The sequence below is a fragment of the Oreochromis niloticus genome, linkage group LG9 (genome assembly GCF_001858045.2).
Source record: "Oreochromis niloticus isolate F11D_XX linkage group LG9, O_niloticus_UMD_NMBU, whole genome shotgun sequence".
Taxonomy (NCBI): domain Eukaryota; kingdom Metazoa; phylum Chordata; class Actinopteri; order Cichliformes; family Cichlidae; genus Oreochromis; species Oreochromis niloticus.
In genome coordinates this window covers 30695918-30984275 of record NC_031974.2, presented here as the reverse complement: position 1 = coordinate 30984275, position 288358 = coordinate 30695918, and the positions used below count along the sequence as shown (strand labels likewise).

Here is a 288358-nt window from a genome sequence, read left to right as displayed (position 1 = left end):
CTACAAGTCTTGCTGCTGATTTGTTGACCCTTCTGTTTAAAATCGGCTGTTCTTTTCTCCTCCCAGCATGCTCCTGTGATCACACTGGTGGGAACTGTAACCCTGAGAATGGAGAGTGCATCTGCCCCGCCCACACAGAGGGAGAGACCTGCAATAAGTGTGTAAAAAATTACTGGGGCCATAACCCCACCACAGGCTGCAAGGTAACACACACACACGCATACTAACACACACACACACACACACACACACATCAGAAAACAACTTACACTTGTGAGATTAACTCTGTAGTGTCTGTTTAGCCTTGCAGCTGCAGTGAAGCAGGAAGCTCCTCCCCTCTGTGTGACCTGACCAATGGACAATGTCTGTGCAAAGAGGGGTTCTTTGGCAGGTCATGTGACCAGTGTGCACCTGGTTACTATGGGTACCCAGCATGCTCAGCCTGTGGTTGTGACATGGCCGGCACAGAGGAGACCTTTTGCAATGCTACCTTGGGGGTGTGTTCCTGCCAAAACACTGGAAATTGTGTGTGCAAGGTAATGTGTAAGTTGTTTTTGTTATATAGAAGTTCTGGTTTGGCGAACTCATCATATCAGTGATGGTCCTGTTTAAGATAATAAAAAGAACTTCATGAAGTTCCATATTCCAAAATCATATACATGCAAAACAGTCTCAAAAACTGAACATCTAGACACGTTTTCCTTCATCAGTAGCATCAAGGTGGGCAGTGCTGCACTGCTTCCCGCACAGCTTGAACTGTTTGATTGCTCTGGGAAAGTTAATAAACTTTGCTATTCATCTCAAATTCTTTTTATGTTGCTCACATGTTTCTGTATGGTGAAATATGACTTTGTCCTCTATGTGTGTGTCTATTTTCTCAGCCTGGGGTCTCAGGCCGGCGTTGTGAAGAGTGTGTTTCTGGTTGGTTCGGTCTGTCAGCTGAAAATCTAGACGGTTGTTTGCAGTGTTTCTGTTCAGGACTGAGCCGAGACTGCGAGGAACAGGGAGGACTGACCAGAGTACCAGTGAGTACATATTTAGCATAATTAATGATGGTTTATGCATCACGACATACACAGTGAAGGATCCAAAGAGTTCTCGCTCATGCTGCCCCCTTCTCACAGGTGTACCTGGCTTACTCCGCCACTCTCCCATTCCTGTCATTGGTCAGTCAGTCAAACCTGCAGGGTACTGTATCTGGAGTGTACCGTCAGGGCAGTGAAATGCTGCTCGACACCCGTCAGCTCAACACCAGCGGGCTGACAGGCCCGCTCTACTGGAGGCTCCCCAATCAGTTTGAAGGAAACCAGGTCCTATTTTCCAAATTGATGTCTTGTTGCTTCCGCTGTACCTTCAGCCCAATCTGCTAACTGACAGTCGCTGTAGCCCACACTGTTTAAATATGTGATTTGGTTGTTTAAATCCTCATTTAAATATTCACAGAATGATTTAGTCTTGCAACATTTAAATGTGTTGGTTTAGGCTGTACAATTTTCACTTCATTAAGTAGTAGCGTAAACTGCTGTATGTGCTTAATGGTGTATTTGCGTTGTTTGCACTTTCCAGCTACTGTCATATGGCGGACTGCTTTCTTACACTGTCACCTTTTACGCTGAGGATGGTGCAGGACTGTCTAATCAGGAGCCTCAGGTGCTAATGAGGGGTGGGACTCTGAGGAAGCTTGCCATATACACTGACATCATTGCCCCAGGCAATGGTGTCACGACTCAGCATGACATCAGGCTGACAGAGGTACAGCTGTATACCATCATGCTAAAATAAAGACAGAGATGTTTAGAAAGAAAACCTGCTCACTTTGCGTGTGTATGTGTGGTCTGTGTGTGTTACAGCACAAGTGGAAGTATTTTAACTCGGTATCACAGAGGGTGGTGAGTCACGCTGACTTCATGTCCGTCCTCAGTAATATTGAGTACATCATCATTAAAGCGTCTTATGGTACCAGACTGCAGCAGAGCAGGTACTAGTAAACACTGTACTACACATTGTATTACACTAACAACTGATTATGCTTAAAAATAAACTGTGGGCGAAATAAAATGCAGTATTCATGTATAAGCACATGATGAGTAAAAAGGTGGGAATGGAGAAGAAGTGCTCATCCAATTTATAATTCGGGCTGATCCAGCCCCAAGTTTTAAGCCTAACCTTAAAAAGTAGACACTGTGTCTTTCCCAGTGGTGGGATAACATTTTGATCTGTAGCTAAATCAAGGAGCAGGTGGAGGTATGCGCTGGAGAGAAAAGGAATTAAAGTCAGTAGAAGCGACACAGAATACTTACATGTGAATGATAGGGATGCAGAGGTAAAGGTGACGATGCAAGAATTAGAGATAGTGAAGGTGGTTATGTTTAAATACCTGGAGTCACCCACCCAAAGCAACAGACAAAGAGGAGCTGAATAGGTGAAGAAAAAAGTGCAAGTGTCAATGGTGATCTGTGACAGAAGGACAGCAGGAAGCGTGAAAGGGTTTCACAACATGGTAGTGAGACCTGCTATGATGTATGATTTGGAGACGGTGGTGCTGACAAAATGACAGCCAAAGCTGGAGGTGGCAGAGTTAAAGATTTTCATTAGAGGTGGCCAGACAGGACAGGACTATATTTGACAGACAGCTCAGGATGAGAGACAAAGTAAGAAAGGCAAGGCTGAGATGGCTTGGACATATGACATATTCATCAAAGGATGTTAAAGACGGAGCTGCCAGGCAGAAGAAAAAGAGGAAGAGCTCAGAGGATGGATGTGGAGAGGGAGACCAAGAATAGGGTGGTGTGACAGAGGACGATGCAGGGATAGTGTGAGATGGAGGCAGATGATCTGCTGTAGTGACTTCTAAAAGAAGCAGCAGAAAGAAGACCAAGAAGAATCTAAACCGGGGGCCACTTCCAAGGAATTCTTTTTTTACATGTCTGTGACCACAAGTCATGGTAGCTGTGACATCACCAACATTGCTGATGTAATTTCTTGTGCTGTTTTTTTAAGGATTTCCAACATTACCATGGAAATGGCAGTGGAGGTGGAGGAGTCAGAAGTCAGAGAAAATGTAGCCAGATTGATTGAGTCATGTATCTGCCCACCTGGGTACACTGGACTCTCATGTCAGGTAATCACCATGTGCTGGTACAACTGTATACCTGGTGGGGCACTATGTAAAGCATCCTTTCTTCCTTTCTGTGGTTGTGGCTACCGAGGCTAACTAGGTCTGCACCTGGACCTACTCAGTGAATTAAGCTAGCTAGCCAAGTTTAACTAAAAGTTGAAATCCTTTTCTATTCAGTTTGTGTAAATAGTAACTTACCCCCAGTTTCAAAAAATGTCAAAAGACATTTTATTAACAGTAGAAACATATCTAATGAGAGAGTGATATTATACCCCTTATGTCAAAAATATTCATGAGCTTTTTGAGTGTTAGTTTCTATGAATTATTCATGAGCTCAGTAAGTAATTAAATTATGATAATTAAATTATGATAATTAAATTATGATATTAATAAAAATATGATATTCATAAAAATTATGATTTTCATAAAATATGCTAGTTCATTGCTTTTCTTCCCCCAAAAAATAAGAACTAATTGCTTATTTTAGAAAAGTTTTTATATCAAATAGCATTCTTTTATTTTTTTAATCCATTAAAAACTTTTTCCTTTTTCCCCTAAAGAAACGCCATCTGGTGGTGGGTCAGCGCATGACAGCGCATGAGTGCACAGGGCGCGCACGAGCGCGCCTGTGTGTCTAGGCGCGCTCGTGCGCGCGCCTGACTCGGGACCGTGCTTCTGTGGGGGGCTCCGTGTTTATGGGTGAAAATGTGTTAAACCAGTATAAATGTGCTTAGTTAAACTTGTGCTTTTGTAACGTTCAGAATGGCCAGACATACAGGGTGCATGCCTTGTGGGAAAAGTTTATTTCAATTTATATGCATTTGTTTAATCCGAACAAAGAAATTTAAAATCAAAGTCCGAGTCGCAAAAAACTCTCGCGACCATAAACGCCCCGCGGCTCCCAGCGGCTTACAGCAAAAAACAAAAAAACCTCTGCGGTTTCTCTCCAAAATACGCAAAACAAAAAACCCCTAGAAATAACCTGTAGGGAACCCCCGTATACCCAAAACCTTATACTCGATAACAGGGGCAAATCCTGAAACCAAATCCTTAGTCTTTTATTCTCAAACCCCGCTCCGTGTCTAAGTTCTTACTCGCGATCCTTAGGCACATAACCGGCAAATCCTCCTGAAAAACAAAACAAAACAAAAAAAAACCTCCGCGGTTTCTCTCCAAAAATACGCAAAACAAAAAACCTCCTATCCCCAAGCCTTATATTCGATAACAGGGCAAAATCCTGAAACCAAATCCTTAGTCTTTTATTCTCAAATCCCGCTCAGAGTCTAAGTTCTCCCTTCGCTCCGAGCCGCACCGGCCCGCAACCAGAGCATTCTCTTTTTCCTTCTTGTTCGTTCCCCTGCTCACCCTCGAATGCTGCCTACCTCGTTTGAAATTTGCGCCGGAGATCCACTCCGCCTCCCAGGTGCCGCCACTCAGACCGAATACCCATTAATACCCCCTTCGCCAGACCGCTTAAAACAATTAGCGGTACTCAGACCGAATACCCATTAATACCCCCTTCGCCAGACCGCTTAAAACAATTAGCGGTACTCAGACCGAATACCCATTAATACCCCCTTCGCCAGACCGCTTAAAACAATTAGCGGTACTCAGACCGAATACCCATTAATACCCCCTTCGCCAGACCGCTTAAAACAATTAGCGGTACTCAGACCGAATACCCATTAATACCCCCTTCGCCAGACCGTTTAAACAATTAGCGGTACTTTTACCTGTGTGCATATCAATCATACCTGGTAAACCTTACTGCCCCGCTGACAATTACATAACAAACGGGTGGATCCGTTCACACCCCGCTCACCCAATCGGATACAGGGCCGATTTATCTTCTCAGCGATAGGTCTATTCTCTCACCTGCATCAGGATAAATAATCTCACATTTCAAGTTGAATTTAACAGTTTTTCCCTCTCAGAAAAACAAGTTTTCTCCTTTTTTCACAAAACAACATGGCCACCAGACCTACCAACCTCACTGTGGTCTCTCAGACCCCCGTAACCAGCTACAGAGCCTCTGCCAAGCCAGTGCAGCTCAAACGGCTGCATCTCTGTAGGGTCCAGCCTGCATCTGCTATCCCTTTGGAGGAGAGATTCCCTCTCAACACCGGGGGATTTTGGAGCAAAATCTTTTTCTACCAGCTAAAAGGAGGTGAAAGTTTTGGTCCCCTCACACCGCGGATCGCCTTTACTTTGTCTAATTGGGGTGTTTTGAGCCTCATCGCTACACCCGAAGTGCAGAAGAGCCTGCGGGAAACGAGCTCGCAACAACCGAGAACCAGGGATCAACAACAACTCGCGTCGCTTTCCCTATGTGCATATCACTCGGTAAGTGTTCATCTTCCTCTCTAACTACATTTTTGCATTTTCCTTTTTACCATTCTGTCAATCCTTTCATTTAAAAAATATCACATTGGTTTGTAACACGTACAATACACCATCCGTCCATCCATTCGCTTCCGCTTATCCTTTTTTCAGGCTCGCGCGGTGCGCTGGAGCCTATCCCACGTACAATACACTTTAAAAATATATATAAGATCCAGTTTAACTCCCGTCAAAGCTTATACATTACATCTCTACATCACCTATCATTTTCTCATCAGGTATCTCATATCCTCTTGTTATTGTTATGTTATGCTCCTTTGATATTTTGCTAGTTTGCGTGTTTTAAAATTCTTTTTGTTTTTCTTTATATTTTTTAGACTCTCATTTAAGCCAGATGTGTTAACCTGATCCCTATGGTAGCGAAACACCAGCTCTCCGTGGATTTTGACCGCGAGTGACCGGATGTTGTTTCCGGCCTGAGGTTGCCTGAAATGCCGTGAGGCTCGTTTGAAAGATTGCGCCCGAGACCAACTCCGCCTCCAAGGCGTGCCTACCTTTAGCTGCCACCAGTGAGATATCAGAGCCGGGCTCCACATATCCAATCAGGAGCACGAGCAAGACAGCTTTTGCAGACTCTCCAGAAATATACAAGTCCTTACCAACTGCTCTGCAACCCAGTGTTTCTGGTCCCCTCACCAACATCGCTTTTTGAGATATTTTTTTTACGAACCACCAAAAAAGCAATTTTACCCCCCAGTACAGAAGACTGGATCTGAGGGCAGCAGCGGGGACAAATGATTGTAATGAAGCGACAGACATTTCATGGCTGGTCTTAGATAATTGTGAGTCATTGTGTCTTATGGTGAAAAGTACATAGTTTTGCAAGAGGCATACAAGCACTGTGGAAAAAGTAATCATAAAACTGTTTTTGTGAACACTTTGCTCCCTACGTTATGCTTTTAAAATTTGATACATGTAATGTGATCATCAAAGAACATGTTCTTTTTAAAAACACTCATTCTTATGCTTTTAAACTATGTCAGATTATCATAAAACACTTATTTGTATGTTATAATGTTTTTCTTACACCATGTGTAATTTTCATTCACACCTTGTTCATTGTATCAATGTGTAATTATGTATCTTTGATAAATAAATAAAATATTTAATCCTGTATTTGTGTACTTTCTGGTGATTCAATAAAAAATTAGTCACATATCGCTCTGATAAACACAGATGGCTGAAAGAAATGTTTGATGGAGCAAAGGAAACAAGTGTCTTGCTGCTAAACTTTTAAGTCACCATGGTTTAAATGAGAAAATGCCACTAGGAAACTAGCAGCCCTAAGTCTTTATGTAAAACATGAAAAACTCCATATCAGTGATATCTACAAAGGTGTACTCATTTCTTTGTTATGGTACTTTACTGTTCCAATGAAACAAAAAGAAAATCTCATTTTAAAGTACATTTTTCAGCCATCCTGGCCTATTTTCAGGGGCAAGAATGTTGATGTTAGACTGTGTTTTAAATCAGGTTGTGATCTTAAACTATCACAGCACTGATTTTACAGTAATGTGCAACAGTTGTAATGTCAATTAGAATTCCAAACTGGCTTTTCTCCAGTCAGTGTTATTGTGAAATTTAACTTGTTCTTTGTGTAATTGCACATGGCCCATCAAAGGACCCCTTAGTAAGCTGTACAGCATAAGTTTTCAATTCACTTTTGTCAGAAAACTTCACAGTATGAGAAGTTACAGCACAGTTTCTCCAAATGTGTGCTTCTTTTTCAGTCAGCGTGCTTTTAGAGCATCTACATTAGCTCATGTAGTAAAAGTACAATCAGTAAGTGTACTTTAACATTTGAGATTCCGAGTGACTCTTGCTTAGATCATGTGAACAATTTCATCAACCTTTTTTTTTGTATAATGCATCAAACCTGTTCAAATCAGTTTATTTTCAATTCATATTAACTAATCTAGAGACAAGGAACTCCTTTTTAGCTTCTGTGATGCATTTACCTCTCGCACGTTAAACTAAATGTTAGTGTTCTCAGAGTTAACATGTCTTATGTTACCATCATGTATTTCTAAAACCCAGCCTCAGTCTATGCCCTATAGACTCTCACATGGAAACACCATTGATCTAGATATTCACAAATTTCATCAGGAGATTCTTAAGGTATTAAGTTTTTTGTTTGTTTTAATGTTTTACACAAAAAACTTCACATTTTTATATTTTTAAATGAAAGTGTCATGGAAAGACATTTTTTCTTTAATGATGTTGCTGCCACATTCTCAAATACTAATTATTCTGGGATTTTATGGTCAAACTATGTGATTTTCCAAGTGTGTGTGTGTGTGTGTGTGTGTGTGTAGTAAAATGACCTTATGATGCTGTCACCGTGAATCATTCAGGATTAACAACGCAAATTGTATCGATAGCAGAAACAGTCTTAAAACTTAATTAGTCTTATAATTCTCACACGTTACCACTAGTTTTACAAGCACAGTCTTCTTCAGTTCTGTTTATGTAGCTTTTATGAAACTGATTTTCCATAGTACAAGTAGCATTTAATCTTTCTTTGCTCTCCAGTATAAATGCAAGAATTTTCAGGCTTTTATTGAAACTGTCACAAATGTAACACTCAATGCCAAAAACAGGGTTGATCAATGTTTCTATGAACACTGCTTCGTATATAAACAGCTCTGAAACCCCCTTTATTTTTCTAAAGTAATGCAGAACAGGATCTCTGTGACTCTCTGTGTCTCTAAAAATCCCAACAAAACTGGCAATCACCTTGTAGAGGAATTTCTTTCATTTATGTATTGATCACTTTGTTTATTGGTAATGCTTTTAGGTCACTGTTTTAGCATGTCTGCCTCATACTCCATTCAAACAGTTAGACACACGGTGGGGGTCTGGTAAGGAAGTTGTGGGGAAAGCAGACAACTCCACAGGAAGAGTCTTTTTGTCTTTTCTCCACTGTAAGAGATAGCAAGGGAGTGTGAAACTTTCTTTGGGGGAAAGACCAAAGGTGTGAAAACAGCTGTGTACTGCCTTTTGTTCCTGTAGGAGGTATTTAACTGAGAGCCATGCTCACCGTCTGCCCCAGCTATGGCAGTCCCTCACCAAGCTTGATTTCTGTTCTTTGTCTTGATTAAAGAATGTTAGCTACCGCTCTTCGCTTGTCTGCAGGCTCTATTAAATGGAAAACTTCCACAACAACCTCTAAACAATGGTTTATGGCTTTTTGTCACCTGCAACACCATGTAACACTTGGATGTTAGATTCTTTTACCAGTCAGTGTTGTTAGCCCCAACCCCCCAGGCTCCACGTTTCTGAGCTCTAACCCTGGCTGCCAAATGTGCCTCTGAGCCCTTTGTGCCTCAGGGGTACATTTGCTCCATACATTTGCTCCATACATTATGATGGAGCAGTCACAATACACGCCAATACACACTCACGAGACATAGTTTGATTTTTTAACACAAAGTTTGTATGAAGTTCACCTTATCAGCTGAAAATATTAAAGCCAGAACTTACAACATCAAAAACCTTCTACTTCATGTACAGGGTTTCCAAGAAAGTTTTATTTGATGTAATGAGTTTCCAAAATTATTTTATTCGATGTAATGAAACCAATACATTTGTTTGTAAAACAAATAATTACATGGATTCTTGTAAAGTTTTTCCAAGAAAGTTTTATTTGATGCAATGAGTTTCCAAAAATATTTTATTTGATGTATTGAAAAACATTACACTTTGATTTTAGTGAAAACAAAATTAATGAGTTTGATTCTTGCAATGCTTTTCTAAGAAAGTTTTAGTTGATGTAACGGTTTTCCAAAAAAAGTTTTATTTCAGGTATATAAACCAATAGATTTGAACGGGGTAAAACAAATAACGAGATTGATTCTTGCAATCCTTTTCCAAGAAAGTTTTATTTGATGTAACGGGTTTCCAAAAATATTTTATTTGATGTAATGAAAAACATTACACTTTGATTCTAGTGAAAACAAAAATTAATGAGTTTGATTCTTGCAATGCTTTTCCAAGAAAGTTTTATTGGATGCAACGGTTTTCCACAAACAATTTATTTGATGTAATGAAACCAATAGATTTGAACGGGGTAAAACAATTAATGAGTTTGATTCTTGCAATGCTTTTCCAAGAAAGTTTTGTTTGATGTAACGGGTTTCCAAAAATATTTTATTTGATGTAATGAAAAACATTACACTTTGATTCTAGTGAAAACAAAATTAATGAGTTTGATTCTTGCAATGCTTTTCCAAGAAAGTTTTATTTGATGTAACGGTTTTCCAAAAAAGTTTTATTTCAGGTATATAAACCAATAGATTTGAACGGGGTAAAACAAATAACGAGATTGATTCTTGCAATCCTTTTCCAAGAAAGTTTTATTTGATGTAACGGGTTTCCAAAAAAGTTTTATTTCAAGTAAACAAACCAATACATTTGGTTGTAAAACCAATAATGCGATTGATTCTTGCAATGCTTTTCCAAGAAAGTTTTATTGGATGCAACGGTTTTCCATAAACAATTTATTTGATGTCATGAAACCAATACATTTGATTCAAGTAAAACAAATAATTACATGGATTCTTGCAATGCTTTTCCAAGAAAGTTTTATTTGATGCAACGGTTTTCCACAAACAATTTATTTGATGTAATGAAACCAATAGATTTGAACGGGGTAAAACAATTAATGAGTTTGATTCTTGCAATGCTTTTCCAAGAAAGTTTTGTTTGATGTAACGGGTTTCCAAAATATTTTATTTGATGTAATGAAAAACATTACACTTTGATTCTAGTGAAAACAAAAATTAATGAGTTTGATTCTTGCAATGCTTTCCAAGAAAGTTTTATTGGATGCAACGGTTTTCCACAAACAATTTATTTGATGTAATGAAACCAATAGATTTGAACGGGGTAAAACAATGAATGAGTTTGATTCTTGCAATGCTTTTCCAAGAAAGTTTTATTTGATGCAATGAGTTTCCAAAAATATTTTATTTGATGTAATGAAAAACATTACACTTTGATTCTAGTGAAAACAAAAATTAATGAGTTTGATTCTTGCAATGCTTTTCCAAGAAAGTTTTATTGGATGCAACGGTTTTCCATAAACAATTTATTTGATGTCATGAAACCAATAGATTTGAATGGGGTAAAACAAATAACGAGATTGATTCTTGCAATGCTTTTCCAAGAAAGTTTTGTTTGATGTAACGGGTTTCCAAAATTATTTTATTTGATGTAATGAAACCAATACATTTGATTCAAGTAAAACAAATAATTACATGGATTCTTGCAATCCTTTTCCAAGAAAGTTTTGACTGGCAACAATGCTCACCTGCTAAATCCAACAGAACACCACTGGGACCTTATGTTTCACTCCATCTGACTGTGCAGGAGCTCAGTGTTGGGTACACTGAAAAAAGGGATTGGCCAACTCTTTGATTTACGTAAGCATCTTGCGTGTATTTAACATAAGTGCATCATGCTTTAAAGTTAAGTGTAACTATATAGTGTAGAAACTACATGATATGCAGAGAGGCTAGATTAAATTGTTCATTTCATGTTCGAGTGAAGTAAGTCAATAACTTTCAGTCTCGTGCGCTTTGGATCGTGGTTTCAGGAAGGCATCCATCTCAGTCAAATCGAGCAGCCGCTTCTACTTTTTTTTTTGGTATACCGAAAAAAGTAAATTGGGTGGTTGTTACATTAAAAAAGTCTAACTTGTAATTTAAACACAATAATTTCATGTTTCTATGAACATAATTAAATCATGAAGGATCTGTACGAAATTCAACAACTTAATTTGTCCTTGATGAGATGACATGATACATTCTAGTAAGAGTGGTTAGTTGCTGAACTCATGAAATTCACAAGATGTCAAACTGCAGGAAAACACTGGAGTTATAAGAGGCAGACAACTACACACACACACCACGTGTATGCTATTGCTATTTATTGTGGTTTAACCTGTCAAGGACAAAAACGTACAAAAACTTCTGCATCAAGCCTTGAAATCATAGCTTTCCTACTTCTGTTAAGTCTGGATTGTTGGCATGGTGGTTAGTGTTGTTGCTTCACAGTAAGAAGGTCCTGGGTTCAAATCCACAGTTTGGCTAGTTTCCACTGGTTTCTCTCTGGGTATTCTGGTTTCTTCCCACAGTTAAAAGCCATGCAGTTGTTGGAGTTAGGTTAATTGGTGATTCTAAATTACCTGTCAATGTAAGTGCAAATGGTTGTTTGTGATTGACTGGTGGGCTGTCCAGGGTGTACCCTGCCTTGAAACCTATCACTTCAGTGTTATTTCCCAGCCCCCCTGCAACCAGGATAAAGATAGGAGGATGGTATCCATTGAATTCTTATGGTAACCAGGATCTAGACTTTGTTGAATATTATGTAATATGAAGACAACATGTAGTATTTAAGTGACCAAGTAGTATTGGGGTAAAAGTTATTGAATAGTGTTGAAATAAAATGACAAAATTGTGAAGGATTAAAATATTCCAAGAGCTCAACTTACTTCATCTAAACATGTTTCAATCGCGTTTTATGAACACAAAATGCACAGGTTTACTGAATATGAACAAGTTGTGTTGATTGAACTCAATTGTTTAAGTTTCTGCCAAAGCAAAACATTTGTGTGCAACCAATGTCCACTACTGAATCAAGTAAATCCAACATGGCCTTTTTTCAGTGTATGGTAAATGGTCTGTTTCATTTTCAGTGCTTTTAGACTCTTCCTGGTTGTTGATGTTTGTTTCTAAAGATGTTGTTGATGAGACTTTGAAGAAAGCAGCTTCACCTCTGATCACACACACACTCAACTCCACTCACTCACCTGGAGGATCAACACTCAGGCTAAGGATGCTGATGGGGTTATTGCTCTGGGGATTTAGCAGGTGAGCTAAATCATGTGTAACATGTGAATTTCCTGAGTGTGGCATTAAGAAAGTCTGTGTCTATGCCAAACCTGAAGTTTAAACTCCTTTTTTAAATTTACCAACATTTCTGATTTGCAGCTAAGACTGTGACATGTTTTCACCATTTGCAAGCCAGAATAGTGATCACTCTTAAAGCCTGGTTGCTGCACAATACTAGGACTACTAGTACTAGTTCTAGTACTACTGCTACTGCACAAAGCATATTGTTCAGGAATTTCACAAATTTGCTTGAGTTTAATGTGTTGGCTTACAGGTAAACTTGTTTTGGAGGTGGATAGGATGAAAACTTCCAGCATCACATAATGTTTTCCGATCAGTAGGCTTGGAGTAAGAAAAGAACTGGACGTATATTTGTCTTTTTGGGCTACTTTATGTTAAGAAAGTTAACTTGTTTAGAACTGTGATCAAGGATAACACATAAACCCTTGAAAATGTGATAACATCCAAGTGTTACATGGTGTTGCAGGTGACAAAAAGCCATAAACCATTGTTTAGAGGTTGTTGTGGAAGTTTTCCATTTAATAGAGCCTGCAGACAAGCGAAGAGCGGTAGCTAACATTCTTTAATCAAGACAAAGAACAGAAATCAAGCTTGGTGAGGGACTGCCATAGCTGGGGCAGACGGTGAGCATGGCTCTCAGTTAAATACCTCCTACAGGAACAAAAGGCAGTACACAGCTGTTTTCACACCTTTGGTCTTTCCCCAAAGAAAGTTTCACACTCCCTTGCTATCTCTTACAGTGGAGAAAAGACAAAAGACTCTTCCTGTGGAGTTGTCTGCTTTCCCCACAACTTCCTTACCAGACCCCCACCGTGTGTCTAACTGTTTGAATGGAGTATGAGGCAGACATGCTAAAACAGTGACCTAAAAGCATTACCAATAAACAAAGTGATCAATACATAAATGAAAGAAATTCCTCTACAAGGTGATTGCCAGTTTTGTTGGGATTTTTAGAGACACAGAGAGTCACAGAGATCCTGTTCTGCATTACTTTAGAAAAATAAAGGGGGTTTCAGAGCTGTTTATATACGAAGCAGTGTTCATAGAAACATTGATCAACCCTGTTTTTGGCATTGAGTGTTACATTTGTGACAGTTTCAATAAAAGCCTGAAAATTCTTGCATTTATACTGGAGAGCAAAGAAAGATTAAATGCTACTTGTACTATGGAAAATCAGTTTCATAAAAGCTACATAAACAGAACTGAAGAAGACTGTGCTTGTAAAACTAGTGGTAACGTGTGAGAATTATAAGACTAATTAAGTTTTAAGACTGTTTCTGCTATCGATACAATTTGCGTTGTTAATCCTGAATGATTCACGGTGACAGCATCATAAGGTCATTTTACTACACACACACACACACACACACACACACTTGGAAAATCACATAGTTTGACCATAAAATCCCAGAATAATTAGTATTTGAGAATGTGGCAGCAACATCATTAAAGAAAAAATGTCTTTCCATGACACTTTCATTTAAAAATATAAAAATGTGAAGTTTTTTGTGTAAAACATTAAAACAAACAAAAAACTTAATACCTTAAGAATCTCCTGATGAAATTTGTGAATATCTAGATCAATGGTGTTTCCATGTGAGAGTCTATAGGGCATAGACTGAGGCTGGGTTTTAGAAATACATGATGGTAACATAAGACATGTTAACTCTGAGAACACTAACATTTAGTTTAACGTGCGAGAGGTAAATGCATCACAGAAGCTAAAAAGGAGTTCCTTGTCTCTAGATTAGTTAATATGAATTGAAAATAAACTGATTTGAACAGGTTTGATGCATTATACAAAAAAAAAAGGTTGATGAAATTGTTCACATGATCTAAGCAAGAGTCACTCGGAATCTCAAATGTTAAAGTACACTTACTGATTGTACTTTTACTACATGAGCTAATGTAGATGCTCTAAAAGCACGCTGACTGAAAAAGAAGCACACATTTGGAGAAACTGTGCTGTAACTTCTCATACTGTGAAGTTTTCTGACAAAAGTGAATTGAAAACTTATGCTGTACAGCTTACTAAGGGGTCCTTTGATGGGCCATGTGCAATTACACAAAAGAACAAGTTAAATTTCACAATAACACTGACTGGAGAAAAGCCAGTTTGGAATTCTAATTGACATTACAACTGTTGCACATTACTGTAAAATCAGTGCTGTGATAGTTTAAGATCACAACCTGATTTAAACACAGTCTAACATCAACATTCTTGCCCCTGAAAATAGGCCAGGATGGCTGAAAAATGTACTTTAAAATGAGATTTTCTTTTTGTTTCATTGGAACAGTAAAGTACCATAACAAAGAAATGAGTACACCTTTGTAGATATCACTGATATGGAGTTTTTCATGTTTTACATAAAGACTTAGGGCTGCTAGTTTCCTAGTGGCATTTTCTCATTTAAACCATGGTGACTTAAAAGTTTAGCAGCAAGACACTTGTTTCCTTTGCTCCATCAAACATTTCTTTCAGCCATCTGTGTTTATCAGAGCGATATGTGACTAATTTTTTATTGAATCACCAGAAAGTACACAAATACAGGATTAAATATTTTATTTATTTATCAAAGATACATAATTACACATTGATACAATGAACAAGGTGTGAATGAAAATTACACATGGTGTAAGAAAAACATTATAACATACAAATAAGTGTTTTATGATAATCTGACATAGTTTAAAAGCATAAGAATGAGTGTTTTTAAAAAGAACATGTTCTTTGATGATCACATTACATGTATCAAATTTTAAAAGCATAACGTAGGGAGCAAAGTGTTCACAAAAACAGTTTTATGATTACTTTTTCCACAGTGCTTGTATGCCTCTTGCAAAACTATGTACTTTTCACCATAAGACACAATGACTCACAATTATCTAAGACCAGCCATGAAATGTCTGTCGCTTCATTACAATCATTTGTCCCCGCTGCTGCCCTCAGATCCAGTCTTCTGTACTGGGGGGTAAAATTGCTTTTTTGGTGGTTCGTAAAAAAAATATCTCAAAAAGCGATGTTGGTGAGGGGACCAGAAACACTGGGTTGCAGAGCAGTTGGTAAGGACTTGTATATTTCTGGAGAGTCTGCAAAAGCTGTCTTGCTCGTGCTCCTGATTGGATATGTGGAGCCCGGCTCTGATATCTCACTGGTGGCAGCTAAAGGTAGGCACGCCTTGGAGGCGGAGTTGGTCTCGGGCGCAATCTTTCAAACGAGCCTCACGGCATTTCAGGCAACCTCAGGCCGGAAACAACATCCGGTCACTCGCGGTCAAAATCCACGGAGAGCTGGTGTTTCGCAGGGATCAGGTTAACACATCTGGCTTAAATGAGAGTCTAAAAAATATAAAGAAAACAAAAGAATTTTAAAACACGCAAACTAGCAAAATATCAAAGGAGCATAACATAACAATAACAAGAGGATATGAGATACCTGATGAGAAAATGATAGGTGATGTAGAGATGTAATGTATAAGCTTTGACGGGAGTTAAACTGGATCTTATATATATTTTTAAAGTGTATTGTACGTGGGATAGGCTCCAGCGCACCGCGCGAGCCTGAAAAAAGGATAAGCGGAAGCGAATGGATGGACGGATGGTGTATTGTACGTGTTACAAACCAATGTGATATTTTTTAAATGAAAGGATTGACAGAATGGTAAAAAGGAAAATGCAAAAATGTAGTTAGAGAGGAAGATGAACACTTACCGAGTGATATGCACATAGGGAAAGCGACGCGAGTTGTTGTTGATCCCTGGTTCTCGGTTGTTGCGAGCTCGTTTCCCGCAGGCTCTTCTGCACTTCGGGTGTAGCGATGAGGCTCAAAACACCCCAATTAGACAAAGTAAAGGCGATCCGCGGTGTGAGGGGACCAAAACTTTCACCTCCTTTTAGCTGGTAGAAAAAGATTTTGCTCCAAAATCCCCCGGTGTTGAGAGGGAATCTCTCCTCCAAAGGGATAGCAGATGCAGGCTGGACCCTACAGAGATGCAGCCGTTTGAGCTGCACTGGCTTGGCAGAGGCTCTGTAGCTGGTTACGGGGGTCTGAGAGACCACAGTGAGGTTGGTAGGTCTGGTGGCCATGTTGTTTTGTGAAAAAAGGAGAAAACTTGTTTTTCTGAGAGGGAAAAACTGTTAAATTCAACTTGAAATGTGAGATTATTTATCCTGATGCAGGTGAGAGAATAGACCTATCGCTGAGAAGATAAATCGGCCCTGTATCCGATTGGGTGAGCGGGGTGTGAACGGATCCACCCGTTTGTTATGTAATTGTCAGCGGGGCAGTAAGGTTTACCAGGTATGATTGATATGCACACAGGTAAAAGTACCGCTAATTGTTTAAACGGTCTGGCGAAGGGGGTATTAATGGGTATTCGGTCTGAGTACCGCTAATTGTTTAAGCGGTCTGGCGAAGGGGGTATTAATGGGTATTCGGTCTGAGTACCGCTAATTGTTTTAAGCGGTCTGGCGAAGGGGGTATTAATGGGTATTCGGTCTGAGTACCGCTAATTGTTTTAAGCGGTCTGGCGAAGGGGTATTAATGGTATTCGGTCTGAGTACCGCTAATTGTTTTAAGCGGTCTGGCGAAGGGGGTATTAATGGGTATTCGGTCTGAGTGGCGGCACCTGGGAGGCGGAGTGGATCTCCGGCGCAAATTTCAAACGAGGTAGGCAGCATTCGAGGGTGAGCAGGGGAACGAACAAGAAGGAAAAAGAGAATGCTCTGGTTGCGGGCCGGTGCGGCTCGGAGCGAAGGGAGAACTTAGACTCTGAGCGGGATTTGAGAATAAAAGACTAAGGATTTGGTTTCAGGATTTTGCCCTGTTATCGAATATAAGGCTTGGGGATAGGAGGTTTTTTGTTTTGCGTATTTTTGGAGAGAAACCGCGGAGGTTTTTTTTGTTTTGTTTTGTTTTTCAGGAGGATTTGCCGGTTATGTGCCTAAGGATCGCGAGTAAGAACTTAGACACGGAGCGGGGTTTGAGAATAAAAGACTAAGGATTTGGTTTCAGGATTTGCCCCTGTTATCGAGTATAAGGTTTTGGGTATACGGGGGTTCCCTACAGGTTATTTCTAGGGGTTTTTTGTTTTGCGTATTTTGGAGAGAAACCGCAGAGGTTTTTTTGTTTTTTGCTGTAAGCCGCTGGGAGCCGCGGGGCGTTTATGGTCGCGAGAGTTTTTTGCGACTCGGACTTTGATTTTAAATTTCTTTGTTCGGATTAAACAAATGCATATAAATTGAAATAAACTTTTCCCACAAGGCATGCACCCTGTATGTCTGGCCATTCTGAACGTTACAAAAGCACAAGTTTAACTAAGCACATTTATACTGGTTTAACACATTTTCACCCATAAACACGGAGCCCCCCACAGAAGCACGGTCCCGAGTCAGGCGCGCGCACGAGCGCGCCTAGACACACAGGCGCGCTCGTGCGCGCCCTGTGCACTCATGCGCTGTCATGCGCTGACCCACCACCAGATGGCGTTTCTTTAGGGGAAAAAGGAAAAAGTTTTTAATGGATTAAAAAAATAAAAGAATGCTATTTGATATAAAAACTTTTCTAAAATAAGCAATTAGTTCTTATTTTTTGGGGGAAGAAAAGCAATGAACTAGCATATTTTATGAAAATCATAATTTTTATGAATATCATATTTTTATTAATATCATAATTTAATTATCATAATTTAATTATCATAATTTAATTACTTACTGAGCTCATGAATAATTCATAGAAACTAACACTCAAAAAGCTCATGAATATTTTTGACATAAGGGGTATAATATCACTCTCTCTCTCTAATGTTTAAAACAAAACACTTTATTTCATGAAAAATATTAGCTTAGTTTGAACTTGATGGCAGCAATATGCCTCAAAAACGTTTGGTTAGAGGCAAAATGAGGTCGGAAAAGTAAATAACGCTGAAATGAAACAGCTGGAGGAACATTTTGCAACTATTAGGTTTAGTGGCAGCAACTCAGCATCATGACTGGGAATAAAGTGTCTTAGAGAGGCATTTTCCGACAAGTTCAAATGGGCAGAGGTTGAGCAAAAAATTTGCATTTACTAATTGTAGAGTAATTTCAGAATAATGATCGTCAACCTCGTCAAATACCTCGTCATTTACAGTATATAATATCATCAAAGGATCACGCGTGTGCAAGGATAAGACCGAAAATTCATTGGACCCTCAGGTGCCACTGCATTGCAAATAAGCATGTCATAGAAATCGCTGTATATGCTCGCTCTGCAATCCTGAAATTCATGTTTGAGTTGTGTCATACAAAGAAGAAGCCATACATACTCATTATATTGAAAAGCTGCCATCATCTCTGGGGCAAATTCAAAATGGAATGAGACAAAGTAGAAACTAATATTTTTCTTGAAGTGGTACATTTTCTCAGTTTAATCATTTGATATGCTTTCAATGTTCTGTGTTTGGGTGTATGAAATTTGCAAATCATTGCACATTTAAAAAAATGTTTTTACACAGCATACCTGCTTTTGTAGAACTGTGTTTGTATTTTTATATTTTTATTTGTATTTGTATTGTTAGTGCTTTGCACTGTTGTAATACAGCAGGAAAGTTCTGGGGTCAAACCTATTTGGGAGCTTCCTGTGTGGATTTCTGCTGGTCCAGGTTTCTCCAGAAGTTCCAGTGGCCTTGCATAGGCTGTAGACATTTCTGTTAATTAAAATTAGATAATGTCATAAGTATGGATGTGAGGTAGATAAAGAAGTTAAACATAAAACAGATATAAAATAAAGAATGTTTGCACTGTAAAGATTTTTCCAGTCCAAGGAAGGACTAACATAGAATGGGACGGGCAGTGAGTAGAAGCAGAAGAGGATGGAAATAGACATGAACAGACAGAATGTGCTAAAGGCAGAGAGAAATCCCTGCATGCACTTCTGTCTTTGCAGTAAGAATGGTGAGAAAATGCCCACAGCTGAATTTGGCTGGCAGGAAATATTCACCTCTCTCCTACACTAAGCAGAGTGAGGACCACCTCACTTAACTACAGCTACCATCACCAAAGCCATTTCCTGACACTGCCTCTCTCATGTATCCTTCTACAGGATTGTGATGTGGGACACTTCCATCAACCTCAGTCTGAGTTGTCACCGCAGAGCAAGAAGTCGATGTTTGTTCGCCCCTGTGTTCCGTGTCGCTGCAACAACCACAGCCAAAGTTGCTACACTGAGACGGGAGAGTGTCAGGTAACGCGCTAACACTGATTCATACATGCATTTTAGAGCAGATTGCAAACTACAGACAGAACTACAGTCAGTGCAGAACATCAAGAGACTGCAGAATTTAGTAGAGTCCGTATTTTTTCCACACAGGACTGTAAGCATCACACCAGTGGACAGAGCTGTGAGAAATGTGCATCAGGTTATTATGGAAGTGTCAAAGGATTCATTGACGACTGCTCACCATGTGCATGCCCCCTGCTGAACAACAGGTGCACACCTTCAACGAGCATCTTGCGCCTCATTTCTTAATGATTCTTAAAATGTGTAAAATTATTATTATTATTATTATTGTTATTATTATCATTATTATTATTATCATTATTGTTATTATTATTATTATTATTATTATTATTTTAAAATGTCACAGTTTTAAGATAAATGCTGGAGGAATTAAATATGTTGGTATGGCTATTATATAAAATAAACCTAATTAGGTCTATGATGCTTATTATATAACAGGCTATTAAGATACATGAGCTAAGTTGAGCATGTGTCTTTTAAGCCCAGCTCATAAACAGCAAGTAGTGGAAACCTTATATCAAAGTTACTTTAAAAAACTTGTTTCAACTAACAAACAGTCCAAAATACAAACATACTTGCTATATTTAAATGTTTATTCATGCCTGGATATTATACAGAATTTTGGTATTGATCAAATGTTAATACACATTTGTTATTGAGCACTAGTTGTAAACCTGAAGAAGTTCATCTGGGTTGATTTAACTTCTTACATGTTTCTGTATGCGTGCAGCTTTAGTCCCACCTGCATTTTGGAAGGAGCAGCAGGTGATTTCCGCTGCACCGCCTGTCAGCCTGGCTATGAAGGGAGATACTGTGAGAGGTGAGATTATTACATCATATCTGTCTTTAGACCCTTTGTTATAGACTGAAGTCGCCATCTAATTAATGCGACTTTTATTGTGAAAATTTGCTTGCTCTGATTTCATACTCCCATCCTCCAGGTGTTCTGTTGGTTACTATGGTAACCCATCAGTACCAGGCGGTGTGTGTTCACAGTGTAGCTGCACTGCATGGGGCTCCCTCCACTTGCTGTGTGACGTGCTGACTGGAGAGTGTGAATGTAAGGATGGGGTCAAAGGTCAGTCATGTAATGAGTGTGAAGAGAGGAACATCTTCCAGGAAGGCGAGTGCGTGTGTGAGTAAATACATTAGACACATACACACACATACACCACACACACACACACACACACACACACACACACACTAACGTGAGACATGCGACTAACATGTTCTTTTTTATTTCCAGCATGTGATGACAAATGTACTGGCATCTTGTTGGATGAGCTGGATGAGTTGCACAATCACTTCCTGTTTTTCAACCTGAGTACCATTGCCATGTCATCATACCGGCAGTTGTGGCTGCTGGAGAATCAGACCAGAGAAATGCAGGTACAAAAATGTGATTAAGTTGTTGCTCATGTTGAGATGTACGACAAACTGAAATAATGATGACATGTCTCTCCAGGTGGTATCTTCACAGAACAACTCTGTTATGGTGTCTCTGTCCAGAGTGGAAGAAGGTCTAAATTATTTGACCTCTGAGCTCGACTCTCTACTGCAGCAGGTAGGCACACCCACCTGTGTGCTAAAGGTTCATTACACAACTTTCTGTGTGTCACTCAAAGTGTTTTCATGGCTTTAGTTTTCACTATAATACATTGCACGTTGCAAACAATGTGAGAATGTTCAGTCTGATTTTTGGTCAAATGTGTCTGAGGCAAGTGCAACAAAAGTAAAATACAAGATGAAGGTACTGGGTCCTGGAACACACTGAATAACTTGGTGAATTTGCAGTAATTCTAGCGTTAGCTGCTAGCTAGCTCTGAACACTTTTGTACTCTCCACACTTTTGTACACTCCACATCTGATAACTGACTAGTCCTTTAAAACTTCTTCCCGATCCCATCCCAAAATTTTTCTCAACTTGTGATTGGCTAGGTCAACAGTCTGTCTAATGATGTCCAGATTGTGGACGTGTCCACAAACAACAGCTTTTCCCGAGGCGCGCTCCTGTTGGAGGGCATCAGCAGACTTCAAAACAACATTCAACGTAAATAACAACAGAATATCAGAATGATGAACAATGAATGATTAATGATACATTAATTAATAAAACAACAAAGACACCATTACCAACAGCAAACTAGTTGTTTTTAATCAAATGTGAAAACTGTAATTGATGTAGTGCTTCAGAGAGAAGCAGCACACCTGAATCAGACTGCAGAGGAAGAACTGGGTTCAGCCAATCAGACGCATCTGCTGGAGGACGTAGAGTCCATATTAAACAGCATCAAAGATGTAAACCTAACAGCTGCAGAGGTTGTAGCCAATCAGGAGCTCAGGTCTGTTTGATCAACACAGCAATTTAGTTGATAAACAAACACACAAGGACAGCGGTAACATGCTCTCTTTTTCTCCAGTCGTTCGGAGTCTCTCTTTCAATCGGTGCAGATCAACTTCCTGTCCAGCAGGGTGGCCACTGGCGACAAGCTTGGCCCTCTCTCTACTTCACTTACTGCTGACATTAAAACACTGCAACATGCAAACACAACGCTGAGTGACACAGTGCAGCAAACCATAGAAACGAACTTTCTGCTGGACACTGCACACACATTGCTGCAGCGATATCAGGTAAGTCTACATACACAGACCACAGGCTGAAGTGAAATTACTGGATTGCTCTTAAAAAATGCTCCTGATTCCTAAAGTCAAACTGGAAGTGCAGAGGAGAGGATCCACATTGTTGAGGATCATAATCTAGTCCCTGTAGTCTCTCCTCGGTGCAGTTTGGATCACCAAAAGTAAATGCATGAACTTGTTTTTGTGCATCACTAATCTCCTGTTGGCTAGGGCCAATCTGCGTGGAGTTTGTTGTGTTCAAAATAGCCATCCATCCATCTTCATCCGCTTTATCCGAGGCCGGGTCGCGGGGGCAGCAGCCTAAGCAGAGAAGCCCAGACCTCCCTCTCCCCAGCCACCTCCTCCAGCTTATCCGGGGGAACACCAAGGCGTTCCCAGGCCAGCCGAGAGATATAATCTCTCCAGCGTGTCCTGGGTCTGCCCCGGGGCCTCCTCCCGGTGGGACATGCCCGGAACACCTCACCCAGGAGGCGCCCAGGAGGCATCTTTGTTAGATGCCCGAACCACCTCAACTGGCTCCTTTCGATGTGGAGGAGCAGCGGCTCTACTCTGAGCCCCTCCCGGATGGCCGAACTTCTCACCCTATCTCTAAGGGAGAGGCCAGCCACCCTTCGGAGGAAGCTCATTTCTGCCACTTGTATCCGCGATCTCGTTCTTTCGGTCACTACCCACAGCTCGTGGCCATAGGTGAGGGTAGGGACGTAGATCGACCGGTAAATTGAGAGCTTCGCTTTTACACTCAGCTCCCTCTTCACCACGACAGACCGGTGCAGCGTCCGCATCACTGCAGCCGCAGCACCAATCCGTCTGTCGATCTCCGGCTCCCTTCTCCCATCACTCGCGAACAAGACCCCGAGATACTTGAACTCCTCCACTTGGGGCAGGAACTCATCCCCCACCCGGAGTGGGCACTCCACCCTTTTCCGGCTGAGAACCATGGCCTCAGATTTGGAGGTGCTGATCCTCATTCCCGCTGCTTCACACTCGGCTGCGAACCGCTCCAGTGCGAGCTGGAGGCCTTCACCTGATGAAGCCAACAGAACCACATCATCTGCAAAAAGCAGAGATGAGATTCTGAGGCCACCGAAGTGAAAGCCCTCCGCCACTTGGCTGCGCCTAGAAATCCTGTCCATAAAAATTATGAACAGAACCGGTGACAAAGGGCAGCCCTGGCAGAGCCCATCACCCACCGGGAACGAGTCCGACTTATTGCCGGCAATGCGAACCAAACTCTTGCAACGGTTGTATAGGGATCGAATGGCCCGTAGCAATGGGCCAGACACCCCATACTCCCGCAACACCTCCCACAGGACACCCCGAGGGACACGGTCGAATGCCTTCTCCAAGTCCACAAAACACATGTAGACTGGTTGGGCAAACTCCCATGCACCCTCAAGTATCCTTGAGAGGATAAAGAGCTGGTCCAGTGTTCCGCGACCAGGACGAAAACCGCATTGTTCCTCCTGTATCCAAGGTTCGACTAACGGACGAACTCTCCTTTCCAGCACCCTGGCATAGACTTTCCCAGGGAGGCTGAGGAGTGTGATCCCCCTGTAGTTGGAACACACCCTCCGGTCTCCCTTCTTAAAGATGGGGACCACCACCCCGGTCTGCCAGTCCAGGGGTACTGCCCCTGATCTCCACGCAACATTGTAGAGGCGTGTCAACCAGGATAGCCCTACAACATCCAGAGCCTTCAGGAACTCGGGGCGGACTTCATCAACACCAGGGGCTCTGCCACCAAGGAGTTGTTTAACTGCCTCAGTGACCTCGCCCCCGGAAATTGGCGGGTCATTCCCCTCATCCCCAGACTCTGCTTCCTCCTCGGAAGACATGTTAGTGGGATTAAGGAGGTCCTCGAAGTATTCCTTCCACCGCCTGACAATTTTCTCAGTCGACGTCAGCAGCGCTCCGCCAGCACTATACACAGTGCAGGTAGAGCACCGCTTTCCCCTCCTGAGACGCCTGACGGTTTGCCAGAATCTCTTCGAGGCAGTCCGAAAGTCTTTTTCCATGGCCTCTCCGAACTCCTCCCACACCCGAGTTTTTGCTTCAGCCACTGCCCGAGCCGCATTCCGCTTGGCCTGTCGATACCTGTCGGCTGCCTCCGGAGTCCCACAGGCTAACCAAGCCCGATAGGACTCCTTCTTCAGCTTGGTGGCTCCCTTCACCTCTGGTGTCCACCATTTGGTTCGGGGATTACCGCCACGGCAGGCACCAACCACCTTGCGGCCGCAGCTCAATGCAGCAGCTTCGGCGATGGAGACGCTGAACATGGTCCATTCGGACTCAATGTCCCCAGTCTCCCTCGGAATGCTGTTGAAGCTCTGCCGGAGGTGTGCGTTGAAGATCTCGCGGACTGGGGCCTCTGCTAGACGTTCCCAGCACACCCTCACTATGCGTTTAGGTGCACTGGGTCTGTCCAGCGTCCTCCCCCGCCACCTGATCCAACTCACCACCAGGTGGTGATCAGTTGACAGCTCAGCCCCTCTCTTTACCCGAGTGTCCAGAACATATGGTCGCAGGTCTGGTGATACGATTATAAAATCGATCATCGACCTGCGGCCTAGAGCGTCCTGGTGCCACGTGCACTTATGGACACTCTTATGTTCGAACAAGGTGTTCGTTATGGCCAAACTGTGATTTGCACAGAAGTCCAATAACAAAACACCGCTCGGATTCAGATCAGGGAGGCCGTTCCTCCCAATCATGCCCCTCCAGGTCTCGCTGTTGTTACCCACGTGAGCATTGAAGTCTCCCAGAGGGACAACAGAGTCTCCCGGTGGGGCACCTTCCAGCACCCCCCCCCAGGGACTCTAAGAAGGCTGGGTACTCTGAACTGCCACTCGGCGCATAAGCGCAGATGACAGTCAGGACCCTTTCCCTGACCCTAAGGCGCAGGGAACAAACCCTCTCATCCACCGGGAAAAACCCCAACGTACCGGCAGCAAGCCGAGGGGATATTAGAATACCCACCCCAGCCCGCCGCCTCTCACCAGGGGCAACTCCAGACTGAGACAGAGTCCAGCCCCTCTCTAGGAGACTGGTTCCAGAGCCCAAGCCATGCGTAGAGGTGAGCCCGACTATATCTAGCCGGTACCTCTCAACCTCACGCACTAACTCAGGCTCCTTCCCCACCAGAGAGGTGACATTCCATGTCCCTATTGCCAGTCTTGGCAGCTGGGGATCAGTCCGCCAGGGCCTCCGCTCCTGGCCGCCGCCCAGCACACAATGCACCCGACCCCTATGGCGCCTCCTGCGGGTGGTGGGCCTGCGGGAGGATGGGCCCATGTCTCCTCTTCGGGCTGTGCCCGGCCGGGCCCCATGGACTAAGGCCCGGCCACCAGACGCTCGCCCTCGGGCACCCTCCCCGGGCCTGGCTCCAGGGCGGGGCCCCGGTAATCCTATCCCGGGCAGGGTAAACTGTTCCCTCGATGTTTTCTTCATAAGGGTCTTCTGAATCGCTCTTTGTCTGGTCCCTCACCCAGGACCAATTTGCCATGGGAGACCCTACCAGGGGGCAAAAACCCCCAGACAACATAGCCCCTGGGATCCCTGGGACACACAAACCCCTCCACCACGATAAGGTAGCGATTCACAGAGAGGTTCAAAATAGCCTTGTAGTCAAAAGCACTGAGAGGTCAGTAAGACTAGAGCAGGAAAAAAAAAAAACTCGAACTCTGCTCTGGTCAGTAAGACTAGAGCAGAGTTCGAGTTTTTTTTTTCTCTTTCTCTGCTTTATAAGATCTATCTCTGGGGGCGATCGTGGCTTAAGAGTTGGCAGTTCGTCTTGTAATCGGAAGGTTGCCAGTTCGAGCCCCGGCTCCGTCAGTCTCGGTCGTTGTGTCCTTGGGCAAGACACTTCACCCGCTGCCTACTGGTGGTGGTCAGAGGGCCCGGTGGCAGCAGTGTCCGGCAGCCTCGCCTCTGTCAGTGCGCCCCAGGGTAGCTGTGGCTACAATGTAGCTCACCAGTGTGTGTGAATGGGTGGATGACTGAATGTAGTGTAAAGCTCTTTGGGGTCCTTAGGGACTAAGTGAAGCGCTATACAAATACAGGCCATTTACCATTTTATAAAACAAGCATGACATTGTCTTAGCATTCTTCTGAAATTCAAAGGTGTCTCTTTTTTACTCTTTCTCTCTCTTTCTGTCAGTCTGGCCATCAGAACCTAAGTGTGGTGTGTCTGTCTTTGGACTCTCAAATGGAGGACAGCCAGCTGCTGCTTGAAGATGCTGTCAGTTTGACAGAGGAGTTAACAAACCACACCAGAGTAAGAGAAACTATAGTAGTTAATAACAAAGCTTTCCAGCAGACGCTTTCCATAATAATTATGTCACACTGATCAGCAGGTTGAAGTGTTGGCTGCTGAGCTGGATCAGTGGCGCCCCCTTCTGAGGAAACAGGTGAATGGTTTGGTAATGGGGCTGAAGAAAAACGATGCTCTGGAGAATGTTTACCGTGCAGAGAAACATGCCCACCTGCTGCAGAGCTATGCTCACTCCTTGCACAGGTATTTTGTGTTCCTCTTCCTCTGTGTGCTCCTGCTATTTTTTTCCACTGAAATAAAAACTCTTCTCTCTCAGTCCTCTGTCATCAGTGTGTAACATGTCTCAGAATGGCAGTCAGCTGGCTCAGTTTGACAGTGACATCACAGAACGAGTTGACTCTGCCCATCAGATGGCTTCAGTTGCCCTAGTGTCTGCCTCCTTAGCTCTAAACATGGTAAGTCTGTATTTAGCCTGAGACAGCAGTGCAATAAGGTAAATGAGAGGCTGTTGGTAAACAAATGTATAACACCTACATGTATTTGTATTTTAGAGTGTCCAATCGGAGCAGCCACTGTCAGAAGAAGGCCGAGCAAAGCTGGAAGTTTCCTCTGCTATTTTGGAAGAAAGCCGAAGAATCGGCAGTGCGGCTGAAGGTATGATAATGTTTCTGTTTCTGAAACAATGACATGCACTATCATTGCACATCAGCCATGTGTGCACTGAATTACAGCTACTTTTAGATGAAACTTTTTCCTCTTTGTTTCATTTAGACCTGCAGCTGAATGTTTCCATGGTAACTATCAGACTCAGACTTGTCAGAGACAGTGTTCATAACTCCAGCTTCCTTCTACGTAAGCCCGTCAAAGTGCTACAGAGCCTTTCAAATGGTAAGAGAATTGATATGCATGATGTATGAACTGACGTATTGAAACAGTAATACTAATACAATACTAATACACTTGTCCATCAGGTTCCTCTGAGGCATTGCAACAGACCCAAATTCAGGCTGCAGCAGCGCACTCCAAGTTGCAGGAGGCGATGCAGCGGCTGCAGAGACTCAGAGCACAGCTGAAGGATTCTTCGTCTTTGGTGGAAAACGCTAACAATACATTGAGGGAGACCAGTCAGCTGGTGACTCTTACACACATTGCAGGTTTGTCATTGAGATTTTACAAATTGGTTTCATAAAGATCCAAATCTTTAGCCTAACTCTTCCTGTTTCCTGTTCGCTCAGCCAATGAGATGCAGCATAAGATGGAGGAGGCGGAATATCGTACACAGCATCTGATGGACAGAATAAAACCAATGAGAATGTTAGGAGAAACGTTGAGCAGAAACTTATCTGACATCCGGGAGCTGATCTATCAGGCTCGGAGACAGGCAGCATCGGTAAATAAACACTCACACAATGGCTTCTATCACTGTCCCAAAATGAGCATAGATACCTACAAAACTTGTTAAACAGGAAAAAAATGAACAGCAAACAGTGTAGATAAGCCAGCCTAAACCAGAGAATTCTATATTAGGACATCTGTGACCATGATTATCCACAACAACAGTTATTTCAAGGCACTTTACATTGTAAGGTAAAGACCTCACAATTTCTCTTGATATCGATGGTGTTGTGGCGCACCATCATCAGATTAAGGTGGCACTGCAAGCGGACAGAGGCTGTGTTCGTTCCTACAGACCATCGGTTCAGTCCAGTAACTTCAACACTCTGAATCTGATCGTAAAGACGACCACTCCAGATAACCTGCTCTTTTACCTGGGCAGCAACACTACGGTAAAGACAATAACTTGCTGTTAATGAGTAATAACAGAAATGGCTTCGTTCTGCATTCTAACTGAAGCTGTTGTTTCAGATGGACTTCTTGGCTGCTGAGATGCATAATGGACAGGTTTCTCTACTGTGGGATGTGGGCTCGGGCAGCACCCGGCTTGAGTTTCCTGGACTGGATATCACCAACAATAGATGGACAAAGATCAATGCTACACGGTAAAAAACCCCCTAAACGATCGCAACTAATCACACGATTCAAGATGCAGGTGAATATCAGTTTACAGCTGTGTTTGTGTATGTCACAATGTGATGATCCCGGCAGATTTGGACCACATGTTGCACTTTCAGTCCATCAGCTGGATTCTAAGTCAGCTCTGTTGCCAGCAGTAACAGCAACATCACCAGGAACCTTCCAAGTTTTAGACATCGATGAAAACAGCTTTGTTCACATCGGAGGGCTGGGAGCTCATACACAGGTAATATTGGGACACATCAGGTATGCAAGTGTGTGTGCAGGTGAAGAAGAGCTAACTCAGTGTGTTTGATTTCAGCGGCCTGCGGCACTGCGATCGACCACCTTCCAGGGCTGCCTGGGTGAAGCTTCACTGAATGAGCAGAACATCGGACTCTGGAACTATGACCATAGAGAGGGAGAGTGTGGCGGTTGCTTCAGCAGGTACTCACACAAGTTTTAACATTTTTATGTGTACACTGCACTTACATGGACACAACACAAACACGTGTTACACACACAGTTTGCTAAATCTGTACATTCCCTATGCAAATTCTGACTTCTATTTTGTGTCACTCACAGTCCCCAAGCAGAGGAAACTTCCTTTCACTTCGATGGATCTGGCTATTCAGTGGTCCAGAAGTCTCTGCGGTCTACTTCCACGTTAATCGTTTTGCAGTTTAAAACTCTGTCTCCAGTCGGATTGTTGCTGTACCTGGCCTCCAACAACACTGTACGACACACACATTTACAGTGCTGGGCTTCTTATTTTTAAGGAGACTTACACACACCTCACTTTCTCTCACTGACAGAGAGACTTCCTGTCCATGGAGTTGGTGGAGGGGCGCGTTCGTTTGACCTTTGACCTCGGCTCTGGTGCTCTGATGCTGACCTCCAACAGGAAGTACAACACTGGAGTGTGGTACAAAATCACACTGCAGAGGAACAAACGCAAAGGTACTAATATTACTCCTAGTAATATTCCTGCTGCTACTTCTGTGTCCACACTGCTAAATGTTATTTCACATTTTTCTGTGTGGCCAGGTTACTTGTCCATTATGGCAGCTGACCAGTCATCAGAGAAGGAAGTGTTGGAAGCGGACTCTCCTGGAAAGGCCTCTGACCTGAACCGCTCTGATCTCGACCCTATCTTCATTGGTGGATTTCCTGCTTCCAGACCAATCAGGTGAGCTTTTGAAGACACAGGTGATTATAATATAGCCAGACAGGATTGTGTTAACTGTGTTATCACCTGTGAATGCCATCTCTCTGGTTGCTAGGAGACAAGTAGCATCCCGGTCTTACGTGGGGTGTATAAAAAATGTGGAGATTGCTCGGTCCAACTTTGACCTGCTAAGGGATGCACATGGTGTCAGGAAAGGCTGCATACTCAAGGTAAGCTCAGACTATACAAGCCCCAGTTAGCCCAGTTCTACCTGTTGAAAGAGTTTTTCTTCAAATGCTCGCTAACGGCATCATCTGATTGTTGGGGTTTTCTCAGGATTATTGTGGGGTTTTTAGATTAGAATATAAAGCACATCAATGCAGCTGTTGTGATTTCTGCACTACATAATTAAAACTGAATTAAAAATTTGGACAGACAAGACCAAAGTGGAGATGTCTGCCTATAATTCACAGTACGATGTTTGGTAAAAACCAACACAGAAAATCAGGACACACAACTCATAGCAATTGTGAAGCATGATAACATGGGAGTGATTTCTGGGGCTTGTTTTGCGGTAACAAGACCTGGGCACCTTCCAGTCATCAAGTCTACCATGAACTCCTCTGTATTCTAGAGTCAAATATGAGGCCATTTCCACAACAGTTAATTTTGGTCCAAACTGGGTCATACAACAGGACAATGATTCCCAAGCATGCCAGGAAATCTATTCAGTTGAATTGATTTAGATTCAGTCTTCTGTATATAGCACCAGTTCACAACAACAGTGGCCTCAAAGTGCTATTGCAGGGACTTTATCTCAAAATATTAGAAAGAATCAGAGAAGCCCCTTTATAGTCAGAAAAGATATAGTCATCCGCTGCATACAGCAGCATAACTAAGTGACCAGTGAAACTCCAGAACCTGATTGAAACACTATGACAGAACCTTAAACAAACAAATACACTAACCTCCATAAACTGAAGGAATAATGGGCCAAAATTAATCCACAATCATGCAAGAGACTGAAAAAGAAAAGGATTATTTTTTATTTATTAGTTATTGCTGCTAAAATTGTTTCTACATCCTATTGAATCACAGGGTTTAATTAATTTTCCTCAAGGCTGCACATAATACTCCATGTGATGGCAATCTTGGGCAGTCAACGTAGGGGTTGACGTAGAACATGACCTCCAAAGCGCACACGCCGCTCAGTCACAATGTCTCACAAGCGTAGATTGCGGTAGGCATAATGATGGAGTTGAGCAGGCGAATCTTCGTTGCCAGATCGATCTTTGGGGTCGACCAGATCGGCCGGAGCCACTGAAAGACCGCACCTGCTTTTACAGTTCGACACACAACGTCATGCTCAGCATCTCCATCACTTGCCAGGATGCTACCCAGGTAGTTGAATTGATTCACCTCCTCCAGTGGTTGCAGTCCTACCATAATGGGGTCCTGTGTCATCACATAACCTATCCTCATGACCTTGGTCTTGTTTCCACTGATCTGTAAGCCCACTTTGGCTGCCTCTTGCTCCAAGCATGATGTCATAGTACAGGGAGTGGAGAATTATTAGGCAAATGAGTATTTTGTCCACATCATCCTCTTCATGCATGTTGTCTTACTCCAAGCTGTATAGGCTCGAAAGCCTACTACCAATTAAGCATATTAGGTGATGTGCATCTCTGTAATGAGAAGGGGTGTGGTCTAATGACATCAACACCTTATATCAGGTGTGCATAATTATTAGGCAACTTCCTTTCCTTTGGCAAAATGGGTCAAAAGAAGGACTTGACAGGCTCAGAAAAGTCAAAAATAGTGAGATATCTTGCAGAGGGATGCAGCAGTCTTAAAATTGCAAAGCTTCTGAAGCGTGATCATCGAACAATCAAGCGTTTCATTCAAAATAGTCAACAGGGTCGCAAGAAGCGTGTGGAAAAACCAAGGCGCAAAATAACTGCCCATGAACTGAGAAAAGTCAAGCGTGCAGCTGCCAAGATGCCACTTGCCACCAGTTTGGCCATATTTCAGAGCTGCAACATCACTGGAGTGCCCAAAAGCACAAGGTGTGCAATACTCAGAGACATGGCCAAGGTAAGAAAGGCTGAAAGACGACCACCACTGAACAAGACACACAAGCTGAAACGTCAAGACTGGGCCAAGAAATATCTCAAGACTGATTTTTCTAAGGTTTTATGGACTGATGAAATGAGAGTGAGTCTTGATAGGCCAGATAGATGGGCCCGTGGCTGGATTGGTAAAGGGCAGAGAGCTCCAGTCCGACTTTCTGGAAGACACCTTCTTCAAGCAGTGGTACAGGAAGAAGTCTGCATCCTTCAAGAAAAACATGATTTTCATGCAGGACAATGCTCCATCACACGCGTCCAAGCACTCCACAGCGTGGCTGGCAAGAAAGGGTATAAAAGAAGAAAAACTAATGACATGGCCTCCTTGTTCACCTGATCTGAACCCCATTGAGAACCTGTGGTCCATCATCAAATGTGAGATTTACAAGGAGGGAAAACAGTACACCTCTCTGAACAGTGTCTGGGAGGCTGTGGTTGCTGCTGCACGCAATGTTGATGGTGAACAGATCAAAACACTGACAGAATCCATGGATGGCAGGCTTTTGAGTGTCCTTGCAAAGAAAGGTGGCTATATTGGTCGCTGATTTGTTTTTGTTTTGTTTTTGAATGTCAGAAATGTATATTTGTGAATGTGGAGATGTTATATTGGTTTCACTGGTAAAAATAAATAATTGAAATGGGTATATATTTGTTTTTTGTTAAGTTGCCTAATAATTATGCACAGTAATAGTCACCTGCACACACAGATATCCCCATAAAATAGCTAAAACTAAAAACAAACTAAAAACTACTTCCAAAAACATTCAGCTTTGATATTAATGTGTCTTTTGGGTTCATTGAGAACATGGTTGTTGTTCAATAATAAAATTATTCCTCAAAAATACAACTTGCCTAATAAATCTGCACTCCCTGTAGTCATATTTTTCCAGACGTCAGCCAACAAAGCGATGTTGTCTGCGAAGTCAAGGTCCTTCAGGCGTGTTGGTGGATGCCAAGGTATCCCAAAGCCATCTTGGTCCATGGCACTCCGCATAACAAAGTCGATGACAAGAAGGAAGAGGAAGAGAGAGAGGATACGCCCTTGCCTACACCGGTCTCAATGGTGAAGAAATCCGTGTAGCCATCCTCTGTGCGGACGCAGCAACTGGATTGAAGGTAGAGAGTTTGGAATATTTTGACAAACTGTTCAGGGATGCCATATGACCGGGCAATGTTCCAGAGGGAATCTCGATGGACGCTATCAAATGCCTTTGTGAAATCAACGAAAGTAATTGAGAGGTGCTGTTGGTATTCCAAACTCTGTTCGATGATGGTGCACAAGATGAAGATCTGTTCTATGCATGACCGGCCACTGCAAAATCCAGCTTGTTCTTCCCGGAGTTTCTGGTCCACCACCTTATGGATTCTTCGGAGGAGGACAATGCTAAACACTAAACGCTAAACCCAGAACAGAAAGGAGTGTGAAACCTCGCCAGTTGTTGCAGTCTGCCACGTTGCCTTTTTTTGGGAGCTTTATAATGACTCCTTTTCGCCACTCTTCTGGCACTCGCATCAATGGCCAGGATGAATTGAAAAGGTCCATTATTTCATTGACGAGGCACACATGGAACCCACCCCATGGAAGACACAAACCAGGCCGCCCCCGTACAACATGGGAGAGGACCTTCATCAATGATTTACGTGCCATAGACATTGCATGGGATGAGGCCGAAGCAGCCACAGCCGATCGAGTATGTTGGCGGACAGTTGCCGCCCAATGCGCCGAACGGCGCAGGAGGACCTAAGTCTAAGTAAAACCACATGATCTCTGTGCATTTGCCTTTCGCTCCGCCTGACTCCATCTCTATTCATCTCAAGTCTCTTTTGAGATCCAAGCTAATAATATACTAATATACACATGTTCTAATAAATGCATGTACTGATACATATAATAATGCACATTAATCCACTGACTTAAAGTCCTTGGATGACAAGTAGTTTTCAGCTTGTAAATTTAAACAAAACTGATGTTAAGTTTCTGAACTCTGAACTAAAATAACTGTCCAACAGTTATTTCACTGGCTTCCAGTACTACTGTGAAGAACCTTGGGGTTGTTTTCGTCCTTCAATACACATATAAAACAAATATGTAGAACTTTTTATCACCCCAAGAAGGTCACGGCAGATGGCTGCCCCTCCTCGAGCCTGGTTCTGTAGGAGGTTTCTTCCTGAGTGTTTCCTTCCCAGTATCCTGAAGTGTTTGCTCAAAGCCACTGCCTTTATTACTTTAAGGCTGGACAAAGCAGTGAGAGAAAGCTCATATTTATTTAAGCTTCTCTTCATTGGCTCCCTGTAATTGAATTTAAAATCTTTCTTCTCACATATGAAGTCTTGATCAGACCTCATCATATCTTAAAGACCTTTTTAGTATCATATTATCCAGATAGAGTACTTTAGTACTTGGTTCTCAGTATGCAGGGATGCAGAGCCTTCAGCTGTCAGGGCCCTCTCCTGTAGAACAACTACTGCGACATTAAATTCATATTCAAGGTTCAAGGTTCAAGGTTCTTTATTTGTCACATGCATAGTTATACAAGTATAACACACAGTGAAATGTATCCTGACACGATCCTCGACATGTGCAAAAACATGGGGGGGGGGGTAGAGGAATAACATTATAAATATATATATATAGTATATACATTGGGTGAATGTGCAGTAGAAGCAGCAGCAGGTGAATTCTGTACATTAATATGAATAGACATCTGACTATTTTACAGAATGGACACTATAAACATATTTAAAGTTAAAGGAAGTTAAAGGAATTGAGTGTCTGGAGGAGAGTCTCAGTCAATTATAGATGATGTGAGATGGCGGGTGTGTGTGTGTGTGTGGGGGGGGGGGGGGGGGGGGGGGGGTTGGTTTAGGGTCCGGATGGCTTGAGGATAGAAGCTCTTCTTGAGTCTCTCTGTCCTTGCCCGGATGATGCGGAACCTTCTACCAGATTGTAGAAGTTGGAACAGTTTGTTGCCAGGATGGGACGGGTCCTTCAGTATCTGCGTTGCTCTAGTCCGGCATCTCCTGGTGTAGGTGTCCTGAAGCGGGGGGAGAGCAATCCTGCAGCAGCGTTCTGCTGTACGGATCACTCTCTGGAGAGCCTTTTGGTCCTTCACACAGCTGTTCCCGAACCACGCTGTCATGTTCTGTGTGAGGATGCTCTCCACAGCGCCTGTATAGAAGATCCTGAGGATCTTTGGAGAGACCCTGAACTTCCTTAGTTGTCGGAGGTGATACAGGCGCTGCCTAGCCTTCTTGGTCTGGACCTGAATGTGGGCAGCCCATGTCAGGTCTGAGGAGATGTGGACACCAAGATATTTGAAGGACTGCACCCTCTCCACTGGAGCTCCATTGATGAAAATGGGCTTGTAGTCTCTGTGCTGACTCCTTCTGAAGTCCACCACCAGCTCCTTGGTCTTGCTGACGTTCAGCTGGAGGTGGTTGTCCTGGCACCATGATGCCAAATTCTTCACTTCGTCCATGTAGGCCGCCTCATCGCTGTTGGAGATGACACCCAACACCACTGTGTCGTCAGCAAACTTCACAATGGTGTTGGAGCCGTGGGTGGCCACACAGTCCGAAGTGTAGAGGGAGTAGAGCAGTGGCGAGAGGACACACCCCTGTGGTGCTCCTGTGTTGATGGTGATGCTGTCGGAGACACACCCACCCACCCTCACCACCTGAGTTCTGCCGGTGAGGAAGTCCAACACCCATGCACACAGACGGCTGTTGAGTCCCAGGTCCCTCAGCTTTGTGAACAGTCTACTGGGCACTATTGTGTTAAACGCTGAACTGTAATCAACAAACAGCATTCTCACATAGTTACCCTGTTTCTTGTCCACGTGGCTGAGGGTGGTGTGCAGAACATGGGCGATGGCGTCTTCAGTGGATCTGTTGGGTCGGTAGGCGAACTGGAGCGGATCTGTGGAGTCTGGGATGGAGGAGGAGATGATGTTCTTCAGCAGCCTCTCAAACACCTTCATGACTACCGAGGTCAGCGCAACTGGCTGGTAATCGTTCAGGGATGAGGGTTTGCTGTTCTTGGGCACCGGGATGATGGTGGATCTTTTGAAGCATGTGGGGACCACAGACTTCGCCAGGGACTCGTTGAAGATGTAAGTGAACACACCTGCTAGCTGGTCAGCACAGCAGCGCAGCAGACGGCCGGTGATGCCGTCTGGCCCCGCCGCTTTCCTTGTGTTCACTCTCCTCAATGCCGCTCGGACGTCATGCTCCGCGAAGCTGGTCACCGGTCTCTCGTTGATGACGTCATTGTCCTCGGTAGTCCAGCGGTAGATGGCATTAGCCGCCTGGCTAACCTCGAAACGGCCGTAGAACTGGTTCAGCTCATTGGTGAATGTAGAGTCGGCGTTGATCGGCGCAGTGTCCCTGGGTTTGTGGTCCGTAATGGTGCGTAGTCCGTGCCACATACTCTGTGTGTCGCCCTGGTGGAAGCGGGACTCCACACGCTCCCGGTACCGGCGTTTGGCATCTCTCACCGCGCGCCGCACGCCGTATGATGCCGCTTTGTAGGCGCTCATATCGCCAGTGGCGAGACCCGCGTTGTAGGTGGCGGTCCTGGCGTTTACTGCAGTGCGGATCGATCTGTCCATCCACGGTTTCTGGTTAGGGAATGTGGTGACTCTCGCAGTGGGGATAATCTCCTCCGCTAGCATGTTGACGAAGCTTACTGCTACTTCCGTAAACTCGTTGATGTCGACTGCGCATGCTCTGAACATGTCCCAGTCGACGTCGTCGAGTGCGTCCTGTAGCGTAGCTTCTGATTGGGCAGACCACCGTTTCACCTCCCTTGTGGTTACTTCTTCTCTCCGTATGTTTTGTTTATACTGGGGGATGAGGAAGATGGCGTTGTGGTCAGACTTCCCAAAAGCCGGGTGTGAGACGGCTTTGTAGCCCTGCTTGTATGGTGTGTAGCAGTGATCCAAAATTCGGTCCCCCCTCGTTGGACACGAGACATGCTGGTAAAAGTTTGGCATGACTTGTCTGAGGTTCGCTTTATTAAAGTCTCCTGCTACAATGAGGGCTGCGCCCGGATCTTTGTTTTGAAGCGAACTCAGCACATCATGTAGTTCGGACAAAGCCATACCTGTGTCCGCTTGGGGTGGGATGTAGACTGCCGTGGCGATGACTGAGTTGAACTCACGGGGCAGATAGAAAGGGCGGCACTTAATGCTCAGGAATTCCAGATGTGGCGAGCAGCTGCTGGAAAGAGCAGAAATGCTCCTGGCATCACACCACTTTCTGTTTACCATGAAACACACTCCTCCACCTTTGGTTTAGTTCGACACTGCCGTTCTGTCGGCGCGGAGCACAAAGAATGAATCCGACGGAGTTACGGCCTGGTCCGGCACGGTGGGGGTCAGCCATGTCTCCATGAAGCACAGAATGTTGCAGTCCCTCATGTCACGTTGGAAGGTGACTCTTGCTCTTAGGTCATCGAGTTTGTTCTCCATGGATTGTACGTTGGCCAGTAGGATACTGGGCAGTGGTGCGCGATGCGCTTGCTGTCTCAGTCTGTTCCTAATGCCAGCGCGTTTCCCCCGGTGCTTCTTTGTTCTACGCCTCGGATGAGCGGCCCGTCCTTTGTTGTTCTCCGCGCCGCGTAGAATCTCTGGCGGCCAGGATGGGTCAGGTTTAAAAGTGTCCAAGATAAGATGTGCAACCTTGTCACCGATGTTTACAAGTGATCTGCCGTCGTATACTATAAGACTAGAGGATTTTGGAATGTAAACCAGTGCAAAAAATAAATAAAAAACAAGAAAAGTGGATAGTCGGAGCGGAGCGGTCAGGAAGGCGTCTGGACGTGGCCGCGCCATCTTGTAAAGAATATTTCTCCCCTCCATGGTTTGTTTTTTGCCCTTGTGTCTCTGTGCTCTTTTTTCTCTTCGTTCTTCTCTTCTCTTTCCCGTAAATCCCTCAAACCAGTTGTTATAGAATGCTCCCCCTACCCTGAGCCTGGTCCTCTCAGAGGTCCCTCCCTGTTAAAAGCGAGTTCTTGCTGACCTGTAACTGTTGCCAAGTACTGCTCGTAGGGTATTGTCTGATTTTTGGAGTTTTCTCTCTAATATTGTACTATCAATAGATTAGATCGTTAGATTTTAAAGTGCTTTGAGGTCACTTTTGTTAATTTTTAATGAACACTGATCACACTCGTAGGATAACAGCTTGATTGATTTACGGGTTAGTTGTTTAATTGATTAATGTATTGACCAGGCGGTGCGAAGTGTGTCCCTATTGGCCGGAGGCTATGTTCAGATCACTCCACCATCGTTTGGTCAAGAAGCAGAGTTGCTTTTCTCCTTCTCCTCCAACAACCAATCAGGGGTCCTGCTGGCTGCTTTCAGTAGTGACCGCTCACACAAACAGGTAAGACTGATTTAGGTCACATGTATACCAAGTCTATTTGAACTAACAAAACTATGTGAGTGACAATGTAACCTGAATTTTTCTATGTGTCTGTATGTGCAGCACTTCCTATCTGTTCACCTAGTCTCAGGAGCATTGGAGGTGGAGCTTGGAGAGGTGGGCGGAGCCACACGTAAGGTAACTGTGATAAAGCCTGATGGAAGATCCTTCAGTGACAGAATGAAACATTCTGCGATCATTACCATTAACAAAAAGTAAGTATCAGCATAACATGCTCACTTTTCTACTTTTTCTTACATCTCACCTGTCTGGCCTTTCTTAACTGTCTTTCAGGTCGCTCTCAATACAGATTGATGAGGAACATAAGAAGCTTGTGTCCCTGTTGCCAGGTGTATTTTCTCAGCTGTCTCCAGCCTCTCTATTTATTGGTGGGCTGCCTTCAGGCAATGAGGCCCGTCTACCAATCAGATTGCAGAAATTATCTAGGTTGTTCAAAGGCTGCATCCAACACCTGGCAGTTGGCAGAGTGTAAGTGCTTTACACATCCAAGTTGTGTCCCAGTTCAATGACTGCATATTTCCAAGACTGCCTGCCAAAAGCTTCTTTGAATGCACCCATCTGAAGGCTCCTGGAAATGTAGTTTACAGATGTGTCCCTACTTTCTGACACCACTTGTTTTTGAATCAAAGAAATCAAAGCGTTCATTTCCAAACTTAGGATATTCAAAGGCTGATTTAGATCTGTTCCCAAACCTTTTAAAGCCAGTTGGGTAGTTGAAATATCAGGCAGTTTCCCCTGACTATCAGATCTACAATTTGCGACCTTCAGAAGAGGTTGTTTTGCCAAGAATGTCCTTCAAAAAGCCTGGAGAGCTTTTCTTGAAGGCTACTTAAAGAACTTACAGGAAATCATGCCAAAGAGAGTTTAGGATGTGCTAAAGAATAAAGCTGGTCATACTAAATACTGACTTTAAAACTTTTGACCTTTTATGACCCTTTATACTGTATTTCCATGATTGTTTGCAAGTTTCAGTAATTTTTCATACCAAATATAAAGAAATGGGGATTGGCTCAAGACTTTTGCATAGTATTGTGCATCAGACACCAGCAGTAGCACCACTTTCCTTAAGTCAAAAAAGAATAAATGGGATTTATGGATCTTGGCCAAAAAAATGTAAAATTATTTTAGGGCGGTTCCTGATTGTTATCTGCTGCTGTCAGTGTTACCTAGGAGTCAGGTGTGGTACTAAGGTCTCCTTGTACTAGACCATCTCATGTAAGAGCCTTCATAGGCTGTGTTCTCCAAAGGAGTTCGGACAACAACAGTTTTGATTTTGTGGCTCTATGCAGGCTTGTTGACCTTTCAGGAGCTCTGAGATATGAGGGGGTGAAGTTTGACAAATGCGTCTTGGAGGAGAAGGCTGGGGATGTGCTCCTTCCTGATGACCAGGATGTAAACGTAACTCCTGACCCTACTCATTTACCTCTACCTCAGCCCACACAATTGGGTGCCCTGTCACCTGAAGGTCTAATGGTAATTACTATATTCATTATTACTTATTCTCAGTGCATTCATTTTAATTGATGAATTTAATCAATATGTCTGTTTTTATTGATTCTTGGTTTTTGATTTGTGTGTGATGCAGTGTGCATCAGATGGGGAGTTAACCTTTGTGCCATCAGCAGTTCAGTTTGGCTTGTCCAGACACAGTCACATGACCTTCATCATCAACCCCAGCACAGTCAGAAAGAGGTGAGTTTCCATAGCAATGGAGGCAACTCTCAGATCACAAAGGGGACAGGTTTCTTCTTCTTTGTGTAACACTACATCTCTCACACTGCTGTGTTGTTTTCTGTCTCACTTTTGTCTCTGCTACTGTGTCTGTTCCCTTCCTCAGTGTGTCGGTGAGGTTGTTATTTCGAAGCTGGGCCCTGGATGGGTTGATCCTCCTTCTCTCCGACTCCAAGCAGATGGACTTTGTTGTCCTCAGCCTAAAGGGGGGGAGGCTGATGATGTCAGCTGATCTGGGGAAAGGCCTGGCCTCCATCACCTCATCTGTAGCTGTTAACAATGGAGAGTGGCACACTGTGAGTTAACTGGACATGAGGCACTGTAGACACATTGATGTCAAACTCAGTAAATTTCAAGCTAAGTATGTTTGAGGTTTTGCTGTTAAGACAAAAATAGCTTGGTTTGAATGCTGTGGTGTTTACTGTGTCTCAGGTGGTTGCAGAGGTGGGCCGGCGGTTGATGTCAGTGTCTGTCAACAGTTTGAAAACCGACTCCATCTCAGTCAAAGGAAATCAGCTGGATGTGGACAACAAAGTTTTCCTAGGAGGAACACCTCACACTATGACCAGCAGGAGAATCAGAGTATGATTGTTTTTCATTTTTTCACTGTTAAACACAAAAGGCACAAACATTATTACCACAAATACATCAAATAATTTTATCTGGTGTTTTAAAAAAGCATTTTATGTACCTAGAAAAGAAACTCTTGAGGTTTTGAACATCTTATGCACGAGTGTCCTGATTTCACAGGAAGAAATTTTTGCGTAAAGAATTAATATGTAGATAGATTTTCTTTACGCACATTTTTGAAACTCACAGGTAGCTGTAACATTCTCATAACTAAGTTATCATAGCTGTGTTAGTCAGAGGAAATACAGGCGAGCCATGTAATTCTGACTCTATCGGAAATCTCTCCTTTCTGCTCACATGTGTCTCCCCCTGTCTTTCTTCCTGTTTGGTTCTCAGGATAGCAGCAGTTTTTCAGGCTGTGTTGGGTCCATCAGTCTGAATGGTGTCATGTTGGATAAGCCGGCGTCACAACATGGTGTCACATCCTGTTTCACCAGAGACCAGATTGGAAGTTACTTTAACGGAAGCGGATACGCTGAAATGAGTAAGTCAAACTTAAAGACAAAATCATCTGCGCGGAAGCTGAGATGCAGACTGATCTCTCTGATTAGTATAGAAGGACTTCTGACAGCCTACAGTCTGTACAGCTTTTGCCTATAGTTCATATCAGAAGCTCCTTTTGGCTGCTTCCTTATTGGGCCACAATTTTGAAAGCCTGTTTTTTAGGTAGTTGGAGCAAGAGTTATAATGTTTGGATGATGGGTGTACCGAGACATGAACAAATGGAAGCACATTTTCATTAACAAACTGCATTCATAAACTGTATAGGTGGGATGCACAGACCGTTGCTAATTGTTGTTAAGTTGCAGCAATTAAAAACATGTTCTAAAAACCACCAAGTGCAAAAACACAGAGGTCCACTTGAGAGCTAGCATTCATTTTTGTTGACTTCTGTCTATGGATGGGAATTGATAAGATTTTAGCGATTCCGATTCCACTGTAAATATCATTTATCGATTCGATTTCTTATGAGTTTTAATTGGGTTGTCATTAGCTTCATCATCACTAAGCATTTTTACGGGTTACATTACTTTCGTGTTTTTCCGTAAAATGACCTGAAACACATTGTTTATATTGGTAAATAACCAACATAAACCTGAGGCCAACACAAATCTCTATTCTAATGAGGACACACATGACTTATTTTTTGGGTATGGACTCAAAGCTGACAGTAGAAAGTAAAGATAAAAACCAGAAAAAAGAGACTTTAAAGCAGTCACCACAATGATTCTACTTCAGAAACCTGAAAAGGTAGAAACAGGCTGCCGCCTGACTGCTCATCACAGTGTGATGAGCTGTCAGGCGGCAGTCATCACACACACATTCCCAGTGTGTGAATGTGTGTGTGAATGGGTGGATGACTGAATGTAGTGTAAAGCACTTTGGGGTCCTTAGGGACTAAGTAAAGCGCTATACAAATACAGGCCATTTACCATTTACCATCACTGTGTTTTTGTTACCTGTTGAAGTTCAGGGTCTGGCTGCTGGGGTGGGGGCAGCATTCATTAACTTCACTCTTGGGTTTTGCACAGATGACATGCTAGCACTGAGGTTGTGTTACCAGCATAATGCAGTTTGCACTTTACCGTCATGCTCTCATTCTTTTGTGCAATAAAAATAAAAGTAATGTCAATGTCCATGCTGTAGATTTCGCCACTATTCTCTTCCTCTGGCAATGAACTGAAATAAGCCGTTTATAGTGCAAGTGGCTGTAATTACTTAAGAGTTTGTGCAATGCTTTTGTCAAAAACATTAAATTGAAAGTCTGTATTTTAGTTACTTCTTGTTTGATTAATTTAAAATCCACTATTTTTGTGTACAAAACTAAAAAAAAGTGGCATTGTCCAAAAACATTTGTATCTAGCTGCACGTAACATACTAGACAGGCAGTAGCGGGTTTTGATAGGCCGACAAGGGCGGTTGCCTGGGGCGGCATCGTGGTGGGGGGCGGCATCACCGGCATCGGCAAAAAAAAAAGTTGCTTGTATTCATGCTGCCCCGACATCATGCCAGTGCATGCACCGATCGGTTTTCTATCGCCCATTTGCTGGGAGTAAGGGCGCCCTCCGTTTGCGAGGTGCGCCTGCTGCTTGCGGCACAGGGAGGAGAAAAAGGAGGGCGGGGGATTCTCTGGCTGGCTGGAGCAGCATCTAATAACCAACTCGCAAAATAAAAGAAAATAAAAACAAACCAACAAACACGAAAACACCAGACATTATGATACAGACTTATAATTTGCACCGATGTTTTTTTGAAATTCTATATGCGAAAAGTGAGCGCGAGAGCCCTCGGTGCGCCTGCTGCTGAAGTCAAAGTAAACTTTATTGTCATCTCCGCTACATACAGTCCAGTATATAGAGAGACGAGACGACGAGGCTCCAGTTACAGCAGTGCAAGTAAACAAACAATAAATATAAGAAGAGTAAGAAAATAAATCTACACTTTAGGACTAGTAAAGGGATCAATAACAATTTAAAATTTATAATTTACAGTTTGATGACTTAAAGTCTCACACACAACCCGTCGAAAGGGGAGGGGGCCGGCTGCTTCCAAATAGAGCACATTTCATTCATAATGTTGTAAATCCAAGCCCATTATGTATTCATGATTTGAATCCTGGGTTGTGCGAAATCCCAGAAATAAACCCTAGACAAAGTGAATCTGTGAACTAAGCTGTAGGTCTATTAGGTTATGTTGTATTGATCCTCGAGTTGGGGGATGGGTGTTCTGGAGTGCAAAATTAAAACCAATGGAAGATGGACAAGAAAAGTTCAAAGCCATCAGGTGCTCGGTTTAGAAAAAAGAGAAAAGAAGAGGAGGAGAAACGCGCAAAAGATAGGCTACAGGTAAGCAGATGTGTCTTGTAGGTCATGGTCATGTATCCTGAAACAAACAGAACCAGAATACTTTATTAATCCCTAAGGAAATTATGTGGGTTACAGTTGCTCCAAGAAGAAATGGTAAAAATAGTAACAGTAACAGACTAAACTCCAAACAATACATTATGTTACCGATTTTAATATTAATTAGTCATTGTCAATTATTGATTTATCCTGTTCTCATTGTATTGTGGTTCATTGAATTATGATGGCTGTTTCGTAGCCGTTTGCATATTATCATATTATGCATACTCTCTCTCCCTTCATATGTGTGTGTGTGTCTCTCTCTGGTGAAATTCAGTATGGTTCCGACAACAGTTCTATGTTAATGTACAATCCTTAATATGTTTTGTGTGTGGGGGGGGGGCAGAGGGAGTGCTCGCCCAGGGCTCCAAACAGGCTAGGACCGCCACTGTAGACAGGTGTTGGATCGCTGTCTCTAACTGTGATTAAGCTATGATCTGATTACATGCTATTTGCATCTGCAGTGCATGATGGGTATAAGGTTGGCTCTGACATGACAGTCTCTCTGGAGTTTCAAACAAGCCAATCAGAAGGAGTGCTTCTGGGAATCAGCAGTGCGAAAGTGGATGCTGTGGGACTGGAGATAATCAACGGACAGGTGAGCAGAGACATTCCATTCTATGCATTATGTAAACAGTTATAGGCCTAAACCCTAGGGATTTAATGATCTTAACTCAGCGAGTTGCCACATGTTTTCCAGGTAACTTTCTATTAGCTGCAGTAACATCAGAGCTTCTGTTATTTTTGGTTTTTGATTAAAGTAATAGATGTATAGAAAAGGATTGTACAAATTAAGTTTCAAATATGCAAATGAAGTTTTATTTGTGTAAATAAAGGTGTATCTGTTTTTTTCCTCAGGTGGTTTTCAATGTGAATAATGGGGCAGGTCGAGTGTCAGTGCGTTCTGTTGGCCAGATGCTATGTGATGGACAGTGGCACCGCCTGGTGGCCCAAAAAACCAAACACGCCTTTAGCTTAACTGTAGATGAGCGAACTTACACCACTGCAAACCCTTACCCACAATCCACCTCTGCTGAAACTAATAACCCCGTCTTCCTTGGAGGATATCCAGGTAAGACCCTCTGAACATAAACAGAATTTAAAAAAAGATGAACACACGTAATAATAATTCTAACCTGTCCATCTCTCTGCTGCAGCTGGTGTCAAACAGAACTGCTTGTCAATCAGCTCCAGCTTCAGAGGTTGTCTAAGGAACCTGCAGCTCTTGAAGTCTCACCTTACCAAGTCCCTTGATCTGAGTTCTGCTCACTTTCTGTTGGGAATAACCCCTAACTCATGCCCCGCTTCCTAGCAGTGGCCAGAAAACATGCTGGATTATGTCACAAAGCAATATCATTGATTGATAAGCTGTGTAGTATGAATGCCTCTGCTGATAATTACTGTGAATTTTGAGTCTCTGTAGTCCAAACTTAAATGATTAAAATCATCTTAAAAATAACATATTCATACTTTTTATTTTCTGAGCAGAGAAACTTCAGTAACTTCTGTCTTTAAACATGAACGGTCAAACCACAGAAGAAACACATTCCTGGTGATCAGTTTGAGTTTTTGAGTAAAGGCACATTTTATATTAAGCTTATCATTAAAAAGGAGGAGTCATCTGTCTGCAACCTAAGGGAGCATTTTATGTTTAGACATCTGCTGAGGCCATCCTTTTCCATCTACCCATTTTTGTAAATACTTATCTAATTCACTTAGGTGGAGGGTCCAGTCTATCCCAGAGGTAACAGAGCTATCAGTGGGGGTACGACCCGCGGCAGGTTAATGGGAGAGTAATTTGAGAGTAATTCTAGTTTATTCTATTAAAGGGGTGTCAAACAAATTTCATATCTCAGCTATTAATGTCCCATCGGTATGTTGGAGTTGATTCTTCAGCCCTGCTGAGAATCCAGGTGGCGGGACATTACTTTGATGGGCACACCATCCGGTCAATCGCATGCAAAGACAGACTGGGATGGGATCGTCTGAAGAAGGAAGGAAGGAAGAAGGAAGGGCGGCAGATGTTTCAAAATAGCAAGTTTAGTGGTACAGGCCAGGTACACAGACAGACGGGGGAGCCTGTCGGAAAAAGTGAAGAAGCGAACGAAAACGTAAAATTAGCAGCATCTGACTGCATTTCAGTGATATGGGAGAGTGCAAAGTGGAGTGCAGAATTGATAAAACTAGGAGCGGGCTAAAGTGATGCCTGTTTTTATTTTCAGCCATTACCCATTGTAGAGGACAACACGTTTCAAGACTTATGACGACTTTTTTGACGTGAAAGCACGTACTCTCAACAAGCAGCGGGTGCTGCCGTGGGCACCTCGCCCGTGCCAAAGCACTCACAGGCGGCAGATAGTCCTCACACAGCAGTCGCCCCCAGCTGCTGTCAGAGCAGGAGATGTTCACACCTACACGTCCAAACTGCAAATGAATTGTGCATGAGAGAAGCCGCTGCTGTTTAAAACTACTTAAAACACACACACACACAAGTCACTCCGCCAGAGTAATTATTTTGGGTCACTTTTGCCGGAGTTCCCCTGTTCCTAAGCCCGGACAAAGGAAGAAGGTTGGAATTGTGACATTAAAAAGACAATAATTGCTAAAATAAATTTAATTTGTAGTTCTAAATATATTCTAAATGCATTTAGAGTGTTTTTTTTACTCACTTTATGTATCTTCCACGATGTTATTTCTGTATCCTACAGTAGGTTACAATTACGTAAGCATGACAAATTAGGCAACTTAGGGATGACGTCATTTAGCGATTTCTAGCAACTTTTAGGACAGCCAATTGGGATTTTTCTTACTGAGGAGTTGGCAATACTGCAGTTGTTTGTGACACAGCCCCCCTGCTGACAGCAAACAGCTACAACATGTAAACAATGATCTGCAAAGTGTAGGCTCTGCACAGGACTAATGCAAAAATACAAAACAGGGGGAGTGATCTGTATATAACACGAAACAAAGAGAGTAATGACCCAGAAGGAATGATCAGTGAGGATTTCTCAGTATGGTATTCCTGTAATGTCAGATTCACATGGGTGAATCTCACATGTCCTGGTTCTGCCCTGACCCGGTTAGCAATGAATTTGTAAAACTTCTCCACTGCTGCCAATGCTGCACCAATCACTCTACTAGTCTTCCTCCATTCTCTCCTTACTCATGAACGGGACCCAAAGATACTTTAATTCCTCCATCTGGGGCAACAACTCATCCCTGACCTGTTGTGGGTACTCCAATCGTCTGTGGGTCAACTTTGGAGATGTTAATGCTGCGTTCCATTTACCTCGGAAGTTGGATGTTGGAGCCAAGAGTGACACCACTCCCGAGTCGACAGCGTTTGGAAGCTGCTCCAAATTGGAAAAGCGAGGAAAGATAGAATTCGTTTTGCTCTTGGTGAGCAATGTTGCATAACACCTGTTGTTGGTTTATTTTTATTTGTAGAGTCAGTTCTCTGTGCAAGACAACAGTGGTAGTACAGATTAAAAGTTTTACAGTTTTACTCCTGTTTATGTGCACTGCCACCATCCTGAAGCAAGATTCCAGTTGGAAAATCTGACTAAGAAAATGAAAAATACTGCAGGTTTTTTTTCATCACTGCAGCCAGGCAGACAAAGTTAGAATTCTGTTGAGCCAAGCATTCCTTTAACATTAAATCATGAATTTCTTCATAAATAAAAGTTTACCCATTAGAGAAAACTGTATAATATCACAAAGACATGTCATTATGTACAGCTACTTTAAATCCTATTGATATTTATTTAGACTGTTCTCTCCAGTTGATCTTTCTGAGTAATTTCAGTTAATGCTTCGTTCAAGCCATTCTAACTGTTCAAGTTCTATTAGACCCCATTCCTACAAAAAGTCCTACAATAAATTAATGCTTTAATATTAAATATGATCAAAAACCTATGTATCACAGGCCTTTAGGGTGGCTTTAATTAAAAACATTCCTGAAAAAGCCATCAGCTGTCTTAGGCCAATCTCCAACCTTCCTTTTATCTCAGACATTCTTGACAGAGTAGTGGTAAAACACTGATCACCTGGAAAGGAACGTTTTTTTGAAGAGTTTCAGGCTGAATTCCAAATTCATCAAAGTACAAAAACAGCATTTGTGAAGATTACAAAAGATGTTCTCTTAGCCTCTGTTTCTTCTTCACTTCTGTACCTTTCTCACTTACTATGTCATCCTTATACTCCTCTCTGCATTTAATCAATAGTTATTTGTAATCTCTGGCTCTCTTCCACAGCGTGTCTTTGGCCCGTGTTCCTCCCCTCATCCCCAACCAGCCGCAGCAGATGGCCACCCCTCCTTGACCCTGGTTCTGCCAGATGTTTCATGTTGTTAAATAGGGGTTTTTCCTTCCCACTGTTGCCAATGCAGTTGCTCATAGGGGGTCAGCTGGTTGTTAGGATTTTCTCTGTTTTCTATTATTTTACGGTCTTTACCTACCTGTGGAAGATAAGGTCATTGAGGCAACTGTTGTTGGGATTTAGTGCTATATAAAAAAAAGAAAAAAAGTGAATGGCTTGTTTTGGCAACATAGTGTATGTCAAAGAGACACTTGTGTCTCCATTGTTACCCCTCATTTGAGGTGGAGAATTTCACATACCTTGGCAGCATCATCTCAAATGACGGGATCTCTGACCGAGATGTTGACGTCAGAGTAAGGAAGGCGGTCAGTGTCCTGCGACGTCTCCAACCTATTTGATCTTGACCCTAACATTCAGGGAGGTCGAGTTCCAGACTACTGAACTCTATCGTCATTCTGACTGCACTATACACTAGTGAAACCTGGTGCTCAACAAATGCACTCGACGCCTGAACGTGCTTCAACAGCGCAGCCTGCGGCAAATCCTGAGAATTTCCTACCGGGACCGAATAACAAATGAAGAGGTCTTATGAAGAGCATGCCCCTGCCTTTTAGCCCATGTTGTTGCAGAAAGGCACTTCCGCTTTGCGGGCCATATTTTATGTCTACTCCCTTATCGCCCGGCCTAGATCGCCATTACATGGCTCCCACGCACTGGCAAGCGAAAGCAAGGCCGACCAAAGATCACATGGCGTCGAACATTTATGGACGATCTGAGAACCGTCGACATTGCCTGGGACGAAGCCGAAGCAGTCGCTGCTGACTGAAATCGATGGAGATCATTAGCTGCCCGATGCACTGCTTGGCGTAGGAGGAACTAAGTGCTAAGTAAGTGATGATCAGTGTGATACCAGGGAAGCAGAAGTCTCTAATATAACAGAGAAAGTAGTTGGTAATCAGGGGCTGTGATCAGTTTGTAATTTAATAAATAAATGGATACAGAAATCAAAAACACACACAGATGAATCATTCATCATCATTTTCATGGAAGGTTAACGAATGGCACATTACTATTGCATTATGGGTAAATTCAAAGCAGAGTTTTAGCTGTTTTTTCTTGTTAGACAGGAAACTGTTTTGATCAGCTGGTGATAGTACACATCAAGTTTCTCACCAGGTAAAGCTAGAAGCACTATCTTTCAGATGTGAGGCTAAATGTTTTGAAAAGCTGCTGTCTCCCAACAACGGAGGAGCAAGCACACCTGAGTCAGCTAGTCAATCAGATGCCCACCTTAGAGTGTTGGGGAATGAGGTATGGGGGAAGGCTTATATAAGTAAATGCATCAGAAGGCTGATTCATAGTGAAGGTCCAGTGAAGGTTGTCTGTTGCTATGGAAACACATCTTTCTCTCCCATCTCTGCGTTGTATGTGGAACTTTCAGTTAAATCTACTCATCTAGTCACACTATCAAACTAATGCTAACTCAGCCACTGGCCCCACTCCCTGTGAGATAGGCAGGCGATGCTGTATATGTGTGTGAGTGTCCATGCATGAATGTGTGTCCAAATCCTCAGTTCGTCCATGCTCGGTGGATGTTGCAGCGAACAGTTTCTGGCTCTGCACTCTACACTAAAAACCCTTGGGCGTCCAGATTCAGTCCTGAAAATGAGACAGAAGCAGCAGTGAGACACACTGTAGTTCAGAGATTCCATGGCATCATTCTCAGACCAGACCCTGAGACAAATATTTACAGTGCGGAGAAATTTTTGTTTTTAGCTTATCACTCTGATAATGTCTATGCTAAGCTAGTTAGGAAAAGAGCAGACTGATGTTAAGTGCATGTTAGCATAGCTTAGTATGTTAGGAAAGTGTAGCTTGCTAATGTGACCACTGCGCTGTCAACAGTGGAGTGGTCATAAAGGTGAAGACCACCTAGAGCAGGGGTCGGCAACCTGCGGCTCCGGAGCCACATGCGGCTCTTTATTCCTTATAGTGCGGCTCCGCGTGGTTTGGGAAAATAAATTACAAGTATTTAGCTGAAGTGTATTTTATTTATGTTAGTTCTTTTTTAACTTGTAGTTCTAAATTGGAAGATTACTGTGATATTGAAATATAAAAATAAAATTATATTCTATTATTTTTTCATCGCTCAAAACAAGAGTCACACTTGCGGAAGCCGGTATACCCGCCGAAACGCCATGCATTTATTGAGACTTTCAACGCCAGGTAGGCCAATTATGGATCTTCGGATCCACTTTATGTCAGCAGCTGTTCTCCACCGTGAACTATGTTAAAAACAAACACCGCTCACGCCTCACAGATGACAGCTTACAGTCCTGCGTAAAGATGAAAGTGACTTCGTACAGCCCCGGTCTGCAGATGCTGTGCGCAGAGGTTCAGGAGCAGAAGTCCCATTGTAAACACATCATGGCAGATCCAAGGATATTTACATGAACACGCTTTTCAGCATCTCTTTATTGACCACTTTTCACACACGGTTGCTATACGCATACAGCCGGCTGTAGCTTTTCAGCTCACAGCCCGACACATACCAACACAACAGCATAGATAGCACAGACGTTAAGGCGGCGAGGCGTGATTGCGGGTACCGCTCAGGTGCGTCCGCCTCCCCTGCAGCGGTGCAGCAGATCACGCCCCGCCAAACACATTAACCAGGTAAAAGACATGTTTAGGCAGAATTTTGCAAATATCTATTTTTCATTTTTCAGCAGCATAGAGCTTTTTTTCCAATTATTTTTTAAAAGTCAGGTCAAGGCTCCAAAAGCCCAAAGGCGATATAAGGGTGGCGGCTCACAACAGTTTTTGTTTGCTACATGGATCATTTTAGTTCAGCTGGGTGTCTTTCCTTTTGTTATATTTCTTTAAGAGTTCAAGGTTAATTACATAAATAAAATGTAATTTGCTCTGTAGCACTTCATGGATTTCATAAGCAACACACCTTAGTTGTTCACACAAAGCACAAAGGTAAAAAACAATATATACAGTGTTATCTTCATTTTAGATGTCAAAAAGTATTTGTGGCTCCCAGTGTTTTCTTTTGCGTGGAAACCGGGTCCAAATGGCTCTTTGGGTCTTAAAGGTTGCTGACCCCTGACCTAGAGCCAGTCTAACGAGCTTGGAAAGAAAAGTGTCTGGACTTCTTTAAGTTTCCTTGAAGACGATTCATCCAAGAAGCTTCTTCAGTTCTAAGAGCAATTAGCGGAAATTCCCAGATTTTAAGCCCTATGTCATCCAGGGAAGGACAGATTTTGTTTTGAAGTTGTTTTGCTTTGCATGTTTGCTGTGTTTTGCTGTGTTTCAATGTGGAGTGTTTTTATTTATTTTTTGTATTGCATGTTTTGGTTATATCTGTTAATTTGTCCCGGAGATACTCCACCCTTCCCTGTTTACTAATTTGATACACCTGAGAGGTGACAGCAGGTGGTGATTTGAAGAGAGTGCTCGGAGACGCAGGAGCGCGGCGTTGGTGTGGGTTGGTCTACCAGTACGTGGCGAAGACATACAACGGCCAGTGCGTGGAGAGGCAGTGAGAGCTGTGCTGCTGCTGGAATAGCTTGAGGTCAGAGGACACTGCAGTGGGGGATTAGTTGGCAGCGGGACAGCGCCCTACCTCCTACAGCGAGACCATAGTGCTGGTGTGCCACAGAAAAGCGGCGGGCAGAGTTAGGAGCTCTGCCCATCTGGGGTAAGTCTCGCGACTTATCGTGCTGCAATAAACCGAACCACTGGAAAGAACAGTGACCGTCGCTGCCCCTCTCTTTCCAGCACCTCGGAGCGGAGAGACTGACAGGATGGCCGGGGACGGCGCCGGGTTTTCCTTGTCCCGCTCCGATTGACTGGATTTTAATTCTGTGGTTGACACCACCGGACTTTTAATGTTTATGTTTTATTGGTTTCTATTGTGTGTTCTCCCTGGTCAGGGTTGTTTTAATTGCTTTTAAATTATTAACTGTTTTTGTATAATAAATTATATTTTAGTGATACAGTTTTTATATCGTTCTATTCCCTTGGCTGCTCCACTGCTCCGTCCGTTTTCTGGAGGGTTTACCTCCTTAGAATAACACCTGTTAATCCACTATTACACCTATGGGAGTGTCCCCAAGAGGATCTTGGACCCCATGGACCCCTCTACCTAATCACATGAGTCAAGGTGTGAAAACAGGTGTGGGTCACAATCAGCCAAGGTTTCTGGTGAGCTCATTGTGAAACCTAGCCCCACCCTATCGCGTGATTTACTGAGGTTAAAAGGCCCAGGATGTGAGTGGGCAAAAGAGCCAAACGGGACAGGCAAAAAAAAAAAAAAAAAAAAAAGGGACTAAGTAAAGCGCTATACAAATACAGGCCATTTACCATATATGGCAAAACTCCAGTTGGCTCTAGGTGTCTGTGAAGGTTCTCAGTCATCCAGATTATCGTAGTCTGAGGAGCTTGGAAAGAAAAGCGTCTGTCACTGACCATCTTTGAACAGAGGCGGTGGCTTATGACACCAACTGTCTGCCATCTATAATCCAGTTTTGAGATCCTTCACAGACACCTAGAGCCAACTGGAGTTTTGCCATATATGGTAAATGGCCTGTATTTGTATAGCGCTTTACTTAGTCCCTTTTTTTTTTTTTTTTTTTTTGCCTGTCCCGTTTGGCTCTTTTGCCATCAGAATTATTGTCTAAAGGCGAAGAAAGATGCCCAATGGATTTACTTTACCAAATGGACCATCCCAGCCTTGCCGTAATGGTCTATTTGATTCACCTTTTATTGTTTATTTTATTTTATTTTCACTTGCTAAATACGGGACAGACTTGACTGGGGAAAAGAAAGGGGAGAAAGAAAGAGGGAAAGAAAAACAGTGGGGAAGAGGAACGGTGATAAAGGGCAAAAAACAAAAACCAACAAAATAAGCAGACAAAAAATACATATATCAATCACCTGGATCACCTGTTGAGAAAGAAAAAACAAGCAGAAAAAAAAGAGCAATATAATAAACAACATCATCACCATGATGATCTATGGGAATATAACAGTAAATACTAAATATTAAACATTATTGTGCAGCACGTAAGATCGACAGTGCACAGTGTGCTTTGAGGTAGGAGCCAAAGAGGGTGTAGTTTGTGTGTGTGAGCACCCGTGTGTACACCTGTGAGCATGAACGCACTTGTATTTAAAAGGTTCCTTCATGTCATGATCTGCTAGAGGGTGTGGGGGGGCCACAGCCCCGTCCTCCAGGGCATGAAGCAGGTATGGAGGAGATCAAGACTCCAGACATCCAGGGGCCCTCAGAACACAAGAGACCAAGGAAGACCAACAGAGGGGCAGCCGCGCCACTATCCCAGAAAGAGCTGAGGAGAGCCCCAGATGAGGGGTCACTTAGTAGCCACGGAGCAGAAGCCAGGGGGGTTGCAGTGACGTGCCTGTGAGCTCCGCTGGCAGCCAGCTGTGCCAGAGTGACCGAGCCCCAGGCCGAGAGGCCGAGGGCACCCCATCCCAATGTGGCCCGAGCGAGCCCCAGGCTCCAGGCCCGACAAGCAGCCACCAGGAATGAGCCGGTGTGTACACAAAGAACCACCAATGCACCGATGTCTGAGGGTGTCTGCCACTGGCAGGGGAAGTGGTGGGGGGAGATAGGCCTCCATACCTTGGAGGGCCTAAGATGTCCCTAGAGAGGTGGCGTCTGATACCCAACCGGACATATAGACACAGACAAACAGGCACACACAGATACAAACATCCATTCCCACCCTCATGCTCTCATATGGCTAACCAACCGGACATAGTGGTGGTAGACAAACAGAAGAAGACAGCCGTAGTGATCGATGTAGCGGTTCCGAATGACAGCAACATCAGAAAGAAGGAACACGAGAAGCTGGAGAAATACCAAGGGCTCAGAGAAGAGCTCGAGAGGAGGTGGAGGGTGAAGGTAACGGTGGTCCCCGTGGTAATCGGAGCACTAGGTGCGGTGAGTCCCAAGCTAGGCGAGTGGCCCCAGCAGATCCCGGGAACAACATCGGAGATCTCTGTCCAGAAGAGCGCAGTCCTGGGAACAGCTAAGATAATGTGCAGGACCCTCAAGCTCCCAGGCCTCTGGTAGAGGACCCGAGCTTGAAGGATAAACGGCGTGCTGGGTGTTTTTTTGGGGTTTTTTTTTATACACACACACATATATATATATATATATATATATATATATATATATATATATATGCATGCATGTGATTCCACTGTCCATTGTACATTTCATAGATTATAATTATATCACAGATAAAAGAACAATAAATAACATTAGTATTCACGTTAGTACTGTTGGTCAATTATTTCATTTTAGAGGATGGTGCGTCCTGACAACAACACGATCACCTGAGTGATCAGCTGAGTATATTCCTTTCTGTTTTCTCGCTTTTCAGTACAGTAAGTTCATCAAGGTTTTCATCATCAGGAGAGACCTTGGTCTCTTTACGGACAATGAACCAGGTGATGAAGGGCTCGGGATGCTGCTGCCACACCTCAATGAGCGCAATCTCAAGGGCCTTCAAGAGATACACAAAGGTCAGAGCCTGGGATGGCTCTAAGAACTAGTTCTAGAACAAGGTCTGGCTATATGCACAGGTCTGCCCAGGATTTATCTGGCATTTTTTAACAACCCTTCTGTCCCCTTGCTTTGAACACACCATTACAGAAACAACAACATTCAAGTTACCTGGTTGTGATCAACTTCTGGGTCTCCCGAAATCACAATCCTCTTCTCTATTCTGGTTTCTGAAATCCCCCCTTTTGCCATCTGAAGTAAAAACAGAGAGAAACATCCGAATTCAGTCAAGCGTCTTTATCTTTCAATTCTACTATATGTCTTCCATGTCCTACCTTTTCTCTGGTTTGTAATGCTGTTTGTAAATCCCTTAATTGTCTGTAGTTTCAACAAACCTTTTCAGCAGTGACAATATTACCATGGTCTGCAGTGGTATTTCTTAGGCTATGGTGACACGTGTGGCGCTCATGTAGTAGCAGTAGTGCTCCCATAGTTATCATGTCATTTTGTTGATGGGTGTGTGGTGGTATTGCCATGGCAGTAGTGTAAATCTTGCCGTATTATGGTGGTACCTTGAACCAGGGCCTCTCAGAACACAAGGTGCTGTGGTTACCTTGGTGATGTGAGTGGTGGTAGTGGTGTTGGAGGTCTCGGTAATGAAAGTCTGTGAGCTCAGCAAGAGACCAGCAGGAGTATCAGATTCTACTTGGCTCTGAAACAAATATGAACATCAGTCCATGAGGAAGAGTAATAACCAAAAACCAGGACATTTTTGTACTGATGAAACAAAAGATGTTGAGGATAAAACACAAGATGTCAGTCTGGGGGAAAATATTTATGTATTTATCTATATTTGGTACTACTACTATTTACTGCAAATCTTTTGATTGATCAAACTACGCAGTAAACTTTTACATCATTTCAGAGTAATTCTCTGAATTCTTTTCACCTAATTAAATAGTAAAAACTGTCCTCTTAAACTAGAAAGAGGCAAAATTGAACCCTTTACAGCCAGCAGCAGCACTGGTTAATGAAGATACATTCTGAGGCCTAAAACTGAGTGTTCTTGCCTCTATCATCTTAATATTCTGAAACAGGAAATGCTGAGCTAAAAGGGTGTCTAACTGTGAAATATGTGAATTCTTAGCCAACGATCATGCTCTACTTTATAAATGAATGAATTTTGTCTTCACAAACTAGCCACTGAGCCCATAAAGTCGCCAGGAAAATTATTACTAAGATTATAAAGCAAGAGAGTCAGGAGTTTTCCCACAAACCATTAAAACCACTGGTAAACCTTTTTGCAGCCAAATGAGATGTTGCTTTGGTCTCCAAATTGACTTCACTTTCAAGACTCAGAAGCGATGCCCATCTTTGATATACAGTCTATGTTTTAAACAAGCAAAATTAGGAAAAACAGGAAAGCCGGAGTAGAGTTTGAAAATATATCAAACTCTCGTCTGACTGACATAATATTTCGATGTATTCATGTGAACAGAGGGTAGATTAGATTTAAAGGAACAAATAGGCCAAAAGTCACTGGGTCAGGTGGGGTAGGTGCAGTTTTGGGTGTTGAAATGGGGTAAGGGTATCTAGTATGGGAGTCGCAGATGCCATTTAGGCAAGTGTCTCAGGTGTTACCTCCTGTAGTGGTTTGAACTCATCGTCATCCCTGTGGGCAGATGGTTGCATCTGATGGGCCAAGTGCCTGGATGTAGGATGGAGTAAAGAGGGTGGAGGGGAGTTTTCTTCAAACTGCCACCCTCCTTCATCTTCCTGTGAGTCATCTGAGTCTTCGTTGTCAGTGTAATGCAGAGTCCCAGGTGTTTGAGAGTCCAGGACAGAGCTAGCTTGCTCCTGTTCACAAAAGCTAACTGCTATCTTGTTGTTAATGTTATCCTGATTAGTGTCATTAGCGTTGGGGGTCTGAGTCTCTCTGACTGCAGCTTCGATGGCCTCCTCCACTGCTGCCTGTACCAGCACACTGACGGCATCCTCACTAATCTCACTAGCATTGTCATCGCTAGCCTGGCTGCTGGGCTCGTAGCTAATATCATCATCATCATCATCATCATCATCATCATCACCTACATTATGTTTACTTGTTGGACTATTAGCCCGACCATCATTAAAACTGTCACAGGCCCATTGCTGTGTGCTATCATCAACACTTGTTACACCAACACCTGCTGGAGGGGCTGGTAGGTTCCTAAAGGGCATGCCCACATGACTTTCTTTTGCTACCTTTTGCTGGTCCACCATTGCCTCGTCCTGGTCATGTGGCTCTGTCACCAGCATTATTGTCTCCACCTTCTCTGAAGTCTGAAAAATGAAGTGAAATCACAGAACATTAGGTGATTATTTTAACAAGTGATGTCTCCTTGATGATAGTGCTGCACATGTGTGTCATTCTGCTGCAAACCAATTTGAAGGACTGATGTAAATGGCAGTTTTTTGTGAACTGAACTGAACTTCTCGAAATACAGACGTTAAGCAATATTTGGTGATTATTCATAGAGTAGGAAATGAAAATGGCCCCACCAGAGTCCAAATGCTGGTGGTGCTGGAGATGGCATGACATGGACATAACAGGTTAGCTATGGCATAATATATGAAAAGAGTATTGACATAACTAACTGAAAGGAGTATGGTGTAGAAAGGGTGGAAAGCTGTTGAAGGCCAGGAAATAGAACAGAAAGCCTACGATGAATGTTTGGTGACCAACTACCTGCCAGTTACCCCAGTACCCCTCAAAACTTGTTCATAGCACTATATGTGGGTAGAATTTCACCAGTTATAGAACAGCAAGGACCAGAACTTTAGATCTGTGCATAAACCTTTTTCTAATGGACCTCTCTGCATCGAATCATATCTGTTATTAATCTCTGTCTCTCTTCCACAGCATGTCTTTCATCCTGTTTTCCTTCTTTCACCCCAACCGGTCGCAGCAGATGGCCGCCCCTCCCTGAGCCTGGTTCTGCCGGAGGTTTCTTCCTGTTAAAAGGGAGTTTTTCCTTCCCACTGTCGCCAAAGTGCTTGCTCATAGGGGGTCATATGATTGTTGGGTTTTTCTCTGTATTTATTATTGTGCTATCTACTGTACAATATAAAGCGCCTTGAGGCGACTTTTGTTGTGATTTGGCGCTATATAAATAAAATTGAATTGAATTGAATTGAATTAATGAAACTGTGACCAGCAGATTGTGTACTGAGGAGCCTCGACTGAGTAAGTGACACACATGACTTTACTTGCTTACATTTAAATTATGTGCCTCTGATATTAGTTTTGAACAACCACGCGCCACTGCCAGCTAATTTTTTGAGGACTGTACACTAAAGTGTGATGCAGTAAAAATCTAAATACGGGCAAGCTGGAAAAGATGACCTAGTAAACAAGGTTGTTGTTTGCAGTGTGGAAACCCAAGTTTGTGAAAGTGAGATTAGAGAATGAGGCGATGTAGGATTTTGAAATTTACAACATGGGTGCATCTTCTAAAAATCTCAGATGAATTCGAATTTTAGTGACTTCGACCTCATGGTGAAGGTCAGAGGTCACATTCATTCAGGTACATGCACTAGAAATCTTAGACCAGTTCAAATCCTGGTGACCTTGACCTCAAGGTAAAGTTCAGGGGTCAAGTTTTCTAAAAATCTTGTGACTGGAATAACGGAGGAGGCTGAGGGGTAACACTGGCAGTCGCCGTTATTTTTTAAAATGAAATTAAATTCAGTTTTATTTACATAGCCCCAAATCACAAAAATGGTCACCTCAATTTACCTACTTCTTTTCCAGAGCTGTGAGACCAGTTTATGCTCTTTAACAGCACAATTAAAATTCTTACATAAAAATAAGTCATGCAGTGGTCTAATAACAACAAACTTTTGTCATAGTCCACATATCAAAAGAGCTACAAACAGAGGTGATCTTTCAATTCATTTGCTGGAATGTGAACACTGAGAGGAAGGATTTATTCTTGAATTCTTTATAATTAGACTCTTAATCAGTGCTAGTTATGTGTTAAGCTTATTCTAGTTAAACTGTGCACTTCAGGATCTGAGGATTTTAAATTAATTTATTTTACTTATATTTTACAAGGCTACATATTCACATATTTTTGTGAATATGTAGCCTTGAAAATGAAAAGACAGCTTAGAATAACCAGAAACCACTGAGGTGAGTATGAGGAGGGTGAAGCAGCTGCTACAGGGTCATGGAGCAGATCGGTATCAGGGTTGTTCTTTATGATCTTGCTAGAGGATGCAGGGGAGTGTGGATGTCTTGCAGGGATGTCATAACAGCCTGGAGGACATGAATCAGATCAGTATTGTTGGTGAAGGGGCAAGGAGAACCCATGCTCTGCTTATGTTCTTAGTGTTAGAACTCGGACCAATAATTGTGGCAATGGAGGGTTCTTGAGAAGCTGAGATGATTTGCTGCTCAGAATGCACAGCCTTGGAGACTGAGACTAGCTTTTGAAACTGTAAAGCATTGAGATGGGATGCTGGATTTCTTTTACTGGCTGCAAGAAGCTGCAGTGAGGAGAACTGATTGTAGGTTTGACAAGATGCAGTGCTGGTTCTCATACATAAGAACACTGAGATTAAAACCACAGAGAAAAGAGAATTTTTAGCTTACAGAAGGCAGGCAAGAAAATACCTGAAAGAGGAGTTAAAGAGAGACAGACAAAAATACAAAAATAAAACTGGACAAAAAGGAAGACAGCTAGTGAAAAGGGCACCTTCAGCAGGTCATGTTCTCTGAAGGTTTGTTGCTCTCTGGCTGATTTCAGCAGAGCCGTCAGCTCAGGAGACATATCATCAAATGTAGGTTTAGGCTGCACATATCAAACACACAAAAAACAACAGTTACAGTGAAAATAGGCAAACAAAGAAGAAACTTGTAATTAAAAGTCTCAAAATAAAAGGTCACTTGAAACTCCAGCCATGCAGGGGACACTGTGGAGCCATGGTGGGCTTGTTTAAAACAGCCTTGAATTATGGTGATATTTTCCTATCTAAAGCCTTCTTGTCTTCCTGCCTGTGTCTCAACCTGCCTCGGTCTCCAAAATGCATCTGGATGAGAGGACCTTGATGGAGGAGCTATGGGTAAGAATGTACAAGTATGTCTTTGTTAGTTATAATGCCACTGTTAGTGGTATTACACTGAAAAAAGGGACTGACCATCTCTTGGATTTATGTAAGCATCTTCTGTGTATTTAACACAATTGCCTCATGCTTTAAAGTTAAGTGTAACTATATAGTGTAGAAACTACATGATATGGAGAGAGAGTATATTAAATTGTTCATAACATGTTCGAGTGAAGTACGTCAATAATATAGCAATGTTAAATCTCGCGACACTGCACGTGATTTTGTCTCGCACGCTTTGGATCGTGGTTTGAGGAAGGCGTCCATCTCAGTCAAGTCGAGCAGCCGACTTGACTTCGGTATACCGAAAAAAGTAAATTGGGTGGTTGTTTCATTTACAAAAGTCTAACTTGTAATTTGAACAAAACAATTTCATGTTTCTATGGTGAACGCAATTAAATCATGTAGGATCTGTAAGAAATTCAACAACTTAATTTGTTCCTGTTGTGATGACATGATACAATCTAGTAAGAATGGTTAGTTGCTGGACTCATGAAATTCACAAGATCACATAAGATTTCAAACTGCAGGAAAATCACTGGAGTTATAAGAGGCAGACAACTACACACATGTGTGTCTGCTATCTGCATCAAGCGTTGTAATCACAGCTTTTTTACTGTTGTTCAGCCTAGATTGGTGGCGTGGTGGTTAATGCGGTTGCCTTACAGCACGAAGGTCCTGGGTTCAGAATCCACAATCTAGCTCGTTTGCAGTGGGTTCTCTCTGGGTATTCTGGTTTCCTCCCACAGTTAAAAGTCATGCAGTTATTAGACTTAGGTTAATTGGTCATTCTAAACTATCAATGAGTGAGTGCAAATGGTTGTTTGTCTCTATGTCATAGACTGGTGAGCTGTCCAGGGTGTACCCTGCCTCTTAACCTATCACTTTGGGGTTATACCCCTGCAAACCAGATAAAGATAGGAGAATGTAAATCTATTCAATTTTTATGTTAACTAGACTTTGTTGAACAATATGTAATATGAAGACAACATGTAGTATTTAAGTGACCAAGTAATATTGCGGTAAAAGTTATTGAATAGCATTGGAATAAAATGACAAAATTGTGAAAGATTAATATATTCCAAGTGCTCAACTTACTTCATCTAAACATGTTTCAATCACGTTTTATCAACACAAAATGCAAAATGTTATTGAATATGAATGAGTTATGTTGATTTAACTCAGTTGTTTAAGTTTCTGCCAAAGCAAAACAATTGTGTGCAACCAATGTCCACTATTGAATTAAGTAAATCCAACATGCTCTTTTTTCAGTGTATAACAAAGTGGAAGCAACTGGCAATGACAGCAACTCTGTTTTAAAGCAAAATCAGAGATTCTCATAATGCACAGAGGTCGCCAACTTTCTGCAGAGACTAGTACAGACTTCCAAACTTTATGTGGCCTTCAGATTAGCTCAAGAACAGTGCATAGAGAGCTTAATGGAATCTATAGAGTACCAGATGGAGTGGTGTAAAGTGCATGGTCTCGGGAGTTACAAATCACACTTCTCCATGTGACAATTCCAATTGATTCGTCTGAGTTTGGCGTTTGCCAGAAGAATGCAGGTATGGTGTGGGGTTGTTTTTGAGGTGTTGGGCTCAACCCCTCTTCTTAAGTAACTCTTCAGACATTTTTGGACAATTTCATGTTCCCACCTTTGTGGGAACAGTTTTTGGATGGCTTGTTCCAACATGATTGTGTACCAGTAAACAATGCAAGGTTCACAGAGACATGGATGAGTGATTTTGGTGTGGAGGGACTTGAATGGCCTGCACAAAGTCCTGACCTCAACACGATAGAACAACATGAATTAGAGTGGAGAATGCAAGACAGTCTTTCTCATCCAGCATCAATGTCTGACCTCACAAATGCACTTTTGGAATAAACACATTCCTAAATCTTGTGGAAATCCCCTTTAGAAGCCAGGCTGACACAATGTCAGAACTCTGCTGAGCCAAGCATTCCTTTAGCCTTAACTCATGTAAAACAGCTGACTGATCATCTGCAGAGGAATGGCTTATTTGAAGCGTTTCAGTCAGGTTTCAGAGCTCATCACAGCACAGAAACAGCTTTATTGAAGGTTACAAATGATCTTCTTATGGCCTCTGACAGTGGACTTATCTCTGTGCTTGTCCTGCTAGACCTCAGTGCAGCGTTTGATACTGCTGACCATAATATATTATTATGGCGATTAGAGCACGCTGTAGGTATTAAAGGTGGTTTGTGTCATATCTATTGAAAAGACTCCAATTTGTCCTCCTCAAACACTAAGGTTAATTATGGAGTTCACAGGGTTCAGTACTAGGACCAATTCTGTTTACATTATACATGTTTACATTATACCCTTAGGCAGTATCATCAGAAGGCATAGCATACATTTTCACTGCTATGCCAACTTTATCTATCCATGATGCCAGATAACACACACCAATTAGTTAAACTGCATAACTCTTTATGTCTTAAAGACATAAAGACCTGGATGGTCTCAAATTTTCAGCTTTTAAATTCAGACTGAGGATATTGTACTCGGCCCTGAAAATCTTATAAAAATGCCATCTAACCAGATACTGATTCTGGATAGCATTACCTTGGCCTCCAGTAACACTGTGAGGAACCTTGGTGTTCTTTTGACTATGATATGTCTTTCAGTGTAAACATTAAACAACTGTATAGGACTGCTTTTTTCCATTTAGCCAATATCTCTGAAATTAGAAACATCCTGTGTCAGAGTGATGTTAGGGAGTCTTTTAGGCTAGACTACTGTAATTGATTATTAACAGGATTTCTTAAAACATCCTTAAAAAGTCTTCAGTTGATCCAAAAAACTTCAGCAAGAAAACTGACAGGGACTAGAAAACAGACTGGCTTACTTGTGGTTGCTATATTAAGGCTTATAGAAAATATTAAATTACCTTTAAAAGAACATGAAACAGAGTTTGTCCTGAGGATCTATATTTCTTAATGATCCTCATTTGGGAAAGACTAAAACTTTACATCCTCTTGAAAATTGAGGTTGACAACAATATACATGAAGTGGACTGTCTTTCAATTCACAATATAGTAAACTGTAATGTCAACTAGACACTGGGGTGGTGTAGCTCAGATGTAGAGCAAGCCATCTATTAATTGAAAGGCTGGTGGCAAATATTCTTGGGTAAGTTAATAACACTAAGTTGCTCTTATTCATCCATTAAAGTGCCAATTTGTAAATGTAAATGTAAATGTTAGAACTTATACATAGAAAACAAATGCTGTTGTTAATGGGTGAATGAGGGATGTTGTACAAAGTGCTTTGAGTGCTCAGGTAGAGTAGAAAAGAGCTGTATAACAACCAGTCCAATCATTATTTACATTAATAAAGAATGAAACAAAAACAAGACAATCCCCACCTAACTAGTTGTTTCTCTTCCAGTATTCATAATCTCCCCTCAGTTCTAAGCACTCCTCATGAGGTTTCTTAAACAACAACATCTGAGTTTAAAGTTACAGGATTAACAATTAGTTTGGAATTTTAAATAAAGGATTACCTATAACTTCAGAATCCCCAAGTTTGCTTTAAGAATAAGTCCAATTTGCTCTAAGAGAAAAGTGTCTTTGGCTCAGAGTTGGACACTTTTTCTTGTTCCAACAGAATTAATTGATCATTAGCATATTTCTCCTTTTTTGGCTTCCCTTCATTGGCTTCCTGTTAAATCCAGAATTGAATTCAAAATCCTGCTCCTCACATACAAGGGCTTAAATAATCAGGCCCCATCTTATCTTAATGACCTTGTGGTACCATATCACCCTATTAGAGCACTTCGCTCTCGCTCTGCAGGCCTACTTGCTGTTCCTAGAGTATTTAAAAGTAGAATGGGAGGCAGAGCCTTCAGTTTTCAGGCCCCTCTTCTGTGGAACCAGCTTCCAGTTTGGATTCAGGAGACAGACACTATCTCTACTTTCAAGATTAGGCTTAAAACTTTCCTTTTTGCTAAAGCATATAGTTAGGGCTGGACCAGGTGACCCTGAATCCTCCCTTAGTTATGCTGCAATAGACGTAGGCTGCCGGGGATTCCCATGATGCATTGAGTTTTTCCTTTCCAGTCACCTTTCTCACTCACTATGTGTTAATAGACCTCTCTGCATCAAATCATATCTGTTATTAATCTCTGTCTCTCTTCCACAGCATGTCTTTCATCCTGTTTTCCTTCTCTCACCCCAACCGGTCGCAGCAGATGGCCCCGCCCCTCCCTGAGCCTGGTTCTGCCGGAGGTTTCTTCCTTGCTCATAGGGGGTCATATGATTGTTGGGTTTTTCTCTGTATGTATTATTGTGTGATCTACTGCACGGTGCAGCACGGTGGCACGGTGGTTAGCACTGTTGCCGCACAGCAAGAAGGTCCTGCGTTCAATTCTACCATCAGGCCGGGTTCTTTCTGTGTGGAGTTTGCATGTTCTCCCCGTGTTTGCGTGGGTTCTCTCCGGGTACTCCGGCTTCCTCCCACCGTCCAAAGACATGCAGTTTGTGGGGATAGGTTAATTGGATAATCCAAATTGCCACTAGGTGTAAATGTGCGAGTGAATGTGAGTGCGAATGGTTGTCCGTCCCTGTGTGTTAGCCCTGCGACAGACTGGCGACCTGTCCAGGGCGTACCCCGCCTCTCGCCCTATGACAGCTGGGATAGGCTCCAGCGCCCCCCGCGACCCTGAAAAGGATAAGCGGAAGCGAATGGATGGATGTATTATTGTGCGATCTACTGTACAATATAAAGCGTCTTGAGGCGACTTCTGTTGTGATTTGGCGCTATATAAATAAAATTGAATTGAAATTGAATTAGTGGTTCTCTTATCTAAAGTGTGCCATGGCAACATCAGTGGAACTGAACCACTTTAGTGACAAGGTTAAACTTGAATTTACCTTGCTAAACTTCTAATCCTGCTTTGTGGTACAGGCCTCATGAAGTACTTGGACAACTTATTATGAAATCTCTCATTGTGGTGGATTTGTGACTCTTTGAGGCAACCTGTTGTCTCTTTGCTTACACCTTGCATGGACAGGAATGTTAATAAAAAGACAGCAGCTTCCAAAAAAGTAAAAAAGCATTACAAAGTCAAAGTAACCAACCAAAACAGAAGTTAAAAATAGCAGTAAAATGGAGTTAAGCCACACCCCGAAGCTCACTAAGCATAAATAAACAACAACAAACAGAAGAAAACAACTAGAAAGATCAGCTTCCTGTGTTCCATTTTGATCAAAGGAGAAGACACAAAATGGTTTCCAGAAGGAGGTGAAGCAAGAAGCTGGGCAGAGTTTAAACTGAACACTGCAGCTCACAGGTGCCGCTTACTAGAGAAGAAGGAAACCCAATCAAAAACGGAAAGCTAGAAGGTCCAGCACCACTAGATTGGATAAGCTCTGTTGTGATTGATTGCTACATACTCACTGACCATCTATGGCAGACAATGAAATAGGATGAAAGTACTATAAAAACATTAATGTCAACATGTCACACTTTTCCATTTAAGTCTGATAATTTAGAAGATTTGTAGATACCGTCGCACATTTCTTTTAGATGGGTGGAGGAACCTGCTGGAATCATGTAATCTTTAAATAAGAAAAATGTTTTGGTTTTTTAAAACTACCTGTCAGCAGCAAGACAGTCTCAGACACACATTACGTGGAAATTAACTAATGCCACAAAAGATGCAAAACAACCAATCACAACAGAGCAGAACATCCATTATTATCCAATCTAGCATAAATTGTGATTAAAATCCTGTAATCACTTTTTTTTGATGGAAAAATCAACTTTTCTGCAGCACCTCCTTTTCAGACCACCAGGAGGCCTAGTTGATCAGGTGGAGATCCTGGTCTCCTGATAGTCTGGTCCCTCAGATATCTACAGTCTTTTGGAGCTCAAGACATTCAGTTTGAACTAACTCAGACGAGCCAGTGTTAAGCCACGCTTCCTGTGTCAGTGCTGCAGAGGTTAACATTTTGCTGCCAGGTTGTTGTTTTCATGCTTGTTTTCATGCTGACCACCAACCAACCAATCAGTATACCACTGCTGCCATGAAAGGTGATTTCCTGCCAGAGATGGGGCTTAGCTTGTCCAGAGAGGATGTAGGGGCGGCAGGGAAGGACTTCACAGAGACTCTGGCCCCACAGAAGTCGAGACCTTCAGCCACGCTAATCATTTGTCTGTTGTCAACAGGTGGCAGATCTGAAGGTGAAGTCGGAGTCTTTACCTCAGGGATGGCGATCAGTGGTCCCTCTGTGATGTCATTGTCAGCAGTGAGCTGTGAAATGTGTTGAACCTGTTGGCAGGGTTTGACACTTGCTGTTGTCATGGTAGCATCAGAGCTGTCATCCAAGATCGTCATGGTAAAAACCCTGCCAGAGACTGTGCAGTAAGTCTGCCCCACTGTGTAGCTCTTCTTTTTGAATGGCTGAGGAGGAGTTTGGTTTGTCATGAACCCGCCCTCCTGGAGCGCACAGGTAAGCAATATTAAATAAGCACAGACTTAGCAAGAAATTACGTGACATACGAGACCAGTTTCCTGAGCATAGACGGTGTAAAAGAAAGATATAGCCATTATGACATCAATAATCCAGTCATTTTGGACTTTAAAGCATAACACATGATTTGGTTGCTGCCATATTTCTTTGTTTTCCCTTTGTTTGATTGTTGCCAGACGTTACCATATTTTTTTGAGAGGATGTAGTGGTTAAATGCTGTGTTATAAATAAATAATACAAACAATACAAGCTTCATACATACTGTAAATGGTATGAGTGCTATTGGCTAACTAGTGCTAAATTACAGACTAATAAAACAATAGAATTTCACTCTCTAAAACTATAGTAAAACTGGTTGGGCTGTAACACAATACACAAATACAGTGGGAAGGCCCAGTTTAATGACTCAAAGTAGCAGCATTGCAAGCGTTGGTGGGCAAGATACTGAAGGCCATCTTTCTCACCAAGGCTTATCCAAAGTTTATTTGATATTACATTGAGGTTTTATCCAAGTTCCATGAGTTTCAGCTTAAATTCTACTGTTGTTGAGCTGAAGATCAACTAAACTTTTAGGAAGTTTCTACTGATCACAAGCGTCATAAATCAATCAGCTTTAAGATACAGATCAATATTTTCCGTTTATAACTGGCAACAGGACGTAACAACAAGCACACAGACATGTGACCTGTCGATCTATTTTCACCTCCTGCTACTGGAGGTTGAAAGTTTCTTTGTTTTCCTCTGGGCTGGTTAACTTGAGCCCATAAAGAATTTTCAAAAATACTGAGACAGTCTAAATATCTGCAACCCGGACATCTGAAAGATAAAATTGGGATTGGTTTTCTTATTAACATGCTAACAGCAAATTGGGATAATGGCACCGGCTCCTGCAGTGCAACACTTTTATGCAAGTGAGCACAGCTTTACACACACACTACCAAAAAAAAGGTACCTGGAAAAAAAAAAACAGTTTAACTTCAAAGATATGTATTGTAAACATTCAACCCACAAACTGTGGCAAAGTACTACATCACAATTAATGGAAAAAATTCCAAGTCACAGCACTGAGACAACATTTACCAACAGCAGGTGTCTATGAACCCAATGCCACAAGAAAACCCATCCATGACTGTCTCACCTCATCAGGCTCCAGAGGTTCGATCATTGGGGAGTCATCAACCCTTCGGAGAGGTGACGAGGCTAGACGCTTCTCCCACTCTGTCATCCCTCCTCCTTCTCCTTCTCCTCCCTCTAAAAAGGAGCGTCTGAGAGCGCTGATGGTGCTCTGAGGTTTCTGCATCTCCTCAGGACTACCCAAAGTTCCCTAAAGACAGGGCAGGGAGAGAGAGGGAGACGTAAGATGAGACAGAAGACATAAGTGAGGACAGAAGAGGGATCAACACATGGTAATATGAAGAAAAAATAGTTCAGGTGTTACCTGAGTTTTCAAATCTTCATCTTGGTCAGACTGTCAGATAGATAGGTAGGCAGAGAGACAGATTACGTTAACAAGTCGTTCCACAATGGAATTATTAACCATACGATCACAGATGTGTACCTCAGTAGCTGTCAGGTCTTCGTCCACAGCAGTATCAGTTAGCTCAGTCTGAACAAGAAAAAGTAAGTAAGCAAAAAAAATGTTTAAGTTGAATTATCAGTGCAAATATAACTACCAGATCAAAACCATTTAGTTTGCCTTCTGCTGTGAAATGAAGTGTGGTAGGATCTGAAATCGTTTTAAAGAGCAACTTGCAGGTTTGGGACCTCAGAGGAAAAAATGAAGCAATAAATAGGCAAAAATGCACATATTGAAATAACCCTTTAAAAGTTGTTTTTGTAACAGAGTTTCTGTCCACCTCTAAAATCAGCTTGACTGCAACAGGAGAGCGAGCTGCTGATGAGGTCGATATCAGCAGTAATAAATGTGTTTTTGTTAAACTGTGTCTCTCACCCACCCATGACACTATTGAAAGATCTACACCAGCTATTAGTATCATACAGTCCTGGCTTTTAAATTCTAATCAAGGCTTCATACATCCAGGAACTTAAATTAACCGTGCATGTATTTCTTTACATGCACGCCTTTGACATGCATGTCAAATGCACTTTGGTTATATTCTATAATACTGGACTGATTTTTCTATGAAAGTTTGAACTTTGAGTGTTTCAGCAAGAGAGAAAAGTGTGAAAATGTTCATGCCTGTCTGAGAAAACTGTATAAAGTCTGTAGTGAGGGGTTTTACAGCCTTAAAACATCTATAATAATTGTAAAAAATAAAGTTGGCTACTTCGCAGATTTCACCTATCGTGGGTTATTTCTAGAACATAACTCCCGCGATAAACGAGGGACCACTGTATTCACTCCCGAACTGATTCCTAAGAAATATTATATGCAAATAAAGAGAATCTTTTATCTGCAAGCTGCTCTTTAACTGAGGATTCAAACTGTAAAAACATCTACTTTTGTAAAAACAAAATATGAAGTTCAGCACATAGAGAACTTCAGTAGGAATGTCAGATTATTATTATGTTTGTGTTATATGTATATGTATTTTTCTAATTTTTCTCATCTTACCAGCCGCTGGGAGTAACACAAAGTTGATTTAATGAGAAGGATGGCACCTTAATGGGGTTAACACATGATTATTATTATTATCCTATGTTTCAGTTTAATTCTGGTTAAGAGTTTAGCTCTTAGGTTTTGTTCTTGAGCCATCGTGTTTAGTTCAGTGTCTGTGCTTGTTGTGTTTCCTGTTTTACTCTGAAAGTCCGTGTCTCATGTCAGTGTCTCTAGTTTTGCTTCCCTTGTCTCGTTAAGTTTGATTTCTCCCAGCTGTGTTTCCCTCCTGTTTCCCATTCCCTGATTACTCCAGTGTGTTTTTAAGCCCTGTGTTTTCCTTGCTTTGTTTTGTGTTGTATCCCCATTATTGTCCTGTGTTTCTGTTTGTTTCCCAGTGTGAGTTTTCAAGTTCCTGTCCCCAGTTTAGTTTCTAGTTTTGTGTTTGGAGGTTTTGGTTTATTTTGTAAAATTTATTTCCCATGAAGAGTTTGTTTTCCCAGGATTAAAGCTGTTTTAAGTTTAAGGTGGATTAGCGTGTAGGTGGGTCCTATATCCTGCCTGCCACACAGCACAACATGAAACATGAGGCCCAAAATCTAGTTTTTCACACAGTAGTAGAAAACTGGTCAGATTGGGTTGACAGGTGAGACAATTACTTTGGTATCTACTTTCTGAGGAGTCAGAGTACTCTGCTGTGAAATCTCTGTTTCTTTGGTTTCCTCTTCCTCTTCCTCTTGCTCCTTTTCATTCAAATTCTCCACTTCCTGCACCTCCTCAACTAGAGTGACATAGAAAAAAAAGTGAAGGGTAGGCAAGGGCTTAAATAATTTGACAGATTAAGTACCTGGTGCAGGATCAACCACAGAAATTGTTTTTTACCCTGAACTTCACTGCTCTCTTCCATTCTCTTCTCAGGTGTTACTGTGGTGATGAGGTCACTGATGGCGATGGCTTTAGATGCTCCATACAGCCCAGAACCCATATCTATATACACACACACACACACAGAAGTGCACCAGCTGTAACGTCATAACATCAACAGGTACAACAGTAAAGACAGCAACCACTATGATGCTCATTCAAGCTGTGTTTGTTCTCATCAGCAGCAAAGCATCACGATAGCTCTTTCAGGGTAATGGCACACTCAGCCAATTAACAGCTCAGGGTGCATGCACAGCAGCCTGGCCCAATCAGCATTCAGAACCACGACCAAGCCATGACCGGATATTATTTTGAATATCATGGCTCATTGAACTCTGTTAGCTGTGTGGTTAATGGGGCTAATAAGTAGTGTCAAAATAACCGTGCACTCAGATTGATAAGTGCTGTCTGATAATTATCTGGACATCAAAATATTGGCAACAGGTTTATTTGAGTAATATGGATGTTTTAGCTTAGATGTGACAAACATGTAACACTTTTGCATTCTGCTGAAAACAGGATGCAAGTCTGACAACATGTGAACAGAAAGAGGAGCACTTTTTGAACAGAAATGTACAGCTGTTATCAGGTGTATCTGAGTGAAGCAAAGTAACCAAGTACACGGCATTCCTGAACAAGCTGAATGAAGCGATCGGAGCCCAGTCACAGAGCAGTACTACAGCAGCCAGTAGCAGTGCAACTGCAGTATTGAGCACTACCTGTGTGAGCACCACCATTGACTTTTGGGGAAGCTGTGATGGCTTGAGAGACAATTGGAGAGGAGGTAGGTCCAGTCTGTGAAGCTGAGAACCAATCACAAACTAGTCAAATATTGAGGAAGAATGAGCTAACCAGTCAGTGCTGAACCTTAACATAAGGCTAATGAGTTAGTGAGGTATGCTAAATGTAAAGTCAGAGTTTTCAGTGTCAGGATGGTTGCTTGCTTTCAACCTTTCTGGAACTCTAGAGTAACTTATGCTGAACAAGTGTATCTTTACGCAGGTTTATAATGGCTCTTTTTTTGTTTGTTTGGAGTATATAGGAAACAAAAACAGGATATAAATACAATATTATACCCCCATTGACAGTGTGAAAGATGAACTCCCTTTTAACAGGAAAAAACCTCTGTACGAACCAGGAAGGGCAGCCATTTGCCACAAACAGTTGTGAGGTAAGGGGAAAGAGAAGAGGGGGGAAAAGCATAGGTAGTAAGTATAAAACAGAGTTTATGGGAGAGAGAAGACAAACTCACATTACAATGCAACAATGAAACCCATTATTTCAAATGATTTGTGCTGGTCATGAGCAGTTTGTTACTGGATCGAGCAAAGCTGGTCTGACCAATATTCACATGGTGAAATTTGACTCTGGCTCACTGCATTTGTGCAGAAAGAAAGAATGACATGGAGCATACACACATAGTAAATATAAAGACATAAACCTTGATTCATGTCAGCACGGTGCATACTGCTTTTATGTGAGTCCACACATGACTTTGAGGACTTTCATAATACTGATTATCTCCGACTGGGGATTTTGACTTTACTGAGCTAGCTAACACAAAAAAGCCTGGCTATGTCAGCTTTGCCCTTTAAAACACTTCCCATAAGCCATATCCATATGTTTTTGTTATGTGGCTTCACAAAAATCCAGTAACCAAGATTACAGTTAGTGCTTATAAAACAGCGAGTACCATATTCACATAAATGGACAATGTGGACACAACATAAAAAAATATGGACTGACCTAGTTGGTCTCGGAAAGAAAAACAAACTCATAGCTCAAATTCCCCATTCCTCCTTTGTAGTACAGGTCTAGTACTAGGAATATTCCAGTAAATACATGGAAAAACTTGACTTCCAAACTTGGTACAGTTGGATGTGCTATTGCCACTAGTATTACTACTTGGACCAGTATGATACAACTAGAGCTATAGTGACCAGTTCTCTCATTGCAAACTGTTTACAGTGCGCGGTACTAATAACCCATGGGAACAGAACTACTACTGTTAGCACTCTGGGAACCATAACTGGTGTAGAATGCACAAGTACCTCCATCTAAACTGCGGCTCAACATGCTCCTTTTGCTGATGCATCGTGGGAAATGTGGTGCTGGTCTGGATATCTGAGCACTGGCTCTGCGACTCTGAATCTGAGTCCGACCACTGTAACGAAACTTTGAACCCAGAGTCAGGAACTTCTTAGGAGTTTCTTCTGGTGATAATAGCCTGAGAGAGGGGAGAGACGCACAGGGAAGAGAACAAGCTGGAGATCAGCAAGAGGAGACGAGATGAGGAGAATTTGAAAAACAAGCAGACAGACCTGAGAGAGGTAAGGAGACAAAAGATACCTGTCACATGACTGATCACATGATTTCTGAAACAAACCACTCGTGACATGATCTTGACTGACCTGAAAAAGGAGTGATGTTCCACACACACCTTCCAGAGTCTCTTAGCAGCTCTATGGTTGAACAGCTTAAAACCAATGGTGGACTCAAACTGCTCGAACTGAAGACAGAGACGGATTATTTATCAGCATCTTAGCTTTAAAATAAACCCATCAGGAGGTGTCACTCTCACACATCCTATACAATATCACAAAACTAAATTCAGACACATTTTGAATGTGATGTCTGAATGGGGTGGGGTATTTCTGGTCGACAAGCCTCTACAACAATCTTGCAGGTCTCGAGCAATAACTCTGGATGGGAGACTGGAGGCGGGGTTCCTCTTTTCAGGAAAGAGGCCCAGAGAATGTGTTCCAAATTTCAGGGGATCATACTTCTCAGTCTCCCTGGAATAATCTGTGCCAGAGAGGAGTGTCTGTCTATCAGTTGTAGTGATTAAGAGCAATGGGTGTGGACCAGCTCTTTACTTTACTCAAGTGTGCATGGGAGTTCAGCGGTGGCCGAAGGACTCTGCGAGAGCTGCTCTTTGTCACAGATTCTCTTTGTAATTTTTATGAAAAGAATTTTTGTGTCCAGTCAAGCAGCAGAGGATGGTCTTAATTGTGGTCTTGTCATCATATGATGAACTTCAATTAGCAGTGAAGTGGTGTGTATCTGAATATAAAGCACAGTGGTGAGAATTTGAAACCTCCAAGATTAAGGCCCTGGTCCTCAGATAGAAAAGGGTTCCACGCCCACTCTGGGTTTGGAGTGAGTGGAAGAGTTCTATCATTTTGGGCTGTTTTTCGTGAGGTGGGAAGAGTCGAGGGCGGTATTGACAGACAGATGGATCCGCAGTAATGTGGCCACTCTAGTCTGCTGTTGTGGTGATGACAACACAACAGAGTGTAAAGGCAAAGTTTTTGATTTACTGGTTGATCTACGTGTCAGTGTTCACCTATGGTGACAAGCCAATAAGACTGTGGAGAAAAGCAATGTAAACAAGCTTTCTTTGAAGTGTGTCTGTGCTAAGCGATAGGATGAGCAGCTCAGCCACACTTCTTTGTTTGTAACCAGGTTAAAAGTGACTCCGATGTCACATTGCGCACTGGGTAAACAGTTTCAGTCAGGATTTAGAGTCCACTGTAGTACAGAAACAGCACTAGAAGAGTTTACGAATGACCTAATTGTTTTTAAGCAGGAATACACAGCATGTTAATTTTGCCACTCCCGGATTTTTTTTAATCTTTGAAAATTATGTTTTCTTTTTTCTAATTATGAGATGTAACCAATTGCTATCAACTCAAGACCATTTATTTTATAAAACTGTTGTAAAATAATGAGGAAACAGTCTATACCTGGATATGAAATGGCTTATCATTCAGTTGTCAAACTATGCTTGAGCAATTTGCAGGGACTAAGTAACATCACAGAAACATTACGCTGCTTAAGTACAGCATAAGGGTCAGTGTAACATAGATATATTACCATAGATATAGTATTCTGTTTAACAGTGAGTGAAATAAAGCCACCTTGTGGCCAGTTGACAGCTGATGTGAAATAATGTGTCACATTTTACTGAAAGGTGGTGTTTTTTCCTCTGTGGTGCTAAGATGTGTGTTCTTACCTCTCCTGGTCGGATCTTGATGTAGAAGTTGTTTCTTTTGTATGAAATCTTCAGGATCTTTGGCCACGAGAACCTGTTGATCCTCAGTCTATCTCTGTAGACCAGCAGACCACTGTTGCACACACCCAGCATAATAGCCACACCCTCTGAGTCCTGCACAAATACACAAAAACACCATGGTTCCCAAACTAACACGGAACTCTTCAGTCATGTGTTAGCATTATCGAAGGATCCTGAAACCAAGAAAGCGTTTTAAAATATCTCCGGGCACTTAAATTGGGATTGAAATAAAACTTTTGGGAGAAATGAATCGTGTTTATTTGGGAAGCTATTTGAAGCAGTAGCTAAAACATCTTTATAAGTCAATTCCAGCAGTCTGTATTACACGAAGATGCAGCATTACCAGTTTAATTAAAAAAAACAAAAACAAAAAAACAAAGCTTAGAAAATTTGCTTATTTGGGTTTTTAAATGTTTTTAGAGGTTCTTATAATGCCGCTGGTATTTTCCTTTCTGGTGGAGGTCTGAATCTGAGTTGAGCTGTTGAAATCTGTGGTTCTCATAAGGTAACATTTGCAATTCAAAGGTCATGTAATCATTCAGAACAAAGCCCTGTGTTGAAACTAGCGCTCAAAACATCTTTAGACTGCAGTTCTTTTCTGGACACATGAGAGATTTAAACTGTGATCACAGCTCTGAGAGAATCAAAATATCGAGTGTTACATAGACAAGAGCCTCAGTTTTCTCAGTTGTCTTTTAATCATCACTAAACTACTTGATGCTTGAATAGAATAGAATGCCGTTATTGTCACTATACAGTTGTACAATGAGATACAGAAAATGGGTGGGAGCATGGGGGTGGATTTAAGGGCTACTGTGAAGTCAGGAGCTGTTTATGAATAACTTATGAATAACTAACTCTACAAAAAAACAGTAACATCCAGATGAAAATGTTTGGATTAACACACACACATTTAAAATACAACCACATATAAACACGCCTACATACAGGAAAGAGTCTTACCTCTGACTTAGCTGAAGACAGGCAAACAAAGCCGCTTCCTATCATCTACTCCATTCAGACAGACAGACAGATGACAAACAAATAAAAAAACAAAACAACAAAACAAACAAAACAAAAACCGAGCAACAACAGAACAGCTGGTCTAAAGTTATACCAGTTTTAGAGTGATAACACCGCTGTACATAAAAACATTAAAGGGTAATGCTACCGTCCCTGCAAGATCTAACCATCAGTGTCTAGCTTACTGTCATTCAGTGCAAGCAAGTTTGTTCATCTTCGTGGTGCTCTTTGTTTAAATGAAGCTGCTCACTGATCACATGTACATGCGCCACTTATAGCATCAAACAGGATAATGTTTGCTATCTTAGACAGGTGCACTTATCTTCTACCCAACATAATAACACTATAGCAGCAAAACTTTAAGTAATGACTTCAATGATATTTAACAACTGGAAAAATACAACAGCGCAGAAGTGACGACTTTGTCTTTTACAGCCCACAAAAGTCTGATTTTCTGAAGCAGTTCATTTCATTTTACATGTTACAAATTTACAAAAGAGAATTCACAGACGTTGCAGCCTTGCTGGAGAATAAAGCTAAGTGGTTCTCTCTGTTTGTTAAATGGTTAATAACTGAATATAAGAGCAAGGTAAAATGAATTATCAGCATGTGCATGGACTTCTGTGCAAATTCACATCCACTCTGCAACACACTTTTAATAACAACCAGTCACACATTTTCTTACTTAACTTGCCAAACAACTTACTAAGCCTTAAAGCCCTTCCACAGTAGAGTTACTGGGAGAGTTTTTTTCTTAAGTTTTTGCTAGAAATGTATAGTCTAAAGCTCTCTGAGAAGATGTATGTTGAATGTTTGTGTACACAGGTACATTTGAGCCATAGACCTTGGCCACTATTTCCAGTCATTTTGCAGTTTTTATTGGATCTGTGGTTGTGCACATTATCTCACTCATCTTCATATTTGAATCCACTAACTCTCCACCCTCAGCTTTAGAAGTGTGCTCTTGTTCAGATGCTCTGCTTTTACTTCTATGCAATATTAGGCAGAGTGTCAGTGTTTAGCAGTCATTGACTACTAAATTTTTATTTATTTTCCTATAAAAGTGTCTGCAACATATGAGATCCTTGTGATCGTTCTTCACTATATCAAAGAAACATTTAACAAAATAAATAAATAAAATAATGTAAATAAAAACCAAAGTGGTAAAGTGAATGAAAAAAAGGGCTGTTGTTCTTGCATCAAGATTGGCCGAGGCTGGACACCCATTCAGTGGAATAGGTCCCAGCCCCTCTGCAATCCTGAAATAGATAAGCAACTATGAAAATGGATTGATGTATCAATGACTCGGGAGAACTAAGTAAGTCAAGATGGATTCAATCATCCAAGATAAGTGCACATCCTCGAGTCTTATAATAAATCCTGGAAACCATGATCAACAATTCTGTGATTGCAGGATTTGAGCTTTGCCTCAGCAGAGCACAAGCTCCATGGGAAATAGGATGATTCACGCTAAAGGTGGTATAAAAAACAAAAGCAAAAACAAGAAAATTGGGGTGACAAAAAGTGACAAAATGAAAACGCAGTCATTATAACTGAAATTAATCCAATTTAATGGCATTTTCCTCTAAAGCACAACAAGTATAAACTGCTGAAAGAAAGGGAATGTCATAAGTTTTTTTCTTCAGGTACCATGGTGAGGATATTACAGCACGAGCACCTGAATTTTTTGTTTTCACATGAAGTTGGGTTGTGTTTTTCCTTTACACATACAAAGTGATGAAAAATCTGAACAGGCTGACTGTTGTTCTGCCTGGAGCAAGGCCTGTTGTCCCAAAGGAGCTATGGAGGAGACAAAAGCTGGAGCTAAATGGAGAGCTAAGCGTAGGATATACCATCATAGGGATTGTGCTAATGTACACTCACATTTCCTAGACCGTGGTGTGACCTTTTTTTTTTTTTTTTTTTCCGGATCAGAGAGTTAATCTGAATAAATGTGGAGGGATAGCACTAGCAGATAAATGTTGTTTAATTCCAGACAAGTGTGGCAAAGTGATTACTCTGTGGCCTGAATATTGAACTGCTAGCTGTAGGATGCAGCCATATTACTTGCTGTGGGAATTTTCTCCTGTCATTGCTCTGGCTGTTTGAATTCAGTTTGAATCAATATACTGGTTAGATTCCTCCATCAACTGGACATAGAGGTCATCTTCAAAATCCTCCAAAACTGTAGCTGCACTGAATGGTAACACACACACACACACACACACACACACACACACACAAAATGCAGAGAATGAAATCCATTCTTCGAAAATGTCATTCTGTGATGTTTCATGCAGAGTGAATCAGTGGAAAACAGCCTTGATGGAAAAACCATTACTGTCAACCAATATGCACAGACACATGCATACAAACACAGGGAAACACACTCACATGTAATTGACTCTTGACAGGAACTGGGCCATCCATATTGATCAGATTGTTGGGTCCAGAAACCAAAACACTCTGTGTGCTTTCACATGTTCATTCAAGGACGAACACAGTCTGACCACATTTAATTTTCGTGGGGGTCAGGATGACGAAGACGAACAGTGCCTGTCAATCTAGTCAAATCTGACAACTGACATCAGTTAAAATGAACGGTCACAGCCTCTGGAACCTAGCTTGACTACCAGTAGTTAAATCTGCATTTTCTTTCACATATACATGTTTTGTTCAGAGAAATCAATAAGTGCTTTGCACCTGACCTGGGAATCAGCTGATTCTACACTGCTCAAAACATTAAATAACCACTTTGAAAACACATCAGATCTCAATGAAAAAACAAAAGCATGATGGTTGTCTGTTACTGATAAGGACTGGGTAATGTGTTGGGAATGAAAGGATCAGCCTGCAGAGGCCTGAATTCAAAGACACCAGGAAAATCAAATTCTGTCACATAAGCTCAGGATGAACCAGCTCTCATCTGTGAAAAACTAATACCAGCGATGGCCCTGCCATTTCTGGTATTCTGGGGAAATGTCAGTCAGACTCCATGGTGCTGGGTAGTGAGTACTAGAGAACGTCGGGCCCTCAGGCCACCCTTGTGACAGCCTCACCCTTTAAGAAAATGCTTTCTAAAGACCTGAACTAATCATGAATCGCTGTATCACTGCAACATCTATTAAGAATATAATGTTGACACTTATGTATTTATGAACTGCTGGAGTCATTCCATTTCATTTGTAAATGCTTTATGATGCATAGATAGTCCTTGTCACACAAATACTAAATAACTGGTAGCTGCCTGAATTATCTATGACTTGCAATATTGCTAAGTATTTATAATGCCTGTATTGACACAGTCACAGACATGTTGTGCATTTTATCCATGTGCAGGTGGAAACATGCAGATCCAGTATAGCAATCACTATTGTACCAATACCAATCACTATTGTGATGATTTAGGGTAGAAACTAAGTTGTTGCTATTTTTAAATAATGGGGCTTACTGTCAACAGAGTGTTTTTACCTTTGCATGATGGAGGTCGACTCCATACATGGAAAGTTTCTTTACATTTTCCAGGAAATGCATCTCTGCTTCAGCTGGAGTCATTCCTCTAAAAACACAGTCATACACTTAAAAATCTTTGCTGCTCTGAATATTGACACCGTTTAGAAAAAAATATGTGTTGTGAAGAACCTGTAGGTTTTGTGCAGCTCTATGATCTTCTCTTCCATTTCTTTAGTTTGATTCGGAGCAAAGCACAATTCACTGATGTAGTCTGCACCACAGTCATCTGAAATATGTAAACAGTGGAACGAGCGGTCAGAGTAAGAGAAAAATGTGAACAGAGAGGGCACAGTATAGTATAATAGGGCAGACTGAGTACCGGGATCATAGTCTCCGAGCTCTGACTGGACTGTGTAGGAGCCGAGGATGGTGTGAGTTGCAAATGAACAAGGAAGACGACCAGAAACTATATCCTGCCTGAGCTGGAGACACAGGAAGTACCTGAAGGCAGAAAAAAATGATCAGCGTCATCATACATGGAAACAAGCAAGACATACACTATTGAGCTTTGATTGACAGGTGTGTGGCCCTACCTGGTGATGTCCTCAGACAGCTGTGCAGGATCAGGAGGGTAAAACTTTACATTAAAGGAGAAGTTCCAGGGAACACCTGTGACACAGACAGCGATGAGTTGTATAACACACAGGGTTAATCTGCTGAATTTACTGTGGGACCATACTGACCTCTGACCTGCTTCTTCATCTCCTTTGCTGGATCCAACCAGTTCTACAATAAAAAGGTCAGAGGTTAGAAAGACAGGTGGAAGACAGTAAACACACGGGTGGACAGACGGGTACCTTGTTATTGTCAGCATCTCTGAAGGATAAAGCGAAGTAGTCTCTCTCTAGCAGGTTTATGTGTTCACAAACCTTCTCAAACAGCTGCAGACCTCGAGCTCGTTTCTAAGCACAGACAGAAATGGGTTAGTGATTTTACTGTTTGTCATTTGGGGCCCTCTCCCTCCTGATTGTTATTTCTGTTGTGATTTATATATTTTATTGGTACTCCATCTGTCTTCACTTTTTTCTCATCTCCATCCTCCTTTACACACACACAGGCCATCTCACCTCCACAGTGCAGGTGAACATGGAGCCATCTAGCAGGGTCACTCTGGCCTGCATTGTTCTAAAGCTCAGTGGGTTTCTAGCAGGAGAGCGAGCAATCCAGCTGCTTGACGACAGGTTACTGGCTGAGTCCTCTGCCAAGGAGCTCTGAGCTTGGGACACCCCACCCTTCTCGCCCTAAGGAAGTAGGAAGTGATGTCACAGCAGTATTGATCTCATGATGTTTACTGATCCTTCTTTCCTTTGTGTTTTTACCTGTTTCGGTGTGGAGTGGTTGGCAGCTTCAGGGAAAGACTCCGCCTCTGTGGGCTGGGCTTCACCTAGCTCTGTCGTCATGGTGAGTCACCTGCCATACAGGGAGTGCAGAATTATTAGGCAAATGAGTATTTTGTCCACATCATCCTCTTCATGCATGTTGTCTTACTCCAAGCTGTATAGGCTCGAAAGCCTACTACCAATTAAGCATATTAGGTGATGTGCATCTCTGTAATGAGAAGGGGTGTGGTCTAATGACATCAATTATTAGGCAACTTCCTTTCCTTTGGCAAAATGGGTCAAAAGAAGGACTTGACAGGCTCAGAAAAGTCAAAAATAGTGAGATATCTTGCAGAGGGATGCAGCAGTCTTAAAATTGCAAAGCTTCTGAAGCGTGATCATCGAACAATCAAGCGTTTCATTCAAAATAGTCAACAGGGTCGCAAGAAGCGTGTGGAAAAACCAAGGCGCAAAATAACTGCCCATGAACTGAGAAAAGTCAAGCGTGCAGCTGCCAAGATGCCACTTGCCACCAGTTTGGCCATATTTCAGAGCTGCAACATCACTGGAGTGCCCAAAAGCACAAGGTGTGCAATACTCAGAGACATGGCCAAGGTAAGAAAGGCTGAAAGACGACCACCACTGAACAAGACACACAAGCTGAAACGTCAAGACTGGGCCAAGAAATATCTCAAGACTGATTTTTCTAAGGTTTTATGGACTGATGAAATGAGAGTGAGTCTTGATGGGCCAGATGGATGGGCCCGTGGCTGGATTGGTAAAGGGCAGAGAGCTCCAGTCCCACTCAGACGCCAGCAAGGTGGAGGTGGAGTACTGGTTTGGGCTGGTATCATCAAAGATGAGCTTGTGGGGCCTTTTCAGGTTGAGGATGGAGTCAAGCTCAACTCCCAGTCCTACTGCCAGTTTCTGGAAGACACCTTCTTCAAGCAGTGGTACAGGAAGAAGTCTGCATCCTTCAAGAAAAACATGATTTTCATGCAGGACAATGCTCCATCACACGCGTCCAAGTACTCCACAGCGTGGCTGGCAAGAAAGGGTATAAAAGAAGAAAAACTAATGACATGGCCTCCTTGTTCACCTGATCTGAACCCCATTGAGAACCTGTGGTCCATCATCAAATGTGAGATTTACAAGGAGGGAAAACGGTACACCTCTCTGAACAGTGTCTGGGAGGCTGTGGTTGCTGCTGCACGCAATGTTGATGGTGAACAGATCAAAACACTGACAGAATCCATGGATGGCAGGCTTTTGAGTGTCCTTGCAAAGAAAGGTGGCTATATTGGTCGCTGATTTGTTTTTGTTTTGTTTTTGAATGTCAGAAATGTATATTTGTGAATGTGGAGATGTTATATTGGTTTCACTGGTAAAAATAAATCATTGAAATGGGTATATATTTGTTTTTTGTTAAGTTGCCTAATAATTATGCACAGTAATAGTCACCTGCACACACAGATATCCCCCTAAAATAGCTAAAACTAAAAACAAACTAAAAACTACTTCCAAAAACATTCAGCTTTGATATTAATGAGTTTTTTGGGTTCATTGAGAACATGGTTGTTGTTCAATAATAAAATTATTCCTCAAAAATACAACTTGCCTAATAATTCTGCACTCCCTGTATATTAATAACATGGTTACCATAGAGTTTTGTGGCGTTAAAGCATGAGAAAACACTGTCTGAATGTCACATAAACGCTGGGTTCACATATAGTAATAATAAACATAATGTTCTATGTCTGAGAGTGGTTGAAAGGACTAGAAACGGACATTTTTTTAAAAAAAGGTCAATGATAAGCCGTGTATGCGACGCACTACATTTAGCAGTAAGTAGTATAATTTTCACACTTTAACAATAAAAACATCAGTCACTGCCGGTCAAAATGTCACAAGTTCAAATATTGGTGATGTAGGATAACCAGTCAGTGTTTTCACCAAAGATATATCATTTACAGTCACAAGAGAAACAAGTAAACCTGATTCAGACACAAAGTTTGAATTTGATCGAATAATATGCGATTATTCTGTCTCATCAAACTGAACAGCCTGACCCCCATCCAGCTGTCAGGTGATGGTTTGCCATGGCAACACGAGGGAGCGGAGAGAGGGATTAAGGCTGAAATTCAAGCTGATGTAATCTGGTTTGGATTCTGACAGACAATGGCGATAATGTTGTTTTTTTTATTCATTGCTTTTATCAAATCTATAGAGTCCAGAAAATTAGTGTTCACTGACCTGCACAGAGTGCATGAAACTGTATCCTAAATCAATATTCAAACTTAATAAAACCTTGAACCAAACTAAACCAGAATTAGTTCAGACTGGATTGAGGTTATTACTGAACTGTTTAGGGTCAAGTTGTTCTCCAATATGATAACAGAAATAACACACAGCATGTTTCCTGTTGGTACTCTGTACCAACAGGAAATTTGTATTTGTGTGCTACCCTGTTGGTAGCACACAAATACACTCCAGGCGCTGCTCAAGCTCCTGCCCTTTTGGCCTCTTATTTCATAAGCGCCTTTTTTGTGACACAGATTTTTTTTCAGTTTCTATTTCTATATTTGATATTAAATTTGGCCCATGGAATCCATTTCTAAATAAAATGTCTGTTTTTGCATCTTGTGAATCCTTGCTCTTCACTATATCACACAAATGTAGAAAATAATTTTTGAATCTAAAAACTGTAGCACCAAAGTACATGAAAAACTAACTTTGTTCCATTGTCAAAGCTTTCGGCCACGATGGTATGCAAATACTTGGACGTTAGAAATGTTGTGATCAGTGGCACAAGCAAGGTGCAAGAATACATCAAAGTACGTGCAAGTCCATGAGAAATGAGTAGCAGCATGTATTAAATGTGAGTATTAATTAAATACAATGATAAACATTTCTGAAGCTAAAAAACTATCCAAACTGGGTTCCATATTGACAGCTGTCCTTAATATTATAGACCTCTGACATTGGTAAACTAAACTTCTACAGAGGAAAAAAACAGAGACAGACAGAAATGCATCAGTTTGTGCAATGATGCACCAACTACTTTGGATCATTTGTGGACCACCTAACTGAAATATTACCACACATGCAACTGAACATTGAGTGAGTATATAAAGCCAGCTCCAAGTACCGGTCATTTAGGCCTGTATATATGTTCACATATTCATTTAAATTGACAGCCTCACTTTTGTATCTATCTCGCTTTTCACCACAAGAAACTGATACAGAGTCTGCACCACTGCTATCAGCGCATCAGTCTTTCTGTCATCTGCCGCTCAATTCTCCCCACACTCGTGGCCAAACTTCTCCACCCTTTTCCAACTGAGAAACATTGCCTAAGACTTCTCCCGAATAATCACCCAAGCCACTTCTCATTTAGATGCAAATGACCCCAGTGCAAGCTGGAGGTTATTGCTTGATGAAGCCAACAAAACCACAATATTGGCAAAAAGCAGCGACGGGATTCTGAGGCCACCAAACCAGAGACCCTCCGCCCCTTGGCTACACATAAAAATTCTGTCCAAAATAAATTATTTTAAAATGATTATAACTATAGCAGAATTGGTGACAAAGGTTTAGTCCAATACCCACTGAAAATGAGTCTGACTTATTGTCAGCAATGCAGGTCAAAGTCTCACATTGACTGTACAGGTATTGGGCAGTTTGCAACAAGAGGCCTGATATCCCATACTTCCGAAGCACACTCCCCAGGATACTCTGAGGGATGCAGTCAAACGCTTTCTCCAGGTCTACAAAAAACATATAGCATGGTTAGGCAAAGTTCATGAAGCTGGAAAGCAATCACCTGCTCCCGTTCTTGAAAATGGGGACCACCACCCCAGTCTGCCAATACGAGGCACTGCCCCCAACTTCCACGCTATGTTGCAGAGGAATGTCAGCCACAAGTGCCTAAAACCATTCAGAGCCTTGAAAAACTCAGGACGAAATCTCATCCAACCACAGGCACTGCCACTAAGGAGTTGTTTAACTACCTCAGGGATCTTTGGGAGGCTGTGGATTAGATGATAGTGGGTCATCTACCAGTTGGAAGGTCGGTAAATTGATTTCAGTCGACTCAATTCGAGTTGTGCTAAATGACAAAGACTCATTCGGTCTAATGAAAACATGTTGGAAATCTGTCTGCATTTACAAATTAGATAGCAGTTGTTTCCAAACCTTCAACAATCTCTCTGAGAGTGAGTGCAGTCTGTCAGTCAGACTGCAGCTGAGAGGTTGCCTCCTATTGCCTTACCATCAGAGGCGCTCGTTAGTTTTGCATTAGTATGCAAAACATTGCCATGGGCCCCTCGTAAGCCCAAACATGTCTGAGAGCAAGAGCAGCAGCAGTCAAGGTAAAAAGGTCAGTGTTTTTCATATAAAGCTTTTCTGCACTTTTCTCTATACTTCGTCTACATAAGAGAGCATCTTAAGGTTCAGTATCGTGCCCAAGGGTACTTTGGCATGGAGACTGAAGCAAACAGCGATCAGAGTCAGTACATGACAGCCCCCCACCAAAAAAAAGGGGTAGGTCTAAAAAAACTATGCAAGAACAAGGTTACATGGTGGGAAAGGTTTTTAAGTAACCGTTTTTTTGTTTTGTTTTGTTTTGTTTTAAAAAGAAGAAAAAAAAACTAAACCTAGATCTCAGGTAGAAAATATTTTTCAATTTCAATAAAAATATCATTACATCAAATTTACCTGAATATCATGATAAAACTTTGCAGCCATAACTAAGTACCAATAGTTAATAAATAAAATAGTTTCTGAAGCTAATGAGCAAGGCTCATTGTTTTGGTTCGTCGTGGCTGGTTACATTTTTTTCCCCGTGACACATTAGAAAAACTAAACACTCACGAGTATAATGATTTACTTTATTATGCATACCTGCACACCTTATCTAAATTGCAGAGTTGGGGGGTGTAGCAGTAGTGCTATTGTACTGCACTCTATAGTGACAACTGTCTTTAATATTGACGTTGGCCCCTGACACAAAGAGAATTTTTTTTAAAAAAGCACTTCAGTCCAACATAGCCATTAACCATGATCTCGCAAATAAAAACATCATTTATTTTACTGAGTTCATTAGAGGTCACATTTATAGCAGAGCTGTTGCACTAAAATGGAATAGTTTGCACAGACCGGTGTGCCTAATAAAGTGACAGATTTTCACAATATCAGCTGATTCATCGAATCTGCTGCCAGACCCACAGACCCACAGACACAGAGCCTAAACCGGTTTTTTTTAATATATCACATTCATTCTGAATCATTTACTGGTGTAATTTCATATAAAAGATATTTTTATATCCTACGGCGGTATTTCCGGTGGACGAGACTGTCCCAGCGTGTTTGAGTCTTTGTGGTTCTGCAGCAGGAAACAAACACACACCCTGAGCTGCAGTGTGATGAAGTACTAATGATGCTCTTTCGCGCTGTCTCTCTTATCATCGATAACAAACTGCTCATGGCTTCAATCACTGGTCACTGAACAGTAATCGCTATTCTTTCTCCCTCTCTTAAGTAAATCATCCCATCATCTTTACCTGTCCTGAGCAGGACGCTTGCCCTCTTCCTCCCGGTAGCGGACAGCTTTTTTTCTGATCACGTCATGTCTCACTACGACACACCGTGTCGCCGTGGCGAATCGCTGACGTCAGCACGCAAGGTGCTTTCAGATGTGATTTTAAAAAAAAATAAAGATAAAAACAGTGTTACGCTGAGTACGGACCCCCAAGAGTGCCAAAATGAAATGACTAAATACATCATTAGCCCTTTATTTTCCAAGATTCATACAATCCGAATATCATCCATTTTAACCATTTTAATTTTCTATATAGACCAAAATGTTAAATAAAAGGTTAAGTAATTGGTGAAACGTGTTGTTAATTAATTAAAATTGAAAATAAATAAATAATTGGTTAAATGGATCATTTTTATTTTAAAAAGATGAGATGAAAGATGAAAGAAAATTATTTCACTTTTTAATTCCTATATATGGTCCCTGTGCTGCAGTGCTTGATGACTTTATTTTTATCTGACAACCTCACCCATCGCTCTGGAGTTGCTTCTTCCTTGGGTGTTTTTCAATACCAGCTACAAAGAGTTTGTCCTCGCTACTTCCTGCGTGGAAAGTGCACTCAGGAGTGTAGACATCGGATTATAGGGCGACTGTGAGTTAGCACTATACTAGGGGATATCAGCTCAGCTTTACTGTGTGCTTTACTAGTTATTTAAAGTTTTCCAAAGCCCCACAAAGCCAAACTGGCAGCACCCACCAGCCCCCACTCATTCCCCAGTTGCATCCGCCCCACCTATCACCAAGAGACGGCACAGCAGGTGCAAATATGGAGCCCCTGCATAGCTGCCACAGCACCTGCCCAACCACAGCAAGCTAACCCTCATGGAGACACCAGGAGGCACACCAGGCCAGCCACCATAAGGACTGGGAAGCGAACAGCAAGAGTAAAAGAGTTAGAGACGCAGGGGGCCAACGGCACACCCCCCACCTGATTGTGTCGAGGGATTGGTGAGTTGCATTATCATGGCAGTTGGGGTAGAGGACAGCAGGCAGTCAATACACATTATTGCCAGACAGGCAGTCAGATGGTAGGGTCTGTGCTGCAGTGACAGTTCAAATAATTTCATGAGGCACTGAAGCACAGGAAGCATGAAACAATTAAAATATTACGCTAAGTTGATATTTTAATAAGTTAATGCTAAACTTAAAAATTATGTTTAATAAAATGTTATTTATTTATTTCTACTGTAACTGTAATTAGCACAACGACACGAGTAATTAATTATTCTTTTGTGTGTTGCATTTAGGAGTTATATAAAATTGATTAATTTATAATGAATTAACTATGTAATGAATGATTTAACTACTCCATGTGTTCTGTGCATAGACTGTAAATAAAAGACAGACTTAGCTTACAGGTCTGGAAAATTCAGTCCCTGAAATCTGCATTCTTTCTCAACTTACAAACTTTATTTATACAAAGCTTGGCTCTGCAAGATGCTTGCAAGAATTCAAATGTGCATGTACTGCTCTATAGCTGTCCAAAACCTAAATCAATAAAATCTGAATATGTAAAATAATGTATAAATGAAACCAAGCAATAGGTTAGAATAGTTTATTAAAAAATTAAAAATCCTCATCTGTGTAACGTGCAGGTCTGCCATGGGTGAAAGCTTTACTGCATCTTTATTATATCTGTGTGTGTGTGTGTATGTGTGTGTGTGTGTATTTACTTACCAATACAGTTGAAACAGAAGGTGATCCATCCAGAAAAAAAGAAAAGGAAAAAAATATATTATTGAGTATTTATCAATAAAACATCATATCATTTAAAGTAAATTCAGAAAAAAAACAAATATATGTGTCACAAAACATCCCCTCTGAAACCACACTGCTGAATTCCAAGACAGAATAAAAGGAAAGCTAGTTCCTGCAAAAACACATAAATAATACGCTGCTTCAGTTCAGCACCATCCTGAAGTGTGTTCCCATAACAATATGTAAATGAGACAATATATGGTAAACATAAAAAAAAATCACAGGTTACTCAGTTATGCATCAAAGAGGGGTGTAAAAACCTTGTCATGACACGATTTAACATAATTGTCCAAAACACAGTGAGAAAGTTATGAATATAATCAGCTACGGTAGACTAATAGTAACATTAATATATTTACATGGTCACCTACCCATTATGATGGCAATCAGTGATTCGTCCCACCAGAACCCACAAATCTCATTTCATATTATGGGTACAGCTACAAAGATGAACTATACAGATTTAACTGTGATGAACCTCTACTATGTCAGTGCACTGATTCAGCAGCAGAATTGGTCCTTATTGACCCTTGCTGTCTGTAACTGAGCTTCCCCGCCATGGGATCAATAAAGTCTTGCTTATTTTATCTTATCTTATCTTATCTTATCTTATCTTATCTTATCTTATGTTTCCTGGATGAGCTGCTGTTTGACTTTTCGGGGACAGGAGAATTGCTATCAATATGAAATTCTCCTACACATTTCTATGCAAACATTTTTCAGTCTCATTACATTTTTCATTCTTAGTACAAGAGAATGGTTGAGTAAACCATTCTCTTGTACTGGCCTATCTTACCTGTGCTTACAGTCTCTCTTCTGAATCATGTTCAACTCTGAACATTTCAATGTTTCTGCCATTCATTAGAGTCTCCTAAACGATTCTGCTTATACTAATCCAGTTTGTTTAGTTCCTTAATGCCACTGGATACTTCGATTAGCCAAACTGGATTCTGTCTTAGCGTCCTGTCCTAGATGACCATCTGCTTTTTGGCTCGATTCCTGGCTGCTCCAGTCTACATGGCAAATATCCTTGGGCAAGATAAAGAGAGCACTTAAGCATATAAAAGGTGCTGGTGTGAACGTGTGAAGCGGGCATGTTGCATAAAGCACTTTGAGTGCTCAGGAAGAGTAGAAAAGCACTACATAAGAGCCAATCCATTTACCATTTACATTTTAGACTAACCCAGCAGATGGTTTGATAGAGGAGTGAGGAGGTCAGAGGACTGTGAATGACGATCATTGAACACAAGTGGTGCCTTACAACAACCACTGTCTGCCATCTACAATGCAGTCTTGAGTTCTCTTACCCACATAGCAGACAGGTCTGGCACGAATCTGGTGTCAAGCTGGCACTGCTGACTGACTTCTGGCATGGTAAGTGGTATGTCAACCAAATGTGGGCCAGGTCTGGCAATGTTGGTATTGTTTATGTGATGGCATGCCACATCTGGTCCAATTATGGTTTGGTTTATGTGGCCCAGGCTAGTAGAAAACAGGTCTTACCTGGATCCGGCATCAAGCTGGCACTTCTGACTGACTGGTATCATGGCAGCGTGTATTTCCAGATGTGGGCCAAGTCTGGCAGTGATGGCACTATTTATGTTCCTATTTTCCTATTTTAGTTCGAAGACCCAAATGCCATGTTGCAATACTATACTGCTATGGTAGCTAACATTTCAAATGCAGGTTTGACAGGTTTGTGAGTGTACACTTTATCCAAAACCTAGTGAGGGTTTACTCATGTTAACCACTGGGTGGCTGTAGCTCAGGAGGTAGCGCAGGTCATCTACTAATTGGAAGGTTAGTGGTTTGATCCCTGGCTCCTCCCGTCTACATGTCAAGTGTATGAATGTAGTTAGGAAGCACTCAGTTTAGAGAGATTGGGTGAACATGGCATGTTGTATAGAGCACTTTGAGTAATCCAGGAGAGTAACGAAGCGCTATTTAAGAATCAGTGCATTCACTGTCTGAACAGAGTTTTGTCAGGTCACTTTTACACTATTATGTTCCAGCACATATTGTACTTACATGGGTGGTTTAAGGTACGCATTGGGCTGACATCTGGAGCCAGAGCTGAAACTGTTCTGGGCCAGCACAGGCCCAGCAGTGTGTCTGCAACTGGCCCATGGCTGCACACATGGCCCACATACCCCAAATGACGGCCCTTTGGTGGCCCAGACCAGGTTTGTCAGAGGTAATCCACACATGGGCCAGCACAGAACCACCAGTGTGTCTGCAACTAGGCCACCAAAGTGCCATCATTCTTTGCGGTATGTGGGCCATGTGTAAGCACATTGTGTGGGCCAGATCCGGGCCATACCAAATTTGCTATGTGGGTACCAGGCACCTCAACTCCCATATGGACTTTCTGTCAGGTGAAATTCAGTAGGTTAAATGGTAGAGTCAGGTAAAGTCTCATAGCAGTTTTACCCAAAACCTCAGGTTGTAATGACCCACAACCTTTTTAAATACCTGGAACTTTCTGCCTTTTGGATGAGAGAAACATGTTATAAAAAACCTTAAAGAAGTCCAGTTGTCTTCTGTCCAGCTCCAAGACTATCACCCTTAGTTATGCTGCAATAGGTGTGGGCTACTGTGGGATTCCCATGATGCATTGAGTGTTTCTTCTTCAATCACCTCACCTTTCACGAACTACATGTTAATAGACCTCTCTGCATTGAATCATACTTGTTATTAAGCTCTGTCTCTCTTCCATAGCATGTCTTTATCCTGCCTTCCTTCTCTCACCCCAACCGGTCGCAGCGGATGGCCCCGCCCCTCCCTGAGCCTGGTTCTACTGGTTCTTCCTGTTAAAAGGGAGTTTTCCTCCCCACCCATAGGGGGTCATATAATTGTTGGGTTTTTCTCTGTATGTATTATTGTACCTTGCAATATAAAGTGCCTTGAGGTGACTGTTGTTGTGATTTGGCGCTGGATAAATAAAATTGAATTGAACTGAATTGAATCAACAGAAATATGTGAATTCATAAACTGATTTGGGGATAATGTAACACAACACATCTAGCAGGCAATGCACTAAACAGAGCACTAAAAAAAGATTGGAAGTAAAGTATGTGAAAATTTCAAATAGGAGTGTCTGTAAATGACGTATTCATTTACTCCTAGCAAATTTTTGTCCCAGAAACACCAAACAGGATTTGAGTTATCAGAAGCTTTGAGGGTTCTGCTCAATGTGTTAGCTGTTCCTAGACAGAGACCATGGATGTTGTGCCTGGAATTTCCTGAAGCCACTCTCCTAGTTTTGTAGCAACAAGGAGATTTCCATGGAGTTATTAACCCAAAACCTGGCATGGGGCTGAGGGTTGCCAAATTTCACTAGAACTGGATTGAAAATCATAAATGTGCTCATTGTTGTTGCAAGAGTATGCAGCCTGTTAAAATTGTCTCTACAGCTATCTGTAACCCAAAGTTGAAGCTCTGTCATGGTTTGAAGATGTACTTAACTCTCTGAGGTCTAAGCTATCGTTGGTAGTAACCCTAACTCTACGCTAACCCTGTATCTTGGAGAAAACCTGCTCATCTGACTACCACAGGACTCAGAGCCTCTAGTTGTTCTGCCCTGAGACTTTGGAATGCACTTCCACCACATCTCCGGACTACAAACTCTCTCTACTTTAAAATAATGTCTCAAAACTCATCTATTCAGAATTGCATACCCTTCATCATGACTTGATATTGGTCTATTTTTTATCATGATTAGCTTTTATAATTGTTTTTTATTTTGTTTACCTTGTGTTTTATTTTGATGTACTAAAGTGAGGTGACCTTGAGGGTCTTTAAAAGTGCCCATAATGTATGTATTGTGCTTAAAGAAATAAATATGGCTAAAAATTATTACTAAAATGTCAGCTTAAGGCTTCTAAGGTGGTCATTCAGACATTCAGAATCAAAAGCAGCATTTAAATGCTCCTTTCCTAAAAAACTGAATAAAAACCCAAACCCACACACACACACCTTTAAAATGTCCTATTTTTGTCTTTTTTGTTACACTGCATTTAAAAAACAGGAGGCATTATAGAGCAAATTATAGAGCAAGCTGTGGAATATTTAATCATTTCAGTGAACGCATACTCTTGATATCACAGATCAGAAAGAACAACAGATCACCCATGAAACAGATGACTTCTACGCTTTTGTGGGTTGTATCATACAGTGAAAAGGAACAAATGTGTTTTACCTGTGCAGGTAAGTCCTATTAATGAAGCCGGTGTAGATAAAATTCCTTTAAATGGTTTCTGTAGATTGTTTTCTTCTTTCTCTTGCTCTTTCAAACTGTCTGTTGTTTGGATGGATTATTGGTTTTTACTCTGATACATCAGACCACGCCCACACAGATTAACCCCCCTCCCCCTCCTTACAGCTGTCAACCTCGGGAATGGGGGGAAAGGCTTACAGCTGTCTTGGATTTACCCATCCTGATGGGCTCCTGTGAGATTGGGGATTTGTTGTGTGTGGAATGCATCCTGGGAATTGTAGTTTCCCAGGATGACTGACTTTTTAAAAATCACAGAAAAGGTTATTTTCGAACACTGTCTATCAAGGGTTATGAAAAGTGTAATAGCATGTACTGTACAAGCAAACAAAAAGCAAACCAAAGCCAGCAGAAATGCCCCTCAGAATAGTTTCTTTTATTATGAAAGTGTACTGGGAAGAAAATCCCAGAGATCTTGTTCTTGATGAATCACATATTGCTATAAGAGTGTTGATAGTATAGAGCCAGGGAGAAGGAGCTGCACTGTGTCTTAGTGGTTATGATGAGACCCAAGAGAGGAACTGTAGTACTCTATGAGGAGGTGGCAGCGAAATAACTGAAGGTGGTGCAGAGGACTGTACTACAAAGCAGGATATTCAGGTAACTTCAGGTTAACTCTGGGTTTTCTGTACTACAAATGTTGATCCATTTTTTGCTTTATCACCATGGTAACTTGTATGAACCTAACCTGCTCTGGGATAGGTCAGGTAAAAGCACACTTATACAGTACTTTTAAAAGGAATTAATGCTTATCTTCAGACACACACACACGGTTCACTGTTTTTTCTGGAGGCAACTACTAATGGCTACCTAGAACTCAGTCTGTATTATATTTGTATTATCGGTCTGTACACATGGTTTAAGTTCTTCGTAGTTTTTACATAGTACACTTTTAACTTCCTTTCTAAAATAAGCCTTTATACTGGCAGTGCAGTTATCAATCAGGTGCTGCCAATACCAGCCTTTTCCTTGCCAGGCAGGAGGAAAACAGGAAGACCATGGAGAAACTTTACGGATGTAGTGAAGCAGCACATGCAGAAGGTTATTGTGATGGAAAAAGGTGCAAGAGATAAGGTGAAATAGAGGCAGTTAGATAGAGGCAACTGAAAGTGAACATTTCAAAGCTCTTTTCTGCACTTATTAACAACAGAGGGCAGAAGGGAGGTGGGAGACAGGACAAAAGACCTCAAAATTCATTCATATTCATAAATTAATCTGAAGTATATTAGTAAAGCTGCAAGCAGCAGTGACAGAGAGAGTCCTTGCTCACTCAGCACATGTTCAAGAGAGCTGTGGCATGCTGTAAGTGCTCAAGCGGATGTATTCAGCCCAGGATGCTAATTGGGTGTTCTGTAAATTAGCTACTTAACAACTCCTATCCCCAGTGGCGGTCCTAGCCTGTTTGGTGCCCTGGGCGAACACTCCCTCTGCGCCCCCCCCCCCTCCACACACACACACACACACACACATATGAAGAGAGAGAGAGAGAGAGTATGCATAGTGTGCAAACCGCTACCAAACAGCCATTGGTGGTGTGTGAGAGGCAGATGTTGTCTAAGATAAGAACAATGTTGGATAATACCTCCCACCCACTCCATGACACGCTGGCTAGTCACAGGAGCGTTCAGTGAGAAACTGAGATTACCAAAAAGCACCACTGACCGACACAGGAAATCATTCCTACCTGTGGCCATCTCCCTGTACAACTCCTCCATCTAACACAGTGTGAACACTGCAATAGTTACATCCTTTTTACACACACTCTTTTCTATTCTGTAATATACTTGTCAATATTCTTGATATTTATTTATAATCACCTCTGTTAATCCTTGATATTTAGAACTGAGTGATCTGTATATATTACTGCTATTTCTTAAATGTGAATACATGAATACATAATGGGCTTGGATTTACAACATTATGAATGAAATGTGCTCTATTTGGAAGCAGCAGCCCCCCTCCCCTTTCGACGGGTTGTGTGTGAGACTTTAAATCATCAAACTGTAAAATAGACATTTTAAATTGTTATTGATCCCTTTAGCCCTAGTCCTAAAGTGTATATTTATTTTCTTACTCTTCTTATATTTATTGTTTGTTTACTTGCACTGCTGTAACTGGAGCCTCGTCGTCTCTCTATATACTGGACTGTATATAGCAATAAAGTTTACTTTGACTTCAGCAGCAAGCAGGCGCACCGAGGGCTCTCGCGCTCACTTTTTGCGTATAGAATTTCGAAAAAACATCGGTGCAAATTATAAGTCTGTATCATAATGTCTGGTGGTTTCGTGTTTTGTTTTTATTTTATTTTATTTTGCGAGTTGGTTATTAGATGCTGCTCCAGAAAGCCAGAGAATGCCCCGCCGCCCCGCCCTCTCCTCTCTGTGCCGCAAGCAGCAGGCGCACCTCGCAAACGAGGGCGCCCTTACTCCCAGCAAATGGGCGATAGAAAACCGATTGATGCCTATGACATTCCCAATATGTGCTGCTGACGTCGGGGAAGCATGAGTACGAGCAAAAAAAATTATTATTTTTTTTTGCCAATGTCCGCGATGCCGCCCCCACCACGATGCCGCCCCGGGCAACCGCCCGTGTCGCCCGTATCAAAACCCGCTACTGCCTATCCCCACTAGGTGGCAATGAAGAATAGTGAGTACTTATCTCCAAAAGTTGAATCTGTTCATCTGGACGTAGCGTTTTGTGGGAGAAACGTTTCGTCACTCATCCAAGTGACTTCTTCAGTCTCAGCTGACTGCAGGTTTCCCCAAACCTTATAAACAGTACATTTGCATAATGACTGAAACCAGCCCACTGAGGGAACAATGGGCTGTGAGGTCAGTTCCTTAATCATAATTATGCAAATTCCCATGACCATTGATCACCATTTATCCCAGCTGGACTTTTGTCAAAGCGGGAAAGGCACCTAAAGAAAGCTCCAGCCGATCCAGGAGAGAAGGACAACCGCTGCCCAGGCGAAAACCTGTAGTGATCCCATATGTGTCAGGAGTATCGGAACAGTTGAGACGCATTTTTTCTAAACACCGTGTCTCTGTGGCTTTTAAACCCCAAAACACGCTGCGCCAAAAAACTGGTCCACCCCAAGGATCGGGTCCCCCGACACAAACAGAGTAACATAGTGTACGCTGTTAAGTGCCAGGAGGATTGCCAGGATTTATACATCGGGGAAACCAAACAACCTCTAGCGAAGCGGATGGCACAACACAGAAGAGCTACCTCATCAGGCCAGGACTCTGCAGTCTATTTACACCTACAGGCCAGTGGACACTCTTTCAATGATGAGGATGTACACATCCTGGACAGGGAAGAACGCTGGTTTGAGCGCGGAGTCAAGGAGGCCATTTACGTGAAGAGGGAAAGACCATCTCTGAATCGAGGAGGGGGCCTAAGGGTACATCTTTCGCCATCTTACAACGCTGTGATTGCAGCCATTCCCCAACTCTCTGTGAATGGTACTCATGGCCATTGATCAGTGTTCTTTGATCAGTGGGTTTTGGTCAGTGATTGTTGATCAATGGTCATGGGAATTTGCATAATTATGATTAAGGAACTGACCTCACAGCCCATTGTTCCTTCAGTGGGCTGGTTTCAGTCATTATGCAAATGTACTGTTTATAAGGTTTGGGGAAACCTGCAGTAAGCTGAGACTGAAGAAGTCACTTGGATGAGTGACGAAACGTTTCTCCCACAAAACGCTACGTCCAGATGAACAGATTCAACTTTTGGAGATTTACTTTCCTGGATGATTGAGAATGCATCAAGAAGTGAGTACTTATATGTCACGGTGTTATATATTATTAATGGGCCCACCAATGAAAATGTGATTTTGATAGAATAATAATTGTCACCTACCACAAATTTCGTGTTACCACTAGGTGGCGCCGTAACTGTGACCTAGACTCCGGTTGGGTTTATATGGCTCCAAAAGACTTGTTTGCATGTCTCATAACATTACATGACAATATGAGACACATAGATGAAGCATAATGTCAGAGCTGATTTTATAGTAAATTTATACATGGCGCCACAGAGCCCGTTTGCAACACTAATAAATAAGTCCCATAAAAATTTAAAGCCTATTCACCTTGAAGGTGTGTGCCAAGTCTCATGGTTTTTTAAAGCTTTCCAAGCCCCTGAAAAGTAAGTTCCTGATTCACAGTGTGCTGCTGGGTGAAAACTCATAATTTCCACAGCATCATCAAGGTCTGAAGTATATTCAGACTGCTTTTGAGGTGGATGCAGTTAACATGGGTGAAGAACTCTAAAACATTTTGGAATACATAATTTAATCGTACAAACTGTTTCCCAAATTGTCTTTTCCATTGCTGCTGTTCAGCAATCCAGTCTTCCAACTTCAAGGTTGAACCTGTCTGACACTTGCAATGTTAATTTGGACCCAGATTTTAAATCAGATCAACTGTGTAATCTTGGTGTTTTTTTATTTGTTTATCAGAGTCTGAGTTGTTGCTGTTGTCAACTTGAATATTGAAATCACCTGAAATACAAAAGCACACATACACTTACCTTATTAGTGTTTCTCAAACTTTTTACAGTGTGTACCACCTGAGAAAAATGAGCTCTCCCAAGTACTACTATGAAAGTATGAAACTCATGAATCTTGCAACACAAAATTAGTATTATTAAATTGATAAAATTAGTATCTGCAGTAAAGATTTTTTTAAAAAAATTGTATACATTGTACCATAGGCAAAGTTGCCTCCATTTTTATAATTTTTTTAATTAATATTTTGTACATTTCAAGGGCTCTTCTATTTTTGGAGTGTATTTTTATGTATCTGTATTATATTATACATACACATTAAAAGTGAATCTCTCTCCAAAAAACGCACTCAGTTTACTTTTTACTCACTATCAGCATCATTCATTATTCTCCTCCAGTAATTAAGGTTAGGATATGTAATTTTTTATTCCAATCCATTCTTCTTTTGCAGCATTTAAATAACCTTTATCAGATTTGATGGTTTTGTTACAGACTTTTCAAAAAAGTGTTTTGCTTTTCTTTCACAAATGTGGGGATTAAATTGTGTTAAAATGTACAAAACAGTGATGCCATGTTTTGTGATGAGGACCCAGGCACATAGGGACTTGATGAATTTAGGAATCTTATGATTTAATAAAGAAATTTGCAGACTTGTACAGAGATGGTAAAATTATGATGACTGATAACGGAGACGAAGACAACACACGATGAGGACAGGGAGGAACAGGGGTTTAAATGCACCAAGGAGACAGTCAGAGAGAAATCGGGACAACTGGAGACATTTAAGGATGCAGGGACTGACAGAGCCAGGGAAGAAATTCTCATCGTGATGAGTAAAGTTTATCTTGTCTGGCTGGGCAGCTCTCTGGGTGCTCAGCACCCCCAAAGCTCTGGTCCTAGAATCGCCCCTGCATTGAGCTATACATGTTAGCTCAATGTTAGCCTTAAGCATTAAGGCTTATCTTCTGCCAGATAAATGTTTATCTATTGCTCACCATTAGCCGTCTATTCCACTTCACATTGTGGAGAAATTGGCTGCAGTTGAGGTGGATGTGCAGAAGGGAGACCTTGCATCTAGTCCTCTGTAAATAGAAATGAACTATACTAGAGCTAAATGGCTAGAAAATATGCATCATATCCAGAAAAATATCTTAGTTTTTACAGTTATTTGTCCTTAACAAAAAAAAAAATCCAAACAGAGAAATGAAACAACTTTAGTTGTTTTATTTTGAAGTGGCAAACACCAACATGTTGACAGACCAGAGCTGGAAATTTGGGGCTCATTGTCTTTGGTTCTACCTTCTGAACAACACACGTGACTGGTAATCCCAACTTTAAAAAATAGCAATAAATACATTCAGAATAAGACAAATATGAAAAAGGTTTAACCATAATGTGCTTTATTTTCAGTGATATTGTGCTTAGATTAAACTTAGGTTAAGTAGGTTAGATTTTCAGTGGAAGACTCCATGAAGCTACAACTTTGTAGTTTAGAATCAGTCAAAACTGAGAAGTCATGCTTCGTCTCTGCAAGTCAACAACAACTGGAAAAAGTGAGTACATTTCTTTTTAGGTTAACATGTACACTTGATAGAAAGTAATGTGACCCAGCTTACACGTATTCCAGGGTACAAATGATAAACTCACAGAAATAACTAAAGACATTGGGCATCCTCCCAGCAATTTAAATTAAGGTTTTGTAGTGAGATTGCTTAATGCTGACTTATCCTGATTCATTTTGATATGAAGTCAAAACTAACTCACAGCAAAGGTCATAGAAACAAAATGTGAAATCCTAATTACAGAGAGTAACTTATATGAACAACAGGTATGTGTGCACCTGTACATTTTATTTTTTACTTCAAACAATTTTCCATAATACTGACAAAAACTGAAGCTATTTTACAGAAGTGCACTGCATTCACAAAAATAAAAATAATACAGGTCTTCTGGAAATAACATCCAACTTCATACACAAAACACTTACATTCAGCTTGACTTCGAATTCCTCAGGATATCATTACCTGTGACATCCATAATAATAACCAGCATGAAAAGGCTGAGGCACAAAACACTTTGGTGGATACAGTGCTCTTCTGTAGTTATTTGGTCATGTACTAATGCAGAAGACTAAAGTGATGGATGAGTCTGCACTTTTTCATTTGGAACCCAGAATACCATACATTGAAAGTCATTCCACTCATTTTCCAGATGATGGCTAATATCCCCTTATTTGAGAGCTACCACATTAACACAGAAACATTTTGTTGCACATACTCTGCCGGCAAAAGATTCCAAACAAAACTTTTCCAGTAAGAGTTTACAGAGCTGATCAACAAAGCTAAACAGCAGATTCTTGAATATTGTGCTGTTGCTTCTCTGGAAGACTCCTTATTGCTAATTCAGAAACCAGCAGATCCACATTCACACACCATTTCGACATCTTCGCACAATCAGCGTTTACACAGTCCTTGAATGTGACCCTAATGTTTCTCGGTCAAATACTGAGTTGTGCTGTCAATCTCTGAGTCAAGTCCTGATTGGTCTTTCTTCTGCGTCAGACCAGAATACTTCTGTGAGATCATCCTCAACTTCTCCTTGTTAGAGTACTTTCTTTGTGATGTCACTTCTTCTGACATTTGATGCCTACCCTGTGATATCACTTTGTGTGATGATGGGGAACATGAATCGTTGTCTCTGTGTTTTAATTTGCTATAACCTGTGATGATGCTGCTGGTCGACAGGCTGTGCCTCCTGCAAGGCGGCAGTGGTGTGGACGAAAATGAGGAGAGAGACAAGTGGGAGGGGGTGAGAGAGGAAGAGGAGAGGAGGAGCAGGGCCTGGGAGCCTCCTGGTGCTTCCTTGTAGAGCCCGGAGGAGCTGCAAGAAGTTTTTAATGAATCCTGGAGGGGTCTGTTTGGGGGGGGACTAGAGTAGCGCTGAGGAGGTGGTGGGCATACATAACCCTCCTCCCCTGGTTTGTCATCTCCTCTGTCCCTCCTCTGTTGTTCCTCTTCTCCTTTGTCCCCTCTCCAGCCCTGGTTGGTCCTGGCTCGTGCGGAGTGCCTTCTCTGCGGGGCAGGGGGTTTTGGGCGGCGCAGTGGTAAGGTGAAAGAGCTTAGCATATTCTTTGTGGTCCAGCAGGTGGAGAGGTGGATGGGGCTGAAACTTTGGGGGAGGGAAAATCTCTGTGAGGAGGAGGGAGGAGGAGCATCTTTTTGTTCCTGGTATATACTGAAGACTGTGTGTCCTCCTCCATCATTGCCCCAACCTTCCCCTGCTCCTTTACTGCTGCCAGGTTGCATGGTTAACAGCCCACCTCCCACTCCACTGTCTCCCACACCTTCTCCTCCCCCCTTTCTGTTTTTTAGGGAGTCAGGGTATGCCCTGGGTTTGGCCTCCAGGCTCTTTGATTGGATATAGTTAACGATGCTGTTGGGGGGATTGGCTGAGCAGCAGGAGGAAGTGTTGGGTTTCCGGAGGCTGTGGAGGTCGATAACAGTGGAATAAATGTCCCTCAGGTTTATAACTTTTGTCTTCTTGTCACGGTTTTCATGCAGAACAGCATTAGCACAGATGAAGAGGAAAATGCCAATCCCCATGATGAGTGGGCCAAAAACCTTCAGTCTATCAGAGTACAAATACCTGAAGAGACAATCAGAAAACAGACCAATCCTTAGGAGAGCTACTTAAACATCCTGAAGTACTTTTAGGACCATGCTGAGTTTTAGAAATTCCAAATAGACTGCTGGAGCTCACTAGTATCAGCTTTAATCTCCTACAGCAGCTTTACCCAACCATTCATGGACCGCCCTTTAATGTGTCGTGGATAAATACAACAAAATAAATCCAGTATCGGTACCAAAAGAAGAATTAAAGAAGAATTATTCATAACACATGGGAAAAGAGACAGGGAAGCCGAGTTAACGATAAAAACTATAAAAAATAATGATAATAACCCTGAAAACCATATATTTCACACCTGAGCCCCAACTCGCAGCCCAGTACCAAACGACTCATGTACCGGTACCGGTCCATGGCCCGGTGATTGGGGCACCGCTGTCCTACAGCACAGTCAAGAAGCATGCAAACAAGAAGATATTAGTAATTGATCCGAGACAATAAAATGTTTATGATGAATGAAATAAATGAATTAGCCATTGGTGGCATGTGGACAGTACTGATTACAGTTTTGAGAGGGGATGAAAAATCTATCGAGGATGTTAAAGAAATGTATGAACATAACAGCAGACTATACACTATATGGACAATCTGGGCCATCTACAGAAAACCCATTCCTTGAAGCTCCTAGCACAGTTTTTGTGCTGAGGAAGTTTGGAATTTTGCAGTTATTTGAGTCAACAGTATATTGGCAACTTTTATGAACTATGCACCACAGCACTTGGCACTTGCATTACGTAACTTTATGTGGACTGCCACTCGGTGGCTGGGTGCTTGTGGTTCCTGAGCACTTTCACTTTGCAATAATGCCACTGATTGTGGAATATCTAGGAGGGAAGGAATTTCCCCAACTAACCTGTTGCAAATGTTTCATCTTCTTACAATACCATGCTTGAATCCAGTGAATTTCGGAAAGAATGTCCCCTTTTTGGCTGGGTGTTTGATTTTCAGTACCTGTGGCATTGGGACAACACCTGGATTTAAAGGTGTGGCCTGCAAAGCAGTCGTGAGGCAGTGAATTGTTCCATATTTGCAGAGGGCTTTGAAATTGCTTTGAAAGAAGTCTTGTTCCTACACAATTTCCTACTGAGACTCTGACGAGATTATTACGGGCATCTCTATGTCACCTCCTCAAAGATGTGTAGAACCACGTAAAGTCCTGTTAAAACCCTTAGTTACTTTTAGAATCACCCAAGAACTTTTAGAGGCAAAAAAGCCTTCAAAAAAGAATCTCTCTGTTAACCACTAATAATAATAAGAATAATAATTTTTTTGTTGTTTTCTTTTAAAACATTTATGGTCACCTTACAGCAGAAAATTAACAACAAGATTAATTAAAGCCACTGTAGGATTTAAAAACCATAATATGAACAAGAGCGTTTTGAGCTGTGACTTGAACTGTGTAATAGAGTCTAACTAATGGCAGTGACATGGTATGAATTTTGCCCTACTATCTTATCCACGATATGAAGAGATATTTCACCTGGAAGTCAAGAACTTCCCAAACGGCCTTTACAGCTGTCCTGGAAGCCTTGGCTAAAACAGACAGGCTAGTTTGTTTACCTGTCCAGAAAGTCCTGTAGAAAACCTTGTGGAAGATGTCTGGTTGTCCCATTTATGGTTTCTGTCTGGTTAAAACCATCATCGCTTCCTCCATTAGTCCCCACGTCATCTGATTTCAGTACACCTTCTCTCACTTCTCCCTGGAAGCAGTCAGACAGATGTTCAACAACACATGACAAAATGTGAAAAATGACTGCATTACAACAGCTAAATATGAAAACCAACTTTGCTCAATAAAAAACACACAGTGTCAGTGGTGTAGTGTCTCACTTGGGCATCAGCAGGTGCAATTGTTGGGGTGTCTGAGGAGACAGAAGCCATGGCGGTGCCCTCCTGTGGCTGAGAGCTGAAGAATAATCCATCACGAGGCCAATAGCCCAGAGCCGCCATGACCACACCCACAACCAGAACCAGAATGCCAAGTGCAGCCACGAGACCCGAGACTGAACACAACTTCAGCTTCCCCTTTACCACCACTACCTCGCTCCTCCTAGGGTTTGGGAGGTGGGGACATTGGTTAATTGTGTCATCGTATCACTAACCCTCAGGTGTGTTGAAAAACACACGCAGCCAGGTTACATCACCTCTGACTGCGTGTCCGTTTGTGAGTGTGCGTTACCTCTTCTTCTTCTTCTTCTTCTGTGTGTGTGGTTTATGTGGTCTGGATAGCGAGTCCTGTCGGCGTGCGTTGATTCTCAGCAATCCACCTGTTGCGATCATCACCACCCACCAATCAGATGGTGGCCCAGCAGGTTAAGCCCCGCTGACCTCTATCTCAGCTGGACTCTGTCACACCAAGTTCTTGTCAGAGAGACACAGAGTGTCAGATAAAGAGATGTGTTGTAATATCACACGCTGCCTGTGTTGTTTGGAGGGACAGACATTTAGAAAATTAAACTAGTTTAATATCACTTCTGCTAATTGATTCATCTGTGCACAACTGATACTGAAACTCAGCAAACAGTACAAAGTTTGGTATTCTTAAGTGAGTTTTCAGCACTAATATTCTCATAGTGACAGACACGTGATGGATATTAAACCCATTTGCCCGTTCAAGTTTTTGTCTAAGAGTGCAGGAACTACACCTCCCAGCATGCACTACTGCTCCATAGCAGAACCTTTACACCGTGTGATTGACTCTCCTAATTCTGACTCCTACACCCAGCCATACCAATGCTGAAGGCAAATACTGGCTGGTACATGTTACTGTCTAATAATGACTGATACAGATCAATATGAATGATTCCTACTGAACAGATGAGTGCTATCAAATCAGTACTGTTCAACACCAATCAGTAACAAATCAAAACAATTTGTTCTTAATAAATGAATCTATTGTTAAAGGTAAAAATCATGAACACTGTTCTTTGTGACATACTACTACTGTGACATAAGATCACTACTGCAGCAAATCAGTCACCACTTCAAAAATACAAATCAGTAATCAATCAGTAAATACAATGCTGATACATATTATTTAATATTCTGACCGATCTGATCACACTGCTCAAGGCTTAATGAATCACTGCTAGTTGTTACTAATCAATAACCAAACACACATATACACAAACTCGCACACAGCATAGCCCTACAGTATTGATCACTGGTGTTGAATATCAATTGAGCACTACCTGTCAGTACTGATCAGGGTTGGTTAGTTCACATAAATCAATCATCAGAGCAAAATATAAACCAACACAGATAAGTACTGATGAGAAACACGTGTTCAAGCATTTAGATGCACATGAAATAAAGCGTAAGGTGTGTTTGTTCTCACAGACACCGCTGCTGTCGGTTCTGTTCTCCTGCGCTTCGTGCTGCTGCAGTCTCTAAATCTCTCCTTGTCTCATCGCCTCCTGCTATCATCTCTCCAGCTCTTTTCTCTCTCTCCCTCTGCTCCGCCCTCTCTCTGTTTCTGCAGTGATGCTAAGAGTCGTTGAATCTCCTCCCCCAAAGAATGAAAGGCACCGGGTAAGACAGGCACAGTGAGAGTGAGCAAGAGAGCACCAGAGAAACGAGTTCCAGTCTGTCACTGGGAGGAAGCTCTCCCATCGTCTCTTACTCACTCTCTCTCCTGCTGCTGTAATTCAGTCCATAAGTCTTTAATGGCATGGAACTTAATTAAAGACCATTACAGACAATTATAATTGTATAATTTTATACAGTAATTATAATAACAACATATGTTGCTGTGTCTGGATGAATGCATGTCCTGCGTATGTTTATGTACTTTAAACAAGGATTTTAGCAAATTCTATCAAATCAGTACTTAAGTTATTTGTTACAATAAATGATCCTTTTGTGCTGATAATATTGCACTATTAGAATCTCATTGCTTCAGCACAAACCATGGTTTGTTTTCTGTTGGGTGTTTTTTCAGTTTATGGTCACTGCTTAGGATCTGTCTCTGCTTCAGATGTTCTCTGTCAAGAGGAAATGGCATTCTTAAATTATACCACTTTAGAAAAAGAAAAAGAAAAGAACACTTTTTGCATCAGTTTTAGCACCTTTAGTGTTTGGCATCAACAGGTGCACTAGAGGGGCAACAAGTTTTCACTAGTTTTGCGTTTGGCTAAGGCCAGTTGTCACTACTGGTAGCATGAGGCGATATGTTGACCCTACAAAGAACAACAAGCTGGAAGTTCATGTAACTCATGCAGGGTGGCACATCAATACGTGCCATTGCCAGAAGACTTGTTGTGTCTCGTAGCACGCTCTCAAGAGGTTTCAGGAGACGGGCAGTTCTGGACTGGACCTTACCTTAACCCATCAGCTAAACTAGTATCTGCTCTTTGTGCAAAGAGGAACAGGATAAGCATTGCCAGAGCTACAAAATGACCTCTGAACAGAAATCAGAAACAGATTCATGAGGTTATTGTGGAGGCTGATGGGCAGAATTCACAGGCCCACACCTAGCACCCTGTGCTTTTCACACACAAGGGCAAGTTCGCCTAGAGCACATGTTGCACACTTGTAAGAGTCTGGAGAAGCCATGGAGCCACCCACAGGCTAGGTATTGGCACGCTGAGTCCCACTGTGTATCAAGATGGAATACTTGGACCTACTGTGAGACCCTACGCTGGCCAAGTGGGTCTAGGTTCCTCCTGGTGTACAACAATGCCTGGCCTTGTGGGGTGAGAGTATGGAGGCAGCTAGGAGGATGAAGAAATTGATAGTGCTGACTGGCCCCCATGCTCTCCTGACCTCTGGGACATTATGTTTCAGTTCGGCTGACGCTGTCAGGTTGTACCTCAGACTGTCCAGGAGCGCAGTGATGCTCTGTTCCAGATCTGAGAGGAGATTGCACAGGGCACCATCTGCCGTCTCAGTAGGAGCACACCCAAACGCTGCTAGGCGTTTTTTACATTTGGGGGTGTCAGCCCTCTATCGGCTAATTATTTTTAATTTACTTAAAACAATGTGGCACCCGAACACATTAATGGTTTTAAAGAATTAAAAATGACCACAACAAAGAGTGGGAACCCAGGAAGCAAAGTCTTAACATTTGATTTGTTTTTATCATGATCAAATCATGATAAAAACAGATCAGATCTATACATACAGCTCAAATATATCCATATATCTGAACCTACAGCTACATAACATCAGCCCACTGTTGGAAACATGAAGATACCCACCTGGACCTGTTATAGTGGGGTAAATCTGAGGAAAGCTGTCAAGTAAACTAGAATATGCAAACTCAAAGTGGGAAATGGACCACTGCAGGCCAAGAATACAATGGTCTGAGTTCACAGCTCAGTTCTTGCTCCTGATGCGCCTTCACAGAGGAGAAGAGGTCAGAGAGGTTATGGCACAGACTTTCAGAGCGGTGTTTGGTTAGAAAATACCTACAACTTTTAGAGCGAGGGGTGGTTACTCTCTTCTTCATAATGACAAGCCCTTTTTAGTTTGGATAGATGGGATAGAGGTTTTGGGGGCTGGATTTATGATTCTCTATTTTGAATGCTGGTTATTATTAATCTGGCACATCCTGCTCGACATTTGGTATTTTCCTGTCTCTTTGTCTTGCTCTACCTTCCTCTATGCCTCTATGTTTGTAGCACATAAACCATGTAAATATGGCTACACCCATATTTACTGTATATATAACCAATTGCCTATGAAGTCTGTGGTTACTGCTGCAGTAACCACAGACTTCATGGACCCCCATCTATGTCCACTGTGAACAACCATCTTTGAACAGAGGCAGTGGCTTACGACACCAACTGTCGGCCATCTATAATCCAGTTTTGAGATCCCAGTCCCAGACGCCCACTCACATTCTGGGCCATTTGACCTCAGTAAATCACATGATAGGGTGGGGCTAGGTTTCACCCAAAACTTTGGCTGATTGTGACCTACACCCATTTTCACACCTTGGCTCGTGTGATTAGGCAGAGGATCACTAAGGGGTCCATGAGGGACTCCCATAGGGATTAAAATCTGGGACTCCACCTATTGCTCTTAGAACTGAAGAAGCTTCTCGGATGAGAAGTGAAACATCTTCAAGGAAACTTAAAGAAGTCCAGACGCTTTTCTTTCCCAGCTCCTTAGACCAGGGGTCCCCAATCCCAGTCCACGAGGGCCGGTGTCCCTGCAGGTTTTAGATGTGTCCTTGATCCATCACAGCTGATTTAAATGGATAAATTACCTTCTCAACATGTCTTGAAGTTCTCCAGAGGCCTGGTAATGAGCTAATCATGTGATTCAGGTGTGTTGACCCAGGGTGAGATCTAAAACCTGCAGGGACACCGGCCCTCGTGGACTGGGATTGGGGACCCCTGCCTTAGACTATGATGACCTGGATGACTGAGAACCTTCACAGAAGCTTGTATGAGTATTTAGGAAGATGCCAATCTACTGAGAGTTTCCTAAACAACCATCTACAAGGTTGGCAGAGAATGGTCCAAAAACCTGAAGATTTCGATGTAACATACTTTGATGGGACTGTTGATGTGATTTGGCACTATGTAAATAAAATGGGTTAAAATGCCCATGGGATTTGCCACACTGTTTTCCCAACTTTTGATGAAAAGGTCAGAAATTGGTTAAAAGTAAATCAGAGCTGCAGTCATATAATTAATGATACAATAAACCCACAGTTATTCATATTTTATAATTTTTTTGATGAATCTTGATCTTGTTAATCTCTTCTTTCTTACAATATATATTGTATTTTTCTTTAGTTATGCGTATTTATGATAGTGTGTGCAGAGAGGCATCTCTGAAAACACAACACATCACACACGCTGTCTATAATACACGAAAACATTGGCTGAAGAGTCTTGATTTCTGCTGCGATATTAGAATGGTAAGGTCAGAATTTGGCATAAATATGAAAGCATGAACCACACACTTTGGGCACACTGGGCATTGTTTAAACGCCACAGCCTACTTGGGTACCATTGCTGACCAGGTCCATCCCTCCATCTGTCAGTAAATAATGCACCATGTCACAAAGCTCAAATCAATCTATCCAGTAAAGCACCTTTGATATTTAGTATAATGGGAAAATTGTATCACACATGATCCTGAAGAAAAATGTCTTTTGGAAGCCAAGTGTTTTCCTGTTCTTGCAGGATATAGGATTTGAAGAGCTCTACTCCTACAAAATCAATCAGTGAAAGATGATGATGACGAAAACGCAACTTGGCATTGTATTGCTGAAATATATACTTCATGGATTCTTCCTTGTGCAAATGAGAGATCAGCACACAGACCAGATCAGAAGCTTTATTGGTCTCAACAAATACTGACAAACAGCAAGGAGAAGTTAGACAAAGGCCCTAATATCAGCCCACTGTTGGAAACATGAAGATACCCGCCTGGACCTGTTACAGTGAAAACCTGAGGAAAGCTGTTGTGTAAACTAGAATTTGCAAACTCAAAGTGTGCAATAGACCACTGCAGGCCAGGATATGCTGATCCGAGTTAAGGTCTACAGCTCAGCTCCTGCCCCTGCTGCGCCATCACAGAGGAGAAGAGGTCAGAGAGAAGCAAGATGAACTGAAGTACAAATCTATAGATCTATGGTTACTCTAAAATAAAACTCTATACAAACACAGTAGATAACAAAACAGACTGTAACACGAGAGAATAAAATTATAAATATAGACTTTGCAATTATTCCAAAGTTAAAAAATTTCTTCTGAAAATTCAGAGTTATTGAACAGTTATTTTATTGATTGTTTAAGAGACGCAGCCAATTACACATTTCCACAACCTGACAGATCCCAGCAGAGGTGGCAGGATGATGTTAAAAGTTAACAAGATTAGTAATGTAATGAGGAGAGAGCACATTGTACTGTGATCATGGTAGAAATCTGGTGATTGATGAGGCCTGAATGAAAAACGTAAACACTGACATGACAGAAGACAATGGTTTTGTTCATCTCAGCATGGCCTTGCATCTCATCAAGACACTGCTAAGTCAAGATGAAGTCTCTGATGAAGTTCATCCCAAAATCAAATGGACATGGACCTTTGGTCTGTAAGGCTGTTTGTGCACGCAGATGCAACTTACCCAGTTTTGGAGATCTACACAAACATCTCCATGTTTTATAAGTTTATGAAATTTTGGGATTTTAAGCTGTAATGATGTATTTTGTGCAGTACTATTTTAGAATGTTCATTTTTCTTTTTTTTGAAATTCTAATGCCATTCCATAATTAGGAGAGTTTTCTCATAAAACTGTAATGATTTTTGAGATTTTCAAGGAATTACAGTTTTTGATTTATACACATTCAACACAATGATGAGACTCATGTAAAACATTCTTAATTATGGAAACCTTTTCAGTAAACTTGACTTTTGTCACTGTGAGACCGAAATGCAGTTGTGAATATTTTCAAATAAATGTCTGAATTTTTCTTTTCTTCATGCGAGGAATCATTTCTGTCATGTTTTTAACTCTCTCTTTCGTGGAACCACTGATTTTCTAAAATCAATGCAACATCTTTTGTTCACAGACAATAAAAATCTGTTGATAATTTAAGTTTACATTAGAGGACAAATAAAAGGACTTGACTCTGGGTAGTGCAGTCTGTTTTAATGTTCTGAAGGGGCCTTTTTAATTTGACATTTGTGTTTTGATTTTTTTTCCCTGATATCTTAACATTACAAGTAAATATGATCAAATAAAGAAACTTGGATCAGATAACAGAGAATCTACTTCCCAGGACTGATTTACAGATAAAATAACAAACCGATAAATCTATCTCAAGATGTTTTGATGCAGATTTTTTTTTGAACATCTCAGACAATCAACTGAGCATAGCCATGTTTCCTGGCAGAACTGCCACTGCTGATCATACAAGTTGTAAGTCCCATTTAAAGCTTTGCCTCCAGTTTTTAGTTCACCTGAATAAAGCTGTGCCCCATCCAAAGGGCAGGTTCCCTAAATGACGCTTAGTTGTTTTCACATAAAGTGATAATGATGACAGATGAATGTCGAAATGACGTCACACGACCTGCCAACAGAAAGGTCACTGTAACGTCAGAACCTCATGCAAATTCAGGTGACAACAGGATGGAAAACATGGCTCGTCCGGATCAGAGAATAAGGGGTAGATGCCATGGTAATGGGGTCTATCAGGTTTGGATTTGGTCAGTTACGAGCTGCAAATGTCAAGTATTGGTATGCTCAACATGTGATTGGCTCCTATCCTTAGCATGTGATCGGCTTCTGTCCTCAGCGTGTTTGAACATCAGGATGGAATTGTAGATCTTGAGGGCAGGACCGAGTTTGATTGACATAATCCGGATGATGTCCCGCTGGGTGAGCAGGAGGAAGGCCCGTCCATCAATTTGCTAGAACAGAAGCAGGAACAGATGAGATCATTGCCACTGTCACGTCATCAACTCTACACCACCAGATCATCTCGTCTGGTCATCTTACCTCGTCTCTGAACTGTTTTGCTTGTTCCTCACAGCCGGGGAGAGACTCTATGAAATCTGACACCTTAGAGGGAAAGAGAAAAAAAAATCAATTTGTCATACAGACAATCAGTAAAATGTGCTCAACGCAATGTACGTTAATACAAATAAATTGAATGAGAACTCTTATTTACTATCACCACATCAATTACTGAACTGCATAGCTGCAGCATCTCTCCATGTCTTTTGCTCTCTGACCTGTTGGACGCTCCAGTGTTGGACAGTCTCAGCGTGGACTCCTGCAACACCTGGCAACAATTTGCGGTGTTGCTCCCAGCATAGTGACAGGTCGCGGCTGGGCTGTGCTGACATGGCTGAGAGGAAGACAGACTGGTGGAGGGCGGCCTGCAGACTGGATTCTAGAGGTCAGAAACATCAGTCAATGACAACCACATGGCAAAACCTCAACAACAAAAATGACAACACCTTAGTACCAAACAGCAGTGGCTTCATAAACAAACACAACTGATAACAATGAGAACAATTTTAAACTCCCCAAATATAGACATTTCTATTCAGTGGTGAATGCAACCAACAGGGTAGTGAACAGCAACATTGATTTACAATATGAAATGTTAATGTGGTGTGACGTCATGCAAAAACCCTGTTTTTCACAGTAAGACATTGAGAGACCAGCAGAAACCCTGCAGAGACCTACCACATACTAAATATGAACTTATTTAATATGTGGAGAGTCAGCAGGTCTCACCACGAAACACTAAGATGGGCATCACGTGATCCTGATCAATCAGCCGATTGGTAATTGGAAAAACTTGGATGTCCTTTACAGGGTTAAGCACACAGAGAACAACTAAAACTGCACCTACCATGGTGAAATGTTTCCATAGAAACAGCCACCTTATCTGCCTGCTGTTTCCATGGAAACAGTGAAGAGAGCAATGTTTTTTCCAGAGTGTGGATGAGTTTATATGTCAGTGACCGTTTCAACCATCACAAAAAGTCGAAAGCAGTGTTGTAGTTTCACCTTTTTTATGTCACAAAAATAGCTGGGACACATCCTGTGATGCTGCAGCTGCAGAAATGTCACACCTCACTTTTATTTCTGAAACATATGTATGTGCTTTCTGTCTTATATGTAAACTCCCATTCAAAAAGAGGTGCAGATGCATCGGAAGCTGTGTGCTAACTGCCCATGACCTGAAGAAGCTCAACACATAAAAATCACGTATTATCAATGACAGATTACATTTTATACAGGCTTAGGCTGATTTTAATTTCAAACTAGTTTCAGGCTCATTTTATTGATAACAATAATGATAATAATAATAATAATAATAATAATAATAACATGAGGCTAATTTTAGGGGTAGACCAACTGTGGGTGTAGGGAGAAATGGACAGGTTGCACTGCAGAACATGTTAGAGTACTGCTACACTTTAAACTGCTTATGTCTGTAGTATGTTTCTGCATACAGCATTTCAAACATGAATATCTGTGTTTGTATTCAGTAGTATCGCTGCTGTTGTCTCTCTGAAACCTGACGTCAGCGGTTTGGGGAATTCTGCAGTATAATGCAGAACAGTAAACAGTGAAGGAGCAGCTCTCCACTTTAAACAACCCACCACCACCCTCCCCTCTCTCCCAACTTAGTACCTGGGCTGAGGGCTCTGAGATGAGGCTCCTCCTCTTCCTGTTTCACACGAAGGAACGTGGTTGGCTGGGGCATTCGGGTAGTTCTAGCCATAAAGTAGAATAAAAGACAACTGTTATGGGTGGAAAAAAACAAAGAAAATAAAACAGCATTCTACTGTGAGTCCACTGTATTTTCACTCTACTGTGAGTCTATATTGAACTTCAACATTCAGAATCACTTGTGCATTTGAACAGGGTTTACTCATTGTGGGACCTCACCCTGTTCTCAAGACAGAACTCATTAAGTCAATCATTTAGTATCACGGTATGAATGTCCCCTAAAGTGATGGAAACCTTCAATTCAAGTCCATCTTATTTATACAGCGCCAAATCACAACAAGAGTCACCTCAAGGCGTTTTATATTCTAAGATAGACCCTACAGTAATACATACAGAGAAAACCCCAACAATCATATGACCCTCTATGGGCAAGCACTTTGGCGACAGCGGGAAGGAAAAACTCCCTTTTAACAGGAAGAAACCTCCAGCAGAACCAGGCTCAGGGAGGGGGGGCCGCCATCTGCTGCGACCGGTTGGGGTGAGGGGAGGATGGCAGGACAAAAGACATGCTGTGGAAGCTTGAAACTTGAAGAAGAACAAGTATGATTCAATGCAGAGAGGTCTATTAACACATAGTAAGTGAGAAAGGTGACTGAAGAAGAAACACTCAATGGATCATGGGAATCCACCAGCACCCTACACCTACTGCAACATAACTAAGGGAGGATTCAGGGTCACCTGATCCAGCCCTAACTATATGCTTTAGCAAAAAGGAAAGTTTTAAGCCTAATCTTAAAAGTAGAGATAGTGTCTGTCTCTTGAATCCAAACTGGAAGCTGGTTCCATAGAAGAGGGGGCTGAAAACTGAAGGCTCTCCCTTTCCCTACTATATGGAAAAGACCACAGCAAGTAACCCTGCCGTCCAAAGCTAAGCGCTCTAATGGGGTGATATGGTACTATAAGGCAGTGGTTCCCAAATTTTTTTTGCTGGGCCCCCCTTGTTTTACAAGAAAAATGTTCGCGCCCCCCCTCGCGCGCGCGCACGCACGAACACATCCTCCAACCACACACACCCATATTTTGCTCCATTGCGGTTTATTTCACACCTCAAACATTTAGTAAACAATTAAGCAAATACAAGTTATCTGCAATAAATTACAGGTAGTAAGAAAATAAACTACTAACTCTTTTACGCTACGTCCACACCTACACGGGTATTTTTGAAAACGGAGATTTTTTAAAACTCCTTTTTTGCGTTTATGTGTGGACGAGGAATACAGAGTTGGTCACGCAACGTCAAAAGTATGTGCCTTTTTTCACGTCACGCTGTGCACCACGTTATTGTTTACATGAGATGAATTGCAGAATAGCAGATAGAGACGAAATACTGTTAATCTGACTGTCTGCAGGTTTTACATGCTTACATATACACACGCGGTTACTGTCCCTCCATTTAGAAAGGCAGAGGTGTCACGGTGTAATTATTTTACATGTAGTTGTTTTTTTCCCTGTGTAATAATGTTCAACATTGCTATCAATACATTTTTCAATCCCTCTGCAAAATGGGTTCAAAAACATAAATAGCTGTGGGATACTGTTTGTCCGTGATTTGAACTGGGGGAACAAATTGTGGCAGGATCAGCCTGATATTATTGGTATCCCACTGTAACTTTACTGTATAAAGAGCTAACATCTCCAAAATGTCAGTAGTTAGTCATTACAACAAGTGTTTGTGAACTAAAAATCAAGAATGTGGGATACTGTTTGTCCGTGATTTGAACAGCCCAGCGCTGCTCCCGACACAGGGAAAACCAATTCTGCAGGGAGACCTACCTCGGCACTTGTGCAGGTGAAACCAAAGGGAGGATATGCTTCACCATATTTTCTAGTCTTTGGCTTAGAATCAAGTTGGTTTGGAAACATATTCAGCGATGCTTCATCTGCTGCTTTGCGTTTGTGTGGGCACCCTGTGCTAGCAGTGTCCAAGCGTTGTTTTTTTTTTCCCCTTTTCATGCCGCGCCCCCCCTGCAATGGCTCTGCGCCCCCCTAGGGGCGGGCCCCACACTTTGGGAACCACTGCTATAAGGTAATTATGATAAGATGGGGCCTGATTATTTAAGACTTTGTATGTGAGGAGCAGGATTTTGAAGTCAGTTCTGAATTTAACAGGGAACAAATGAAGGGAAGCCAATATAAGAGAAATATGCTCTCTCTTTCTAGTCCCTGGCAGTACTCTTGCTGCAGCATTTTGGATTAACTGAAGGCTTTTCAGGGAGTTTTAAGGACATCCTGATAATAACGAATAACAGTAGTCCAGCCTTACTGTTTGAATGTGGTCAAGTGTGTTTTTAGGTTATATAATCTATCTTATATAACATCTACTTAACTATCACCCACACACATTGCAAAATATGAACTTTATTCTGAAAAGGAGAAAGTTCCTGAAGAAATTTTATTATGCCAGTGTATCATCAGTAGCCAACAGGAGCTAAGGATTCCTTTCTGTAGGTTGGAAGAAGTATTGGCAGCATAATGTGGGTACAACCTAAATAAAGCCAGCTAAAAAGAGGTGACTCAGGCTTGAAATCTCAAAATTATTTTAAAAGGCCAAAGTATTTACAGCCATCCTGTTTACACAGCAATAACCATATATCCAGTCAATGAGGCAGCCATAGGGCAATAATTTGTAGAGAAAAAATATCATGAACTTTCATGAACCCTGATTATTAACTGTAATATTTCTGAGCTTTTATTTTGAAGGTCAAGTATTACTTGCTGAAATAATTATATGTATGCTGTAATTATATGTATGCTAAAATAATTTGAAAGCTGATTTTGTGTTTCAGTGTTAAAGAGGCAACTATAAAAGTGTTAGATGTTATTTTATTATATACTGACTTTTATTTTGAAAGGTCAAGACATTTAAACACTTCCTGTTTGTAAAGTAGTACTCACAAAAGAAGCAGTATGGCATCTTTAGAATGGTGGCAGTTATTGATGTGCAGAGGTAGCACCGCAGAGAAAACACCATGTGACAATTTATTTGCAATACCAGATGTAGATGTGATAAAAACACACAGCTTACGAAGCCACCTAATCCTAAATTTGCTGAGTGAATTCAGAGATGACCTGGAATTTCCAGGTAAAAGGAGTCATGGAATTCCAGCATAAACAAAGCTTCTTCAAACGTTTCCATTTTTGGTGTTTTTTACTGTAGCCTTTGTGGCCAAAATGTTACTGTTAAAGGGGTTGATGTGAAATACTTAAAGAAGGGACAAACCAGGGGGAAGAAAAGGTGGACAGGACCCTATCCTGAAAATAATCAGGTCTTGGTGGACATCAGGCATGGGATGTGTGAACAGCAGCACATTTTTCCTTTTGATGTTTGGAATTGATTTGACAGTTTGAAGGTGCCGTTTGGTTTCTGTTAATAAATTTTATAACGTTATGGCAAAAATTGTCATAATTTCAGGACCATGGACAGTGCACACCATTTTCAAAGTCAAAGTCAAAGTCAATTTTATTTATATAGCACATTTAAAATAACTGTTGACCAAAGTGCTGTATATTTCAAATTATCAAAAGAAATAAAAGCATAGGAAGACATGACAAAATTTAAAAAAGCATAAAATAGGAAGATTTGAGTAAGAAATAAGACAAATAAAAGCAGTAAAAACTCATTCTGATTTAAACGCAAAGGAATTAAAGTGGGTTTTCAGACGGGATTTAAAAGTGTCTAATGTTGGGGAGGTCCTGATGTGAAGGGGCAGTAGCAAAGGCTCGATCTCCGCTGTGCTTTAATCTGGAGCATTTGATCTGCAAACCTCATTGATCTTACAGGAGTGTACCAGTTCAAAAGATCAGAAAGGTATGAGGGTTATAACCTGTGCAATAACTTAAAAACAAATAATAAATCTTGAAATCAATTTGAAAACTAACTGGCAGCCAGTGTAAGGATCCTAGTACGGGGGATGTGTGGTCTCACTTGCGTGTGCCAGTTAGTAACCCTACTGCAGCCTTTTGGACCAGCTTTACCTGAGTAAAGACTATTACAAAAGTCGAATAGCTCTCTCAGAGTCTCTGGACCAGAGGAATGGCTTCATTTTGTAAGTAGCTGGAGATGAAAGAAACTGGTTTTGATTACAGAATTGATCTGTTAATCAACCGTTGAATTCACTCCTAGTTTCTTCACAAAAGGTTTTCTTTTTTTTTATAAATTTCTGAAGGGCCAAAGTCGTAGTGGTCACAGGGACCAAATGCAATGCAAAACCTCTGTTTTTTGTTCATTTAAATTAAGATAGTTTAAAGCCATCCATGCCTTATCATCTTCCAAACAATCTAATAAAACCTTCAGAGGACACAGATTTAGGTTTCAGTGACAGGTAAATCTGTGAGTCGTCTGCATAACAATGACATGAGATGCCTTTTTTTTTTTTTTTTAATTGAGCCCATAGGGAGCATATAAATCAAAAAAAGGACTGGGCCAAGAATGGACCCCTGGGGAACCCCACAAGAAAGTGAGGGGTGATGTATCCCCCAATTCACCATAAACTCATGAGCTGCACTACATTTTTTATTTGCGGCGCTACACAAATTCAGCTGCATGCATTATGACAAATAATAATATATAGATCACAAATATACACACACACACAACTCCCTCATGAAATCTCTCAAATTCACTTTTTTCACTAAACAAATCCAACAAACCTGTCACCGTAGGCCTACATTAATGTCCACATGTATAACCTTTATACATTTATATGCTCTTCTGATTACAATGTAACAAGCTGCACCTGTCCTTTTAGTAAATTACCTGCAATTAAACAGCATCTATTGGTTTGTGAAATAGCACTAGATTACATGGTTCTTGTGAGATTGGGCATGTCCAACTCAAATGAACTTTTGTAAATCACCCATAAAACTACTCACACCACAGCGCTATTTGGGGAATGTACTCGCATGCTATTTTGCCCCATTTAGGTAATCTGGCTCTTTGCGTCAATCATAAGACTGGGATTATACTTTCTATGTCTGCAACTCTGCTAGGGTCCACTCAAGTTAGAGTGACATAAATTTCATTATCACATAGTGAGCATCAGAGTCCGTGCAGATGTCTGTGTGCCTCCCTGACTTTGTTAGCGCACAGACTCATCTGCGGAAAATTTTAAAAGCCAGATAAAGAGACAGCTCGAAATAGGGGTTGAATAGTCTATTGCTATTCCATTAGCACAGTTAATGATGAGAATAAGAAATCTGACAAATAATATATACTGTGTCTCAGTGCTATTCATAGTTTTCAGTCACTTGACCAACTTGCTACCCTGGTGGGCAAAACATTATTCCATCATGATAGCCAATCGTGGACCATACTGCAGCACAGATGTGCGAGGAAAAACAAAGATGTGAAGAGAAACTGTGTCAAAACTATAATAACTATAATAAATCTGCTGAATAATAAACAGTGTGCCTCAATGCCATTGCACTGGCAAATTCAATAATTATAAACCTGACAAATAGTTGTGTGCATCAGTTATATTACACACACAATTATTGGCACACTCAGTAATAATAATAATATTAAATCTGACGAGCCTGGCCACACTCAGTTAGGTGACAGAGTACGACAGGCAGTAGGAGATATGTCTGAGTAATGTCCCTGATTATGGGCTAATTTTAGGGCCACTTCTCTTACAGACACTTAACAGGCAAACAGAATCTTGCCTCATCTTCTCACTCTCACCTGTCTGTCAGCCTTCTTCTCTTGCCAAGAGGAACCAGCAGCTCCTCGTCTCTGGGTTCTGCCTTCTGAAAGCTTGTGCTGTTTAACACACAGAGAAAAACAGATACCATGTAAACACCATTTGTTTTTCAGACTTATTTGCAGGAAAAAATAATGACCAGCTGTTATTCTGGAATAATAGAAATAACAGAGATCCTCTTACTGTAGACGTCATTTACCATTCTATTTTTATTTACATGCTTGGAGAAGCTCTGCTCTCAGATTTAACAGTGCAAGATCCACAATAAAAGCATTTTCTCCACCGGTCTACAGTTACCTGTCTGACTGGTTGCCATGCTGGCGCACGGTGACAGGTATGAGGGTAATGACTCGTTCTCCTCCCAGCCTATCAGGAAGCACCATCTCCTTACGCATGTTAATGTCAGAATATGGACAGCCGAAGGCACTAGGAGATAGAGTTAGACAAACATTTAACAAAAGAGAAACACAAACACCGGGAAATTACAACCAAGCAAACACGAATCACCAACAACAGAAACAACTCAGCAAATCAAGTCAGCAAACAGAAGCATTACAGAAATATGACTCCTATGTATTTAGTCATAGGCAGGTATGCAGCATTTTGAACAAGCTGGAGGCGTGACAGAACTGGCCAAGTCCAACACAAAAGTGTGTTACAGTAATCCAACTGAGAGGTGTATTACTGTCACAGTAGCTGCTGGGTCTAAAACCCAACATTTCAGTCTTCTTTTCATTCAAATGTAAAAAGTTCAAGGCTATCCGAGCTTTAATTTCCAGCAAGACATTCAGTAAGTGGTTTAATTGAGATCCTTCTCCTTAAAGGTATGCTTTCTAAAAATGGATCCCAAAGGAAGGAAATAAAGTGAGAAAGGGGTCTAAAATTGGCAAAATTTATCAATGAAAAAAGTACAGAAATGTATTGCACATATCTGTCGAGGCTTCCAAAGAGAAACACTGTGAGGCATCAGGAACAGAGTCAATGGTCTTATGTGGGTTATGACAGTCGGATGAAATAATTCTCGATAAAGTCTTTTAGCAGTGTTAAAGATGGCCATGGTCTTTTAACATTTGAAATGACACCTGGAACTTGTCCTTCTTTGACCTGTGTTCAGCTCTGCGACACTCCCGTCTGATTGCACGAGTTCTATCATTATCTATCAAATTTTGGGTCAGGGATCTGTGGGGTGGGTGAGAAAGGTACTTGTGATTTCTTTGTGTAACAGGTATCTGTGGTTTGTGAGACCGGTTTCTGTTAAAAGGGTAAATGTTCCTGTGATGGTGAGGTAGGTACCTGTAAGGGAAGTAACTGTAGTGTTTTCTATGAGACAGGTACCTGTGGTGTCCAGTGTATTTGGCTCCTTTGATGTGTCCGATTCCTCTACAGCCTGCAGTAGGACATACTCCCTGAGAGGGGGAGGGCAGGTGGGACAAACCTGTCTCACACACATGATAACAATGAGTGAATCTGTCCTGCTATAAATGTCCTTCTGAAATGTAACACTCTCTGACCTGTCTGTCTGACTAGTCTGTCTCTCTCTGACCTGTATGTCTGACCTGGGGGGGGTTCCAGTGGATGTCCAGTGCGCTGACACCAGCCAACAGGATGCAGGTCGCAGAGGTCGCTGTCACACCACAGATCGAACTGTGTCGACCACCCATCGTAATGAATCTGCAGACACACACCTCGTTAAATACTTCCTAGCATCACACGTGCACACTTGACTATTGAGGTATCTTATGTGATGTCATGCGCGTGAGAGTTGCTTGCTGTATTGGATGTGTGCTAGGGAAAAATGTGTACTCCCTGACTGGTTGCCAGTGGTTCTGGGAGCTTGCTGGCTACTTCTGGGTGAAATTGGGTACAAAGAAAGTGCTGCAGCAAAAACCTAATAGCGAAGTGTGGTAGCAAATTGCCAGTTTGCCTGCATCTTGATGCATAAACTTTTCTGGAAGGTTATCTGTAGTTTTTCATGCAAATACTAACTACTAGCCAAGCAATAGTAAAACTTGAAAAAATGCAATGCAAACTGGAAATAGAGAAGATAAAATCTGTGTTTTAACAGGGGGTTATATGACTGGTTTATAGGCCTGATTCACTTGAATTTACCAAGTGTTTTCACAGTGATTCAACCTCCAGCAACCACTCACAACAAGTCAAGAAATACTTATTTTTCTCCTCACTAACTCATGACTGGTTGTCAGACATTCATAGACTGGTCTCTGTGACTGGAGCCTTATTCACTAGGTCCTATATTCTGACCATGATTGTCACATGTCCAAAAAGGTAGATGAGTTAACAATTATCATTACATTACACACACAGATACACATTACCTTCACCCTGTAGTCCTCTGTGTCTGTTACTGTGGCAACGCGTATCAGCATAGGGTTTCTCCTGTCAACTGCCTCAAGCTTATGGTTCACCTGGAAACCATGTGGCGCTCTCTGTTGGACAAAAGTACAGGGAAAGCTCTAAGTTACCAGAAACAGCTTTCTGATTGGCTTCCTGATTGGCTTCATGTTTGCATGAGCCTCCCCAATCCTCACCAGAGTAAAGGCTGAAATAGGAGCAGCAGTAGAACTGGTCTCCTGAAGGTATTCCTCCCACACAAAGTTTTCAGGGTTGGGGTGACCTGAAAAATAAAGTACTACAGAGTTTTACAGAGGAATACTATATGGAAAATTATTCTGTGCTTAAATTACTGTAAAAGGTGTTTCGTCAATTAGCAGCTAGTTCATTTGTGCTGCCAGACTCTCGTGGAGTGCAGTCAGCTTCTTCGGACAGTAGGCATGAACCATGTCAGGGCCTGGTCATCTCCAACTCTTCATACTTTCTTTGGATGTCTGCCACTGTGATGGTTACTGAACCCTGCTGCTGTGGTCTGCTCTTAAATCCACTCGCCACTGAGCATTGGCCATTATGGGTTGTGTCCTTCTCCCATATGCTCATCCAGTATTGCTCAGTCTCCAACCTTGGTGATGCTGTTCTCCTATTGTTCCCCTGCCACTAAAAGTACACCTTGGATGGTTCTGCCTCCAATACTTGGCCAACCTCACTCCATGCTACCTTGATCTTGGCCTCTAGTCTCCTTCTCCACCCAGGGTACAGCTTCCTTGTGGCTGTTCAACTTGTAACCAAGCATCTCACTGATCACTGCTACCAGAGTGTAGATCAGCTGGTTGGTCTCAGTAATGGTCGTGATAGGTATTGTCCGTAGTGCTGCATTCACATCACCTAGTAGATCTTCAGAGGCTTCAGAGGGTACTTCACGTAATCTTGGTAACAAGAGGAGTAACGGAGTGTCCAGGTTTCAAGCTTCACCGTGATCCCATCTTTCAGATCAGTTCCTCCTGAACTCACCGCTTCCTTCCTCCATTACACTTGGGGCTTAGGGTACCGGAGATTAGTACCCAATCTTGGCTCCCCCTTCCCATAGCATTTGTGTTGTACCTCGTCAATCTCTAGCCGTGAGAGCTGTTCCTTCTTCCGAATTTTGGAACACTGAGCTACTAGTTCTTTCCCTGTCAGTCTGGATGCTGGGTATCAATGTGTGAGTGTGCGTGTGTTTGTTATTTGCCTGTCATTCTATGGTAATGTATGTATGTAAGCACAGAGTTTAGAAGGACTGCATACCCTGTGGCGCAGTAAGAGGTCGTCCCTGTTCTTCACACCAGCCCACTGGATGGATGTATGGACTGCTACTGTCACACCTGGTGGATCAGTACAACCATCAATCCATATACCCGGTTTAAAACACGTTAAATAATAAATATCAGGTGACATGAAACAGCTCCAACACTACAACCTAAAAATACTGAAAACAGAAAAAGTCTGTCGTCCTTCTGTCTCACCAGTAATCGTATGTGTCATCCCAGTTGTCAAAGTGAACAAGGAAGCGGTCATCGATGACATCAGCAACAGAGGCGACACAGACAAGTCCAGGATTCTTTCTGTCGACTGCCTCCAATTTCATCCCCACCCTGAACCCACATCCCTAAAAGACAGGCAGGGGATAGACAGATACGTGGTCAGACAGACAATAGTATCTTGACTGCAGTGCAACAGGCGAACAGAAAGGTTGGACAGACAGACTGTATACTGACTCCAGTGCAACAGGTGAACAGGGCTGGTGGTGCAGACTGAGAGTCTGTGGACTGAAGGTACTGCTGCCAGTCAAACTCTGTCTCATTGTGACCTGCAGACAAACAGACAGGTGTGGTAACCAATGACATGTAGTTACCTCTGAAGGGACTGGTCCACTTGTTTTTTACCTTTAGGTGGATGAAGCTTGTGGTTGTGCTCTTTACACCAGCCTGCCGGTCTAATATTGGGTGAATCTGCATTTACCCAGAAGTCATAACACTCTGAGTACCCATCAATATGAAGGCGTAGCCGACAGCCAATTACCTGATAGAGACAGGAGGGCAATGAAACTAGATCCAAACAGGAATGTGTATGTGAATGTGAGTGACAATTTTACCTCTGCAACGGTCACCACACAAAACATGGAGGGGTGCATTGGGTCAATGCCTTCCAACTTCATCCCAACTTTAAAACCAGTTTTTCTACTAGGAAAGGTCTGGGACTGAGAGTCAGGTAAAAGAGACAGAGACAGGTCAGAGAGAATCAGGCAGACATCAGACAGATGTTTTCTTTTTTTTACTTTTAAATATTTTAAAGATATTTATTAAAAACTAGACAATTTGCACAACAATTCAGACAGCATAAAAAACTTGCTAACCATTATTTAAACATAACAATTGTTGTTTAACATTTTGTTTTTGAGTTCCAGCAGTTACAGTAATGCAGATTGCAGTGCAAAATCACACTGTTTTCAGCAGGAAATGCATTTTCTAGTTATTATTTTTCCTACTTTTGGAACCTTAGCTATACCTGAAAGACTAATACCCAAATACTATTATTTATAATTTTCCCTTTTAGATTTGTGTGTTAAAGGGAAAAATGTTTATGTGAGTGCAGTGAGACTGTGGACCTTGGAACTGTTAAGTCTATAAAAAAGGCTAAAAGGGTGAGTGTGTTTTTGTAGCTAGAGGGTGGTGGGGCATTCGGTGGATCTTTGAGCCAAAAAGAAAAAAGGTTGTCACTTAAAGTATTGCCTGGGGATTGGCAACAAAGTGGTGCAGTGGTTAACAGTGTTGCCTCACAGCAAGAAGGTCTTGAGTTCACCTCCATCACCTGGGCTTTTCTATGTGGAATTTGCATGTTCTCCCCTATGTTTGCATCTGTTCCAGGGCTCTAGAGTGCGAACAATTTGGTCACACATACGACCTAATTTCTCAATGGTGCGACTAAAAAAAACATCAGTGTGACCAGAGGTTCGAGTAAAAAAAAATATGTGTGTCTCCGTGTGGTCAACAACAGACATACATTATGCCCATATTGTGGTCTAAGCCAATCAGAGATAGTCAAGGGCAGGACTTCTCTGATTGGCCGTGGTCCAGATATTCCTGTAGGCCTACGTATGTGCGTTTGTAAGTGCAGGCAGATAGAGAGAGGTGAGCAACCTAGGCCCAATAGAAGTGGATGTAGCTGTGGGTAATGAGAAAAGATGAAAAGAACAATTGATAACATTTTCGTTAAGTTAAAGCCTGATTCGTTCGAAATTCATAGCCAGTGCTCTGACACGGAGCCATCAACCTCTCAGGTTATGTCTAGCACTGGTCCGGAGACCGCATCAGATAACGAGCCACATACGATCAACTCCGAAGAGAGCCAGTTTCCCTGGCTGAGATACAGTAAAGCTGACAACATGATGCACTTCATTTACTGTGGTGAGTGTGGAAAGACCATGGCCGGCAATACTGCATTTGTGACTGGAGCTTATACGTTTCGAATTGAAATGCTGAAAAAGCACAGTGTATCCAGACAACACATTATACGCCGCAATAAATGCACTGCTCAAGTGTCTCCTCTCCCCACTGCTTTTCAGCGGCAGGCAGCAGCAAACAGGTCGTCAGAGGAGACCAAGATAATGATTAAGTTTAACATTGCCTACGATATTCCGTTCCGTTCACTAAGTTCAAGTCTGAAATAATTCTTCACAAGAAAAATGGCTTGAAAATAAACCCCACGTACAGAAATGATGTGGTGTACGCCCAGTTTATAGATAAGATAAATATCAAGCTGTTCAGATGTTCAGATATTCGGAGGTTAGGTTTGAAGATTTTGAGACACTTTGAGGTACTTTTAATTTAGATTTTTGTTTTATTTAATATATTTTGAGATGTTTTAAGTTTAAATTTCAGCTCAGTGAAGCACTTTAAGTACAAGCACTTTTTCAGTAACTTATCTCTGTTGTAGAACTGTGCTCCAAATAAAGAACTTTGTGTTGACAAGATTGTTAGTAAATCATTTACAAATCAATATCGTCTGTATGGACAGCAATGTTCCAAAAAAAAGTGAACATGTAAAACCACGGTGTTAAGTAATGCAGTTGAAAAATTTGGGAGCAACTAAAAAAAAAAAGTTAGGCGCACCAGTGCAACCGTGGCAAAAAGTTAGTCTAGAGCCCTTTGTTCTCCCCAGCTTCCTCCCACAGCCTCTCTCTCTGTGTTAGCCCTGCGACAGACCTGCGATCCGTCCAGGGTGTACCCTGCCTCTTGCCCTATGTTAGCTGGGATAGGTTCCAGCCCCTCTCTGATGAGAATAAGAAGAAGAAAAAGGATGGATGGATTTTCTGGTGATTGTTTTTTATTTTGAATTTTCAGTTGCGTTCAGGTATTCTAGCAATTATCAGATGGTCTCTCATGCTGTGTAATAGGAATTACAACACTGTTTATTTAATTAGCAAGTTTTTTTATTGACAGTTTCAGTTTGTTCAGTTAAAGGTTCAACAGTTGACTAGTTATACTTGGATTTTCTACGATTTGAATTTGAATCTGTGGAAATTCGAGATTATTGCAGAATTCTTTGCATTTTTCATGTATTAGTATTAATAAATCCAGTTTTCTGTCGATGCTTGTTGAGAGACTGACTTCTATTTCAGCATTCTGTAGGTTCTTGGTGTAAGTTTACAGATCCAGCTTCAATTGTTTTAGTTGTTTTGGCTCTGTAATGTTATTTTATTTGTTTTAGTAGTGGCCAATAAAATCCTCTCGGTCTGTTAAATTCACCACTGTGCTATTTAATTCGTCAGTGTTCTCTAATTGTTTTTACATGTAATATTGCCTGAGTTAATGGAATGAAGTTCAGTTCATTCAAAAGTGACAAGCTAACTGACGCTGTTGTTGCTACTGTCCCAAAAACAGCACATTCTCCCTCTTTCTCCCTCCTCTTTTCTCTGGCTTCCTCTCACAGTCTAAAGACATGTACATTAGCTTTATTAGTCATTCTAAATTGGCAACGGACAGGAGGCAGAGAGTGAGGTAGATAGTTACCTGGGTAAAGACTGTGAGCGGAGCAGCTTCAGCCTTCTGCTCAGTTAGGTACTGCTGCCAGGACCAGGACCGCCTCTTCACATTCACTGAGGATCACAGATAAACACATCACTGCTCCAATTACTCTGTTTCATTTCTGCTTCAGTGACAACTGTGACATTCCTGCTGAAGTTGTTCAAGGCCAAAAGCAGGCAACCTCTCCTAGTTTCTGAAATTTAAATATTTCATGGCACTATGTGGACTTTATTCATATTTTGATTGAGTGACTGAGCTGTGTATTGTACTACTACTTCTACATTGTACAATTTTTTCTTTTTGCAACAGCTGTATTTTTACATATTTGGCTCATTTATTTATTTGTAATTTTCTTTCTTATGTATCAAACTCCCTCTTTCATTCACAGACCTCATTCACGTATCTATTCATTATTTTTATTATTATTATCATTATTATTGTTCTATTCTGTGCATTTTGATTGGTCTTTTTTTTTGCAAAGATGAGTATGAATCACAAAAATAAATGTAGCTATAAATATATATATATGTAGCTACATATAAACAGTGGTGTGAAAAAGTGATTGCCACCTAAACCTAATAACTGGTTGGGCGACCCTTAGCAGCAACAGCTGCAATCTAGCATTTGCGATAACTGGCAATGAGTCTTTTACAGCACTGTGGAGGAATTTCATCTTTTCAGCCCCACTGGAGGGTTTTCAAGTATAAACCACCTTTTTAAGGTCCTGCCACAGCATCTCAATCGGATTCGGGTCAGGGCCTGACTTTGGGTCAGGATAGGCCACTCGTTTTGTTTTTCTTAAGCTACTCAGAGGTGGACTTGCTGGTATGTTTTGGTTAACTTGTGCTGCAGTACACAAGTGCATCTAACCTGCAGGTCATGAACAGATGTCCCAACATTCTCCTTTATGTTGTTTTGATAGACAGCCGAAATCACTGTTTCATCTACCACAGCAAGTCTTTCAGGTCCTGAGGCCGCAATCACTTTTTCACACAGGGCCCTGTAAGTTTGGAATTTTTTCCCCTTGAAAATGAACACTTTCATTAAAGAAATTGCATTTTGTGTTTACTTGTGTTATTTTTGTCTAAAAGTAAATCTGTTTGATGATCTGAAACATTTAAGTGTGACAAACATACAAAAAATAGGAAATCCGGAAGGAGGCAAACACTTTTTCATATCACCATGTATATTTATATATATGTATATAGAGATATAACACCTACATTTAGAAACTGCATTTTATGTTTCCTTGTGTTATTTTTGTCTAATATTTAAATCTATTTGATGAGCATTTAAGTGTGACAAACACTTTTTCACACCACTGCGTACGCGTGTCTGTATGTGTATAGATATATATATATATATACACACACACACAGACACACACACAACCAATACAAGGTTGTGTGGCTCTGTAAACATGACAATGTTCAACATCCTATATATGGCAATGAGGTATTTTCTTTAAGGGCAACACACACTGACAGTGACTGTTTTAATGTTTAATGTTAAGTTGAATGCTTTCTCAATAGCTCAATAACATATTAATGAAAATGCCAAGATTTTCATTAATATGTTAATTAGTGCAAAAGTCAAACGTTATGATAAAGATAAACTGTAATCCATTTTTATAAGAACTGTTAATTACTTATTAATTAAAAGCTAAACTTTTAACAGTGTAGGAAGCTATGGCACCCTGCATATGCTCATCAATATAGTTTTTGTTTACTACTAGCAAAACGCCACCGTTTGAGCAGTTTTTGTCAGGCCTACATCTATACAAATACATGGATACAAATACTAGTGAATATTAATTTAAATATAAGCGACATACATTAAATGTACATATAGACATATATAAATACATAAGCTACAGGTATTTTAGTAAGATGATGAATATATGATATACCACAATCGTATACCAAGCTGTTATATATCACAAATGCCTACACAAATCTAAATATGCAAAACAGTTTACAGACATTCACAAATTGTTACACCTTGCAGACCGAAAGGGATCAGGGTCCTAGCAGGTGAACTGTCAGTTGAAACAGTAGGAAAAGATTATGCACAACAAAACAAATAAAAAAGAAGTGAACAGAAACAACAGCCAATGTCTGGGACAGAATTGTAAAAAACCCTGAAAGAAATGTTCTCATCTGGTTGGGAGAAAGTAGGTCTGATGATGATTAAGTTTCAGGATAAGAAGTGATCTTGCTACACAGCAAAGAGAGTGAAAGCTTTTCTTTAGATAAGACATACATCAGTGACATCAACTGGAAAGTGGAAAAAAGATCCATGAAAAGGCTCCAAAGCTGATCTGCTAACAACTAGTTAATAAAGTTGGAACCATCTTGATGAACAATATTAATAATAATATTCTACACGATCTGAAAATGTGACATTCAAGAAAGTAATCTAACTTGTTTGCGTTATGTTTCATGAACCCAGAATGTTCAACTATTAACATCTGTGCTTTGTTTATCTACTGTACAGTAAAAAAAAGTTGAATTGGGATCCTTAAAGTGTTGTGAGTCCACAGGTTTTGCAGGAGTTGTAAAATAAACCTTTTTCTCTTTAGCATCTGAGTAAAATGCAGTCCTAACTCTAACAACGGTGGATTTTACAGAAAGAGTTTACCCAGGTGAATCAGGAGCTGAGTGTGTTACCTTGAGCGCTGCTGATTTTGCTCTTCATCTCTTGTCTTCTTCTTTGGTTCCTTTCTGCTCAAACAGAAAACAAACACAGAAGTAAAGTTCAAACTGATGTTGTTTCTCTTAAGTTCTAGCAGTTTATTATCTGAACCAGTCAGGTAATCAACGAAAAACTCATTCAGTACATACTTAATAATCCAAGTGGGTGCAGCAAAAATCACACCAAGAACACAACACATAATCCTCAATGAGATGAAAAGGAGTGACAGCAACACATCTGCAAAAATTACTATTAGTTAATGAACTATTAAGGTAAGGACACCATGAAGGATACAACTGCTCTCCAAAATAAACAATAAAATATGATGTCTCCAGTTTGTGAAGACCACCTAAATGTTCCACAGTACCACTTTACTCTGTTACCCAGGGTTTTCTGCTTCAGGCTCTGTGCACAGTCACATAAAAAGGGGCATGTCATAAGTCATAAATCACTTCTATTCTAATCAGAGACGTTATCAGACGATGATAAAATTGTTATTAAAAATCTTTAAAGAATATAAAAATCTCACTGAAAAATGTGATGCAAGTGCAAAAAGGACGAGATTAAAGCTGCAGAAAACATTATTGAAACAGTGTGAGTAGGGAGAAAACAGCAGTCAAAATCTGAAGAACAACTTTTGAATGTTGCCTAAAATACTATTCCTGAAGACTTACTAAAGAAATCTGCCTAACAGAGTTCAAGCTGTGTTGAAGAATAAAGGTGAAAAGCTCATAGAAAAGTACAAACTCTGTGTTTGCCTTATATACTGTATTTCCATTTATGTTTTCACATTTAAATAAATTGCTGCACCTTTTTCCCCATTTTCCCAGCAAACTATAAAGTAAATAGGTGTGGTTCATGACTTTTGCACAGTACTGTATGAAGTAAAACAAAAGAAACCTTACATCCAAAAAACTAAAATCATTAATATTTATAAACTTTAATCCACTTGCATTGTCAAGTGGATTAACTTTTTCATAGTCACGTTAGACTTTCAGTTTCAGGAAATAAAAAGTGAAAGATTTAAGATTAGAATAGTCTTTTAAAAGAGCACAGAGACAAACATATGATCTAAACTCCAAACTCTAGTCACAACAGCTATAACATCAACTACAAAAACCTCAACATCAACACCAGCATTTTGACTCTGAATCAATTAGATCACCAATGAGCAAACTGTTAATGATTTTTGACAAAAACATTGTGACTACACTTGTCATCATTTTCATCATGGCAGGAAGCAACGCCATTAAAACACACAGGAAGTCAACACACATTCACCTTCAGAATAAAATCCTACATGTATTTGGGGGCAACTGCATCACCTCTGAGAAAATGAAACCCATCAGATTCTCAAAAACATTTGTGGCTGTCAGAAATATAAATGTAACAGATAAGATATTGAAGATATTAATTATCTTATATAATAATTATAAGATATTAATTATTTTTCATCTCAGGGGGTATTTTCATGTATAAATCAGTTTGCAATGGTTAAAGTATTGAAACACTGAGTGAGTAAATATAACTGAGTGAGCATACTCAGTTATATTTATTCTGATTATACAGAGTAAAACAATCTCTCTGTAGCTGCTGTACTTATTAATAATACACGATTACATGATTAAATTGTTATATGTGACTCAATCACCTTAAAATACATTCTGTTTAAAATATACAAAGTAAAGTTAAAGTTTTGAAAGCACTTCAGTTGTACTTGTCCTGTTCTATAAATCTACACAGATCTCGTTAGGTTTACTGATAATTATTGTTTGGATCTCAAAATGTAGCTCAAAAACCATCAGGAGTTTATTTTGATAGAATATTTTTGTTTTAAATTCTGCTTTTTTTTTCTTTTCTTTTTTTTAGAAAAGCATAATTTATAAATAGAGTCTAATTACGTCCCCCTGTCGGGTTTTTCAAACTCTCTATTGCGGTTTCTGGACTTTTATTGCAAAAAAAAACGTCTGGAAAGAATTAGTTCTGCAGCAGGAGCTCTTATTGTGAAGGCGCGAGCGGAAGCGCGCCAAATGAGTGTGTCCCGACAGCTTCTTTCAGGAAACAAACAGCGGAATGAGGCGGCGGTCCGCGTCTCTCCCCGTCGCCCTGAGCGCCCCTGTGAACGGCAGCAACAGCGACAAATAGGCAGCTAAAGTAGCTACAGGGCCAGACAGAGAGGGACGAGGCGAACCGACCCAAGTACCGGAGCGCAGTATGAGACTTACCAACCGCGATGAGCCGTCTCAATCTGCTGACACACGAAACAACACGGAAACGCCGAGAAACGGAGTCTCTGCGCATGCTCGTGTAGGAGTGAGAGAGCGAGCGAAAGAGAGAAAGGTCAATATTCAGTAACTGATCCCGATTGTGGCAAAAACACTCCCACCCATTGTACTGCTCAGTAGTCAGAGGACCTATTACATATATTTAAAGAAATAAAAAACTTTGATGTAATTTGCAGCGCTTTATTATTTGGAGTCCTTACTTTCCTTTCCTTACTTAGTTCTTTACTTTTAGTAAAAATAATAAATACATTGTTAAAAAGCCTACTAATTCCCCAGTGGGAAAATACTCCAGTACAGGCAAAAGCCCTGCATTCAGCAAATGTACATTGCATTCAAAACTGTTTTGTTTTTTTTTTCAAAAGATGATCCAGATTATCCTAAAGGAAAGGCCCTACACACCTAATAGTGTTCAAATGAACCAAGCAGATTTTTTTTTTTAATTTATGTCGCAATGGAGTTCTGAAAAGGGTTGAGTAAAAGATTATTTATTAGACGCAAACTAACAAAACACAAACAGTGAAAGAGCTTGGTGCTAGGTAGAATGGAACAGAGCTGAGCAAGTCACATGGGTCAGCTTTTTATATCTTGAAAGGCCAGGTGAACTAGGTGAGCTGATGACCAACCTTTATCAGCCAGTGGTCAGAACAAGTAGGCCAGGAACATAACTAAGAGGATGGAAGGAATTTTGGCTTTGTTTTTTCTCACTATAGCATTATTAAGAGAATAAAGACTGGAAGTTAAGTAGTGAAGTCAAACTGATTAGCAAGCAGCAGTATAATTTCATGTACGTAAGAGGTGTAGTGCTATTAATTTATGCTTAAACACTGGAACACACTGATCACACAAGTGATGCAATGTATCCACAGTGACAGTTTGAGTACATTAGGATTACATGGGAGTCCAAGCCCATTACTGTGGTTACTGTGCCCCATCAGCTGAATTCTACTGATACACTTCTACAGCTTAAATTAAGTCCAGACTTATAGTTTAAAGTTCCAAACCTCCTCTGACATTAACATCAGCACTGGTTTAGTTTTCCATGGCTGACAAACTGGCCCAATACTTTTGTCTGCTTAGAGAACTACCAAGGGGTCTTTTTAACCCCTGTGGCATTTTAACCACTTGTATTGTCTGGGCTGGCATCACTGGAACAACTCTTAAATGGTTTTCATCATACTTATCTGATGGATATTTCACAATTCATATTAACTACTGTATCTTCTTATGTGTGCCACAAGTACATGGAGTCCTCCAGGTCTCAATCCTTGGACTAATTCTGTTTTAATTTTACATGTTACCACTGGGTCATCTACTTCACAGCTTCAAAGTTATCTCCTTCTATTGCTATGCTGATGATACACAGCTGTAACTTGTCTTTCTATTACAGCCTGTCTTACCACTGTGGTTGCTTCACTGCCGTTACGAATTGGATGTCTTCAAATTTCCTCCATCTCAATCCTTGTGTTCAGCCCTGACAGCTTCTCTAAAGAGGTCAGTCATTACATCAGCTGGCAATATCATATACTCTGCTAAGAACTGTGGTATTATTAGCACTTGAAATTTGAATCTCAAAACTCAACCCAAATCTAAGAAACGTTGCAAAAAGTCAAACCTTTATTATCTTCCAATAATTTGGAAGTTTACGTATGCACTTAAATTTTCTCCTACCTTGATTATTGTAAATCACTTCTCATGTGCATGTCTCTGTCCTTTTCAGCCCATATTCAGGTGGTCCAGAATGCAACAGCTAAGCTGTTTATAAAACCTAGCTGACTTTCACACATCAATCCTATTCTTGGTTCCCTATGTTGGCTTCCAGTGAATATCAGAATCCATTTTAAAAGTTTATTAATAGCAGATAAAGCTCAACCTGGCCTGGCTCCTGTGCAGCCTGTAGAACAGAGCTATTGAAACCTTTAACCAACTGTTGGCCTTTCTGATTATTTGATCAGGGTCTCTTAACTGTTCCAAGCTTTTATTTTAGATACAGAGGCAACCTGGCTTTTTGAGATTAAAGTGCTAAATTTTGGAACAGCCTTCCTCCGTCTATTAGGTCGTCTGAACCAGTTTATTTTAAACCACAGCTGAAAATTAAATTATAGGTTAATTTTCCTTAATCTTTTTCCCACATGTCTCTGAATGCTAAAATACAGTAAATTTATCTTTAATATGCAGTTTTATTCAAAATGTGAAACATTTTGTACTTTCTGTTTTAAAAGAGGTCAGTACACACATTTTGGTATTGAGGCTGCTATAACACAAGCCAAAGCAAGCTAGATTGATAAGTGATTGATAGATATATCGTTAGATAAAAGATGAATAGTTTTTGCAGGGCTGAATGGGTCACGGGTGGATCGTTGAGCCGGGGTAGAACGTGGGAGTGTGTGACCAAATGGATGGAGAACCAGCTGGGTTGCTGACGTTGTAGAGCAGTGTGGGAATTGTAGCTGAACTGAGCAGAGAGCTCAATCTGTGGAGTACTAATAGACAGAAAACCCCCAACACTCAGATGATCACTCCCAAGAGCGAGTGCTTGGTGGTGGTGAAAAAAAAGTACGCTTTGTTTGGTTCTTATTTGTAATTAGAAAACACACTTGGGGCCTCCCTCCCTGTTCTGCTGGGGTGGGCACACAGTTGTCATCGAGATGTGTAGCCTCGGGTTGTCAGTACTTTTGGGGGCTGCAGATGACGGGGATCTCCTTGATTCTCTGTCTGCCTCTGGCTCTTGGGGGGCTGCTTTGTGACCAAGACACATACAAGGCACTCACACACACACACACACACAGAGAGAGAGAGAGAGAATTAGCTTAGTGCTTAGATTTTACATTCCTTACCTATACATTTGTTGTGCCTGTCTGGTTCATATGTTCTGGTGCCAACCACAGATCAGAACATCTTCATTAGACCCTTCGTTAAACTCCTCATATTTTTTTACTTTGCTCCTTTGATGTGTCATCTCACTCTCTTTCCTGTTCTCTCCCTGTGGGGGTGCCCTCTCTCTCTCCCACCTAGAATAATGTGTGAATTAATAAACGGTTGTGAATGCCAGAGCCACATGTGTTGTTTTGTGTTTTTTGAGTTTGTGTTCTCCACAACAAGTTCCTACAAGGTACTTTTAGCTCCTTCTTTATTTCCCCAAGGGCTGCCACAGTGGATAGTTCTACACATTTGATTTGGCCAAGACCACCACTAAAAATACACAAGCTTTTGACCCTCTGAGGTTGGGTTTGTGTCTTCTCCCGGTCTTAAACCAGGGACATTTTGCATATAAGGTGAATGTGTTAACCTCTACACCACAGAGGAAAAAATGTTTCAGTATAAGCACATGATTAAGAAACAAAGGGTTTTGTCCATGAAATTGGTTGAGAGCTTTTAATTTGAAATAAACACATGAAACATTGAGTTTGTGTAACCAGGCACACTTTGTATAAATACCCCCCCCCCTTTAAAGTCAACGATGTAATTCAATAACAACAACAACAGTTCAACAGAGGTCCAGATAGCTGATTCTTGCAGCGTCATATTAGTGAATTATAGATCACCTGAGTGCAGTTGATGTTTGTCAATGATTTTAGTATGAAAACGTATGTGTGAGGTCCAGTCTCTGGTTCATCAGTATTCCTGCCACAATTGCAACATGGCGACAAAAGAACATGCCAAGCAACACAGAGAATGGCTCACTGAAAAATATAAGTCAACAGATGGCTACAAAAGATTTCCAACTCACTGGACATCCCACAGAGTTCAGGTAAATCCATCATTAAAAAATGGAAGCAATCTACCTAGAGCTGGCCATCCTCATAAACTGAGTGAGAAGAGTAAGAAAAAGATTGGTGAGGTAGGGCCACCAACACACCTATGACCACTCTGAAGGAGTTAAAAGCTTCAGGGGTTCCAGGGGGACTGGCTATACATATATCAGTATTAGTTATTTCATGTTTATTGTATTATGGTATCATTGTTATAAGGAGAAATTTTTGTTATTTTAAGAAATTACCTCTGTTTCAGTATTGTTTACAGCTCAGACCTTAACTCATCAGATTCCTTGTTGCCTCAGTGTAAAGGCCTCAAACCCAATAACATTTAAATGTGGACTCTGGTCAAGTTCTTCGCAAAAATCCCATGGAAGTGAGTTTTATATTTGCTGCACACAACTGCAGTGGCTCACTTCTCTTGTACTGGCAACAGCAATAAACACAGGGTAACAGCTTAATGATGGAGTTTAAAAGCCTCGGCAAGGTGCAGCTTCTGAGGATCTTCTCTAACAGACTGATTCAGCCCCACTGTCACAAGGACAGACACAGAAAATCTCTCATATCTCATCCACTGACTCTCTACAATACAGTACATCTGTCTAGCAGAATATAATGTTCTTTTACTTTGCACCCGTGGAAAAATGGATATGTCATATGATATTTCTTACTACATTTAGTAAGCTATTACCTCTTGTTTACCAAATAAGATGTCTCTTTTTATATATGTAAGAATTGCTGCAATAACAGGAATGACTGAAAACCAGTTTCAACCAGTCATAAGAAAGTAATCAATTATAATGGTAATTCTAGTAACCCTGTAGGCACAGATGGCTTGTTATTCTTATTTAGCTGGCATTAGAAAACCATGTAGACCCTCTGGTGAAAGGTTATAGCATAAAATTACCCTTCAGGTCGCCCTGTACTAATTCACTAGCTAACCGTGTTTTCTTTTAATAAAGACTATTCTATTCTGTGATAAGTTAGTCAGCCCAGGACAGCTGACTGTGTCTCTTATAACAAAGAAAAATCAACATATTTACTCTGATACCGGTACTAGTTGATAAAGTTGTGATAGCATCATAATAGTCCGAGTTGGCATCCAGCAGCTGGTCTAAACTGGGAAGCTCCAGCCCGCCCATATTCCCATGCTCTTACCAAGCACACGTACAGCGTGGTCGCTCCTATTGCCTCTTCTCATGTCTCCACACAGAGAGGATCGGCAAGCATACTGATCCGAGGTGAGTCTCTTTTTTCCTGTTTTTGCTCTCGTTGCCTGACAGTGATAGAGAATGGTGTGATTATTGATAGAAAATGTACTGGTTATTAAAGATAGTCGGCCTGATATAAAACAGATCCAGTCTGAGGAACAGTTCCACTTCAGGTCTAGAGCCACTTGAAATTTAGAAATATTGAAATAGATAGAAAGTAGAACTCTGGTGAGTGTTTTGGACTCTGGGCCTATTTACATTATTATTATCATCAAAGCTATAACAGAAGTCATAATCGAAACTGAGAACAAATGACAGCAAACTGCACTAGCTTGTACTCAACCCACTGAAGTCCATATTTTTCATCACTCTGCACGGGGAGTAATCAGGTCAAATTGTCTTATGACCTGAGTGAAAACACTTAGTTCTTGATGCTGTGATTGGCCGGCAGCATCCATTTCCTCTGTCCTAATGGACACACAACAGTTTTAGCTTTAGCACCCCACCCTGTTGTCCCTCGAGAACCAAAACCATTAGCCCAAGGTTCCCCTGACACACAATGAAGGCCCCCCCACCCCCATCATACACACACACAAAGATCAATATATGGAAAGAGGCTGACTTCCTTCTTCCTTTCTTCACTTCATAAATATATAATGTGAGCTCGGCTTCGGTCCACCAGCAGCCACAAACTCTGACATCATATAAATAGAGATAAAAAACTATCTTATGTTATATATGTCTTATAATTAACTAAAATAAACTTAAACTATAAAATGTGTGTTGTTACAAATTCTGTTACATAGAGAGAAAATACACTCACAGGTCTTTTTGTCAAGTATACTTGTTCAGCTGTTCTTCAGTGCAAATAACTAAACAATCAATCACGTGGCAGTAGCTCCATGCATTTAGTCACAAAGTCGTGAAAAACCTGCAGAAATTAAAAACTAAGGATCAAAATGAGGAAGAAAGGGGATTTAAGTGGCTTTCATTGTCACTTAATGGTTGTCGGTGCCAGATATACTGGTTTGAGAATTTCAGATACATTTGATCTGCTATAGGATTTTTTTCACACAACCATCTCTAGGGTTAATGGATACAACATGCCAAATCTTAAAGCAGACTGGTTACAGCAGTAGAAGGCCACATCATCTGATGTCTGTCAGCCATAACACGGGCTCACCAAAATCAAATACCAAAAGATTGGAGAAACGTTGCCTGGATGAGTCTTGATTTCCGCTGGGACATTCAGATGATATGATCAGAATCTGGTGAAAACACATGAAAGCACTGATCCGTCCTGCCTTGTATCAACAGTTAAGGCTGGTGATTGTGGCGTAATGTTGTGGGCGATATTTTCTGAGCACACTTGATGTCGAACCGAATATGATTTAAATGTCACAGCCAGAGATGTGATTACTTTTTTCAAGTAAGGGATTACTATTGCAAAAAAGTCATTTGATTACTGTTACTTTCCCGTAGGCACGCTGCATTATTGCGTTACTAAACCGTGATTTTGTTTGTGAGAGTGTCTCATGACAATGACTTACGAGCGTGCAATGTCCGTGGCAGCAACAGACGTGTGCAGACCAACAACAGATAATATGGAGTGCGTGAGAGAGTACGACCATGCAGCATTTAAAGCTTGGAAGTATTGACATTACTTTGAGTTTGATTCTGTAAAAAATGACAAAAACATTAGTGTCCACTTGGGGAGAAAACTTCTTTTTATAGCATAAAAATAAAACTTCAAATCTGAGCAAGCACCTAGCACGTCGGTCATCTGCCAAAAACTGATTTCCACTATTTCCATGTGTTTTTTATGTGTAATGTCTTTACTCATATTGGTAAATAGACTTTACAAAGGATTTACAAAGGGTTATATATAAAATTACCAAGTATCTTTATAACGCTGTGTTATTGTACATTATAACCAGTCAGGTCCTTTTTGACCACTTAAAATATGTTAACAAAACTATTGTTATATTTGTTGCATTTTTTCTGCTGCCCTCATGGCCAGATTACTCTAGAATCTGGCCAAGATGTTTTGGTTGATGTCTTGATTGCGGTTTCTACCTTGTGACAGGAATGTTGTTTGCAGCTCAATATGACTTAATATCACTCATGAGGGATGCATTTGACATATGTTTCGCATATTATAGACCAACAACTTATTTATTGTAGCTTAAATACAAGCAATCAGTTTTTGGCAGACGATCACTTTTTGGCACAACACCAGCATGGGAATGTGAAATTCACAGAGAAACCCCTGGATCCCCCCACTGACATGACCGCCACAGCACCGGGCAAAACTCCGACAGCCCCACTTCTGCTAAACAGGTGAAAATAGACTAAGAGCGACAGGACTTAGTGCTGCTTAATGTTTGATTTTATTTATTTTTTGTGTTTTACTTGCATCTATTTGAAAGAGTGAGTGTAAACACAAAAAAATATTTTATTGTATTTGCTGGATTATACAGAAAATTCAGTGTTAAATGTTAAACAAATTTCTTCAAGTCAGAGACTGCTGCATATAATCTAATTTTTGCTTGATGCAATGTGCATAAAGTTGAAAGATTAAAACTAATAAAACAATTTTTAAGAAGAGACTTTTTCATTTGATTCAATCTTATATGATGGATTATGCAGAAAAAATAGAATTGGGCTGAAAGGTCTATTGCTTTATTACGTTGTAATGTTTTTATAAAGTAACTAAGTAATAAAGCAACTAATTACTTTTGAAAATAAGTACTCCGTAAAGTAACAAGATTACTTTTTTAGAGAAGTAATCAGTAATTAGTAACTAATTACTATTTTCAAGTAACTTGACCAACAATGGTCACAGCCTATCTGAGTATTGTTTCCATCCCTTTATGTGGCATTCTTCTGATCACTGGTTTTCAGCAGGACAACATAACGTAATCACAAAGCTTAAAATATCTCAAACTGGGTTTTGGAACATGTCAATAAATTCTCTGTTGACAGCGTGAGAAAGTCAGAGTGATAAAGCTTTGATAAGCTTTTAATAAGATAATACTTTATTTATGTCATATTTTGAAATTCTAATTGTAGTAAAATAAAAAATTATCTCTGTCTGGCTGGCTCTTTTTTTTTACAAGATGCTGTCTTCATCTACCACCTCTAACTCCACCACCTCTGACCCCAAACATGTTGCCATGGAGACCTACTGGAGGGAAGTACACAGCATCGAGGAGGAGAAGGATGGGGAAGAAGAAGAGGAGGAAGATGAGAGAAAGAGTATGGATGGTATGTCAAACTGACAGCAGAGTCAGATGTCATCTTACTGTTTGGATCCTACCTGATTTGTTCCTTTTAGAGGTGGAGCTTGAGGAGGCGTGGCTGACAGATGCGGGGTTGGCTTCCCTGGTGACGGGCTTGCCATTGGCAGATGAGGTGCCACCGCCTGCTGAGGTGCTGCTGTCCACGTTGACACATCAACAAGCAACCACTGTGAGGAAGAGGCTGGATAACTATAACGAGACACTGAAGAAGAGAAACAGACAGCCAATCAGAGATGTCCGGGATATCTTCACTGAGGTGGGACACAAATGTACAAATGCATTTTGCATTGTATACATTGTATATTGTAAATGCAAAACAAATGTACAACACAGATGTAGAAATATTTTATGAAATTGTATATTCAGCCATACAATAAATTATATTTTAGAATATCACAGCAATTTAGATTATAGTCATTGTAAGAGGCTGTGTGTCTTAAAATAGTTCCTGGGAAATGCAGGGGCAATAGACAAAGGCTGTGATCTGCATTTTTTCCCCAACTTTTTGTTTCAGCCTGACGACCCAGCAGACAGATCTGTGTACCCCCACTCCCATCATGCTGAACCATCACCAAGTCGATACCACACCACCACCAAGACCATTCGCCGAAATACTTCCAGAGGTGCGTATTTGCTCACCTACAAGTGATTCCTGTGGTCCTTTGCAGGGGTGGTTCTTTATATATCCTTATGTATACTAGATGCCACCCAGGTTAAAGGCTAAGGGTCCTTTAGGCATAGTCTCCAAAAGTTGAATCTGTTCATCTGGACGTAGCGTTTGGTGGGAGAAACGTTTCGTCACTCATCCAAGTGACTTCTTCAGTCTCAGCTGACTGCAGGTTTCCCCAAACCTTATAAACAGTACATTTGCATAATGACTGAAACCAGCCCACTGAAGGAACAATGGGCTGTGAGGTCAGTTCCTTAATCATAATTATGCAAATTCCCATGACCATTGATCAACAATCACTGACCAAAACCCACTGATCAAAGAACACTGATCAATGGCCATGAGTACCATTCACAGAGTGTTGGGGAATGGCTGCAATCACAGGATTGTAAGATGGCGAAAGATGTACCCTTAGGCCCCCTCCTCGATTCAGAGATGGTCTTTCCCTTTTCACGTAAATGGCCTCCTTGACTCCGCGCTCAAACCAGCGTTCCTCCAGGGAGGATCGAGGAGGGGGCCTAAGGGTACATCTTTCGCCATCTTACAATGCTGTGATTGCAGCCATTCCCCAACACTCTGTGAATGGTACTCATGGCCATTGAAACCTGCAGTCAGCTGAGACTGAAGAAGTCACTTGGATGAGTGACGAAACGTTTCTCCCACCAAACGCTACGTCCAGATGAACAGATTCAACTTTTGGAGATTTACTTTCCTGGATGATTGAGAATGCATCAAGACCTTTAGGCATAGTCTTTGATGCAGATAGACAGATAGACACCTGATTGCAGCAAGAGACTCCTTGAAGCAGCAATCTTAGAGGCTGAGTGGCAGCAATACTTCACTCTAGCTTATTAATGAGCCAACGACCTAGCCTTTCATACTGTAATTGAAAACTGCAATAAATAAATAAATAAATAAATTATTATTATTTATTGTCCACCTGCCTCTTTCTCAGAGTTTTTATTTGGACTCTCAGACCTTAATGCACAGTTCAGATGAAATAATTATTTACATTCATGTAAATAGATGTCAGAAACAAATGGACTCCTCTTCTTATCCTGACATATAAGATTTCGTGAAAAACATTTTGTCTTACAGTTTCTTAATTACATGCAAATTTACAATAATGGATGACATTGCATCAGAGTAGGAGTGTATGTGAAAAATGCGGTAACTAAATATAATTCCACTACTATTTCATTCAGTGCCTAGTCCCAACATGCAGAGTAGCTACGTACACTTACTCCCTCAAAGGTCACTTATATTAATAGTGCTGCGAAACAAATCAGAGACATTTGACTCCCTGGTATAATTCACACATGAATTATAGCATGTAGGCTGGACAGAAAGAGTCATTCTATATATTGTATGATTTTGTCTAGCATGGGAACATGTCTGTTACTCTATAAAAAGCTCTAAGTGAAATAGGACTACTCATTATTTTTCACTGATAGAGGAAAACAGAAACAGGTCCAATTTTCTTTTCAGCACAGTAGCAAAGGTGACAAAGAGTCAAAGCTCTATTGGCCCATGTATTCCCTCAGTGCACAGTAGTAAAGATTTCATCAACTTCTTCACAAAAAACAAAACTAACAATTAGTACCATTGATTAATGCAGAAGAAGAATTATTTGGAAAATTTTATACATATATCTATAAAATTTATAATTAATTTTATATTATATATATATATGTGTGTGTGCTTGTGTGTGTGTACATGTATGTATATAGTAAACTGTAACACTGAAAGCAAAAAAAAAGTGCACAGGTACTAAATTCTCTGTTTTCCTCCACAAATTTTATATTATTTATAAAAGAAGTTCCATAGTAAGTGGGACTCTACATCCATGCTTGCCAGCAGGCAATTGAAACTTTCATTCAACTTTCACTGGATCAGGTGACTAAAGCATCCCTTAGTTATTCTGCTATTGCCACAGGCTTCTGGGGGAGCTTCTCTGATGCAGTGAGCATTTTGTTTTTGTGTTCTGTTGTGTTTACATTTCACTGTTACATGTCGTTAACTTTTGTGTTCTCTCCCATAGCATGTGTTTTGCCCTCGTCATTCAGTGCTCTCCTCTTCCTCACACGCCCCCAGTCGGTTGGTCACAGCAGATGGCTGTCTGTCACTAAGCCTGGTTGTTCTTGTTAAAAAGGAATCTTCCTCCTCACCATCTCTTCATCATCCTTGGGATGGCTGTTGTGTCAACGGACTATATAAAGAACTCTAGCTGTGTGAATTGAACAGATCTGAAAAAAGGCTTTAAATGATTTGCAATTTGCTATTTTTATTTGCTTTTGACATCTGAGCATCCCAGTGTTTTCGGAAACAGGATTCTATTTCTGCAAGAGATTTTGTTTGTTTGTTTTTTTTCTGTACCTGCTGACAGCTGTATGCTTTGTGTTTTTTACAGTACGACCAACTCTACCCTTGTTGGCTGTTGAAGATCGACTACCGGAGCACCCTTCACCCCCCTCAAACACAGACTCTCTGCATCACGCAAACTCTCCAGGAAACAAATGCTCTCCGACACATGTCATCGACACAAATGTTCTGACACATGCACATTCTCCAACACACACCGACTCTCACAAATATACCTCTTCCCCTCCTCACACACGCACGCCCCCCGTCAGTCAATTGATGCAACCTGACTGGGTGCTGCGGGACTCTCCATACTCAGAGGCTGTGGCTGAGCACAAAATGGGCAAGGCTTGTTGGGACTGTTTACGTTTCCATAGAGACAACAACAGTGAGCTGCAGGTGAGTTTGACCTGCTGCATGCTGAGAGAGGTCTTCCAGTCAAATCTGATTGCTTCGAACACAGGAGGCTGCTAGCTGGATTCAAAAAAGTGTGTGTGTGTGTGTGTGTGTGTGTGTGTGTGTGTGTGTGTGTGTGTCTGCAGTTTGCATCTATCTCTCCCTCTCAGGGTCTTAGCTGTGCAGGCGACCTGTCGTCACGTGACCTCACACAGCTGAGTTTCATTTCACACATTGAGATCACAACCTTCCTGATGACTCTGGGCATACACAACAAACGCACACGTCCTCCACGCTGCAGGAACCGGGGTGCGTTTCTTTTTTACATAATGATTTGCATTCAGCTTCACAGCAAAGACTTTATAGCATTAGGATATTAGAAAGCTATAGCGAGTGATGTTAACACTCTTACTGATTAACTTTAGTTTCGCCAATGTAATTATGCATTTTTAACATAAACACAAAAAGTAATGGGGAACTAACAAAGGTATATAACCCCCCCCCCCCCCCCCCCCCAAAAAAAATGCACAGATCCAGATCCACATAACAAAGAACATCTCTCCAAACCATTTTTCCTGGATTTCAAAATAGTTGTTATTTTTATAGTAGATGGTGTGTCATCATTTGTCTTACACCATGGCTCCTTATTGTTTGCAGACAATTTTCAGAGTGGAATCAGCAACATTACATTTCCAGTGTAATCAGTGAGAGAGGCTACATCAGACATGAAATCAATGTGTAAGTGGTGGTCTACTCCACAAGCATAAAAATAAATAAGTTTACTATTTTTATTTTTTTTATGTAAGCTGTATGTATTTATTTTGCACATAAGTCCCCTTACCCCCAACCAGTCGCAGCAGTTGACTGCCCTCCTTGAGCCTGGTTCTGCTGGAGGGGTTTTTCCTTCCCACTGTCACCAAAGTAGTTGCTCATAGGGGGTCATGTGACTGGGTTTTCAGTGTTTTCTCTGTATTATTGTAGGATCTTTATCTAACAATATAAAGTTCCTTGAGGCAAAAGATGTTGTTATTTGGCCCTATACAAATAAAATTGAATTGAATTTAAATATTTGTGTTTTTTTATTTTATTTCAAATGACAGCATACAAAAAACATTCATCATTCTTTTTGATGTATTTTAATATACACTATCAGTCAAAAGTTTGGACAGACTTTCTCATTTAATGGTTTTTCTTTAGTTTCATGACTATTTACATTTTAAATTCTCACTGAAGGCATCAAAACTATGAATGAACACATACGGAATTATGTAGTAAACAAAAAAGTGTAAAATGACTCAAAACGTGTTTTATATTTTCGATTCTTCAAAATAGCCACCGTTTGCTTTGATTCCTGCTTTGCACACTCTTGGAATTCTCTCGATGAGCTTCATGAGGTCGTCACCTGAAATGGTTTTCCAACAGTCTTGAAGGAGTTCCCAGAGATGCTGACTGTGGAGGCCCAGCCATCTGGCACAGCACTCTGTTACTCTCTGTCTTGGTCAAATAGCCCTTACACAGCCTGGAGTTGTGTTTGGGGTCATTGTCCTGTTAAAAAATAAATGATGGTCCAAATAACTGGATGGGATTGCCCAAACAAATCTCTTCTGCTTGTTGCTTTTCCTTAGTAGTGGTTTCTTCTACTTTGAGGAATCTAAAATATAAGATATATTTAGAGTTTTTCATCAATTTATTCTTCGCCCATATATCTTTCTTCATATATATCTACAATGTAGAAAGTAGTAAAAATAGATAACACATTGAATGAGAAGACGTGTCTAAACTTTTGACTGGTAGTGTATTGTCATAGGTTTTTCTTGAAGAAGTGAATTTACCAAACTTAAATTTAAATTTTTCTCTCCCTTTTTTTAAGATTTAGAGCTTACATCTTAATGCTTGCTGCTTGAAGCAGTATTGCTGTTCCTGTAGTATAAATGTAAAAGAAATGACGTGTTAATTTTCTCATGTAATCTATAAATTACTGATCATCCAACTTTATGTGCTGAAATTGCCATCTGGGAGTTTCTAGAACTTGCCACCCTCATAAACTAACCAATATACATCTGAAATTACACCATCATAACAACAAATACTCCAGAATTTAGAGTTAGAGAAAGTACTCTAGGTGAAAGTATCTTATGAATGTACTAGAATAACATGAATGAGTCATACCATCTTAACTTCTGTCCACATGTAAAAAACAAATCTGGGTCATCTACATTTCTCTAAATTGACTACAACAAAACAGAATCATCCATCCTCCTCCACTTATCCAAACATAATTTACAGTTTTAAGCAACTTTTTCATATTAAATTGTGCAATAAATGTACCCTGAAATGTTTTACAACAAAGCTCATCTTCCCACTTACATGAAGCAGTATAGAAATATACCACTCTGCAAGATTTAATGTAACTCCCATGCAAAGATGTGTGTAGAAAACGTGTTTTCTATATCAGGGGTTCTTGACCTTTTTTACCTCGGGGCCCTACTTTTCTACTACAAAGTGGCCCGGGACCCGACACTGTATTGAATAAATTGATGTTGCGTTTGGTTTTATATATATTTAATAACTAAATCAAATCTACATCATTTTAATGGCTAAAACCTTGTCAAATAAACATGATGATAACATGATGCAATGTAATAACCCCAAAGAACCTGTACATAAAACAAAATGCCAAACAGGTTAACAATTCATGGAACAAATCAAACTGCAAATAGAAGTTAAAAGGCTCAAGTCAGGATTAATAACACAAAAATAATTAATAATTCAATATTACTAAAAGAGACAAGAAAATAAGAAAAAATAGAATAATGTGGTCATAAAACAAATACATTCAAAATCATTTTCTAATTAAATGAATAAATAAATAAACTGTTGTAAAATTTAAATAACGTGCAAATGAAAATATAGCCCTATAATCTGTGAGTGAATCTGAAAGGTGAAAGGTTTTTTCACTGGCAGAACCAGAAGTTACTCTTCAACAAACAGTCACAACAGGCAACTCCCTTTTTATCTTCACCTGTTAATGAGACACTTGAGCCTTACTCTGAGACACGATCAGATCCAGTCTGGGTGGAATGGGGGAAAGGCTCACTCTCAGAGTAGCTTCTAGTGTTGCTCTGAGTCTGGTTCGGGCTTTGGTCTTGGTTGTGGCCACAATGGAAAATCCTGATTCACACAGATATGTATTTGTGAGTGGGACAACCTTATAAACTGTACCTTTGCACAATAAGTGAAACTAGCCGACTGAATGAAACAAATTTACAAATATACAAATTTTCATGACCGTTGATCAAGAAACACTAATCAAAAACCTTTGATCATTGATCACTGACCATGAATACCATCCAGAGAGAGTTTGGGAATGGATGCAATCACAGCCTGAAAACTGAAGCCCCTGCCTCCCATTCTTCTCATTCTCTAGGAACAACAAGTAAGCCTGTAGTGTGAGAGGGAAGTGCTCTAAAGGGTGATATGGTACTACAAGGTCATTAAGATAAGACGGGGCCTGATTATTTAAGACTTTGTATGTGAGGAGCAGGATTTTGAATTCAGTTCTGGATTTAACAGGGAGCCAATGAAGGGAAGCCAATATTTGTTTCAGATCATCAAACAGTTTTCAATAGAAATATGCTCTCTCTTTCTAGTCCCTGTCAGTACTAATAAATGCATGAACTAGTTTTTCAGCATCTCTCTGAGACAGGATATTGTGCAATTGGAAGAAAGCAGTCCTACATATTTGTTTAATTGAAATACATCAAAAATAATTATTGAAGGACATGTCCTGGTCAAAAATGACTCCAAGGTTCCTCACAGTGTTACTGGAGGCCAAGGTGATGCCATCCAGAGTAAGAATCTAGTTAGATACCATATTTTTAAGATTTTCAGGGCCGATTACAATAACCCAAGTTATTCATCCTAATTTGGAGGCCTGTGGAACTCCATAATTAACCTTAGTGTGTGAAAAGGACTCTCCATTTACATGAACTAGATTAGATAGATATGATACAAACCACTGCAGCGCAGTACCTGCAATACCTACAGCGTGCTCTAATCACTCTAATAGAATATTATCTATCGAACAACAGTATCGAACACTGCACTGAGGTCTAGCAGGACAAGCACAGAGATGAGTCCACTGTCAGAGGCCATAAGAAGATCATTTGTAACCTTCACTAAAGCTGTTTCTGTGCTGTGATGAGCTCTGAAACCTGACTGAAACTCTTCAAATAAGCCATAAGTTCTGTCTCTCTTTTTTGCACAGTCAAAGAGCGTATCAGGTCACTGACTGCGTGTTATATCTGTATAACCATGCACGTGACAAATAAAGGATCTTGAATCTTGAATCTTGAATCATTCCTCTGCAGATGATCAGTTAGCTGTTTGACAACTACTCTTTCAAGAATTTTTGAGACAAAAGGAATGTTGGAGATTGGCCTATAATTAGCTGGGTCAAGGGATGGCACACAGCCAATTATTAGAGATAGCTTGATCATATTTAAGATTGAAGCATTAATTAATGGCAGGACTTCTTTGAGTAGTCTTGTAGTAATGGGGTTGAAAATGTTTAAAGTGGGTGAATTATATTCTTAAACCTAGTTACAGCACTTTCAAAAAGACATCTACGTTGATGAAATCTACTTCCCACTAAACAAGAGAGGGTTTTCAGGAAACACTGTTTCAGTTTCAATTCAATTCAGTTCAATTTTATTTATACAGTGCCAAATTTCAAGAACAGTTGCATCAAGGTGCTTTATATTGTAATAGACCCTACAATAACACATACAGAGAAAAACCCAACAATCACATGACCCGGTATGAGCAAGCACTTTGGTGACAGTGGGAAGGAAAAACTCCCTTTTAACAGGAAGAAACCTCCAGCAGAACGGTTTAATGGAGAACGATTAAAAACACTGTCCTCACTGCTGGATCATAAAAAATATTTATAACAATGTTATCTAATTATTAAGTGTATTTAAACATTAATTAACACTTGGAACACAAAACATTAAAAACTGCTTATTCCAGTATTGAATCAGGTTGGATGGAGACATCTGGAAAACAAGAAACAGCTGAAATGAATAAAATGCACTGATACAAAGGGAGGTAAATCTAAACAGAAGACATGAGATTAATGACTTTCAAAATAAAACAGGAGGCAAGGCAGCAGGAAATGACTAAAGACAAACAAACAAGCAGACATTACAGAGATTAAAATAACGTCTACTATAGTAATTAAAACACAAAATTAACAAGGAAGAGAATTAAAAAAAAAATCTCAAAAACAGGAAAACTCAGAATAAACCAACAAAACCCACAGACCAATTTCTCATAAACACAAAGACTTCTTAATGCAAGATGTCCTTAATACCTTTATAAAGATCAGTACTTTGCCTTCCACCCTAGGCAAAACACTAAACCAATAAGGTATGCATTTTAATACCCCAGAGCGCCACAAGATGGGAGATTATGTCGTACCTCAACATTAGGAAGTAAATTCAAGATTGGTGAACCTCTGTGCATGTCAGAAACTCTGCTTCTGTAAGATGCTTGTTTGTATGCCCAATCATATTACTGACCTGTTAACCTAATTAGTTGCAAAATGTTTGTCCAGCTATATCTTTTTAGTTCAACCACTGCCTCGTTTCAACTGTTAGTATTCACCTCCTTCCTAATTTTGTATTTTTTTTCCCGTTTGTCACACATTTGTTTCAGATCATCAAACAGTTTTCAATATTAGACAAAGATAACTCAAGTATATATAACATTGACTGGTTGTGCAATTCTTGGCAGCAAGAACTGCAATCAAAACTTAGCTAGATAGATAGATAGATAGATAATGGTTTAACTGTGTATGCTTAATAATTTTGATAATCATACAGAACCCAGAACAGTTTTGCCCTTTGGGGCTACCTTATGAGTAAGTTTTCACAGTAAACCCATGTTGGGCTAGCCCATAGCAGTTTAGCCTTTTTGGGCCCCAAAAAACGTGGGCAGCCCATAGTGGGTTTGCTGTAGGAAAACCCTTACTGGCCCCCTGTTGGGTTAGCCCATTAAGGCCCCGCAGTAGTTTGATCCCAAGAGGTCCCCTGATTGTCATGGTTTTCAATGGGCAACCCACAGTGGGAATGCTCACTATGGGTGTGGTTTGCCCACCATGGGACCCAAAGAGCAAAACTGCCGTCAGCTCTGTGTAGGCACGATTAACTGGGGACTGAGTAGGATAAGTGTGGCCCACAGATGTGCCCTACACTTCACGCCAATACTAGGGCTCACATTGGGTTGCCTACTGTGGGTCATATGCGTCTGCGACCTACGTTAGCGTGTTTGCTGGGCAGACCTGAAACTATTTTGCTGCTGAAAAAGCCCCTTTAGTAAAACCCTGTACTAAAGGATGTATAAATTGTCTCTCAGAACACTCACTGTATGATTGTTTGTGTCTTCCTACCCATTAGACAGTGGTGTGTTTGGCGTTCCTCTGAACACGCTGTTGGAGAAAGACAGGAAGAAGTTTCCCGGGGTCAAAGTTCCTGTCGTGTTCCAGAAGGTGAAGAACCTGTCCTTCTCTCTGTCAGTCAAATGACGTTTCAGACAGGGGATAGATTGCTGGCTTCATTACTCTAAAACCTATGATACTGTAGTTTAAGGCACAATCATAATCTTATGTGTGCCTTTGGCCTGTTCAGGAGCAAAAGTGGGTTATAGTTGGTCAGTAGTTTGATTCTTCAAGTGTCCTTGAGCAAAATGTTGAACCCCAAGCTGAAGCATCTATTTGCGTGCATGATGTAAAATGCTTTAATGCTTATACTAAACAGTGCTCAGAGTAGATAAGTGCTGTATGAGTCCATTAGCATATGATCTTGGTGACCTAAAGTAGTTATTTAACTAACAGCTAGCAAAGTTAGTTTACCTTTGTTTACATCTTGTTTAGAAATGTTGTGAAAATAAACAAACAACAGTAACCAGTCACACCCTCCTTTATGTGTGTATGCATGCAGTTGTTGTGTATCTTAGAGCAAACAGGCCTGTTGACTGAGGGGATTCTCAGAGTACCAGCATCAGCTGCTAAAGTCAAGGTAACACACATACAAGCATACACTGCTGTTTATGTCCATAAAGAATAGGTGTTGCCACTCAGACTATAGCGCCACATCAGCGCTGAAGTAGGAGGAGCAGTGGAAATCGGAAGTACTGTACTGTTATATTATTAAAACTGTGGTAAAAGCTGACAAGCCAGCTGTGGTGCAGCGACACAACACACCATGTAACAAAAATGGGGAGGTGCACGACCTGCAGAAACATTCAACTTTGGCACACTATGCCACTCGTGAGGCACCTCATGCACTGCACGTCTACCTGCAAAAAGCGTCTGTTGTTGCTTGAAGGGAGTGCCAAAAACATGTGGTACAACCAGTCTGTGGGTTACTCTCCACTATGGTTTGAAGAGCAAAGTTATAACATACAACAAGCTGAAGTGAAACCGAGTGTGAAAGATTACCACTGCAGCCAGTCTGTAATTTTTATCTTTGATTATCTTTCCACACCTCTTTCATTCGCAGTGAACTGGCTGTCACTCCCTTCCCTGTTCTGTCACATTTGTCAACCAATCAACATTTGAACATGCATAGGTTCTCTGCCTTCAGCGATGCATAGTTAGGATGTTGGATGACTATGTGGAAGTGCATCATCATGGGCAAAGCAAGATCAACATTCCCAGATCTTTGAACATGAACCTTAACCTAGCTTTAACATATAACCAGACAGCTGTTCTGAACCCAACACTAATGCTAGTTTTTAGGTAACAAACGACTGGTTATTTTCTACATTAAATTGTTTTCCTCTTTAGATGATGCTTTAATGCATAGTAGTAAGGTCCTAAAGGGTTTGCCAAGACAGCAGCAAAGTGGTGTTTGTTTCTAGATTTTGAGACGGTCTAAACTCAACATTGGTCCTCACAAAAGATGGACACACAGTCTGACACACTTTAAAATGACTTTTTACATTCGGGATAACTGAATGTCTCTGCCTATGTGTATCTATGTCTGTGTGTGTGTAATACCTACCTGTTTTTGTTTGATTCTCTGTCTGTGTGTCTTTCTCCCTACTGTCTCTCTGTCCACCTTTCCCTCTCTGTTTGCTTGCAGTGCCTTCGTAGAGAATTAGACAGGTGCTATGAGGGATTTGACTGGTCTGCATTAAGACAGGTGGACGCTTCCAGTCTGTTGAAGCTTTTCATCAGAGAGCTGCCAACCCCTCTGCTGACACACACACACCTGTCCACCTACCGCTCTGTACTGAGTATGTGTGCACACATACAAACACACATTTTCATCATTTAAATGTGTTTGCGTTACATGAAGTGTTTCTGTGTGTCCCTGCAGGTATCCCTTCTGAGCTCCATCAGGTTCAGGCCCTGCAGCTGCTGACATTGCTTCTTCCAGAAGCCAACAGAGAAATTCTGAGAGTAAAGCTTCACCCAGACAATGTCTACACACACAAATGAGACACACACAGGCTTCCACACAAACACAAGTGAGATAGTCTAAGGAGCTTGGAAAGAAAAGCGTCTCGACCTCTTTGAGTTGCTTGAAGACGTTTCACCTTTCATCCGAGAAGCTTCTTCAGTTTTAAGGTCAAATGGTGGAGAGTCCCAGATTTAAACCCAGTGGGAGTTTTCCCCCAAAGAGGGACAAAGGACCCACTGATGATCCTCTACCTAATCACATGAGCCAAGGTGTGAAAGTGGGTGTGGGTCCCAATCAGCCAGGGACACAAGTGAGATAGAATTGGCAAACAGTGAGAAGCACAATATTATTAAAATATACTGTTAAAAACTCATTTAAGTCTTCATGACAGACAGACAGACAGATCCCCCTAGGGTAGTCGAGAGTGACCAAGCGAAGATCCTGTGGGACTTCCAGATACAGACAGACAAAGAAGTGGTAGACAAGCAGAGGAAGACGGCCATAGCGATAGACATAGTGAAACTGAATGACAGCAACATCAGGAAGAAGGAACATGAGAAGCTGGAGAAATAACAAGGGCTCAGAAAAGACCTCGAGAAGATGTGGAGGGTGAAGGTAACAGTGCTCCCAGTGGTAATCGGAGCACTAGGTGCAGTGACCCCCAAGCTAGGTGAGTGGCTCCAGCAGATCCCAGGAACAACATCCGAGATCTCTGTCCAGAAGAGCTCATACCTAGGAAGAGCTAAGATGCTTCACAGGACCCTCAAGCTCCCAGGCCTCATGTAGAAGACCTGAGATTGAAGAGCCTAGCCTGCTCTCCCAGGCTAGGCTCCCCCATGCTACCCAAACCTACACACACAAACACAGACACACACTATATTGCCAAAAGTATTCACTCACTCATCAAATCATTGAGTTCAGGTGTTCCAACCACTTCCTTGGTCATAGGTGAATAAAGTCAAACACTGATGCATGCAGACTGCTTCTACAAACACTTGTAGAAGAAAAGAGCTCTCAAGAGGTCAGTGAATTGTCTAGCATGCTACCATAATCAGATGCCACCTGTGCCAACAAGCCCAGTCATAAAATGTGCTTACTGCTAAAGTGTTCATTTTGACAGCAAATTTAGATTTGGTTTTAACCATAGTCTTTTCACTAAAATATCATTTAGTTTTAGTCCAGATTTAGCCATCTAAAAATTTTTTGTTTTTGTCTTGTTTTAGTTGAGTATCTTTAGATTATAGTAGACTAAATCTGAAGTTGATTTAGGTCATCAAATTTTAAAGTGTCATAGTGTTGGTACAAGTGAGAGTTGCTCCACACGTCTCCATATGTCCAAAATTCTCTTCCTCCAGAGCATTGACATTTTGTCACATTTTCATGAGAAACAGGGTGCATGGGTGTTAGCTGAACCCTTGTCTCTATCCCTGTTTGTAAGTGGCAGACCAAATGTGCATGTCTAACCTTACTCCAAAAGATTATTACTTCTGGCTCACTTCCTGCCTCATCTCACAAGAAACATTTTCATCTCGTTTTTATTCGTGGATGAACGTTTCGATGCATTTCATTAGTTTTTATTCAGTTATTTTCCTGTTTTTGTTAGAAAAAAGTTTGTTGGTGAAAAATGTAATGAAATGTAGTCAACAAAATTAATACTGCTATTAAATATTCCATAATCATCTGTGTGGGGTCAGTGGATGCTGAGGGACGTTGCCAATTTTCTCTAGTCGATCACTGCAGAGCTACAGGGATTGTTATGGTTTTCTATTATGAATATATTATGGATTGATGAGATTTATAAATCATTGCATTTCTATTTTTATTTTATTTTACACAGCGCCCCATTTTTTTTAAAACTGCAGTTCTAGCTTAACTTGACATGGGTACCGGGTTTGTCATGGTGTGCCAAAGTCAGTAGGAGGACCCAAGTGCAGGACTCACAGACAGAAGGTTACCTTAAGGCGCAGCTTTATTCGCCAGGAAAAACAACTAATCAAAGAAACGAACTTCACAAAACAAAACAAAACCTCTGATGTATCGTTTGTAAACTAAACTAAACTGACACTGAAAACTAGATACTAGGAAACATGACGGGAGAAAACACAATACAACGGTTAAGTTAACGATCCAACAACAAGCAAGGGTAGACTGAGGACTAAAATACACAGGTAGGATCATGAGAGGATTAGAAAACAGAAAAAAACACAGCTGGGACAAATCAGACATAATGAGATGAGGGAAGGCAAAACTAGATACACTGGCGTAGGAGACAGACTATCAAAATAAAACAGGAAATACACCACGTATACACAGACACAGACTCAGAGACACAAGCTTAACATTATGATAACACTGAAACAGTACAGAGGGAACATAAGGACAGGGACTAGACAGGAGACATGACTGACTGGGGAACAAGAGAATAAACACAAAGAACTAGAAATCGCAAACCCAGAAGAATTATAGTTCTAGAAATACAAAACAGAAACCAAAACCCTAATAGTTATGAACCCTGATGAAATCAAAAAGAAAAGTGCAAAACCCAAAACACTGGGTCACCAACCCAGGACCATGAAAGCCTTTTTTTTTTTCTTTAGAAATCACACATGGTTGCAGGAAAACCTGTTTTTTGTGGTTCCAGGCTCTGCTGGACTTCCTCCGTAAGGTGGTCTCTCATCAGGATCAGAACCGTATGTCTCTGTGGAATGTGTCCATGGTGATGGCACCCAACCTGTTCCGTCGTCACCATGGAAACAAGCGCTCAATTGCTAAACGAGATGAGATGGAGGAGGCAGTGGGTGGAGCTCAGCTGATCCGGCTGATGATCATTCACCAGGACTTGCTTTGGACTGTAAGTTACAGGACACACCTGCACAGTCTCGGTGCCCCTAACCCCCGGTGACGTCACTTCTCCTTCTCTTTGATAGGTCCCCAAGTTTCTATTGTCTCAGGTGAGACAGATGAACCAGGTGTCCATTCAGAAACAGCTTGGCCTGAGCTGGACCAGTAGACTGTTGAGGAAGAAGAATGACAAGAATGAAAGAGATCAGGTGAGACAGAGACCAGGGCCAAGGAAGACAGAGACTAGGACCTGGAAAGGCCAAGAACTGCATGAGATTTGCACCAAAACAAGGTGAGACAGAGAACAGAAAAGAAGAGAGAGAAATCAGGTATGATACAAGTCAGGACCAAAGGAGATAGAGTCCAGAACCAACTAAGGCAAAAACAAGGTTAGTCAAAGACCACTGGCCAGTGGCGTGTCTAGAAATTTTTTGTTGGGGGGGCCAGGTAGGGGCACAGATTTGGAGAAGGGTGGCAGATGTAATTGGCAGATAATGTTAAAAAAAAAAAAAATCTACCAACCGTTAACCATAATTCAATAAACTATAAACCTAATAACCGAATGCGCTTTTAACTCTTATTAGAATGAGATTTTAACCACTACGGTGCGAAGTTTTTAGATACTGCGCTGATAATTTACAAGAGATACAATCAGTGCTTTGTCAGTGTTTATTCAGCATTCAAGGACAGCAATATTTGCATAGTATTTTTACTGACATATAGTGCACATATGTTTTGGGCAAAAACATTTTTGAATATTAAAATACGAACATTTTTAACATACAATTGGCAAATTAGCCAATGCCAATGCAAAACTTTACCTGCCTATTAAAAAAAAGAAGATAATCTTCTTACAAACTGGTGTTTGATTTTGAAACAGGAAAAAAGTGGGGAAACAAATGAAAAGACTAACTTTTGAATGAAACCTGAAAGCAAGTAAATACTTTCTATGCTGCCTTATGGTAAACTTTGGTAATACTGATGTATAAAGAACAACACTGGCTGATGATGAAATACAGTCAGCTGGCATGGTGACACTGCCAGTATTAACCTGCAGGGCTGGACTGGGACAAGAAATTGGGCATTTTGACTAGAGACCGGCCCACCAGGTATTAAAGCCATAAAGCCTTTGAATGAAGACAAACGCTGTTGTGACATTGATGTACACTGTCTTGTTGGTATATGTATGATTTCTAGACATTTTACGTCAGATAAAAACTTTGTTCGCAAGATTCAGATAATTATTTAATAAAAGCTAGATATTTTAAATGAGAATAAGAAAGAAAAGTATTTCCTTGTCCCCCCCTTTCCCTGTTAATGCCCTACCTGGCCCCCTGGCATAACTTTGCTAGACCCGCCCCTGCACAGTTACCAGCTGTCAGCTATGTAGAAAAGGATCCTGGTGTTATTTGTCTCTCAGAAACAGTTCATAACTTCCCTTCAACTCATTCATGTCACCTAAAAGGTAAACCTGTTTCTCCATCACCTGTTCAGCTCTGATGATTCAGTAAGGACATCTCCTGGTTTCATCTTCATGTTTCCTTCTCACCACATATCCAAACCATCATGACCAGCAGCTTTACAGCTGTGGCTCCAGCAAACATCAGCTGATACTAGAAATTATTATTAAATAAATTCTAACACCTGATCAAGCTTAAACGTGCTGCTGTTGTTTAGTGCGACATCCGCCGGTTTCCTCTTTCTGGCGCAAAGTGGGCGATTTAAAAAAAAAGAGAGAAAAGTCGATCAGCTGATCATTGATCAGTTTCATGATTGAAGTAGGAACAGGAGAGGGAGGGGAGAGAATGAGAGGAGAAGAGGCAGCTGTGCAGCATAAAGACAGAATAACTCCAGCTGTGTCTTTTTTTCATTATAGTTAAAGTACGGGACAAACTGCGTCTCTTCTCAGCTCAATACGAAACGTGTAATATTTTCTCTGAATGCGGGACGATTCCGTTTTTTAGGGACGGTTGGCAACTCTACTAACTAACCTTATGAATAAAATAAAGTTCACTATCAGTAACATCACAGCACCCACCCAGCTGTATAGAAACTCCGTCATGCTAGCTAGCACGCAGTACGAGTTATTTTAACTGACTGTAAAAAGTCAGCATAACGAAAATAAACTCCACCTAAACTTGGTTTATATCTGACCCAGACAGACTGCAGGTCATACCTTCTTACCTGAAGTTCAGTTCACCTGACAATCGGACTGGCGGCCGCCTCGGGTCTCTCCTCCTCCTGCCTCCCCTTCCCTCATCCACCTGCTGGCCTCTGTGGAAGCTCCGACATAGCGACCACCAAACAACTGAGTTTTTTTTACACATCAGCCAGCATCTGGACAATCCACCACCTCTCATTGTTCATGCCGTTACTAAATAAATAAATAAATAAATAAGTCATCCGCCCACCGGGCAAATGCCCAGTATGCCCGATGGCCAGTCCAGCAATGTTAACCTGTTAATGTCTTGATGCATTCTCAATCATCTCAATCAGTCTCAGCTGAGACTGAAGAAGTCACTTGGATGAGTGACGAAACGTTTCTCCCACAAAACGCTACGTCCAGATGAACAGATTCAACTTTTGGAGATTAACCTGTTAATCTGTCACCAAAAAATTGTTTTCTGCAGTGCCGTCTTTCGTGCTTGGCTCTCCTACCTTTGCTAACATGATGCTCATAGTGCAGAAGCCGATGCTGCATTCACTTACACTTGGATACCTGAGCTTCACTGTGAAAACATAATCGTATATTTCATTGAATTTTATTGTTTTAGCTTCGGGGTGGCCAGTCTGGTTGGGCCACCCCGCTGGACACGCCTCTGCCACTGGCATGCGGGACAGAGACCGGGTTCAGTGTGCTTTTTGTTTGTGTCTCTGCAGATCACAGAGCTGTGCGAAGGTGTGATCAGAGTTCATGCTCCTCTACACACCAAGATTTCCATGGTGATACAACTTGAGGAACAGACAACAGCCAAGGACATAACGTCCCGCTTCGAGTGTGAGAACAGGTGACAAACCTCTCTCTCACACATACATGCACATTTATCCGGCTTTTGTGAAGACCCATACCTGTGGTCCCCACCTGTTCCCACACTGAAGGAAAATCTGACTTTTATTTACCATCCCTGTCTTTCTCTGTCTGTCTTTGTTTTTCTCTGATCAGTCCGGTTCAACATCTGTATGAAGTTGGAGGAAACATCTGTGAGTCACATTATAAAATCATGATAAACACCTCACAGGCTGGATGTTAAATATTAAAGCTGTCTCTCTATCTGTCTCTCAGGTGAGCGTCGTCTTCATCCTGACTGTGTTTTGTTGGATGTTTACAGAGTTAATCCCCACTGTGATTGGCTAATTAAACCCTGACAACCTGTCTCAGAACCTTTTTCAAGTGTCTCACCACCTCTCTCATTAATGCCTCCCCACCGGTCGACACATGCACTACCACCTGTCTCATTGCCCTCACTCCACGTTTCAGCTCGTGTTTTTTGCTGGCACAAAAACACTGGCGCCAGCCTCACTCCATTTGTGACAATCTCTCCCACAAGTGGATCCAAACTTCCTTTTATCATGAACCACTTCCTTTGTTCATACAGCAGCTGTTGGCATGACATCACAGTAACATTGTCATCTATCGAACAATTGTTCAGTCTGTTTTTTATCTTTCTGAATTTCGTTTGTCCTGGCAGATTAGTTAAATCTTCTCCTGCTCCAGTCTTTATTTACTGCTGCTGATTCTGTACATCAGAACAAATGTGTTTATTAATAATGCTCATATTAAAACTTGAATATCTACTGATGACAAGCTGTCTCCACCTGCTGGTCAATGTGTGTAATTAAAGATGAAGTCTTCTCTGTGTTTATCTGGAAAGCAACAGAGATGAACCTATGTAGAGAACAATGTATGAAAATAGAGGATACGCCAATAACATCAAATAATTTAATGTAAATAATAAGTAGACCATACAGTATATAATGATACATAATGTATCACTGAAATCAGAGCAGACAATAGGTTCAAATTACCAACGTGGTTTGTGGGCTCAACCTAGTCATCAAGGTTACTAACCCAGTTGCCGTGAGCTTAAAGATTCTCAGAACTACATGCATTCATCTCTTTTAATTTCTTACTGCATGATTTAAACTGACTCATTTGTTTTTTATTGCTTTAGACCTCCTCTATCGCAAAATAAGTGGTGATCAGTCAACAGCTCTGTTCTTCTCTTCCCTTAAGTGTACCAGATATGTTGTAGAGCTGATCAAATGTGATTACTAAATTTAGTTACTGAACTGCAGCCTATGACATTCTGCTGCGAGATTGACTTATGGTACAAGTATGGGCCTTTTTAGGCTGGCCATAGGCCTTCTTATCATCACTGGCCGAAAATCTCAAATCAGAGAGACAGCAAAAACTGTGGAGAATCCATAATCTGGTGCCTTGAAGACCATGAAAGGAGGCTAACATGGATGACTGCAAAAATCTTTTCTTGGTTAAAATTTCCTTCACAACATCTAACCAAGTCCAGAACAATTTGAAGGTCTACAATCAAGGCACAGCTTCATGAAATGGAGATGGAGAAAACTGAGTGTTTACAACACTCACTTTCGGGCGATCGTGGCTCAAGAGTTGGGAGTTCGCCTTGTGATCAGAAGGTTGCCAGTTCGAGCCCCGGCCCCGACAGTCTCGGTCGTTGTGTCCTTGGGCAAGACACTTCACCCGTTGCCTACTGGTGGTGGTCAGAGGGCCCGGTGGCGCCAGTGTCCGGCAGCCTCGCCTCTGTCAGTGCGCCCCAGGACGGCTGTGGCTACAATGCAGCTTGCCGTCACCAGTGTGTGAATGGGTGGATGACTGGATGTGTAAAGCGCTTTGGGGTCCTTAGGACTAGTAAAGCGCTATACAAGTACAGGCCATTTACAACAAGGTGAAAACCTCAAGACCAAAGACCGCATTGGGTTTATTTTTGTTACCTGGAAGCAATGTCCGTGTTGTATACTGACTGTGAGAAAAAACAAGTAAAGACGATGATCCTGTTCAATGCAGCTCACTTCATGCGGGGTTATTTGTATAGCAACAATTCACAACAACAGTGCACTGAAGAGAGGTCCTCATAGTCCACAATGCTGTGTGAATATCAGTGTTATGAAATGTCCAAGCTGGAGCTATGATCACTAGCCAGAGGTCATTAGCTTAGAGGTCGGAGGATTTTTCTCTCTGATTAATCTCTCTCTCTCTGTGTGTGTGTGTGTGTGTGTGTGTGTGTGTGTGTGTGTGTGTGTGTGTGTGTGTGCAACAGCAGCAGGGGTAGGATATAGCTGAGTTATCTAAGCCGGGTAAGTCAGCAGCATAAAAAAAAAATCACATGCCATGTAACCATGGTGACAGAGATGTTACCATAGTGATAATCTCACACATCTCATCTGGAAGCTTTTTGTAGTATCACAGCACTTGTAGAAAATCGAGAGGCAGCATTGATCACCAAACCAGAACTAGATATAATGGGTTTGCTAAAAATCTAGTTCCTTAAAATTCTTCACCATTTCAAAACATTCGAGTGTAACAGCAACATTCATTGGGCCTTTAGTTAATATAGAAGACCTACCGTCCAAGCAAATATTAAAGTAGCTAGAGTTCAACCAGTACAAACGATACAGTATTACAGTCTTACACAGATTCACCAAAGCATCATTGTCAGTGGCCAGAGGTCTTTATTGTTCCAACATTCTCATGAGATGCATTATGCTCTGAAGGGAATTCTGCATGTGAGAAAGATGGGTGAGCAGGCCACCATAAAAGATGTGAATGTCAGTTTGGGAAAGCACAGCGTGACCAATTCAGAGGGTGCAGTACCTACAGTAAGTTAAATATCAAAAGACCTAGAAGAGAGAAAGCCAGCTCTCTCATCACCACCATTAAATGTTCCAGTCCAATTAAACCACCTTTTGAAAATTGAATGTGAGATAAAAGTTTCAAAGGTCACCTCAAAATATTTACAAAAACTTGATCATTGTCCCAGAAATTAAAATACTATGTATGTTGTTGTTGTTTTTTAACCAACACTATAGTATAGTATTGGTCAAATAGATACAGCTGTAAACGTTAGGATTTGTGGTCCCTGTGCTGTGAAAGCTACCTCTATAACAGCTTTTATTACATAGGCCAATATGGGTTACTTTAGAATTGTTGTCTCTTGGTGTGATTGGTTCTCATCAGAAGTGTCACTTGTTATGATAATTCTAATTTACCAGCTAAACATCAGAAGTTCAAAAAAAGAAATGCAAGAGTTTCCCAGAGTGTTTTATTTCCCATTTTTATAGAAGCAATTCTATTCACTGAAGTGAAAAATTAAGTACAGACTAATTTGGTAAACATGGAAACTTTTGAACACTGCAATGTAACGCAGTCAAGTGTGACTGGGATCTAATGCTTTAGTGGGAAATTTACACCATAGCTACATTGTAACCACAACCCCCTCTAAAACCCTGAGGCGAAACTTGACGTGGACCTCCCTGGAAATCTAACTATATGTTGAGTTTACAAATATGGTGACTGGCCTTTGTAGTACCGTCTATTCCTCCTGTGTAGGTCTGACTAGCTTCTCCCATGCATTTGAAATATGTTGGTGTTGGGAAAAAAAATGATTTATTAGACGTGCATTTATTGTGACGCTCAATAAAAGCTTATTGTTGTTAGTTTTAGCGATATTCATTCCCTCATTCATTTTTTTTTATTTTGGTCTGATCATAGCAAAATAAGGCATATTAAAAGAAAAAGGAAAAAAATGTATTTCAGACAAAAAGGGTGTAGGCAGAAATGATGCTTACATGAGTTATGAGTCAGCATCAGCTATTTTAACATAATGTCCACAACAACAGCACCCTCCAGCGGTCATAGTAAACACAGCAGAGAAAAAAATAGAATAGAATAGAATAGGATTATTCTATTCTATTCTATTCTATTCTATTTTTTTCTCTGCTGTGTTTACTAGTAAACACAGCAGAGAAAAAAATCTTGAGCCTGTGACGCTTTAATGGTGCCATGAACTTAAATAGAAATCTGCACTTCGAAGCAAACTAACAAGCTTAATCAGGTAAATCTGTAATTTACCTGATAAACCAGGATTAACTTCCTGGGCTTTGTTGGAGGGCTTGTTTGATTTTTTTTAAGATCACATACTGACATTCTACCCACTAATGGAACTTGTTTCTAATTATTTATTATAGTGACAGATGGTAGCTTTGCCATTTTTCTAGAGTAATTCAAATGAATGCTGTAAATAGAGGTGTAATTATTGTTTGGTGACAAACGTCCATCCACATTCTCTTCCAATTCAGGGTTGGAGCCTGTCCAGCTACCATAGGGCAAGAGGCGGGGTACACCCTGAACAGGACAGGGCTAATACATAGAGACTGACAACCATTCATACTCACACCTATGTGCAATTTAGAATCACCATTTAATCTAACCCCATTAACTAATTGATATTTTCACCGAATGGTCTTTTCTGTCTGCCAGTGTGTCATGCAGTTTTAAAGATTTAAGACCTTTGCAAATACAAAAAAAAAAAAAAGCCCGCTCCAGCTCCTGGAAATGTATATAACCTTCATATCAATATTATTTTCAGACAACAATTAATTATTTTAATCTTTAATAAAAAGCCTTCTGCCCGGTTTTATACTTTTGTCTTTCTGTAACATAGACTGCCAACCAACATTTTCCCCACAACTCCACCCATCAGCTCGTCTCAATCTGGAGTTGACCTGCATACACCCTGTTCACTCCCAGGTTACCTGGTGATAGACCCAGTTCAGCGTGGGCAGCCGGATGCTCAATATAACATAACATCATTACCTTATCATTACGTTAATGTACATTGTTTCCTTAGCTCAGAGCTGCTGGAGATTGTGTTCACCCTCAGAGGGACATAACTGATAAACGTGATTTAAAAGGAGGGAGCGATGGACAATGAGCATCATATCAGTCAGTGTAGAAACAGGCCATTAGTTTCAGGACCAGGGGTAATAATTTTCTTGTGATCATTTTTGATCTGACTCAGTGGTGCTGGCTTAACTTGTCTTCTGGACACATCTTTCCTTTACATGTAGGTCACTGATGTAGAATAGAATAGAATAGAATAGAATAGAATAGAATCCGCTCAAAACGGTGGCTTTTTTGTCTGATTGTCTGGGCATCATAGTGGAGGCAAAAGTGATGCCCAGAAAAAGACACCCAAGGACCCAAAGGAAGGCGGCAGCAGCAGGTCTCTCTCTTAAGGATGTAACACAAGATGAGCTCATACAGTGGCAATTTAAGGTTAGTAAAACTGCAAATAGCTTTTATCGGTGTGGTTAATTTTAAGGTTGACTTACAAAAATGGCACTCTTTTCTACACACAGAAAAATCATTTCAATATTAAGTGCAAAAAAAAGAAGACATAGTTTTTTTCATTTGATTCATTTCATTTTAAAAGACTATGCACAGTTAGAACTAAACATTTATAGATCAGTTCATCCGCTTGTTTTAAGTATTCGCCTTCCTGCCTTACACGTAAGAAACAGGGACAGAGTTCCCACCTCGTACACCTGCGTGACACGTTCATATTGACCCACAGTTGTGTGAAGCTGTAAAGTGTGAGTCTTTAATGAGGGTCTGTACAGCTTTGGATTCTGTTAGTGTGTGTTTGAACTGACCCAAACCTCCTCTCTGTGGCCAGAAAGTCAAAAAGGTGATAAGGTCCTGCGTGCATCAGTCTTGCAGAGGGTGTGATAGAGGCAGATGGCAGTAAAGAGAACATGGAAAATAAAGGTTTTCTACCACTTTTGTGTCAGTGGTGAAAATGGTTTTAGGGTAAATGTAAAAGAGGGATGAATCATAAAACATTTAAATAAATAGCCTATATCTCTAATAAATGTATGAAATTAATTGTAAAATTCTGAAACCCTGTTCTTTGTGGGTGGGGCCTATGTTTAATCAGCCAATAGGGAAGGGAGAAGGACAGTCTGTCTGTAGAGCTCGCTTAGCTTCAGAAACACGAGAAACCAAAATTTGTGTGCACTCTGCCAAACCTTATTCATTTAGCTTTCATAAACACTGTCTGAAAATCAGCTTTTAAAACAGGATGCAAAGACAGCCAGACAGCAAATCAAACAGCTGATGGCCCAAGTTTCACTGATGAGCACCAAGCTGGACCAATGTGAGATCCAAGCTGGAGAACTTACTGACTACTTATCACGGAAAGTGCAAATGAGCAGCGCCACCAAAGAAAAGGGAATCAGACTTGTTCAGATCAGGAAAAGACCAGCAACTTTGAGATGAACCATCTGAAAGAGCAGCTTCAGCAGAGGGACAGCGAAATCCTGTTCCTGAAATGGGAGAAGGACAGTCTGTCTGCCGAGCTTGCACAGCTTCAGAAACATGAGGCCTCTCTGAAAGAAACTATGTGGAATGAGAAAACACAGAGAGGGAATCTGGAGCAGGAGAAAAAAGTCCTGGAAGAGCAGAAAGTGGTGAAGGACACAAAAGAAATGCAGAAAAACTGGACGAGCAGAGGAAAGAATTAGCGGAGGCTAAGACAGAGACAGAAGAGGCAGCAACCCCAGATTCTTCCTCATCAGAAATCCTTGAGGTGTGTTAGAGCGCAGAAAAGAGCAGTCTCAAAACACCACCAACAGATGACCAAGTGAAAAAGGCCCTCAAAGAAGAGACAAAATATATTGAACTTGCAAAGAAAGAGTACGAAAAGGCAAGACAACAACTGAATGAAGTGCAGACAGCACTGTCGAAGGAGAAAAAATATGTTGAAGACTCAAAGAAGCAAATTCAACAGTCAAAACAAGTGTTAGAAGAAGTGCCAATAGTATTTAAAGGTGAGGTCGACCAAATACTGGAGACAAAGGCTGAAATAATAGGATTGGAGAAAACACTGAAAGTGGGGAAAAAGTTGTGTGTCAAAACAGTTATTCAGTTGGTACAAAATGTCCTTAGAGAACATTGAACAACTCAGCCTGACAGTATACAATGAACTCTATGACAGGTGGCCTTCTCCAATACTCTTAATGAAGTCAAGTAACCCAGTGATTGATTAAGTATCATCAAAACTTTCAAAAAACATGCCAAATTGAAGAGACAAAATATCATCTCCAGGGCTTTCTCATGCGCACACTAAAATTTAACTGACATGTCACACAGTGGAAATTTGTATTTATCTTGTATATTGTTTTCATTCTGATTTTTAGTGTTTATTTATGAGTGTCGTTTTATTTGCATGGTTTTATTCTGTTTCTATTGCATGGTTTTTAGTGTTTTATTGTGACATAGTTTTTAATCCACTGTGGACTGGCTACACATGGGACAAATTAGCTGATAGGGACCACCTGCTGAGGCATGGGTGTGTCTAGAGGTGGCCTATCAGCTGTGTAAAGACCTTTTAAAAGCAGGCTAGCTGAGCACTGAAACAGAGAGAGGCCCCAGACTGGAAGGTTAATGCGAGATGGCCAGCGTGATGCGGTGACTCAGTCCTGACCTCATGGAACGGCAACAGTAAGAGACAACGCGTGTGATTGACAGCAGGGCAGAGGCATTTGTGAGTAGGGTCTCTACTGTTGTTTACTGGGTACAGCTGGGTTGGGAGAGGGACGCCATAGCCATGAGCCAGGGCCGCTTCTTGGACCATTGCTCTGGCCCCTATTTGTTATTTTACAGGAGACCGACGCAAGGGGAGCTGTGGCGGTGGTCGCGTGATGGATTCGGGTGCAGAACGCAAGCCGGGCTGGGAAGTGATGGGCCAGTGGAAGGACAAGAAGATGGGAGGCTCTTCCTTGTCTGCCGAAGACGAGGCTGGCGTGGACTCTGCTCTAAAGAAGGAATTCCTGGCCTGCTGACGGACCCATAATGAACATGTGGCATAATTATAGCAGGGGGTTTTTAGTGAATGTAGAAAATGGTAGTTTTACGGGTTTTAGAATTGTTTTATTTAGTTTTAGTAGATTGACAACGTTTTACTACGTACATTTTAAGGGTGTTTTTATTTGTGCTCCCTGGCCTAGTAATAAACTGTCTCTGACCAGACCTGCTTCATCTCTGTGCCCGTGGTATCTGACTTGCTTGCTCCCCCTTGTATTTTAAAGAATCTTTCTTTTTAGCACGATATTCTGGCGCGACCGCTTTATTGTCCCCGTTTGTTACAGACACGTGCACGCAATTATGTGACAAAACTCTTAAACTGGCTTAAAATATTCATTTAAATTGGGCGTCTAAATTGAATTTTAAAACTAGAGTGGTTGAAAATAACCACTCTTCTTCTCCCATCTTCCTTTCTTCATCGCCAAGTGGCCATGGCAGATAGCCACCCCATCCTAGAGCCTGGTTCTGCCGGAAGTTTCTCTTTTAAAAGGGAGTTTTTCCTTACCACTGTCGCCAAAGTGTTCGCTCATAGGGGGTTGGAGTTTTTGTGTATTATTGTAGGGTCTTGACCTTAAAATATAAAGCACCATGAGGGAAGTGTTGCTGTGGTTTGGCGCTGTTTCTTAACTTAAAATATCCAATTACAACAGGACATTTTAAGTTAACAGCGCCAAACCACAAAATAAAATGAAAAAACTTTGAATTTGTGCTTCGTTTCATTTGCTATAAATTTGTAATATCAGATTAGAATAGTGTGTCTCAATATAAAGTATCACAGCATCATCCTGTAGACCAATTTGAAGTAGATGTCATAGTAATGTCTTTATGTGTGTACAAACCGGTGGTGAGGAAAAAAAACAAAAAACACCAGAGATACGCAAAGTGTAACTGATGTTTGAGGTTAGCTGGTTAGATTTGTCTAGATATTCTACTTTCCGTGTTCTATTGGAAAGGCCCGATAGTATGCTGTGCTAACAACTGTACTATGACAAACATCCTTCTTGATATAACGAAACATATTTCTGTAATATGTTTAAAATATTTGTGTATACTGTTTGAGATTGTATGGGCTTATATTTCACTTCATTAGGATTTTGATAATGAGACACACTAAGCCTAAGATATTTTCAGTGCAGCTGAAACACATGTGTATAAATAAAGACTGGCAGAAGCCTATGCATGAAACACATTAATCATGTATGTGATGATAATGTGTCGGCCCTCATGCCAAGGCCCTGTTACAATAACTATGTGTGGTGTTTTAGCAGCAATAATATTAAATGGAAAAAGCTGAGAATGACTAGTAGTAGGTGAAACTGGATTGTTTTCTACCATAAACTGAGAAGCTACACTTTGCAAATCCACCAGAATAAAGGAAATAAAGTGCCCAGTGTTCAAAATTCCCCTAAACTCCATTTAACCTGTCCACAGCGCTCAAAAAGATGTTTACTCCCATGGATGGCTCTTTTTCAGAAAAATCTTTTAGTGATCATCAGTTTCTTTGGCTGAAGAGACTGAAAGTTTCCCTGGAAAGCAGCTTCAAACTGCTTTAGAGGTCCTGCTGTATATTGGGATGAAGCGGTGCTCTGGAGATACAAGGGAAACGACAGATGTGGAAACAGCTGAATCAAACAGCTGAACCATTAGTGCTCCGATTGCACTAATAGTTCTAGCTTGTGGTCAGCAACTTCAAAAATGGAATCCAAAAAGCATTTGTCTCTTAAAGTGCAACCGAGATGCAGCTAAAATGTGCATCTTTAGAAGAGCAACAAAGTTTTGGCTTCTGTTTATTGGAGGTAGAGCCTTTTCTCTTATGTATTTCATTTCAAATCTTAAGAAAAAGGAAATGGGAAACAGGATGAATGGATGAAAGAGGGTTATTTGTGGAATTTGTCAGGAGGGAGAAAGGGAGGGGTGGTGGTTTGTTATATTGCTTAATCCGGGCAGCATGGTATCACACACTAACACCATCTGTCACCATTTACATGGGAGTCAGCTACCGGACTGGGCTGCTGGGTACTGACGGGCACCGGGCGGCTGCTGGAGGGGAAGTCTGTGTCAGTGAGGTGGTTACGCCCGTGGTCTGTGTACAAACCGTCGGGGTTTCTGTGTGTGTGTGTAGGGGTGGGGGTGAGTGTTACTGATTTGGCATCGGCAGCAATCCGATGTGCGCTCAGTGAGGAGGATGCTGAGGAAGAGAGGCAGGGAGAGACACGGTGATGCGGTGACACATGGCTGCCTGCCGGTGCACTTAGACTGCGGCTCACACTTCTTTCTATTCACCGGAAAATAGGAGAGGCTGGACTCCGGGGTGCCTAGAGACGCTGCTCGGAGGCTGGAGGCTGCCGCAACCGACAAACGAGCTGTGAAAGCCCCGCACACTGCTGATCGGACAGCCTGCTGATCCCTTTGGTAAGCCCAATTCTGGCTCCACCTGGTATTACCTGCAGCACTTTAGCATCGCAGCTGTTGTTGCTAATATAACGACCTGCTGTTTGGGCTACTACAGTGTAGCAACAATTGTTCTCCTTTCCCATTCAGACGTCTCATTGCGCAAACTTAAGCGTCACATTTAGTTCCAAAGAAGGTGTATTACTCATGGCATTATTCATTAAGCTCTCAATTTAACAACAGTCAGCCTATCCAAGGTGACATTCATTAAAGTTTTTTATACCCTCGGATGTTAAATGCAGTACTTCATGTTTGTAAAACTTGATTTTGAACGTGTTCAGTTTGTTTGTGTTCTATTTCGAACTTTCAGCTGAAGTTACATCCAGTATTCTTTTGGTCTGTGCAATGCAAAGCAAAAATACATTTCTGGGGAATAACAGAAACTGCAGTGTAGAATATGCCTTTAAAATAGTACTCAAGGAAACCGAGCCTGAATGAAAAATGAGGACTTTTAATGTAAAATGAGTAAAGCTTTAAACGATATTTTGTGTGAATCAAATATAAGCAAGGGTAGCTTTGCATGCTTTTTAATTTCATCGATTAATAAACGCATGTTGTCCTGTAGCTTCTTTTGTATGTCAATGGCATTAGACAAAACATAAATACACTACATGGTCCTTTTATTGGTTACATTCCACTTACATAGTATTTAATATCACTTTAGTGTGGTTTAAAACAATATTTCTGTAAGGCGATTTTTTTATTTCCACTATAATCGCTCTACAGCGTACTGAGATATTTGGCCTTGCCGAGCCGCCGTAGAGATGGGAGATAACATGTCCAAGCGACTGAAGTTGATCTCGGCTACAGACGCAGAGATGGAGGAGCGCTCTTTTTCAAACCCATATCCCGACTGGGACCAAGGAGGCCTCACCTCCAACTCTGGAGCGGATGTAGTTTGCAATGACCCCCTTGATTCGGAAGGAAAGGTGAGATGTTTTCCCTCATTTTGGTTTTCACATCTGCTAACAGAAAGTAAAGCTAGCTTGGCCCAGGCTTGTTGTTAATACTACGGGACTGTTACGGTGTGGGAGTACCTGACATTGAAAGGGGTTTGTTTATGTTAGCGCATATAATGTCTTAGCTGTGGTCAGGGCTGGACTGGGGCAAAAAATCGGCCCGGGCATTTTGACTAGAGACCGGCCCACCAGGTATTATAGGAAAAACCATAAATCCTTTGAATGAAAACAAACGCTGTTGTCACAGTGATGTACACTGTCTTGTTGGTATATATGTATCAATCTAATAAACTTAAACCTACACCATCCTCCCTATTCTGGTATTCTAAACAGTACCCGAAAGTAGACTGCTTGGTCGAGTTAACCTCCTGAACTATCTACAACACATGGTGAAAACCTGAAATTAAGACAGAGAACACTAGAGGTGAGACATGATCATTACTGATTACTGATGACAGATTTAGATATATTTTCATAAACCATTCATTTGCCACATCATAAACAGCATGGCAGGGCAAAATATTTTTTCTAACATGGCAACCTTTAAAAAGTGAAAGGAGATAGAAAGACAGGTGAGAAAGAATAAAACTTAATTGACTTTTTGATGGCATTTCACACACAGTACTGGTACAGTATCTAGAAAATGTGGGAAAATACTGGCATCATTTACAGTACTTAGCTACTTCTGAAGAAATTATGATGGGACCCTAAAAAAATTACTATGTACAATAATGGATTTCTATACATTTTACATCAGATGAAAACGTTTGTTGTAAGATTCAGATAATTATTTGTTAAAAGCTAGACATTTTAAATGAGAATAAGAAAGAAAAGTATTTCTTTGTGCCCCCCTCTCCCTGTTAATGCCCTACCTGCCCCCCTGGCAAAACTTTGCTAGACCCGCCCCTGCACAGTTACCAGCTGTCAGCTACTTAGAAAAGGATCCTGGTGTTATTTGTCTCTCAGAAACAGTTCATAACTTCCCTTCAACTCATTCATGTCACCTAAAAGGTAAACCTGTTTCTCCATCACCTGTTCAGCTCTGATGATTCAGTAAGGACATCTCCTGGTTTCATCTGCATGTTTCCCTCTCACCACATATCCAAACCGATATCATGACCAGCAGCTTTACAGCTGTGGCTCCAGCAAACATCAGCTGATACTAGAAATTAATATTAAATAAATTCTAACAACAGCTGTTTAAGCTTAAACGTGCTGCTGTTGTTTAGCGCGACATCCGGTTTCCTGTTTCTGACGCAAAGTGGGCGATAAACAAACAAGAGAGAAAAGCCGATCAGCTGATCATTGATCAGTTTCATGATTGAAGTTGAAACAGGAGAGGGAGAGGGAGAGAATGAGAGAAGAAGAGGCAGCTGTGCAGCAAAGACACAGAATAATTCCAGCTTTGTGTCTTTTTCATTGTAGCTGAAGTCCGGGACAAACTGTGTTCCGTTTCACCTCAATACCAAACGCGCAATATTTACTCTGAATACGAGAAGATTCCGTTTTTTACAGGACGGTTGGAGACTCTAATAACTAACCTTATAAATAAAATAAGATAAAACAAGTTCAACATCAAATAAACTCCACCTAAACTTGGTTTATATCTGACCCAGATAGACTGCAGGTCATAACTTCTTACCTGAAGTTCAGTTCACCGCCTCGGGTCTCTGCTCCTCCTGCCTTTCCGTCATCCACCTGCCAGCGTGTTGCATCTGCTGGCCTCCACCACTTGCTAATGTTACTGAATCTGTGGAAGCTCCGCAATAGCCACCACCAAACAATTGAGTTATTTTTACACATCTCCCAGCATCTGGCCAATCCACCACCTTTCAGTGTTTATACCGTTACGGGAAAAAAAAGAAAAAGAAAAAAAAAGACAACCATCAGCCCATAAAAACGAAAAATCCAGCTATGGCTGTGGTTTGCGTCTGTCATCAGTCTAAATGCAGTAATGTTACAAAGCTAGTCACTTTTTGTCGAAGTAAGTAAAAAATACAGTTGGTTTTTGTTTGTTTTTTTAGTTTCCTCGTCTGGGTCCTCTGGGTACACATATTACAGTACAGTAATAATCGGTGAAGCTGGTGTTACGGTCTGAACTGACATCTCGGAGGTTTCTTTCACATAAGCAAAAATAAAAAAATAAATAAATCTGCAATTAAATTCCACATGTTTTTTTCCCATTGACAGGTATGCTTCACCAAATATAATCGTATCGTAAGTATAGTAGTCAAAGTATAATTTTAATATAATAATATAATTTTGAATCCCTCAAGTGAAAGTAAACCATATGGAGTTGGTTTTACCCAACAAAATAACTCATCTCCAGTGTTTTTAGGAAGGTTATCACCATAGAACAGAATATACGGCACATTGGACGTTACGTTGTCTGTTTTTAAGTTCAAGTTATTCAAGTTATTATCTTTACATCTTTATACCTAAATATAATTTAATCCTGCACTCTTATTCATGTTTTTAAAAAGCAAGAAAAATATTAAGAGTTTGGAGTTGGTTACAAAAAGAGAGAGAGAAGAGTTTTTTGGCCGTCAATGAATTTTCAAGAAAGCTCGTTTGCTGTTATGTTGAGCTTTTTGTATTTTCAGACAAAGCTTGGCTGCTGTAAATGTGTATTGGCATTTTGAAAACTGTATTCACCATTACAGACATGTAGTTTACCTGTTACCTGCATTTTGCATCTGTAATGTTCTTGTATTATTTCGCAACCACGTCATAAATTCAGTGAGAGTTATTAGATACCCAAAGACTGCCAAGAACTTTATGATTCTGTGAAACAGAATTTAATAGCTTTGGAAGTTCAAGAACGTAGCAACTTATCAATTTGTTGTGGTAATTGTGAAACTATGTTCAGAATATGTGCATGAACATACTCTCACAGGATTGGGTGAGATGCTGTACACAGCCGTTTGCTGACTGGCAGTGCCTGAAATTAGATACGAAAGCCCAGGAGCTAACTCTATAGCACTATGTATAATTGTTGGCAGTTGAGGTATATCAGCAGCCCCCCTTCTTTTCTTTTATTGTAATGAAAGTTTATTCACTGCTAATACCAGGTGCTCCTTGTGTTTCCCTACCTTTACTCATGTTGTGGTCCATGATATCATTCAGCTGTCTCCTCAGAAAGTAGTTTGACCCACAATAAGACAAAAATTCAACTCCACCATCGTGGACTGCAGCAGTTGGAATGTGCTTCGTGTTCGTTGAAATTCAACAACAGGAAGAAGCTCACTAGGCAGGCTTAAATATGCTCATGTATTTTCCTTTTAATTTAATAGTATTTGCCACAAAATCTCCAGATATACAAATATTCTCTAAAATGGATCCATTACCGATGTCTGCTAATGAATTGTAAAACACTGTTATGTTGCCTTGAATCAGAGCTGTAGATTTTTAGCATTGTGTCACTGTCTCATTAAAGGCCTCATTCTCCTCTTTGGCTTTTCTGAAAATTCCATTGTTATGCAGAACAGTACCATTTATTCATGTGTCTGTCACTGTGTTCTTTTCCTTCACCATCGAGCCCCTCGTCGAACTGATGCAGAGCAGAGAGAACAGACAGCCTTGGTCACAGTCCTCTTTGTTCGAGGACTCTGGTCAGACAAAGCTATACTGGGGGAAAACAGATTTTTCTCTGTGACGAGCTACTGATTTAGAGCAGAATGCACTTTAACATATATTAAATTGTCTTATTTCTATGCTAACATAATACCAATGTGTGTGTATACTATTTCTTTGTATTTTTCTTCCAAGGAGCCAGGTTAGTAATAGTTCTGTCTTTTTCAATGCAAATTGGCTGCTTTTTTCGTTTTCAATCCAGTTCTTGTATCTGAATATTTTCAGGTGTATGTTAGTGTGTGTGTGTGTGTGTTTTAAGCCACTTAATACTGACTTATAAATTATTTAAGCGTAATAAAGTCACCTAACTCAAAGGATGAACCACTGTTCCATCTACGCATAACAATTTGACAGGCATAAAAGATTGTATTTTTTTTAACAGGATGATCCCTCAAGAGCTATTAGTTGATCCACCTACTGTTCACCAAAGCATCATTAGAAATGGTCTCAATAAAAGAGTGGCTGTCAAGAAGCCATTTTAAAGGGTTAGGGGTTAGACAAAGAAAAGCCTGAAACATGCCAGGTTACACAAGAACTGGAGAAAAAAATCAGTGGAAACAGATCTTATGGAGTGATGATTCCGCAGTATCATTATTCATGATGTGTGGAGGAGGTCAAGAGAAAGGTACAACAGTAAATGTCTACATCCATCTGTAAAACATGGTGGAGGATCTGTCTGACTTGCAGCTTCATTTAATGGAGTGATGTTGGGGATCATTTAAAAATGGATGCTTTTATGAATGCAGGAAAGTGCTTTCAGATTTTAATCTACCACGCAGTATCCATCTGAAAAGTATCTGACTGGCAATGGCTTCATTTTTCAGCAGGACAATGATTCAACTCAAAAGCATAGTTGGTTAGAAAAAAGTACACAAAGGAACATTATCAGTCATGGATTGGCCTCCCCAGAGCAAGAGTTGAAACATCTTGACAGAATGGAGCAAAGGGCAGCCAACATCCAAAGAAAACTTTGGAATATCCTTCAAGAAACCTATTCCACAAGAATATTTAAAGACTGTTACAGGAAAGCTTGCACAAGAGACTTCAATAAAGGTCGCCGTACCAAATATTGACTTTCAAGCTTGTTAGAATAATTTTTTTTGTATGTTTGTCACACTTAAATGTTTCAGTTCATCAAACAAATTTAAATGTTAGACAAAGATAACACGAATAAACATGTAGTTTCTAAATGAAGGTGTTTGTTATTAAGGGGGGAAAAATCCAAACCTACATGGCCCTGTGTGAAAAAGCAGTTTGATTCAGAATGTTGCCCTGCCCTACTTTTCAGCCCATTCACATTGTAGGTTATTCAGTGTGAATGGATTCTGTTGAGAATTTGTTCATTTCACATCCACAATCAAATCAGCCTTTAAAGCATGGCCTGACCCATGATGTTAAATAAGTAAAAAGCTGGGCCTTGTGGAAAACAACCTAATTAACATTTGCCTAAATGATTCCTAATGGTAAAAAGGTTGGACCATGAACTTATATCTGAGCATTTATTAGATTTGCCACTGCTGGTATTACACTGGTATTGGCAGATCACATATAGACATGCATCTCATGAGCTCGCTCAACCTACTTGGATAAAAACATTACATATTGTTCTAATCCTGACTTGGAAACTGAAGTGGTTGTTTGTGATCGATTTGACTCGGTGTCAACACCAGAGAAAGGAGAAAATGGCATGACTATGAGCACATTCAAAATAAAAAGTTACTCATCTGAAATGAAACTAGTGCAAATAAATAAGCTGAAGAGCATACTTCTTTTCACTTCTCATTTTATTTATTTGACCAAGACATTCAAATTTAGTAAATGTATGATTTTGGTACATTTATTTATTCTATTTTCTTTTACAGTGTCAGGAAAGCAATGTTTACGTCCAGCCTAATGTTTCTTTACTTTGAAAAACTGTCCCAGTCTCTGCGGTTCGTATCAGATCAGTGCTCTGTGTATAAACAAGGTTAAATATGATTCTGTCTCCCAGTGCATGTTACTTTATCTTCCTGCTGTTCCCTTCAAATGCAGCTCTGTTGTTCCATCTGTGCCACCACAGAATCGGCATTTAGCTTTATAGCTGATGGATAGTGCAGCTCTTGAGTCTGACAACTTTTCTGGTGTAAACCCTGCACTGGAGTTTATAAATGTATTCTCTCTTCAGGTTAGCACATCCTTTCAGAAGAAGCTCCAGAGTAAGATCAAAGATCTCCTTCAGCAGATGGAGGAAGGCCTAAAGACAGCCGACCCCCATGACTTCTCCACCTACACCGGCTGGACAGGTCTGTCCCTGACCACTCTAAAAACTTGAAGAGATGTCCACATATGTGGACGCCCGGTCCTAGGAGGTTAAAAATGTCTGTAATTCCTAAGTGGTTAGTGGAATACATCTGAATTAAAACTCAAAGTTGGTACTCGGTTACATCTAGACTGTTTGATTTAAAATCCACAGTGGTGGTGTACAGCCACAAAAATACCAAAAATCCTGTCATTGTCCAAATACTTATGGACCTAACTGTGTCTTTTCTTTTCACTACAGGCATTGCATTGCTGTACCTTCAACTGCACCGGGTCTCAAATGAGGCCTCCCACCTGCATAGAGCCCTTGACTACGTGAAGAGGACCATGAGGATCCTGAATGGGCGCAAAGTGACATTTCTATGTGGTGACGCAGGGCCTCTGGCAGTGGGTGCGGTGGTCCACCACAAACTGAATAACACGACTGACAGCAAAGAGTGTCTGTCCAGGTTAGAGGGATTGCTTGAGATGCTCGATCTTTATCTGAAAGAGTAGCAGAGTAAATGGAGCCTCTGGTGAAATCCTAATGCTACTGTGCACTTTATAAACCCCATATATACAATGAAAATTTAGTCAGTGACATAAGTGCTATAATTTGGCATCCATACAGACAGGATTGCTTTCGCAGCCCCATGTAGGCTTTGATGGTAGGCTATTACCGGTTTTGCTTTGGAGTTTGTTTGTTTTTTGGTCACCCCACTGGGCGGGCAGTGTAAAGAAGCAAGTTTGTGAAGGCAATGACTTCAGAACGAAGCAATATAGAAGCACGGGAAGCTGACAGTATTTTTTTTTAATTGACTGCACATTCCATGAAAGGCCCATGTGGTAGAAAGGACCCAAAGCACACAGTGCTATGGATACCTCACTGACTTTATTTGCGATTTGTTTCTTGCTCATGCAGCTTTCCAGCTGCCTCATTCCGTGCAGCACAGCTCTCCCATCAGGTCCCAGTATCCTACTGAAGTAGGGAAGGCATGGCCAGGTAATGGAGAACAGCTTTGTGGGCCAGCCTCCCCTGACACCACAACCTGAACCCACTTCTTTACTCCTCCCACCTCATACCCCCATCACCTGACTTAGGCCAGGGAGCCATCCAGCTTAGCCTTTGAAGAGGGAGTCGACCGCCCACCTCCTGGCCAGGCACTTCTTCTCCACCGTGCTGTACTTGGCCTCCCGTTCCATTTCCTTGTGATGTATACGACTGGGTGGTCGGGCCCTCCTTTACCTACTGGGACAAAACTGCCCCCAGACCTCTGTTTGAGGCTGAATAAAAGGGAGAGACAAGTGAGGAGTGTGAAGCAGAGGTTCGTTTACCTGTACGAACACCGCCTGGCACTGCTATATCCACTGGACCAGTTCTGGGACTTCCTTTCAGGTGAGATCAGTCATGGAGCTGATCAGGTCCACAAAGTCAGGCATAAACCAATGGTAGGAACCAGCCAGCCCCAAGAACTGTCTCACCAGGATACGATGGCTATTTTTTGAGGTGGAAATGGTGGAATTTGGCACCTCCAGTCCCAACTCATCTCTTTTGTTCACCAGGCTCACCAGTGTAGCAGTTTCAACCTCTCTCCATGCTTTGAGGAGTTTGAGGTGATGTATCTGTGGGGTTCCTCCCCTGTCCGATGGTACCACCTCATAGTCAATGTCCTCCACTCACCACAAAGGGCCCTTGTCACTTGGCGAGTAACTTTGAACTAGAAGGAGGGAGTAATACAACCACTTTATCTCCTGGTGGAAATTGAGTCTAGCCCCTCTTTTGTACAAGTGGTGCGACTGTTGTTGTGATTTGGCACAGTATAAATAAAAACTAAATTGACTTGAATTAATGGATATGTCAGGCACGGGATTTTTTGCGTATGCCCGCATGCACACACGACAGGTGATCCTCCGCTGGTGTGACTGCTGCCTCCAATCTTGTGGGCCGGAGGCAACGCATCCACTCTGCCGTTCCGACTAGGAGCCCCTCCAACAAACTGCTTAAGCGGCGACTGTCTCCACCAGGCGCTCCTTCCCCTCAGCAGGGCTGGGCCACAGCCACCTGGCCACCGTGTCACCGCCTGGCGTAGGCGAACGGCTAGTCCTCAGACTCCATCTGGTCCCCTATGAAGCTTTGATGGTGGTCCTCCAAGGCAAGCTCCATCCGATCTACAATTATATGCCGGGCATCCACAAAATGGCCCCATGCCGTCGCAGGCAAGCTGAGAGCTGCCAGCTGAGGCTCCCCCCTTGGTCTTGGTCGTGGCATGAAAAACCTCCAAGAAGGCTAAGTCTTAACTGCACTTAAGATGTCTCATCTTTGATCATATGCTCAAATTGGAGAGCTATGTCCGATATCGTGGATACTAATTCTAGAAGACCACCAAGATAAAATAATGAGCGTGTCAGTGAGAATAATACCGTTTTTTGTTTTGTTTTTTTAATTACTGAAACAAATCCACATTTACTGGTGCTGTGAGGAGCTGCAGTAATTGTGGTCAGGATAGGGAATGAATATTATCCCCCACGGCTCAGGTGAAAAAAAATTCTGTGCTTGATCTGTACCCCAGCCTCATCCTTGTCAGTGATTGTTATGTTTCTCCATCAGGCTTCTTCAGCTTCAGCGGTCTGTGTTGAGTCCAGACTCTGATTTACCAGATGAGCTGCTGTATGGTCGTGCCGGATACCTTTATGCTTTGCTGTATGTTAACAAAGAGATCGGCGCAGACACTGTGGATGAGGACACCATTACAAAGGTGAGACTTGCACATGTCAACTTTCTCCACTTTAAATTATAGATAGATAGATAGTAGGCATTATTTTTAATAATAATAAAGACATAATGTTATGTCATGTTGTTTGTTTACATTCTCCCTGTCTTGCAAGGGTATTCTGCTGGTCGTGTATGGTGTTGTAAACGATACAGAACTGTACTGAAGTGTTCAGCCCTGAATTGGCTCATTTTCACCAATATCTGATCCAGCTCTTTGAGGGAGGATAGGATTAATATTAATGCTCCAGATACCTGCTCTATGAAAATCAGGATAAATTCCTTATTTGGCCTTGAACTTCATTTTGAGACAGAAATCTCCATAATGCTGCAATTTGTTTACTGCACTTTTAAATTATGGTTTTTTTTTTTAATTGTTAGTATGATGTCTTACTCATAAACATAGTCACCATGCTGTCACTTAGGTCGCACACAGCGCTTTAGTTACTGGCCTGTTGAATTTTTGGACCAACAAGTAACGTATTTAGACTAGAAGGTAAAGTACTGAGTTATCAGTTTGACCAGTGATGTACCAACAGCTGTAGAATCAAATGATTCCCAACAGAGGGTTTAATACCAGAACAAAATGGTAAACTCAAGTACTTAAACTCCTTTAATTAAAAGTTGCTTTAAAACACTGACACGGTGGCAGATAATCCAAATCGTAACTTTATAATTTGTTGACAAGACTGATACTGAAGTGTTAGGATAGTTGCAGAGTAGCCTAGTATTGTTGCAGTTACATTAAGTTAGTATAAGTATTTAATGACAGCCATGCCAAACCTTTTAGTTTAGCAACAAAGTTGATGTCTCAAACAAAAGTGTGAGGTGCAGTTCAGGATCAGGTAAAAATAATAACACTTTGGATGTTGTTCCTGACTCTGACCTTGTTATTAGCAAAGACTTCTTGGAGAGCGTTGGCGGTAGACGGTACCAGAGCCCAGCGGACATGGGACCCAAAATCAAAGCATGTAAACTCAAACACACTGTGAATAATAATCTCTCCTATTCTTTGGTTATTTATTTAGGAACACACACTCACTGCAAGACCAGCTGTCACCATTTGGTATAGCGCCAGACTGAAATACATATACTGTACCCGATTTCTCACTCATTTTCACACAAACACACACACAAAGTGAGAAAAGGGGTGAGAGAGTGGGCAGTAGCGGGCACACACAAGCTATCGTTGTTCTCAGAATTGGTAGATAAAAGTACTTTTATGGCCAAATAAGGAATAAAAATCGGATGCCCCAAAGCACCCAGTTTCCTGCAGTGCTGCACTGCTGTTCATCTCATCGTCAGCTGTGCTCGTATACCTGTCACCACACAACAACACTCAGCACTCTGCAGGCTTTACCAAACAGTGGCTCTCCTCCAGGACGCTCTTTATAGATGCTTTTATTTCTTTTTCTCATGCACAGATCTTTGCTCTCTGTTTTCAATCTTGTTCTGCTGCATTGTTGTCTGTGTGTGTCTCAGCTATTAGAGAGATCTCTATGGTTTGCTAGTTATGTGTTTTTCCCCCCTGACTGATTCCCTGAGTAAGTGTGTGTTAGAGCGTGTATTCATATCTTTGTGGGGACCAAAATTGAAAGTTTACTATACTTGTGTGGACCAGCAGCCCTTATGGGGACCAAAATCCTGGTCCCCACAAGTTTAAAGGCATTTTTGAGACTCAAAATGTGTTTTTAGTGACAGGGTTACAGTTGGGTTATGGTAAGGGTTAGGCATTCATTTTTCTGGGTTAGGGTAAGCGGCTAGGGAAAGCATTATGTCAATTAGATGTCCCCACAAGATATGAATACCCAACAGTGTACATGTGTTTGTGTTTCAAATGCCAGCCTGTCAGGTTTTTCTGTTCTCTATAGTGCAATGTTAAAATAATTTAAATTATAAGATGGGTTGAGAACCCTGTTAGAGTAGCAGTTTTAAATTATTAAGCTAAACCAGTCAGTCGTACGCTAAAAAAGGTCAACTCCATAATAGGAAGGATTCTGTCACAGAGAAATGGACAGCTACAGACAGTGCACATGAGTGGTATAGGTCTTCATGGAGCTTCATAGATCTGTGTAATGTATAATACATTCCCTGTGTAATGAACAGGGAATGTAAATCTGTCCTGCCATGATGGAGGCAGTGCTGCTGCTGCAGAACTGTTTTTCTTCACTCTCTTGCTTGGGGACATGATATACTGCTGACTCAGAACTCCGAGTCCCTTCAGTTCCACATATAGGCTACTGTATATTACTGTATATATCTAAGCAGAACGTCCAGAAAACATGATTATAGAAAAACACAGTAACTTGTCAAATGCCCTCAGCACAATTTTGAAATGTAAATATTACCATGAGAAGAAATCGTCATCTCTAAGCAGTTTAGTCCATTTGTGTTGGTGCAGCTTGGTGCAGACATTTGAATATTGCGATGGTTATGATGAAGCTGCAATTTTAGTCCCCCATGCTTTTTTTGCTGGTTTCGTCCTATCAAGCAGAAGTGTAGCTAACTTGGGATCCATCTTCAATTCTAAATATGGAAGATCTTCCCTGAAAAACACATCATGTGGACGGGATCCACTGCAGAGGATGTTGTGTCCATGTTTTCCAAAAAGAACTTCAGATTTTGGTTTGTCTGACCACAGAACAGTCTTCTACTTTGTCTCAGTCCATTTTAAATGAGCTTTGGCCCCGAGTAGGTGGCTGTGTTTCATACACAATGGAGTGATCTCCATGACAGAATCATGCTTGTTTTTACGGCAGACCACCTGAAGTTCCAGAGATCGCAAACAACCAGTACTGATTTCAGCCTCATCTGCAGAAATGTTGATGTTTTGATGATATTATGCACTGTAGTTGATGACATATTCAGTCTTCACAGTTTTATGTTGAGGAATATAAACAATAAGTCTCAGTTTCAGTTGTCTTAGTTTAAACATTTGATATGGTTTCTATGTTCGGTAGTGAATAAAATAAGGCCTTATGAGCTTTGCAAATCATAGCATGCTGTTTTACCTTTTACTCAGCGTCCCAACTTTCTTGGAAGTTCGATTATAAATTGTAGGCCATAATAATTTTTTGCTTCTGTCTCACCCTGCCAGGGTGTCCAAATATAAAGAAAAAAATTAGCCAGTATACCTAAAGGTGGAAGATTAACACATAGTTTCTCATGTTAGTGTAAATGTGTCTTCTCTCCTTTAAAGAAAGTAAACAGAAACATATCTGAGGCTGATCGAGCAGCCACGTGTCATCCTAATCACCTCATCGATCAATCAGTGGAAGACAAAGTTCTGCTCCTTCCACCTGCCAACGCCTCAGTTTAATCCAGGTTGTTTGGGGCTTTGGAGAAACTGTTCCAGCTTTAGCTGTTGCTAAATGGAAGAGCATAAAGAAATCCCTCGAATAACACCCTGCTGCACATAAACCTTAGTAGCTGGTGTGCAGCAGTCTCGTTGAATTTAAATCCCTCAATCTCTTAATCTAACCCTGATTTAATGTTATGGATAATTCTTTAGCTCTCAGAGGTTTGTATCATATTAGTGAGCTGATAAATGATGTTCTCTTTCTGTTCAGAATGAGGTATTTGCAGACAAGACACAAAATACAACACCCGCAGTCATAATGTTAGGCATGCAATGTTGTTGTCATAGACACACTGAGCGTGGTGGCCAGAATTAGTTATACAAGCATAGTTAGATGAAATATTCCAGGGTTTCTGATTGTTTAGTGTAACTGACACCACTAACGGGAGGCACAAACGCATGTTTTCAAAAGAGCAGTCCTAATATTCTAAAATAAGACACTAAACAAAGGCTTGTCGTGTTCTACGATTTTCTATTTTCAGACTGTGATTTTTATTCTTTTATTCTCTCTTTCTCTTTTCTCTTGGGACAGCTGTGATTCTGCACAGTTGCACTTTGACAAGAAATAACAGTAAAATGCTTCCTGTTATTGGAATCATTTAGCCATCCATTGCCCGTCCTTGTCTGTTCCCTGTTGGCTGATGTGTGTGTCGTTTTGTATGTCTGTCTGCTTTTTGCTTATCCTATTTAAAGTATTATTTTGTGTCATGTTTTATTGTGATGAAAGACTGTCCTCAAGATTTTATGCTTAGAGTTAAAATCAAATGATTAGAGTGCTTAGAGTCATTTGACTCTGTTTTTTATTCAAGCTTTGGCATCGCAATTAATTAAAATGGATCCGTACTTTATTGTGAAAGAGGCTAATCGTCGAACAAAAGGGAATTTTGTTAAGTGATGTGAGATGGTTGTTGTAAATTGGCACAGTGTAAATTAGACCACATTTATCTAGGTTTTTATCATATAGTTTGATCAGTTGGAGGCTCTGTGCTAGACGTCAAAGTATTTAAAATCGAGAGAATTTAGTCGTGTTTGTTTCCTATGTTTGATTAGAAATGAAGGTGAGTTTGACTGAAGTTTAACCTGCCTACAATCTCACTTCGATTAAATCCAATGTATTGTGCCCGAAGGTTGGGAGATATGTAAAAATGTTCCAACCGACAATCGTCAGTCCAATAACCAATGACAGGTGATATATCCATGCAGGTGACCTTTTGATGGGCAATGTGATCATGCACAGACTGATTTGCGTGTTTAGAATTTATACGTTTTGTTTGGGGGGAATATTTTAGCTCCTTTTCTTGTTTGTTTCAGTATTAATATAGCTACTTTTTGTGGATTACTCATTTATTCATTTGAGATGCACCAAATCACACAAAAGACTAAACATTACGTCAGATAAACACTGGAACGACCTGTAAACACGTTTAGAGTGGAAAAAAGAAGCGAGTTTCTCTTTGTTTCCCTCCCCACCATTTTGGGGTTTTTGTTTTTATTTAAATAAAATGTTTTTTTAGGCTGCTGCCTTTCTTTCTTTCTGTTATGAGTTTGACTAAACAAATCACTGCATTTGGGCGCACTCTGAGGAGGGTGCCGTTAAAACAGCGCTAATATTTTTTTCTGTTGAATGCTTCTCTTGGCTTCAACCAGCATTATTAGAAAAATTAATCAGGGGCAAATAAATAAATTGCTTTTGTAAAAACGATTGTTGAAAGGCTAAGCCTATCGTCCACTGACCAGCCTTATTGTGCCCTCTCTCTGCCATTGTTCTATCCATGAGGCTGTCAGAGAAATAGTAAAGAAAAAGTATAGTTTTGCAAGAGTAGAAATGGTGTCTCCCAGGTCATGTCGTTTTTATAGTTTTATAATGAATGCTAACACTCCACTCTCTGAGCTCTGTAGTAAAATTTTGATATCAGTTTCTGCCAAACTGTGTGTTTGGGTTCAAATGTGAGTTCAAAGGTTCTTAGGCTAAATCCTTTCTCCTTTATTTTTCTGACTCTTTCTCTCTCTGAACATCAGGTGGTCACAGCCATTGTGGAATCTGGTAAGAACATGTCAGCAGAGCAGAAGAAGACTGATCGCTGTCCACTCCTCTATGAGTGGCACAAGAAGCAGTACATCGGCGCTGCCCACGGCCTGGCCGGCATCTATTACATGCTGATGCAGGTAGGAGAAAACGGAAAGCTGTCTGTTCAAAGTCAGTGGGTTTTTAAAAGCGAGAATTAATCCAGAGATTATTTTATTCCTCTATATAAATAAGTTCGAAAGTATTGCAAAAGCTACTTTTATCTGTCATGTGGTTATTTATGGAGAAACACTCAAAGGTTCTGATCTTCTTGTTGATGATACACAGTAAACACATTCTGCTACATCAGAGAAATTAAAGTATTTATTATATGCATTCATGTTTTATTCCAAATAGACTGACTTTCATTCTAGAGTAACATTTAATATTACTTGTATATAAGAACACACAATTGTATACTGTAGACAGAAACACACACATAAATGCACAAAGTGACATCCATATAAGTGAATCCAGGTAATGTGCTTGCAGTGTCAGCGTTGTTGAATCAGCTCTGTATTTTTGCTGACAGCTCTCACCTGCAGCCCATGCTACAAGCCACCTGCCACCTTCTTTGTGAGCACTGCAAACTAATTGTTGAGGAAAAAACAATTAAGAGAGGCCAGAGACTGGATCCAGATTTCTCTGTACTCATTTTTTCTGTATATGTTTACTGAAAAAAATATATAATAAAAGCACCAAGTATGAATTTTACTTTACCTGAAAGAATGAAAGTGGCAGCTGAAGGATTATGTTTTCCTTAGTGCTGTTATATCAGAATGGGCTGAAATCTGTTATTGATTATAGATTTGGGCAGATAGACTCTTTATCAGTATTCGGTATTTGGAAGAAGAACTGTTTGATTAGTGGTGTTGGCAATCAGTAAGTCATTGATTTAAGGTTTGCTTAATGTCTGTTGTTTCTTACTGTTCCGGGCTTAAAGCCAGTAGAGGAGCTGAGACTTTCTGCAGGCAGACATCATGCAAGTGTTGCTGGTGGCTCAGATAAAACAGTTTTGTGTGAAATCCTGCCAAAGCATGGCCTGCAAAGAACGACCAAAGTGTTCCCACTGTGCATTCAAATCATACTGGGTATTGTTAGCAGCTAGAAATGTATTTTAGATATATGCACAGATGTCAAATTCATGGTCGCAGGGGGACTCAAGCTTATCCCAGCTGTCACATGCATACAGTATATTACTGTGTGCATGTGACCTTCTCTGTACCATTATAGGGAAAGTCATCATTTATCAGTTTTCAAGCAATGAAAATAGTCACAACAAATATATTACTTAACAGTGCAGCCACACAGCTGAGTTCAGATATGTCTTGAGATTGTATTGTGTGTATGTCTATGGGCTATAAATGCTTACTTAAACCTAGGCTTAGTAGGCTTATTAGACGTTGGCAGCCAGAAGTTTAAAGTAACCTAATGAAACGTGTTTTCACCAGAAGACAAGAATTCATACTCTAATTATGATAAAAGTTGACACTAATGTCAGTACCATAAAAGGTCAAAGATACAGATAAGGTCTGGACCGTAGAGAGACACGAGCGACCAACCAGGGACTGGAATCAGATGATTTTCAGCATTTCTGGTGCTGGCCAGGGATTGGCACACACAGACAAAAAGTCATACGCACCCTCACGGCCGCACACTAACATGTGCTTATAGTGAAGTTATAAACTGTTCCAGATAGTTACATAAATCTATTGGACGTGCTTTTATTTGAAAATTCATTGCTGTACACTCAGATTTACCTATCTCATTTACCTTACCATGTAACTATTTGTACCTGTGGGGTGCCAGTTTAGCTCAGGGGTTGAGCAGGCGACCATATGCAGTATGGCGGGGGAGCAGCACTTTGCCTCTTGTCTCCCTCTTCCAGCTTTTCTGTCACTCTTTGCTTTCACTGTCGGATAAAGGCAAAAATTTTCATATGGAAACATTGTGACTCTCCCTTGGCCAAAATAAATCAGAAAACACTATAAGTAGCAAAATCTGACTGAGTAAGAAAACAAAAAGATGGTGCAATGGGTCGCCACACGGCAGAGCGCCATGGCAACAAAGATGAAGATGATTCCATTAATCATCTTGTGATTTATAACAATAGCAAAAGCCTAATTTAAAGTAGCTCACTGATATCTATCCACAGACTTTAGTGTTTCCTCTCCTGTTCATTAATGTTCTCATTAACACATGAGAACCCATCTTTCTCTGTATGAATAATTCATTACTATGGCGATCAAAGTATGTGCTGAGTCCATTTAGATCTTACAAACATCTGCTCTGATTTGAATCTGTGTTTCACCAACTTTTCTGCTGCCATTAGGTAAGGTGATAGTCACCTCCTTTTGGGGCATTTAAAGAAAATTCTGTAAATGTAGATCTGAACAGTAGAATTGAAATTAAACTCTGTTCCTTTAGCCTGGAGCAAAAGTCCATCCAGACATCCTGTCAGAATTGGTTCGCCCCAGCATCGACTACGTCCGCCACAAGAGGTTTCGTTCAGGAAACTTCCCTTCATCCCTGAGCAACGAGAGCGACCGGCTGGTCCACTGGTGCCACGGAGCGCCCGGTGTTATCCATATGCTTATCATGGCCCATAAGGTGAGAGTTCTGCGGTCAGCAGCCACCCTGTCTGTCTAACACGCACAAACAACACTGCCACCTTGTGGCACAGCTCTACACTGCATGAACAGTTTATTGTGTTAAACATATTTGTGAAGCATGTATTATTTGCCACGTCAAAGAAAAATCATGTTGCTGATGGGATTTTGTTTCGCCTGGCGTCTAACACTTTGGCTAATTTCCTTTTTTTTCTTGGTCCATTAGGAAGCTACATCACAGCCAGTGTGCTGCCATTCTGGCATTTTGCTCTCACTAATGAGACACTGCTTTTTGTTTTGGCAAAGTGAACAAAGCACTGCACTTAACAATGTTCCGCTATTAACAGAACACAACAATTGTGCCGTTTGTTGTCACACGAGGAGCATTTAAACTGCCACATATTTTGTTAGTGGGAGATTTCAGATCGGCTGTTGAAACTATGCAGCATGCACACGTTGTGCTCCCACTGATGGAGTTGTGTTTTTACAATAATGGACAGCAAACTGAACGATTTCAGAAAATATGATCCTGTTCATCAGGCAGAATAATGGTGATGTATTATCACAGAGAGATGCTCCATTATTAGGGCTTAAAGTTCTCCTTCACTGTGCCAGATTTCCATAAATGTGATGTTTGGACTAATTTGGCAATTATTTGACAACAGTAGGCATACTATGTCATATTCATAGTCTCAGTCAAGACCTATTACATTACTTTATGGCTCTGACAGTGTTGCTTGGATGCAAAGAAGCAGCCATACATCAAAATGATCCAGAAAACACTGCTTTGTTCTGCAGTCTGATAACTGAAAAAAATGGATGTCACATCCTTCAGACTAAAGAAGAGAGGTACCATCCGACATGCATCACTGCCTCTCTGATGGAGGGCTGCGTTAGCGCCTATGAAACCAGCACGTTGGCAAGCCACATTCAGCGACTTTTAAAGGAACAGATGCTCCCATACAGAAAACATTGTATTCATGAAAGCCTTCCATATTTGAGCACCCCATGGTGCATCTATTTGTAGCAGAAGAGTCAGGGTTCTGAACCAGCCCGCCTGCTGCCCTTTTACCAATTCAGCATATTTGGCGCCTTCTACACAACATCCAGATGGGAGACAGGCTTTCTTCTGATCACACGTCCATGACAAGAACACTGCTTGAACCGTTAGACTCATTAAGGCAGGATGATATCAGTTGTTATCACCAAATCCATACAGACATAAAGTTGTTTTCAGACAGTCAGCGGTCACTGCTTCCTAAAATAGCTAGAATCTTCCAGCTTGTTATCACCCCTTGTGGAGTGACGTTGGTGAGTACCCCTGAAGGTTGCAATGGAAGAATACATCCGGAGCTCATTTTAGCAGCATCAGAGTTCACCGCAGAAACATCAGCTCGTACAAAACCAACATGGCTGAAGTTACTTTAACCATGGTGTGTAGCTAAGGATTCGTCTGCATGTCACATATAGTCAGGTTTGTAGGAGTGGATCTAGTTGGTAGCTGTAATAGGTGACTTGTGCCTTGCTGTGTGAGAGGAATTCTCGGGATTAGTAGGAAAGGTGAGAGTACGTGGTTCTGCTTTCAGAATTCTGAAACAGAACGTGAGCTGTTGGTGTGTTCGAAATGAGAGCGCTGCAGCAGTTTATAAGATTGGCTAGTTGGATGACTTTCAAATCATTTTTAAAAAGCACAGGTTGTTAATAGTGGATTCTTTCTTTTCCCTTATACTTTCCTGTAGCTGATATTTCTGTGTTACAGCTAAAAGCTAATAATAATAGAGAGAGAGGTGGGGCCGGATACAATTTCTTCTACATTACATGGCAGCTCTGTAGAATGCAGCTTTTCAAAGCACTCCCTGCTTGACGCCATCACGAACCTCACACAGCTGTGGGAGACTGGCTTATATAATCGTATCCAATCAGGCACACTGTCAGGTCTGCACTGTACTCGTACTGCGTCCTGTCAGCTTCATACATGTCTGATAGGTCGTCTGTCACCTCAGTTATGAGTTGAAGTAGCATCGCTTTAGATTAGATTTATTTCTTTGAAATGAGATCTGGCTGTGTGGTTACATTTAGTTTTTATGTAGGCTGAGCCTTTATCTCCTCTGCTAGGACCATACAGCGTCAGGAAGATGGTTTGTAGATATTATATGGGCTGTCTGATACAGGGGTTACATTTACTGTTGGTTGCCTTGGGTTGACGATGCTTTGAGATTATGAACAAAGTGTTTTCACATACAGAATGCAGTGTGGTTTTTTTGTTTGTTTTTTTTCTAAATGGTTAAGATATTTAACAAAAAATGTCAAAATGCTGACTGCATCTGTTATGAGTTGGCAGTAGGTGTTGAAAGGTTGACAAGGTTTGACTATCCTGTGGGCTTCATCCTGTGTCTTGGTAGATTTTTAAAGAAGAAAAGTACCTGAAGGAGGCTGTAGAGTGTGGTGAGGTGATATGGCAGCGGGGCCTGCTCAGAAAAGGCTACGGTATTTGCCATGGAACCGCTGGCAACGGATACACCTTCCTGTCTCTCTACAAGCTCACCAAGGAGAAGAAATACCTGCACCGCGCCTGCAAGGTAAGGCCGAGGTTAAACAAAAAAGCATTCTGAATAGTAGACTAAATATGCACAAGCAAGAAGTGGCTTTAAAGATGCCGTGGTTAAAACTCTTGTCGATTCGTGCGTGATATGATTTTTTTCTGAATACTTTAAGCTGCCCTGCTTAACAGACATAACGTCCGTTGTGGCATTAAATGTATGTTCGTATTGGACACCAGAGCACCGCGAAGCCTGTTGAGAGAAGACCTGTAACTGTACAGTCTTCTTACTCGTTTTTCTAATCATGTGACACAGCAGCTTTTCAACGTGTGTAGTTGTGGTAAACATGTATGCTTCGAAACACCAGTAACTGCAAATGTAAAACAGTACACTGTCAGACAGCATGGTGGTATAATAGACTGTTAACAGATGACGTGTGGCTAAGAGATGAGCTGCATCTCCTTTCTAGACATTTTGGTTATTTAACAGTAAGAGGGAACTGGGTGGCTGACAATGTTTTACTTAAAAGGAATTTTTGTGCCACTATCTTTGAAAGAGTGAGTCCAAATGGAGTTTTTTTTATTCCATCCATCCATCCATTCGCTTCCGCTTATCCTTTTCAGGGTCGCGGGAGCCTATTCCAGCTGTCATAGGGCGAGAGGCGGGGTACACCCTGGACAGGTCGCCAGTCTGTCGCAGGGCCAACACACAGGGACAGACAACCATTCACACTCACATTCACTCGCTCATTCACACCTATTGACAATTTCGATTATCCAATTAACCTATCCCCACAAGCTGCATGTCTTTGGACGGTGGGAGGAAGCCAGAGTACCCGGAGGGAACCCACGCAAACACGGGAAGAACATGCAAACTCCACACAGAAAAACCCCGGCCTGATGGTGGCCGGGGTCTAACCACCGTGCCACCGTGGTTTTATTCCTTGTTTCTTATATTAAGGCTCACTATATATCATGATGTACTGGGGAACTACAAGAGTCTTTAACAATACCATGGAAATGTTACCATACAAATTTTTGGTCATACTGCCCAGCGCTGTCTCTGTCTCATGCGAGCTTTTTCTAAAGGAGGTCCGGCGTGGAATTTATCATGTAGTCTTTCCACTCGTTACCCAGCTTGGTCAGTGCATCTGTCATTACTATAGCAACCAGACTGTAAACATGTTTGTTTGTACTGTAGAAGTTGGGCTTTTTGAAAAATTTGTTTGTAAAGTGACCTTAATGAGCCAGTTTTATTACATGATTCATGTGTGTCCCTCACATTTGGCAGAAGAGCAGAACAGCAAGTTATTTTAGGTTGAAAACTGAAGACTTATCAAAGCAAGTCTATTTTTTTTGTTTTTTAAGAAAGAAGGATGTTCACGTGTACTCTTGTTTTTATATTCTAACAGTTTGCCGAGTGGTGTTTGGACTACGGGACACATGGGTGTCGTATCCCAGACAGACCATACTCCCTTTTTGAAGGTACCTAATTCGTATTGATTTAATATTTCACATTGCTTTTGTCTTTGTCCTGTCTTCTCAGAACTATTTCCTCTTAATTAATGTAATAAGAAGTCTGTTTTTTTGGGGGGGGGGGGGATTTCTGTCTGCATCTTCTTCCGTCTGTCTAAAGTTGTAATGGATGATATTTTCCTTACATTTCCACATGTGTGTAATGTCACATCAGGAATTATGGAATATGACCTTATTTCAGCCATTCACCCCTGTAGCACAGTGTGGAAGTGGTTAGCACTATGGCCTCATACAGGGCTCGCAAAATCGCTAGCCCCGGGGCTAGCGATTTTTCCAGTCGGGCTACCAAAATCTATCTCAGCCCTGCCCGTCGGGCTATCATAGGAAAAATATATGTCAATGCTTTTGCATTCTTTCGCAAATGTAGCTGGGTAATTATGTCATTGGCATCGATGAGCCTCTGTCAATATGTGACATATTGAAATCGCGTTTGAATTTGTGCTTGTTTTTTGCTTTCACTTTCACTTTGCGATCGCGCGAACGGTGTGTAGAGAGCGGCAGCACTGATTGGTGAGTGACGATTAATTGCTCACCAATTCCTCTGACATCGTCTTATCACTCATTAGCTTACTATTCAAACCTGACAAGTGAAATCTCCCACAGCAAGCTTAAACATGTGAGAGGTTGATTGCACAGAGAATCGCTGACCGTTATGTAAGTACGTGTGTAAAAGCAGCAGGATTTACGCCGGTATTTTAGTTCTGCTGAGCCAAATAAGACAGGTCAGGGTGAAGAAGGGGGAGCCAATGAAAAGCCTACCACAAAACGGAAAAGTTATGACAAATCAGGCTGAGGCAAAAAGAAAGCTCAGCTTTTTTGGTTTCATGGACAAAAGAATTTATGTGGCTCAAATATGACGAGCTAAATAACATGATGTTCTGCCAGGTGTGTCGTGAGTTTCCCTCGATATCTGAGTCGCCAAGCGCCTTTGTTACTGGGACCAGTAATTTTAAGAAAGACCCCATCAGAACCCATGAGAAATGCAAGAAATGCATTATTGCCCAGTCTGCAATATCTTTCCCAGAACAAACAGCAATTGCAAAAAACATACTAAAAATAAACCAAGCACAAGCAGAAGTCCTGAAAAATCTTTCCAAAGCGTACTATGTTGCAAAGAGTGAACTACCATTGTCAAAATTTAGCAGTCTTTGCAAACTTCAAAAAGCAAATGGCCTCGATCTTGGTTCCACTCACCCCTTACCCTTGACTTCAGTGGAAATTTCAGATTCAGGATCTGACACAGACTGATTCATGTTCTACACAGTTCTTACAAGTTCATAGAAATTTCTGTTCAATTAGAAACAAGTAGTAATTTTTATACAGTTGTTGTGATTTGTATTTTAATAATTTTCTGATTAATTTTTGTTTCCGTTACAATATTATACTTTAATGTATAATATTGTAAAGGAAACAAAACATTAAAAAATTGCTCTCTTTTTTATTCGGGCTACTTAAATTTATTTTGGGCTACCAAAGACTGAAGAGTGCCTGCCCGAAGGGATTTTGAAATTTTGCGAGCCCTGTCATTCAAAAACGTTCCTGTGTGGAGATGTGGTGTTTCTTCCTGTGCCTGCACGGGTGCTATAGATTCCTCCCACAGTTCAAAGACAAGCATCTTACAGTAGTTTTATTTGTGAATCTAAATTGAATATAAATCTAATCTAAATGGATGAAAGGTAGATGAAGTGCTTAAAGTATATAAAATAAACTGATGTATGAATTGTGCTTAAATGTGACTTGAAATCTGAAGTGCTTTGCATAGTCAGTAAGAATAGAAAAGAATAAATGCAGTATATGAATAAAAGTTCCTCAGTAGATAAACCTTTGTGTTTATCTAATAAGCATTTTCTGTTGATTAGAGGTCTGTAATTTAGTAGATGTCTAGATGACACTTAGCCACATGCAATTGGTTATTTGGTTGTGAAATGGTTATGATCAGATCATAACATCCACTCTAGGTACCAGATGATGTACAGTATATGATGTTTCTCATTAAACTCTGTCTCATCGTGTGTTGCATGGTAAGCTTATTTGTACAAGCCTCTGGTCAGTCAGAAGTTACTGTGATCTATTGCAGCGGATGGGATAGTTAGCATAGCTGCATTATAACAAACGTTTTGAATCTGTTGGCTGTCTGAGGAGCTTTCAGAGGTCTGAAGGCAGAAGAGCACTCTTTTGCTCTCCAACCAAAAATAGGTGTAAAGGAGACGGCTTTTTCAACAACTTTAGCAGATTGCTTTTCACCTTTCACTTTTCAACCAAAGCTCAGCATTGTTCAGACATTTAGAAGTAGTCTTTTCACTGACTTTTTGCTATGTGTGTGTAGGTTATATATTTGTTTACAATTATTTTTCTCACATAAACTCTCCTCTGGCTTGAAAGCAGCAAAAATTTCATACGGTGAAATGTGTATTCAGCAGTAATGTCTGTTTCTCCACTTAGGTATGGCAGGAGCCATCCACTACTTATCGGAGATGGAAAACCCAGAAGCTTCGTGTTTCCCTGCCTTTGAACTTTGACCTGACAGCCCCTTGACTTTGGATTACGAAGGGGAGGCTTAATATTTTCAAGTTAACTTTCCTTTAAAGGTACACTGCTCAAAAAAATTAGGGGAACGTTTAAATCACACATTGGATCTTGATAAATGAAATGCTCACACTGAAAATCTTTAGTGACATAAATTTCGTAATTTTCTTGAGAACAAAATGATCTACTAACAGTGAGAACCAATGTCATCAACCCTTTGCGGGTTTGAATTTAGAAACCACACCAAAAATCAAAGTTTAAAAATAGAAATCACTGGCTCATCTGACCTGCGTCATAATGTGGCTCAGCAGTATGTGTGGTCCCCGTGAGCCTACATGCGCTCTTAGCTGGTGTCTTTAAATCTTGTTCTGGACTTGGATCATGGCATCAGTAAACTTCTGGACAGTGTGTAGCACTATTTGGTGGGTTTCGATGGACCAGTGCATAATTTTCCAGAGAATCTTCATATCTGAGAAGCATGGGAGGCTATCAGTGGCATCAGTGCCTTGATCATCCTGGAACTGCCTTCATTCTGGCCAGTGGAGGACAGACATTGTTGTGCACCAAGAGGATCCCAGGGCTTGCTCCAGCATGAAGTCTGACATTAGATATGTGGATTTCATCCTGATACCAAACATTCAGGTCTGTTTCAGTATTTCACATGTGAACATCCTCTCATGTTCACATGGGGCATGTGGCAGACCTCCCAGTTTCTGTGGTATCTGGGAAAAATCAGTCATGAGGATTAAAAGGAGAGCATTGGTCTGTGGCTACAACCTGCAAAACCATTCCCGTTTTGGGCGTTGTCTTCTTGTTGCTTTTCCATTGTTGCCACATTCACCAAAACAGATGAAATTAGTTGACCATGATTTATACTTACAAGACGTTTAATTGACTGTTTTATTCTGAGATCATAAAGTGTTCCCCTAATTTTTTTGAGCAGTGTACTTTGATAAAACTTTCAGCCTTGGTCATGCATAAGTAGTGACCAATATTAGACATTCAGACTGGAAATGCAAGTGATTCATTATTTGTTGGATTAAAGACATGGTTAGCTTTTCTGTGATTAAAAATTTACAGGGAATGTTTTTGGACAAAACTACACGTTCACTTATGTAGGTGTAGTAAAAATAAAAGAAGCAGTAAATCGATGGAGTGCGACCATCGTATTGCCTCTTTTTCTCTCGTTGAAGATAGACACTGGATCTGATGTTGGAACGCTGTCAGAACTCGCCTATAATGTGCTGAGAAAAAGACATGGACCTCATGGCTCCCCATCAACACATTATTGCCAGCTGGGCATGGTCACAGGAGCACATTCTAAGCACTCAGCCTTTAATATTGTAGCACTTGGGCCAAGAGAGCAAGTGTGGGTGTGTGTGTATGTGTGAAGATGTGCATCTCTGTCAAATAAACTAAAGCTGTTGTGGCATGCTCACTGTTATTGGCTTTTGGTGCCTCATTGTGTGCCAGTGTAGTAGTTATTCTTCCTGTATTTAGGTGTGCTGTTTCAGTTCTTCACGTGTTGATCACATAGTAGGCAATATGTTTCTTTGCCCTCTTTTATTTTATTAACAAGTATAAAGTAGCTCAGTGCTGTCAAGCTGACCGTCAGCTGTAAAGTCCGTCTGCAGTTTTTCTGTTATAAAAATACATGTTCCAATTATTGTAGTGATTCACAGTTTTAGTGTCAACTTTGCAATTGATGTCATAACATGTATATTTCGGCAATACTGGGCTTTGACTAATTTCGATCTTTTTAAAGGCTAAATAATTGCCTAGCATACATCTCAAAGAGGGAAAAAAACATTAGCCAAGTGCAAAACTGAATGAATTTGGTTTTTGTGAAATAAAAACGGGGTCAAACTTGTATGTACTGGCTCGAAAATGTTCAAACATCTGCTTGGATTATTCAGCCCAGTGCTAATGAAAGTGTCAAAACCTCTTCAACTTCTATTAGTGACTGGCTGCATGTGGTTTCTTCTTTCTGTCAGGTTTTGTTTGACACCACTGAACAACTCAGTAGACTGTGTTTAGGAAAAAGTGTCTTTCGGATCTGATTTATACAAGTCAGGTATATTTATTAAAGAACTATAGATTCAAAAATCAGCTCAAACAGTTGGACAAGTTTGGAGCACTACATCACATCTACTTTGCTATGGTCTTGAAAACTTTTTTTTTTTTTTTTTTTTTTGCATTTTGAACCAATTGCAGATTAAAATTACTTCTTCATTTATACAAGAAAAAATGATTTGCAGTTCCTGGTCACATTTCTTTTAGCACTGGTTTCATTTTGGTAATGGATCTGTTGGAAGAAGCATGACTATAAGGTTCAAATGGTTGAAAGTTGAACAACATATAATTCAGTCCATCTTCTTCTGCTGATCCGGGGTTGTGCTAAAGCAGAGAAACCCAGACCTCCCTCTCCCTGGCCACCTCCTCCAGCTTGTTGGGGGAACACCAAGGCGCTCCCAGGCCAGCTGAGACATAGAATCTCCCCAGCATGTCCTGGGTCTGCCCTGGGGCCTCCTCCTGGTGGGACATGCCCAGAACAACTCGTCCAGGAGGCATCCTTGTCAGATGCCGAATCACCTCAACTGGCTGCTTTTGATGTGGAGGTGCAGTGGCTCTACTCTGAATCCCTCCCAAATGGTCGTACTTCTCAACCTATCTCTAAGGGAGAGGTCAGCTACCCTTTGGAGAAACCTCGTTTCCGCCACTTGTATCCGCGATCTCGTTCTTTTGGTTACTACCCACAGCTCCTGACCATAGGTGAAGGTAGGGACATAGATCAACCGGTAAATTGAGGGCCTCACTTTTACACTCAACTGTCTCTTCACCACGACAGACCGGTGCTCCGTCTGCATCACTGCAGCCGCAGCACCAATCCGTCTGTCGATCTCCCGCTCCCTTCCCGTCACTCATAAACAAGACCCACGAGATAGTTAAACTCCTCCACTTGGGACAGGAACTTGTCCCTGACCTGGAGTGGGCACTCCACCCTTTTCCGGGTGAGGACACATGGTCTCAGATTTGGAGGTGCTGGTTCTCATTCCCACTGCTTCACAGCTGCGAACCGTTCAAGTGCTAGCTGGAGGCCATCACCCGATGAAGCCAACAGAACCACATCATCTATGAAAAGCAGAGATGAGATTCTGAGACCACCCAAGTGAAAGCCTTTCGCCACTTGGCTACTGCTAGAAATTCTGTCTATAAAAATTATGAACACAATCGTTGACAAAAGGCAGCCCTGGCGGAGTCTATCACCCACCAGAAACAAGTCCGAATTATTGCTCGCTATGCAGACCAAGCAGCAGTTGTATAAGGATCAAATGGCCCGTAGGAGTGGGCCAGACTCGCCATACTCCCAAAGCACCTCCCACAGGACACTCTGAGGGACACGGTTGAGTGCCTTCTCCAGGTCATCAAAACACATGTAGACTGGTTGAGCAAACTCCCATGAACCCTCAAGTGTCCTCTAGAGGGTAAAGAGCTGGTCCAGTGAACCACTACTTTATGATTATGTGATTTTATGTGATTGAGGGGTTTGTGTCCCAGGGATCCTAGGGGCTATGTTGTTGGGGGGCTTTTGCTCCCTGGTAGGGTCTCGCATAGCATATTGATCCTGGGTGAGGGACCAGACAAAGAGCAATTCAGAAGACCCCTATAAGTATACAATCAAGGGAACAGTTCACCCTGCCCGGGATAGGGTTACCGGGGCCCCACCCTGGAGCCAGGCCTGGGGAGGGTGCCTGAGGGTGAGCGTCTAGTGGCCAGGCACAGCCCGAAAAAGGGACATGGGCCCATCCTCCTGTTGGCCCCCAGACAAGGCACTGTAGGGGTCGGGTGCAAAGTGTGTTGGGCAATTCAAGTCCAAGTTTATTTATATTGCACCAATTTACAGGAACAGTTTCCTCAAGGTTTAAGGCATGAGACTTCTTCTGAAATTCATTGGTAAAAGTCTTTTCCAGCTTGAGTGAACGCTGGCGCGCCTGGCTGCCGTGCCTGGCTGCCGCTATTCACCGGTACATTTTTCAATTATTTGGATTTATTTGGATTAATTGGGTTATTTGGATTCAGATTTGAATGAACAGGGACATTCACACTCAGGACCAGATCGATCTCTGCCAGGGATTGATTTGCAACGCTTGTCCTCAACTTCTGTTATTTCAGCTGAATGTGTTCTCACGTCTTCTTCTCAGTGAGCTGCACTAGCTTAACTGTTTGAGCTATTTTAGCCTACCTGTTCGTCGCTCCGGCCAGCTCGGCTCCTTTTCCTCCACATAATCGAAGATGTGGGCCAAGATGTTCCTGAGCTGGTCGGCACTATTTTGGATTCTCCTGACGCTCATCTACCATCCTACGGCTGGACTGCTCCGCTATACAGCCGCTGAGCTCCTGCCCCTTCGCGGGCAGCTATCGCTCCTGTCGCCGGCAGAGCTCCACTACCATCCGGGCATCACTTTCCAACCTTGCCGGAGATACATCCATCGCAGGTCCTGCAGGATTTTCCATAACTCCAATGGAACTAAATCGTTCTGGTCTGCTACTCGCCGCCCTCGTACGAACCCTGATCGGGCTGTCAACCATCGATCTCTAGCCCACCTGCCCAGGGCGCCCACCGCGATTAGCAAAAAAGAAATTACTCCACTCAACTTCGGTCTTCTAAACATTCGTTCATTGACAAGTAAGGGACCTCTCATCCAAGACCACCTATCTGACCGTAAGTTTGACTTTTTCTGCTTAACTGAAACCTGGCAACAACCTGATGACTTTTCTCAGCTAAATGAATCTACTCCTCTGGGGTTTGTTTACCTTTCTAAACCTCGCTGCTCAGGTCATGGGGGTGGTCTCGCGATCTTCTTTCGCCAGCACTTGAAAGTCCTGCCAGTTAATGTTGATACCTTTAGTTCTCTAGAGGTCCTTGCATGTGAGCTGACTGGACCCATTCCCACCATCATAGCTACTGTATACCGCCCCCCCAAACCTAACCCTGTCTTCCGCTAATCTACTAACCCATCTTTCATCTCTCTCCCCAAATGTGATCTTGGTGGGAGATTTCAACATTCACATGGACAATAATGACCTTCTGCTCACCAAAGACTTCCTCCTGTCTCGAAGGCTCTGAATTTAAACAATTTATCGACTTTCCCACTCACTCTAAAGGACACACCCTTGGTCTGCTGTTCTGGTCTTACTCCCTCCAATCTTTCTGCTACTGAAATCCCCATAACTGACCACTTCCTCCTTTCATTTAATCTCACTCTCTGCTGTTCTTCTACCAAGCCAACCCGTCTCATCTCGTTCCGCAACATCAAGAACATTGATATGGACATTCTCACTACCAGTTTGGACAATGTTCAGATTCCCGACTTCTATTCTACTCCTGATGATTTGTTGTTATATTATAATAATTGTCTACGCACTGTCCTTGATTCTCTGGCTCCTGTAAAAACCCACTCTGTTTCCTTCGCTCGCTCTGCTCCCTGGTTTACCTCTGACCTCCGAGCTCTGAAGGCCAAAGCTCGGCAGCTAGAGCGTAAATATAAGAAATCTGGTTTAACTGTTGATTCAGAAATCTATAAATACCACGTACTTCAGTATAAAGACTCCATCAGCAAGGCCAAACAAAGCTTCTACTCTGGTATTATCAGTTCTTATGAGGGTAATGCAAGGACTCTGTTTTCAGTTCTCAACAAACTAATTCAACCCCCCAACGCTTTACCACCACACTTCTATTCCTCTGAAACCTGCAACTCCTTGATGCTGTTCTGGACTACGAAAATCAATAACATCCACCAGCAACTCAGATCAAATGTTGTGTCTACGCCCTCTCCAGAACCTTTTCTCCTTTTTGAGCCGTTTTCCACTTTTCATCTTCCTGATTTATCTGATATTTCCGAGTTCATATGTAAATCAAAGCCTGCCACATGTCATCTTGACCCCATGCCCACGGGGCTTGTGAAATCCTGCCTCTCTTCTTTACTCCCACTCATCTCTGCTATCATTCACTCTTCTCTCACCACTGGTATCGTTCCCTCCTTATTCAAGACTGCTCTATTCACTCCTATACTGAAAAAACCTTCTTTAGATCCTAACAACTTTAACAACCTCCGTCCGATTTCCAATTTACCCTTCATTTCTAAGATACTCGAAAAAGTGGTTGCAGCTCAACTTCATTTACACCTGGTTAATAATAATATCTACGAGAGATTTCAATCTGGTTTTCGCTCACAGTACAGAAACTGCTTTACTTAAAGTCACTAACAATCTTCTAATCGGAGCTGACTCTGGTCTTCTCACCATTCTCGTCCTTTTAGATCTGAGCTCAGCCTTCGACACCATTTCTCACTCTGTACTTCTAAGCAGACTTTCCTCTCTCAGCATCTCTGACACACCCCTCGCCTGGTTTCAATCATATCTCCTCGACTGTTCCCAGTTTATTCAACTAAGATCATTCCGCTCTCGTCTATTCTCCGTCACCTCTGGTGTACCTCAAGGCTCAGTTTTAGTCCCTCTTCTCTTCATAATATACATCCTCCCTCTAGGTACCATTTTCCGCAAATTTGATCTTCAGTTTCACTGTTTTGCTGATGACACCCAGTTATATGTCTCTTGCAAACCTGATTCCTCCCTCCCACCTTCCTCCCTTTCCGAATGTCTATCCGAGTTAAAATCCTGGTTTACCTCTAATTTTCTAAAGCTCAATGAGGATAAAACTGAGATCCACCTTATTGGCACCAAATCCAACCTTTTGAAGGTGAACCATTTCTCACTCACCATCGATAACCACAGTTTTCCCTTCTCCTCAGGTTAAGAGCCTTGGTGTAATCCTAGACAGTTCACTTTCCTATAAATCTCACATCAATAATCTCACCCGTTCTGCCTACTTCCATCTACGTAACATTAACAGATTGCTTCCTTCTCTTTCCACCCAGTCTACGTCCATTCTTGTCCACAGTCTTGTTACCTCCCGTATTGACTACTGCAATTCTCTTCTGCATGGTCTCCCCCAAAAATCCCTCCATAAGCTTCAACTGGTTCAGAACTCTGCTGCTCGCATTATCACCAGAACCCCCTCCTACCAGCACATCACCCCTGTTCTTCAGGAACTTCACTGGCTTGCTGTGAAATTCCGGATAATATTCAAACTTCTTCTGCTCACCTTCAAGGCCATTCATAAGCTCGCTCCTCCTTACCTTTCTGACCTGTTAACCACTACCTGTTCTGCCCGTTCACTTCGATCTTCCTCTTCTATCCAGCTTGCTGTACCTTCCTTCCGCCTCACCACCATGGGAAGCAGAGCTTTCAGCTGCTCTGCTCCCAGGCTGTGGAACTCTCTACCCCCAGAAATAAGAAACATTGGTTCTCTCCCCCAGTTTAAATCCCAACTCAAAACTCATCTGTTCAAATCTGCATATTCACTGTGAATCCACTGTTTGTTAATTTTAGCTTGTGCTTTTGTTTTATTGTTCTTATTCTGCCATTGTTTTACTAAGTGTTTTATTCTATTGTAAAGTGTCCTTGGGTGACTTGAAAGGCGCTCATAAATAAAATTTATTATTATTATTATTGAAAGTCTCATGCCTTAAACCCTCTAGTAAAAAAATCTACAGTGCATCCGGGAAGTATTTACAGAGCATCACTTTGTCCACATTTTGTGATTTGACAGCCTTATTCCAAAATTAATTCAGTTCATTTTTTACCTCAGGTTTACACACCCCATATTGACAAAATGAAAAAAGTTTGCTTGAAATTCTTGCAAATGTATTTAAAATAAAAAAATAAACTTAACATAACTTTTCACAGCCTTTGCCATGACACTCAGAACTGAGCTCAGGGTACATCCTGTTTCCTCTGATCATCTCTCAGATGGTATGGTATGTCATGTTACAGAATAAGGCTGTAACATGACAAAATGTTGAACAAGTGAAGTGCCGTGAATACTTTCTGGATGCACTGCAGGTGCTACAGTTCTGAAGTACAAAGTGCTGAAGTACAAAGAGAGAGAGAAGGGTGTGCCTTGCTCTGAGGTGTTCCTATGGGACAACAAGAACAAAGACTGCAGGAAAAAAAAGTCGTCAGTCAAGCAACAAAGTTGTTAAGTACCAGACTTCTCCAACTCCAACCCCCGACGCATGTGGCAAGGACTCCAGACCATTACAGACTACAGGACCACCAAACCCTCCCCCACATCCTCTGATGTCTCCTTCCTCAGCGAGCTCAACAACTTTTATGCTCGTTTTGAGCGAGGGAACCCCACAACCACAACCAAAACAGACATGATGCCAGACCACCAACCTCCGACTCTCTCCCCCACCGATATAGGAGCGGTGCTGAGCAGGATCAATGTCCACAAGGCTGCAGGTCCTGATGGCATCCCCGGGCGTGTTCTCAGAGCGTGTTCTGGGGAGCTTGCAGGAGTGCTCACAGACATATTCAATCTGTCCTTGGCCCACGCTGTGGTACCGGCCTGCTTCAAATCCACCTCCATCGTCCCGATACCCAAAAACTCCAACCCATCTAGCCTCAATGACTACCGCCCAGTAGCACTCACCCCCATCATCACTAAGTGCTTAGAGCAGCTGGTCTTAGCACACTTCAAATCCTGTCTCCCCCCCACCCTGGACCCCCACCAATTCGCATACCGCCAGAACAGGAGCACAGAGGATGTTATAGACTTCAGTTCAGCGTTCAATACAATCCACCCCTCACAACTCATCAGGAAACTGACAGACCTGGGCATCAGTTCCCTCATCTGCAAATGGTTACTGGACTTCCTGACCAACCGCCCCCAACATGTCCGGCTGGATAACCTCTCCTCTACTCCCTCTTCACCCACGACTGCAGACCTGCTGATGGTTCCAACACCATCATTAAGTTTGCAGATGACACCACGGTGATTGGCCTCATCAGTGACAACAATGAGACCGCCTACAGGGAGGAGATGGATCGTCTGGCTGAGTGGTGCGACACAAACAACCTGCTGCTTAACACCGAGAAGACTAAGGAGCTCATCGTGGACTACAGGAGGAATGCTGACCCACATCCACCCATCCACATTAACGGGACGGCTGTGGAGCATGTGAACAGCTTCAAGTTCCTGGGAGTCCACATCTCCGAGGATCTCATCTGGACGACCAACTGCTCCAAGCTGGTCAAGAAGGCTCACCAGCGCCTCTTCTTGAGGACTCTGAGGAAGAACCACCTGTCCTCAGACATCCTGGTGAACTTCTATCGCTGCACCATCGAGAGCATCCTGACCAACTGTATAACAGTCTGGTACGGGAACTGCTCTGCCTCGGACCGGAAGGCGTTGCAGAGGGTCGTGAAAACTGCCCAGCGCCAGAGCACCACTTCCTGCCATAAAGGACATCTACAGGAAGTGGTGTCTGAAAAGGGCTGGGAAAATCATCAAAGACCCCAGTCACCCATCACATGGACTCTTCACCCTCCTGCCCTCTGGGAGGCGCTACAGGAGCCTCCGGACTAAGACCACCAGGTACTGGAACAGCTTCTTCCCCACAGCTGTCAGACTCCTGAATTCTGCCTCCTGACATCTGACCCACGTTAAACTCATGGACTGAACATACACACACCCACAACCACCTACACACACACACACACAATGGACAACTGTACCCTCAAACACACAATAATAACATGGACTGAACCACCACTCACAACCACTAGCACTTTATATAGCCTCTGTAGAAATTATCCACATATCTCACTTATCTTAACTGCACTATTGTATAGTTCTGTGTAAATAATCATTCTGTACATACAATAATTTTTAATCCTTCAACTGTTTATAACTTGCATAGTTCACATTTCTGTATAACTGTATATCTCATATTTCTGTATAGTTTTTTATTTCATATTCTGTATAGTTTTTTTCATATTTATATCCTGTTCATAGCCTGTACATAGCTTGTACTCACTACAGCCTGTACATACTTATAGTTATAGCATATTCATAACATACTTCATACCGTGTACATTATAACATACCCATTTCTGTAATATACTTACATTGTGGTGGACCACTGGAGGGCTCCACTCACACCCAGTTCTCAGGAAGTGTTGTTGCTATGTTTTGGAGGGAAAAGTGTTCAGTTGTGTGGTGATGAGGAATAAACGAGGAGTGTTAATCGAGAGCTCTCGTGTCGTCTGTGTTTACCTCCACATTGGTGACCCCTGACTCGAACATGCTGCAGTCCGATGGTGGCACCGACTCCGCTCTGGATGCATCAGCAGCCGCCAGCCCTCTGCCTCCGGCTGCAGCTGCGTTTGCTGTGCCGCTCGAGCTGCCGGACTTTTGGCTTCACGATCCCCCGTCGTGGTTCGTGCACATGGAGGCTCAGTTCGCCCTTCGTGGCATCTCGGCTGACGACATGAAATATCACCAGGTGGTGGCCTCTCTCGACCCGCTAGCCACCCGCGTGTCGTCTGTGTTTACCTCCACAACATATCTATATTATTGCTAATATATATTGTAATATATCTATATCATGGCTAAAGCACTTCTGGATGGATGCAAACTGCATTTCGTTGCCCTGTACCTGTGACATGTGCAATGACAATAAAGTTGAATTCTATTCTATTCTATTCTATTCTATTCTAAAGTGTGGTGATCAGTGGTCTGATTGAGGAATGTCAGGAACCCAGGCTGAGGTGGTTTATATTTGTACGTTTTAGAAAAACATCTGATTTATGAAATTGAAACATGAATACCTGCACAATCACTAAATATCCAAGAAGCTGAATATTTGGATCCGTAGTGATTCCCAGTGTATTTAAAATCTTTCAACATTACAACTTGATCTACATTATGTCACAAAAGTAGAAAACAAATTGTTGCACATCAAGTGTTGAGATCAGACTGAGGCCTGCATCTCCCAGCCCAGAAATCAGTGAATATGTGTACTTAAAAATGAACATTGGAAATTAATATTTTTTAAAATATATCTGGATAAAAGTGATGTAGATCTCTCACTTTGTCTCTAAAGTCCTTAACGAGCTCAGGTTTTTTGTTTTCCTCACTGTTCTTTAAGTCACGGGCTGTGTGGTGACTTAAAGAACGGTCACACTGATACACTGATACCTTTACACTTCATCCAGTGATCCCGACAGCACATGAATGCACATCCAATGCCTCATTTTTTGGAGAGATCTGGTAATGAATGTCATTGCATGATAATCTGACTTGTAACAATGTTTGTGTTAATGTGTCAGTGTGTGTCTGCACTTACTGGCTCCTGTGTCTAGGCTCATTATGTGTGCTGAAGACTCTGGACATTGAAAGAGACAAAGTTTTAGACACGTGTTCCTGTGTTTGTGGTTTATTTGCCCTTGTTCTAATTAGTGTACATATGAGTGTCTGTGTTTATTTTTCCTCATTAAACTCCTGGACTTCAATGACTTAGCAGCAAGTAAAATGTCTTAAATGTTTTTAATCTGCTTAAAGTCATTGCTTACAAAGTGACAGAATTGTCTGTGATTTTGTTTAAAATAAAGCTGAATAGAGCTTGTGTACCTCCTTGTTTAATTTTTCCTTGTTTTTTTTTTTTTTACACATTTAGTCATATATATGTATATATATTTTGGAATGTATATTTTGGATTGTAATCTGATAAAGGGAGAAATTTACATTACACTTTAGCTAGTAATGACTTCATGAACTTTTTCACAAATAATTTTTAACCATTAGGTGGAGATATCATCTGAATTTCAGGAGCGGGACCACTCCTCCTTCACGCCCCCTCCGGCCTCAGGCTATAAAAACCCCCCTTCTCCAATACCTGCTGTTCTCATTTTCATGCCCCCCCCTTTCCCCCCTTTTCTTTCCTCTCTTCTCCTCTTCTCCTGTCCTCTCTTCCTTTCCTCTATTTATTTCTCGTTAGTACATGGGGATCTGCCCGGCCCGAGAGCCGTCACCAGTCCCCTTCAAGCCCTTCCCCAAACCGCAGCACTATTCACACTTCCTCATCCCTCATCGCCCATCGTTACCAAGGATGTGGTCCCTGCTAGTGAAAAAAAAAATGCTCATAATCATCTCACAGATGTAACATTATCTACAGCTACTTTCAGTACCATTGATATTCATTTCTTCTTTTGTCTTTTTCTCCAATTGATCTTTCTGAGTTAACTTCAGTAATTCCTCCAAACCATCAACGTGTCTTTTAGACCCCATTCCTACAAGAATGCTCAAAGAAGTCCTGCCATTAATTAATGATTCAATCTTAAATATGATCAACCTATCTCTAGTAATCGGCTATGTACCACAGGCCTTCAAGCTGGCTGTAGTTAAACCGTTACTTGAAAAGCATCTCTAGACCCAGCAGTCTTAGGTAATTATTGGCCAATCTCCAACCTTCCTTTAATTTAAAAAATCCTTGAAAGAGTAGTTGTCGAACAGCTAACAGATCATCTGCAGAGGAATGGCTTATTTGAAGAGTTTCAGTCAGGTTTCAGAGCTCATCACAGCACAGAAACAGCTTTAGTGAAGGTTACAAATGATCTTCTTATGGCCTCTGACAGTGGACTCGTCTCTGTGCTTGTCCTGCTAGACCTCAGTGCAGCGTTCGATACTGCACTGCATAACACATAACATTATGTTATAAAACCAGAATTTTACCCCTGAAAACAAATGGGCTGAAAAACTGTTTAAAAGTAAAGGCTCGTGTACTTTAGTCTAGACAGTATTTAATGCCGAAAAGTTGTCTCATAACGAAAACAGGAAAGATCTAGAGATGAAAACAGCTTTGTAGAGAGCTGAAAGAGCACAGACAAGATGAAACATGCAACATTAGCTATCGATGATTCTTGTGCTACACACATACTGTTTTCGCTGTTGATCTGGGAACATCACTATTGCAAATTCATGCAGCGGGTCCTCAGTTCCCCAGATTCTTGGAGTGCATGATTTAGACCTCTGCTAATGCTCAAATGTAGAATCTGACACAACACAAAGATGTGTGTCACATGTGTTGGCAACCTTATAATACACTACTTATAAAGGCACCAGGAGAGTGGCCTACAGCTGAGAGCATTTCCTGTGGAGGGTAGGAAATGTAGGAAAAACCCTAGTGATTGCACAGTGGTTGCCTATCTTTTATATATACAGTTATGTGCAAAATAATAGCAGTTTAACATTACTAATGTGTTTAAGCACTGATTTTGGCAGAAATGATGATACAACATTGGAACAAACTCATGACTAGGTGTAGCAGAGTAATGGCCAACCAACAGACTTAACGCACATGACATGCATGCTGCTAATTGGGGATAATTGACTCATTTAATGAAAGGGATGTATTCAAATTAATAGCAGTGTGGACTTCAGTTAGGGAGGTCATTCAATCTGTGAAGAAATGGGTGTCAGTTATGGCCCTTATTTAAGAAAGGAAGGCAGCAGATGCTGTACCTGCTGGTTTTAGCCTTTGCTCAGTGAGTAAAATGGCTTGTTCTAGTTGCACTGAGGGAGAAAGAACTTTGATCAAAAAGTTGATTGGAAAAGGGAAAAATATTCAAAGAAGTGCTTCATTTCATTTTCAGTTCATACTGTAAATAATCCAGGAAGGAAAAACAGTTCATGTTTACATATGGGATTGAATGTGCACAGCTCCCAGTGCCTTTGTATATATGGAAATAAATGCTATTAGGAACATGGAATTTTTCATCTGTTGCTTTAAACACACTGCTATTATTTTGCACATAACTGTATATATTCTGTTATTGGAGTCATCACCTTCAGCGATGTCACTGTGGTATAACAAGAAAGATTCAAAGAAACAGGTCAGTATGCCATCTCATTAGAAGTGACCTTTATTTACATATTTCACAATATACAATGTAAGTCTGAAAGCAGATGAAAAAGAGAAAAAGAGGTAAATGTGGGAGGAGAAAAGCAGGATCAAAATGCTTCACCTATTTCAGTATCTATTGCATAGTTTGAGATGATTGAACTGAATACCTTTCTAATATTGTGCTCTCTATTCCCAGCCCAACTGCTTGACACCAGAAACAACCCAGAGTCAATCTAAAACCTGTTGCTGGTTACCTGTGGGAGCCCAGCACTCAGACAAGAATCACACATGGCCTCTAACTTCACACAAGTGTGTGTGTGCACATTGCAGACGTTAACAGTGTGACAGCTCTCAGAAATCTCATGAAACAGTATTCACAATGCTGTCGTCGTGTTTGTTGTGCAAACATAAATCCAATGGCAGTATGGGCTCTGCTATTCAGCTGTACAAGTCTTTCATGTCTGCTGTCAACCCAGAAGGTATGGCATTGTTCTGTGTGATCAACACGCATGGTGTGAAATTAAAAATATAACTTATCTTAAAAGCATAAACAGTTATAATAAACTATACCCTAATTCAGTTCTTTTAAAAGCACCACCAACGGTTGAAATACAATATTGATGAAATGTTGATCTCAAGTCAGATTACACACACATGGTTTCTAATTTGCACAAACATACAATGCTTTATTCAAGTGATGAGTTGCTGGTTAACCATGTTTAATGTGTTTAAAAATGTATTTATGTGCAGATTTTTGACCAATTTCATAAACAGAGAGCAAGGACTGGTAATGCCTGCCTAGGGATCAAACCTTGCTACCTTATGCTGGTATCATTATCTAGGAGGGGGACGAAATATCAGCAGCTATGAGTACTTATTGTACTGCAGTAATTTTGTTCTCAGACCTGCCCCACTTCAGAAGCTAAAGAAAGATCCCACACTACAATTTTTATCAGTCATCACAAATAACAAAAGATCCACATTGTAAAAGTGAAAATGTAGCAGCACAATAAACACAGTAAAATCACAGTAATTCACTTTAGTTTCATGTCATATTTTTTCACCTGGTGGGCCACACACCCCACCAATGCGGTGTGTGGCCCACCACTGTTTGCAAACCATCACTGATCGTCATTGATTGATATTTATTATATTTTTGAGGACAATTTTACATCTCCCATTATAAGTGCATTCACATTAAAGCAAGCAAGTCTTGTGGATCTGTGCCTCTCCTCGCTTTATTTGTAATTCCACATGCATGAACTTTCAAATTTTGTAGCAACTGTTATAATTTTGAGAAGCTGAATTGCTTGAACACTAGATCCAGTACCTGGTCCAAAATAGGCCACACCTCTTAACGTTTGAATTCAGGTGAAAGAACAGGTTGATCTAAAGAGCTCCCGAATTCAAGCATTGTACTGCAATGGGATGCCAGTGTAACAAGTCAGTTTGTGAAATGTCTTCCCTCTTAAAAATTCCACGAACAACTCTAACTCCTAGAATTCAGATTTTTTTCAGAATACTGAGTTTAAACTCAGAAGTATTTCCTCTCTTGGTGTGAATGCATGTTTAAATAGTGGTTTTTGTAAATTATTATATCATTCACCCTCTTACTGTCCAGAGTCAGAGTGACCGCTGCACTATTAGCCATCTTGTTTTTTGGTGCCAGTTATAGTGGCTCCATAGTAAAGTGGTTTACGCGTCTGTCTGTCAAGCTAAAGTTTGATCCTGGGAGAAAATACACAAAACTCCTTGGGGCCCACCAAATCAAATGTGTGCCGCTACCTGAAACAACCTAAAGTAGATTACTGCAGTTTTTGCTGTGCTTGTGGGTTTCCTCCTTCTTCAGCAGTGAATGAGCTACAGCCTCAGTACATAATCTGCTGAGAGTACCTACAATACCAGAAAGGGAAAAAAATCACCTTTTCCAAATTTTCGTTATATTCAGCCATAATTACTCAGAGCATGTGTCAGAATATGTATACAGTGAGTCTGGAATATCATTAGCATACCGAACAGTGAATGGTTTGGCGAAAGGCAATAAGGAAAAGTTCTTATCCTTCTAAATGTACAATATGTCTTTGATGCCATCACAAATCATGAATTAGTGCTGTGACACTGTGTGTTAAACTGAACATGACTTTGGACAGATAATATTGTAGATCAAATCGTGATGCCCTGCTCAGTGCTGACACTGAGGGGCAAACCATATTATGCTCACAGACAGGTTCATGTGAACTAATGAGCATGTCCCAGTGTTCAAAACACTACTTAGAGCATCACTTGTTTTCTTTGTGTGCAGATTGTGATCAGCTGCCTTGTGCTGCTGCTGGCTTTGAGGTTTACTGACCATCGTGGTTTTAGCTCAATGCATTCTACAGCATATAATGTTGCATGGTTCCTGTACACTGTGCCACAATACTGCTAACGTCCCATTTTAGCGTGCACTTACTGTCACATACAACCTTTAAAAGAACATCACTCAGTGTGAAATAACCAGATAAAACACAGTGTCCAGATCCACTGCCTGATTAAAAAAATATAACACGAGCAGGGCATGCATGCTTCAACATGTAGGACTGATGGACATCCGGCAGCATTTAACTATTTAACACTCAGAGACAGCCTGAGATCTGCCCGCCACTCTCATGCAAACACGCTGAGCCAGTAAATGAATTAAAACCACGGCATCAATAATACATAATTCCATTTATCTTCATCATCAGGTACCAGAGGTTGTACAAGAATAAATCATTTGAACAAGCATCAAATCATATTTTACTGTGCATAAATATTGAAGAATTGCTAAATAATAATTTAGGTCCAAATATTTTATAAATCTGGAGCTCTAATTTTAGGGGTTTTAACAAAAATGTGCAAACGAAGGATTGATGCATGTTGCAGCGATGTTATGGAAAAATGAGCATCGTAGCAAAAAGCTTGTTAATGGAGGAAGGTCACATTTGCAGAGTATATGGTCCATTAACATCCTCAAATAAGATGAATGTAAGTGATGGTTTCCTAGATGTGCCCTGTGCTCTGCACACACAGTGACTCAGCAGGTCTGACACAGGATAGAAGAGCATCACTGCTGCATCTCCGATGCTGCACCATCCGTCACACAGCCATGGAAAATGCTACCATCCACATACCGCATTCAGCAGTTCTGAACTGGCATATGTTGTTGCAGTGGTTATGTTAGGGTTCTGGTGTGCTGCTGTGTCTTCTGAATAAGTTTTTCTGTTTTCACTGATATATTGTTAAATCTGCCTTTGTGTTGTCTGACAGCCTGACAGTCTGTAAGAAATCAGGCTAGACTGAATTTTACGATGATGGAAAAGACATATCACTGCTGTCCCACAGAGACACATAGTACCATCATTTACTTTAAACTGTGATGAAACAGTTTTAATTGCCTGAAAAAGAAAGGCCAATAAATGTAGTCAAAACAACAGAACCCAGAATGATGTAAAACTGAATGCATACCGACCGCAACCAAGCTTGACTTTCGACTTCAACAAAAGCACAGAGGAGCAGTCAAATACAAAAAAGAACCTTGTGTGTTCTTGTGTCAGTGGGACTGCAGGCTAAGGTATACATGTTAACTTAATTATGTACTACAAGCCATGTTGGTGAGTAATGCAAAATTAATGTAGCATGACAAATGATGTGATGCATGACTTTTTTGAGTGAGTACACAAACACTGTTCCCAAAACAACAGTAGATGTTCCTGTTCTTACATGTGCTGCCTCTCAGGCACAGACATTTACCCAAAGAGCTAATCGTGCCACGTGTCAGTGAAACTCAGAGAAGTGACACGCCCTCTCGTTTGTCCTCGCACTAAGAATCGACATCTGACGCTGATGAAAAGAGCGAGAACATAAATTGTGTTGAGGCGAAACTGTCACTGCTTTCAGGAAAATGAGCCACCATGACTGGGAAAAACATCTGTAACATAAAATGGATCGTGATCTCATCGTTATGTAAAGAGCTGTTGCACTAAAAAGCTGGCTACACAAGGCATTTTCTAACTGACCTTTTTATAATTATGGAGCTCGCTGTCAGTATTTTCAGTTTTCCTAATAGAAGAAGAATCTTAGAAGCACTTTTAAAAATCAAAATGTTGAAAGCACATGGCAGTTTCTTTTTCTGAGGGAGATACTGAATTAAACCTCTGCCTTACTCCGTCCATCCTCACTTATCGTCAGCTCAAAAAGCTGGTACATACATGGGGATCCAGAAAAAGGAGGCCTCACAGATGAATCTGTTTGTGTGTAGTGTGAGCTAGAAAGGAAATGGTGAATGAGTGACTGGTTACTGTGCTTTTTCAGTCTTTTCCACATGGGAGAAGAGTGTGTGTTTTCCAGTTTTTACATCAAAAAAACGCTGTCCACTGGCACGTGCCCCTGTGTGTCTAAACATCCTGATGATTCAGCCTCAGTGCCACATTCCCTTATTTCATTTCATCCTCGAGTCCTTGTAGACATCACTTCTTGTCGCTGTTTTTAAATATTTGTTCGTAGGGCGGTGGAGGATGGTTGCAGTACGATGGAGGTGGCGGATAGGAACCCATCATCATATGGGTGGAGCCAGGCTGTGGCGGGTACGGCGGGTGTGTCATGGCAACCCCTGGGTCGCCTCCTGCCAATCCGTTCACCCCGAAGCCCTGCATGCTCCCTGGCTGCTGGGAAACTGCAGGAAAAGAAAATTAAAAAATGATTAAAATGCTTTTCCTTTAAAATCTCAAGTTTAAAAATAAGCTGTTACGACAGCATTCACATGAGCGATTTCATTCTGGTATTCATATGTTAAATATCCAAAACCTTTTTCACATTTACTATAAACAATAGAGCTCTGCTTCAGCCATCAAAGAACACAGTGCATCTATCCATGCCCCATAATCATGATAAGAAAGTGAAAACAAAATTGAAATTCTTGAAAATTTGTTAAAAATCAAAACTAAAATATAACAGGTACAAGTACATAAACTGGTCTCATGTTTATAGTAAAAAAATCTTCAGTGTTATTGTTATTCCTAAAACTCTCTGATAATCAGTAAGGACAGACTGCCAGTACCACTGAATACCACTTTATTACTCACTGAGCAGAAATCCTCTCCATCGATCGTTTCTTCACTACCACAGTTACATCACTGATTCCTTATTTATCTTTCTGCCTTCAACCCAAAGCCTTAAACAAGCAGGGTGTCAGAGAAGATTAGAACAAGCAGGCTGAGATGCTGACTTTACTTTGGAGTTCATCAGAGAGAAAAACGAGTAAAAACATCCTCCTCCGGGTCACCTTTTCAGAGAGTTTGACGCTGTGCTATTATTGGAACGTTCCACTTAATTTTCTGCTTGGTTGACTGACACAAAGTAAAATTCCATCCATGTAAAATTATGACAAGAGTTTTAACAGCTGCTCTGCTCTCACCCAAAGTCTCATGTCTGAACTAAAGGATGCTGGGGGGACATAATGTTGAGCATAATGAACAGACTTAGAAAAGTTTATCTACTGAGGAGACATAAATGGGACACGCCAGGGTTTGTTTCTGCAGTGGTTGGATTTGATGGACCAAAGTGATTTCATGGAGTGTTCCAGGAGAAATCTCCTTTCGATCACAGCATGATCCCTTAGAGATAGGGTGAGGAGTTCAGCCATCTGGGAGGGGCTCAGAGTAGAGCCACTGCTCCTCCACATCGAAAGGAGCCAGTTGAGGTGATTTGGGCATCTGACAAGGATGTCTCCTGGGTGAGGTGTTCCGGGCATGTGCCACCGGGAGGAGGCCCCGGAGCAGACCCAGGACACGCTGGAGAGATTATATCTCTCAGCTGGTCTGGGAACGCCTTGGTGTTCCACCGGACAAGCTGGAGGAGGTGGCTGGGGAGAGGGAGGTCCGGACTTCTCTGCTTAGGCTGCTGCCCCCTCGACCCAGTCCCGGATAAGCGGAAGAAGATGGACGTGATTGATCTTCTTTCGATGTAAATGAGACCAAAAAGATGCTTCAAAGAAATGCGTAAGAGGCCAGCTACCATGCATCCAGCAACCCAGCAAGCATCTATCCTTGAACAGCATGCCAATGTGGTGAAGGAGTGAGTACAAGTACCTGGACGCCCACTGGAAGACAAGCGCAGACTGCATACAAGAAGGAGATCAGCAGACTTTATTTGCTATGGAAGCTGAGGTACTTCAACATGTGCAGTAAAATGCTGGAGATTTTCTATCAGTCCGTTGTGGCTGTCGTGTCTACTTTGCTGTGGCGGGGAGCAGCATCACAGCTGGCAGCACCCATAGACTGAATGAACTAATCAGGAAGGCTGTAAATGGTGGTGAGGAGGGCAAAACCGTTAGCTTGGACAATCTTGACCACCCACACGGCACATTTTCTAACAGAGTGATTCTGGTCCGCTCCCATAAGGACAGATATCAGAAACGTTCCTCCACTGTGCAGCACATCAGTGTTAACATTTTATTTCTACTTTGCTTTGTTGATTTTTAAAATTTTTCACATACAAATGATTTTCTCTATATGTTGTTATTATTATTTTATTAATAATGATAATAATAATAATAACATACTAACTGACTGGAAAAGCATTTGAGATGATGTGTGATGTCTGCCTGAATAGTTTTTAAAAAGGAAACCATGTTTGTGCCTGTTTGTCTCTTATGCAAAGATTCAGTTCTTAGGGTGCCTGTCATATCCACTTCCCTCATTTCGGACTATAAAGTATACTTCAGCAGTCCAGATGGCCTTTATATACACATTTTAAAGTATGCATTTTTAAATGATTTTATTATTATACTTTTTAGGGCTCATAGAGTGATACAGTTTGTATTTTCACTATAAGGATTGGTGTTTAAAATACACTCCAGCTGACAGCATAAGTACATGTTAGTCAAACCACTGCGTTCATAAACAGAGCCACACGGCTGCCGAACTTTAATAAAAGAAACGTATGCAGAATGTTTGAGTTAAGTGTGCTGGTCCTCAAAACATGGGCCTTGTACTTTGGAGTAAGTTTGATGCAACCATGTCTTCTTTTTCTGACTTCACTTTCTTGCACTGGCATCCACAAAGCTAGTGTTCAACTCAACGGTTTTCCATGGTAAACACAAATCTCACACCCTTTTAATTTTTCTTTTTATTTAATATGAAGTTTTACTGCATCTTAGTTTGTCACTTTTACCCACATTTGTGCACCTGTATAAAGCCTACTGTACCTGGTGTGGTAACAGGGTGCCTAGTGAAGGAGACGTTGAAGGCTGGCTCGTCTCTCAAAGGAGATGGGTACATCCTTCTGCGAATGAAGAAGCCTGCACCACAGCAGAACAACACTCCCATCATCAGCAGTACCCTGAGAAGAAAAAACAAAACATATCACTGTAAATACAGGAGTTCTGGCTAAAATCAGTATGATGACGTTATGTGGCAAACTATCCAGCTAGCATGTCAACACTGACATGACTTTTCTACCAAAAAATGTTATTAAGCATGAAAGCTACATTTGCTGTTTTCTAGGACTGAAAGACATCTCTGATGTTATGAATATATTGTCGGTTCCATTTATTCACTTTCTGCTGCTTATCCAGGTTCAGGTTGGAGGCTGGAGTCTGAGTAGACAAGCCCAGCCACCCCAGCCACCTCTTGCAGCTCATCCGGGGGGACATTGAGTTGTTTACTGCGGTGATTTAGCTGATCGTGGAGATTAGGACCCACGAGCAGACTCACAGACTCCCACGGGCAGACAAGGTTAAACAGAAGACAAGCCCTTTAATAAAGGCCGATATAAGGATACAAAAGAACTCCAAAATACAAAGGAAACAGTAACTTCACTAACAGAAATCTACAGGGTGGGCCATTTATATGGATACACCGTAATAAAATGGGAATGGTTGGTGATATTAAAGTCGTGTTTGTGGCACATTAGTATATGTGAGGGGGGAAACTCCTCAAGATGGGTGCTGACCATGGCGGCCATTTAGAAGTCGGCCATCTTGGATACAACTTTTGTTTTTTCAATAGGAAGAGGGCCATGTGACACATCAAACTTATTGGTAATGTCACAAGAAAAACAATGGTGTGCTTGGTTTCAACGTAACTTTATTCTTTCATGAGTTATTTACAAGTTTCTCTTTGTTCACAGCCATTGACCCTATGAGACCACTCATCTCCCATGCTACAGTCAGCAAACTGCTTGCTAAGTTTCGTGAAACTGGTTCAGTGTTGGATTTGCCAAAATGTGGATGCAAGAAAACTGTCACTAATGAAGAAACATCAGTGGCTGTCCTAGCTTCATTCAGCAAGAGCCCACAGCGTAGCACTCGCCGCATGTCACTGGAGAGTGGCATTAGTCGAACATCCCTTCGGCGGATATTAGCTACTCACAAATGGCACCCTTACAAACTCCAGCTACTGCAGCATCTCAACGAGGATGACCCAGATCGGCGCACAGAATTTGCAGAATGGGCAAAACAAAACTTGGAACAGGACCCTCAGTTCACGCAGAAGATTTTGTTCAGTGATGAGGCAAACTTTTATGTGAATGGTGAAGTTAACAAACAAAACCACCGCTAATGGTCTGACACTAACCCACATTGGATGGATCCATCCAAGACTGTTGGAACAACGAAAGTGATGGTTTGGTGTGGTATATGGGGTACAACGATAGTGGGTCCATTCTTCATCAATGGAAACCTCAAGGCCACTGGATATTTGAAATTGCTACATGATGATGTGTTTCCCTCTTTATGCACTGAAGCTGGCACGTTCCCTGAGTTTTTCCAGCAAGATGGTGCACCACCACATTATGGGTGCCAGGTCCGAGCATTCTTAGATGAACAGTTTCCTGGAAAGTGGATTGGTCGTCGTGGGCCAGTTGAATGGCCCCCAAGGTCTCCCGATCTGACCCCCTTAGACTTTTATCTTTGGGGTCATCTGAAGGCAGTTGTCTATGGTGTGAAGATACGAGATGTGCAGCACCTGAAACTATGGGTACTGGATGCCTGTCCTGGCATTTCTCCTGCGGTGTTGCTGTCAGTGTGTGAAGAGTGGGAGAAGAGGGTTGCATTGACAATCCAACACAATGGGCAGCACATTGAACACATTTTATAAGTGGTCAGAAACTTGTAAATAACTCATGAAAGAATAAAGTTACCTTGAAACCAAGCACACCATTGTTTTTCTTGTGACATTACCAATAAGTTTGATGTGTCACATGGCCCTCTTCCTATTGAAAAAACAAAAGTTGTATCCAAGATGGCCGACTTCTAAATGGCCACCATGGTCAGCACCCATCTTGAGGAGTTTGCCCCCTCACATATACTAATGTGCCACAAACACGACTTTAATATCACCAACCATTCCCATGTTATTACGGTGTATCCATATAAATGGCCCACCCTGTATAATGAAAAAAACAATAGAGACACTAGCAAACAGATATTTGGAAGCTAGGAGACACAGAATATTTAAATAACCACTAAAGGTCCAAAATCATAGAGACACTAGGAAAAACGACCCAGGTCCGTGACAGCTTCCTAGGTCTGCCCTGAGGTCTGCTCTTGGCAGGACAGTCCCAGAAACACCTTGCCTAAGAGACATCTGTCTAACACTCAGCTTTCTCTTCACCATAACAGATTGGTATTCCCCCGGATCATTTGTCAATCTCCAGTTCCACTCTTCCCAAACTTGTGAACAAGACCCTGAGATACTTAAACTCCTCCACTTGGGAGCAGTAATTCATTCCAGACTGGAGACCCCGCCCTTGTCTGGCTGAGAACCTTAGTTTTAGATGTGGAGGTGCTGATTCTAATTTCCACCCCTTTACACTCGGCAGTGAACCGCAGCGCAAGCTTCTTGTCACCACCTGATGAAGCCAACACAATCACATCATCTGTGAAAAGCAAAGATGAAATCCAAAGGCTCCGCCAGGCAGAGGTGTGGACTCGAGTCACATGACTTGGACTGAGTCAGACTCGAGTCATTAATTTTATGACTTTAGACTTGACTTGAAAAAAGGTTGTAAGACTTGTGACTTGACTTGGACTTTTACACCAGTGACTCGGGACTTGAATTGGACTTGAACCTGTTTACTTGAAAAGACTTGATATTTTACCCAAATCTAAAATTTAACATACATATTATATAAAAAAGTGCGGACCATTAATTCACTTTATTCATTCATTCATTCTTACCACACTCCGTATGTATGTGAGCGTGGGCTGTAGCACAGCCAATCAAATTAACCAGATTTGAAAAAAACAAGAACAAAAACGCTCGAGCCAAAAATGCTCCCAAGAGTAATTTCTTTCGGGTACATAAACTACGAAGTAGTCAACAAAAAACGAAATGCAATATGCAAAACATGCAAGAAGAGAATCACAGACGGAGATGGAACAACTTCCAACTTTGTCCGACATTTGAAGTTGCATAAAGAACGGTAGGTGGTGCTTTTTTTTTTTTGCTACGATGAGACAGCTGACTTAGCTAACTTCATCTTATTAGCAAATGTTCTTCGGGCTACGTTGATGATACTGTTTGGCTTTAACAGGTATGATATGTTTGTCATGCTATTTTAAATCCGGTCCTGCAAGCGCATCCAAGAATAACATGCAACTTGTTAGCTCAGAATTGTCGGTGAATGGTGAGCAGGGTCCGTTTCAGAAAGTGGGTTCTGTAGCTGTACTCAGTCTCTCTCCGTCTCCTCCCCATCATTAACCCCGTAGATTTAACCCAGTTTAGACTGACAAATATTTATTTTACCATCACATCACAATTCAAAATCACTGTGTTTAATTTGCAATTAGTGTATGGTCGTGTTTAACTTTTGCATGTCTGAGCCAGGGAAAAAAAATTTTTTTGGTTAGAAAATCTGGCCCACCTTAGTGTGTAATTGAGTAGTCCTGCTATACATGGCCTTTTTCTTCTGTCATTTATGTCAATACATCAAATAAAATACTTTGATCTTATATTATTAGCTGTTGTTTATTTGCAAAGGTTATTCTCAACAGGGATGCTAGACAAAAACGGCGTTTTCTACAGACAGCCTAGCATACGCTCTCCACTTGCGAGTGAAAAAAGAAAAAGAAAAAACACCCCTTCCCTATTGGTGTTAGAGTTTACCATGTCAGCCAATCAAAAAAATGATAAGGCAACATGTGACATTTGGTTGTTTAGGGAGAAGGGGAAGTTTTTAGGAGTGACACCCGCGACGGAAAGCGGGCGAGCGAAAGAAAGAGAGAGAGAGAGTTTTCATATGTGAGACATTAGTGACGTTTAGCGTGTTTGGAGGCTATAGTTAGTTTGTTGTGTAGTTATTGTTTTGTATTGTGTGTCGGTTAGACTGCTGAATTTCATATTTGATCTAAAAAAGCTGTCAGAGGCAGATTCCAGTGTAAACGCTGTCTCCACATAGAAAACTGGACTGTTGCACCTCCAGTTGTCAGACCTGCAGGGTTTAGGCCTGTGGTGTTCTCCTCTGTCTTATACTGAACACAAACTACATTTTTTGGACTGGCACAAATAATTTGTGTGCCTTCTTATTTGATGCAGCACACCTGATTGTTCTGTAAATAGATTTAAATGGTTATATAAAAAACGCCTGAGGCCTTGGCTGCATTTTTAGGTAAATAGTACCATATAACTTTGTTGTTTGCAAAACTTGTGCATAATTTTTAGAAATGTACAATTTCTATTTGCATTTCAAGTTATGAAAATGATTCGTTAAACATGTAAAAAAATATTACTTTTTTCTACTCGGATTCTGAATTTTTTGTCTGAATTTAGATCAACTGTGCTAATATAGTATACCAAAATGAAAAAAATAACTCAAATTTCAGATATTTGAGGTTGTGCTGTAAATAATGATACCAAACAAGGCAAGAAAAACATATTTTAAAAGTGAAATATAGAAGTAAAATCAAAAGTAGTCAAGAACGGCCAATTATACCCGGGACCCCAGAGGGTTAAAAAAAAGACTTGAAAGGACTTGAAATTCAAAGTTTCGGACTTGGGACTTGAAAGTTGTCTGTCTTGACTTGCGACTTGACTCTGACTTGCTTGACTTTACTTGAGACTTGACTTGTGACTTGAGGATAAAGACTTGGGACTTACTTGAGACTTGCAAAACAATGACTTGGTCCCACCTCTGCCGCCAGGTCTATAAAACTATAAATAGAGTCAGTGACATAGGGCAGCTCTGGTGTACAAGTGGCCCATAACAACACCCCAGACATCCCATACTCCCTCAGCACCACCTCACAGGATAGTCCACAAAACACAGGAAGACTGGTTGGGCAAACTCCCACACACCCTCAAATATCCTTGAGCTGGTCCAGTCCTCCTGACTCCTACGTTCAACTAACTCATGGACTTTCCTCTCCTGTATCCTGGTACAGACCAGGGAGGCTGAGAAGTGTGACTCCACCCCAGTCTGCCAACCCAGAGGTGCTGAGACTTGTCAGCCAAAATAAAGCCACAACACCCAAAGCCTCAAGGAACTAAGGGAGAACCACCTCCCCCCCAGGGTGCCTGCCACTAAGCAGTTTTTAACTACGTTAGTGACCTCACCCCCAGTGACAGGCAAGTCATCCCCCTCATCCCCATTCTCTGCTTCCATTACAGAAGATGTGGCAGTGGGATTAAGGAGATCCTCAAAGTGGACTCTCTACACCCGACAGAGTGATCCCGAAAGTGCGGCTGGTCCTTTTTCTGTTTGCTTTGCTTTTGCTGGGCCTCCCAACTCGGTTACTTATGTTCATTCTTTATAAGTAAAATGGTAAATGGCCTGTATTTGTATAGCACTTTACTTAGTCCCTAAGGACTCCAAAGCGCTTTACACTACATTCAGTCATTCACCCATTCACACACACATTCACACACTGGTGATGGCAAGCTACATTGTAGCCACAGCTGCCCTGGGGCGCACTGACAGAGTAATCACACTTTCATGAATAAAGGTTTGTTCAACGAGAACAGCATTTTGGCATCTTGTGTGTTAGGTCCTTTTGAGCCATGAATTTAGGAATTGTAACTATTATCACTGTGGACATTAAGGGGGTCATAATGTAAACATTTATCATGTTGTATTTAATAAGAAAACCCCATAAATTTGTCATTAAAACTGAGGAAACTGATCCTATGAACTAAGAGCTGTTTTATAATAGCCAGAATTTTTTACCAACTGGAAAGTCTCTTAGCATCCACCAATGACTTAGGGGTAGACTTAATAGATGGAAGTCTAAACAGCTTGCCAGCAATCAGGCGGATGTTAAGAAGTCAAATTTCAGAATGGGAAGCTATTTTTATCTTTTATTTAAAAAATTATTTCTTTCTCTTAAAATGTTTTTAGCGAGACCTTTGGTCTTTTCTCATTTTCAAAAACCTTGGAGCTAAACATATCTTTGCAAAGCAGTTGCTGGAACATTATGCTAACAGAATAGCCACTGAAATGGTTGCTGAATGAGAGCAACATACAGTATATTTGTACACATAAGTGGTGTTTATATGTGCAAAAGTTAAAAACAGACTTTTTTTTACCAGTGTAGAAGAAATTACTCTAACACTGATGAGTACCTGCTGAATTTTGCTTGATAATTAAATAACTACACAGTCTACTGTAGTCTGTAAATGACACAAACCCAGTGTGAAGTTCTACCCACTGTGCTCAATAAAAGCAGAGCACACAATATGATGCTAAAAACAAATTACAGCCTCTTGTTTTGCCTGTAATTCAGTCAGCCCTATGTCGAATGTGTGCGCCAGAAGTCACCACTGAAAAAAAGCTCAGTCCACATATGCTGCACATTCAGTGTAACCACAGGGTAAAGCTCTTTAGTGTAGCTACACCTGCAAAACAAAATGGTAAAAACGTGCACAAGTTTATGATTGTGTTATTTGTTTGTTTGGTCTTTGCTCGTTTTCCCAGCTGTGCACATATAGTAAACCCAACCCACACAGTAACTCACCAGAAGTACCATAGTCTTTGGATGGACAGGGCTCTCACACAGCAGCGAGTCCCACAGCAGTCCTCGTAGGAACGGCATCTGCAGCAAAAAGTCACACAGCAATGAGTCAGCAATAGCATGGAGCAGTTAGCCTCTGTTATTGTTTTACTGTTTAGCTACTTGGGGGTGGTGGAGTTTCTGTTGAGGTGCAGGCGCCACAGCAGTGGTAAGAGAAATACTGGGAGATGATAGAAGATTACAATACACAGTGTTTGAGCCATTTTCTTTCAGACCACAAACAAACCTTTAACTAGTGTGCCTGGCACTAGGCAGAGACTACTGAACAACAGTGAGAGTACAACTGTATTATTGTTATCGTTTTAAGAATATTATCCCATTCCTTCTTTTCTGCAACTGCAAGAAGCTTTGCAACCCACCTCTTTCTTTCTTGCTGTATCTGACCTCAAATATATATCTGCTGTCATCTGTTCCAGGATTTTACTGCAGCTCTCCCAGACTCTGGCTTTCCATGGAAGGGTGAGAAGAAGAACTTTACATTTCATTTATGCCCTCGGTAGAGTGTAGAACCATGCCACCAAATATAAATTACTACAGATGGAAATATCATTCTTAATTTATTATTAACTTCCAGTGAATTTTATTTATATAGCAACAGATTACTACAACACTTGCCTCAACTGTTAGGTAAAGACCTTACAATAATACAAAAACCCAAGAATCCAGTGACCTCCTATGAGCAAGCACTTGGTGACAGGAAGAAGAGATCGCTCCGATACAGCATGTTTCTAATTTCAGAGATATTGAGCAAATGTAAAAAAAGAAGTCCTGCATAGGACTGTATTTTCTGTATTCTGTTCTTGACTGCACAGATTCAGTATTTTGGCGTCATGGACAACAACTCGAGTTATAAGATAAATACGATTTAGCCATCTCAAATTCTTTCTTCTCAAGAGGTGAGTGAGTCCATAGTTTTCAGTGTGACACTGGTGGAGCCCATCAGCAAAGTACACTGATTTCCATCAGCATCTTAATTAGTTAAAGAAAGTCTCCTCTTACGGACAGATTTCACCTCTCTGAAATCAATAATTCATTCAGACTTAGGAACCAAGCAGCTGCTTTCAAGGGTAAAAGCTCTGCAAGTACAGAATGAAGTTGATGATGGATGGAATGTCTTCCTATTTATAGTAATGGTTTTGTGTTGAACGTGTGTTTTTAAGCTTATTGTCTTCAGTAATTAGGAATTTAGAGAAACTCCATACAACTCCAGAGAAAAAACATCTCTGCCAGATATTTTAGTTGTTCAACTGCAGGACAGTTAAACACTGTTTTTACCTCAGTGTACTGCAGAACTGAGGAAAAACAGTCCTTCCACACACAGTAAATTACATTAGTCTATATGTACAGTAGCATACTTTTTTTTTTATTGCAGTACAGAGAGTCTCACTATAGTTCCCTGACATTTCCTCCACTATAATTTGCAATACACCCAGGTGTATTTTTCCATTAAACACACTTTCTGCTTGGTAAACAAAATTTAAAGAAGTTTCCTTTTAACTGACAACCCCAGCAGCCTGGGAGCCAAACAGGCAGGACAGAGGCCAACTGTGATTGATCAGTCTGTGCAGAGCAGCAGGAAACTGGCATTAATGCAGCTGGAAAAAAACAAGTTTGTGTGTGTGTCTGTATCTGTGTGTGTGTGTCTGTGTGTGTGTGATAGATGACTATGGACAATCAGCATGACTTCTCATGCTGGGATCTCCCATTCCCAGCCCTTCTGGCCCTAATCAATGTCTGCAGATGCTGCAAAACATGCAGCAAGCAGAGTGTTTGCGTCACGCCAGATACAGTTGATGCCAGTTTCTGTCACACTCCTCGTGTGTAGGTAGCATAATATTTATACTCTCTATGCAAGGCACAAAACATTTTACATAAAAAAAGTGTTTTAGCATCACTAGTTACAAAAATACTAATTCCATCACATTAAAATATTCTAATTATTATTATTATTGTTGACACGTCACTTATCATTCTGTTAGGTTTGAGGGATATTACAGTTTCCACAAAGATTTAAGAGATGTGAACAGGAAACATAACATTAGGATAAAATCTGTAGGCCAGAGCCGGTCTAAGAGAGGCAGTTCATTTACAATTAATCCCACTGTATAGAAATTAGTGGCTGTTAAATGATGACAGTACATCATTAAACATCATAAGATAGCATTCAATGAACAGAAATTAATGGAGTGAACAGCCCAGGTAATAAATGATTGCAAAACTGCAGCGAGGTGCTCAGGCTGCAAGCACAGCCACTGCAGCTGTTACTGCTTCTCAGCTGAATAGTCAAATCGCTTGGATTTCCACAGTTTTTAGAACATCAGCAAGAAGTAGTCACCACATGCCACGCCTCTGCCGCATGCTTCTCCATGCATGCCATGACTTGTGATGTAAAAGCGGAGTTTTAGTTTTGAAGTCCTAATTGTCAAATATTCTCCCAAAGTCATTGTCATTAGTTCTTTCATTTTTTTCTGCTTATAAAAACAGTAATGCATGAGAAACTCATTTTAGGGTAACACGTTTAATCTACTAACATGTTTTAATCTCATTCTTTTACAAACATCTCAGACCTCCAAAGCATTTATACATGAAAAAGATCGTTAGTGACCACAGTGGTGGACATCCGAGGGTTGAGTTCATTGGTTTAAAAACTTACATGAAGTAGATAGGGTATCCACCTTCGAAATACCAGCAGTACTTTTTCGCCTCTACACACTGTAAAAGAGAAAAAGGTGATGATTAAAAACTTGCAACTCTTTCCAACTCACAAAATGAAGCTCAGTTAGCAGCAACAGCTCTTGCCTCAAAATGGTTCTCAGTCTTTCAAATGGTCTTAAACTTTTGATCGGGAGTGTATTATGTGTGGTGTCGAGCAGGGGGGTAATTAATGTTACCTGAGCAGTACAAAGAAGTTTGCAGCTGGGACAGTCCAGCCAATAGCTGACAAATGAGGGCTTAGTAAAATAAAAAATTAAAATAAATAAAATAAAAAGGTAATTAAATGATTTATAATAAACTCCATTTACTACAAAGTAAAATGGGTTCTAGTATACAGATTCACAAAATGACTGGTGCTTTACTCATGGAATATTCCATTCTCATGCCAGGGTAAAGCTTCTTACCTCTAGAAAAGATCCAGTGTGTTCATGGACTCATTTCCTGGTCTTCCCATGAGAATAAAACCATTTTAAATTGCATTGGAAAGAGAGAGCCTCGGAGGGTTTTAAAAAAATATCTTTAGCCTTTGTGTATCCCTTTCAAAGAAAACCTCAAATAGAGTCCAGGAAACTGCTTCTCAAAAACAGAAAGTCACTCTGTGTATACACATTGTGGATGAAAGAGGCAGAGACATTTTCACTGTGACTAAAAACCTGAAACACGGGCACCAGTTTGGCTCACTGGGATGAGCGGGTGGCAACGTGCCGTTTGGCTGAGATCGTTCGGACCCGAACCCAGGCCTCCGCAGCCCTTTGCTGCGTGTGTGCCCCCTCCCTCGGCTTTCCTGTCACACATCACTGCATCTATCCAATAAAGCCGAAAAAAAATATTTAAAAACCCCTGAAACACTGCTGAAACCATCCTGAAACCATTGCTGTCTTTAAAAAGTAACTTAGCTCGCTGTAAAACAAGATGCGTCTTTCTATGAGTCTAATATTGAGTCTCTCCTCCTCCCTCCAACACATCAATTAACATCACCTCAGTTAAGTTCTATTCTCTTTCATTTATTAATTTCTATATACAAACAAAAATTCCCCTCTCGCCCCTGCAGGCAGTCTATCCTTCAAGCTCAGGTCCTCTATCAGAGGCCTGGGAGCTTGAGGGTCCTTTTCAGTATCTTAGCTGTTCCTAGGACTGTGCTCTTCCGGACAGAGATCTCAGATGTTGTTCCTGGGATCTGCTGGAGCCACTCGCTTCTCCTGTTCCTTCTTCCTGATTTGCTGTCATTGGGTATCACTACGTCATATATAGTGCATAAAAATTGCCAACCCTCTCCTGAATCAATAACTGTAGAGTTCCAAACCTTCATTGGCTTTAAAATCACCACAAAAACTGTGCACCAGAAGCTTCATAGCACGAGTTTCTATCGCTGAGCAGCTCTCGTCAGTGCAATCTGTAGCTGCTCAGTACTTTTGTTCATACAGTGTATGGCTTACATCTGGAATACCCCAGGAATACTCCATCTAAAGCTTCTCTTTATTGGCTAACTGATAAATCCAAATTCAAATTTAAAGTTCTTCTCCTCACATATGAGCTCTTGAATAATCAGGCCCCGTTCTTATCTTGCATCCTCATAGTACCATATCACCTGAATAGAGCAGTTCACTCTTAGACTGCAGCCATTCTTGTCAGTCCTAAGGTATTTAAAAGTAGAATGGGACACACAGCCTTCACCTTTCAAGCCCCTTTTATGTGGAACCAGCTCCCAGTTTAGCTTGTGAGACAGACACCCTCTCTGATGACGCACTGAATGTTTCTTCTCCACTCACTCATCTCACCACAGATGGCTCCCTCTTCCTGAGCCTGTTTTTTCTAGAGGTTTCTTCCTGTTAGAAGGGATTTCTTCCTTCCCACTGTCGCCAAAATACTTGCTCATAGGGCGTCATATGAGTGTTGTTTTTTTCTGTATTCTCTGTATTATTGTAGGGTTCTTACCTTACAATATAAAGCGCCTTGAGGCAATTGTTGTTGTGATTTGGTGTTATATAAATAAAATTAACTTGACTTGAATTGAACTGAACTAAGTTGAGCCTGGTTGTATATTTGCCAACTCGACAAGAGTTCATGTACCTCAATCAGACATGCTGTAATTTTAGGCCACATCTGGTCCAGAAAACAAATAAAATGAGTCATGTTAAGCCCAGCTCATGGCTTTTTGGACAGACTACACTTATCGTAACATAATTCTCAGTTATAGTTGGATTTTTACCTTACATTATAAAGCGCATAGAGGCCAGAACCTGGTTTAAAAGTTTATGACCACCGTTACATCTTGTTTTATATGGTTTGATTTTGTTAAACTGAAAGCCTGTCCAGTTTGTTACGTTTAATTTTAGCCAATAAAATGTTCAATTTATGTTTAACCAGTTTGTTTTCAGTGTTATTAGAGTTCATTAGAAGTCCTGACTTGAGCTAACTCCTTGCAAAGTAAATGTTATTCTGGATAATAATATAAATTTGAGGTGTATTTACCAAGGATCGGAATAATAACTTAAGGTTACTTGTACTTAATTTTATCTGTAAAACTACAGTAAAAAGTTACCATTGATGTGCTAATGTTGACATTATCACGGTATAAATGATAAAATAAGAAGGGTCACCAAAGATTCATCTCCTGAATGAATATTTCTGTTAAACAAAGAAAGTGTTGAACATGTCTGAAAGAACACGATTGATTTGGCTCAAGTACCATCCATTTATATGTCTCCTCTCTATCACTATGTCCAATTTTCTGGCTGGTCCTGTTCTCAATTCTACTAAAGCAGATCCTGTGAAGAGCTCAGGCTTTTATACGAGCACTCTTGATCCTCTCTTTCAAACCTCCTCCAAATCTATTAGTTTTTGGTCTCTTATCTCACATTCATCTAGACAACATAAGCCTTTATGACTCAGTAAGCAATGTCAGTCACCTCTGGCATGAGGGATATGAGTGTGAAATAACAGAACTATTTCACTGTTATATCCTGTACATTGGAAGAAACAGGAGAAAACTACAGTACAATTTATGACATTATCAATCTGAAAGTGTATTTAAGATATTGCTGGAAAAGGAAATGCGTAATTTCACAATTTTTAACTTTATTGCCATCCATTCACCTGTATTTGGACCTAATTCTCATCCTGTCTTCAACCCTCTGCCAGCCATGAATACAATCCAGCTCTGTTCATTGTCTTTCTCTAATTAGAGCTGGTTGGAAAAGCTGACAGTGGAGAAAAGAGTCCCTCTGTGCTCCCACAGGACAAAAATGACCATTACGCAACCAGAGGATGTGTTTTCTTGCTTTAAAAGCAGCTCAGATGGCTTTTGGATTGAGGACACCGGGAGGAATGAATAGTTCAAATGGTTGTATGCTGCACTGAAAGCTTTTAGAAGCAGCGAAAGTGTTCGGAACGATCAGGAAGGGAAGAGCTCTGCAACAGTCGGACATCCGAGAACACCACTTTGCTCCAACACAGAGCCATCAATCTCATTTGAATTTTGCTCACTTGGACTGTGTTGAAAAAAATTCCTAATAAGACATAAAGCAAGAAAAATTTTCTTCCAGTACTGATATGAAAATAGCCGCAGAGAGCTTATGAATGTTGTTGTAATGGTCATACTTGTCTTCAGTTTTTCAACTCTTTTCATTAAATCTAATATTTTGTTCCATCTCTTCTAATCCTGTATGTCCTAGGTCATGGTCCAGACCCAGACTTCTTTGTGGAACCAGACCTTTTACTAGGTTTTGATGAATCTAAATTTCTATATTACTCTGCACAACTTTTCCTGTATTTACGGTAGTCAGTGTATGTATACAGGATACTACGTCATGCTTGTCAGCCATCCAATGCATTTATTCAGAGGACATGGGAAAGCAGAAAACTTCACAAGGACACGAGATATTGAAGTCCAATGAAGTCAGGGAAACAGGAAGATTAAAGCTGAGACGGTTTCCATGTGAAATGTATTTAAAGAAAAAGAAAATTTCAAACTTCACCTTTTCCAGCGCCACTTCGCATTGGGGTCCACATATCATTCACCGCATGACACACTTGAGGACTTTTATTGTTTTGGTCTGTACTAAGCTCTTTGCATCCATCTCCATCATATACCCAAAACTATAAGGAGCAATCATTTCTACACTCACTAACCACTTTATTAGGCACACCAGTTGAACTGTTCCCTAATCCAGTGCACCCAACCAATATGAAACTCAACATGTCAACAAATTTGGAGCAACTGAGTGATGCTATCATGTCATATAAAGTAAAATCTCTGAGGAATCTTTTAAAATCTATGCTATGAAGCCAATTCTAAAGACAAAAGAGGGGGTCCAACTAGCTACTATTAAAGTGTGCCTAAAAGTGTCTGGTGAATGTATGTGAAAAATTCACATTTAGCAAACCTGGGGTTGAATTACTTATCTTTGTTAGTTTATTGTGAACAACTAGCAACAATCAGAACGTTAAGTCTAGGATCTGGTTGCAGTCCTATTACATCAATCAACAGTATTGATCCCACGGATGTTTCCTTTAACTGTGCCAGTTCAAAATTAATATTTGCAGAACCTGGTACCACCCATTTGGTTGTTCCCAAATCCCAAATTCCAACAACTGCTCATACCTAACACCTGTTTAACTTCTTCTTTATGTTTATGTCAATAAAGGCCGTGAAGCCCATTCAAATCTGAACATCATACAACAATAGAAGTCACAATTAGTTTCTAAGCATTTCCTGAATATAGAAGAAAGGTGAAATTACCATGTGTCACACAACTGAGTGGCAGTGCCTTCACATTGTTATTATAGCCACAGATACATCCTTTTCTGATCAACATGTGGTCTCTTTCTCATACAACCTTGGAAATTTGCCTATTAATTGAAAAACTAGATGGGCAGAGATATGGTGACACAAACGGAATTGTCAGTTTTTTGTTAAAGACGATGCTTATGTCGCCCCACCAAATAAAACTGAGGTATGAGTAAACACATGGCCAAAGAAGTTAAGCTATGAGCCATAATGAGAATTTGGAGAATTTTTGCATCCATAAACTTTTGAGTTTGGCAAGAAATTACAGTATGTTAGTTTCTACAATTATTTGTACGACTTACAATATTGTTGGTGGTTTACAAGGGCAACATGAGGAAACTTTTACAGTCCAAATACTCTATATAGACTAATATAGCGTATTTAGAGCTTGAGGTTTTCCCAGCAATCCACAAAACAAACTCAACTCAATGCAAGAAGGTTTTTTTAATCCGTTAGGTAATACTGAGCTTAACTACAGGAGTATGAAAAGAAAAAAAGTGATGATTAGTCACCAGGCTTTTGCTTACTTATTATTACCCTGCTGCTGTAGTTCTTAAAAAGCTAACAGTCTCAGGGGGATGTTTTTGCTGTATCTAACCAGCAGTTTACCTGATGGCAACACAGTAACAGTAATAATAATTTGAAGTACTGTGGACAGATTATTCTACTGCAAGCAAATCACAGCAATATCAATCAAAGGGTGGCAGATGGCCCCGCCCCTCCCTGAGCCTGGTTCTTCCAGGGGTTTCTTCATGTTAAAAGGGAGTTTTTCTTTCCCACTGTTGCCAAAGTGCTTGCTCATAGGGGGTCATATGATTGTTGGGTTTTTCTCTGTATGTATTATTGTAGGGTCTATCTTACAATATAAAATGCCTTGAGGCAACTGTTGTGATTTGGCGCTGTATAAATGAAAACTGAATTGAATAAAAAAAGAAAATTGAACTGAATAACACTGTTTCATTATTATTGGGGTGTGAGGTTGGGTGATATTTTCCTTCATACTGACATGAAGCACTTTTTGAGCATCAGTCCCCACCTCACCCACCCCTCTCCTTCAAGTATTATCAAAATGCTACAGAACACACAGAACTTCCAAGTTACACAGTCAGTAACTACCAACCTGATGAGAAAACCCAGACTCGGGACAACAAATAAAATATGTAATAATACTGGAAACCCATAATATATTAATTTTAATAGAAAAAACAACATTCAAAGTGAGCTTTCAGATTTAAGAATATGCCCCCAAACTCAATCAAAACAGCAGTCGCCTCCATGTGCTTATAGTTCACCTGGCTGAGCAGGCTGGGTGTGAGCCTGCCATGGAGCATATTCGGTGCGTCATACCCTTCACTCCGTCCTTTCTATCAAAGTAAAAAATTTTAAAAAGTCATAATAAAGAACCAGTTAGAACTGGTTTGACTGCCAAAGCACCACTATAATGTTAATCAACAGTCCCTGATAATTGTAAATCTAATTTATTTCAGGCTTCATAGCTCATACAGAAAGTTTAAACCTTCTAAGAGCGCTGATCACACAAAAAAGAAAAGAAAACCTGAAGTAGCCACCATGACATGAGTGAGGCCCCACAGGCCACAATGAGAGAATGAATTAGTTTCCACTTTAAGGACATTTTAATATCTCTTCAGGTGAATTTACACTTCAGGTGTAAAACACAGACACTGTATGAGTCTGTGTTTTACTAGTGTTCTCAAGCCCAGCAAACAGTGAAACAGTGACTTCTCCTAATCTGCTTTCATCTAACAGAAAGCCAGTAAGATCACAGGATTCATTAGTTGCTGCCTCTGTTGCAAAACAGTGTTCAAACCCACTTACAGTACTTTTAAGATATATAGCTTACTGCTGTCTAATATTTATTTTATAAATATTTCCCAATGCTGCCATTTCCGGTTCCCAATGTCAAACAAACACTGGCATCACTGAGAGCTAAAAACAGCCCAATTTCTAGAACTTAGCAGGAAGTTAGTTTGCTTGTTTCCATTTTCAGGGATTTCTTAAGAACCAAAATGTTACAGCTCTGCTATCACTTTGTACATAAGTGAAGAAAACTAAACAGCACCACTGTTTGTAGGGTTATTATTACCCGAAGAAGCATGTCCCAGGGTCTAATGCATGCTTTCTGTGAGTCAACGGCATTATAAGTGACACTAAACATCTAAGCTGTCAGAACTCGTCCTCAAAGCGGACACTGCAGTAGCAGCACAAGGTCTGAGGGCTTGACTCCATCTAGGCAGCCTGCTTGAATTCAAAATGAATGTGTGCTCACTACATCTGCTGAATGAAATAAAATAGTAATGATGAGGGTTAATATTACATGAATAGACAGGAGTGTCAGCAATGCAAGGCTGATAGAAAGAGTGAGCTACATTCAGAGGCTGTAAAATTAAACTAGAGCTCGTTTTCACCTCTTTTTAAATGATCCTTATAGCCCCAAAAAGTGCAGAAGGGTACATCAGAGGATATCAAAGGAAAAGACCAACACTACAAAAAGAAATATGAATATGACTGCGTGTACACTGATTCAGACTGCTGCCGTGTGTCCTACAGGCCCAGTAACCTACTGAGGAGTTATAGGGGTCTGAGCACAAAGACAAAGGATGGCAGAATCACAGGTAGCTCACCCACTCAAACAATCCGATGTGCACATGTGGGGGTAAAAGCCATATTACTGTTCTACACTCTTCTATTCTGCACGAACACAATCCCACTGGCTTTGCCTTTTTTTGACATTTCTGATTTTGTTGCTATATCCCAGCTTAACGTTGCGCTTTTTCAGATATTCGAGCGTCTCTCGTTGTGCCGTTCATGAAGTTGACAAAGAGTGCCGCACATACAGCGGAGGTCCTTTCTCATTGAGCCGGGGTATGCCGGGTTCTGTTAGGTCTGATCTGTCGGCACTAACGTATCGGAACTACATCACAGTCAGCCCCGGCACAACAACAAGGCACGAGCGAAAGCCTTATAAAGGTACGGCCAGCGGCGTCACCCAGAACCCGTGCCTGTCCGTCACAGCTCTATTAATACCACAGTAATACCGGAGGACACCTCACCTCTACAAATAGCCACAATGTCAGGGCTGCATCGAGCAGTGGATGTCTCATATCTCCGTCGGTAGGAGAGTGGGAGCAAAGCTCCGCTTGTGGACAGGAGGAGACCGTGGAGGGGTTGCTCCGTTATCTCTATGTCGGTTTCATCCCGCTGGCGGACACAGACAGCAGATCCAGCCGGTTTGACAGGACAGATGAAGGCAACCCGGGCGACGGTCAAACAGACCAAAAACGGAGATTAAATGGCATGATGGGAAGCTGCAATAGCCTGTGATGTTGGTTTATTCCACGCCCCTTTCCCAGCCCCCCACCCCCTACTCTGCCCTACAAACACACACACGCACACAGTTTCCTCATTTCATAGGACATTACACTTCCCCGTAGAATAGAGGAACAATGGCTATGACTTCATATCCAACACATGTACAGTACAGTGCAAAAGCTTCGACTCACCTTCATTTCTTTATACTTTACTAGAGAAATAGATGCAGTAATCTAAAACGTGCAAATGTACATCAAAAGCCTGAACTCGCTTAAGCAAGCTTTCTGGTGATTTCTTGAAGCAGGAACAGTTCTCCAGGCTTCTTGAAGAACAGTTCTTTGGACGTTAGCAGTCTTGTTTTCTGTTCTCTGTCGAGATGATCCCACACTTCTTACACAATGTTTAGGGCAGTGCATGAATGATGGTGTTCACTTGTGTGTCTTTCACTTCACCGGCAGTGTGTTTAGGATCACCGTCATGATGAAAAACAAAGCCTGTTTTCCTGAAGGTATTACATGGAGGATCGACATCTTTTCTTGAGCTAACTAAAGGCGTTTCACCAGGGGCGGATCTAGAGAAATTTTCTTAGGGTGGCATGAGGGTGGCAGAGAAACCAAATGGGGTGGCAAAATTAAAGATAAACCTGCAGGCCTGACAACAGGAGGTGTATCACTCCGCTGGTTTTCTACTTAGTGACAGTGTTTACACTGCAATGTGCCTTTGTGTTCATTAGTGCCCTCACTGACACACAAAACAAAACGACTACACAACAGAACAACTACACAAGACAACACAACACACTAAGTATACACTCCACACTAAACGTCACAAATCTCCCACATCTAAACTCTCTCTCTCTCTCTCTCTCTCTCTCTCTCTATCTCGCTGCCATTACCGTCACTCCCAAAACTTTCCCTCTTCCTAAACAACCAAATCCTACGTGTTGACTTTTTAAAAATTCGACATGGTACATTTTCGATAGGAAAGAGGTGGCTTTTTTTCCTTTCTTTACTGTTTTCGCGCTGTCCTTAGAAAACGCTTAAAACACACACACAAAAACATGACGACAGTATTTAGAAAAAAGCGTGGCTTATATATATAATCATAACCCTGGATTTACTGGCCTGTAATTAAAATGTATATACTTTGAAGTGCGAACTTTCAATCTGGGTTGAAACAGAGACTCAGCGTGGCTGCAGCTTGTTGCTATGTCAGCTTAACATAGTCATGTGATTTGGAGGTGCAGCGTGCCCGTGGACCACAGAGAGTTAATAACACTCACCTTGCTTCCATTTGCAGAGTGTAACATCCAACCACCTGTGTAAAATCCGAAATTCCCATGGTGTTGTTCAAAATGTGCTCTGGCACAATCATAAGCATGGCTTGCTACTGAAAACAAGAAAAAAGCCGGTCCTGCTATGGGCTGAACCATTTGTTAATGGTGGAGGGGGGTAACACTATTCAATATATTCAGTTTTAGCATTTATATTCACTGTTGACTGTAACTACGCTCGAACTGTTAATGCTATTTTAATAAACAACACTGTCATATGCAAAACTGGGGCGGCACTTGGGGTGGCAAGGGATCATTTTAGGGTGGCACTTGCCACCCCATGCCACCCTTCTAGATCCGCCCCTGCGTTTCACAAGGTTCCATTTTGGGACCTATTTGATTTTCAGAAAAGGGTGGTTGCGACTCTGGGTTAGGGATGTTACTGCCCCAGGTGGAGAAGTTCAAGTATCTCAGGGTGCCGTTTACTAGTGAGGGTTGAATGGAACCCTCTTCTAGGTGGTTGACAGATGGACTGGGACGGTGTCCACAGTCATGCAAGTACTGTACTGATCTGTTGTAGTGAGGAGAAAGCTGAGCATAAAAGCAAAGTTGTAAATTTACTGCTCACACTTGTACAGTGGGACAGGGTTAAACAGAATCAGATCAGATCAGGCCCAGATCCTATTCAGTTCATTTCCATCTGGATCTGATTTTGGATCCATTCACAGTGGCTTTTTTTGTCCCCCACAATCTGCATCTGTATTCAAAATTGCTAATTTTTTCAAAATTATACTGAAATACCTCACTATTAGTTGACCAACATATAAATTGCTTACATATTTCTTATTACATGTTTCCCTTAACTGATTAAACTTTCAAAAAAGACTTGGAAAGTTACCCTGCATTTCTAATTTAAATATGAAACAGGTAGTACTCTAACGTAACTCAATAAACATCTGCTCTGGCTGTAAGAGAGCCATCATCAATCAGTGAAGGCTTGTTTTCAGTCCCACAGAAAAAACTTGTCTGTAAACAATGTAACAAAAGGTATTCTGAGACATCTAATATACCACTGTGGTTCATTTGTGAAGTCAAGATTTTTTTCTTACTTGAAGGCAAACTTCAGTGGTAACAGAATTCCTAACAAGGTCAGAGCACAGCCATAGTCTTTATATAAAGAAAAAGCATGCTTCTCATTTTAAAAAATTAAGTCTGTGTAGAAGTGTCTTTTACCTGCATCATCTCCAGTGGCCAGCGGGAACGTCTATGGTTGTAGAGAAAACCCAAAGAAAACCCAAAGAAAATGATTCCACTGCTTCCACTGCTCCCTTAATCTCGACAAACTTTGGTAAGTAAAGTATGGCCCAATTTAGAGTACAACAGACAGTAAAATGATGTATGATTGAAGGTGCAGCTGCCTTGTGATTGACAAGTCACTAACACATGCTGATGTTAAGTTCTTAAAGTTGGACTTAATGCACATAGTAGAGTGGGAGAAATATGCTTTTGTTCCCACCAGACACAGTCAAGATGTAGTCTGTAGACAAAAGGGTGTAATAATGTAACTGTGTGGCACTTATCTGACGAAAGTCATTTAAATTGGATTTTTACATGCATGTTAATTTTGGCTTGAGTTTACTGCTGCATCAGTCTCATAGTTGCTGCTGATATCCATCATATTCTGCAGGTATTCTGCACATTTTTGTCAGGCAATAGTGATTTATCACTGTCAGAACCCTTTATTACTTTGTCTCCCATTCCTCTCCTCTCTGTCTGTAGCTTCTTGGAGTTTGTAAGTGTGGAGGTATTTATTTGGTACTCGAAGCTTTAAGTATGAACAACACAACAATGTCATTTCACATTTCACATAGAGATATCATACATTTAATATTAAATAACTAGCATAGTTTATTCTTCTTCTTTGTACCAAAACAATGGTGCCGTCAGAAGAGATGCAAAAGTTCCAAGCATTTCATTGGTGCAAGTTATAAGTCACAGTACTATTACAGGTCATAGTTAAAATTTAAAAAAAAAAACATCACAGACCAAAAAATCCAACATCATAATAGAGGTCAAATAGAAATAATATCATTGGATATGAAATTTGCAGTTTATAATGTATACAGAACCAGTTTTTAGGAGTGTTTTCCCATTTTTGCCAAATTTCCCATGTAAAAGTGTGTTTTGATCTGTAACAGTTGGAGTGTTTTTTGTTCAGCTGCGGGGGGAGAGGTGTGGCTGAGTAGTTTAGGGAGTAGTGCTGGGTGGCACTGCTTGGCAGATTTTTTAGAGTATTTGGTAGTTTTTTGCTCAAAATCTCAATATGAGGTCCAAAGAGATGTTAAAGCAAGTGAAGGAACACATCAGTAATCAGAAATTGGCACATTCAGCAAAGGAAGGAATACAGCTCAGCAATTTTAAAAGGCTTAAAAGGCTTGAAAGACCACAGAAGAAAATTAAGCTTGATTACTGCAGAAAAATTCCAAGGTGGTAGGCATGTCATGGTTTTTATGCAATAACTGACTACATTTAAGTGTTGTCTAAGTAGGGGAAAAAAATCTAGCACTGAGTCCTAAAGGGTAATAGTTAGCATGAGGACAAAACAGTAGTTGAAAAATGTCAATTACACAAATTTATTAAGCAAACATGCTAATATTTCAGGCTTGTGGCATTCGTCAGAGCAAACTGGAGGTCATATCATGTATATCAACCCAGTATCACTGCAAAGTGTGTAATAGACACACCGGTCCATCATGTCCATTTCACGCTTTGCCTCTCCAGAACATAAAATAGATGCACATGCACAAGTTGCAGTAAGTTGCATCAATCTGCAGTACCAGCAGAGGGAGATATTTTATTTCAAGTCAACGTGAAGATAATCACATGAAGTGTTTAAACAGACATTATTAACACATTTAAATGTAAATACATATTAGCCATCTAACTTAATTGGTTCTAGGTGTGAATGCACCGTCATGCCAGGGTGCGTCTCAAAATGGTGCTCTATGAGAGTGGTACAACCGGAAGGGGTGGACCACATCTGCAAAACGTCTCAATGCATGCTCAATCATCCAGGAAATGAAATCTCAAATAGGTGATTCTGTTCATTTGGACATAGCGTTTTCAGTGGGAGAAACGTTTTTTCACTTATCCAAGTGACTTCCTCAGTCTCAGCTGACTGCAGGTTTCCCCAACCTTATAAACAGTACATTTGCATAATGACCGAAATTATCACCATTGGTGAACAAAGGGCTCTGAGGTCAGTTTTGTGATCAACAGTATGCAAATTCTCATGACCATTGGTCACAAACCACTGATCAAAGACAATTGATCAATAATAATTGATCATGAGTACCATTCACAGAGATTTGGGGAATGGCTACAATCACAGCACTGTAAGATGATGAAAAATGTGTCCATAGGCCCCTTCCTCAATTCAGAGATGGTCTTTCCCTTTTCATATAAATGGCCTCCTTGACTCCCAAACCATCAATATTATTTTGCTTTGTTTCTTCCAGTGTGGAGGTCTTAACCACAATCAGTTGTTACTGCCTGGTCCAGCCTTGAATCTCTTTCTTCTAGGTGTAGCCTTCCAACATTGTCATCTTTTGAGATATACACACCACGCTTCACCAGGAGCTACTCTAGCCACAGGATAAACCTCTTTCACTGTTCCTGTGGTGCTGCAAGAGGAGCATAAGAAAGAAAGAAAGAAACAAAGAAACCTAGGGTTGTTCTTATTTTTTTCAGTCACTGATTAATAGTTAGATATACCAGATTTATGGAGGGCTTTTTATTATAGAGCAACAAACTATTCCAGTAAAAAAAAAATTAAATGCAGATCTACTAGATTTGTGAGATGCCATATCCTCTTCAGCTTATGACTTTAAGGTACACGTTTTAGAGTTATACCAGGGAGTCAAGTAATTCAGGTAGCTGGTAAATGTTGAGACTGTCATTTTCAGTGTCTACATGGATGTTAAAATCACAGACAATAATTATTTTTTCTGATCTGGGCACAAAATCACATAAAAGTCTGAGAAATCCAATAGAAACTCTGAATTAGTACCAGGTGGAAGATAGATAACAACAAATAAAACAGGTTTTTGAGTTATCAGGATACTTTGCAAGATGTGTTTCCATGTTTCCAAGGCACAGATTCTTTAGGGGCCTGGAAGCAGAGAAAGCCCTCCTTGTGCAGTACTGGTGTGGCATAGCGAAGGATAATATTGACCTCTATCCTGCTCGTCTTGGCCTCCAGAAGGTTGATGGGTTCTTCATCATCTCTAGTTCTAGTTACTTGTTCTCACAGTACATAAGGAAGGTAAAAAATCAGGCTGCCATAACTTTTCCACAATTTTGTTTTAGTTCTAGCTCTGCCAGGCACTGTTATGGAGAAGCCGAGTTGGTCCATCCAATGTGAATCTTCATGGCAACCGGACATGCTAGTGGCTCAAGAATTACTGGTGCAATAGGTTGTATAAGGTGGCTGTGATCAGCACCAACAAAGGATGGATTTGTTCCAAGGACTGTAAGGGAAGATCTTTGAGGTGCTTATATTTTGTCAGAATGGCAGCAGGATAGGAATGGTCATTCAGGCCAAGGAATTTAGTGTGAAAGCTACAGTGTCTGGAAGGTCTTATGAGGCTTGGCTGCAGGAGATATCTGGAACGATACAGAGGGACTGCTAATAGTTTGGACATCTTGGCGGATCATTCTTAAGGCCAAGCTCTTATCTGCACCTTAGAACACTGCACTGAAGTCAGTGTAGCACTGGAGAGGAGCATGGTAAGGATAAACCTCATCATGCTGATAGATGTGTACTTTAGTTGTGGAGCAAGACTCTGAGCATCTTAACCCTAGAACACTATCGCCGGGTGATTTACACCCGAGCAAATACATTTACATGATTTCTCTCTCCTGCAGCTGTTTGCGTGTCGAGGAGCCTGTGCCTTCACCAGGGAAGTCTCAAATTTCCCAGGAATGAGTGGACCAAAGACCAGCTTTCCAGAGTCATTATTTTGTTTTAGGAGGGTTTTTTTTTTTTCATTTTGTTAGACATGGCACAGTTGAAAGTAAAAGAAGACCACTCTAATTTGTTATGTGTTGTCATATTTTGATATATTTGATTACTTTTTATTGGTTATATTATATCGGGTGAAAATCACCCGGCATTAGTGATTGTGTTACTATTTATAGCGATAGTGTTCTAGGGTTAAGGAGGACTCATTTGTAATCTGTGGGGTTGTCCAGATATGTTCTAGAGACCTTTAGAATTTGTATGAATTTTCCTCATGTAAGATGTGAAGGTGATAGACCTTGTAGATACTGCATGGCTTCTTCAGTGTGCACTGGGTTGCCTGGTGACTCGGCAATCTGATCCCTATTGAATACCTTAAAGCTGGTGCATTGACTGAGGTAGTGACCATCTTTGTTACAACAGGGTAGAAGGTCTTGAATGTTCTTTTCTTGCTGACTGACTGATTAAGCTTAGCGGCCTAGGGATTTAATAGTAATTGAATGTGTTGGTGGCTTGAGCTGCCATTTCTGATTTTGACTCAGCACTTGTTTTTGTCCTTTGCTGTTGGTCTGTATTTCTAAGCTTTGACACTATGCGCGGACCAACTGTGTGGTGTGATGGAGCACCTCTTCAACCTGAGCCTGAGGCTGGGAAGAGTCCCACAGCTCTGGAAAACCTCCTGTGTTGTTCCAGTGCCAAAGACTTCACGCCCCAAGGACCTCAACAGCTACAGGCCGGTGGCTCTGACATCCCACCTGATGAAGACCCTGGAGCGGCTGGTCCTGGCTCAGCTTCGGCGCCTTGTGAGCTCATCACTGGACCCACTTCAGTTTGCCTATCAGCCTGGCATTGGAGCGGATGATGCCATCATTCACCTCCTACATCGTTCCCTCGCTCACCTGGAGACCGCTGGGAGCACTGTGAGAATCATGTTCTTTGATTTCTCCAGTGCCTTCAACACCATTCTTCCCTCGGTTCTGAAGGACAAGCTGGAGAACTCTGGAGTGGACCATCACCTCACTACCTGGATTTTGGACTACCTCACCGACCGACCACAGTATGTGAGGACTCAGGGCTGTGTGTCGGACAGGGTCGTCTGCAGTACGGGGGCCCCACAGGGAACGGTTCTGGCTCCGTTCCTCTTCACCATCTACACTGCAGACTTCTCCCACAACTCCACCCAGTGCTTCCTGCAGAAGTTCTCTGATGACTCTGCAATAGTCGGCCTGATCACTGATGGGGACGACAAGGAGTACAGAGGACTGACTCAGGACTTTGTGGACTGGTGCCAGCTGAACTACCTCCAGATCAACGCCAGTAAAACCAAGGAGCTGGTGGTAGACTTCCGCAGGCACAAACATCCTCCACTGCAACCACTGAACATCCAAGGTATGGACATCGAGGCTGTGGACAGCTACAGGTACCTTGGTGTTCATCTGAACAACAAACTGGACTGGACTCATAACTCAGACGCCCTCTACAGGAAAGGGCAGAGCAGGCTGTACCTGCTTCGGAGACTCAGGTCGTTTGGAGTGGAGGGCCCACTCCTGAAGACCTTCTATGACTCTGTGGTGGCCTCAGCCATCTTTTATGGTGTGGTCTGCTGGGGCGGCAGCATCTCTGCTGGGGACAGGAAGAGACTGAACAGGCTGATCCGAAGGGCCAGCTCTGTTCTAGGATGCCCTCTGGACCCAGTGGAGGTGGTGAGTGACAGGAGAATGGTGGCTAAGCTGTCATCCCTGTTGGACAACATCTCCCACCCCATGCATGAGACTGTGAAGGCACTGAGCAGCTCCTTCAGTGGGAGACTGCGGCACCCACGGTGTGGGACGGAGAGATTTCGCAGGTCTTTCCTCCCCACTGCTGTCAGACTCTACAATAAAGACTTTTGCAGCTGATCAAACACACAAACCCACACATGTGCAATAAGACTGCTATACGTGCAATTCTTCTTCTGACGAAGTTGTGTTTTTGTATTTTCCTACTCAGTTGTATATAGTATTTGTATTTCTATTTTATTCTATTGTATATATTATTCTATTCTATTTTATTCTATTGTATATAGTATTTTATTTTATTTTATTGCATTCCAGTGTTTTCTAATTTCTGCTACATAACTTTGCACTTTTGCTGTAACAAAACAAATTTCCCACCTGTGGGACTAATAAAGGCCATCTTATGTCTCATACTGGAGGCACTCTGATAGGCCAAAGAGGGTGAACACTGCTCCACGTTGGCAGCTTATTCGTCTGCAAAACTCTTTTCATCTTATCTCTCTTGGCTACATAGAAGTCATTGCACATGTGACTCACATCTTAACACAGTTTCAACATCTGGGCCAAGACGTAACAAGCTGGGAGGCTGCAGGAAAGGTTGACAAGCTGGGTCTGGTGTGCAGTGGAGCTAAGGTGAATACTGATCCAGTGATACCGATGTTCCAGTGGTAAAAGTTCTTAGGGGTGTCTGAGCTCCTGAGTAAAAGAAGATGGAGAAATTCACAGGAGCTTCCAGCTGATTTTAAATGGAAACACGGAACACAACTTGCTGCCGACAGTTTTAGTCTTCATTCTCTCAACTGCAGACTCTTCTTCTGCCAACAGGAAAAGAAAAAAAAATCAAGGAATAAAGTTGTCCCTAAGAATCTATATTTATTTCTTCCAGGACTTCCAGGAACTGAAGACCTCTACAGGGAGTCTTCCAGTTGGGGAATTGACTGGACAGTAGGTGGTAGTATAGTAGTATAGTATAGTAGTAGTAGTATTCATACCTGTCCATCTCTAATCTGTGAATTTAATGTGTTTTGGAGCAGGTTAGATTCCTGGTTAAGAAGCGAACCACTTTTGTAATGCAGAAAACCCAAGGCTAACCTCAAAGTTGCCTGGATAAGATGAAACCCTGTTTTGTTAGCCTCTGATGTGGGTTGAATCGGCTGTAGTGCTAATAGGAAAAACAGTTCTGGGGCCAAAACAATCAGAGACAGACAGAGATATCTCCTCACTGATTTATCTGCTTCTGTCTTTCATTTCCGGCATTTCCGTTAGATGACTGAACCATGATGCAGTAATTACTGGGAATCAGAGGATGTAAACACTCCAGTGTTATAGTTAACCCCATAAGGGATCCCACAGGAGCACAAATACAAAACAGAAAGAGGAGGAAATAGAGGAGGACAGAGAGAGCGAGAGAGAGAGAATGTAAGAATTATGAGATTCAGCTCAGACAGCAGAGATCTGCAGAGAAAGAACTAATGGTAATGTATAAGCCTAATGAGGGAGAGAAAGGAAAGAAAAGCATAAAATGAAACACAGACAGCACTGCATTTATGTGATACTAAAGTAAACATATATCTCCATAATCTCCATTTGGCTGTGAAAGTGATTTATGAGACTGGCGTGACAGGCAGTTGCAGCAGTAGAGAGTTTACGGATGATTGCACTCTTGAAGATGATTTTGTCACTTGAGATTATTTGGGCTCTTTGTCACAACCTTCACGTTGTTATTTGATTTATGTGCTTCAGTCTTGGGGAATGTAACTCTTTGCTGTCAGGAGAAATATAAATAACTGCTGATAACAGCCCGACTGTCTTTTTACTACCTTTATTTAGATGCTATATACTTTACGTGCCTTATCAGAGAGACTTATGTTTGATAAAAGTGTCACTTGTAAGCAAAAGAAAAAAGAACTTTTTTAAAATTGTACCTTGTTTTTTTTTAAATTATTATGTTTTATATCATATGTCCCAGACAATCAAATGATTGGACAGACAGGTTCCACGGTTTAGCACACGTTAAGAGCCTTTAACGCTTTGAGTAGATGTCTGAATGATTTCTGTGTACTAATGAAATTAGCACAGCATTTTTATACATAGCAGCAGAACAGAAATATAACAATAAGAAAGAACACCAATATCCAGTAACATCATTGCCATTTAGCAACTGATATTCTTTTTGCCATGCAAGATTTCCAGCACAAGACATTATCTTGGCACATCTACTGCTCCAAGCAGCATTATGTTCTCTTTTTATTTGATAACTGTAGGTACTAGCTGCTTTTCAATTTAGAATGACATCTAAAGGACGCATTTATAGTGTCCAGAGAATTGAGCCTTTTCATCTGGCCTTTACTGCACTTTTACAAGGACTGTGACCCTTTTGAGGAAGATTTACAAACCATTTAGAACCACAGATGAACTGCCACAGAAACATGCATTTGTGTGTTCACCATCAGTTTTCCTACAATGCTGACTTGACACTGCCGACTGTGAGCAGGCGTTGGAAGAGAGTCAGGAATCTGGTGCCTTATGTAGCATTTCTCATGGAATTATCTTATAAATAATATTACCTGCTCTGAGGTACAGACTTTGGATGAAGTTCTAATACATTATTAGTCTCTTACTTAGCACTAAGTAGCAAGTACTGAACTTTTCCTTTGTTTTTGCACAACAATAGCATAGTTGCCGTTATTGTTAACCCAGACCTTGAACAACCCAGTGTGGAAATCTCACCTTGATGATCTACATATTTGGTTTGGCAAAGATTATTAATGCTCTTTCTAATACAAGCCTCCTCATTCATCTGGGCTTGTGAGGTAGCATAACATAAGCAGCATGGAAAGTGATAGGAAGACAGCATCTGCAGACTGTTCAAGTTTCTTTTAAGTGTTCTTTATTTTCTGGCGTCGCCTTTCAACAATTATTTCACAAAACATCAGAACCTGGCAGTCAAAATCTCACCTGCTTTATACAGAATCCCATTCACATCTGAACCTCATTAACCTCTACCATTGAGAAAACAAGGTAGACTAAATAACACAGTCTAGACAAAGAAACAGGAATAAAATCTTTCTTCCACTTAACAAACTCATTCACCCAGCTAAACGGTTTGAAAAGTCAATCTCTTCACAAAATCTGACTCATGAAGTTATTTTAAATGAAATAAACAATTTTACACAAAAGAAACACCCCTTTATTTGGTTGCTCCCAATTGACACGATCAATGACATCATATCCTATAAAAACAGGAAGTACTGGGGCCGCCCTTCCCATATACCTGTTTCACATATAGGACCTGCACAAAGGAATACACAATGGTAAGTATAACCAAACTACATGAACAAATGAAAGATTCAAATTAACTAATGATGAAGTGACATTTAGCTTTAAGAACATTTGCACAGATGTAATGAATATAACCAATGCTACCATAAACAGACCCAGGATAGTATGCAGAGGCAGGGTTACATGTGTTGTGTTGACATTAAGGCACTGATTGACTATAAGATAACAGAACACAAAATAACAATATATGCAAGTGACAAATGGTAAATGAATTCAGTCCTAGCCACTTTGTCACAGGGCTTAGGACTGGCACTAGGAGCGCAATGGCTTGTGGCAAATGTATTTGTCTGTAAATTGCACATCTTCACGTATGTGCGCTTGCTAACTAAGCCTGTCCCTTTAGCATGTTTTTCAAGATGTAGGGTAGTGCCATAAGCTTCCATGGATGTCCTTAAAAGTCTGAAACGCACACTATGAGACCATGTCCCGATTTTCTCTGCCAGAGTTGTCAGCAGGAGTGAAAAAAGAGAAGCCTGCTGGATGTAAGCTCAAGCAAACAGTTATCAAATAGAAATCAGTCGGTGCTTTATGTAAATGAAGAAAACAACCCGTAGAGAGAAACTCTACTGTAAGTCAAACGCATGCATCAAAGTAATGAGTGGTACATTAAAGATCCATGCTGTATCATTGTGTGTGGCTGTGGCTCAGTCAGTAGAGTGGATCATCTACTAATCAGACAGATGGATGGTTAGATCCCCAGCTACTCCACTATGCATGTCAAAGTGTTACTGGATAAGATGCAGAACTCTGAGTTGCCCTGCTGGTGCATGTTTGTCTGTGAGTGTTAAACAAGGTGCTTAGGTGGGGGAACAAGCACATTTGTGTGTAACCGGGTGGATGAGGCTTATAGCAAAAAGTGCTTTGAGTGCTCAATTAGAGTAGAAAAGTGCTATTTAAGTCCTGGTCCAGTCACTATTTACTAACGAACAGCAGTGTTGTAAGGAGACAGAAGCTGACTAGTGCTCAGCATCATCTTGCTAAGACTGGGACCAGCTGAGAACACACTCTGTGTGTGTGTGTGTGTGTGTGTGTGTGTGTGTGTGTGTGAGAGAGATACAGGGTAATTGGTGTCAGCTTTAATTAGCGGCTCCATGCCTGACACCATATAGAGCTGCTGAACTGGTGACACTATAAAACCAACATTTATACCCATTAACTCTGAAGATGTGGAAGCTGAAGAAGGATGGATGTTATGCAGAGTTCAGGGTGGAGTGGGTGGGGATGAGGGGTGATTTGATAAGATAAGATAACCTTTATTAGTCCCACACGTGGGAAATTTGTTTTGTCACAGCAGGAAGTGGACAGTGCAAAAGTTATGAAGCAAAAATTAGAATAAAATAAAATAAGAATAAATACAGTACACAACTGTACAGAATAGAATAAAATAAAATACTATATACAGTAGAATAAAATAGAATAAAATATACAATGAGATAAAAATAGAGCACAAATGCTATATACAACTGAGTAAAAATACAACGATGCCAGAAAAGATTATTGCACATTAGTGTTATTGCACATTTGTGGATTTGTGACAAAAGGATAGCAGAAAGAGTGAAAAGAAAGGGTTATATGATGGTAGTGACACCTGCTATGATGTATGGCTTGGAGACACTAGCACAGACAGAAACATGTGAGGCTGAGCTGCAGGTATTAAGATTTTCACTGGGAGTGATAGGACGGGATTAGAAACAAATACATCAGAGATATGTCGGAGTGTGTCAGAGCAGGCAAGGCTGAGATGGTTTGGACATGTGCAGATGAGGAATGGTGAAGATGAGTATGGAGCTGCCAGGCAGCAGCAAAAGAGGAACACCATGAATGTAAAAGATTCATGAATGTAGTGAAGGAGGACACGCAGAGGGTTGGTGTGACAGAGGAGGATGCTGGGGATAGGCTGAGATGGCAGCAGATGATTTAGATCCCTAAAGGAAGCAGACAAAAAAAAGGTTTAAGGGGGAATGCAAGTGACGCATCCATATTTTAGTGTTTTAGTTTATGTGGAACTGTCAGTGAATTTTCAGATTTAAATAAAGATAATTCCACCATAAACAAAACCCATGGTCATGAAATTTGGTAGTCAAAAGGTAATATAAAAATATATACAATTAAAATGAGATCATCATTACTATACAGGTAAAAATATGTTTTTAATCATATCTGCTACAATATATGGACCGTGCAAGGTCATCATTTTAGATGCTATACATTCTTATCACATCCTAAAGATGTCAAATAGAGACTGCTGCTTCCATCTTGTGGCAGTTGGAGGTAATGCTCCAGCTCAAGACATGAAAATGAGAATTCTGCTTGAAGATGATGGCAGAAGTAGGAGGATTGTTTACAAAAGGCTACAGTCATTCAACAGTTTATACACATTTGATCATTACTGCGCATAATTCATGACACACATGATTACTTCTGTGTTTTGCTGACAAATAGCACACTGCTTAAACAGTGTTGAATTCTGGGGTGTGGGGAGGCCTATCCATGACTCGCTGTCTTTCATTGTGTGTCTGTTTTAAAGTATGCTTTTACTGCTTTTACTATTTGAGATCATTATGCTGAAAAACAAAGTCGTTGCAAATCAGACATCTGCTCCAGTGTCACAACACAATAAACATCTGGCCAATAGAAAGTGGACCCGTGACAGGCACAACTACAGTTGTGGGCCACACACCCACTACTAACTGGGCGAGTATAATGCTGTCTCTTTTGTCCTGTATATGCAGTACAGTCTATGCTCTGGAGTAGTTCATCTACGTTATTGGCTGGATTATCTTCTGACTCAATGCATTCCCATGATGCATTGAGTATTTCTTTTTCAGATAAAGACATGCTGTGGAAGAGAGCCAGAGATTAATAACAAGTATGATTCAGTGCAGAGAGGTCTGTTAACACATAGTGACCCTGTCTTCCTTCTCTCACCCCAACCAGTCGCAGCAGATGCCCCCCCCCCCGAGCCTGGTTCTGCCGGAGGGTTCTTCCTGTTAAAAGGGAGTTTTTCATTCCCACTGTCGCCAAAGTGCTTGCTCTTATTGGGTCATATGATTGTTCGGTTTTTCCTCTGTATGTATTATTGTAGGGTCTACGTTACGTTACAATACAAAGCGCTTTGAGGCGACTGTTGTTGTGATTTGGCGCTGTATAAATAAAATTGAATTCAACTTGGAGTACAGTGCATTTTATCTGGATCTTTGCATTTCCACAAGCTTTTAAAATACAGTGCAAAAACTAAAGAGCACTCTCCACAGAACACTTATTAGTTAAATCAGAAATAAGACAACTTTCAGCACTTTTAAAGCGTTTATTTACAGCACAGCACATTCATGTACAAATCTGCTTAGCTTATAATTTCACAAACATTACATTTACAGGACAGACCCAGTGGAAGTCTGGAGTGTTCATCGCCTCCATGTCCAAGCTGGAAAATGATCTGTGTCCCCTTCAGGAAGGACTGAACCCTGAGGAGACCAGTCTGTTTTCTAAAAGGAAGGTTTTCTATGTGACGTGGGTCTTTAAATCATATTGTTTTACACCAACAGAGAATTAAAAAAAAAAAAAATCTCAGTAATATTTGTAACATTATACAGAAATACGACTATTGCTGACAATAAAAACCATAAAAAACAGCAAGAAGTGAGATCATCGTTCTCTGAGCATGGCACTAAATACAAAGCACAGACACACATGAGGCTCGGTGAAATGCAAACATGCCAACAGACATTTCATTGTTGGCAACTGCACATCACTTATGTGTGTGCTTTATTTAGCCACCCTGAGGTCATGAGTCAAGGCTGCTCTGAGGGTGGGGGGGCTCTGTCCGAGTCACTCTGTTAACACATTTCCTGTCAGTCACTGTGCGTGCTCCAACTTTTTAAAAATATTTTGCTGGCATCAAATTAAAAATTTTAAATATTAATATAATGGAAACCAGAGATCATATGTTTGAGTAATCTTTATCTGAGTGCTAAGGTGAAATAAATCAAGCTTGCAGAGTCGTACTCAAACCCCATTGGCTCACAGGGGGCCTCAGAGGAAGGACCACAGCACTTTCATACTGCACGTGTCTTCAGACACTTCTTGTCTGATGGCTCACACGGAAACTCTGTTTGAATCCAGATATATAAACTACACTGAATTACTTCTAGAGAGCCAGCTGCAAGAGTACAAGGACTTTTATTAGTCATATTAATAAGAGAGCAGGAACAATAATGGCTGCATTTAGAAATAATTTAGAAGCATAGCACCAGCATTTTATATTTTTCCTTTATTATGCAAGTAGTTCTTTAAATTGCACTTAATTAAATAACAATAAAAAAGCCGTTCTGTAGCTTTTTCTCATATGACAATCTCTCCTGTTTATGCTCACTGTTTGTGATCCAGAACTACAAAACAGGCCTGGCGATCAGTGTACTGTCATCTTAGGCCAAGTTCAGTTTCGATCAGTGTTGGAAATGTTTGTGTACAGGTCTGCATGTACGTATCTCTGCTGGCCTTTGACAACTTTTACAGCTCCCATTCCCAGAATGTGAATTCTGCTCGAACACACTGAGGCAGAGGTCTCTCTTTTGGTATCAAATGGGAGCAAACAGTGTGTCATGCTGCCGCTACACCCTGTCAGTTATTACAACAGCAAACCAAATAAAATGCAACATCAAGCTACAGTAGTTACTTTAGGAGGTGTTCAGGAGGAGGAGGGTAAAGCGAAGTTAGCTTTGCAGGTTCTTAAAAAGTTCCAACAGTTTAAATAAGAGACTGACTGTGCAACAGTATCTGTTTATACACTTACAGTATATATTTAAGAGGGGTTTTGTGTTAATGTGACAGCACTAAGTTCTCCTCAGTGAGATGGCTGGTGCGTGTGATGGGTCAGTAGATGAACTCTCCAGGGATCTCCTGCAGGGCACTGAAGGGCTCCTCGAACTTGAAGCGTTTGGAAATGGCTTTCTGCTCAGCAGTCAGGGCCGCCTCCTCCACGGTGGAGGCGGAGGACTGACGGCACTGACCCAGAGTGTAGGCTGCCATGACTATCAGCTCCTCTGTCAGCGGGCCCTGAACTTCCTCTACATCCTCCTCAGCTGAGCTTGTACTTGTGGGAGGTTCGGGGCTGCTGGTGGAGCTGGGATCTTCCTTCACAGAGAGGATCTCCTCCACTGTCTGGTTGTCCTGAGGCTCAGTGGGCTGAAGCCATGGGTGTGTGAGACAGTGCTCGGCTGTGGCCCGCTCCCTGGATACAAACACAGACACACACGTGAAACAGTTATCCATGTCATACTCGGCTTCAGTGGCAGTCAGCCATCTTAAACTGGTCATAGCCAGTTTAATGTTAATTAAGCTCCAAAGATAAGAGAAATACACAAAGGCAAAAATGATAACACATTCTGAGGCCACATTAGAGTGAACTGTGTTGTTTCTGTGACTGACTGTGGGTGTTTGCGGAGCAGCATTTGGATGAAGGACAGAGCAGCTGGGTCCAGCTGCTGAAGCTCCTCATCACTGTAGCTCACACTGAGCTGGGAAATGTTGAGAAACGTCTCCTGCTTGTCTTCGCCGAGGAATGGAGAGATTCCTGTGAGCATCACATATGCCAGCACACCAACACTCCTAAACACACAGAGAGCAAAATATTCAGGTTTCGAGTATGATCAAATGTGACTCACTTAAAACAAGGAATACTGTTTCTGTGACAACAGAGAACCACCAAAGCAAGAAAGGTGAACAATCAAAGTTCATATCTGGAATCAAGGCTTCAGTTTTGTTGGTACTCTCCTAGTTAACAGTTCATCAATATGACTTACATGCAGATAAGCAGCAAAAACTGATGGATGACATTCATAAAACATTGATGTGTGTGTCTCAGTGTTTGTATGATTCAAGTCTTTTGAGACTTTGTAAAAGATTCTGATGTTTTTTTGTGAAAATATATTTATGTATTTTAAGACTGCTGAAGATAAACACATTGCCTGAAAATCACCCATACTGCCAGTAGGGGGCAACAAAGTTAAAAGTTCTACTCAAATGAAGCCCATATTGGAAAGGAAGGTTTTTGAAAACCTTTTGTTCTACATGAAATTTATCTCAATATACCACTATAGGACTTTCCTTACCACATGTCTGTTGCTGTGCTTATTGGCTCATAATTCAGAATTTCAGGAGCTGTAAAGATGAACAGACAGTTGTTATTTAGAATCACCCGTGTTCGATTCTTGTAAGGTGGTAGTAGCAAGGCTGAGCAACAACTCACCAACATACTCCGGGGTTCCCATAATCTCTCTGAGTTCTTGGTGGCTGCTGACCATCCTGGACAGACCAAAGTCCACAATCTTAATGTCACCCAGAGGAGAAGTGCTCATCAGCAGGATGTTCTGAGGCTGACAGGACAGCACATGTTATCGTTAGACAGCTTTTTAAACTGTGTTAACTTGTGTGTGTTTCATGGAGTCGACTGGCTAACCTTCAAAGCTACTACAGAGTGATAACTGAGTAGCACTTCAAGCACTTTATATCACATGCACAGTTATACCAATTACCTAATAATTATGTGTTTGAACTGTAGGTGGAGTGTTGTGGGATAACCCAGGCAAACCTTAGCCTGTGCAAATGTTGCCCATCACTTTCACACAGGAAATACTCAATTCGTGCTTTAAACTGATTTCACTGGGGCAGATGTCATTCAAAATACAGATGTTTCCCTCTGCCTTCATGTGAGATATAAGTTCAGTTGCTGTTAGACCCATATAGACTTTTTGTGTTATAGTGATGTTTACACAAAGAATGTAACGGGGGTTTGTTTACAAGATTGGAAATGTATCAACTACACAAATGACACAAAGTAAAGGAGATGGTGGAGAGTCACGAGTGTGTCCACAAACCTTTAGGTCAAGATGAACTACGTTGTTCTGGTGGAGGAAGGCCACTCCCTCCAGGATCTGTCTCATGAGCCTCTTCACGTCTTCCTCACTGAAGGCCTCATCCTCTCGGTCTGACACACACTGATTGAAAATTTCTCCTCCGGCCGCACTGCAACCAAAGACGCGTGGCGTGGGACAGATCAGTTGCAAATCTGTTCAGTGGCCCTCTGTAATGTGTCAGTGTTAAAGTATCATACACCATTCAGGCCTGCAGACCCTCAGAGAGAAACAAACACTTCCATGTGTAATTCTGGGGTTGGCTGTAGGAGGGAACTGGAGCACCCACATGAAACCCAAACTACAGACTGTATCCTTGTTTCATCCATAATTTGACCAAAATGAATATGAAGCTTGTCCTAAGTGATTGCTTTATATGGTGAATCCCACAAGGCACAGCAGAAATAACCCCCTTTCTGACCTGTCTGTGTTCTGACTTGTTGGAGGTGGAGGCAGAAATAGCACATCAAATCTAAATATAGCAAACTAATTATCAGCTTGAATGGGGCCATTTACACTGTTGGTGATAACTTGTTATTTTATTCAGTCGCACACAAATAAAAAAGGGTTGTAATCAAAATACAAACAATCAAACTTACTGAACCTCTTCATCTAACTTTAATTTCTTCTGACTGGATGTAAACTCAATAAACTTGGTTCAAAACATAAAGTGAGGGCAGTCAAAAATAGACAACGGGTCCCCTCAGGGTGCTGGTGAATTAGGCTTTATCTCAGAGGAAGGCAGAGAGGAGAAGGAAGAGGTTTGTGTGACTGCGTTTCTTGTTTGCACGTTGGGAAGAAACGTCTGGGGTTAGAACTGTTGAGTCCTAATCAAAGCCAAATGTCAAAGTTCCTGACAGGAAACCCATTCTGAACAGTGACTAAGGTGTGATGCACTACTGAAGCCCAGCTACAGTATAACATATATCGTATTCATAGTATTCACACATTGAGATCCAGGAACTGTGTGAAGGGTTAAGTCAAACATTTCCAGAAGAGCAATTCTGGTTTTTCATTTGAAAATTCCCAAACTTCAACCTGACCAACAGATTCCAGTCTCCAAGACCAGTCTACTTTCCCTGGACCATTTTTTAAAAACACCGGATAATCATAAAGCTTCAAGTTTAAAAGGTCTGCTCATGACACTGAAAAATATGATTTCTATTTATTATTGTTCCATGATTGCTACAGATTTCATGCCATTAACATTGTTTCTAAGGTTGTGATACATTGTTGCCAGCCCTGACCTCTTTCTCTCTAAGTGTGTGACAAGAGTGCTGGCAGTGGTCTCTCTGTCATTTTTACAATAAACAGTATAAAAGATGGACATACAAGTATTTAGGGACTTGTGCTTTATTTTATCAGCCAGGTAGCTAGGTCCATCAGCGACTGTGTATTATTTTTACACTGAGACATGCATACAGACAGACAGACAAGCACAAATACACCGTCCATGCTTGGTGATGGTGGGAAAACATCTAGAGGTGTGGTTACATACTGTAGGGTTAGATAAATAATTTTACTGTTATTGTCCATATTACTATTGCATTAATAATTAATATTGATATTGCATTCAGATGTTTATACATATTGGCACCCAATTAAGCTTTTATTACAGGTGCAGTTATAACCACTTTAAACTGTTGAGTTGAATCTATAACCCGAAATGCTTTTGAATCTAGAATCTTAAATGTTTATATGCAGACTGCATGGTGAAAGAAAAGGCCTAACGCAGAGTAACTCTGTGCCAAAATAAGACAGGAAGTTACATGTTTTTGAAGTTACATGCTTTGCAGGAAGTGAAACCGAAACTAGAGTCTGAGTGAAAGTTAGTCTGAGGAGCAGTTTCGATGATGCTGTTATCTTTTATACTTTTATATCTTTTGATTAAGCTTTTAGTAGAGGTTCTTGATTAAAACATTTATTCAGTAGAGTACACATACATAGTTTCGGTTCGGTTATTACATACACGAGAGCGGCTTCTGTCTCTCTGTCTGGGGAGAGGCCAGGAGCTAGTCGGCGAGGTGAAATGGGGTGCGATTGTGGTTAGCACATAGACACACACGTAACCACACACACACACACACACACACACGCACACACTTAGTTAGAGAGGTTCACTTGTAGGTGAAAGTTTAAGCATGTTTTGCTAGGGTTGCAGTTTTATGTTGGTGTACGTGACTGTTTGATGAAGAAGCAGGTGCACGATGCGAGAGCTGAGCTGGCTTGGGGGAAACCACCGGGGAGAAGATGGAAGCCAGTGTTCTTTTTAATTGTGTCACAAGTTGTCAAACAGAACATTTGTGGTTTTGAGTTGACGTATCCATGTAATTTACGCAAGAGGGGGCGTTCTAATACCCCGATGTATAAAACTGTGTTCTGAAGTTTTGGAGATAGAGATCAATGCTGTCTGCGCACAGAATTCATCTCTCCATGTGTTATTAAATCATTCGTTGACTCCAACTGACTGGGTCAGTGTGTTATTCCGATCTCTCCACCATCTCTCTCTCCTCAAAATGAACCTTAACATTTGGGGGCTCGTCCGGTGTTGGAGGGGGAGAGAATGTGTTTGGAGGTGTAGACGGAGTCGGGCGGGCAGGCATTGGTCAGTGGTCGAAAGTGAGTGACAAGCCGGCATACATCTAGAGGTAAGGCACTACCTGTTGAATTATTTCCGAACTGTGCCAGATTGGATATTACAAAATTAAAATTCTACTCACTGAAATTACTGGTAGATGTCTGTTTTGATTTTGGTGAAAATCTCATGAGAACTAAAGTTGAAGTTGAAGTAAAGATAATGAAACGTTGAAAATGATAGTACTGAGTAAAGAGAATAAGTGTATTGAAAGCAGTTGGACTGCAGAGTGAATTTAGTATGATAGGTAATTGGTGAGAGTTTATGACAGTTAAGTCTCAATTGAATATAAAGCCGGGCTTGGACATCAATAGAATTGCTTGTGTGATTTTATGTGGCGTTTTCAAATTAATTAAATTATCTTAGGACGGGAGCTGGGCTCCTAGGACTGCACCAAGTTCAGGGGTGGGAACCCCCTCCCTTTTCCAGACGTGGGAAAGGGTCCTCCGGCGTGAGGTTATCCCCGGTGGCACCGGCCAATGACTTGGGACCTTGGTTCAAAAATAGCCACTGGTATCTACCAGTTTGTCGTCCGGGATGGCATTGTGCAGTTTTTGGTCAGTAGAAACCGGGTTTCGGGCGTGTAACTTTAAGACTTAAAACTTCGGGAAAGCCTTGGCTGAGGAATGTCAAAATAGGGGTTTTCGGCAGGGGTTGAGTTGGTTGACGCTTTTAAATTGTGTTAGGGCACTAGAGATGCGGCCGCGGTCCGGGACCAGTAAACGGTAAATTGGTCGCAAAAAACTCAGGGAGTTTTCCGCTGGGCGGTTATTATTAAATTTGTCGAAATTCAGTAGGTTATAAAGGCCTAAATCTGTGCAGTTGTAATTAAAAGACGTCTGTGTAATATAAAATAAGAAATCTTTGTGTGAAGGGAGTCTCTGTGTCAGCAGTGCACTGCCTGTTGACTTCTATTTTTAGACGGTGTGTGTTCATGTAAATGAGGCAGCTGCTGCGGAGCGCATGAGAGGATTGTTGCTTTTGGTTTCGTGTGTTATCTAGCTTGATAACTATTGTTTGTAGATGTTCTCAAATGCCTGTGACTGAGATGCTGGTTTTGCTCACTAGAATTGTATAAATAGAGTTTGAATTCATTACTGTGGATGTATAGTAATTCACTGTGTTTTAATATATATATATTGAGTGCATTGTACAGTACCTAAGACCACCATATATTTTTCTGTAGCAACCTATCTTGAGCCATAAATGCTGGTGTGTTTTATTTTTTTCCAGTTATGTGTGTGCTGTGAGAAGCTGTGAGGATGATTAGAGGTTTCAGTTGTTTTTCTTTGACTTGCTCTTTCTGATTATGAAAAGCATGTCCAAAATACTCGTATGAAAGCGTATTTTGAGTGATTTTAACCGTGTGAATGTTGTCAGTATTTGATTTGAGTGACTCTGCGTGATTTGTGCCAAATAATAAATAGGTAATAATAATAACACGAAGGTTGATAGTAGAGTGAGTGAAAAAGTGGAAGTTTGAGAGAAAAGGCAGTGTGTGTGAGACGATTCATGATGTCTGAAAGAGGTTAGAATATTTAAAAGTGTGCATGAAATAAGGGTGTATTGTTTTTAGACGAAGATTTATTAGAACTAAAGAGGGTCTGTAGACTGTAAATATAAAAAACAAGAGTTTGATTAATCTGTAGAAACAGGAAAGAGAGACAGAAAATACTGTGCTGCTGTGTGTGAGAGGAAGTGGTGGTTGTGAGAGGAATTTTGCATGCCCATAAAAAGGAGCTGACTGAGTCAAGACAGCTGACAGAGAGAAACAGACAAGTTAAACTCTAAGAAGATGAAGTGAATGAATGTCTTAAGAGAAAGTAATAAAATTATATTAATTATATGTTTTAGAAAAGAGAAAGACCGAGAAAATAAATAGAAGAACTCACAATTACATTAATGAATTGAAAACGCACGTACACAAATTGTTACATGTGAAATTATTGTTGGAAAGTTTAATACACATGAAATAAAGAAAGCAGTTTACACTCCTTTAATTTCCAGAACCAGTGTGTCCCCTAGACCTAATGACACTCTTGCCCATTTGGCCCCTGTATCAGGCGAGTATGGAAGGCTGGATAGCCCATGACGGGTAAGATCCCACCTGAAAATCCTGGGACAACCTAAGGCAGGCACAGTCACGACTACTTGACCTAAGTCCATGTGAGCTTGGACTCACTGGTGGAGACGGGACTTCAAGGGTAAAGCCGCTGGGCACAGGCAGAGGGGAAATGTCATTAATAATGACCAGTGATGAGCCAAAGAGAGAAAACACACCCTGTCTAAAAGGAGTCTGAAACACAGTAAAAGAAACATTAATAAAAAAAAAAAAAACCACACATACAAACAGAAGATGCACTAACCTTACAGAGACAAGCTCAGGAAGATTAATGCATAGATAGTGATTAAACTTGGCTAAGAACACAAACACATGTAATTAAATCAGCTTGCTAATTTCATGAGTGTTAAAATGGTGTGAATGTTGAAGAAAATACACTTGGATAAAATAGAGTTGAGGAATAACTCAAAAGAAGCTGTATGACAAGGGAGTGAGTTATGGAAAAAACAAAAGAAAAGTGATTAAAGTAGTTTTTATAAGAGTGACTTAGGAGTGCTCTTGCACTGATTGATCAAAGCAAGTGATTAGTATAGAAAGAAAATGAAAATAATTGAATAATGTGATAAAGTTTAAACATGTATTTCTCTTGTCAAGTTGACTTGTTGAGATATGACTCAGTATGCAAATTAGCTGGAGTGAGTGGTGACGATGAAGCTTCCTGTGTGCGTGTGTGACTGAGGCTTTCAGTTGAGGAAACAGAGCAGTGACTGAGGAGGATTATTGGGCGACAAATATAATGGTAAAGTAACAGGATAATTGATTACGGTGGTCAGGACTGTTCAGAGGTGCAGATTTGGACAAGAAATTTATAATTTAGTGTTGACACATTGTTTGAACGTGTTTATATCTTAGGCTGAATCTAAGTATGGTAAAATGCTTAAAGGGGGACCATTGTTGTGTGCAGAACGGTGCAGCTTTTGATGAGGTACAGGGTGCATTGAACGGGTGAAATTTAAGATTGTTTCAGATTTTTGAGGCTGTTGTTTTTATTTTAATAGAGGGAGTTTGATTAAACATGGGCATGTCTGAGAGGGGCCCATAGTTTTTGTAGTAGTGCACTCAGAGAAAACCTGTCAGGTGATTTTGTTTTGTACTTTGATGAACTAATAATCAGCTCTCTTTTTTCTCATTTTTGTTTTGAAGCAGGCCTGGAAGAGAGTGAACTAACAGCGCTGACAAAATCTTGGGAGAACAAACACAAGGTGGGCTTTACAGATTATAATTGGCTGAGGAGGAGACCGGATTGGCTGTGAGTCTCTGTCTAAAAGGATTGTAGCGATTCAATCCAGTCAAAACCATAAAGAATTATTTTCTTAGAAGGAAAAAACAAAATAAAACAAATGAATGAGCTCAATTTGCTATTGTGGAGCATCTGATTTTGCACAGGACGCTCCGCGGTCAGCAAAATATCTTGTGTGAATGTGTGTGAATGTATGCATGTAACTGGACTGTGATGGACTGACAACTAAAGGTTTTAACTGACTTGATACTGAGGAAAACGATACCAAGGTGAGGATTAATAAATGTCGACAGACAATTCACCCAGGCGGTAAGAGAAGAGTGGATGTTTTGTCTTGCCTTGTTTTTGTAGGAAAATAACAGAGACTGGAGGGTGAGAATGTAGCTTAACATGAGAGTGTGGAGCTGAAGACTTAACCCTTTAGTTGCTAATTTTGAGTTACTGATGGTCGCATTAAGAAAATTGTGTGGTATTAGCTGTGTTTCGATTAATGTATCACATTATGTTGTTGGGAATGTTAAATGCTACAGTGGAGAAAAGGTTTGATTTTACTAATGACTGAACATGTTATTATTAACCATGGCAGGTCACTGTAAAAAGTCAATTAACGTTTATAGTGAAAAAGCAAAAAACTTTAACAATATCTATGAATAACAGGGAAATTGAAGGCTTAACATTTAAACAGAGATATGTAATAACACATACTGGTCCATGTGAATTAGGTTCTTTCTTGAAACGGTCAGGAATTTAAAAAGTAGAATATAGCCGACAGGGGCATATGATAGGATGTGGTACTGGAAAAGGACAAGAGCAAAGTGAAGAAAGAAAACCTATTGTGTTTCATGTATTTTAGAAATTCAAATGAAATGGTACCACTAGACTCAGAGGATCAATATGAAAACATGATATATGCAAATTCTGTATGAAGTACATGACTGATGACTGTTCTGTCCTGAGCTTTTGTTTCCTATAGCGCCCACTTGACCACACCAACAGCTTTTCGCCAACAAAAGGAGGGTAATTGCGAATATTCGAGGGAGAAATATTATCAGTTGTGGGAAAGGTAAGCCCCGATGGGGGTGATAACACCATAGCTTTCATTTAAATTCTTATAATTTGACACCAAACAAAACTTCTCCAAAACTCTGTTGTTGTTGTAAATCTAGTTTGTCTTGCATCTGAACTGCGCAAACAACCCTAACCCATTATACATGTGGTCCACTCGTTAAAGGGGGGACCGAGGGCCTTAGATTTAAGAGGAAATACTGTTGTAATAGAGGAGAGCAGAATATACCGGAGAGATCTAGATAAACATAATTTAGCGAACCACAGAAGGATGGAGCATTAGAACCTATAATATGGTAAAATAACACGCAGTAAAATGTGGACCATGTGGAGTATGTTTATACTAGTGTGCAGACATTGGCTAGTCTGACCAGAGAATGCAGTAAAACAGGATTGTCGAAACAGTCAGCGTTAAAGTCACCTTTCACAGTCCAGACTAGGATGGCGTTGGACATGCTAAGGGTGGAGAGAGGTTGGAGTGATCAAGGTATGGTTATGTATATTTCAAAATGATACAGCTCTGGATAGCCCAGTTACCAGGGCATGGAAGGATGATAGACATTATTAAAGGAGGAGAAGAAATTTTCTGGGATTGAGGATCCTCTGGGTAAGCGGTTAACTTAAACATGCATAAATCAAAAGCTATCATTTTAGTATTGAATGTTAATTGATTGATAATTGGCCACGTTTACAGCTGTACTGACTTGTTATAGACACAGTCTAGTTCATGTTGAAGAACTGTAATTAACAGATTGAAAACAGTGACACTAAGAGAGGAATATGCAGTGCCACACTATCAGATGCCAGTGACAGTTGGGCTCAGTGATGAATCAGGTGAGCTGGATTAATGGCTGAATAAAGACATAGATTCCCCTGATGTGGTCAGTGAGGGAAAACCAGGGGGAATAAAAAAACAAAACAAAAAAAAACAAAAAAACAAAAAGGGTGTTTTTATATGTGAAGTTCATATTAGTATAGGTTTTGTTTCCAGGAAGTTCCAAGGATCCAGACTTTGAAGGGAGCAGGAGTTCGAGGAGATGTGACATGATGATTAAATTGATTTTGTTCCTAAATACAGGTTTCGGGCTCGGAGCAGAGAGGATTGCTGAGCTGTCTTGAGAAATGATATGACTAACTTTTTTCCTTTAATTTCTTAAGCTTGGGTGAAGCGTTTTGAGTTTTTGCCACATGAGATGTGTCAAAAAGAGAGGGGTTTAAGGTTTAATTTGTTTAATTTGAAATGGGTTTTAGGATCATTTAATGACATTTTGGGGTTTTTTGATAATTTAGATATGGTAAAACTGAGCCAGGAATGGTTATTTTCATGTTTAAGTTAAAGGATTGAAATGAATTGAATCCTGTTTAGAGGATAAAAGGCCGTGTTCATAAGAAGCTGTATAATAGTGGAAAATAGTGAAGATTTTAGGAGTAGAAAATGTGTGATTTCTTTTTGATTTTTAGAATGAGTTGTTATAATGTAGGCTTTAAAAAAAAAACAGATAGTAAATAGATTTATTTCTAGGGTAAAGGAGAGCTTGTTATGAGAATGCTAAAAGTGCCGCTGACCCAGATGAATAGCATTCAAGATTACACACATAGAAATGATTTCATACACATTGCATTTTGTGCTTATTAAAGAAATGTTGCTCAAGTCAATAACTGAAGGTCAAAAGCTTTGGTTGGCGTTATGTCCAAGCAATTTATTGTGCAAGATAGAGCATGGAAGGTCGTACACGCTTACAGACATATGGAGTTCATCAACACACATGACAGTACTGATTCCAGGCCAAAGGCCTCAAATCTATTTAGCTTCTAACTGAATAGGAGTTTCGCTTGTAACTAAATTGTGTGACATGTAAAATATTGAGATAACACATGCAGCTCCACATGAGTCTTATTATATAAAATGCAGTTACAGAATAACGAACGCTTGTTGAAGTGACTAAGATTTTTCTTTTTTGCTTTAAACCAGGAGCAAAGGGGGGAAAGCTTATATATATTTTGGTTAAGACTGATAAAATATAATTAGAATGTACCATTACATTAAGAGCAGCGAAATGAAATAAAATGCTATACCAAAATAGGTTATAACACAGGAAATGGGAGTTCTAAAATGAAGTTCATGTCAACACACAGAAGTTGTTTCTAGGCAGCTTTTAGCTATGATGAAATTTGTTCAGGAGCGATTGATTATATGCTTAAACTTAGCTGATTAAAATGGTTGTTTTTTCTTTGATCTTTTAATAGAATAAGTGTTTATGATGATTTTCTTGTGAGAGGTGACTTTAGGTCAGAGCTACGTGCAGCTGAGGCAGTACAGGATGTTGAATGGAGTGAACAACAGGAAACGTGTCAAACCAGCGCTTTAAGACTGTTAAAATGCTGTAGATTGAGATGAGTGAAGTTTAAGACTATATATGAACAAAAGTCAGAAAGTCAAAACATAATTAGGTTCATGCTTGTGAGTAGAGAGTTCTAAAAATGATAGCTGGACCCAAGTTTAAATAAAGAGAACAACTGAGGAACAGAGTGAGTTAGCGAGCCGTAGGAGGAAAAGGTGTTTTGTTTCCTTTGCAGGAGGCCTGATGGACCACAAGAGAGGGACCGAGGAAAAAAAAGAACCTAACCTTACGCATGGAGTGTTCTTAGGGGGGAGCTGGCATTTTATTACTGGATCACCTAGATGTCATGAGGTGGTTGTCTGATTTGCTGAGCCAGAGGACGGCTAGAGAGGGTCAGAGGAATGACACAGATGAAGTGTGGTGACCCTCTTTGAGGGTCACCAAGAGAGGGTGTGTAGGGTTAGATAAATAATTTTACTGTTATTGTCCATATTACTATTGCATTAATAATTAATATTGATATTGCATTCAGATGTTTAAACATATTGGCACCCAATTAAGCTTTTATTACAGGTGCAGTTATAACCACTTTAAACTGTTGAGTTGAATCTATAACCCGAAATGCTTTTGAATCTAGAATCTTAAATGTTTATATGCAGACTGCATGGTGAAAGAAAAGGCCTAACGCAGAGTAACTCTGTGCCAAAATAAGACAGGAAGTTACATGTTTTTGAAGTTACATGCTTTGCAGGAAGTGAAACCGAAACTAGAGTCTGAGTGAAAGTTAGTCTGAGGAGCAGTTTCGATGATGCTATTATCTTTTATACTTTTATATCTTTTGATTAAGCTTTTAGTAGAGGTTCTTGATTAAAACATTTATTCAGTAGAGTACACATACATAGTTTCGGTTTGGTTATTACACACACGAGAGCGGCTTCTGTCTCTCTGTCTGGGGAGAGGCCAGGAGCTAGTTGGCGAGGTGAAATGGGGTGCGATTGTGGTTAGCACATAGACACACACGTAACCACACACACACACTTAGTTAGAGAGGTTCACTTGTAGGTGAAAGTTTAAGCATGTTTTGCTAGGGTTGCAGTTTTATGTTGGTGTACGTGACTGTTTGATGAAGAAGCAGGTGCACGATGCGAGAGCTGAGCTGGCTTGGGGGAAACCACCGGGGAGAAGATGGAAGCCAGTGTTCTTTTTAATTGTGTCACAAGTTGTCAAACAGAACATTTGTGGTTTTGAGTTGACGTATCCATGTAATTTACGCAAGAGGGGGCGTTCTAATACCCCGATGTATAAAACTGTGTTCTGAAGTTTTGGAGATAGAGATCAATGCTGTCTGCGCACAGAATTCATCTCTCCACATGTGTTATTAAATCATTCGTTGACTCCAACTGACTGGGTCAGTGTGTTATTCCGATCTCTCCACCATCTCTCTCTCCTCAAAATGAATCTTAACAATACCAAATGTGTTTTTGTCTCAAGAACAGTACAGAAGCTAGTTTTGTTTTTTACCCTTTTCCCTCCATCATGGCACCATGCTGAGTGCAACAGCAAAATGGCATCAGCTTAAAGAAAGAATGAATAAATCTTACAAGAAAACAGTGTGCTTTGAAGCCAGACTTGTGCTTTCCAGTGGAGCACCATCAGCATTGTCTGCCCATCTGCAAATATACAGACAGGGTAGGTGATGACTCATCCATTTACAGAAATCAACAGCAGACGGAATTTCAAGTTTCAGCCCATCAAAGCAGCTGCACCATCACTTTCAAAGCCAATAAACAGTATCTGCAGATGGTAAACGGACTGGTTCATGAATAGCACTTTTCTACTCTACCTGGGCACTCAAAGCACTTATGCAACTTGTCCTCATTCACACAGCAAATGGTTAGAAAAGGCATTTGCTGGGTACGGTTAGGGTTAGTAAGTAAGTGCTTTCAATCCAACATTTGCACACGTTGATACTAGGGGTGGGTTTTAATAATCGATTCATCGATTAAAATCGATTCTGGCTTGGATAACGTGAAATCGATTCATTAAAATCCTGAATCGATTTTTTAATATAAATTTATTTTGCCCGAAACGCCAGAATCTCAGGTGAAACCTCACAAAATTTCAACAACCACCAAACAGCTAAGACCGTAAATGAGAGCAGGTACACGGATTCTGCACAAGGACGTAAACACACAGCGCGACCGCGGTTCAGAATCAGTGAGATGTCGCCTTTCTCACCCGACGGGCGCTGCAGCTTTAAGCGGCTGTGCGTGCTCCCGCGGACGGCAATCACTTTCTGGCAGACAATCACTTTTTGGCACAACTGCACGGACACGGTCGGGGCTGAAAGCCGACAGCTCGCTGATTCTGATGTTTCGGCAGGTCCGCGCTTTGTGTTCACGCCCTTTTTGCGCTGATTCTAAAGCTGTTAGTTTGATCTCTCTCCAAACAATATTGACTGAACCAGCAGCAAAAGAAGATCCAAACTACGCTTCACATAAACATCGTCATGAATTCACTCTGACTTTTACTGTTTTGCTTCCACCACGATAAAATCACACTTCATGCACAGCTCTCTCTCTCTCTCTCTCTCTCTCTGTACTTCAAGAACAGTTTCCCGTCTAAAAATCTGTTTTCTGCATTATTCGCTTGCTTGTTACGCACAAGTCTACTGTTGTTTACAGCGCTGTCGGCCGCTGTTTTTTTTTTTTTTTTTTTTTTTTTTTACATACTTCCGAAAAGAAAACCTAATTTCTGCCGTTCAATACTGAACAAATTTAAACTTTTTAAAATTATGCAAAATGCAAAATGCTTAGCCATGTCTCTAATAAAACCGCTGTAATGTCAGAGGTAATGTTCATATGTTGATTAATGGTTTTCTTTCGTTTTTGATGTACTGCAGAATATTTTTATAAAATCCCAGGCCAGGAAAACCTTCATGTTTTTCTGTGTTTTATCTTCAGCTACTTTGACACAAAGGCATCTGCTGTGACGCTCACACCTTTGATAAAGTCTTGCGTGTGTCAGCTTCCTTTTTATAGATACAAAAATATGTAAATGTACTGATCTGAATTATACTATTTCTGACTGTCAAAATTTCCCAGATTCAAATTGAATTGAATTGAATTGAATCGAATCGTGGATCGAATCGATTAGGGACCTTGTGAATCGGAAACGAATCGATTCTAGAAATCAGTGACGATACCCAGCCCTAGTTGATACTCTGACAGATGCATCGGAGGGCAACTTGGGTTTACCATGACTGGAACAGCCAGGTATCAAACCACCAACTTTCCAATTAGTTGATGACCTACTGCACCTTCTGAGCTACAGCGATCCCATGCAGAGAAATTCCCTTTAACTTCAACTGCAGGATTTCACTGACAGCAGCTCCTTTGCATAACAGAAGGTGAAGTAAGAAGTTGCAAAACTCACTTTTGTACAGAACTCTGATGTAGGTGATCGGGCAGGTGTCTGACACTCAGTAGGCATTCCTCTAGGTTTTGTAAGGTGATTCTCTGTATATTTTTCATTTGTCTTTTATGTAGTTAACGGTCTTTTTCATAATGATTACGTGGAAAAAATGGTTGCATAATGAATGAATGTTTATGCTACAGACCATTTCAAGATGTGATACTAAAAACTGAGATTAAAAAATAATTTAGCAGACAGGCACACCATGGGTAATAAAAATGTGATAAATCTATACAAAAAATAACATCAGATACACTATTGTTGTTGTTTCATGTAGTGTGGGGAAAAATACATATTTGTCAGATGTTTTAAGATTCTTTGATGTAATACAAAGAAACAAAAAAAACAAAACAACATTTTTAGGTTGTCTGAGGTAGTGCTGTGCTTCTGCTGATCTGGCTGCATATTTCATTGCTATATATTTCAAGCGGCCATCACAGTGTTTTAAGGTGGTGGTGGTGTTTGACCTGCTGCCCTCTGATCGGCGCCTCAGGTCAATCAGATCCCACACCTCCTTGTTTGTATATACATTTCTGCTGTTTGTTATTTATTCCTACCGTCTTATGATTTATATTTTATTCCCGCAGTTGGTGTGGAGCACCCACAACGTCATTGTTCATTTAAAATGACAATAAAGCCCTATTCTATTTTATTCTATCTAGTTGCTGGTAGACTTTTCTCAGCTTAAATCTGGAACTTTAGAAGAAACGTGAGACTTTGTAGACACAAATAATGATGTTTTCCTGTTTCATTAACAGTTTATTACAGCTACAGATGGCCAGTCCCGATAAAGTGTGCTTCCTAGCTCCTGCATGAACATTATTATTTTATTAGCCATAGCTGCTAGCTCTTAGCCTTGGGTAATGTCGCTATTGGGTAATTTCTAATATGTAAACAGCTAATGTTAACTGTGTGTTGGCTGATATTAATCATGATTAATAATTGTGATCAACTGTTTAATACTTTATTCTTGTTAAAGTTGTGCGTCAACTAGAGGAGGTAAAGATGACACTGCTGATATTTATACTGTTGCAAATTAATGTGTAATCCAAAAGTAATTCTTAGTATTGATTGAGTATCGCATTTTTTGGTTTATGAATCAAACATGGATAACACAGAGCCTACATAATGGACACGCAGTGGAGAAACTCTAATATCCGTTTCAGCTCCACAACCACAAGGACAGATATAAGATTTTTAATTATTTAATTATATATTTTAATTATTTCTGCCCCAGTTTGAATCACAAAACCCAACAGATTTCACTTATTAAGTGACAAAGGCCAATAGCTCACTGTTTTATGAAGACAGTGATGCAGCTTAAACATCACTGCACTGCCTTCATAAATCACTTTGTGCAGAAAGCAGTGTGTTACTGGAGAAAGTGCCAGGAAAAAAAAAAAAGAGCACCGGAAATGAAGAATTAACGATTAATAACTAGGCCGACTCAGAGGGAATGTTCAAAGTGGTAATCTGTTGGCCACGCACCTGGCCAACAACTGCACGTGCATTCAAAAGTTTGAGAGAAACCTCATTCCTCAGAGGATCAGACAGATATGAATCCAGTGTGGTGCACAGAAAACAAGCACCACACTGCTGCTCTGCTGTGAGAAGTCTGATACGCCATGACTTAATACATTGCAGGTGTATCCAGGTCATTTGACCCTGGAGGGCAATGCAAGAAGAGTAACACTTTCTACTAAAAGTATAATTTACCAAACATGCATACAGTGTATTTAGCTATACCATAGCACTTTTATCTGAAACGCACGCACGCACGCACGCACGCACGCACATGCATCAGGGGCAACTCAGGATTTAGTATCAGTATCATCCCATCATGGGCCCATGAGAATGGAAAGTTCTTTGAGTGATCTAACAGTGTTCCGCTTTATGTACAAAGATGCATTTAGTTCACTTCAATAATCACCTGCCAAGAGCAGCGCAAGTAAGTGGCTCAAAAGTGAACACATGCAGGGGACAGCGAGGGAGCCAGTGATGTCCTAAGAAAAATAATGCAGTGTAAGGGAAGGTTATACAGGCGTTTTCGCATGAGAACAAAATGGAAGATAAAATAAATAACAAGAGGCTGAAGAAGAAAATATGATTTTCAATAAGAGTCACTGTAGCTCAGGAGGTGCAGTAATTAGAAGGGTGGTGGTTCGATCCCTAGTTACTCCATCCTTGGGCAAGTTACTGCAGTGAAACCCAAATGCTGCTCTGATGCATGTGTGTAGAGTAGATATAGTAGACTGTTAAAAATCAAACCTGTAAACCTGAAGTCTGTGTTCAACAGCTGACCTGTACGATGAGTAGAAGAACACAAAACATTACTTACCACACAGAAACCTGCTCTAAACATGCAGGAGAAGGACTCTTTCATGGCATGCATTTTTAATTTCTCTTTGCTATTTGGGCTGATTGGGACCTGATGAATGTGAAAACAAAGATTTGTCTTTTTACTTGATGTAGTTTCTGAGGAGGATATCAGGAAAATTTAGTATTGTGGTCTAGACAACCCAAAATGTGATGTCCACATATGTGGACGCCTGGTCCTACGAGGTTAAGACCAGCAAAAAAAATATACACATCCATGCAAAACATGTGAGTCGCAAAACTGACACTGTGCCTCTCGTGTATAGCTTTAGTAAATCTGCCCTGTCGACAGCTATTTTTGCAGTTGACCTCATTACATTTGTATTGTAGAAGCGCCACAGGAGAGCCACAAGCAGCACACAAGCAAAGAACCCCCCCCCCCGCGCATTTAATCATTACTTATTATTAATATCTGGCTCTCTTCCACGGTTTGTGTAATTTCTTTTCCTGTCTTCCTCCACTCACCCGCACCCAGTCACAGCAGATGGCTGCCCCCTCCCTGAGCCTTGTTCTGCCTAAAGCTTCTTCCAAAGTCACCAAAGTCTTGCTCAAAGGGGGTCGCTTGATTGTTGGCGTTTTCTCTGAATTCCTGTGGGGTATTTACCTTACAATAAAGCACCTCAAGGCAACTGCTGTTGTATTTTGGCGTTAAGTAAATAAAACTGAACTGAAGCCAAGTCAGCCTATATATTTAGACATTGTTTAAGGTCTTAGTCAAATTTTACGTGTGTCCAGTCATACAGCTCTGCAACACGACAAATCGCTTTCACGTAGCTCGTTCTTCCTCTGCTCTCAGATCTGTTAGATACAAAATTGAAATGTAATGGAACGGTCTTGATTAATGTGTGAATCAAATAGTATATAATGCTGAGATGTTAAAGTAAGAAACTTCGTTATGTTTGTGGTATAGAAACCTGTTATGTTGTAAACTGTTTAGATTTTACTGCATAAAATAGCGCTCATCACATCTTGTTGACACCAGCTGATTACACCACTCGGTCTGTCCACCTGACCTGAGAAGGAAACAAATGTCTGACCCGATCTTGTCGGTCCAGTGAACCACCTGTGCACCTCAGGCACTCCTCCACACTGTCCTCATTTATAAAGTCCTCTACAAACACTCACGTTATGGGTATCAGCTGGATTTTTACATTTCAGTGCAACTAGCCAGCAACGAAAAACAACTTACTACTTGAGACAGAGAGTGAATGTGAACAGTATATCCTTGGTTTTTTAACAAAAAACTCAATGCTGCAGCGAAAGACAGTAGAGAAGTGGCCGACTTGTTTTCCAGTAAGTTCATTTCTGTCACTTAGCTAACATAAAATAATGTAAGTCAATAAGCAGCAACCAACCAACCAAACCCACTGGTGTCATATTCTGCACTGCCACAAGATGGTGCTAAACTTGTCCTAAAAACACTGATTTCTTAAATCCAGCTTCACAGATAGTGTTAAATCGAACAGATATTTAGAGTAGCTGTAAATTAGTCTTCATACATGTAGCATTACATGTTCATTTTAATAAATACCTACTTCATAGAGACCCCATCTCCAACCCCCCCCCCAAAAACAAGTTACACAGTAACTCTCACACATGTGAGAGTTACTGTGTAACTTCAATATGCAGAGGAATCAAGATCTGAGGAGTTAAACTGTGAGACTTAGTCCAGCAAATACTGATAAGACTTTCGTATCAGGCGGCCCGCCTTCTTAAACAGAAGTAACCTAATCAACTTAAGAGACAGAAGTCTCACTAAACAAGTGACACACACACACACACACACACACACACACACACACACACACACACACACACTATATCAAACAAACAAACACAGATTGGCTAGCTGCCTGCTTGTTGGCCCTGAAGCCTGACAGCCTTACAGTAGACCCTGTGAGAGGTCAGGTTGACCCAGAGGCTGGAAGGCAGTTTGAATTTGATTAATGAGTTGCTAATGTAATTAATTAAATTAATGTCAGCACAGTTCTGTGGGACTGAATCAATTTAACTTTGGTCGGCCATCCGTTACCATCAACTTCAGATGATTTGTTGAAATGGAAAAGAAAACAAAATCTCACCTGCTTCAGACAAACCAGACTGGCTAAATGCACAGAGCAAAACATAGGAACAAGGAAGAAGGGTCTCTGCTTGTTATCTGCAGAATGCATTAACTTAAGACATGAAAGTCCTGGATTTTGTTTTACGAGTATGCCTAAAAGGGAGTCACTAAAGGGTGAGAGGCAAGGTACATACGGGACAGGTTGCCAGTCAGACCTGGAGCGAACACAGAAATAGAGAATCATTCACACTAACATTCACACCTGTGGACACTTTAGATTCATCAGTTAATCTAACCCCACTAACTGCATGTTTTTGGACTGTGAGAGGAAGCCAGAACACGCAGGGAGAACATGCAAGCTGCACACAGAAAGGCCCTGGCCAGATGGTGGAGTCTAACTCACGACCTTCTTACCATAAGGCAACAGTACTAACCACTACACCCAAGGACCGCACTAGTAGAAGAAAACTATGCCCAGAGAGACAGTACGAACAAATGTGTGTGACAGATAGAAGGGGAACAATAAAGTCAGAGCGAGTGCAAATGAATGGTGCAAAGTGACCCTCTTCATAAAATACTCATGTTCAGAAACCCGGAGTTCCCCACATCCTAATGGCTCCATTTATTGGTGGAAAATAGAAGCTCAATAATTTGCCTACATGTCTGTGACCTGACATCACTAATTAACCTCCAACAGGCTTTGTTCAGCCTTTGACACATATATGTCTTGTATAAAACCCCATTGAGTTTGACAAAGGCTTGTGTGTTTTTACATTTAAGTTAAATAGTCATTACAAAAAGAAATGATCTAAATACACTCAACCCTACAGCAGCATGACATAAATAATGAGAAAAGGTGTTACTTGTTTAATCAGTGTCTGTACTGTCCAGCTTTAACAACATATCAACAAATGATCAAATATCACATCATCACAAACCCTTCACACCCAAACCAAATTTAAGCCGCAGAGTTCTACTGTTGACCTAAAACTGTTAAAAACATCAGTGAGCCTCACAGGGTGATCACTTCTCACCATGAACATTCATCTAATGCATATTGATTGTCATGTTCACATAGAAATTTTATAATATTTTGGTCAGATTACAACTACCAAGCTGCGTGCATGTTGTAGCTCGACAACTTGCGCCATTGGCAACCTGCTAAATTGTGCTGCTGTTCACTTTTGTAGATCGCCTGCATGACTCCTACTTTGCTTAGTCACTGTAATTTATTCTACTCAGTACACCAGCTCTCTAATTCTTCCTGTTTGACCACTGTTCAATACAAATATAGTGATCACTGGTTGTGGGAAACTATTCACTTCTTTTTAAATATATTTGTGATCATGTATCTGTGATCCACCCTTCCGCTGACTGTTTTTGGGTATGACACAGTGAAAGTAGTTTAATATGATGATGATGATGATCCTTAGAGGATATGATCTTTACAGTATCAAACCAGTTTATAAACCAGTATGTATTTATTTTTTTCAGTACGACTGGGCGAGGAGCCATACTTGCACTGATCACGTGCACTCGTGCGGCTCAATACATAATGAACTCCCAGTTGGAGCTCAGCCAGCAGTGAGCCCATGGAGCTCTTTATTGCTCTCATTCATTCTCTGTGGGTAACTGTCCTCTCTCTGGTTAATGATTCTCTCTATCACATTTACACTATTCATGTCTCGGTGTTATCCCCCCTTTTCTCTCTCACTCCCCACCCTCTGCAATGTCGTGAATAGATTTCTATGACCCTCATTCGTAGACAATTTGCCCCCTCCTCCCTCTATCCTTCAATCCTCCATCACCATTTGCCCCACTGCCCGAAATATCTGTCAGCTGCTGGCCAAATAAAAGATGGGGAGAAAAAAAAAGGAAAGACTGTGTTGTCAACATCCCATGTCAGAAAGAATGGAAGCATTCTGCTCTATTGCCCTCCCATATAAAAAGGATAGCGAAAAGAATGGGGGGACAGTACATAGACTGAATAGCAGTAACATGGGTCTAGATTTCCTTGTCTGTAGTTTTATTATGAATTTAGTAGCTGTTCTATTCAACAGAAGATAAATGAAAAATTTAAAATAGAAGATATGGATGCTACTCTACAATCTTCTTTGAGCAAACAAGCAAGGGGAAGAACAACTTCCTTTTAACGAGAAGAGTAATCCAGCAGAAACAAGCAGGGCTGTCATTGGCCACCACTACCACTTCAAGGGGTGAAAAGAAATAAAAGACAAAGCAGAGAGATGAAGAACAGCTAACAGGACAAAACTCAAACTACAGGCGGGTGTAGACAAGTTAATAACATGCAATCACGGCATATAAACAAATGAGAGTAAAACAAGGGCAGCCTGAGCCTAGAGCAGAATCAGGGTCACCTGATCCAACACTAATTATAAGCTAGATAGAAATACTGCATTCCTAAACACATAAATGAACAAACAGACAGACAGGCTGGCAGACACCAACATTTCTCATATTGTTATACTTATACATCTACTGTAAATTTCATATAACACCAGTCAAAGTGCAGTATGGTTTGGTGTGTGTGTGTGTGTGTGTGTGAGAGATGTGTCCACATTCAGGACAGCAGTTAATTCTGTGATTAGCCTTTATATGAGCAATGGCTGGGACTGGGATTACAGACTGAGGTGGGCTTACTAGAGCACTTAAAAAAAACGAATTTATGGGATCTTCTTAACTGGACAGATTGCACTGTATGGCATGTGCTGCTGACAGCACATAATCCTGTAAAACACTATAATCTGTGAAACACTGGCAGAACATACACTCATCTCTCACAGACAGAGTGAAATATGAGGCCCAGGCTGTGGACATGACATGACATTTCTTCAGCTATTGACAAATTAGGCACCAAAAAATGCATTAAATGCTACGAGTTTTGGTCAGAAATTTGTCATTACTGCTTAGATGTCAAACACATGATGCAAACATTGTAAGGCTTGGACAAAAAAAATACTGCTGGCTGTAAAACCATGCTGACGTGCATTAAATATTTGTGGAGAAAAACATAACAGGGGAACACCACTTTAAATCAAAACCTGCATCGGATTTCATCAATCAGATTTCACCTTCAAATTAACTGGTAATCCTAATTGTATGCATACTTTGACATTTATTAATAGACCATTATCCTCAATAAATAACAAAGTCTAATATTAATGTGTCGCTTAAATATTAAATGTGTTCTCGTCAACTGTTGTTTATAATTTTATCCTTTTTAGCCACAGGACACGTGCATGTGTACCACGTACCTACTTCATCATATAAATACTATGATATAGTAGCTCAGTGCAAGACCAAGGGAGGAATCAGTCTTCAGTTTCAACCCTTCTCTCCTTGTCATCAGAGCAGTGGATTCTTGTCCTTTTTGGGAAGGCTGAGCAGACTAAACTTTCCCAACAAAGTATAGTTGGTTTCAAGAAATGCCACATTTGGTTAAAAGAACTACACAAGAGAAGAAAAATGGCAGAACAACATAAACTACTCCAAAACTGCATAATACATAAGAGGTGACCTCATATGTGGGATTCCTAATTATTCTAAAAGCTTTAAGACTCACTTGGACTTCCTAACAATTGGGATAATTGGCATGTACCACTCTGTCTGTGCAGTGAAAATACTGGTACAATCCTCAGCACTGTCAGAGGTTCTGTGTACACATGACAGCTGATCCAGAATGTGTCAATACCATCTAATCTAGCAGTTTGTGCTCAACTGTTTAAACACACATTCTGTGTGTCTGTGAGTATGCGTGCGTGCGTGCGTGCGTGCGTGCGTGTTGGGATGGGGGAGGGGGAGGTGGGATGGGGGAGGGGGAGGTGGGATTCACTATGGTTCGGCATGCAGGCGAAATCCAATATGGCATTTCCAGGGATAGAGACAAGGATAGACTAAGAGATTGGAAGCCTGGCATGTCTGAACTGACACACGCACGCACGCACACACGCACGCACGCACGCACGCACGCACACAGTTAGAACCAGGTCAAGCATACCCAAACGTGACCAGTCAGATGAGATCAACAACTCATGCAGCTACTGCAGCCCAAATTACAGTATCCCATTTATGTATAATAATGCCACACTGGTCAAACTGAGCTGTCCTTTAGTTTGTCTGTATTACTGCTGTCTGTCCTTCTCACCAGAGGACAGAGGAAACCAAATCCATATCCTACAATGCAAATGGCACGTGTGTGTGTGTGTGTGTGTGTGTGTATATACACATAAGACAAAAGCAGAGCACATTGTTAGAATAGCTAGTGTTTGCTGAAGCATTAAAGTTTGGCCTGAAACTTTGTAGGACCAGAAAGCTCTCACTACGTTTCTCATTCACACCAATACACCACTGTTTAACCCCACTATGTACAGACTTTTGTTACACTGAGTCCATAAGTCTAATATTCCATGGCAATGTAATCATTCAAAATAATACAAATATTAGTGCATCTAAAAATATTTATGAAGGAAAAAAAGCTTGAAAAACTAAACTTTCTTTTAAAAAATTGGAAATCCATTTTCTCTAATTGTTACAGTATTTTATTTTGAGTCTGAGGAAATTACTACCCAAACAGTATAAATTTAGTTCAGTACAAGTAACTGCAATCATGTGAAATGATGATCAGTGACACACTTCACAAGGTGCTTAACGACACATTATCATTGATGAAAATTATTGGAAACTTAAATGCATGGAAAATTGTTCTAGGACAGGGCTCACAAGGAACAGGGATGACTGCAGCCTTGAGAGGATCGTCAAGAAAGGTTGATTCAAGAACTTGGGACAGCTTCACAAGGAGTGGACTGAGGCTGGGGTGAAAGCCACCACATACAGATATCTTGAGGAAAGGAGCTACGACTGTCACATTCCTAATATCAAGTCACTCTTGAATCAGAGACAATATCAGCCCAAAGTCCTCGTTTCACATGGAAGCAAATATATTTCATTTGGAAATCACGTTGTGACATTTCTGCAGTCTGTGGTGATATGGGGTGTCATGTAATCTGCTGGTGTGGATGATTGTTGGTTCACTGTGTGAACGCTACAGAGAATCTAAGGGCCATTGTCAAGTAGAAGAGGAGAAATCCCTGGCCCAAAAATACAGATGAGATGAATGCTGCTACAAAAACATGTCACACTGCTTCGATACTGAAATTAATGGTAAAGAAGGTCCAGCCAAGTTTGGAGTGTGTAAATAGTACTACAACATGCCTAAATCTATTTTCAGACGATGGATATTTCCAGATTGTAATCTTAAATATTCTAACAATTTGAGATAGTGGATTTCCTGAAGTTATCATTTTGATGTAAATAATTTAAAATGTATTTTACTTTTTCAAAATATTTTGAGAAGCACTAGTTTTTTTAATAAGTGGTAATTTTTAAGACTAAAAAAAGCTTAAAAGACCCTGAAAGAGATCTTTATAGCAAAAACAAAGAATTTTCATAAGACTTATTCTCCACAATAACTGCCAGTAACCTTAATATACTTAACACTGATTACAAGTTTACTTAGATTATAAATCTTTATAAACCGTCTATGGTTAATATGGTGTCAAGCAAGTGTAGGGGTTAGGGTTAGGCTAACCCTAACCCTAACCCACTGAAATGCTTCTGGGCACTTACTACACCATTACTGTGGAGCATTATCTGAATTATCATTAATTCATTTCACCAGGATAAAAACTGGATGTATTGCATTTATCCTAAAACGTTTGCTAACTTTGCATCAAAAACAATTTTTAAAAAGCAGTCTTTGCCCCTTTAAGTTTTTGCAATTTTGAATTGCCATTCTGTTCCTTTGCAGTATCTCTGCTGGTGTTTCCCAGTAGGTCTCCGTTTCTAAACAACATGAAAGGAAAGGTTTCAACCTTAAATTTCTGACACTCACAACTCCAGAACTAGCACCATCTCTGAAGCCATCTCGTAGACCTGGTGGAGGTTGACCACGTGGGGACAGGCGCTGGCCAGTTCAAGTACTGCAATCTCATGGATGATCTCCATCCGGCAGTCCTGCCCTTTCCGTCTCTTCCTCATTATCTTGGCAGCGTACTCATGACCCGTGCACTTCTCCACACACTTTCTGACCACAGCAAACTTTCCCCTGAAAGAAAGGATGACCATCAGAACTATATTCATAACAGCCACTTGTAGATGACAATGTAAGATAAGATGACCTTTATTAGTCCCACACGTATAACACTGACACTGCATGCTCATTGCACTGACCAATTAAAGAAACAAACAAACAAAAAAAACCAAATAGGTAAATAATGCAATTCAATTTTATTTACACAGCGCCAAGGTAGGCATAAGGTACACCCTACAATAATACATACAGAGAAAAACTAATTTCAAAGATTCAGTGCAAATAGTGAGTGAGAAAGGTGACCGAAGAAAAAACACTCAATGCATCATGGGCCACAGCCTACACCTATTGCAGCATAACTAAGGGAGGATTTAGGGTCACCTGATCCAGCCACAACTATATGCTTTAGCAAAAAGGAATGTTTGAAGCCTAATCTTAAAAGTAGAGATAGTGTCTGTCTCCCGAATCCGAACTGGAAGCTGGTTCCACAGAAGAGGGGCCTGAAAACTGAAGGCTCTGCCTCCCATTCTACTTTTAAATACTCTAGGAACAACAAGTAGGCCTGCAGTGTGAGAGCGAAGTGCTCCAATGGGGTGATATGGTACTGTAAGGTCATGAAGATAAAATGATGAATAGATGATGATACATCATCTGTTCCCAGATTCATTCCTATTTTCTATTATTGCAAGAACAGAACAAACACTGAAGGTTCTTCAAAATGTTCACAAAGAACAGTATTATTCAATTGTGTGCTGTAGGGGTAGTTATAGTTAGCTTAGAGCAAGAAGAGAAGCTGTGAAATTAAAATAAAATGATGAAGACGTGTAAGACTTGTACAGCCCTGTGCCTGAAGCAGTGGACCAAACTGCTTCATTCTCAGCTGGTGGTGCATGTGAGAGTCATGGGGTTGATGCTGCTGGGAGCTACAGATTCCAGCATTGTGCTTTCTGCCAGTGAGATGCCATGGTAAAAACTTGCTACAGATTAATTACCATACCATACCATGTTTATTTATAAAGCACTTTAAACTAAAACCAGGGTTCATAAAATGCTGCACATATACAAATAGCATAGACAGGAAATAAAATCAAACATGTTAAAAACAGAGAATTAGAAAAAAATAGAGTCAACCTCTTAAAAAAGTAAAAAGCTTCAGCAAATACATGTTTTAAGAAGAGCTTTAAAATCAGAAAGAGAAGAGGTCTGCCTAACGTGCAAGGGCAGATCCAAACCTACAGCAAAATCACAATCACCTCTAAATTTACGCTTGGTTTTTGGCACCTCAAGGAGCTGCTGACTGGTGGGAGCAGGCAGGTGTATATGGCTGTATTAGCTTAGAGAGGTAAGAGGGGCCAGGCCTTTAAGAGATTTAAAAACAAATAAAAGAACTTTAAAAAGGACCCTATAAAGTACAGGTAGCCAGTGGCCAGTGGAGTGAAATTAAAATGGGTGTAAGTCCTCAGGTAAATGACACGCTGCAGCATTTTGCACAACCTGCAGACGTCTAATGGACGCGTCGCTAACCCAACAATAAAGTGCGTTACAGTAATCCAGCCTAGATGTAACAAAGGCGTTGATTACTGTCTCTTGACAAAACAGGCTTTATTTTGGCTAACTGCCTCAAATGAAAAAAGCTAGATCTTACAACAGCTCTGACCTGGTTTAAGTTTAAGATTTGCATCCATTTTAACTCCCAGATTAGTAATGATTGATTTAACATACTGTACCAAGGAACAAAGATCCATAGTAGTGGTCGCAGAGATGCCGCCAAAAACCATCACTTCTGTTTTTTGCTAATTAAAATGTAAAAAGTTGAAAGCCATCCTGGCCTTTATTTCATCAAGACATCTGAGCAGGGAGTCTGCTGAGAAACCACTTATCTTTTTAAGAGGGAGCCGAGTCATCGGCATAGCAATGGAAAGAAATCACATTTCCTGAAAATAGAGCCAAGGGGAAGCAGATATAGGGAGAAAAGAAGGGGGCCTAAAATTGAACCCTGTGGGACCCCACATTGAAGAGAAGCAGCAGAGGATACAAACTCACCAGAGAAAGTTCACTCTACCAAATGCAGCACTCCTGACACATCAACTGCTCCAAAAGAGAAATTAGAATTTTATGATCCACCGCATAAAAGCAGCAGTTAAATCTAAAAGCACAATAGTAAGACATTCACCTGAGTCAGTTGCTAAAAACACATCATTAAAAACTCTTAAAACTGCAGATTCAGTACTGTGTAAAGCTTAAAAACCAGACTGTAAAACCTCTAAAATACAATGTTCTTCTAAAAAGGACATTAATTGCTTGTACACTACCTTTTCAAGAATTTTTGACATGAAAGGCAGTTTCGAACTAGGCCTGTAATTGGCAATAATATCAGGATCAAGAGCAGGTTTCTTAAGTAGGGGCTGAATTACTGCACGTTTACACAGGTACAACAACAGAGAACAAACTACTATTTATAATGGATTGTACAAATGGTGCTATGGTGAGAAAAACTTGACAAATAGGTGCATAAAGGGGGCAAAGAACCCAAAACGATTTGGCAGATTGAGCAAAACCATGAGCTAAGCTCTTCTGAATCAATATATATGGAATCAAGAAGGCTGCGGTTCTGACTAAAAACAACACAGAACTGACCAGCCATGGAAGGGTTAAAAACACAACAGCAGGAGGATTAACTGTGGTACAAGGAAGAGAAACCATAAACAAGACATGCTTATGATCAGAAACTAAAACATCACAAGGCTCTAAGTTAGAAACAGGTAAACAGTGAGATAAAACAAGATTCAGTGTGTGCCCACATTTTTGTATAGGCACAGACACAGATTGTTTAAATTTTTGTAATTTTGTGCAATGTCTTTTTATTAAGAGGTTTTCCTTTTATACACAAACATCAACATATATATTATACATATAAACAGAAAGAAAAAAGAAGGGTTACAGATGATCTGTACATTAAGGTTAAGAAGTACATTTAGGCTGTAAAATGAGTTCAGAAATGTATCTTCAGCTGTGAAATAAAAGGAAAGAAAAAAAAAGGGAAAGAAAGAGAAAAAAGAAAGAAAAATATAAACATATGTATGATGTATCCCAAAGTAACATAATCCCTGCAAAATAATCCCAGTCATTCCCACCCAGGTCACTGCCCTAGACCTGCACACTGTATTTCCACACCTGACTTAAGAGAATTTGCTGAAAAATTCTTATAGATTTTGAAAATCATCAAGGAAGGGTCCCCACATGTTTTGAAATTTCCCAGTGGAGTTCTGAAGTGAGTGTCTTATCTTTTCCAGTTTTAGACAGGCCATGAGGTCATATAACCACTGTTTGTGAGTGGGAGGGGCAGCGTCCCGCCACCTCAGTAGGATTGCCCTCCTGGCCAACAGGGAACAGAATGATAGTGCCTGTTTTTTAGAGGCCGGTAGAAGCACCTCATTCTCACTGATGCCAAACAGAGCGAGAAGGGGGCCAGGGGCCAGCGTCACACTGAGAATCCTGGACAGGGTATGAAAAACGTCCGACCAGAACTGAATGAGATTGGGACAAGACCAGTACATGTGGACCAGTGAGGCTTCAGCAGTTTTGCATCTGTCACAATATGGAGTGATTTCAGGATAGATACGGGATAATCTGGATTTTGAGAAATGGCCTCTATGCACCACTTTGAACTGGATTAAACAGTGGCGGGCACATAATGATGTTGTGTTGACATGTCTAAGTATAGAAGCCCATGTTTCGTCAGAGATTGTCACGTTTAGGTCTCCTTCCCACAGTGTCTTGAGCTTGGATGAAGAGGTATGTGCCAAATTTAACATTTTATTGTAAAGCAAGGAAATCATCCCTCTATTGGTTGGATTGAGTTGTAGGATAGTTTCTAATAGTGTAGGCTCTGGTGGAGGGCTTGAGCTTGAAGTCTGGGAACAAATAAAGTGCCTGACTTGCAAGTATCTGAAAAAGTGTGATGGTGGAAGACTATATTTATTAGCAAGTTGTTCAAATGATGCTAGTTTGTTGGCTATGAATAGGTCCTTAAAGCAAGTTATTCCACTCCTGTGCCACTCCGCAAACCCACCATCCTGGACAGAAGGTTTAAAGAGATGGTTAGATGCAATGGGGCTGAGAAGGGAGAAGTCACAAAGTTTAAAGTATTTCCTAAACTGGCCCCATATTTTTAATGAGTGCACCACTACAGGGTTGGGAATGGAGTTGAATGAAGAGGATGAGAGTGGAGAACAAAGTGCAGCTGGTAAGGATATACTGTTGTCACTATGCAATTCCATAGTCACCCAGTCAGGACAACCACTCCGATTGTGGTAAAAATACCAAAACACCAAACATCGCATGTTAGCAGCCCAATAATAAAAACGAAAGTTGGGAAGTGCAAACCCACCCTCAATTTTAGATTTTTGGAGATGCATCTTATTAAGCCTTGGGCGTTTACCCTGCCATAGATAAGATGAGATGACAGAGTCCAGCTCATTGAAAAAAGTATTGGGAATGAAAATGGGTAGGGCCTGAAAAAGGTATAAAAATTTGGGTAAAATGGTCATTTTAATTGAATTGATACGTCCTACCAGAGACATAGAGAGTGGTGTCCAGTGGGTGAGGGACCGCTTCACTTGGTTCAGCAATGCACTGACATTTTCTGTGAAAAGGTTTTTATGTTTTTTTTGTCACTGTGATTCCCAAATATGTAAATTTTTTCCTTTCAACTCTGAAGGGCAAGCAGGTGAAGTCTAACATACTTGCTTTGCTACTTAGCGGGAAGAGCTCACTTTTATTAAGGTTCAGTTTATACCCTGAAATCTGACCAAACTGACTAAGCAGATTCAGTGCAGATGGCAGTGAGGCTAAGGGCTTAGAAATAAAAAGCAGGAGATCATCTGCATAGAGCGAGACCTTGTGTTCTGTATTGTTTCTCCAAATGCCGTGTACCTCTTTGCAACTGCGGAACGCAATGGCAAGGGGTTCTATGGCCAGATCAAAAAGCAGGGGGCTGAGAGGACATCCCTGGCGTGTGCCTCTGTGGAGTTTGAAAGGTTTTGACAATTGGAGGTTAGTTCTTATTGTAGCAGATGGTTGAGAATAGAGTAATTTAATCCATGAAGTAAATTTCGCTCCAAAGCCAAATCTATCAAGGACTGCAAAGAGATAATTGAACTCAACAAAATTACAAAAATGAATAAGAATTAAAAAGTCCTTTTCCATTGGCTTGTCAGGATAGCACACATGAATATTGAAGTCCCCAACAATTAAGGACATTATTGTATTTTGGCATAATTTCAGCCAACAGATCAGAAAAATCAGTTAAGAAGTCTTTATTGTATTTGGGGAGTCTAAACCACAGCACAGAGCACTGTGTGAGAGCAACTCAGCTCAGACACACTGAGTAAAAAATCTACTAGGTGATGCTGATAAGGACAGTGGTTTACATTTATAGTGCTTCTTGAAAACAACCGCTATTCCTCCTCATCTGCCCGATATTCGAGGAGTGTTTTAAAAAGCGGCAGTCATTTGGTAAAAAGTCTGTGAAAGTGCTGGACTCACCAGCCCTTAACCATATCTCAGTTACACAAAGGAAATCCAGTCCTTGAAGCGCTTTTGCTGTGAGACTGGGGCCAGGGTGCAACAAAGGTGAGCTGGGATCCCAGATAGGAGTGGGGGCAACATCTTATGTCCAGGATGAGCTGCATTGGTAAGATCACTGGCAAAGAGTCGAAGGTCCAGGAGAGTTTGGCGATTAAACATTAAAAGAGAGTTGACTCTAGCACAAAAAAAAAATTTAAAAAAAAAAAATAGCACAAACGACACAAACAAACAGCAGGGGTAGAGAAAATGGCGAGCCACGCACACTGGCGCCATAGAGGTGGGTATCGATTTCGATTTCTATAACTGATTCGATTCTGATTCACAAGGTCCCAATTCGATTCGATTAAATAATGTATCAAATAAAATCAATATACACTACCGGTGAAAAGTTTTAGACCACCCCAATTTTTCTATTTTTTTATTGAAAATCATGCAGTTCAATGCCTCATTACACTCAGAAATGAAAGCATAGTAAAAATTAAGCAATTGGAGTTTTTAAAAAATTAAACTTTTTAATCATCAAAGTAGCCACCAGCCAAGTAGCAGGTATAACAGCTGAACACACCCGTTGCATTCTTTCTACAATGGAAATCAAATATTCTTCATAAAGTTCTTCCCATATCTGTTGCAGAAGTTCCCATAAATGTGGCACCTGTAGGTTGCTTTGCTTTCACTCTTCTGTCCAAACCAGCTCGATGGGGTTTATTATCTGGAGACTGTGCTGTACACTCCATGTTTTCAAGCTTACCATCTTGTTCTTTTTTCTGAGGTAGTCCTGACATAGCTTGGACTTATGTTTTGGGTCATTATCTTGCTGTAGGATGAACCCCTGACCAACTAGACACATATCAGAGGGTATTGCATGGTGCTGCAGAATGCTGTGGTAGCCGTTTTGGTTCAGGGTGCCTCTCAGTCTGTAGAAGTCACCGAACCTGGATCCAGCAAAACAGCCCCAGACCATCACAGTTCCTCCTCCATGTTTGACAGTTGATGACAAAAGCTCTGGAACCATCCTTTCACCTACTCAATAGCGTACAAAGATCCTGCGTGATGAACCGAAGAGTTCAAACTTTGATTCATCAGTCCATAATACCTTCTTCCAGTCTTCAGTAGTCCAATGTCGATGTTTCATGGCCCAGGCAAGCCTCTTTATCTTATTCTGACGTCTTAGCAGTGGCTTTCTTGCTGCAACTCGTCCTGAAACTGAGACTTTCTTACAATGACCATTATTGGGGGGGGGGGGGGGGGGGGGGGTGTTTCTGTCTTGTTTTTATGGACATGAAGTCTGCCAATAAAGATTGAATTGAATTGAATTGAATTAAACTGCCTATCACACGAGCTGTTAACTCTCATACACTTGTCCTCTGATTCAGTTGTGGCTTTGGGTCTGCCAGACCTCTTCCAGCCAGAGTTTGTTTCTGAGTGACTTTTGATGGTGAAGGAAACTGTGCTCACTGACACCTTGACTTTGCAATTTCTCTGTGGGAAAGACCTACATTTTTAAGTGTTATGATACTCTGTCTCTCTTCCATTGTTAATTGCTTTTTTCTCCTTTTTGTAGCAACACACTTTCTGCAGTACAATACTGTTCAACTGATGCTCACCAAAGTGTATTCAAACACTGCTTTTACACAGACACGGGGTTGTAAGCAGTGTTGGTCAAGTTACTTGAAAAAAGTAATCAGTAACTAATTACTGATTACTTCCCCCCAAAAAGTAATCCCGTTACTTTACTGATTACTTATTTTCAAAAGTAATTAATTACTTAGTTACTTAGTTACTTTTTAAAAACACGATTTACAACCTGAACAGATAATAAAGCGATAGAACTTTCAGCCCAATTCTACTTTTTCTGCATAATCCATCATACAAAATGTAATCAAATGGAAAAGTCTCTTTTTAAAACTTGTTTTATTAGTTTTAATCTTTTAACTTTATGCATCAAGCAAAAATTTAATTATATGCAACATTCTCTGACTGGAAGAAATTTGTTTAACATTTAAACCTATTTTCTGCACATTCCAGCACATAAAATAAAATATTTTTTTTGTTTACACTCACTCTTTCAAATAGATGCAAGTAAAACACAGCAGAAAATAAATAAAATCAAAGACTAGCGGTCCTGTTGCTCTATTTTCACCTATAAAGCAGGAGTGGGTTAGGCGGAGGTTTACCCTGGTGCAGGTGTGCCGCAGCGGTCAGTGGAAGAATCCGCGAGTTTCTCTGAATTTCACATTACGTCGTAGCGCACTCGGTGCTTGCTTGGAAGTTTAGGGGTTTAAAAAGAAGTTTTCTTCCCACGCAGTGAACAGTGGACACTAATGTTTTTGTCACTTTTTATGGAATCAAACTCAAAGTTAGGTCAGTACTTCCACGCTTTAAACGCTGCACGCTCATGCTCTCTCCCGCACTCGATATATTATCCATTGTTGATCTGCAGACAGCTGTTGTCAGGAACGTCGCACTCGCTTACGTCACTGTCATGAGACATTCTCGCAAAAAAAAATCACGGTTTTAGTAACGCAGTAACGCAGCGTGAAACTTTCACCTACGTGAAAGTGACGGTAATCTAATTACCGTTTTTGCAATAGTAATCCCTTACATTACTCGTTACTTGAAAAAGTAATCAGATTACAGTAACGCGTTACAAGTATCGCGTTACTGCCCATCTCTGGTTGTAAGTAATCCAGAAAAGTTGGAACACCTGTAGGAATTAGTAGCGTCAGCTTTCAAGGCTTGATCAACCTGATCAACCTCCATTGCTCCAGAACAGCTTTAAACTGTTAACCCATGTTGTGTTCTCTGTAAAAAGGCCTTTTTGTATAATTCTGAAATGTACATTATTTTTCAGTTTTGGGTAACCTTACCTTTTTTTTTTAACCTCTGGCAGTTCACCACTTAAATTTGTACAGCTTCAAGATATTGATTGAACTTGAACGACTTGAATTGCAATAAATAACTGGAAAAATTGGGGTGTCCTAAAACTTTTGACCGGTAGTGTATGTACAAGTAATCCCACATTAGCCCCATCCATTAGCTCTTCAAATCTTTAGTGTAATCTCTTCAATCAGAAGAAAACTGGCTTAAACAGAGAGGGATTGAAATAAGGGGCCAGTAAAACATGAGTGAGGATTATATTGGAATTTGAATTCAATTCAATTTTATTTATACAGCGCCAAATCACAACAACAGTTGCCTCAAGGCACTTTATATTGTAAGGTAGACCCTACAATAATAGATACAATTTGAATTTGATTTGAATCATTCAAAGTTACTCTAACAGAATTCAAAAATAAAAATATAGAGTTTTGCATTAGCATATTAGTTCTACGATGTGATTTTTTGGGGGGACATCCTGCATGTCAGAATCAGAGAGACTTTATTACACGTAACTTTGCAATCTAAGAATTACTACCATACTACCAGGATAATGTTAGGTTACTTGGTGATTCTAAATTGGCCATACATGACAGACATGAAGTGCACAAAATTAGAATCAAGCACTGCATAAATGTGTGGTTAAATGTGGCTTGTAGTCAAAAATGCTTTCAGTGGTCAGTGAGGCTAGAAAGGCAATATATGAACACCAGCCCATATTATTTTATGCCTGTTCTCTTGAGATAACATTGTGTTCAACTTGAAGTTGGTCTCATAATATAAGTCACTAAGATATTTTAAGAAACTAACTCCTTTAGCATACAGTCTCCTACCTCACATGTCCTTTCATTAAGGACTTTCAAAGATTTATATTAGAAAGCAATTCAATGCCTTCCTGTTACAGTGAACGGGAAACTTCCTCAGAGCCCTACTCAGCTTTTTCTGTCCACCACACTAAGCGGTTCTGGCATTTCCTTTTTATTTTGTAAACCTTTCATCTATTCAGCTGTGCACATGAATATTGCAGTGAACAGGAAACAGACAATACTGCAACTGATTGACCGTGTACTAGAAAGCTGAAGATTTACTAACTTCAATCGTGTTAGTTTGAGCACCAGCTCTCAGCCAAATAACTTTTTGCATAAACATGCAAAAAAAAGAAAAAAGATTTATATTTAAAATAACAAGTATTAGGGAATGAGAGAGGGAGGATGGAGAATTGATCAGTTATTGGTATCAGAAAGTAGTGTACTGGAAAGTTGTTGGCGATGCTGGGATTGCTTTAAGCAGCCACCCTTAAAAGACCTCTGGGAGCAGTGTGTCATGTTCTAGCAGTGTTCTTGCCTGAAAAAAGCAGAGAGACGCCGTTTAGTTTGGGAGTCTAGGCCTGCCTTTCAGAAACCATACTGGGCCACCGCAGCCTTTTCTAAAGCAGAGTCAGCACATTTCCAAAGCCAGCAGCCTCATTCATAGGCTACACCCTGAAAGAGATGGCTTTTGTGCATGTGTGCATGTCCATGTATATGTGCACACACATGCACCAAGCCAGAAGTGATGAAATGGTCACAATTAATGAAATAGTCTTTAGATATAACAGGTGGATTTCTGAGGTGCTATCCTATAACAGGGAATTTGCAGCCACCATCCTATCCAGCTGCTCGCAGATATCTTACCAGCCAATCACATGGCAGCAAAGTAATAAATTTAGGCATGTAGACATTGTTAAAATCACCCGCTGAAGTTCAAGCTCTAGTCATCAAAAATGTGTAGGTAATGTAGGTTTTCTAACAACTATTAGCCATCAGTAGTTGGAGTGCAGCAGTGTTCTGGTTGCATTGTCATAGCTGTGCCCTGTGAAAGGGTGCCCTAGATTCATTTAATGAAAAAGATTTTTGGGTAGAAGGTGGGACAGGTGTCAAGCACGATTGCCTCACAGCAAGAAGGTCGTGAGTTCAATTCCACCATTAGCTTGGGGGAATTTGCATGTCCTCCCACAATCCAAAGACATGCAATTAGTGGGTTTAGGTTAACTGGTTATTCTAAATTTCCCAAAGGTGTTAATGATTGTCTGTCTCTATGCATTAGACTGGCGACCTGTCCAGGGTGTACTCTGCCTCTTGCCCTAAGACAACTGGGATAGGCTCCAGCGACCCCACTAGCTCAATGCCTAACACTCCCACTACCATCAGTGACTATCCATTTGGACTAGGGTTGGATGCAAACTGGTAATGTTGATTTATTGACTGATCCTAAAGCTGAAAAAACATGACACCACTAAGTGTGTTTTCAGACAAATAACTTTTTGGGCTGGCAAAGAAACTCAATCAGGATCTCTAACAAATGATTAAGCCTTGACCTTGTCAAGTGAAAAGACCCTATAGAATCTTCAGCACCACATTCAAATATTTAAGTGAGTGCAAAATTTTAACCACAATGTGTGGATTCAAACTTGTGAACCAATTGTTGTTTCTTAAAGTTATTAAGCATGTATGCTATATAATCAGCCCACCCTGGAAAAAGAACAGTTTAAAGAAATGATTGAAAGCCCAAAATAGCCATGACATTCATGCCAATGATGAGCTGAAAGCTTCTAGCAACAACAGTATTGCTTTTAGGTCCCGAAATGTTTCAAGCTACAGTAAAGAGAAAACACACGTCCCTTTTTGTCCCCCCAAACATGTTTATGTATAAGGTAATGTGAGCTGTGGGTCCCCTTGCCACTTGCTTTTATCAAGAACCTTGGGACGACTATTTGACTCAGTTTTCACGTTGGATGCTAACATAAAAATCTCTGGTTCAATCTTGGTTTTATCAATTAAGAAATATTGCCAAATTGAGTTACATGCTATCACACCCTGAATTATTTAATCACATTTGAATTACTGTAATTCACTTGTCTGAGCAAACGTTCAAAGAGGTTTCGCATAGAACGCTACCACAAGACTTCATCTTCTCGTTCTACAACGTTAAATCTTCTAAGTATTCACTTGTCATACTGCTGCTAATATCACACCTGTTACACTGGCTCCCCGTTAACTTCAGGGTCCACTTTAAGATTCTGGCTTTGACTTTTAGAATATTGCAGTCATAAATATTCATTGATTTGTGTGTAATTCTCTCTTCCAAGACACTGACTCACTCTCATAAACTTGGAATTAACCTATTAAAAATATATATGAACGGGCACCGGATTTGTGGAAGCTGCCATGTTTCCCCATCAATCTTGAATACAGTGATTGAGATGGACATCACCGTTTCACCTAATTTCATTTTCTGTATGTGGCTAGAGAATGACAACATAGTAAGACAAAGGCAGAGCGGAAGGGAACTCGTACATGTTTGTGTGCCATGGAGGCAAATTTAAATTCATGCCTATACCTTTAGACTCAAGTTATGAAGGGTCATACTTCTTATTTTTTTTTACTTCTTATTTGATGGGGTTCCTCTTCACCAAAGAAGTGAAAACACAAGGAAAGAGGCGAGACAGAGTAAATGTTGGTTCAGCAGCCTTTCAGAGAAGATGATGCAGAAAAAGAAGGGTTTTAACAGTGACGCTGAAGTCGCTTGCTTTCTGCTTGACAGGTAAATCAACCTAACAGCCTAAAATTTATGTTTTGGTCTCTCTTGGCTGACCAAAGCACAGTCACTGGTGTAATGCTCTTTCCAGGACCATATGGGCTAAGTGAGAATCCCTCTGTCACTAAAACCCATCAAGGAAAAAGCTTTGGGTCTTAACCATAGGTAATTCAGAGCTTTGCCATAGTACAAGTTACAAAAGGAGCTTGGCTGTGAGCCATCTGGGACTCCCACCACATAAAAGCAATACCTTAAAGTCCCCATCGTCATCCTACTTCCACCCCAACATGTGAAAAGTAGATCGTTAATGAGGGTCTGAAAGCCATATTAAAAATGCACTAATTAATTAATAGCAAGCTTTCAAACTTCAGGCACGTCTTGAAAAATTACATACCAACACCAAGTCACTCATTTTCATTTTTAAAACTAAAGGTTTGCATGGATACAAAGTGATGTAAAGTGTACATGACATGTAATTAATGGTTAAAGGAAAACTGGGAGACACAAAAAGATTTTATTTACATTTTGAGAGACAGCAGCGAAGTGCTGACCTTTATTTGACATATATCTCTATATTTTCTGTTAACTACTTAATTACAAAATGAAACCTTTCATGCTAGAAGAATCAAATATCCTCAGTGTGTGTTGTACGCTTCCCCTTATTCGACTTATGAAGGTGGCAAATGTCTGGACATCTTGCGTGAACAAACTGAGGTTAGTGTGGAGTTTCAAAACATACATTTGTAAGCCCATATTGGAACTTGAGGTAAACCAAGTCCAATAATGAAATGTCATGAAACCCCCCAATTTAAAAAAAAAAAAAAAAAAAAAAACACTAAAAGAACAAAAGCAAAAAACAAAGGAGGACTGAGTAATTAGGTGTGGAAGTCAAAAAATGTATTCCAAATTCAGAAAATGTAATTGCAGAGGCAACTTAAACTCTTTGACACATTTGATCATGTTCACAGTCAACAAAACACAACTCCACAGAGGAATGCATGGGCAAACAAAGCCAAGTTTACAGCTGAGCCTTTAATCCAAAAAAGCCTCATGAATGAAATTCCACTACTAAGTTCAGAAGGCTCATGCAGAGAGTAGCCTAAGAGTCAGCTACGGAATAAACACAACTTGTATGGCTACAGAACAACAACACCTTCATCTGTTATTACACTGATTAATAGAACCTAACCAAGTTATTGCTGCATGTTGTCTGTTATGAAAATGTATATCTTTACTTATTTACGTGGTTTACAAATCCACCTAACAAGTGATAGATCCCTGGTTCGATTCCAGAAGGAGCCACAAATCCCTGAGGGGTTGCGTCAGGAAAGTAATCTGGTGTAAAAATCCGCCAAATCAAAACATGTAGCTTCAGTGTGCTAATGCTCTAGACTTTTGGTTATTGTGAGCTAAGCTTTTGATTCCTATTTTGACTTCTCTATTATTCTTGGATACTATGATCTCAGCTGTTTGGTTCCGGTGTTCAGTTTATATAGCTGTGCCTTGCTCTCTACCTCTCTCCATCTCCCCAATCAATGGTTTTTAGTATGCCCACATGTCTGCATTTACATCAAACCACTGAGCAGTGCCTTGGTGAACATAAACTTGGACACATGACCTTTTGTCAGCTGATCTTCTACAGTGCTGTAGGCCAGAGTGGTTCTGCAGATTAATGTAAGCTTTCATGTTGTTCTGTTCTGTTGCAGCTAATCTCAGTCACAATGTCAGGTCTGTGACATACAGACATAAACAGCCTTTGTTGTGTAGCTAAGATTGTAACTGTATAAGAGTGCTATAATCAAAGTCATTCTAGAACTTGCCACTCAGCAGCTATCTTGGTAACATCTCTAGGCAGTTATTTCAGGTACAAGAACCTATCTAAATGAATGGAGAGAGAACCATTACTGCAATTTCAGTGATCACTTGCACATTAACTACACACAAAAAGATGTTGGCAAAACTGGCCAACAGACTTGGTGTCTCATTTTAACCACAGACTATGTATGTAAGTATATAGTATGAAGTATAAAAGACAAATGTGCTGTGTGCACTAGCAAAAGGAAGGTTATCCAGTAATCAATAATAGCATTTACATCTAAAGACATGTAGGAAAAGCTGAGCTTCATCTGAGAAGCTTCTCGGATGAGAGATGAAACGTCTTCAAGAAATGTATTAAACTACAATCACTTTTCTTTCCAAGCTCCTTAGATTACCATGACCTGGGTGACTGACAACCTACACAGACAATACCATTTACACTTTCTAACAAAACATAACATTAATAAGCTTTAATAAGGTTGTCATCCTATGGATGAAGTGCAGCCAGTGACAATAGTCCTTGTTCTGCTGCGCAGCTTTATGGAACTTTTTGAAGCAGAACCAGTTCTCCACCTGCTGCAGGTTTGCAACCACTTTGCAACTATTTTGTTCTCCAATATGTGCTTTTCCCTTGTTTTTGTATACATTTCTTCTGTTTACTATTTATATTTTATCAAAGCGCAGTTGGTGTGGAGCACCCACAATTTTGTTGTACATGTACAATGACAATAAAGGGCTATTCTATTCTTTGGCAGAACAGGATCTCACTGCTATATAGCTGTTATCCAAAAATCATAGAGTTGGATTAAAATTATAACTTGCATTACTATAAGAGACTCTAGCAAGTGGCTGGATGACACTGAGAAGCAGTACACCAGCAACCAGTCAGAAAGGTAGCAAAAAGACGTCTAGCTGTATGATGGTCTATTACCCTCTACTAATTCTATGAATTCAATTCACCTACATTTTATTTATATAGTGCAAATTCACAACAACGCCTTAAAGCGCTTTGTATTGTAAAACTATTAGAGAGAAACCTAACATCACATGAACAATTATGAGCATACAATTGTTGACAGTGGGAAGGAAAAACTTTCCACTGGTCAGGACAGGACAAAATCCAAACTAGGGGAGAGAAGGTGAGAGAGAGAATGTAATAATAACCAATGAACAAATGCAGCAGTAATGTATAAACACAGAGAGAGTGAGAAGAGATGAGCAAACAAGAAATTCTCAGTGCATCTATTTCAGGGTTACATGATCCAGCCCTAACTATAAGCTTTATTAAAAAGAAAACTAAAGCGGGTTTCTGTCTCCCGAATCCAAACTGGGAGCTAGTTCCACTGCTGAGCGCCCAGAAGCTGAAGGCTCTGCCTCCCATTCTACTTTAAAAAAGCAAGCCTGCAGTCTCAGAGCAAAGTCCTCTGTTAACATGATAAGGTACTATGAGGTCTTTAAGATATTACGGGGCCTGATTACTCAAGATTTTGTATGTAAGAAGAAAAAGTTTGATTCAATTCCGGATTCGACAGGAAGCCAATGAAGAGAAGCCAATATGGGAGAAATATGCTCTCTCTTTCCAGTCCCTCTCAGGACTCTTGCTGCAGCACTCTTGAGCAACTCAAGGCTTGTCAGAGAGCTTTTAAAGCGGCCTGATAATAACAAATCACAATAGTCCAACCTTGAAGTAATAAATGCAGAATTATAGTTTCAGCATTACTCCAAGTCAAGATGTTTCTTATTTTAGTGATATTGTACTGATAAATGACATCAGTTCTACATATTTACTTAAGGTGCACAAATGGTCAAAAATGCAAACTGGACATATGTGAAGCTGTGGCGGAAAGAAGGTCAGAGGACAAACTATTCTCCATCCTCTGCAAAACATGCGGATTACCTTCTCAAACAGAGAAAGTGTCCATCTTTTATTGTTTACTGTGATGTTTACTGTGTTGTTGTGTTTGAGAAAAGAGAACATTTTATTGCATAAAACAGTGCTGATTACATTTTTCAAGCATCTGCTTTGCCAGCTGATTGTGGGGCTCGGTACACCCAGCTTGGCGTGGAAAAACAGAGTGTGAGACTCCAGCTTCTCTTTAGTCTGATGACTCAAACAGGATCTCCCCCACTCTGTTGTCATTTAAACAGTGCTTTACAAACCTGAACATTAGAGCTAACAGCTGGATTTTCCCGTTTCAGTGCAGCTGAGACAGGAGACAGACAGTGAAAGTGGACGGTACATCCTCGGTTTAACACAAAAACTCATTGTTGCAGGCAGGGGCAGCACAAAAGTGACCCCTTAAACTGATTTTTATTCCAAGTCCAACCTGTTTTCCCCCCTGAGTTATTGGTTCTGTTACTATACCTGTGAAGGTTCTCAGTCAGTCAAGAAGCTTGGAAAGAAAAGTGTCTGGACTTCTTTAAGTTCCCTTATTGATCCTCTACCTCGTGTGATTAGGTAGAGGATCAATAGGGGGTCCATGACCCTCTTGGGGACACTCCCATAGGGCTTAAAATCTGGGACTCGCCACCAATTGCTCTTAGAAAGAAGAAGAAGAAGCTTCTCGGCTGAGAGGTGAAACATCTTTAAGGAAATTTAAAGAGGTGCAGACGCTTTTCTTTCCAAACTCCTTAGACGGTTCAGCTACTAGCTAGACTTACATTAGTTTATTCTGGCTATTAACCACAACCAACCAATGGTGTCACGTTCTCTACTGAGAGAAGATGGTGCTACACATTTTTTTAGCACTTATTTCTTAAATCCAACTTCACAGACAGAGTTACATCCATGGCTGTTTTTGAGAGCAAGGCTCCATGATCTAAATCAGTCTTTATACATGAATTGTTTCACATCCACTTTAAGCATAATTAAGTACCAAAGAGTGCAAAGCCACTTACCTCAGTGTTATTGGATGTAAGAGAACATATGAAAGTTGCTTAAGTTGTATACTTAAGTGATGATAATAACGTGCATTTACCTTCCTTCATTTCAGTATCCATAAGAGATGAATTTGTCCACTATAATCAAAAGAATACCATGCTTTATGGTGAACTAAGTATACTGTGTATTCACTGCTCCCGAACATTACCAGTTATTTGCAGGGATTTAATTTCTATTATTGTGGCACCATCCCTAGGGCCTGTAACGGGATAACCCTAACCCAATATTCCAATCATGTGTGACTCCACTACATTCATGTGACAATTTTAATTAATTAATTTACAAAATTAAGACACAGAAACGATCTTACAGTTCCAATAAGCTACTTTTCCTTTCAATTATTTTACTAATTTGGAAGTTAATTTTTGATGTTCATTTGAGCTCAGATGTTTATTTTAGAAAACCAATCAACATTGATTATAATTATAATCAGCAGATCAATTCGTGACAGAAGTACTCAGTAGCGTCGATCCTCCATCGTTTTCATATTAGCTTTCATATTAGGAGAATGCACGAGTTATCAACATGTAATATATAACACAGACTGCTCTCTCAACTGAATTCTACTGATATATTACCTCAGCCTTGAGTTACATGAGTTCATACAGCCTAGTAATTAAAAACGTAAACAATAAGTAAGTTAATGCAACTCGACACTGGTTTAGTGCTTCGCGGTGACCAGCACGTGTGAGGCAGACACTGTAATAGTGCAGGGTGTGTGAGTGTGAGCATTATTTTCTGACTTGGGCCAATAGCCCCCCATCCAGCCCGAGTTGGCTGGGCGACCAGCCCAGTTCAGAAAGTCTGGTTCAGACCCGACAGACTGCTTTGAGCACATTGTCGTGGGATTACTTGCATTTTTTTCCCACTTACATGACATTTTCAATACAAAAATCAGAGGTGTAAAGGTCTATTTCACGACATTGGTGCTTTTACATTACTTCTTCCACCACTCGTATGGGAACAGTCCCAAAGCTCGAGCAGTCGTGCCAAATAAAAACAGAACTATTTCTGCTAATAAGTCTAAGCTGAGTCAGACAAGAAACACTACGAAATTAAACATAAACTCAGCTAAATTTACATTTAAGTATGCCATGTTCTTACCTTCCGAGCTCTCTCCCGGGAATCACAGTGTAGTGGTCGGTGAAAGGTTCGTTGTGGATGGCGGTTTTGATTTCGGACAACAAGCCGCTGATACTGCGGCTCTGGCTCGGTCCAGCTACGTGGCTGTGATGAAGGCGGCTTCTGCTTCTCGAGTCCCCGGCACGCGGGCATTCGGGGATCATGGCGTCGATTAATTGGACCGGTCAGTTGGCAAACACAACAGTCAGCACAATTACATTAAATGACGCCGCTTACTATTCTCCGAACGACAACAGAAACCAAACCAAACCCCAAACATTCGGGCGACAGAATAATGTCACTTCTTCTAGGCCAAGCTTCAAATCATTAGCTTAGTCTAACATTGTATTAAAAACACAGCTGGAGAGCTCATTTTGATCACTCCACACTCAGCGTCCTGCCTTTCAGTCCCTCAACTTGCTCCTCACTCAGAAGCTGAACCGGTGCTGAGTTTTCTGCAACCATGGTAGCACGTGTTGATTGACAGGTGTGCCTGCCAATCGGAATGGGTTACAGAGAGCGAGAGAGCGCGAGGGAGAGAGAGAGAGACTTCTGTGGCCATCGGCGAATTAAAAATTAAACGTAAAATATGTAGCGGGACCAGTTTTCACGTCCCTTTTAATATTAAAGAAATTGCATACAAATGTATACATTTCTATTGCTTTTAATAATAAATATCGATAGTACTGTAAGTCTCTTAAATAGCAA

General features: G+C 40.9%; 8 protein-coding genes and 2 long non-coding RNA genes across 25 annotated transcripts in view; 4 read left to right on the top strand and 6 right to left on the bottom strand.

Moving 5' to 3' along the window:
* lama1 (laminin, alpha 1) overlaps positions 1-45098 on the top strand; it is a 56799-nt gene extending 11701 nt beyond the window's left edge. The window contains exons 23-64 of one of the 2 annotated variants that reach the window (XM_019354565.2): positions 67-203; positions 303-536; positions 882-1025; positions 1125-1310; positions 1567-1752; positions 1851-1978; positions 3001-3121; positions 19514-19654; positions 19781-19899; positions 20442-20531; positions 20653-20846; positions 20961-21103; positions 21180-21278; positions 21653-21764; positions 21900-22056; positions 22135-22345; positions 26511-26627; positions 26707-26867; positions 26941-27079; positions 27176-27278; positions 27396-27512; positions 27596-27778; positions 27860-28014; positions 28268-28411; positions 28491-28624; positions 28731-28884; positions 28960-29084; positions 29223-29373; positions 29453-29597; positions 29685-29826; positions 29921-30035; positions 38163-38315; positions 38418-38569; positions 38649-38843; positions 39665-39848; positions 39961-40067; positions 40213-40402; positions 40539-40688; positions 41073-41220; positions 44104-44237; positions 44498-44711; positions 44797-45098. In XM_019354565.2, the coding sequence (XP_019210110.1) occupies positions 67-203; positions 303-536; positions 882-1025; positions 1125-1310; positions 1567-1752; positions 1851-1978; positions 3001-3121; positions 19514-19654; positions 19781-19899; positions 20442-20531; positions 20653-20846; positions 20961-21103; positions 21180-21278; positions 21653-21764; positions 21900-22056; positions 22135-22345; positions 26511-26627; positions 26707-26867; positions 26941-27079; positions 27176-27278; positions 27396-27512; positions 27596-27778; positions 27860-28014; positions 28268-28411; positions 28491-28624; positions 28731-28884; positions 28960-29084; positions 29223-29373; positions 29453-29597; positions 29685-29826; positions 29921-30035; positions 38163-38315; positions 38418-38569; positions 38649-38843; positions 39665-39848; positions 39961-40067; positions 40213-40402; positions 40539-40688; positions 41073-41220; positions 44104-44237; positions 44498-44711; positions 44797-44951 (6269 nt within the window). In that variant the 3' untranslated portion in view covers positions 44952-45098. Of the gene's footprint in view, positions 1-66; positions 204-302; positions 537-881; positions 1026-1124; positions 1311-1566; positions 1753-1850; positions 1979-3000; positions 3122-19513; positions 19655-19780; positions 19900-20441; positions 20532-20652; positions 20847-20960; positions 21104-21179; positions 21279-21652; positions 21765-21899; positions 22057-22134; positions 22346-26510; positions 26628-26703; positions 26868-26940; positions 27080-27175; positions 27279-27395; positions 27513-27595; positions 27779-27859; positions 28015-28267; positions 28412-28490; positions 28625-28730; positions 28885-28959; positions 29085-29222; positions 29374-29452; positions 29598-29684; positions 29827-29920; positions 30036-38162; positions 38316-38417; positions 38570-38648; positions 38844-39664; positions 39849-39960; positions 40068-40212; positions 40403-40538; positions 40689-41072; positions 41221-44103; positions 44238-44497; positions 44712-44796 lie in introns of both variants that reach the window. The other variant, XM_005460467.3, reaches the window with a different exon arrangement.
* Positions 14720-22380, bottom strand: LOC112847868 (uncharacterized). The gene is made up of 5 exons (XR_003221699.1): positions 22369-22380; positions 21605-21606; positions 19412-19418; positions 16144-16348; positions 14720-15771 (listed from the first exon to the last, which is right to left on the bottom strand). It is a non-coding gene; the product is annotated as an uncharacterized LOC112847868 (long non-coding RNA).
* A 3813-nt stretch (positions 45099-48911) lies between the features above and the next one.
* On the bottom strand, positions 48912-85219 carry LOC100705796 (protein 4.1). 10 transcript variants are annotated; one of them, XM_025910411.1, is made up of 24 exons: positions 85116-85219; positions 79555-79645; positions 79303-79476; positions 79033-79137; positions 78919-78961; positions 78769-78844; positions 78555-78676; positions 78365-78461; positions 78194-78281; positions 73640-73792; positions 72036-72133; positions 71676-71851; positions 70344-70427; positions 69583-69687; positions 69360-69481; positions 67702-67749; positions 67582-67611; positions 67282-67467; positions 65687-65941; positions 59237-59332; positions 56139-56819; positions 55111-55209; positions 54669-54749; positions 48912-49615 (listed from the first exon to the last, which is right to left on the bottom strand). In XM_025910411.1, exons 2-24 carry the CDS (start codon positions 79633-79635, stop codon positions 49610-49612), a joined length of 3006 nt encoding a protein of 1001 aa, XP_025766196.1. In that variant the 5' UTR covers positions 79636-79645; positions 85116-85219; the 3' UTR covers positions 48912-49609. The 10 variants fall into 10 exon arrangements, with proteins under 10 accessions (XP_025766196.1, XP_025766203.1, XP_025766199.1 ...); XM_025910418.1 differs by having other exon boundaries at positions 56742-56819; XM_025910414.1 differs by having other exon boundaries at positions 65873-65941.
* Positions 85220-97074: 11855 nt separating this feature from the next.
* On the bottom strand, positions 97075-102948 carry LOC102080261 (transmembrane protein 200C). Of its 3 annotated transcripts, XM_019354557.2 has the most exons (6): positions 102719-102948; positions 101561-101742; positions 101212-101431; positions 100942-101081; positions 99680-99761; positions 97075-99342 (listed from the first exon to the last, which is right to left on the bottom strand). In XM_019354557.2, the coding sequence occupies exons 2-6, from the start codon at positions 101659-101661 to the stop codon at positions 99328-99330; spliced, it is 558 nt and encodes a 185-aa protein (XP_019210102.1). In that variant the 5' UTR covers positions 101662-101742; positions 102719-102948; the 3' UTR covers positions 97075-99327. The 3 variants fall into 3 exon arrangements, with proteins under 3 accessions (XP_019210102.1, XP_013119855.1, XP_005460511.1); XM_013264401.3 differs by lacking the exon at positions 99680-99761 and having other exon boundaries at positions 101561-101800; positions 102719-102946; XM_005460454.4 differs by lacking the exon at positions 99680-99761 and having other exon boundaries at positions 102719-102945.
* A 3712-nt stretch (positions 102949-106660) lies between these two features.
* On the bottom strand, positions 106661-128810 carry l3mbtl4 (L3MBTL histone methyl-lysine binding protein 4). 2 transcript variants are annotated; one of them, XM_013264402.3, is made up of 19 exons: positions 128627-128682; positions 126551-126638; positions 126377-126430; positions 123693-123778; positions 120776-120880; positions 120567-120702; positions 120399-120490; positions 120147-120289; positions 119929-120005; positions 118842-118927; positions 118629-118739; positions 117849-117963; positions 117628-117727; positions 116590-116718; positions 116274-116351; positions 110492-110574; positions 109075-109235; positions 108839-108901; positions 106661-108750 (listed from the first exon to the last, which is right to left on the bottom strand). In XM_013264402.3, the coding sequence occupies exons 3-19, from the start codon at positions 126402-126404 to the stop codon at positions 108568-108570; spliced, it is 1776 nt and encodes a 591-aa protein (XP_013119856.1). In that variant the 5' UTR covers positions 126405-126430; positions 126551-126638; positions 128627-128682; the 3' UTR covers positions 106661-108567. The 2 variants fall into 2 exon arrangements, with proteins under 2 accessions (XP_013119856.1, XP_005460512.1); XM_005460455.3 differs by lacking the exon at positions 126551-126638 and having other exon boundaries at positions 128627-128810.
* Positions 128811-132204: 3394 nt separating this feature from the next.
* On the top strand, positions 132205-155475 carry arhgap28 (Rho GTPase activating protein 28). 2 transcript variants are annotated; one of them, XM_019354559.2, is made up of 15 exons: positions 132205-132434; positions 136769-136916; positions 136987-137207; positions 137466-137574; positions 140032-140381; positions 140525-140687; positions 146837-146928; positions 147380-147457; positions 148526-148679; positions 148763-148845; positions 151488-151697; positions 151774-151896; positions 154568-154695; positions 154851-154888; positions 154971-155475. In XM_019354559.2, exons 1-15 carry the CDS (start codon positions 132273-132275, stop codon positions 155051-155053), a joined length of 2142 nt encoding a protein of 713 aa, XP_019210104.1. In that variant the 5' UTR covers positions 132205-132272; the 3' UTR covers positions 155054-155475. The 2 variants fall into 2 exon arrangements, with proteins under 2 accessions (XP_019210104.1, XP_005460515.1); XM_005460458.3 differs by lacking the exon at positions 132205-132434 and adding an exon at positions 133606-133679.
* A 6646-nt stretch (positions 155476-162121) lies between these two features.
* Positions 162122-162479, top strand: LOC109199231 (uncharacterized). The gene is made up of 2 exons (XR_002059689.2): positions 162122-162267; positions 162387-162479. It is a non-coding gene; the product is annotated as an uncharacterized LOC109199231 (long non-coding RNA).
* Positions 162480-164543: 2064 nt separating this feature from the next.
* On the top strand, positions 164544-190461 carry lancl2 (LanC lantibiotic synthetase component C-like 2 (bacterial)). The gene is made up of 11 exons (XM_005460457.4): positions 164544-164653; positions 164881-164999; positions 165765-165967; positions 171795-171912; positions 172170-172377; positions 174516-174663; positions 180055-180201; positions 182528-182710; positions 185112-185288; positions 186661-186733; positions 189227-190461. The coding sequence occupies exons 3-11, from the start codon at positions 165803-165805 to the stop codon at positions 189301-189303; spliced, it is 1296 nt and encodes a 431-aa protein (XP_005460514.1). The 5' UTR covers positions 164544-164653; positions 164881-164999; positions 165765-165802; the 3' UTR covers positions 189304-190461.
* Positions 190462-203124: 12663 nt separating this feature from the next.
* Positions 203125-228028, bottom strand: vopp1b (VOPP1 WW domain binding protein b). Its single transcript, XM_003455750.5, has 5 exons — positions 227723-228028; positions 219801-219859; positions 217091-217168; positions 210347-210480; positions 203125-207814 (listed from the first exon to the last, which is right to left on the bottom strand). The coding sequence occupies exons 1-5, from the start codon at positions 227771-227773 to the stop codon at positions 207609-207611; spliced, it is 528 nt and encodes a 175-aa protein (XP_003455798.2). The 5' UTR covers positions 227774-228028; the 3' UTR covers positions 203125-207608.
* Positions 228029-242684: 14656 nt separating this feature from the next.
* stk17a (serine/threonine kinase 17a) lies at positions 242685-288123 on the bottom strand. 2 transcript variants are annotated; one of them, XM_003455751.5, is made up of 7 exons: positions 287633-288121; positions 269530-269742; positions 246267-246414; positions 245639-245765; positions 245502-245550; positions 244819-244998; positions 242685-244621 (listed from the first exon to the last, which is right to left on the bottom strand). In XM_003455751.5, the coding sequence occupies exons 1-7, from the start codon at positions 287812-287814 to the stop codon at positions 244264-244266; spliced, it is 1257 nt and encodes a 418-aa protein (XP_003455799.1). In that variant the 5' UTR covers positions 287815-288121; the 3' UTR covers positions 242685-244263. The 2 variants fall into 2 exon arrangements, with proteins under 2 accessions (XP_003455799.1, XP_005460516.1); XM_005460459.4 differs by lacking the exon at positions 269530-269742 and having other exon boundaries at positions 287633-288123.
* Positions 288124-288358: the final 235 nt, after the last annotated feature.

Bases quoted from the DNA above. Each gene is read 5' to 3' on its own strand.
- LOC100705796 (XM_025910411.1), bottom strand. From the start codon at position 79,635: ATGACGACAGAGCTAGGTGAAGCCCAGCCCACAGAGGCGGAGTCTTTC. The intron at 73,793-78,193 runs GTAAAAACACTC...GTATTTGTGCAG, and splicing joins TCGACCTCCATCATGCAAAG to GACTCAGAGGGTGTGGCTAT. The intron at 55,210-56,138 runs GTAACACCTGAG...TATTTGTTTCAG, and splicing joins AGTTCAAACCACTACAGGAG to AGCCAAGTAGAATCTGATAC.
- LOC102080261 (XM_013264401.3), bottom strand. From the start codon at position 101,661: ATGATCGCAACAGGTGGATTGCTGAGAATCAACGCACGCCGACAGGAC. The intron at 101,432-101,560 runs GTAACGCACACT...CCCAAACCCTAG, and splicing joins AAGAAGAAGAAGAAGAAGAG to GAGGAGCGAGGTAGTGGTGG. The intron at 99,343-100,941 runs GTAAACAAACTA...TTGTCTCTTCAG, and splicing joins CTACAGGACTTTCTGGACAG to GTATTTGTACTCTGATAGAC.
- l3mbtl4 (XM_005460455.3), bottom strand. From the start codon at position 128,702: ATGCGCAGAGACTCCGTTTCTCGGCGTTTCCGTGTTGTTTCGTGTGTC. The intron at 120,290-120,398 runs GTCAGTATACAG...CCTGTCTTTTAG, and splicing joins TGTTCACCTGTTGCACTGGA to GGATGTGGGTTCAGGGTGGG. The intron at 117,964-118,628 runs GTAATGTGTATC...GTGTGTCTGCAG, and splicing joins CAGAGGACTACAGGGTGAAG to ATTCATTACGATGGGTGGTC.
- arhgap28 (XM_019354559.2), top strand. From the start codon at position 132,273: ATGTGTGAGGTCCAGTCTCTGGTTCATCAGTATTCCTGCCACAATTGC. The intron at 140,688-146,836 runs GTGCGTTTCTTT...CCTACCCATTAG, and splicing joins TCCACGCTGCAGGAACCGGG to ACAGTGGTGTGTTTGGCGTT. The intron at 148,846-151,487 runs GTAAAGCTTCAC...TTGTGGTTCCAG, and splicing joins CCAACAGAGAAATTCTGAGA to GCTCTGCTGGACTTCCTCCG.
- lancl2 (XM_005460457.4), top strand. From the start codon at position 165,803: ATGGGAGATAACATGTCCAAGCGACTGAAGTTGATCTCGGCTACAGAC. The intron at 165,968-171,794 runs GTGAGATGTTTT...TTCTCTCTTCAG, and splicing joins CCCTTGATTCGGAAGGAAAG to GTTAGCACATCCTTTCAGAA. The intron at 174,664-180,054 runs GTGAGACTTGCA...TCTGAACATCAG, and splicing joins ATGAGGACACCATTACAAAG to GTGGTCACAGCCATTGTGGA.
- vopp1b (XM_003455750.5), bottom strand. From the start codon at position 227,773: ATGAGACATCCACTGCTCGATGCAGCCCTGACATTGTGGCTATTTGTA. The intron at 217,169-219,800 runs GTAAGTTTTTAA...TTTTTGCTGCAG, and splicing joins GGATACCCTATCTACTTCAT to ATGCCGTTCCTACGAGGACT. The intron at 210,481-217,090 runs GTGAGTTACTGT...TTTTCTTCTCAG, and splicing joins CAAAGACTATGGTACTTCTG to GGTACTGCTGATGATGGGAG.
- stk17a (XM_003455751.5), bottom strand. From the start codon at position 287,814: ATGATCCCCGAATGCCCGCGTGCCGGGGACTCGAGAAGCAGAAGCCGC. The intron at 269,743-287,632 runs GTAAGAACATGG...CCTTTCTTTCAG, and splicing joins CCCGGGAGAGAGCTCGGAAG to GGGAAAGTTTGCTGTGGTCA. The intron at 244,622-244,818 runs GTCAGTCACAGA...GTTTGTATCCAG, and splicing joins CTGCTCCGCAAACACCCACA to GGAGCGGGCCACAGCCGAGC.